We start from the raw sequence: 270,521 nt of genomic DNA, 5'->3' as shown, positions 1-270,521 counted from the left end.
GCCCCGCGGCCCCCGCCGCCGAAACTCGGGAGTCCCCGCCCCGAGCGGGGCCGGCCGGGGAGGGGCCGGGATGCCCCTGTCCCGGCCCGGCGGGGGCTGCGGGACGCAGCGGTGCTGGCCCGCGGGCGGCCCGAGGGATGCTGCGCGCCTCGGCGGGGGCAGCGCCCGTACGGACGTGGGGCCGCGCCGCTGTGTGCCGCAGTGCTAGTCAGCAGGCCTGAGAGAGGGCACAAACTCCTGCCCCAACCACTGCATCAGCCCGTCTCTGTAGAATGGAAGTGTGCTGAACTAATACGTACCTTGTTAAGGTACGTATTAGCTCAGATTATACCCTGTAATGTCACGAGGTAGTGAAGTTTTACTGGAGTCTTAGGGATTGTTTGTGTTGAAGTCAAACAAAAGGACAGCCCGGACCTGGAAGTAAGGACTTTCCTTCTTGTAAGGTTAGAGGTGCCTGTGAAGGATAAAGGATTTTGGACAGCCAAGATAACACCAAAATCCTAGCTCCTCTGACACATCTTTGAAACCCCCCCGCCTTCTCCCCCCCGTATCTCTGGCTGTACTGATAACTACCTCTAGCAAGGCTGACTCCAGGGACATCTGGATCAATAGACAAGCAGCAAGAATGCTGCAAAAATAGACCTGCTTTGGAAAGTTTTACTGTGATTAGTAACCGGTGGTGTGGCTGTCAGTGACCTGTTAAATCATGTTGGTCCTGAACTTTTGAAGGGTGTGAGAAGCCTGCGTGAAACATCAGTTGTGGTGCCCTAATTTGGCTGCAACACCTCGTGCTTATGAGTAACTTTTTAAAGTTTATACTTTGCCTCCTAGCCTCTCTCCTGGGTAGTCACACCATCCTGATGATTTTCATGACACATCCGTAGTTTCACGGGTGAAGGAATGGATCTGCACGAGCTGAGAGACGGTGCAGGGGACAAGTCCTGCTCATCTCAGTGGGAGCACAGGAGGCCCTGCATTTGTTTTGCAATGAGAACACACACTATGAAGAACTGTGAATTGCTCAGGAGGGCTTTGGTGCCAAGGCACAACACTAATCCATGGCTGAGGCACGAGCAGGGAGCAGTGGCTGGGGGGGTTTTCTGAAGCAGAAGCACAGCTGGGGAGCAGGGTCAATGACAGGAGGAAAGCTCTGCAGGAACAGGGACCAGGCAATGGCAATCGATTTGCAGCTCAGTGAGTAATAAATATATTTCCAGGTGGGATATGCAGGACTTGGATACATGACTACTCCCCGTTTCTTTGACAGTAGGGAAGAGGGGCTGTGACTCTTGTCTCCTGTGAGCAGATCTGTGCTTCCAGTGTCCCTGCCTTGTCTGCTGGAACGGAGAGGCTTGCTGCATGGAGCTCCTTCTGCTGTCCTCTCTCCAGCAGCAGGCTGCACTGCTCCTCTCTGACCCCTCCTGTCTCTTCACAGCCTGGAGCAGAGCCCAAGCTGGCTGCTGCTGGGAGAGCAGGTCAGAGAGGAGTGCTGGCAGAAGTGGAGCATGCCAGAAGCCAAGCAACCTGACCTGCTGGCAGCAAGATGGAGGAGCTGCACACAGGAAGATAAGGGAGGGAGCAATGATTTCTTTGGGGAAGTGGGATTTCAGCGTGGCTCCAAGCACAGATGCACTGGAAGGTGAGATACATGATCCCTGCCATTTAAACATTGCTGTTCTCTATTTTTTAGGCAAACTGTCCTTCTGAATTAGGCTAAAGCAATTGCATGGTTTTAAGACACCACTGTAAATGTAGGCCCCTCTCGGAAGGGTGTGTCAGTCCTACCTGCCTTTCCTGTAGCAGGAGGGTGGCTCCTTGGTCATCAACCAAGTCAAAACAGGGCCTGGCACAGATGAAAACTAACTCAAAAAAACCCTATCTGAAGCAGTTTCCTAATAGACCTAGACACATTTGTTGATATCATCTTATCTTTTGATCAGCTTGCAGCCAACATGGGACAGCCTCAGATGTTTGCCACAGGGAGGCCAGTTGGCTCTGGAAGTGGATCCTTCTGACAACCACACACTTTTCCTATGTCCACCCCACTTAGGTGGCTCACAAATGCATCAGACATGTCCTGGTGCTTGTATAAGGAAGGAACACATTTATAAAGGAAAAGGGAGAGTGTAACTGCGCCAATCATGACTGACATCAACTTAACAGACATGTACCTGGCTGCATTCATGAGCATCACCTGGAGTTCACCAGCAGAAGGTCACTTGGGCTTTTGCAGGGCTGCCTGTGCATCACTTTGCTCCTCTGTGAAATGGCAACATTCATATGGAGAACAAAAGTAATGTTGCTGTTCAGGGAAGAAACATTTTAGACATACCTCAGGAATATTAAATGCAGGGGTATTATTTCACAAAATTCTTTGCACAAATGTTGTTTTAAGCTATCAGCACCTACTCAATAAATGAGGGCATGTGAAGGTCCTATTGAAATGTAAGTTTGTGTGTGTATGGTTATGGAAGAAATCCTGAAGGCAGGTTGACTCCAGAAATATAAAGTGCAGAAATAAATTTTAAAACTCTCTCTTGAAGTTTAATCCTTGAGAAATCAAAGCTTTCCTAAAAGCTTGAACAATGCACACTCAGATAAAAGAGGTCTACCTGAGCAGAATAGAAACCGCAAGGTCTTTCTTGGTTTTAGCATCAGAGTTGCATCTGTTGTTCTTCTCTCACTGTGTAATTTCAGCAAAAAGCTCAAATACTTGAATCCAGCTGCTCTTCTTGTCATTGAGCTGTAAGTGTAAGTGCTGACCTTGTACAAAATATTCCCTTCCTCAGAAAGCTGATAAGCCCTAGTTTGTGGGTATGCTAGGAGTGGTCCTGATAAAGAACAGTTCACTACTTTAACTCAGTGTTTTAATTTTCCTTTTGTGTTTTAACAAACAGTTTAATTTCTCATACTTCCTCCCCACTCCCCTGTTCCTGCAATTCCTTATGAATGTAAGTCTGCCTGTTAAAAACACAAAAGAGTGTTTCTAAAGATAGAGAATAAAAGAACAATGGTAGAGAATGATCTCAGGAAGTCTCAGGGACAATGAGAAATCTTATCAGGGTTAGCATGATAATCAGTGAGAATTAAGAAAGTCCCTTAAACAGTCTCACTTCTTCATTTTAACAAGTGTATTATAAATCAATTCCTCCCCCAGGAACTGGCTGCAAAGATATGTGTGTGAGCAAAGCCTGTTGAGAAGTAGAGCAAATTAGAATTTTAGCATAATGCATGAAACTCCAGTCCAGCTGGAGGATGGGCCTTTTTGAGGTGATTGCTGGGAAATACAGCTTCTGCAAAGTTTCATATCTTTCGCAAAACATGCTCTCTCACTGAGTCAGGCAGCAAATAACCTCCCCTCCTTGCTCTCCTAAAGCAAGATGGATGGTGTTTGAGGAACATTCATCAAGCTGGATCCAGCTGAGCACAAACTGCTGCCATGAAACGCAAGGAGTAACTGGAACAGCAACTCTGAATGTGAGCATGCAATTTCTGCTGAGAGCAGGGAGCTTCGTGCCCTGATAACCAAAATCAGACATTGGTCTTGCAGTATCTACTTTTTATGTAGGTACCACAGAGCTACAGCTCCCTCACTTTCTCCTGGAAAAGTCTTTAAACTGTTAAAATTCCTCTCTCATTTATAAAATTTTCTGTAGGAAGAGCACAGTGCTAAACCTCTAGAAGGAAAAAGTTTAACACAAATGACATTTCATTGCTTCAGTGCTATCTTTGCTGCTTACACATTACCTCTTGCCTGGGATATTGTTGGTAGTGAAATCTCTCCTTTGCAGCAATTATTTAATGTTTCTCTTTCTTGTGGCTATTTTCAGTTCAAACACCTTGCCTACCCCATTCATCTTCTGCCTCCACCCACTGTCAGGGCTTCTGTTTATCTTCTGGCTAGTTAAAATGTCTGCTCCAATCCCTGTGCAAAATTAAACCCCAGGCAGGAAAAACATCACCAGGATTCCCTAGGATTCTCCAAGGGCTGTTAATACAAGTCAAACCTTTCTCCTATAAAATGAGTGAATGAATAAAAACACTCTTTTTGACTCTCTGCTCTGGACTTCATTTGAGCCACTTGCCAAAATCTATAGGACAGAGCAAAGGAAGGGTTTTTTCCCCCCTCCTTCCTCCTACACTCCTGACTAATGCTTCAAAAATCAGAGTGACGTTGTTCCGTGCACTTGAAAACAGAGATGCTCTGTGTCGAAACTTCCACAAGCACGGTGTGTCCTTCCCACAGAAGATGTGTGTGCCTCAGATCCTGAGTCTGGAGCAGTCAGAGCTTTGGTCCAGGCCCAGTTCATTGCCTTGTGCATTTATGTGTGAAAGCTCTGCCATAGCCCTGAGGAACATGGAATTAAAAGTCTGTAGCTCCCTGGGTGACTTCTCAGTGATGGCTTTTGTGCAAGCCTGGTTTCAGTTCTGTTCCTTGAAATTGCAGCTCGAAGTCCTAGAAATATTTCTTTATGCACCAAGTGACAGACCTCTGTGGAGCCTGCACACAGCTCTGCCAGGTAGGTATAGCCCTTACTCCTTCCCATGCCTTAAATCCCACTGAAAACTATGAAATAATCTCTTTGTTTTATCTTTTAAATGTTAGCAACAGAGAAGCAAATTGGCTGTATTGGTCTATTACCCACTTACTGCTGCTGAGAAATACGTGTCTGAACAGCTGTCAAGGCAAAGCTGTGTGAATCATTAAAACAGCTTCTCAGCTCGCCACTGGTAAGTCTGCAGATAACAACTAAAAAATATATGTTCATGCAGTCTCCCATTAGCTCTCATCAAGCTCGTGGGCTGTTTAGGCAGCTTAACACAAGATTGATCTTGCTGTTGAGCAGCACAGCACGAGGCACAGGCAGGAGCTGTCTTTCCCTCCAGCTACAGAGGGAATGGAACAGCACAGCCTTGCTGCGTGCTCCAAATTTGACGGAAGAGATGGTTGATAATTATTGGCCTGGAGAGGGGATTATAGCTCAAGGTTTACCTGTGAGTCACACCCTTGTGTGGTTGCACTCATACACACCTGTACCTGTGCACACACATTCGCTGCAGGAAGAAGAAGAAGAAGAAGAAGAAGAAGAAGAAGAATGAGACAGCCTTTTGGGACAAGATGCTTTGCAGCTCTCTGCTATTCCTGGGCCTCAACTTTATTTATTTAACCCTAAACCTTGGAGTATCTACAAAATACAACTCTTGCCTCCAGAAGATGTGTTTCAGTCCTGGATAGGAATAACAGTGCTTTTACAGCCTGCCTTTTACTAAATTGTCCAATCATTCTGAACAAGCAAAATTCTGCCTACTTTTTAAAATAAGGGCTGGAAATTTTATTGAAGAGATATTAGTATGAAAATCAAAAATGTATTGCCATTGTAAAAAAAAGACATTCTAGTTTACAGGAATTTAGTGATGGCTCACATGCAGTTCACATACTGTTGCACAAAGATTTTTGTGATATCAGTTCATCATCTGTATTTCCCCTGTATCTGTATTGTAATCCTAGGCAGATGTCCAGCTTTGCTTATAAATAACCCTGTGTTTCTATTAAAAATCCTATTTTCTGTATGTTTTAAAGATTACCTTAGTGTTGTTCTGGCTTCAGCTCTCTGCCTTTTTTTAGATGCAATAAATTTGACTTACATTTTTAGACTTCTAAGCTCAAGGATGAATATCTTTCATTAAAAAGTGTAATTTGGCATAGGGATTAATCTATAATTGTCAGAATTTGACAAAACACCACAGCTAGAGTAGTAATGATGGCTTTAAGAAATTATATAATCCTTTTTGTTACATGTTTTTAATGGGCTTATATAGAACACTACAAATGCCAAAGTATTTATATAGGGGATGACAACAGCACTGGAACAATGGAGCAGATGTCACTGAGAGAAACCTTCCTTCATCAGGGAAGCACTCAGGGAAAAGGGGACTCCAAGAGGGGATGAGGTGCAAGCCAAAGCACTGGGGCTGACAGGAAGAAGAACAGTAGCAAAATGTTTCAGGTAGAAGATTCACAAACAAAATAAGACCCATAATGAATGTACTATTCACTTTTTCCATGGTCTGTCTTTCAATGTTGTTCGATACACTGGCGTGTACAATTTATGCATCATTAAAAGCAATAGGAAAAAAAAGCTGGGAGTGTCTGCAGCATCCTTGAGACCTGGTGGATGAAAAGCAGCTTTCCTGGGATACAAGGCTTTCCAAAATATTCAGGACCAGTATGCAGGCCAATTTAATAATATGCATCCACCTATAATAAAGGTCTCATCCACGTGTCAGGAAAGCATCTCATTTTTTCAGGACATTTTTAAATTCAGTCTTTATCTGTAAAAAAAAGGTTGTTTTTCTGAGCTATTGCCATGTGGTCAGCCAGTCCTCTCCTCCATCTGGTTGCATTTTGAAGTCTTAGATACAATCCTAATAAGGAGGAGAGAAATGGTGTGCCCTCAGCAGAAGAGACACCACAGCTCCCCTGCAGCTGAGCAGCCTGTCTAGGAGCAGACGGTGAGGATAAAACTCAGTGTTCTTCCCGCAGGCTCTTTTCCAAGCAGTTTTCCTCAATGTCATGTGGAGCAGCATCAATGATGCAGAGACACCGGCATTGATCCCAAGTGGAATAACCTCCTCAGCCAAGAGTTTGTATGTAGGTTAGGTGCTACCACAGGGCTCATCCTTTCAGCATGTGCCTCCCTGCAGCATGTCTGCCTCCATTCCCAGCTTTGGATGTGGGAAGCAAAGGCCAGTCGGATGTTTTGAAGACGCGCTGAGAAGGACAGAGTGGGTTTGTGACACCTCTACAGGCATTGCTTCCAGTGAGGAACACTCAGCTGGGCTAATGCTTGTGGCTGTGCCCTAGCTCCTGGCTTGCTCACAGGCTCCTTGTTAGGAGGAGATCCCTTTGCCAGAATGGATTTAATTTCTTCAAGAACAAGGTCATTTCTCTGTACTCTATCAGTGGATAAAATACACATTTCTGAAAGCATAAAGGTTTTTTTGCAGGGCTTGCTTTGTGCCTCCTACTCTCCTGTCGGCAAAGCTGGAGGCAGAGCCACCAGCTACAGAGGAAAGCCTGCTCTGCTATCTATCTCCCCATGGTCCAGTCAGCACAGAGTGGGGAGGAGTGTCTCACAGGACACTTACCTTCCTGCAAGGCAAAAGTAAAGCCATGGCTTCTCCTGAATTATAGCTGGGTCAATGCCAGAAGCCAGGCAAGCAAAGGAACCTCCTAGCTGGAGCCCAGGACACCAAGACCTGCAGGGGGACACCCCAACAGTGGGACTGTAGAGCAGCAGCTGGAAGAGACAAATTTTCCCCTTAACTTCTCACTTCTCCCTCACGCTTAAGACGAAGCAAAGAAGATGATCACTGATATATAGTGGTGGGAGCCTTTAGGAATCCAGAGCTTTTTACTCAATCTTTGTGCTGAAGTGTTCAGCCTTACACTGCAAAGACAAACAGCAACAAGATTGCTCTCAGCAACCCAGACAAGAACATTTTAGTGCATAATTATGGATGAGATGCAAAAGGACGAAAAAGAGGGAAAACAGCTGTTCGCATAGAGTTTATTGCCATTCACTTAAGAGCCCCATTAAATGCCAGAAAAAGCTATTTATCCTTCTGTTTGAGGTAATTATCCTGCTGCAAATCTCTGTGTGTATTCGTCCTGTGATTATTTCTGGAGTGCTGACACTGTGCAGATACACTCCCCACACAGAAAAAAAAGTGCCCACCCAGGATTACAGAGGGATATTCAGAAGCAGGGTAGCCAGTGCTTCTCAGGGGCTTTACCTCTGTAGAGAAGTGGGTTGTTTCTTGGAGTCTCTCCCTGGAGTTCAGCTGCCTCTTCTTCTTTATTTCAAAAATACCCTTTGAGCTTTTCTTATTGGAAGCACACATTAAAGTGGGATTGCTCTTCTTGTAGTCACAGCAACATAGGATGTGAGAAGCCCAAATCCAGTTCTTCAAATGCTCAAAGGAGACCAGCTGTCCCACTGACCAAGAAATCATTTAACTCACCAGGCTGCAGGGTCTATGCAGAGGAGAGGCTTCATCTCCTTGAAGCCCAACCTTGTTTGGCAAGGAGGAAAGCAAGTGTGAGTGCATTGGTTCATCCCTCCCCCGCCTCCTCTGGCCCACTCAGGCCTTTCCACAAGAGATTGGTGGTGAAGCATCTCTTGATCATACTGGGAACTCCTGGAAAGTGAAGGTGGGTGGCAGTACTGACCGTACCAGGAACTCCTGCTGCCTTGTCAAGGTGGGAGATGACAGCAGGAATAATCAGTCACCCCTGACAGCCTTGGAATGTTCCTTATCTGAAAAGTAGCTCAAGTGGAACAGTACCATCCTCAATGGAATTTCATAAATTCCAGTAATAACCCAGATTGCTGCCAGGATGAAGAAAATATATTGATGGCTTAAGCCAACCATCTCATGGCCCTAAAGCCAGTGGTCCTAAGACAGACCCTTAGAGCTCTTCTGGACTGCAGTGGGCTGCACCAGTATTTCTCTCTGTGGGATGCCTCTCAGAGTGCCCAGACTCAAGTTTGTGAAATTCAGAGAAATGTCACTTGGTGACAGAACCTGGACTGATATCCCAACACTTGAGGCTCAACACCCCACCTCAACCCTGTTAAGAAATGCCAAAAAGGCATTAGATATGTGTGTTTCACTGATTCTCAAGGGAAATGTTTTAGTACATATACCTTTGCACTTATACATTACATATCTGTGCCTGTGTGTGTATTACCTTTGTACATTTGTATACACATATCTGGGGGTGTGTATTCACTTGGACACCCCCTAACCAATATAGTATGCATGTTATTATCTTGAATCCTTCACTGTTATTTCTGTTTGTAGTTGATCCTTGGTTAATCTAACATTTAAGTGCTGCTAGATCCTTTAGACATAAACAATTGACCCTGTTCCAGTCTAAGATTGGATCCAGCCATGTGTGGGCACCTCTCTGAGAAGCAGTCTAGCAAGCAAGGGAGTTCACTCTGAAGCTCATAACCCACCAGAGAATCTCCCTTAACCTTTCCTTGCTTACTCCTTTTTGCATCCCTGGCCTCCATATAAATCACTCTAAATTGATTCTAATTGGTTATTCTTTATATGTATTATCCATGCAGTATTAGAGTAAGCCTTGCCATTGAGCTTTGCCTGACTTCTGCAAATTTGTATTAAAGTTTGTTTTCACTAATATATTTGATGGTGATCCTTTAAGCAGCCTAAACCATTAATTTTTGTGACAAAGAAGCTCCCTCCATGGCTCTACTGTGTTCCCTGAGGGAAGGGTTGTTTTTCAGAACCTTTTTTTAGCCAAAATGCTGACTGAAGGCTCACACACAGGTGCTTCTGAAACGCTGACAGCTGGCTCAGTTGCTTAATTGTCTGATGACACAGAAAATAAACAAACCTCCCCTCCTCCGTTTGGCTTGCAAATTGAAGGAAAGGCTAATGTCGGGCTTAGATATCCACTGGTTGACTGGGACTTTGGAGAAGTTGAATCAAAAAGTGGGAGATGTGACAATGGTGGGAGCACAGCACGTGCTGTAAATGGCTCACTCTGTGAGAAACATACTGGTGTTATGGTGGGTAGTGGATGTTAACAGGAGCAGAAGAAAGTGATGTGGGGCAGTGCTCCCCTAGTGCTGGCTGCTGCCAGTGGTGTAAGACAGTCTCAAAGGATGAAAGCAAAAACACAGGAAAAATATTCCCTTGAAACTTCTTTTACTTTTGGAAATACCATTTGTATGAAGTTGTTCACTTTCAGAAAAGTTTCTTTCCCCCTTTTCTCACCAGCACCTCCCTTTCTCAGTAAGCCTGGGTTTTGACACGTCTGCTTCTCCTTCTCCAAAATAACTAATTTTTACTTCATTGAGAAAAATAGACATGAGGGGGAAATTTCTATTTCCAGAAAGAAACCAGTCCATTTCAGATCTTGAAGCAGCAGTAATTTCTAATACCTGAGCACCCGGAATGGTGTCTGGGCCCACCAGGAGCCTGGTCAGGAGCCAGTGGACACATGGACCAGTGCAGCCCCATAGGGACTGCCCCACAGGATGTCCAACCCAGGCATAGCTTGAGGTGCTGCGGGACCCCAAGAACCCACAACATGAGGAACTGAGAACACTTGGCTATCCAAGACAATGGTTTTCTCTCCAGCCTTTTGGTGGGGGAAAAACTCTGGGACACACTGCTATAGCAGCAGCTAAACCTAGGATTATTATTTTTGGGCTTTTTTTTGTTTTTCTTGGGGTTTTTTGTTAACAGCCTCTTCTGGTATGCTGCTACCTTCACATTTTATTGTATTTCTTTTAAGTGCTCTCCATAAATCCATAAAACGTCCACGATCCTTTTTCAAAGCCCTATTGAAGCACCCAAATCCCCCAGCCCTTTAGGTATGCAGGAGCCCGACGGGCATCCAGATTTCCACTGAATTAATTCCATTTGCTCTTTGAGATGGTGTGAGTTTTTTTTTTTTTCCCAGCAACTGCTTGATCCAATATCTCCCTCTGGTGGAAAGTAGGGAATAGAGCAGGATAGACTACAGCAGCAGACAACGTAACAATAGCCACTTGATTGCTGTGAAAACAATACAAATCTCGGTCCAGGCCATGATGTTATCTCTAATTGCTGCATTTATTCCTAATGAATTTTCAGTTTATCTCAAATAGTCCTTGACTGGAAGAGAATGGTAATGAATGGTGAATGCCAATTTTCCTGTATTTTCCAGAAATTTGTTTTAAGCAGAGTCAAAAGCCTGTATGAAGATAATATGACTTCATGGCATTGTTTCTGTGAAGAAAATCAACAAAATTCTCTGTTGCAGAAAACTATTATTTTGTGCTAACGCTCTAAAATCCATCACACATCCCATCTGCTCTCTGGAATCGCAAGGATTGATAAAAATGTCTCAAAATATAATAGTTCTCTTTCTATACCACAATTACACCTTTGAAGTTCCATGTGAGTGTGACAGATTGGTTGCCATCTGCCGAGGGTGCCTCTTCAATGTAGATCAGAAAGTGTGGATAAGGAGGAAATACTCAAGAACAGTTTGGATAGCTTATGTCCAGACATGCATGGGCTTAAGGAACAGCACAGGCATAAAATGCTTTACCCAGGTGACAGCTAAGTCTTTCTTTCAGGACACCTTTCATCAGCACAGGCAGGTCAGGGAGGTTTAATGAACCTTCCACTGTTAATGCTCTCCTACATGTGAGTGTTTCTCTGACACTTGTTCTGTGATTCCAGATGAAATCTACAGAGCTGATGCGGCACCACAGACAGATTCAAGATCAAAACAGAGTTTTCAAAATTCCTCAGCTGCTGGCTCAGCTTCAGCTGGAGCTGGAGAGGCAACAGAGCTTTGCTTCTGCTCCTGGCACAAGTCTTGGGTGAGGAGCAGAAACTCAGGGATGGCTGATGAGATATTGCTGGAGACTGACACCTGGGGCTGGGCAGCTGAAGCAGGACTCATCTCAACAAACTTCAACTGCCTGAAAGCAGTCAGTGTCAGTGAGCTGGCCTGAAGGCTCTGAAATAGTGTGACTCCCCTTGTGGACAGGTGTACACATGGCACAGGGCAGCAATGAATATGTATCTAGGATATATTTTAGATTATTTAAATCTTCCATGCCCAGGGAAGCATAACAGTAGAATGTTCAGTTATTCCCAAAATATTAGGGCATACTATTGGCAAATTGAAAGCTTTTGGAACAAAAAATATGAGGTTTCTGAATAGAATGCTCAGTCTTTGTGTGGCATGCCTTTAAGCAGGGAGAAAACCTCTGTGAGGAGTAAGATTTAAAAAAGAATTTCAAGCTAGAAACTGGGGAAGCGAGGAGGAAGAGAGGAGCAGAGAATCACGGTGACCTTTGTTTAAAGGTGCCATTTTGACCTCTTTATAATCACAAGTCAGAAATATCAGACATATTCCAGAAGGAAGATAATTACTGGGTCATTGTAATAGCATGATAAAAATTGCATGGGAAAGAACTAAAATAGATCCCCTCCAAGCTAGGAAAAGGACATGAACTCTGTCAAATTAAAAGCAGAAACAGAGAGGAAGACTAAAAAAATATTTTGAGGAAACTTGCTACTAGACAAAAAGCCTCCTCTATTCCAGCAGGAGCTGGGAGCCTGCTGGAGAGTTCTGCAGGTGACCAGGGTGTGCAGTCAGCAGATGATCAAGGTGGCAAAGGAGTTTGAGAGGAAACACGTCCTAACACAACAGCTAAACAGATTATTGTTTAGTAATTGTGTCTGTGTTCAGAGCAGAAAAGCTTAGTGAAATTCCCATGGCAGAACCATTTGTTAAAGGGATAATGCAGGGAAACTGTCTCAGATTGAAGGGTTGTTAGATGAGGCTTTAGAACAAATAAATGCAAGGGATAGTAGCAAATTCCTGAAAAGCAGATGTTACTCGCCTGTGGGTTTTTAAGGAATGCTAATGGAAATGATTGCACTATAAGAGCTAGTGTATAAGCTTTTACTTAAAACCGCTAAAGAAAAAGGATGGCAAATGATACTGTTTTCTTTTAAGTGCTGTAAGGGATCTAGAGAAATGCAAACCATTAAATCTGACACTTGTGGTAGGCAAACAGCAAAAGCCATAGTAACAGAATAGTTGCAAGGAGAGACACAGAGCAAGAGGGGAGAATTGGCAGAGCTTTACAGTGAGAGCCTATGAAGCTGTGCTGCACCACCCTCTGACGGCTTCAGAGGAAACTGTGAAGCTGCAGATGAGAGCAATCCGCTCACTATGATCTGCTCAGCTTCTAGAAAGCCTTTAACAACATCTGTCACTAAGGACCCACTAAGAAGCTAATCTGGCACGGGGTAAGAGGGAAGATCCTCTCATGAGTCAGCAACTGCATACAGGATAAGAGACAAGGTAAGGATAAATCATCCATTCTGCACAGTGGAGAGAAGCTGCCAATTGCATCTTAGAGGGATCGTGGTAAGGCCAGTGTTCATCCACAGAGCCATCAGTCAGGCAAATGGCTGATCTGCTGGTGGTTTGTTCAAGGCAGTAAAATGCAAACTGCCTAAAGGAGTTGTAAAAACCTTCTCATGAGTTTACACAAAGTAACGGCAGGTGAAAATCAGTACAGGTAACAGCAGAGAAAAACACCTGGCTGAGCTGGGAGGAAGACTGCCTCACTACACAGCCACAGCCATGGCCTCTGAAACACCTAGTACTACTCAGGACAGGTATCTGGTTGTCACTTAAATGCTTATTAGTTACTATAAAGCATTTAAATATATTATGAAGGGAAGAGGGGTCATAGAATTATGGAATGGTTTGGGTTGGAAGGGACATTAAAGATCATCTAGTTTCACCCCCTGGCATGGGCAAGCACACCTTCTATTAGACCAGGTTGCTTAAAGCCCCATTTAATTTGGCCTAGGATGCTTCCAGGTATAAGGCACCCACATCTCTAGACAACCTGTGCCTGGGCCTCACCACCCTCACAGTGAAGAAATTTTTCTGATCTAAATCAACCTTCTTTCATTTTAAAGCCATTCCTCCTTGTTCTGTTACTACAGAACCCTGCAAAAAGTCTAACTCTCTTGTAAGCCCCCTTTAGGTACTGGGAGGTGCTTCAAGGTCTCTCCAGAGCTGTCTCCTCTCCACGCTGAACAACCCCAGCTCTTTCAACCTACGTCCATAGGGAGAGGTTCTCCAGCCCTCTGATCATCTTCATAATCTCCTCTGGACTCTCTCCAGCAGGTGCATATTCTTCTTATGTTGGGGTCCCCAGAGCTGGAGGCAGCACTTGAGGTGGGGTCTCACAAGAGCAGAGCAGAGGGGCAGAATCACCCTCCCAAACCTTCTGGTCACTCTGCTTTGATGTAGACAAGGATACACTTGGCTTCCTGGGCTGCAAGCACACATTGCCAGGTCATGTTGAGCTTCCCCTCAAGCAACACCTCCAGGTGCCTCTCCTCAGGGCTGCTCTCAGTCCATTCTCCACCCAATCTGTATTTGTATTTGGGATTGCGCCAACCCAGATGCAGGACCTTGCACTTGGCCTTGTTGAACATGACAAGGTTTGCACAGTCTCACCCCTCAAACCTGCTAAGATCCCTCTGGATGACATCCCTTCCCTCCAGTGTCTCCACTGCACCCCACAGCCTGGTGTCACTGGCACACTTGGTGAGGGTGCACTCAGACCCACTTCTGTGTCACTGACAGATTTTTAACAGCACCAGCCCCAATAGTGACCCCTGAGAAATATCTTCACTTGGGACACCAGCCCCTCCTTGCTGACAAAAACAGGGTCCATAATAGCACCTCACCTTGTTAGTTGCTCTGTCACTTGGAGAAGGAACCTCCTGGATTACTTATGCTTTACTGTGCTGTCTTCTCCAACAGGTATGTCCCCATGAGGATCAGGGCTTGTGAAAGTGAGGCAATTATGTATTATGTAAACCAAGATTCTTCAAGGTGGAAAGAAGAGTCTGAGAGAGAGTCTGGTGGAACTCTATAAACTCAAATGAGTCACTACCTCTCAGAACATGCAAGAATGGGGCATCAGATGATGGTTTTAGGTTCAAGACAAAGATGAAGGCAACAAGCTCTGCTCCCAGATAAAGAAGTTTCTCCCTTTACAGAACCTGTTTTCACAGGATGTTGGGGAGTATAGAAGCACCATAAATGGTTTTAGAAGCAAGTCAAGTCAACAACTGTGAGGAAGATAAATCATCTGAAACATTAAGCTACCCCTCAGATAAGGAAGACCATAGACCAGAAGTGGCTGTCCTCCCTGCTGGGCATGAGCAGAGATAGGATACTAGATGGATAAGCTTTGCAGCCAAACCTGTTTGACACTGTATCAATCAGACAATTTTTTAGAAGTAGATTAGAAGAAACCCCATCACCCTGCAGAGAAGAAGCGCACAAGCACAGCTTTCCTTTCTTATGGGACTATGATCACCTTATAGCATTAGTACCATTTCTTGTTCCAGGATAAGTTACACTGTTTGCTATTTTAAAACTTAAAATAAAGATTAAGAAAAAGAGCCCATTCTTACATTCTTTTTCCATGTACTTTTATGTTCTGTGTTAGCTGAGGACAAAGCTGCAGTTTGACAAGCCCTACGCCAACACTGCTGCCAAAAGCAGCAGCTCTGCCCTCTCATACCACTGGAAAGGACAAATGGGAGGGGAGGGACAATGGGGGAGAGCAAAATTAGGTTTCAGAGCTGAGAAAATGAGGATTCTCTTTCTTATTCTTCTTCAGCCCTGCTGAGGACAGGGCTGGCTTAGGCTGGTCCCAGGTGCTTATTGACCCATAATTTAATTTGGTGATATTTCTTCTGACAGCTGTTCCTTGCAAATGATAACTGTCCTCATCCTCCTGAGAACAGCAGGAGTTGGTAGCTGAATGTGGCCTTTCTTGGCCCTGTCAGGCCATCCCAAATTAAAGAAAATCCCTTGCTTATGAAAGGAAACACTACAGAAGTGACCGTTGCTCCATTATTAGAACTTTATTTATCAGTTAATTTTAATCACTGGAATTATTGAAGGATTTTGAATGGTTTTGTAATTCTATGGACAAAAAAGCTAGACAAATGGATGATAACACTCTCAAGTGAGCCATTAAAGATTTAATGAGTCTTTAATCACTAAGAGTCAGACCTGTGCTTTGATGGTAAGATTCAGTTTTGGGGAGTGATTATCTTCAGACACATCAAAGGGTTTGAATTGCTGAGGGGAGTGTAAAGCCCAACAGAGCCTCTGCCATGGAGCCAGCAGAGGACTCAGCTTTCTTACAGCAGAGGAGCTTGCTCTTGTCCAGTTACAGACAAATTTTTCCTCAGAGTGTTTATCTAGTCTTAAATAGCTCTTCTACGAAACTGATGCTGGTGTTAGAATCCTTGTTGGTTTGTCTCCAATTTATTCATATCAGCTGTTGCAAGGAAAGCAGACAGTGTTGTTGTGAAGTAGAAAAGGGATGTTGCATTCCCCAGCCCACTCTGAAAAATCCTCTTCAGTATAACAAAGGCCATATGAATGTTGCAGTGTGGGGGAGGAGGGGAGGGGCTGGGGGGAAATCATTGGTGTCTGAGAGCAAAATCTGAAGGCCTTGAAGGAAAAAACAAGCATGAGAAAAGACATACAAAACTGTAGCTCATGTGGGGCAATATTAGCAGAAACTTTAAGTTCCCTGAGGTGCAATATGAGCAAATGCTGTGATGGGTATCACAGACCTGCTCTTAAAATCACATTTGCCTGGTTACTGTGTGTGACAGTGACCTAATGCTGCTTTCTGTAAGAGCTGACCTGGAGCACTGTAATGTGGCACTGCATGGGGTTTTCTTTTCCTTTTAAATCATATAGACAATGATAAAATTTGTTAGCAAGGTGGCAGAAACAAAGGCAATTCTAGATTAGATTTGGTACAAGTGGAGACAACCTATTTTTACTGAATCTGAGCCTACTGCATCTGACACCCTTTAGATGCAGGTGCAGAAATGCTAAATTGATGTTATTTGTATTATACTGCAGCAACCTGATCCCCGTTATGTGAAGAGTATTTATGTATCTAGTCTTTTCCACATGAGACTAGGACAAATACCCAGGGCAGGTAGAGGAGATGATCAGCTGGGCAAATAATCAAAACATGATCAAAACATCATGCCTTTCCGAGGTGGTTAAAGATACCACTGAGTATCTGCACTGGAACAAGATGTTGAGTTAGTTCCCTTCTATACAGTAATGGACTTAAAGCCCAAGCTGCTACTAGGAGATGCAGCACTGGCTGTAAATGGAAAAGGAGCCTTTGGGATTCAAAGCTTGGCTCTTGATGAGGACCCTTGCAGAGCAGAAACGCACTCTTCCACCAGGGAAGCAGCCTCTTTGGCTGTGCCCCAGTGCACTGAAAAGCCACCTGCCCCATGCCCATAGTTGTGAACCACTGGGAGCTTAACTCGTCCTTTGCTCAAAACCTCTCTCTGCACTCTCACACTCTGCCTCGATGGCCTCAGGCCCACCTTCACCGTGATATCCTTAGCTCCCTGCAGTGAGGGCTCAAGGGAGCAGCATCTGTCAAAGATGTCTCTAGTAGTGCCAGCATCAGGGGAGAGACTCCAGCTTCCCTTTTCCCTGGTTCCCCCCAGGGTCACCCTGTGTATCCCTGGGTAGATGTAAGTTAAGCCATCTCCATCCCGGATGAACTGTGTCACCCAAGGAGCGTGAACCTTGAGCACTTGTCCCCTGACAGGGAAGAGCTGCTTGTCCCCCACCAGCTGGTGTGCTCCCATGCCTGTGCAGTTGACAATGATGTCATAGTCACTGTGCAGCTCCCACAGGTCTGCCACTTTCCTGGTGTATATCTGGGTGCCAGTTGCTTTCAACCTGCAAAAAGTGAGGCAGAAAAGAAACCCCTAAAGCCTTATGTAATTATTGTGAACATTAATTAATGAGATAGATTGCCTTTGCCTTTACATACTGATCAAGAACAAACAATAGCTAGGACAAAAAGCAAAGAAAATGCCATGGGGGTTCTGTTTGTGATTGGTATGATTTGATCAGAGGTATTTAGCCTGGTTGGGCTTGAAAAAGTACAGAAAGCTGAGCAGTTTTAGAGAAGGGTCTGGCATCAGACCCTAGGCAAACAGTCAGGTCTTCATGGTCTGATTCATTTTGGTAACAGTATCAAGCTTTAACAACAGCCCAAGCAATCTGGGAAACAACAGATTTATTTACCAATTTGCTCATGCTAGTGGCAGAGCTATTGTCCTACCTCCTTTTTAATGTGTCTGTTATATGTTGTCACATTCATTCCCAACTCACCTCCTGAGCTATGTAGCCATCTAGTGCAATGTGCCAAGCCCTAAGATCTGCACTAAGGCTGGGCAGATGTGGCACAGGACCCTCAGGGTGCCCATAACCTTCTGGAGCAGCAGCCAGGAGTCACCCAGGATGGCTCAGAGCACTATACATACATGTCTGCTCTTCAGCAAAAGTCACCTCTTCTTGAGATTCATTTTTGAACTCAATTTCAAGTCATATCCTCCCCTGAACTTGGCCTGAATTTTGAAGCCCTTCCCTGTGGAAAATCACTGGTCCCTGAACACTGTCAGCTGGATCCCACTGCAGGGGGTTTTTGCTGGGGGTTTTAGCATAAGCAAGTCAGGATACAGATCTGTGAGGCACTGAGTGGAAAATCCCATCCTCTGCAACATTCTAGCAGCTGGCAAAGTCATCAACTCTACTATGAAAGCAGTGGTTTCCCACAAAGCAGTAAGTGAGCCAAGAATCCAGGGCATGGTTGATGCTCTGGGGCCTGATGTAGCAGGACACTGAAGCTGTCTACAAAGAACAGAGGAGATGTCATGCAGCAGCTGTGGCTGGGCAACTTGCAGGAAGAGCTCCTAAACGTTGTAACTAGGACCCTGTCACCATGCCATAAAAAAATACACCAATGAAAAAAACTGCTGAAAACTCCTGAATTCGGGCAAGTAAGCAGGAAAAAATTCCTGAAGTCTATTTTTGGCCAAGCAAGGTGGGCACAACAACAATTTTCCTTGTGGATTGCCAGGAGAATGGTCTATAAATACTGCTCAGGTCACTAGGGGGTTGAGAATTAGTTACATGTTTAATATTCTCTCACTTCTCATCACCAGGGAGGAAAAAAAAAAAAGAGCTTGATCATCTCATTAGATTCCATCCTTTGAGAAATAAGGAGCGAGCAGAAATCACATGGCAGATACTAAATGGGTTGTACAACTTAGCTGTCCTGCAGCAGAAATTTGCTTCAGTTAGGCAATGAAACATGACAGATGATGTGTACCGAGTAGATGGCACAGACCTCACATGGCACTGGTGCCACAGGAGAACTCCCAGCCCGCTTGGCTGCTACAACAAGAAATGCTTTTTCACATTTTGCAGTGTGATGAAAGGCATCCAAGTAAGCAGCTGAGCTGGCAATTTGTACCTTGGTGTCAGTACACATCTCTTTACTTAACCCCAAATCAGCTTGCAGCCTGTCTCTTTCTCTCAATCGGATACAGCCCATTTGCTCACTTTAGAGGTACTTACTTGGATTAAATACTTACCCCAGTATATCCCAGGGTGTCAAAGCCCTTTTAGATCTGCATCCTGTCTCTCCTATGGTTCTCCAAAATTGAGGTATTGGGGGAAACTTAAAAATTTGGAAATTGGCAGATTTTCTAACTTTGATGTCAATCCAGGCATGAACTCTGAAGTCACAACTCCTCAGAGTGAGTGCATCACTCACCTTATGTAGGCAAACTTTTTCAATAAATTTTTTACAAGATGATGCTGTTTAACATTTTGGGGTTTTTTTTTTCACCCAAATGGATTAAGAAATTACTCCAATGTTGAACAAATTTGAGATTAATTGGTCCAGCTACTTCATAAGAGCAAAGTGTTCACAATAAGACACCTTCCTACATGTGCTTATTCTCACAGGGACTGGATATATCTTCAAAAACAGAGGGGTATTATTTGGGAAGTTTGGCAAATGTGGAGCAGCCAAATGTTTTCTCAGGACACAGCAGGTCCCTGATGTACCTTCAAGGTCTGGCTGGCCAAGCATGGCCCCTGTGGGCCCCTGTGGTTATGTTGGCCTTATGCCCAGGGTCGTTCACACTCCAAGCCCCACTGTACAGACACACTGGGACAAAGTGAACATTGCATAAATAGGGCCTTGCACATTTCAGAAAAGTTCTGTATTTATTTCCTGTGCTTCTCCCCAAGCAAGAGCTCGTTGCATTTTCAGCAATGAGAAACATCCTTTTCTCAGTTTTGTCTAAATCTATGGCTCTCAAGGAAACCCTGTCTTGTCTCCAGTCCCTCTGCCAGGGTTTCCCTCTGCATGCCCAGCCTGCAGCAAATCCTACCTTTTCTCCAGCCACAGCAGGTAGGATGAGCAGTCACATTTCAGGGTTGTAAAGGCCTGACCAAATTGGTGCTGCGGGAACTTCTGGAGTTCTGCTTTGGACATTGGTCGAAATCCCAGCACAATATCTGACCAGAAAGGTAACTCTTCCTTGGGGGTGCTTTTAAAGATCTGCCAGCTAAAAAGACAGAGAAAAATATGGGAAACTTCACTGCTATTGCTCTGGCATGTCATGTGTCATGGAAATCTTAGAACAAACCCAGGAGCTCAGGAATCTCTTTCCCTCCATTAGTGCAGCTCTGCAAGGCTAACAGCATTGGGAAAAATTGCTGCCTGCTCCTGCAACACCTGCCTGGGCAAACAGGCAGAAGGTCAGCACAGCTGAGCATGAGGGTGGCCCACCAGGGTAAATAAACTACAAAGAGCTCTTCCAGTGGTGGTGTATGTATAGAGTGCCCTCATACAGTGTCCCCACCACAACTGCAGACACCTGGCTGGACCTGCTGGGGCCACTTGCACACCTGTTCACCATTCCTTGGGTATCCATAAAGCTACAGTGCTCAGTCTCAATACTCCTAAGAGGCAAATTTCTCAGTACTTAATAGGCAGCATAAAACAGCCCCAACACACACATCCCCCAGCAGAATCCCTGTACATAGTTGCTGAAGCTGGAAGATCCTGCAATCCTATCCCTATGGAGATGATCCCTGCTGCAAACAACTAGTGGGTGACAGTGTGGAAAATATTGGTTATTAAAAGATATTTGGTGCTGGTCAGACTTGAGTGGGTCTTCTGTGCACACCTGTTCCTGAATGTTGCCTAAAAATACATCCTATGAGAGCAGCTACAGTGCAGTTTCTTGGGAATACAGACATAAAAGCTATTCCTTGAAGGGAATACCCCTGAATTCTAGCAAAGAAAACCTCTCTGTCTGCTCCAGAACACAGCACAAATGTACCCAAGGCTGCCCCAGGGGCTGTTCTTACCCAGAGACCAGGTGAATGCCAGCCTCTGATGCCTCGGCTGAGTTGCTGATGGCAAAAAGGTAGGTGAAGGTCTCTTTGAACCATTGCTTCTGCCTCTGGAGCGGTGTGTCTGCATGGGAACAAGACCAAACGTGCAGAGAGGAATAATGCAAAGAAGAGAAGCATTCAAATGAGTGTCAAGGATATGGGACAGACAGGGAACACAGGTCATGACTCTTTTTCCTGGATACAGCTGCATGGGGTGCCATGGGCAGTGCTGCCCTGAATTAAACGAACCTGGGTAGATATGAGGGATGAGCATCCCAGCTGCCACATCACTCGTTGTGTTGGGGCTGAACTGGTCTGACAGGACTGTCACAGAGCAGCTGGGACAAGTCTCTGTGATGCACAGTGCTGTGGACAGGCCGATGACTCCTGCACCCACCACTGCAACCTTGGCTGAGGCCATCTCCAGGATGCAGAGCCAGAGGAGAGAGGATCCTACCTGCATTTGGAAACAACATATCACACGTCACTATCACCCAGGGCAAGTATCAGGCTATGAAATACCCACACAAGATCTAACATAATCCCTCCCCAACAATTAACTGAAGGTTAACTGCTGTGCACAACCAGGGCTGTGGTTAGGATTTAAAAAAATCAGCCTTTGATATGACAAAAAGTTTTGAAAAGTCTTTAAGCAGCCACTGCCTCATCCTCTGCACAAGAGAGTGATCTGCACGTGGATCGTTAGTGCTTGGGCTGGTTCAGGGAAGGTTTCCTCAATAAAATCTGAGGGAGTGAGGACCCATTAAGTTTTCTATTGTGTCAGGTGCAAAAGGCACATAGCTCTGGAGAAACTGGCTTTTTTTAGGGAAGGTTTCCTCAATAAAATCTGAGGGAGTGAGGCACCCATCAAGTTTTTTATTATGTCAGGTGCAAAAGGCACAGAGCTCTAGAGAAACTGGCTTTTTTAAAGCTTGTTAAGCCAAAAGGTTACTTGAATATTGGGATCTCCAGCAGTGAGAGCTATCACTGCTGGGCAGCAGAAGCAAATCACACTGGATTGGAGACCTCCACACTGGAGGTCTCCAATCCATTCTTGGTCCTTGTACCTGCCAGCATGACTCACTACCTTGGACAGATTCCTGGGCATCCAAGGCCGCCATGCTCTCTCAGCAGCACATGGCGATCCCCAGGTGCCAGCCAGTCTTGCTGCTCCAAGGGCCTGTATTTTTGCCTCTCTCTGCATTACTTGATAACTTGCTTTATGTCCTGGAGCAGCTCCACTCCACTCCTCATCAGCTGATTGCTACTCCAGGAAGTGCAGTGTCTCTATTTTCCCCTGTCCTGGGCATGTTTTGGAGCTGGCACCTGTCCTCAGGAGTGGCACACAGCTCTTGGTAGCCAGTCACTTGGTTGCCCACCCCAGTGAGGTGCCAGTCTGTGTTCCTGGCCATGGCCAGCTCAGGTCTCACACTGCTGAAGGCACCAAGCAGAACTGAACCTGCAAACTCCCTGAAGGCAGGACTAAATGGGCCCAGAAGAGAGAGACTGGGCAACCTCAGAGGTGATAAATCCTTTAGCAGCTTTGAACAGGTGAGTAGGCGGGATGCTCCTGCTGGGTCAGGCACCCCTTCAATAGGTTACTGCCAAAATCTGACCAAGGATGTAGGGGGAGGATCCCTTCTGCCTATGACTAATTTTTTTCCTGGAATAGCTACAATATTCACTCTTGGAGAGGATGCTGAGTGAGACAGACCTTCAGTTGTGTGCCCTGATGGTTCTGGTTTCTCCTATGGGGCTTGCTTATCAGTGATTAGAAATCCAGCCTCATTAATTGCTTTCTGAGAACTTTTACTGAAAATGAGTGCCTGCACTTACAATGACAGGCTGATTTACCATCTTCCTGTGGCTTTTGGTGTCTTTGACATAAATTTAGGCAAGACAGACAACCTGGAATTATGATAGGTCAGGTTTATTTATGAGATCCTTGCTCATAACTGTTCACACAGCTTCTCACTTACCCCTGAGGTTTCACTATTTAAAATTTGATGTCTCTGCTCTGTAAGAAGGGAAAGAGCAGCAGGAACTGTTGCCTGTCATTGCATTCCTTCTGCATCACAGCCAAGGGTTGTTACAACCCGTCTTCTTCCTCTCTGGGCAACGTTTCTTTCTGTTAATTAGCACATCCTCTTTTACAAGCTGATTACAGAAGTGCCTGCACAGCAGAGGAATAGGACACAGTACAGGGAGGAAAATGAACCCTGGACCAGAACAGCTGGTCTGCATGGCTGACACCCAGAAATCCAGTCTGGAAAAATGTTGTGGGAAGGGAAAAGGGAAAGTAAGGAAGAATATTAGCAACAAGAAATTGAGGGGCTGGGTAATAATTCTGTAATTACTGAGGAAAACTGGTTCTGAGAAAGGTGTCTGAATACACCTTTATGAACAAACCTTCTCACTCAGAACTGGCAGCTGTGGAAATGGCGTGTGGCTCTCAGAATGCCCAGTGAGCCTCCCAGCAGTCCATGGACAAACACAGCCCTGCTTTTTCAGCTGCCCTGGAACACATGCAATGGGTACATTATCCATCTGCCAGAGATGTGCTTTCGGTTGTCCCTCCCAACTCTCCTTCGCTGAAGCCCTCGGACCATGGTGGAGATTGAATTTCCTGACTGACCTCCCTGTCCCCAGGGAAGAAAGGGGAGCTGTGGCTTGGTGGAGATTCAGGTTTCACAAGTCTACCCAGTTCAGATGGGATTTTTGCAGATGAGCCAGTTTGATATCAACTGATCCCTATGCTGCAAAATCCAGTGAGGGCAGGAAGGGGCTGCTGACAGTGCTGGAGCCTGTGAGAGCAGCTCAGAAGACCATGACAAGCACCTGTTCAATGCACCACTTTTCCTGCACCTACTGCTGCAGTCCAGGAGCACAACAAGCCTTCATGCCAAAAACTAGCTGGGTGCAAAGCAGAGGCTACACACAACTTGTATGAGCAAGCACAGCTCGGGCTTTGCAGAGCTACTGACGCTGCTTTGAGTGCAAGGCCCACCTATGGCTCTGCCCTGGCAGCACAGCCTGCACCTTGCTGGGTGGAGGGCAGAGAAGGAGAAACTATTTTTAGCTGATGTGGCAGCCCAGCTTAGTCCCAGCAGGGTTGACACTTCTCATCCCCTCAGACAGGCCTGAGTGTTTTGCAAAAATCAGCATTTAAAAAGCAGATCAGTTGTGGTAGCTCTTGGGGAGGGAGGTGAATGGTGACAGGTATTGTTTAGCTCTCTGTCCCTTCATAGTGTATGAAGAACAGGACAGAAGCCAGAGAGAGTTACCTGGAGCTATACTCTACAGCAAGGAGGACACCAGTTGCCTGATGTGGGTTTTACGTCCCTGCCAACTTCCTGCTTATCCCAGGCAAGAAAGAATTAGTTTTAAAAATACTGAGATACTTTGTGACATGACTTCACCTCCCAACTCCCACAGCTGAGGAGACAACGTCAGCCTCATGTGACACAAGGGGGTCTTTATTCTTTCTTTCCTCAAATAGCTGTATGTCACCACTAAGTGCCACTAACTTTCAGCTCTAACATTGTTCTGGCAGTGGGTAACATGGCCAGCATGGATAAAGACACTGCTGCCCAGCACACACACACACACAGAGGAACGTGCACATCCACTGCCAGCTGCAGCCCACAGACACAGCAGGCTGGATGCTCTTAGCCTGTGTTGCAATCCAGCTGGCCTACCAAAATAAGCATATTTACACACCCAAATAAACAGTGGAAAAAGCCCAGCTGAACTGTTGACCAGAAAAGTTAGAACAGGAAGTAACTAAAGAAAACCAAAACCTGTTATATTTGAAGGGCTTGGTTTGTTGGGTTTTTTTTTAACTGACTCTCATCATTAGTAAGTGCTGAAACACTGTTTTGAATCGTGTGAAGCCTCTGGTACTGGGGAGCAAAGGCTCAAGCCTTTCTGAGCTTCTGGAGGGGCTCCTAATCCACCAGGGCAGCTGTACCCACTGTCCCTGTCAGTGCATGCCATGGAATACTTTTTCCCTTTTTTTTTTTTTTTAATCACTTTTGTTTTATCACTTCCCCAGTTTACAAGCACCCTTGGTGTTACTTCCTTTCACATGACCCCAGAGAGGGATTTTTCTGGGCACAGACTGATTCATTCTTGGGTGATTGCTGCAAAGGAGCTCCTGATTTTGGCCTTTTGACCCTGGCCAGGTCCCCTTTCTGCTCTTTGGGCTCCCCTGTGAGACGTACATTTAGGAAGTGGTGCAGGAGAAAGGCGAGGATGATCTTTCCTCACCGAACAAAGGACTCTAGAGGCTCCTCGGGACCCCCTCAGCCTTTCTGCACACACAGCACCGCTGCAGAAAGCAGGATTCACAGGCGGTCACAGACAGCCGCTGTCACAGGGGACCCCGGCAGGCCTCAGCTCCTCCTTCAGGCGGCTCGTTCGCAAGCATGGGACACGCCTGCGAAGGGATGGTAGGGATACCCCTCCATCAGCCACCTGCAGGAGCACCTACACACCGAGCGATGCTCTTGCTTTCCTCCTAGAAGGGAGAGGAAATCAATCCTCTCTGCGACCCTCGCTGCCCCAGGGCCGGCATGTCGCCGCTCGGGGCGGGGAACAGGGGAACAGGAGCAGCTGCGATCCCGGGCCTTCCCCCCAGCTAACCCTGCGGTTCACCCCTCCCGCCCCGCTGTGTGGGCTGAGCCCTCCCTGCCCAGCGGCGGCGGGAGATGGGATCTGCCCGCGGGAATTCCCCACGCCGCCACTGCGGCCGCCTCCCGGCAGCAAAAGGGCTCCGGCATCCAACATTTACTTCTTCACCTACAAGTACGGTCTGGAAACAACCCAAGCGGGGAGAGCAGGCGATACCTGGTGAGGAGGAGGCCCCGGTCCCGCCTGGAAGAGCCGGCGTCCCGGGCAGCCTGTCCCGGGCCCGGCTCGGCGCCGCGCTGGGTGAAGGAGCTGTTTGTGCCCAGGCCCCGGCTCAGGCCGCCCCCGGCGCTGGCAGCGCTCCCGGAGCGCCCGGCGGCCTCTGCCAGGGCCGGGCTCTCTGCCGCCTGCCAGAACTTTCCCCCCTGATATTCCCTGATATATAAACGGGACCCGCTGTGCTGCAGGGAATACACTGTCCTTTTCCGTCCCTCGCAGGCAGTCATGTTGGAGTGCTTTGGAGCTGCCTGAGGATTGCCGCAGCGCTTGGCAGTCGCGGGGCGGCCGGGAGGGGAACTCCAGCCACCGCAGGTCGCTGAGGAACGAGCGGGCTCCTGCCAGACCGCAAATCCCCAATGAGCGCGGCAGGCAGGGCTGTTTTCGGCAGGAAAACACGAGTTTGTCAAAAACAAACCTCTCTGCAGGAGACCTGGGATGAAATTGCGTGCCGTATACCTCGGTTTATTGCCTCCCGGGCATTAGCCGTTGTCAGGATATTTTGGCTAATGTTTGACAGCCTGAGCATTCGTCCCTGAACACTCCGAGCAGGACAATATTTGCCGACCGCTCCCCTCCAGCCCTGTCCAATGGATCTTTGAAGCAGGTGCCTTTTCTCTGTAGCCATTTGAATTCAGACCAGCAGCCATCCAAAGGGTATCTGTGTGAAGAGCAACAGCGGGCACCACACACGGTGGGTTGTTCTTGCCTCCCAGTCTAGCTGTGCTCTGAAAACTAAAGCCACGGTACATTACACATCACTGATCTTTAAGATACATAAATTTTTAAAGGATTTTCCCTTCAACAGTGACAGGAATAAGGCATAATTCTCCCAAATTATTGTATAGCTAGATTTTTCTGAGTGTTCTGAAAATAGGGGATTAAGACAGGGAAGGCAGCAGAGGAACAGAGCTTTGCTTGTTTAGAAGTTAAATTTTTGATGGGCTTGCTGTATTGTAAAATGAACACTGGTCTAAGTCATTGCAGGATATCTGCAATAGGTTTGGAAAGGATCCTTTCACATATGGAAATCTACAAATATAAACGGAGGTTGCAGTTCCAGCTAAGATAAAAAATGCCTGCTACTTCTCCTCCTGAGATTCTACTGCTTATTGCTTAGAACTTTGCCAAATTTGAATGATTTGGATCAAAACGTTCTGTGACAGATGTTTGTGCAAGTCTGGATGTTTCAGGGAATTCTCAGTGTGTTGTTTCCTGAGAATAATATGAAGGAAATTCAAGCTGATTTGGGATAACAAATCCAATAATATTATTGAAAAGAATATTCTAGGGCCTAAAGTATTTTGCAAAGGTGAACAAACACATTGTGTTTGGTAAAGTGCAAGTCATGATTTGTGTGTTTGGGAAGAGACTGCCAGCCTTCTGGCACAGAGCAAACACAGCCCTGATTGTACTTGGAGCTCTTCCTGAACCATGACTGGCAGTGGCACCCCAGCACACCACCAACTCAGCTTGAGCAGTGCTTAAGAAGTGTTTCCTTTCACCTTAGCTATCCTGAACAGAGCCACAACAACAGGCAGAAATGACCTCTCTGAACACAGCAGTGCTGACCTATTTCAGATCTTGTGATGGCATGCACCATTTTTCTGCCACTTCTTTAACCAGTTCAAGTCAAGCATCAGTGTCCATGGCAAGTTACTGTTTCAGCAAGGAGTTTCAGCTGTGCCTCACTTTGCTGTTGTCCCATGTTATTTACTTACTTCTCAGGGAATTCTCTCTCCACGAGGAAGAACCCAGCAGTGATGACATTCCTATTGAAAAGCTTTGTGAAAATATTTACTGAGAGATAGCCCAACCATTTAAGGATGGTTGTTTTGCCATGCTCCTGATTACCTCAGGCAAATCCACTTTTTAATCTCATCACTGGCAGTGGAGAAAATCTTTACAGGAATCATCCCTTGATGCTGTTTTGTTCTTATTCCTATGCAAGTCTGTTCATCTCCACGTGGATTATGAGGCAATGTTAATAAATAAATGCCTGTGAGCATTCCATAGCTGGATCCTGTTTATCTGCAACAAATGCCCAAGCAGTATCCGTGACTTGTATGTTAGCCAGGAGTGCAGGGACAGAAGAGTGGGTTTGTCCCTAAATGAGATATTCCCCATTACTTCTGATTATTCATACATCTAGTAATTTTTTTAAAGTGTTGTTTTGTCCAGAAACTAGAATCTGTAATCACTGCTTATATACCAGTCATACAAAAAAGGATATTTTCCCATATGAAGTATATACTTCTTAGGCTTGATTTTTCTCAGCTTGATTGAACTCAGTGCTCTTGAAATCAGTCTATCAGGCTTGATTTAAATTTCTCAGCTTTAGCAGCAACTATTTGGACCATTCACTCCAGTTACTTTCAGAGAGGAATGTAAATCACCTGGCAAGGATGCATGAAGCCTTCAAAATGCAAATTATGAAGGAAAGCAATGAGTGTAACTTGATCAGAAAATACAAGATTAATAAAATATGCATGGAAAGTTGATTCATTTGCACTAATCAGAGATTTAAGGGATGTGAAGAATAAATAGGTTCCTTAGATGCTCTAAGGGGACAAATAACAAGAGCTATGAATTGCTGCCATTCTTATTTTCCTTGCACTGTCAGCCCACTCCAGTTCCCTCATGAGGAAGCTCTCGTTATTCTTCACAGGCACTGAACACCACGTGCTTGTTCTGTCATTCCTGTGGTCACCTACTCTTATGGTAACTCCCCCATTCCTCAATATCTGCAGCTATTTTTGTCACTACTGGACGTGTCTGAGGGACTACTGCTCCAGTCAGCTCATACAAACAAAGGCAAGCAAGAACCATGTTTTTCCTGCAACTGAAATGGAAAACATGTCACATTTTTAATGCACCTTTAGTCATAGTCACCACTTAACACATTACCCAAATCTTGGTTTACACTTGCAAAGACAAACAGGGAAAAGACACACACATGATATTTGCCATCCTAAACCATAGGATCTCCATGGAATGCCAAAACACCAGCCAGGCCTCTTTAAGGGAGTGTGAACCAATTGAAGAGTTGGTGATAGAAGTTCATTAAATCAGGTAAAGATTAAAAAGTGTGTGTCTGACTTTATTCTTGCACATAATTGCAGATAATAAATACACATTAAAAAAACCCCATTAAAATATATTGTATTAAATCCACAAATTCTGGGTAAACAAACTTTCCTGAGTACCTACTTCCCCCATGTCACCAAAAGACACACTCCATGTAGTACAGAATCTTGTACAAAATTATTAGGCTATCAGAACATAGATGTGTTTTAGTCTTTCTTCCTGTGAGAGCTAACTAATTGTCAGCATTGAATAGAATTTTCCCTTATGGAATAGACTCAGTTTTTGTCAACTCTCTATTTTCTTTTTAGTCCTTGTGTCTAATTTCTCCCGCAGGAATCTGTTCTAGGATTCAGACAAACATGTTTCAGATGTTTGTAAAGGGAGCAGGATGAATCCAGAGCCTCCTTTTTGCAGTCACAAATGCCTTTCTGGACCAAGAGCCCACGGCACAAGTGAGCTCACCTTTTCCTAAGCCTTTCCAAAAGGAACTCACAGGCCATGCACTGCTGAGCCCAATGCCACAGAGGCTTCCTAAGTGACTGCACCTAAGGGGTTGGTAAAAGAAACCTGTGGAAGACACGGGAGAATGCCAATAAGTCCTTCATTGCCAGAGCTGGGATGTCAGGCCATTTTGTCTTTCCACGAAGCCACTACACAAAAGCCCTCAGCCTTCAAGGAGGATTCACCCCTTGTTCAGACATTCAGGGTACCACCCAAAGCATATGATAACCACACATGATTTGCATAGCATTTTTTTCTGCATAGTTGGTTAAATTACAGAATTTAGAGAAATTGAATGAAGCTGCTAAAAGTAGAAAATACATATTTTTGTATAAAATGTTAAATGTTAAAAATACAATTTTGAAATGCCAAGCACATGTACTTATTATTTTTCCTTAGTTATCATTAAACTAATAATAGTTGCTCTTATTCTTACATTTACCCCAGAAAGGTATGTCCTTAACAAACTGCAAGGCTATCTAATAAAACTGGATATCAAATATCAGACAAAAACATTTGCCATCATGCAATAGTGACCAGCAATTAAGGCAGATAAGGACTCTAATTCATTATCTCACAGAACCATTGTGTAACTGCAGAGACATTGATGAGCATAAAAAATTTGCAGTAAGATAAGGATGACAAATACAAACATAAAAGGATTTGTGAACTGAAGTGAGAAACTATGAAAATTAATTATTCTTATGAGCACTGAAATGAAAATATGCCCCATAGGAACAGAAGCATTTGTTCTCAAACTCAGTGCTCTCTTGCAAGAGGATTAAAAAATTCTATGAATATTTAAGAGAAAGAAATCAACTCACCCTGATTTTCCTACATTTATAATGCATGGCTAGTGTTAAAACATATTTTTGCCCATATGGAAAAAACAAGTAAATAGAAATGCTAGAGACAGAGAGATACAAAATATTTCCTTTTTTTTTTTAAAGTAATATTCTTCCTCAGGATACCACAAGGCAATCTCTAAGCTATTGATGCATAAAATCACAAAACATGTACCTGTTTTTGCCCATATGGAAAAAACAAGTAAATAGAAATGCTAGAGACACAGAGATACACGATATTTCCTTTTTTTAAAAGTAATATTCTTCCTCAGGTTAAAGAATAGGATACCCCAAGGCACTCTCTACCCTATTGATGCATAAAATCACAAAAGATGTACCTGTAAATCAATAAACATTTTATTTCAAAGGAAAAACAGTAACATCATTAGTTCAGGGAAATTCAGGGGTCATTTGAATTAAAGACCAAATACCAACTGACTTCAGTAACGGAAGCTTTTGGGGTTGAACAAGCTACATTGTAGTCTAGACTCATAATTCAATTTTAGTTGTAAGCAGTATCAGTATCATTGTGTATTTAACTTTCTTCTTGTTATTTTCTTCACCTTATGTGTACTGATTACACATGACCAGATCCTGAATCCCTCAAGCCAAAGGAACACAGAATATGCTTTGGGTGTTCTTGGCGAGGTAAGGCCGAAATCAGTTACTCAGCAGGTAAGGAAGTAGAAAAATTAATTGTAAATATTCTTTAATACCTCGTTAGAAATACTGTTCCTAAAAGTTACGAGTAGTGAGTTTTAAGATAGATGGAGTTAGATAGAGTTTTAAGATATTAAAAGAGGGATATCAGTGTGAAAGAATCCCAAAATAAGGAAAGAATTTGGAGCTCTGTGTGTGGGAAGGGTGGTTGTAAGGCAAGACAGTACCAGTTTAATTTCTCGTTATGTGTATTGCATGGTGGTGGTTTTTTAGCATGATTAAACCCTTATTTAAGGCAGGGCAGGAAGAGTTTGGCAGTAGATCTTGCAGATAAAGAGAACTGCTCTGCTCTGGGAAGTGGAGGGGGACCTGAAAGCAGTGGAAGAATACTGGGTTTGCTCTTCAGCAAAATAAAAAACCACAGCATGTGAGTAATCTGATCTTCAGTCATCAAAGTATGTATTCAAGTCATTCTCAGAATAATGATGGGATTACTCACAGGGGGAAGGTTAAGTGCTTTTGCTGAACTCATATCTGGACAGAAGCCACAGTATTCTATGCAGGTCTTTCTGGAGGTTTTCCCTGCAAACACTGGAACACCCACAGAATTGTAAGAAGCATGAAGACTCCTTTCTGCTTTCTATGTCATTATCTCAGAGAGACTCCCTAACTTAAATTTACTGATTTTTGCTCCTTTCAGAACATGTTGATCCTCATATAGGTATTATTTTCTCCTAATACCAGGACCAAATTCTAGGACAGTGCAGTGAAGAATAAAATCTTTTATAAGGGGGTATAAACCATTATTCTGGTTTCATAAGTCATTGAAACTAATAAAACCATGCAAATATAATTGAAAAATGTGGCCATTAATTTCTACAGCATGTAGAATATCTACTGATATCTTTTGGGGTGGGCGCATGGCAAACATGAAGGAAGACTTGTTTTGCTGAGACCATGCCATGAGAATAGGGGCCTAAGAGGGAAAAACACTGATTTCAAACCAGGAAGGACTGAATTCACACAACCCAGGCAAGAGAGGGCTGTCTGAACCTCAACAGCAGATGTTCCTGTGCTGCTCCCCTCAAAGCAAGGGTGGTCAAGCAAAGGAGATGCAGATCCTCACACAAGGAAGAAACCCCCAGGTGCAGAGACAGACTGAAAAAGGGGAGGTGAGAGAAAGCCATAAAAGAAGCAGCCAGAATGATGCATTCCTATCTATCAGTTTTCTATGGTCCAGAGTCATAAGGCAGAACCACTGCACCAACAATAAGTGTTGATGCACATGAGGTGTAGCAGCAGTGGGATGTTTTGACACTTTGACTAAAACTACTACTAGTAACTCTTCTATTGAAGAGTTACCAGCTACCGTCTTTTAAATTCTATTTTTCTAACTGCTTAGATATAATAAGGAAAAAATGAGTTACAGACATCTGATCTATGAGAAAAGTGGTGAGTGGAAACCGTTTCTACCAAAAATTAATAACTAAATCCACTTCTGTGCAGAGAGCCTGAGTAAGAGCCATATGCCATTTATTCTTTTCCACTGAGGATTATGAAGACCTTGCTGGAGGCATTTGGCAAAGTTGCTGGTCTAGCTCTTAGAAGTTATGAAAAATCTGATGCTAGATCACTGAAATAATAGTCTGGAATGAATATGACTTTAGATGGGATCAGGCAGTTTGGTTTAACCTAAACTAAAACAGCAGTAGATCCAGTGAACTTTTTTTCCCTAAATCTCTAATAAAAATACATTTGCCATTCAACAGAATGAATATACAAACTATTTGCACATTTTGCAAACTTAGTATTATTTTTTCAGTCAGAAGCTGTGCCATAGAATACTTTCCTTTGTTAGCAATGGCACCATTTCTAGTAGAAAATTTGAAAGAAAAAGAATAAATTAGTTTAAAATTATTTATATGACCTGGTGCAATGATATTCTTGAATTTTCTCTTGAATTGTAACAGAGTTTACTGTGTTCTGAAGTCTCAAGCCTGTAACTGGCAGCTGCAACAGGAAGAGACCAGACAGGGCACTTTGTTGTAGGTTGACAAATCTAACTGCAGAAAATGTGAAGCAAACAATTGGCATATTTTTTTTACATACATGTAATCAGGTACGTTCCAGCATTTAGAAAAATCATTCCAACTGGTCACAGTAAGTTAGACAGGTGTTATAAAGTCTGGGTAAGTTAGAAAAGGGATCTAGAAATCCTATCAAATTTTCTGCAGTAAGTCAGTCACTTTGAAAAGGTTTCATACAATTGCGCTATTGAAAAGGGAAGGCAGAATACAAAGTAAAAGGCACAGATGTTATAGAACAGTCACATTTCTTGAATACAGAGATCATATAAATTAGATAGTGATTAAAATTGGGAACAGCCATTTTGCTGCTGCTTTATTTGTCAGTGCTGACTCTTTCTTGACCAAACATCTCTATCTTTTCTAATGCTGCACCACTATGTGCTGGAGGAGTCTTTTCTGAACAGCTTTTCTTGTTTCTTCCCATTTCTGTAGCTTCCACCAAAGTATTAGTCAATGGTTTTCCCAGTGTTTCTGGAAGCATTATGGTTAAGATTCCACTCAGAAGAGCCATGATTCCAACAAGCAACTGGAAGAAATAAACAGTAGCTGTAAAGGTAAATAAGTCTTTCAAGATAACAATAGTTTTGTTCTTGCTTGAGAGTGAATCTAAAATAAAGCACAAAGAACTGTAAAGCAAATATCGTAATTCTTAAGTGTTGCCTGTATAAAAGATCTACCTTTTTTTGTTGCATAAATGAAAAGATTATGCAGCAGAATTAATGAATGAGCAAGTGAAGTGTTTTGTTCACAAGGGATCAATACAGTGCAAGCAGGAATAATTCTGTTTGAGTAAACAACACATATTACCTTCATTCAGCATTTCAGTAACAGGAGTGTATTTAAGAACTGATTCTAGGATTGCATACATTTTTTTTTACAGGCATGTTCACAGAGCTACAATTTCCCTGCCACCTGTAATCTCAGTTCACACTCCAGCTCCTGTGTACCTGCACCTGTATGCTTGTTCCTTCTCCACACAGCCAGTTTGGAATTTCTCAATATGGCTCATTGGCCCAGAGCCACAGAAGTGCACATCTGTGCTCAGGAGAGCTCTTCAGCATCTGCTAGCTCTCAATAGGAATACTTTGCTAAATTCAGTTCAAAGAACTGTCAGGAGTGCAGGCATCTAATGACATTTGCACTGGGATCACTGGATTTTGGATTTGTCCATGGTGTACACAATTCCACATCAACAGCATAAGTGGTGCAAGGATCAGGATAATGTGGGGTCAGTATAGAAACACTCCCTTGTTCCAGGAGTATCTACACTTTCCATTCACATTCCCTTCACACAGACATTTCTATGTCTTGTTCAATGACACCAATTCCCACTTTGCTCCTCTGAGTACAGAACAGCATTAAACCCCTGACAGCCCTCCAACACCAGGTTATAAATGACCTAATTCCCTCCTGACAGAAAAGCTTTCACACAGAACATCATGCCTGGTCTCAGTGTTTTTCCATTCTGTGACTGTGAACTTTGATGCTGTATTATCTTTATCTTGCCCTGTGCTGATTCTGAAGTCTGTCCTTTGTTTAATGCATTCTTTCCAAGGGTGAGAGAGAACATTTGGAATCACTGTGCCTGTGTCTCTCACACAGAGCTTGATTGAGACAAGAGCTGCCCAGCTACCATCTGCAGCTAAGCCAGACTTTAAGTCAGAAAGGTGCTTTAAAATCAGAATTCCCTACTGTAACCTTGAACAGTGGTATTTGCCTGCCCATGCACCATGCTGGTTTTGCTTCTCTTCCCTTCCAAAAAAAGGACAGTTTGTTTTGTGTATTCTTTTGAGAAGCAAAATGCACTGTTGCATACCCTCCTTTTTGCATATGCAATAAATATAGAGCCAGACAAAAAAAAAAATCAAAATACTGTTAAATACTACAAACTACAGTGAAAATAAAAGTCACAGTCTTACCATGAAAGTTTAAAAAAATTAAAAATCTAAATGCACTGTTGCATATCCTCCTTTTTGCATTTGCCATAAATATAGAGCCAGACAAAAAAAAAAATCAAAATACTGTTAAATACTACAAACTACAGTGAAAATAAAAGTCATAGTCTTACCATGAAAGTAAAAAAAAATTTAAAAATCCTAGCAGTAATAGGACTAGAGGAAATGGCACAAACTGAGTGAGATCCTTTTAGACATGTATGTGGCAAAATACATTCCAAAATAATAAAATCTCATTTCTGAGTGTCAAATTTCTTCTCTACTATTCAGACATTATTTTCTGTCATGGAAAGACAGGATAAATTGACACATGGCAGCTATTCCACAATATTCTCTTTTATGTACACCCTTTAGTCTGTCAGAAGTTTATAACTGAGGATATTGGGGTCTGTAAAGGATATTGCATCTTAGGGACACCCATAAATTTGGAGTGTATGAGAATTGGGTCACTAGTCATACTCAAAAGAACAAGCTTAAAGTAACACTGTGTGCTTTGAATATGTGTGTCTTTTTTCGTTATTCTTTTTAGACACTTGGCATTCTTCTCATGTTTTCCCTCCTCATGAACCTACCTTTCACTCCCCTGAGAACTCTCACTATTCTGTAAGTGTACACACCACCATCTTTCCTGCCTTTTCATCTCAGCTCTCATAACTCTATTTCATCCCATCTTAGTTTCCTTTTTTTTCCCCTTCTCTATGTGAAAGCTGCTGCATGCTGAGTAATTCAGTACATTTTCTTCCCTGACCCTCAAACCCTTTTCCAGTATTTCCTACAACAGACAGAGTATGAAATAATTAAGTCACAGTGTATTAATTCAAGGACATCTACCTTTTCAAGGGCAGTAGCCACAGTTATCAATGAAGGGACTCACATTTAGTAAAAGCAACTTTTTGCAGTCTTGGCACACTTCTTCATAAGTCATCTAACATAATTTAACCCTTTGCTTGCTCACTACAAATGTATCCATTTTGTATGCATGTATTTACTATTTTAAAAACACAATTCAATATCAGCAAATGTTCTGATGTGGTCAAATGCTTATGTGTACAAATAAAGTGTATTTGTGTCATTGTACAAGGTATTTAAGGACGTTTAAGTATGTTGAAGTTAATTTGACAGATATACATGGTTAAATACATTGTGTTTTCAGGGGGTTAATTTGAAATCTGACTTTTTGCTTAGTCAAACTCTTAGAGTGTTCCCAACACTTCAGTACAAACAGCAGCTTCTAAAGATACCATAGAAACCTTCCGAAAATATTTACCATAATTTTTCTTATGTCCTCTTCCCTTTCTGGGGCAACATGTATAATTCTGCAGTGATCTAAGACTAGAACTTGATATACATACTCCAGAACAAAAGATAATTTGAATTAAATATCCCTACAAAATAATGCCTTTACTTCTGAGAATAAATTATTATTGTAGTCTGCTATTTATATTATATTTATATTTATATTTACATCTGATGGCTCTGAACCAATCTAAAATGTCTTATCAATCTAAATGATCTTATCGACAAAATTCCTACTTCAACAAAAAAGGTTATATTTTGACATGAAAAACCAATAGTATTTGACAGAGGGTTTGTATTCATTTATTAATACCAGTGTGGGCTTTTTAAATTTCTAATTTATATTTTTTTCTGAGAGAAAAATCAACCCTGTTAAAGAGCTATTGCAACATAATTCTTAACAGCTGAGAAACAGAAATAGGTTATATAAGGAGCAGTTGTTTTACTGCACATTTTCTATAAAGTTGTCACATGAAAAACATACTTGGCAAGTTATTCAATTTATAGACTTATTGAAGATTTATAGCCACTCAAGATGCTTGCAGTACCCACAGGTGGCATAGCTGTGCACGAGGCAGAGTGCCAAACAAAAAGCAGCAGTAACTGTTCCACAGTGTGTGGTGTTTGCAATAGAGCAGGGTGATCTGTATCAGTTTACTTACAAATGTAATCCATTTGATTTCACTTCCATTCCAAAACACTTACTTGACCTGAGACTTGGCACGCTATGCTCCAACTCAAGGCAAGCCTATTTAATAAACTGACAAATGCTCTATAACAGGAGCTAATAATGGAAACATGTTCACTGTGAACTACTACTCAACTCTACAAAAACTCTGGATAAATTTTGTACCCTGAGAGTTGCTCATAGCTGAAATAATTCCTGTGTTTATACTGCCATTTGCCCTGCTCTCCAAAACATCTGAGCACTCCCCCAGCTGTGGTTTAACTGCAGCACTTCTGCACAGATAAGTCTTATTTCAGACAGTAAAGGCAAAATGCTGACAAGAGGAAAAAAGAAATGTTCTCCCATGACCACTCTGCAGTGCAAATGTTTCTTTGTCTTTCCTGGGATCATATCTTGATAGAGACGTTGTTAAGAAAGGAAACATTTTTAGGAAGTGGAACAAAAAAATTCATTTGTGGTCTCCTTCATCCATCCTTGGTAGTTTTCATCAAAGACAACCAAAAGTAATTCATTTAAATAATGAAATGAGCTCACAAGAATTCTCTGAAACAATCTATAAATAAATATTTTTTTAGTTGCCAAATCAAAGGGACACAATGTCCTTGTTTAGGAAACTCCACCATGGTGGATAAAATTTGACTAAGAATCCAGGTTAAAGAGACACCCCATTACACTTTCAATTCCTGACATTTATAATCTACATATAAGCAGTGCCTTAGTCACAGTGAATTCTAAGGGGTTTTTGAAAGAATTTAAACTATTTAAAATCATTAATAAACATTACTTAAAGCTTTAATACAGATTTTGTAATTCATCTGGTTTTACATATATAGGCATAATTTATCCTTCAGGAGAAAAAATTGATTGAATTGCTGCAGGATTTCTAAGCAGGAAATGCTTCATAACAGAAATGCAATGAAGATATGTGATTCCTGTGTGAGCAGGGAACACATAAAATGTTTTGTCCAAAGTGGATCTACTGCAAAGTGCCCAAAGTACACAAAGGAATGGTCCCACCTCTCTTTTTTGGGTCAACTGGTGGTAAAAGACAAACCTAATGGTAACCTGACCTGGTTTTGCTGGTTGTCAAAGTCACCATGAAGCTCATCAATATACCATTTCTTTATCTTTTCCTATCTCATTAATTGTTTCATTCTGTTCTGGTGAAAAACACAACAGGAGCTTTGGGGCAGGTGTGGAGAACAAATATAGTAAGCATAACACCTTGATCTTTTAGGAGGCTATTCCAAAGGTGCATCCCAAAGAAGCTGTGGAAAATGTTGAGGCATAATGTAAGAAAATCCAGCTACCTGTGGTGACTTCAGGAATGGAAGAACCATGCCTTTGAAAAAAAGTGACACTAAATCAGGAGCATGGTCAAAAACTGCTGGGCCTTCAAAAAAGTCTGGACTACGACACTTCCTAAACATTACATGGTAAATGCAGAATATTGTTATCAATTTTATGGGATTCAGAGCATAGATATTTTTCTGTCTTCCATCAAAAACTTTTCTGACTATTTCAGTGATTCAAAGTCTCTCTTTTGCTTTAGCAGCATATTTTTAACAATATGAGGCTACTAGTCTTTGGGACTTGAAAATTTCAAACTAGAATGGTGTACTCAATTTTCTTTTTGAAAAAAATGTTCAGCTTTTGGTTCCTTTGTCACAGGAAAAACATACTTAGTAAGTTACTAAAGAGGAAAAAAAGTGACACATACGCCTTTTCCAAAAACATTCACCATTGAAATAAATACCTACAAGTGGCATGAAAATCCAGACACTTCTCAGATAGACACAGAAAGGAGCAACCACACTTCCTACACGGCACATCATGCTTCCACTTCCAACAGCAAGTGATCTACACAGAAAAGAATTTGAGTAAGAATTCTGGCAGTTAAAGGAAACAATTAGAAATGCACAGACACTTAAAACATCAGTAAGATTTGTGTCTTTAAGCAATTATACTAAGGAGCTGTTGCTATGCCAGTGTAAATTTATATTGTAGTGAAATTCAGCTGCTTCTGTAATTAAGACTAAAAATATAATTATCATTCAGCACAGATCATGGGTGAATAACCAGGACTTATAAGAAAGGCATAAAAATGTTTAAAAAAGTATTGGGTAGTCTTCTAGTTCCTCAATGGAATCTATCAATGCACATGGAATGCAAAATAAATAAAAAAACTATGGTACAGCCAAACTCCAGACATCTCTGAGGCAGTTGAGGAACTCATCCCATCCCAAGTCTTTCAGATCACCACCACTGATGCCAAGAGCTGCTGGATCTTGTGTAGAATAACAAATTAATTAATGAAAATTAATTAATAAAAATACACAATTGGCAGAAGTTCTTACCTTACTATTGTTGGGTACAGTTCTGCTGTGTAGAGATATATAAGGCCAAATGCCACACCTATGGAAAATTTTCCAGCCATATTTGCTAAGATAATTAATATATTGAAATCCTATTGAAAGAGAGCACAAATAAATATATCACCAGAAAATTACACCCTTCCAAACATAATTTACATTCTTCAAAAGCTGTGACCCTTCTTTAAACAATAAGCAATACTCATTGCTTGCTTTTTTAAAATTGCTCAATAAGTTACTAGTTTCCACATCACTTTTTACCAGTCCTGGTTCACTGAAGCCTTGGGAGCGTTTATGTGTGACTCCAGCAATGACATTGAAACTTGTACTGAAAATACAGAAATCTATCTTAGACTGGCAGCTGCAACTTAAAACCAGCCTTTAATTAACTATTCTATGATTTAGAAAGAGCAGCTGCATCTATTGACTTAAGAGCTTTTAAAATCAATTTCTGCTGTAGGAACACTTCCAACCATACGTGACTAACCTGAGGTATGAACATAATTAAAACACAGATCAGTGCACTTAAAATAAGGAACGGAATGAGTGTGTTTCTCCTTCCCAGTTTGTCCATCGCAAGGCAAGCAATGATATAGCAAGGCAACTCCACAGCACCTGTCAGTATGAAATTATCTCAGTTTAAGTCATGATTGCACATATTCATCTCATAACTGTAGCTTCCTCTTTATGAGGAATTTATCTGATCTCGGGGCTAGTAAACAAGTAAAGTCTAAAGATAACCAGTGTGTTGGGCTAGTTCATTTGGTTACAGAAAGTGTGACAGAAGGCAGAGAACAGCCTAAAATACAGAAGTGGGAGTGGAGAAGGACAAGGGAAACAAGTTTCACAGCACAGAGCAGCTCCCGTTCTCTTTGGGGTGGAAAATTACAGAAAAGAGCAAGGCCACAGTTCTGTTTCTAGGACACTGACACTTTTGTCAGAAAGTTCTACATTTGCTGCTCTTCTCCTTGAGGTATTTTCACATTAACAGCTCAAGTGTGCCCACAGGGAATATTGCTAGTGTCACACTGACACACCTCTCAGGATTTGCCAGCTTCCACCTGGACAGGGAATGGTAGCCACAGGAGCCTCCCCCAGCATCAGCTCAAAATCATTTCAAAGTAAAAGGCAAGAAAGGTCTGTCCACATCCAGTTTTCTGGAGTAAGCCCCACTAATACAGAGTGCACTTCCAGCTTTCTCCCTTCTCCCTAAAAAAAGAGGGCTTACAATATCCCACTCATAATACAGATCATCCTGTCCTAATGTTCCTTTCCAGAGAAAAACTGCTACTGCTCTAAAGGTCCTGGCATTTGGCTAGACCTGTTTGCACTGTGTAAACACGATTTGCCCCTAGACAAATAATACTGAGCCAAAGCCAGTTTGGACATGTTTTATGCCAATTTGCTCTGGAAGAATGCTATTATGTCCAATGTAAAATCAAGGAAGAATATGAGATACAGCCCTGAACAGCCTGGATTCCTTTATTAAGTACATATAGCATGTCAATACACCTGTAACATCAGGAAATAATATTTTGGGGTTGTGTTGGAAAAAGCAGGTTGTAATTATTCAGTGTCTGTTAGTCTGCTAAAATATTTTTAGAAGAGGTGGGTACAGTGTACTCCACAATAGCAGTTTAGTTATCTGTGCAATACCAGCACCCGCTCTTCAACACATCAGTCTAACAATACACTGTAACACATGACAAAACAAACTGGAATAATGAGAGCCCCAGTCCTGCTGCGAGCCTGTGTGCACGATCAGTCACATTCACTCACTGAGAGTACTCAGCTGCACAAAGCACAGCACATGATTTAATTCTTCACTGGCTCAGAGCTGCAAGTCTGATCTAGAGTCTTCTGAAGCCAGTGGAATATTTCCACTGATGTTAACAGACTTTGGATCAGGCCTTGAATGCACTGAGCTGTCTTCATAAACAACTTACATGCCAGAGAAAGATTACAGCCAGAATGATAAAATTAAAAGAGTATTACCACTTAATTAAAAATACACTTCTGAGAAAATGAAAATGACTCCTCCTTCTGACAATTGTGACTATGTTTTCTACACAGACAAACTCAATATATCATGACTGTAAGTGATAAAAGGAATATTTTTTCTCCCATTTTCCTAGTTTGTACCTTTAACAGAGCTGTGTGAATTTTGTGTTGCTTGTCTTTTTCCCCTGGTGTTTGTGCAAATCTGCTATAAACTTCCAGGGCAAAGAGCATACAAGCCAGAATATGGTTTTACAATCAGAAAGACAGACAGAGAAGAATTCTGTGCAAATTCTATTTTTTTTTTTCTCAGATACAGTGAAATTTGGAGTGAATGATACTGTGTTAGTCAACTTTATGAAAAGTTAGCATGAAACTTTTCAAACAAGGTTCACAATTGAATGAACAAAGTAAAAAATTGGCTGTCAAATCTATAGTAATTTTTAAATGTTATGTTCCAGTTCTGTCATTAACAGAATAAGGTACAAGAATATTTACCTATGAGAAAGAGATTTAAATATTCATTGCCTCCTAGATTGACAGAACTGAGGGAGAAGACGTAGTACCCCAAGCTCCCAGTGAACCAGATCAGCCAGACTGTGATGGTCCTTCTTGCAATTTGCCAGTTACAAAACAGGTCCAGGATGTTGTGCTTCTTTGCCGAGGCTGTATCATCATCACCCGTTCTGCCACTGGCTGGATCGTCTTGTTGGACTGAGCACAGTTCAGAAACTTTGCAGGGAGTGCTGACTTTATTCCATCTTGCCATTGTATCGATCACTTTTTGTGCATCTTCAAATCTTTCCTCTGACAGCAGCCAAAAAGGTGTTTCTGGGAGCATCCAGCAGCACAAGACAAAGGGAAGAGTTGCTATGGAGAGAAATATCTGATAGACCCACCAGGTCCGAACCAAAAATCCCACGAGTGCCACAATCATAATTCCCATAGCAAAAAAAGCATGGACATGCATAGAAGCCCAGGTTCGTGCTTTAATGCCAACAAATTCAGTCACATAAACAAAAGCCACAACCAGATAGCCACTTGAAACCTGGGAGAGTGGGAGAGAGAAAAGAAAAAAAAACAGAGTGAGGTTTGTTTCCACTCTCCCAGTGCACCAGCAGTAAAAACAAACAGCTAACAATGTTCCACATCTGTGTATGCTAAATTGTCACCACGCTGGCCTGTCTCACACTGACAGAAAGAAAGGCAACCATGAAAATGAATCAGCTGCAGAAAAAATTCACTCAAACCTTCCGACTGCGTGGACACTATTTAAAAATGTGACGTGAATTAGGATGCTTCTCTGTAGTGGGGGACAGCCAGCAAGAGACACCTGTGAAGAAACTTAATTTGCTGATGTCATTAAGCCCTTCTCCTCCAAAAATCAGGTCCCTTAATGACATCACAAACTGGATGCTTGGGAAAGAGAGGTCCCCTGAAGTAATTGTCACTTCTGAAAATCTTGATCTTGGCTTTTAAGCAGACCATTAATAACCTGCATGTCAGAAAACTGCACATTTACGAACAATTACCTTCCATACCCTTGTAAAGTATCTCATTAAATCAAAGTTTTTACAATATTGGAAGAGAATCTCATATATATACACACAATTACAGGTTCTCATATGGCATCAAGTGAATGCAATTTACTGGCATATTCTGCATAACAGTATTTCTTCATTGAATATATATATATTATTGAATATATATATATTTTTTTAAATTTCTCAAATATCTCAACATCAAATTCCTGGTGTCTTAAAACACTGCAAAACACAGCTAGAGAATATAGACTAGAAAATATTTCAGTATATTGTTTTGATTAATCAATTTTCCTGTTAACAATATTCCAGTTTCCAATTCTGAACCCACTGATAGGAAAGCTGCACTGACCGCAGTGGCACTGGGCTAGAGTTTAGGACTGCACCTTGCAAATCAGTCCCAGTGGCCAGATAAAACCTACAGCATGGTTTGGTCAGAGCTTTTTGCTTTTCCAAACTACCACAGGACCTGGCATCAACAGCCAAGGGAGTCAGCAGAGGGACTCCTGTAGATCTCACTGTTAAGGCTGACATGATCCAGTTTTTCCTGCTAGGAAATTCAGGCAAAGGGAACTCCAGGTGCATGGTCCTGTCTTGACTAATGCATTGTCAGCAGGAACAAAATAAATTATGGGAATATTGTCAAATATCTAACCCATGTTAAATAAGTTAGATGATTTTTTTTGTGATGGCATTCTAATTTCTTTATGCATTATGTAGTGAAAAGCTCAAGAATGTACTTTGGGCTGTAAAATAGTTATTTAAAATTGGTTACTATGTATAAATATTGAATATGTGTCAGATATTGGATGTATACCACACACACATAAAATTGTGTGTGGGTCTGCATAAACACATATACTGAAATACCCTTAAGTACAGTATAAAACATCTAGGTGTTAAACATATCTGCCTATATATTTAGTATTCCAGATACAGCTTAAAAGACCAAAGAGATGCATGGAAGAGAAAATGTGCATCTCTCCTCCATCACTCAAAATGGTAGAGATAAAAATAATACTTATTATAGATTTGCTAGTTGAAGAAAAAATATATTCCATGTCTAACAATAAGGAGAAATGCAACAGCAGCTGCAATGCAGAATCCAGAGTTTGCTGCTCACACTTGGTATTTAATTACCAGTCCAGCAGAGGTTGGGATGGAGGAAGTACCAAACACTGCTTCATACAGACGCTTTCTATTAATTCAAAGAGGAAAACTGCTGTGGTCCAAGAACATTCAGACTCTCCCTGCTCTGCTGAAATAAGTGCAACAGATGGGGCTTTAGAATAATGAAGTAGGAGAGGAAATAATAACAAAAGGGAGGTTTCCTGAGAAGGGGTAAGAAATGACATGGAAGAGGACTGGGGTGAACGTCCTTTCTTACCATGGCGAGGAGGAAGCGCACCACCACAAAACTGTAGTAGTCAAACGTGAAGGCCACCGCGATGCCAAACACAAACTGACCGGCACTTGTGAACCATATAACACGCTGTCTTCCCAGCCTGCAGATCACAGCAGGAATAAAATCATCAATAACCACAAACATTCCATTAAAATACACCTGCAGCTCCAGGGAGCGTAGATGGAAGTTAGTAACTCACCACTGAAATTCTGGTTTAGTTACCTGTATTAATTTGTCAGTAATTCCAGCTTCCAAGAAAAAGGATGAATGGAACTTCCATTCCACAATTCTTGGCTGGAAGCAACGTGCAGGGAGCATTACATATGTTCACCTCCAGTTTTAACTTCTACATAACTGATTGATAATTTTACTCTTATTTATGAGGACATAAATCAATTTTTCAGATATTTTATATTAAGTAGCATCATGTTAATAATTTCTGACAAAAGTTAACTGTGATAACACATGCCATCTTTTGTCAAAGTAACAACCAATTTTGGTATTAAAGAAAGCTTTCTGTAACATACCTTTGAGCAGTTCTTTAAAATTGAATTCTCTAACAAATGACAATAACACAGTTCCCCACAATTTTCTGATTTCTGACAGCACATATACATGCATATAAAAACACAGAAATCCAGGAAGAAAGTAAACTAATGGCAAAAAAAAATAATGTCAAACATTAGCTGCAGCAGTACATATACAAGACTCCATGGGAATTCACTGCATTCTATCTACCAATGCTCTCTAAGACAAACTGCATGGAATAATTTTTCTTCCCTGATAGTAATTCCTTGGTCTCTTATTACCTCCTCCATTGCTCAAACAGCTTTTCACTAATGGGGATATTACTTTTAGACTTTAGAGAGTTTGAGGACTTTCGGACTGGGTTTTTTTAATGTGAGTATCTGGTACTCCAGTAAAATTCCTTCTGTTTTTTTTCCCCAGCCTTGACCTGAAGTCATGATTTGGTGTCTGATTCCCGCCAGGAAAGATCCCAATGAGTCTTAGCTATCAGAGCTCTTCTGTTGGGAAATCTGTTAATTGGTAATGGGAGGATACACAAGCTTATTTCCCATGAGCCAGGACGTGTCAGAAAATAATAACTTGCAGCTGTAAATTCTGCAGCTGTAAATCTGCAACTCAGAATGTGTGTATTATCTTAACTGGTTGTCCATGGGTTGAATTAATGGAAATGAGAACAATACAATCCTAACCTTATAAATCATGTCCAAGTATTAATTAATAAAATTATGAATTATTTAAAGAGACTCAAAACAGATGTTGGCATTATATTCTGGTTTTGTATTAAATACAGTTTTACAAAGCCTGGGATTGGGAGGCAGATTGATTCCATGTGTTCTAAAAGCCAAATTAAAAGGAAAAAGTTCATCATTGCTTTTGCATTCCCATGTTGTGACTGTCACACTGTAGTGTTGTGCTAATGAAGGAAAATCAGAAAACAACACGCCTGATCTCCTTGTTGTGCTTACACTGTTAGATGTGGGATGGAACTTCACTCTCCACCCAGCAGAACTGTCAGTCAACAGGCTCCTTTATAGAAAGACATAAATAACTCTAAACCAGCCTTCACAGCAAAGCACAGGTACAGAAAGTGCCCAGGACAAAGCTAAGTGCAACTTAGGCTGGACATTTGATTCTCATATGGACAGACAGGCATGGCTGGGTGCTCTCTGAGGCAGGAATATGCCACAGATGCACACCCTGAGGCTCACTGTTGCTTCTGAGTCCAGCTCTGATGCTGGGTTTCAGTGCATGGTCGGAGATAACACCCAAGGAAGAACTCTTGGACAGGAATGGGCCTTGGAAAACTGAGCAAGAGACTGCTTGGGTCGAGTCCCTCCAGGACTGATGCTCAAACAGAACTTTATACATGCTGGTAAACGAGTGCAGCTACAGCACAGCTCACCCACGCCCATTTTGCCTCTTATGTTCACAATGTTTCAAGAGACTGAAGTTTAAGCTAATTTTTCAGGGAAAACCTACAACTGGGCAGCAAGGAAAAATAGTATATGAGCGTTTATTTTAAGAAGGTGGGGCTTGATTAAACCCTCAAAGCCTTTGCATCAGCTCCACTGAGCTGTACTCATGCCAGAGGTTAGGAAAGGTGATTTTCAAATATTCAACCTTCTAGTAGCCCTTCAGCTGTTTGTCATATTGCAAAAAAATTTTTTTTTAAAATCTGCATTCCCATTTCTCTCATGAAAAATGAGGTGAAAATCTACTCCCGGGTTTTACTATTGCTATTACAATGAGCTATTGCTACTCCTGTCAAAATAAGAAAATAAACAAACAAATAAATAAAAATCTAGAGGCAAATACTAGCTGCACAGGGCAATTTCAGGGATCAAGGCCTAGAACAATGGATGACAAAGTATGAAAAATTTTTACAAGTAAATGACTTGAGAATACATTTTAAAATTAGAACTTGTTATAGGAAAAAGAAACCAAGTTAAACCGATCTGTGAATAAAGCAATATCCAAACCTCCTGGATGTGCAGTTATGAATACACAAGGAATGGAAACAACAAAACCAGGTAGACACACGTGGAGTTACTGTAGTCTGAAGCCACAATATTCAGAAGATGACACTTTACCTGTCAGCAATGTCACCAAAAATCACTGCTCCAATCAAGACTCCAAGCATGAACATAGGCTGGATTAATTTTGCAAGCCATTCTCGGTCACAGACCAGATCCCACTGCGTAACAACAGTGCTCTTCCACTTTGTATCATCATAGAGAAATCCATCAGAACAAGGAAATACAGACTTGTTGCCACGGTATTCGTACGCCAGATCCAAACCGACTTCTCGTTTGGACCTGCTGCATTGATCAAGTTCCCAAATTTCTCCATTTTCCAGCTGGACTACAATGTAGTTTTCTGTTGATGTCCATAGTGTCCAGATGTCCTCTATACTTGATGCAGAGGAGTTGTGGAAAAGAACACTACTCACATTTCCAGGGAACCCACATACAAAGTTAGGAGTAGCAGCCATGAACACAGATGCTAAGTAATGGATACCACATGACATAGCTTGAAAGACAGATGCAAAATAAACACATGCTTGAAATCTGTAAAGGGAAAGAAAACATTTTACTGAGGAAAAGCCCTCTATACATGGAAAAAATATTCAAGATAATTGTTTGGGTAGATCAGTAAATGGAGATATCATTAACGTGTCTCGTGTTTTGTTGTGTGGTGCTGCTTCAATATCAGCTAAGCTCTGCAAGACACCAAAGATGAGAAAAAGATCCATAATTTGGAATCTATTGTTAAGAAAGGAGTGCTGCTCTTAGTCAGGTGTTCAGTCATACAGAGAAGACAATTTAAAATGAAAAGGTTCTGACCTTAAGCACTTAGTTTGAAGCAACCTTCCACCCTCCAATTCTCTGCAGCACATCCCCTTAAAATAAGGCCTTAGATTAACTGAATGGTTAGAAAAAACAAAATGTTGCAACTTCAGTTTCTTAGGAATAGAGATATGTTCATCAAATAAAACAAACCAAACACATTATGACCCTCATTCCACCTAACTGTACCTCTATAGCTGAATTCCATCTATTTTCCATCTCTCTTTATTGCAGCCAAAAGACAAAGAGAGAATACATGTAGACACATGCAGAAGATAGAATCTGAACAATGTGAAATGTTTTGTAGCAAAACAGAGCTCTGAACTGGGTTGGGTTTTGGCTTAAACAGGGTGTGCAGTTATCCATTAAAGATTGTATCATAAAGCAAACTTAGTAAAAAATGTTTTATGCATAGCCTGAATTTTGGCATTTTAACAGCTTTTAGAACTTGCTGGAGATGCAAGTAAATCTTAGTAAAAAAATTGTACATGTGTTCAGAATTTCAAAGGACTTGCAATGAACTCTAGTGTCACTGTATGCAAATTCTAGACAGTTTCTGATAATTTAAGCATAAGGAGTTGTTTTCTCAATTAAATGTTTAAATGGTGCATCTAATTAGTACAACATCTGTTCAGAGAAAAAAAAAAGCTTTTGTTCTCCTCCCTTTTTTATTTCCTGAAGGCCAATCAATTGCAATAATTTGAAGAAGAATTCAATGAGTTTCTCTACAAACATTCTTACTGCAGGATACAGCAGGCCTTGGCAGTGTGAAACAAAAAGCAGATTTTTTTTTTTAATATGATCAGAGGCTATCTCTGCTGAAGTTATAGGAAATCATCTCTAAAACCAAATGCCTTGAAATGTCTTTTGGGAAAAGTCAGAGCAATTCCAATCCCTGTAACGAATGCAGACTCTAGATACTCCTTCTCCAAAATGTATCTAACCTAGCCATGAATTCTCATAATATATATCTCAACAGTACATACCCTAGGACTTTTAAATCTATCATCAAAATTTCTAAATAATTTTGAAACTATCTATAGGCAAAGTATTGAAGAAGAATTTACTGGCTACATTGTCTTATTACCCAGATAACATTTGCAATAAAATAGTTTTCTTGTAAAGCACACCTCCAGTCACCATCCTCATTCTCCTCTGCCTTTTATTTTGATTATTTCTTTTCTTGGTAAATGTACACCCAGTGGCCTCTCCTGTCCTTCCAATGGCATTTGACATTGCTCTTGTTCTGCTGCAGTGCTTTTTATCCCCTTTCTCTTGACTAACAGCTCTCTTGGCTTTTCTACAGCAGTCTGAGGAGTGAGTTGAATTACTAAACCCACCGTGGCAGCTCAAAATCTGGCTCCACTTCCCTCTGGAGGCCACTGCAAGGCAATCCTCACACAGGTGCTGAGCTGCTCCTTCCCAAACAAAACCGAAAGATATGGTCAGGAGAAACTGGACATAACCACAGCAACCCTTCAAGCCTATCAATCCTCTCCCAAGAGAACAGCTTCTTGGGGATTTAAGTAGCTAGCCATAGATCAAAGCAAGGCTGAAACAGCTCTGAAAGGGGTTTGAGCTATCTTGGACCATAAAAAAAAGCAAAGGTTATTTTGAAATGTAACCCTTGGGAGCCTATTGATGCAGACAAATATGGTCAATGATGTTTTTTAGTTCCTCTTCTCCAGTTTCATTTTAAACTGTTCCCATCAAAAGACACAAACTGATTTTAAAAATAGCAGAGCACAACCAAATTCAACAACCTGGGCTACTGTTGCAGTATGCAGTAGTAGAAAGAGATAACAGTAAATTAAACCCCTAGAAGCTGTCACTTACATCTTCTACTAGCTAGTAAAAAGTGGCATACTAGGAATCAGGGTCCCCAGTATTTGCAATATCTGTCATTATGCATTAGAAAATTGCAGTGTCAAATATTCCACTTGGTATTTCAGACAGAGAGGGAGAATGAAATAATTTCAAACTCTCATACACACCTCTTGAATTTCCTAATCAGTTCTTGCAATGCAAGAAATATCAGGATCATCATTTATCTTCATCTCAGTAAGAATGAGTAGCAAAAATATATTTATGCATGTTTTTGTCAGACAGGCTTAAGGGAGATAACAACTTTTAAGGATAGAGTCTGAGAAGATGGCATGAAAAAATCCACTACACAAATTTTTACAAATTCAAAGCCCAGCAGTATCACCAGGGCTATGAGCTGGTCTAGTTAATCTCTGCTCTCACTATTCACTTGAGATTTTATCTTATCTCTTCCTGAACATGTCTTGTGATCATACTTCAATGACCATTTTGACAGATCACTCCACTGTCAAATCTTTCAGTGGGAAAGTTTCTCATTAAATCTAATCTCTATGTCCCCTTTTCAAATATAAAACTATTAATAGCTTATAAAACACCCTGGTACAACCTTGAATAAATCTTCCTTTTCTTTTATCACTTCATTGTACAGAATTCTCAATTCTCCTCCTCCTCCTGTTACTGCTGACAACCATACAAACTACAGTCTGTACCCTTTCCTCTTCTTTGTGTCCCTTCTTCCTCTCCACCTCCGTAAAAAGCAATAAAGGGTTCATTTTAAAGGAATACCTGTCATACAATATTTCACCATCTTTCAAGGGTTTAACTTACAATTAGATACAGCTTATTCCTGTAAAAACATCCTCCCATTTCCAATGCTATGAAAATCTTCAGTTTCAACAAAGAAATCCACTCTGTAGCACCATTATTTTTCTTACCTAATTTGCAGCATCAATGTTAAGCGAACACAAGAAGTCAGAACACCAGATACATTAACAGACATAATTTATACTGAATATGACTTCATTTAAGAATGGGAAAATGGGTTTTTACAGCAAAATGACCATATTGATCAGAATTTTGCAGGTGGGATTGCACTGCAGTTTTTAACTTCTACCTACTCAACAGAAGAGCCAAGGAGCAGGCAGGGGCAGCTGGGATAGGGAGGAATGATGTGAAGTTAGAAAAGCATTTGGAAGCACCAGGGTCTGAAGGCATTCTGCACCACACTGCATTCTGCACCACACTAACAGGCTGCTCCCCTGCCTGCAAAAGTATTTAGTGCTCTCTCCAGTAAAATTCCACACTGGGCTGGCAAAGCCTCTCTCTGTATATACTCTGTATGTGCATATTTTTGTACATACAACACACAGAAAAACTACCCTGAAAGCCCAGTTTTGCTGTGAAGAAAACCCACTGCCAACTACAGCAGTGTTTTAACAGCATTCCCACAGGTCCTAGATTGAAAAGCCCAACCTTATGAGCTTCTGGCAATCTTCTGTGCGTAGGAAGAGCTTTTCTTCCAGAAAGACCAGTGGTGTAAATGTCAGGAAATTCCTTAACCTGTACAGTTCCCAAAGAGGAATGAATCCAACCATTAGGGACAACACAGGGAAAGAATGGAAAGTGTGTAGGGAGGTCGACATGTAGGGATGTAGGAAGATAAGTATGTAGGGATGGGAGGAGATGGGAGAATACTACAGGTTCGTGGAATTTTGCTTTCCAGAACAGCTGGAGATTGTAAAGGGACCAAGACACAGGTCCAGGCTCAGGGCAGAGAGAGGAACAGGCACTGGGGTGGCAGAGAGTGCTGAGCGAGGAGGAGCACGGAGCTGCTGCCTCCTCCCTAGCCACCTGGGACGCCTCCCCTTGAACCCCTGGGTACACGAGCTGCATGTCACACCCCGTGCTGTGGCCGTGTGGATGTCCTGCCCCAGTCCCAGAGCCCTGGGAAGGGTCCCTGGCCCGTGGCCATGCCATGGCCCAGCAGCATCCCGGGCTGTGCGGGGCCAGGAGGTCACGGCACAACACATCCAGGTCAAGCACTTCACCGACCCCGAGGCTGAAGTCCAGGCTGTCCTTGCTCCCCTCTGTAAATCATTAACTTCTTCCCAAATTCTTCATTTAAGAACACCAAACCGATAAGGAAGTCCTTTATTACTGAGCTTAAAGCTCTCTGTTGCAGACAAATACATATTATAATCCCTTTATTAACCACACCAAACTCAATGTTTAAAGTTAAATTTCCCTGAGTAAAGAAGTACTGTCGTTCATGCATCAAAATGGTAAGAAAATAACATTGCAGGAGTAAAAAAACACTACTGAAATTCACCAAAAGAAAGCAAATTCTGTGATTTATTTTCCAGGACTGATCTCAGAAATGGCAGATTTTGGCAAGAGAATTTTAGATACCAGTCATCTTAACATACACACAAAAGATTATAGAACATCTATTGTTATAAACAGTCTAACGTATTTCACAGATATGTTTTCCTTTTTAAAAACCCCACTTTTTGCCATTTAAAAAAAAGTTCTGTGAACATGATGACTGTCCTAAAAGGTATGATAATTTCTCTCAGTGTTTTTCCATCTCTTCAGTGACTTGCCATGGGAGATAATTATTTGGCAAGTACATTTTGTCACTCTTGCCAGGAGTGTCAAATATAGAAGTCAAGAAGACTTTATAGGTTACTGCTCCAGTATAGAGATGCTTAATGAATGCCAGAAGTCAAATGAGCCTAAAATTGTCTTCACAAAAGCAAGACACAACATGAAAACGTTCCAGTCCCTCTTAAAATATTTGTGATATTGCTCCACAGTCTTTTTTTTTTCACTTTGCAGCTTATAGTAAAAAAACATGTTTGGGTTTTCTGTTTCCTCTGCACAAGTTCAAAGATCAGGAAGAAAAGCAACTGGTAATATCATGTCAGTACCTGAATATGAGAAATACTGTTCCATAAAGACAATGAGCTAGATCTCAGACCACTGTTGCTCTGGCTGTAGTCTCATGGCACTGTGAGATATTTCCTCCCTTCTCTTTTGCCACTGTTTATTCCCCCCTTGAGACACAGTGCACTCTAGCCTCAGCTGTGGTGGTATTTCTTTTGTGGACCATCTCTGAACTTTGTCTGGCAAAAACTGGTCTGACTTGAATTAAAAGGTCAAAATAGATACTAAATTTTAAAAAATGAAACACAAAACTAATAAGCTAGACTAGTTGTTCAGTCTAATTTATATTACATCCATGCAAATTATCCACACCAGTCTATCTGGAAAGTTTCCATCTCACACACAAAAAATACTTGGAAGTGCACATTGCCACATATATGTTAGAGAATAAATCCCCAGCCTCAGAGTACTTTTAGCATTGTCAGTTATTGCAGTGTGTAGCAGGGACAAGACTTGCTGTTGGACACTAATTTTATGTTAAATAAAATACGATTCTGATTTCCTTGTCTGTCCATCAAAAATAGAAGAGGGGAAACTACCAGATACTCATCAAAATCTAACATAAACATTTTAAATCATTTTGGTGTAGAATAGACTCACAAAACTGTTCTGTGATTAGCAAAATATTTGTACTATTCCACAGGCTTTACAAGAACTATTTTTACTGCTTGTCTTGTCAACTACCTCATTTGTAAGTTGCTTAAGTCAGAAAACACAGTACATTTTTGTTGTGCAGTGTACACTCAACAGGATGGATTCAGTGGAAAGAAATGCCCAGATATCTACTATTTCTGAAAGAATTTGTGTTCAGTAAACACTTTAACCTCTGTGTTCCATCCTGGGTTGATTGGCTTTTGTTTGTTTGTTTGTTTTTTTCATGTGAAAAAAGCCATTCAACATTCTTTCCACTCTAAACCAAAAAGCGATGATGCACTTCCACATTTATCTTTTGAGAGGAAAGCAACTGAATGTGACTCAAGAGTATTTTTGCTATGGTGCAGAGATACAGATTTGGAAGCAGCCTTAAATATACAACATGCACAGCCTTATTTGACTTATGGTGTCAAGAAAAAACTTCCTCTCCTCCTAAGGTCAGTTTGAGCTATGCTGAGAGTCTCAGCCCACATGGGTATTGTCAAAATTTGTTTTCAGAGGCAGAAGAGGCTGTGTTTGATGTCCAGTTTAAACCTACCAGCAGCACAGATGAAACAGGAATAAAAGAAACTGTGGAGATCAGGAAGACCTCAGGAATTAAATATTATCATCACTGACAACAATGTGTAGATCAACGTGCAGTCACCAAACATCAGACACCAAATCATTCTTACATTTAAAACTGATTATCTCGAGAATTCACTTCTATACCATTAAACTTTGCCTTTGATTAAGACAAGTTCAGCATTTGTTCACCAGAGTCAAGAAGAAAAATACATTGGCTGCTCACTGCCCTGCATTTGGTATGACAGCTTAGATGAAAGAAGTCAGATCAGCAAGAAAATAAAGAAACAGTGCTACAGAATTAAGGGCCATGCTTAAATTTTTTTTTTTTTTGAAACTTAATAGAACAGTTCTACAGCTCTTCCTTTTTGACTCTTTAAATCAGGCACATAAGGTTGCTGTCATCACCTGTGACAGAACAATAAATATTGCTGGTTTCAGCAGTTGAGCAGCACCCATGGAGAGCCAGGCACAGCTGAAAGGGAGCTGCTGCTAGAGGTGCCCTGGGGTTCCTGCTGCCCCTGCCAAGGGTGGCTGCCCCCAGGGGGGGACAGGAAGGTGGTGTGATCATGGCTCAGCCATCCAGCCCAATGCAAACCTTCTGATTCCAATGGCAGTGGAACTGGGAAGGACACACAGGCTCTGGATTTGCACTCAAGCAACCAAGGTACACATAAACATTCCACTTGACTTTCCTGGGAAAGCAACCTCTGGTTAAGGGGGAGCACATCACTGGGGGCAACAGCAATTCCAACACCAGAGGCAGTGTTTTTTTATTCCAGTTACCCACTTGTCCCTTAAGGACATGTACCAGGTAATTTAATGACGAAAGAGCATGACCATGCAGTTTGTAAGTGATGTAGCTTTGTTTTGGGATCATTTCCACTAGTGTTACACACAGCAGAGTGGTTACACTTGAACAGTAGCAACACTTCAGGCTCTATACTTGGAAGTTTCTATTCCAGGAATGGCATTTCTATAAACATCTACCTTTTAGAAAATTAGTATGTACTCTGCATGATGTATCACTAGCATTACTGTCACAGGGAAAACTCAATTCCAGTTTCTCTGGTAACACTGTTTTCTTTTGGTCAGCCTCTGTCTCTGGACAAATCCAAATTAGGTATTTCATTCCCTTCCACACTGTACTGTTTCCATCAGCTTACATAAGCAAATCATTTCACATCATAATCTGTGAAGTGTCTCATAGAATTGAGACACTGTTTTTATTGAGGTTCCATCTAACTATAGACATAGGCAGTACTTCATGTATAGAAGTTATATTTCATTCTTCCTTTCCCATTTAGGAAATAGGATGTTTTCTGCTGGTCACATTGCTGACACAATGGACTAACTTTGCTCAAACTAGCTTATATTTATTTTAATTTTTTTTTTCTGTCCATAATCCTGAAATAAAACTAACTGGTTGTTATATTAATTACGTTCTTACTCCCCTGTTATTCTATTTACATATTTCTTCTGCAAAACCTTGCATCTGTTGCAGCTGACAGTACAAACACATTAATTGAATATCTACTTCAGAGTGGTGAAATCTGCCTATTCTGAAGCAATGAGCAATCTATTTTTTAAAGATTAATTCACAAAGTAATTAAGTCTTACAGTTCTCATAGTTATATTATGCCTTTTAATAACTATTTTTTGTTGCTGTTGTTTCCTATTTATAGTCCACACCTAAGAAGACCTGGATACAGACAGTTCATTTTCAGTAAAAATTCTGCATAAATGCTCTTCATATCCTGCCACACATTGTTAAGCATGCTACCCAAAGTTTAAAATTTCTATATTTGAAATTTAATTCCTTCCTGCCTGGAAAATGATTGTAAAGTTACTCATTCTTACAGGTTTTTGGAAGTTCTCATGGAAAAATGTAAAACAAGTGAGGAGTCTGTGTAATTAATTTAAGAACACTGGACTTCACTTTCCTAGGGATGTTTGTAGCTGTTCCTGTACCTACGAGTATCTTCTGAGTTTTCAGTTAGAAATAATATGGAATATGAGCTCCATGGATCAAAGTATGTTTAAATTATTTCTATGAATACTTAAGAGAAATGTCATGGAATTTTGGGTTGCTCTATTCTGTAAATCTTCCTTAATATAAGCAGTGATTTTATCCATAGCTTTATTTTCGCAGCCTTGAATATGGTTAAGGTAATTTAGTCTATTTCTATGGGCTACATAAAGCAGTTAATATTACATAATGTGTCATTTTACTCTCCCTGGCTCCATTTGCAACTCCTACAATGTTCTTTGTTAATTTTGACATTCACCATGGTGACTCTTCATCAAAAGCAAAACAGAAAAACAGAAGTAGATACCTTTGCTTTATTAGCTTTTTTTTAATATTTCATTTTAAAAAAATACCACTTAACAACATGTTACATTAAGGGAATTAAGTGTCAGATAACTCTGTCTTCTAAAATCTGGGACAAAGTCAACATGGAAATCAAGGCATCAGTTCAAAAAAGGCAATTCAGTGTCAGCCACAGATTCTTTTCTGTTGAAGAGAATACTGCCAGTTGCAACGGAATCCTACATTTTCAATTCTATGTCTCTACAGCTTAAAGAAAAGAGATTCAATTTAATGCAGAGTCTGGTATGGTCAAATTATTTTCTTCTGCTAAACATGCTTTAGCTCCTGGAATTAAGTACATCCATATTTAGTGGCTATGTACTACATGAGAAATAAAACAGCCTCCACACCGACAGCTTTTCTCCCCCTGTATAATACAGTGGCTTGAATCTTTAACAAAGTCTTCTACAGGCTTTGTTAAAACCCAGTTTGGACAGGAAGAGGAATAAAATCTATCTCCTTTCTTCCTCTCTCTTCAGGAGTCTGGGCTGATGACCCACCAATCCTTTGGGAGCTCTTGGGAGGGCTCAGGTTAGTAGCCCTGTCAGCACATCCACCCCAAGGCAAGGTGAGTTATTTCTAAACCCACAGAAAAGATGGCTATGGATAGCAAGAGGATTTTCAGCTTCTTTTGCAGGTTCATGCCCCATCTTCCCTCCAAACTGTTCCTCTTCACTGCAAATGCACAACCATTCCTTGCTTCCACAGTATGTCAGGTTGAGTCTTTTCCTTATGGTATCTCATCCAAGGGAATGGTCTGGAATAATCCTATATTCTAACTGCACATTAGTATTTACAAGCATTTTATAGGTCCTGTTCTCCACAAAAATATAGAAGCCGAATTGTGCTCAGACCTACCAGGATTCTTCTACATAAATCTACTTTTGTACTAGCTGCCCCCTCTGTTCTCAGTGAGTGAGACAGAACCAAGGTTGGCTACGCTGATCCACAAAGGATGACAGTCCTTCAAGGAGCCTAAACTACAGGTGTACATGAGATGAGGTTCCAGTTTCTCTGAACCTGGCACTAACATGTATTATCTATCTCAGAAAGGTGGAGCTGTAGCAACCTTACGGTATTCCCAGCTCTGCTGACATACACCAGTTCTAAAGACACAGGAAAAAAAATCAAACAACAATTTGTTCTGGTATATGATACCTAAATATCAATTATTTAAATTAAATTGGATATCATCAGTATAATTTTACCATGCCTACAGTTCTCTTAGATGCAATATAATGTATATAATATGCAATCCATACACATCTACACTATTTCTCTAGATCTCCTCTCCACTTGGTGGGGAGCCACACACAGACCAGGATTTACCTTGTCCTAAACCATGTAGTGAAAACAAGAGAGATGGGTCATGCCCTTGACAGTCCAATTCTCCCTCTGGACAAGATGACTTTACAGATGTCTGAAGTTTACACTACAGGCGTGTAACAATCCTAAGGTGAGCTCCCCAGTGCTTGGATTTGGACAGCTGATTCCCCACACAGCTAGAACAGACTTTTACAGATGCATCAGCTAGGAACTTAGATGCTTCCATATCTCTTTCCCAACTTAGAGAGCAGAATGAAGTCACAATACAGCTGGAAAAGTTCAGGCCATCGTGGATATAACACCTTTAAATGGCACTGAACTCCATCCAAAGTGTGGTGCTGGTTGCTCTTTACAGAACAGCAAATTATTCCCAGTTCTTTGAAGCACCTTTTCAGCACTTCTTTTTTACTTCTTGCTCCCTTATTGGCCTTTTCCATCTATCCTTCAGGGCTTGTCCTGTATTCTTGCCTCAGCACCACTGAGTACCACCATTTTCTTGAGGAAAGGGTTCAGTATATGATGCAATTGATGGTGCCTCTAGATTTCTCAAATCATATTTTCACCATCTGTGATTTTCAAAGATCATCTGCTCTGCATGAGGTGAGCCCTACAATCAGTGTACCATATCAAGGTATACATTAGCTCTCTAAGCAGTTTCAGTATTTTCCCAAGACAGCTAAGATTTATCTCCAAGTGTACGGACAATTTGACAGATCAACCACCATTATTAGGACTTGTAAATCTCTGTCTTCTACAATTTTTCATCACACTTTTTCCAGTCTTGCAATTGTAAACAAGATATAGCTACCTCAGCTGGTATCTTCTCTGGCTTGCTATTTTTTCCATATTTCTGAGAAGTTGAGGATCTCATGTTCTTGTTCAGCTGCTAGAGTTTTGTGCCTCGAGTTATCTTAAATAAAATGTCAGCAGTGTATGTATCTCAGTATGGTCCTTGTTGTGTATAGCAAAATGGTGGCACAGAAATTGTAACAGAATGTACTAAAGGCTCCTGGGGCTTCCCAAAAATTCCCTAAATTTAAAGGCGTTTTCTGCTTGTATGACTTTACTTCCTGCAATAAATTCAAACTTTCCATGAGTAAGGCCTTTAATAAAAATTTCCTTCCAACTTAGAGATACCTTAGTATTGCTGAAAATCATTACTATTATAAGAAAATTACTGAAACAGCTTTTCTAGGAATGGTATCCCTGTCCTAGGCATTGTATTACAGGGAACACACTGTCCAGTGCCTTACATATTTCATATTAATTCACACCACAATATTTCAGGATGAAAGAGCTGATCATCAGCTCCTTGACATGTGTGATAACTGCCTTATGCTGCCATAACTGTGTCTATTTTACAACTCAGTTTAGAAGCCACCCTGGGGTGCTGGCAACATTTCAGAGGTGCATCTCAGCCGTCTGGTTGGCAAATCATAATTGATTTACCAGCTTTAGGTTTCAGGGTTGCTCACACTGCAGGTTCTAGCCTTAGAGAAGAAATGGATAGCACAGGTGCAATTTCATCCTGCTTTTGATTTAGTCATCTTTCTATTATGGCAATCTGCTTTTTAATCTGCTTCTCTTACTGTAATCCACTTTTTCAAGCCAGAAGTAGGCAAGCACCTCCAGGGTGAGGATGCCAGCATGTTCTGTGGCAGAACACTTTTGTCTGTGCAGATCCTGCTTTTAGACTGCCCCCAGATCCCTGCAAATGCTGTTAGAACCTCCTGCAGACCATGCTGCTGGTACATTGCCACCAGTATCCTGGAGCACTTGCCAGTATCCAGCTTTGGTTCTGAGTCTTGAGAACATTTCCACTTTTGCCTAGTCAGGCATAGATAATAAGGCCTTTGTTTGGGCTGCTGGAGTTTGCTCTCTGAAAACACATGGGCTGTCTCGGCTCTCCAAAGCTATTACCATGCCTTTCAACCAACAAGGTTAAGCACTATTTGCAAAATATCCCCCCACCCTCCCCCCACCAAAAAAAAGGGAAAAAAAAGAAATGCTGTCAAGTCCCCCTGTTTCATCCTATGAACATCTGAAATGAGCACAGGCTGACTCAGATGTTAGAATATAGCAAAGTTGTAAGAATGCTTATCAAACATTTCTGTCAAACACCACCCCTGACTGGGAGCCAAAGGAGGACTTAGACATGAGATTCTTCTGTCTGACAGCTGTCCACTGGTACATTTTGAAAACAGTATGACAGATATGTTGCAATAAACTTTTCCACTGTATAAGGTAGCAATGGGGGGGAAAAGGATTTTTTTTTAAAAACAATCTCTAAAACACAGCACTTTGTTCATCTTCAGCAAACTACTCAAAGGTTAAGCAGAAGTCCACATTATATTGTTTAAAAATACTAATTTTGTGTAGAATGCACTAAGTACTAAATATATCAGCATTTGAGAAAAATCTTGTAATGCTTGCACTTTTTAAATTAAAACTTGACTGTTCAAATCCTGAATATGAATACAACGACCTGCTTCTCCATACAAACTTGAAAAAGGAAAACAAATTGCTTTCCATATCTAACAAGCACACTTCTCCGCTTGAAAAATATATTTTTGCTGGGAAAGAACCTTTAAGGTATCTGTAAATCATGTGAGTGTGAAAAATCATTGCTTGAAAGTGTTCTCTTATAATTTTTGTGAAAAGAAGCAGTGATCACGATCTTTGAGATACTTGGGACTCCTTGTTAATTGATACAAACCAAGAATTTCTGGAAGTAAAATGTACACAGCGCAATTTGCAGATGTAATCTGATCACAAGGGCTGTGAGCTGTGAAACAAGAGAGAGGATAAGGGCAACAGCATGAAAAGAGGGGCCTGGAAAAGTTCCAAGATGTGAAAAGAAGACAGACTGTTTGGTGTAGAGCTTTAGAAGTGAACCAAAGCTCTGCAAAGTAGGGAGAGGAGAAACAGTTGTTAGCACCAGCCACTCAAATATTGCTACCATGGCACTGACCAGCAGTCAGCAGAAGTCCAATACAAAGAATTTCTACAAAATTCAAGCAAGTTTTTAGCTAAGCAGACTCTCTCATATATTTATAAACACTAGAAAAGTTCCAGGGTAATAAAGAGATGTCAAAACTGTTGGTAAGTGTATTAATGTCTACTAAATCCCGTGTTTGGCTGGAACGGGTTCTATCCAAACAGGCAGCTTGTCCTGCTTCCCTCCTCCTCACAACAGCCACTGCTAATCTTTGGTTTGCTTGCTTCTAAAGTCCAAACAGTAGCAACTCCACTGACCAGGCAAAAAGTTCACAGAAGACAACAGTGCAAAGATGTCAAAACCTGAATAAATACATAAATATCTCAGTAGAGACAAACAGCAGTAATTTTTAATTTATTTGATAGTCTAGCGGGTAGTAAAATGTATTCTTTATAAAACCAACATTTGAAAATCTAGGTAACATACTCAGCTTTGTAAAAGACAGAATATTTCAGAAGAAAAGGCAATCTTTTAAAAGATTCGGGAAATACTTCACTACAAAATCTGGAAATAGTGACAGTGACACCCAGTCTTCCTCTCTCTCAATTTTCACCACCTGCTTTTAGCTAAAGTATAAGCCAAGATTTGAAAACTGTTAATCACAAGGAAAACGCTGCATACCGTGTAAGCTGCATCTCAGAGCTACCAGACGTTCCAGCTGGGAAATCAAATCCTTACGCTCATCCACACTTACCAGAAGGGGCACCTCCCCAGCTCTCCTCCAGACACTCATTCCTGATTAGATCATGTCTCCACTCAGCACACTGCCATGGTGCACACGAGAGCACAGAACACACAGCCTGTTTCTCACCAGCAAGGGAGAAACACTCATGCATGTTTTGTGTCCTGCTGGTAGATTAAAGGCACTGAAGTTATTAAAAGTCCTTTAGTTTCCCTGGGAATCAGCCATGTAGGCAGTGTGAGCATCTCCTAAGGCTCACCTACCACTGGTCACGTCTCCCCTTTCCCAGCACGGGCTGCCAGGCACAGCCAGTGTCTGACTGCACCTGATTTTACCTGATGGGCTCCTGAGAGGGTTTTTGGACTTGGAGGGGGTGGGCAGAGAGGGAGAGCCCACAGGTGCAGTCTGGCAGGATCTGCTGCGTGGCAGAAGGGCGCAGGGTTTTTGGACTTGGAGGGGGTGGGCAGAGAGGGGCTGAGAGGGAGAGCCCGTAGGTGCAGTCTAGCAGGATCTGCCACGCAGCAGATTCACTGCAGGTACATCGGGAGGCTTGGCAACCCTTGAAGGCTTGGCAACCCTCTAGCGATGAGGCCATCCGAGTCAGGCAAGCACTATTTGTCTGTCACCCAATCTCTGCAATAGTGATCACTGATCTCATGCTCCACAGAGTCAAGAACAATGTTTAAAACAACCTTCTTGTATTTATGGGCCACAGATGCTACCCATGCCCAAATTCAAACAGAGGCATAAAGTCTTCCTTTAATAGGAAAGGCTACAGGAGCCATTACATTTTTATGGCTGTTCATGCATGTCTTAAGACCTGTTAAGAACAATGGCATCACTGAGGACTGTGAAAGAGAGCCCAAATGGAAAGCAAAATATTGTCAGCATCCGTGTGAATGTCAATTCTGTAAAATTCACAATCCTAATCAATGGGAAAGGTATATATATGATCTTTATATTAATAACTTATAGATTATCTGTATATTAATAAATAATATATTGTCTGTATATTAATAGCTTTTATATAGCTATGTATTATATATTACATGTACATAAAATGCATGCACATTATCCCTGTATTTATATATGTATGAACAGCTGCTCATTCTCTACTGCATCTGTCCGATTTTAAGAAAATCAAAACAGTCTCAAAGTACTAACAGTCATGCTGGGATTGCTCAGAATCTGACTGTGTCAAATCTACAGAATCTATATATAGTGCATAGGATATATGGGCCTTATGGGAATTGCCTGAACTGAAGAAATGAACCACTGATTATCTCTTGGTGCCAGGATGCTGCAAACTGAGCAGAAGAAACTCAATGGTTACAGTTATGAACAACTTTTCATATGAAATAGGATCATTTATCTACCAGTATCAAGGGTAGTATAATGCAATACAAGTAGTACAAGTACAATATTTTTAAATAGCTCCACCCACCATAAACTGCTATTATACTTACTGTTATACTATACCACTACTGTGGCCTTTGAAATCTCAGATTTATGGTCTAACAGGACTATGTAAATTTTGGTAGCCTGTATCTCATCTCAAAGCTCCTAAACTTAAAGCAGCTGTCATTGAACTGCATCTCAAATAGTCTGGTTCCTAGATGTCAGGGTATTGCTGTAGATTTGGTCTCCTTTTAATTGCAAGGAGTAATCTTGAAAACTTTATCTAAAGTGTTGATAAATGCTCTCAAGTAGGAAAACTACTCCAGTAATTAAAAATAAGTACTTTTGTATTATTTCAGTATTCAGTGTCAAGTGCCTGCTTTCCACAAAGAGCACAAAATAGAAAAACAACAGAAGCAGCAAAATCAACTGATTGCTAGGATTTCTCTCCTAGTTCACAAAGAAAAAGGTATCTTTGTTGCTGACCCAGAATTGATAACAAATGAGATTTGTTCAGATACACATGCCTGTAAGTCACAACCTAGTCAAATATCTAATTTAAGCACAGGTGCCACTTAAGCAAGAAAATGTCTTTCCATCCTAACCATCTCAGGAGGCTATTGATACCCACCACTACTGCTTGCACATGATATTAAGAGCTGCTGCACTTCAGGCACTTCAAGCATTACAAGGAGCTCCCAGGCTTTGTCCAAAATGCTGCTCCTGCCTGCCCCTGAGAGAAGACCAACATTGTGGGTTAGGCTGGCTCACTGGTCACTGAGTTAGAAAGCACAACACTGCAATTCAACAGCTTGAAGTCGCAGCCAAATTGTGACATGTGGGTCTATTCCAGCCATCTGCTCCGAGGAGCCTGTGCCTGCAAACCCCATGATGATCATGGAGGATGTGCACTGTGAGGATGTGCATCCATTAATATTCACATCCTCTAAAACTTCATTTCCTTGCTGAACATTTCTTCTCCGTTACGTGCTATAAGCAGTCTCAGTCACCAGCCCTGCACCCAGAGCTACAGAAGCACAGACACACACATGCCATGTCTGTGTTTGTATCCATCCAGCACAGACCTCTGTACACACACACGCCCCACAGCCACAAGGCACATCAAAGGAAACTCGCCACCAGGCACACATCATTTACCGTACAGGTAAAACCCTCGCTGATAAGGATGAATGCACATACTCCATGTGCCTGTAACAACAAACCCAGCCCCAATAAAAAACACATCATCTCTTGCACTCACCAACCCTGTGTCCCTAAGCAGAAACAGCCTGAGCGTCACACAGTGCTCCCCTGCACACTGCTTGTGCCCTCTGTCACCCCTGAAGTGTGCAGGCTCTTCCAGACCCTGGGGCTGTGTCTGTGTGTCTGTCCTCGTGTCTGTGTGTCTGTCCGTGTGTCTGTGTGCTCACAAGTGCAAGAAATGGGTGAGTTTTACGCCTCTAAGAGCGCACGGCCCCGGCCGGGCGGCCGCACGTGGTGCCGGCAGCTCCCGAGGCCATGCGGGATCGCTGCCGTGCGAGCCGGGCACACGCGGGATGTGCTGCACACGCCTGGGAAACTGCACATACAAGCAGCAGTGCCTGTCGCTGTCAGTTCCGTGCGAGTTCACCCAGCGCGGTGCCGTGTGTCATTTGCGTGTGACAGTCCCCGGGCGTGTGTCGCTGTGTCCGGGTGAGCGCACGGAGCCGCCTGCCCCCGGGGCAGCAGTGACACCCGGCCAGCGCGGGGATGTCCGGCTGTGACAGCCGCCTGCGGGGCACCCCCAGTACCTGCCGAAATGTCCCAGCGAGTCGAAGAGCCGCTCGGAGCTGAGAGCCATGGCGGGGCGGCCGCAAGCCGGGAGCCTCGGCGTCGCTGTCCCGGCGGTGCGGGGAAGAGGCACTGTCCCGTCCCGTCCCGTCCCGACCCGTCTGTCCCCAGCCCGCCCCCGGCGCCCCGCCCGCCCGAGGAGAATGGGCGGGCGGGAATGGAGGGCGGGAATAACGGGCGCGCCCAACGGCCCCGCTCCGCGCCGGAGCCGGGAGCCGGGAGCCGGGAGCTCCCTTGGCCGCGGCCCTGACCGGGCCAGCCACAGCCGCTGCGGGGCTCTGGCTCCCGGGAGAGCGGTCCAACCTCCCGCAGCCCGCTCATATTATTAACGTAAAACGAAATTAAAGGAGGCAGTTATGTGCTTACATCCTCCTGTTACAATCCAATAATCCAATATATTTCGTCTGTAGTGTATTTCACGTGGACGTTTTGAAAGAAAGGAGGGGTAAAACTTTTTTTTTTTTTCCCCCCCCACAGGGCAATATCTGAATCATTTTTAGTAGCCTTACAATCTGCACTGCTATTTGGATGCATCACCTTACCCCAAAAGTTCTAGCACACAATGTAAAATAGAATTATCATTTAATAAAAGTAAAACGTATAACATATCCCATACCTGCTTGACTGTCATTAGTTCTCAAATTTGTAATGAAGCCTCAGTTACATTTGGACTTAACTTTTCTGCCTTGCCCGTAGTAGGCCAAGATAATCACTTTGAATTTGTTTGAGGATTAGCAAAGTGGGTTGCAACAGAAGACCTTTGTAATTAGCTGAGCAGAGGGTTTTGTTGGAACAGATACACTTTAGCAGCCCAGTCACTCTGGGCTCTGATAATCAGGCAAAATACAGGCGGAAAAAAATCCCCAAACTGTTGCAGGTGCAGCTCTCCTATTTAAGGCTTTTCTTCCCTAGAGAACTTCATTTCCCATCTCAGACAGATAAAAGTTGCAAGCTTTCCCTGCTCAGAGAAAGGCAGTGAACCAGATGCCCTCCAAAGTCCCCTTCCAACCTAAGCTGTTTTATGATTCTGTGATGAAAGACACATTTTCCAGCAGATTGCATGATCTCTTTCTGGACTCTGCTCTATTGAAAAACACAGAAGACAGAAACTAAATCAAAACAAATCAGCAAAAAAAAAACAAACAAACAAACAAAAAAAAAACCCCAAGTAAATTCAACCTTATTGCTCGTGTACTTCATTTTTTAGGAAGCACAGGAAAAGCTGAGAGGTTAAATCCCTGGAAGTCAACCTTCTGTCTCCAAAACCTGACGCTTCAGCTATCACACTGGGGCTCTGCTGCTTTGCAGGGAAATGTGCCTTTAAGAGGCTCTGGCACCAAGCAAGTACCACAACTGTTCCTCTGCACAGAGCAGATGTTGGGGCTTCAGGGTGACAATCTGTTCCAGCATAGACCTGGAAAAAGCAGATGTTTGTCAGGCTCCTTGGCTCCTGACCACACCAGCAAAATGAGCAAATAGTAAGTTACACAACCAGGAACCTGAATAATGAGTGCAGCAGAGGACTGCTCCTTGCAGCTGGTGAGCTGTGAGACCACTCACCTCATCCACCAGCTCTGAAGGCTTTGCTGCTTCTGACAAAGCTCCCCATTTGTCTCTGTGCCTCTGCAAAGGACATTTTTAACACTGAATCTAGACTTTGTTGCAGTTCCTTTCTTAGGATACCTAAGCTAGAAAACCTAAGGATAGATTTGTTTTCTTTCGGTACGAATTTTTGAATTGCTTCAGTTTTACCTTAAAAATACCAGCATTAAATTTAATTATCCTGGGGTTTTGGAGGTTCTTTGTGGGGAGGGGTTGTTTTTTTTTTCCCCTAGAGAATGTTTTTCAGGTTTAAAATGGTATGTGTTTGAATGCAGCACAGGTACTTTAACAAGGAGTTTCTTTCTTCAAAGAGCCACACTAGCCAAATAATTATTTGCATAAACAAACACCAATGAATAGTAAACATTCTGGTTAAATATTGCGTTGATGGTCATGTGCCTGGTTTTAGTGTCTTGCTTCCTACAAGTAAATTAATCAGTAGCTTTATGGTGGGTAGGGAATATCTAATTTTGGCATAAAAGTCAAGCATGAGAGAAAATCTAATCCCTTTCAGCGCCATTTTAAAGCCCCAAAAGATCCATAAATAGTTTTTGCTCTTTGCAACCGCTTGCAGGTGTTCTTGTACATATTTCTGTACTCGTCTCTTTGATAATATCATGACTTTACTGCCCATAGCAAAGAAATTTGCATGCACTCCTATTAAATTTAATATTAAACTTCCACATGCCTGCATTTCTAAGGGTTATTACTGTAATGTCTTTAATGTCTGCTCTCTTAAACTTGTGGTGGTCAGAGATTTTTCTTGTTACTTTCAAGCCTGTGAAGATGTGCAACATGGTTCAAGTGCCTTTTCTCCTATCCTGTTATGCCAATCCTACAGGAAATTGTAACTGTGCATTTAGGCCCCATCATTCCTGACTGAGGTGTTTTCCCCAGGCACCTGGAAATAGTCAAGGCACTGTTCTCACACAATGCACAAATCCTCCCAAAGGATTGTCCTCCATGGTAAACTCTTCTGCAACAGAAAATATGGGGAACATTGATGAAGGCATGATAAATTTCTGTAATTAAAATGTGTCAAGGTGAGGCCATCCACATCTAAACTCTACTTACTGAAGAATTTTAGGGATTTTATTAGGGATTTATTCAGAAGAAACTGAAGCAAGGTTGTGATCCCTGTCCTATAATGCCTTCAGGTAGGAGCATCAAGGGTGTTCACAACAGACAAACACTCTTCAGGGTATTCCAGAAGTTTAAAATGTTGGTCTTTTAATCCTGCAAGGAGAATATGCAATGGTTCATCACAAGAAAATTTGAGTTAGCCTCATTTCTGGCACTCACAAGCAGGCTGTTGTTCAACAGACATTTGATACTGCACAGTCCTTGAGGAAGGAGTGAACTTTACAATGTGTAACAGGAGATGAGACAGCTTACAGAATAATCTCCTTCAGTCTGACATTCCCACTAGGAAAACTCCAGCACCTACTGGTGAGGGCTGTTCATGGTGTTCCCTTTTTTAAGTCAAATAAGAGTGTCACCACTAGATGAGAGGTGTTAGAGGAGCGTGACGTGGTTCTAATACACCCATGCATGTACACCAAGTTTCACACTGCAGCTGAACCCAAAACACCAAAGTGGTGTGGATGGCAGATAACTGGCAGTGTTGCCAACACAGTTCCATGGACACAGATAATGACTTCTTAAATAAAGCCAATTCCTGACCCATCTGTTTCCCCACTTCCACTGGCAAGGTTTGTAGACCAGAGATGAGGAGCAGTGCAGGAACTGCAAGAAAAAAGAAACACAATTGATCTACCCACTGCCTACTCTCCCCCAGGCTTTCAGGTCGACTCCTCCATGGGTGCTCTCTTGACATCTGCTTTTATCACACTAGTGAAAAAAAACCCCTTACTGAAATCAACCACAGCACATCGTGAATGTAACCTTTCACTTCCTGTTTTGAAGTTAGAAATTTCTGTTCCCTTGCAGGAAAAAACCCGCAGGACCCATGGAAAACATATTTATCAATGAAAACACAACTTCTAGAGAGTAAGCCCAAAACAAGCTTTACTTGCATAAGTGTGTGTCAGCCATTGAATTGCTGGTGTTGAAAAACACTTGCAGAAATCTTGTCTTTACAAAAGGTTAGGCAGTGGTGCAGAAGTTATTTTTATCTGCTAGAAAGTAAACGAAGGCACTATAAGCCATTTACTTTGGCAGTTTGGAAGTCTTGCAATTACGCTGCTGTAACTTGTTCATCATTTTACATTTAGCAGACTTACAAACATGGTCAGCAGTGTAGCAAGTAGGTTGATAAAGCAGATTAGCACATGTACCCCGCTAAGCAAAACCTTTTGGGATTCTTCTGAACTACAAGGAAGGAAATCTTCAATTCCCTGATTTCTCATCAGTCTGGAAGAACCACAGCTGTAGCAAGGTTGATGGGAGAATGTTTGTTGGCAGCTGCTGCAAATATGCTCAATATACCTTGTTTTCCTCCCTGCTGCTGCTCAAAGCAGGCCAGGCAGGCACGAGGCAGTGGCAGCAGCCCAAAGTCATTCACTATGGCTTTGGCTATATTTTTTCTTCCACTGGAAGAAATATTTTCTTCCACTGTGTCCTGGACAGAACTCTGGAATAATCATGAGAGGCTCCCCTAGAGAGCTCACTCAGGATTTGTATTCAGTGCAATAAAGGCCCAGATAGGATTTTGAAAGCCCAGAGAGTGTCTCCTGGCTGTACTGTGGACACCCACAAGGATATATCTAACCATGATACTTCAGTGTGGGCCACTCCAGCTTCACATTTTCAAGAGCTCTCCCTCCAGAGTGTGGTTTTGTATTTAGTTATTGCAGCCATACAGAAGTTGAATGTATATGAACTGAGTATTCCATCATGGAAACTTTCTTTACTGATCCAATATGAATAAATACCCCCCTTGAATAATCTTAAAATCATACAGAAATTCAGAAAAGCAACTTGAATGTTCAGGAAAACAAGGAAATCTTTACAGGTCCTTACTCCATCTCAAGTCTCTGGGGTAGCAGAAGCCTGTAAGTCTATCAAGAAGATGGCGATGACAATTTATCTGAATATTGTTCCAGTTTTGGACTATGTGTACAGGATATACACATGAAGTTTGCCTTTTAAGGAAAGTAGTAGCTAAACTCCATGATAACTTTATAACAGAGCCTTCAGGAATGTCATATGAAAGACAGAGAAATCTGATAGGCATCATAAAAATACATTTTAGCAGAAGTTTAAAGAGACATTCTGAAGAGGGTGCTGTAATTAAACAAAACACAACACACACTCAAAACACAACACAGCACACTCAAAATCCCATCTTTGATTTTTATTTAATTATTAGGAAAGAGGGCAGATATAGATTAGATATTAGGAAGAAATTCTTCCCTGTGAGGATGGTGAGGCACTGGAACAGCTTGCCCAGAGAAGCTGGGGATGTCCCATCCCTGGCAGTGTTCAAGGACAGGCTGGATGGGGCTCTGAGCAACCTGGTCTAGTGGAAGTGCTGTCCAGAGCAGGGGGATAGGAACTGGATGGTCTTTAAGCTTCCTTCCAACCCAAACCATTCTATGATTCCATCATTATTCCCTTGGCAGGTTCCCTCCTTTCCTGCATCCCCAGTGACCCCACAGTGTCCAGGACACAGCACCAGAAACCACACCAGCAGACACAGGGTCAGTGGCAAATATTCTCCCAGTTCTGTCTGCTCCAAGGGCTTCACCACAACTTCCTGGACACTGATGTGACCAGTAAAGTGACAATGTGGCCTTGTGAGCTCCCTAGAGACCTCCTAAAACAGCAGCATTGACTGCAGCAGCAGTGTTAGCAGGTTACCAAATTATTCTTTGCCAGTCTGTATTTAGTTGGGGAACCAAGAAGGCCTCTCTAGAATATGTATAATTTAGAATACCCCGCATTTTATACTGGTTATATTTTGATCTTTAGTACCTTTCTTATCAAAATATATAGATAAGAAAATGCTTCAAGGAGGGTGAAGGGAACTCACAGTTCAATTTTGTAATCTTGTTAGAAGGAAAACAAAGAAGTGACTAGAATTTATGCTGCATTAGAACCTGAATAAGGAAAAAGTACAATAACCAAATGGCTTTATACACTAGCAGAAAGAGAGATAATATAAACTAGAAGCTGAAGGTTTAAGCCAGATTCATTAGACAAGAAAACAAGGTCCATGGCCATAGCAGATATTGTAAATAATAGCAGTAATTGTAACTAAGTACTGAAACCATCAACCAAAGAAACTGATGGATTCTTCACTCCTTGAAATTTTCTAAACATCACCAAATTAGATGTTTTCCTCTTCTATAGATAGACATCTGTTTGCTATATAGAGATATTCTTATATACAGAAATATTTATCAAATGAGTTATAAAATAAACCAAGTTGAAAGTCTGTATCTTTCATTATGCAAATGATCAGACGTGCAAGAAGTGCCTTCTAGCTTACAAATATATTCAGTGAGAAAACTGATGAGGTGACATTTTTGTTGCAGCTGATTAGTAAAACCACACTGGCAATTACAGAATTCCTTTCGCTGCTGCCATGCCGATGTTTGGAGCTCTTTTTGAAAACTGGACTTTCTTTGGGACCTCAAAGAAAAGCATTGTGGCTCCTTAACAGTGCTTAATAGTGCAGAAAAAACCAGCAGCACATCATGTTAGCTTAAGCTCTTTAGCATGATTAACCAAGGACACAGATCTGACAGAGTTAGATGAAGTGACTGATGATGATACCAGTACCAGGTGTCTGCTCCGTGCCCTCTGCTTGATGCCTCAGCAAATATATGGTCTGTGAAACAGCCTAGATGGGGTTCAGATTTCATATTATCTGGCCCTCTCTGTGTTGGCAGAAACATGGGCTGGACCTGAGTGCCAGCAGTATCTTAAACCCCTGCATTTGGACTCCCAGATCCTGTCTGTTGGTGGTCTCAGCAAGGAGGAAGTGGCAGCAGAGATTTCAGAGCAGGAAGGACGCCAAGAACAAGCACCTCAGGGATCTGGAATGCACACTGTGTGTACTGTACACTGCAAAATAACACCCTGGCTAATAAAGCAGACCATGCGTCAACAGGAGCTACTCGTTTTCTAATGCAATATGACTTTAACATATGGTAAAGAGCAATGAAGAGTAAGTGAAATTTTTCAGAAAAAATTGCTTCCTTAGTGCAAGTCAAGTACCAAAAACAAGAGACACATTTTGTGTGTGTTTCACAAAAATAAGATGGAGGCTATATGTGGATATGCAGGCAGATGTTGTCAGATACTCTCACCAAAAGTAATAGTTGGAAGTAAAAAATTTTAGACAACTTTGTCAACAGACCCAAAAACAATTGCCACACACAATTGTAGAAGCACAATTATTCTGCATACCTTTTAGGGATACAAAATGCCATGGGTGAATTTGCATTCACTGGGCTGCTTGCATTTAGGCTAGGAAGAGTCAAAGAAAAAGGAGGCTGACTTTCCACAGACACGTGCAAGCATCCCTCACTCAGAAAACTCAATCTCAGGCTGATGGTGCCTACATGAACACTTTAAAGATTTGAATATTTCTGCCAAGATGAGCCAAGTGAAATCCACAAATGGCTAGAAAGTAAATCCAAACTCTAATTTTACAACCTTGTTGATGCACAACCTCATAGAAAACCTCGTGCCAAGTCCTGTGGGCACATGCACTGTTTCTTGAGAGGTATGGAGAAGCCACTCTCATGAAACAATACTCCAGATAGGTTTTTGCTTGCAAAAGTAGAACAAAGGAAACAGAAGTAGGTGAAGATAATGCCAAAGCCAAGCAGCACAGATGGATAACACTGCAGTAAGGACCTTCCAGGAGAAGCCCTACCAAGAGATGGTCTTGTCTGTCCTTGAAGGCACACCACCACTCCTAGACAACAGAGGCAAGAAAAATTACATCGTTTGTAAATTCATTTGAGCAAAGTTCACTGGCAATTTCGGCTATTATGCACTTAACTGTAACTGATTTCCTGTACAAGGCAATTCATATCTGGGTAGAGAATCCCACAACAGATGTCATTTCACACTCTGTAGCACACACACCCTGCACCAAAAAACCTTTGCATTTCCTGTGCATGCCCATACTTAAAGGAGCTGTCAACAACCACTGCTAGTTTAACCTGATACCAGCTGAAGCTGTCCTTCCTTTTCATTCTGAAATTGGCACATGTGGCTATTTCAGATTTGCAGGGTCCTGTGTTCTTTAGACAAATATGAAAGTACCAATGAATTTTGGTGACGTGCTAGAGAAGCCAATATCCTATCCAAGGCATTTCAGCTGCTTTGCTTTCACTTTGATACACTCAGCTCTTCAATCTTGCAGTGAAAATGACCTGGACTACACCAATTTTTTTTCCAGTTACTTTCCTCCCAGTTGACCCAGTTTATTCCTTTACTGGGTTTCTCATGCCTGCTATATACTGTGAGACCACAGTGAGGCAGGTATGCTCAGCAAGCTCTTGCCAAGCCTTTGGGATTAACAGTTTGTTTAGTATTCCTCCTACACCCTGTCATGCTGGCCTGTGTGAGATTTCAAGCAGAAAGCAGTGATTATTCAGGATGTTGCTCCTGTTACTTTTGAATTTGTTTGGCTGCCTCGAGAGGGACTGAACCAAGACTGAACAGGCTCGAGGACTTCCAGTCCTCTCAAGACAATTATTTTAAGGTACTAAATATTGTTTCTGTTCAAAACAAATCACACAGGATACACTGTGATGTGATAATAATGCCCTTTGGAAAACCCAGCTGAGTTTTCCAGAGGGCACTATTAAAATGCACTTGATTTTAATACCAAATCAAACCACTCAGTGTTTTGTCAGCTCAAAACTCAGCAACTCAGGAAACTGAAGGAGTGATTTTTTGTGCTTACTATACATCACCTGCTTCTCTGAGATTGCTCAATATACAAACAAAAATCATCCCAAAGCAGTTACTCCTGACATGAACTTGGCTAGATGGAAAAATTGGGTCCACCATCCTACAACACTACTTCAATTCAGATGGAAAAAACAGTCAAAGAGTTGTGAAATAAAAGAAGTAAAATAGTGAGGCTCTGCATTTTCTTCCATTTGTTTGAAAAACATGAAGCTGTGACTGATTTGAAGCATACATGAAGAAGATAGAGGGGACCAAAAGAAAAGGAAAATTTGTGGCTTTGGATGTGTTACCAAAGTGCTTGTTCCAACAAGCTGGGTCTCTTCCTTGGTAAAGAAAAATGAGCTGAAATATTTTTTTCATTAGAATTTGCCAATTCAGTGATGTTGAAATATCTTGTGGAAAGGCTACGACTTTGGCAAAGTTTCAGAGGAGCCCACACTTGTCCTAAGCAGTCGCTCAGCACCATTCCCTGGCTGCCCGACAAGGACTCATCTACTAGCAACAAAAGTTGCTCTATTTTCAACTTCTCAGGAGCCCACAGGCCCACAATTTCCAGGATGTGAGACTTGCTGCTTGCTCCACTGCCAAGGTTGCAAGTCCCTTCCATAGAAAATCTGACATATTGGAGTTTGGCAGCTAGGTGGAACAAGACCAAAATATTCAAATGCCTTGTGCCAGTGTCAGAGGAGGCTCCCAGCACAAGCTCCTCGCTCAGCAGTAACTCCATGGGTGACAGGCACAGGAGTGAGAAACAGGCATTGCTTTTTCAGGGATGTGGGCTGTGATTGCTGTGGCACATTGCAAATTCCAGGAGGGGAAGGTTGAAGAGAGGCAAGCAGCCGTGATGGATGGACAGAGAGGCTCGCCCTGAACAGTGTTTCCTTGAAACCTGGAGGTGTTTCTCTCAGCTTTACTGTGGCCTTTTGCAAAAGAACAGGGGAGATGACGGTGCTTAAAGAGAATTTATAATGTCCTCAGCAAGAAAAAGCATAAAACTACTAAAGATGGGGTGGCTCTTAATCCCTTTTCTCTCTGACTGCCTTTTAACTGGCAATCAGAAGCAAAGTCAAGATTTAGTGGAGCATGATGGTATCTATCCAAGAAGTCCACATGATCCATCTGCTGGGTGCTGCTGGTAGTAGGAATTCTTTTACGGAATATTCAACACAACAGGTCCAAGTAGCTTGGGAAGAAGAGACACTTCTCCTGTGCTCCTTTACTGACAGGAGACACAAAGGTATACGCAGACTGTTTCTATCCCACTGTCTCAGCAGAGACTGTGTCCATGCTAAAGCCTGGATGCTGGCAGCTGCAGCAACACAAAACTCGGCCCAGCTTCAAAACCCATCCAGCAAGTGGGGAATGCAGGGAATAAAGCTGTGTACGTTGTACTGTGTCTTCCAGGGTGGCTGCCACCTCAACATGTGAACCAAAGGCAAGGCTTTATTAGCAGAGCAAGTCACATGAGTATCTTGAGAAAACACAGCAAGAACTGCTGTTGCTGCAGGAGATCCCCCATGAAATCCTTGGGTGTTTTCCTCTCAGTTTCCCAGTTGCCTTCTGATACCCCTTCATTGTGTTTTCTCCTGTCTCCCTTTCCCCTCTGCTCCATCTCCCTCAAATCCTGAAGGAGCTGGTGAGCACAGGCCAAAGACCAGCTAGGACTTGTGAGAAGCTCTCAGGACAAGCTATCCCAGGTGGGTGTGGGTGAACCCCTGCACGCTGCTGGTGCTCAGCTCTGTTGTCTCCTCTCTCTGAGCTCCACAAACGTGAGCCACACCACAGGTGCAGCTCAGAGCCACTGCCTGTACACCCCTGCCTCTCACTGACTGCAGTGGATGGGACTCCACAGCTATGAGCAAAGATCCTGTTACTAGCAGTGTTCCCTCTGTGCTCACCCATGCCTTCACCTGCCAAGGGCTGTGCATGGGCTGTGGGACCCCCTGTCTCTGCTGAGGAGCACAAAACAAGCCATGGCTGTGCTCTCCTCCACTATTTAGGCAAAGTTGTGAGCTGTGGAACACCCTCCCTGACACCAGGAGGTGACTCCTACCTCCTCTCTGTCCCCTGGGTCATCACAGCTTGCAACATCCCTGGATGACCTCCACAACCTATAAACACATTCGAATCAGAGCAGCAAATAGCATCTTCCTACCTTCACACACCCCCGCTCTGGGTCCATGGGTTACTTTGCTGCAAAGGGCATAGCAGAAACAGGATCTTTTCTGCACTTGACACCTGGCTTTGGCAGCCTGGAAGGTTTCCAGCAGGCAGGAACCCTTCACAGCCCAGCGACTGGAGCCATCCTGTGGGAGCCTGGCTCTCTCCTGGGGCATCGTGGTTCATGGGCTCAGCCCTCAGTTCTCATTTCCAGGCAGTGAAGCCACAACTGCTTCAGCCCATCAGATGTCATGCAAAACCAGGGAAAACAGTGCCAGGAGCACCAACCTTTCCTGCCCACAGGACCAATACAGGTACAGCCACAGCAAGGGTAAATGAGAAATTACCTGCCACGCTTCAGCTGCTCTAACGCGGGCAAGGAAGCTGTGAGCCACCTTCCCTGTCCTTGGAGCAGGGCTCTCTGCACCATCTCACACCGGTACCTGGCAAAAGCACCATTACCTCCTAAAATGTCCTGCCGTGATCCTTCTAGCCGCCGGTAGATGGTGATGCTTTATCTCCATCCGACCTGCGTGCACTGCAGTCAGGGAGGCAGCGCCACAGCCGGTTTGAGAAGAGATTAGAAAATAAAAAGAAATGCGAAAGTCAGGCTACAGACAACCTCCTGCTTGTGCAAATGCTGATTTTTACAGTCCATCTAATATTCCAAGCCTCACTCGGGAACCCTGGCTAGATTTACAGAGCTAAAAAACCAGCAACTTCAGCTATATCACTTGCTTTCTAGTGTGATCCTTTGTATGTACGTGATTGGGCACATGAGAGGAGCACTGAAGGCAGAGCTCTTTATCGAATCTGCATGGTCTGGGCACCAGGGAGATGAAGAAAATGTAATTATCTCTGAGAATGCAAATAACATCCTCCTCGTCTCTGACAGAGCAAAATCCTGGAGGTGTTTGGCAATCACTTTCTCTAGAAAAGCTCCCTTTATTTAACAGAGTTCTCTTCCCACTGTAGATGAAAAACAGTGTAAATCACTGATCTGCAGAGTCCTCTGTGGAAAATCTGCTCTCATGCTTCTACCTCTTACAATTTGCCTTCAGAGCCACATTTTTGCAAGAACTGACCAGGTCATAAAGAAAAAATAGAACAGTCTGGCTAAATGCTGCTTGAAATTGAAATGACAATATTTTTGTCATTCCTGATTTATTCATATATCATTTACTTTGGGGCAGGACTGATGTGGCTGTGAAGGATGTGGTCCTAAGCACAGGCAAAGGGTGGCAGGATGAGAAAGCCCTGCTTAACACTAAGCTGAATATTTTTGTCATTCCTGATTTATTCATATATCATTTACTTTGGGGCAAGATTGATGTGGCTGTGTGGTCCTAAGCACAGGCAAAGGGTGCAGGATGAGAAAGCCCTGCCTAACACTAAGCTTCATGGCCAGCCTGGTGCCTCACAGGCATGCCAGGAATAACTGATAAAATATGGACCACAGCAGATCTTTCCTTTTATTGCTCCAATTACAGGCCTGATCTTCCTTTCTCAGAAGCTATGTGGGTTACATACGTGACCATTTTGCCTGTCTTAGAACCATTGCTAACACACTCTCACCCATTTAGCTGGGAGCCATTTTTTGGCTGTTTCCATCTCCTTTGCTGAAATAAATTACTTTGCAGCCTCATCAGCTCATCCTTGTTCAGCCTGGATCCACTCCATAGGTGTTCCAGTTGTGGCTTCAGTGCCATCAGCCTGCACAGAATTTCACAGCTTGGGAATTGTCTGGCTCATGGCCCTTGAAGGGCAACAGCAGACACCAAACCTCTGGACACCTCACAGTAGAGAGGGCAGGGTGCAACTCATACTGAAGAGGCTGGGCTTGCTTTGGTAGTGTGCACAAAGCATTAAGATTCTACAGGATCACAGAATGGGTCAGGCTGGACTACAGAAGGTCCAACCACCCTGCTCAAGCAGGGTCATCCTAGAGCACACGGCACACGATTGTGTCCAGGCAGTTCTTGAATATGTCCCATGAGGGAGGCTCCACAAGCTCTTTGGGCAGCTGTTCCAGTGCCTGGTCACCCACGCAGCAAAGTTCTGACTCATGTTCAGGTGGAACTTTCAGTGCATCAGTTTCTGCCCATTGTCTCTTGTCCCATTGCTTGGCACCTCTGAGAAGAGCCTGGCTCCATCTCCTTGGCACCCTCCCTGCAGATACTGATAGACATTGATAAGGTCCTCTCTCAGTTATTTCTTCTCAAGGCTGAACAGGCCCAGCTCCCTCAGCCTTTTCTTGTAAGAGAGATGCTCCAGACCCCATATCATTCTTGTTAACTTCCACTGGACCCACTCCAGGAGCTCCATATCTCTCCTGTCCTGAGGAGCCCAGAAACAGACACAGCACTCCAGATGTGGCCTCTATAGGGCTGAGTAGAGGAGCAGGATCTCCTCCCTTGACCTGCTGGCAATGCTTTACCTAATGTAGCCCAGAATGCTGCTGGAGTTCTTGGCCGCAAGGACACACTGCTGGATCATGAACAGCTTGGTGTCCACCGGGATCCCCAGATCCTTCTCCTCAGAGCTGCTTTCCAGCAGGTCAGCCCCAGCCTGTGCTGGTGCCCGGGGTTATTCCTCCCCAGGTCCAGGATCCTGCATTTGCCTTTGTTGAACTTTGCACAGCTCTTTGCCCATCTCTCCAACCTGTTGAGGTCCTGCTGGAGGGCAGCCCAGCACCCTGGGGTATCAGCCTCTCCACATTTTTGTCATCAGAGAAATTGCTGAGGAGGCATCTCCCCTCCATCCAAGCAATGGATGGATAAGTTAAACAATACTGGGCCCAGTATTGACCCTTGGGGGCACCGTGACAGGCTTCCAACCAGACCCTGGCCACCGATCACAGCCCTCTGGGATCTGCTGATCAGCCAGTTCTCAATCCACCTCACTGTTCACCCATCCAGGCCACACTTCCTGAGTTTGCCTAGGAGAATGTTGTGAGAGACCGTATCAAAATCCTTGCTGAAGCCAAGGTATACCAAATTCACTGCTCTCCTCTCACTCCAGGTAGTTGTCACATCACAAAAGGCATTCAGGTTGTTCAAACAGGATTTACCTTTAGTGAACCAATGCTGACTACTCCTGATCACCTTCATGTCATCCATATGGATAGAGGTGGATTCCAGAATGAGACTCTCCATCACCTTTCCAGGGATTGAGGGGAGGATGATGGGACTATAGTCCCCTGGGTACCCATTCTTGCCCTTTTTGAAGACCAGGATGACATTTGCTTTCTCCCAGTCCTCAGGCTCCACTCTTGACTGCCACAACTTTTCAGAGATGATCACAAATGGCCTCACTATGGTGTCCACCAGCTTGCTCAGCACTCATGGATGCATCCCATCAGGGCCCATGGACTTGTGGATGCCAAGGGTTTTTTTAGGTGTTCTTTAACCCAATCCTCCTTGACCAAGGGAAACTCTTCCTTCCAACAGTCCTTTAACTTGGTCTCCTGGGTCAGAGATTCCTGAGGGATGGTTTTGCCAGTGAAGACTGATGCAAAGAAGGCATTCAGCAACTGCAGCTTTCCTCAAGTCCATGGCTGTAATCTTACTTGCTGCCCTGCTTCCTCCTCATCCAATTCCAAACTCCAAAGTATGACCCAACAACATTGTTGGCAACTGCTGATATGAGCCCATAATGTTATTATGAAATCAGGGATCTAAAATCAGTTCTCCCTTTTACACTAGCAGTTCATGTAGCCCAGCAAAACAAGCAGGCCTCTGAGAAGAAAATGGCCTGAGCCAAATCCCCCCGCCCCAAGTTGGGTTCCAACTTCTCTACTGCACAGTGAGCAGCATGTTTTTCCCCTCAAAGCACAACTTTCAAACAAATAATTTGGACTCAAAATATCTCTCCCTCTCTCTTTAAGGTTTGAGAGGACAGAAACACAAATTAGAGAGGAACTGTTCAGATTTAGCAAGAGGCTGTGAGCGTTTCACCCAATGAAGAGAATAAACATCAGCCAATAATTTTAGAATCCCATAAAAGAGGCAAAAGCCACCCAGGCAGACCTCAGAGAGAGACCTCCAAAATACATGTACAGAAATAGGAGATAAAACAACAAAGAGCAACCAGCTCCCAGAGGCTCCTGGCCAGAGCAGTAAGGATGAGTTTGTGTTCATCCTTAGGCCCAGGGAAGGAGGGAAAAGGGGCTCTGAGTGTACCTTGGGAAGGAGCAATGCCTGTCACCAGCTCCAGCCTGCACATTTCTCACCTTCTGTGAAATGAAGCTCTAGTCTGAGCCTCTTCTGCATGTGTGGGGAATGGCTGACTGCAGCAGCTGGCAAATGGCTCTGGAGGGAGTAGTAAAAGGCATCATTAAAATTTAAAATAAAAAAAAGAAAAAGAAAAAGAGTGAGAGCAACAGATACATTTGACAGAAAAATCACATCAGAAGCAGGTTATGGGGAAATGCCTGTGGTGAAATTGCAGCTTTGGGCTAAAGAGGCACCTGCTGTGCCCACGGTTAATTAATTGCCACGGCACCAGACACTGCCAGAAACACCTCACTGTGGCTATGCGGCATACGGCGCTGTATGAGATGTGCCTTGCCTGTGAAAAACCACCCCTCAGAGCCTCCCTCCCAGCAGCTTGCTGGGGAACAAAACCCCTTTAAGCCATCTGGTGGGATAAACACTCCCAGTCAGCTTGGATCCTGCAGTTCTGGGGCAGGTGGAAGTTCAACAACATGTGCTAAGGAGTCTTCAGACCTTCATGATCTTAAGCTGGTGGCCCTGAGTCAGCCACAGGAGGAGCTGCTCATGAGATGCTTTCCATGTAAAGGTTCCACATGGTTTTTGTATGTTCTGCACCCCTCCTTTACAAGATTTTGTGATGGATGGTAGAGCTGGGCCAGCCAGGAGCTGTGGCCGCATCTCCTCCCAGCTCTGTACGAGGCTATGAAGGAGAAATGTCAGTCCCCAGATGAGGCACTCAGACACAAACCAGCAGCATCCACTTCCCTGCAGGCACAGAGAGGTTGTACCTGCCAGCCAACAGCTCCTGCCTTTCCTTCATGCTGCCTCCCAGCCTGCCATCAGTGTGGCTCTGTCCCAGGGCTTTTTCCCCAGGTCAGGTTCCATGCCTTCCCTTCATGCTGCCTCCCAGCCTGCCATCAGTGTGGCTCTGTCCACCCTTTTTCCCCAGGTCAGGTTCCCTCCCCTCTGTCCCACTGAGAGAGCTGCAGGGATTCCACGGCCCCTGCCTCCATCCTTGTTTATCCCACTCTGCATCCAACAGGCACCATATTCCCACTGTCCCTGCCCAGATGGGACCAGCAGCTTGCAAGGGGTGGAAAGCTTGGGCCAGCACTGCTCGAGGATGCTCTGTCCCAGTGCAACATCAGAAGCAGCATCAGGCCTATGAATCCTTTGTCTTTCTTTCTCTCAGCACTAAAGTTTTTCCTTACTTCCAGTTTTTCCTTACTCAGCTCTCTTACCGGCCACCCCTCTTATCCTTCAATTTAGCCATGAGTCTCCTGTCCCCATCTGTAAAATATTCTCAGGAAGCTATCTGCCACAAGAACAGCTTCCATTCTGAGCCCCTGCCACATTCCAGGGATGCAGGCAGCCCTAACTCCGTGGCATTTCAGCATCAGATTTATTATTAATTATTGGTGTCATTATTACACAGCACCTACGAGCCCTGGCCGCCCAGCAAAACCCTGCGCTGAATATTAAAATGTTAATTTCCCTCCGAGATGAGAACTCGCTGGTGTCTCTCTGCTCATTTGTTTGCAAATGCCGTTTTCCTGTCGAGGCTGTATTCCCAGCAGGCATGGCAAGGAAATGCTTGCATAAACAGCCCCTGTTTAAGAAACCTTGGATCTCACACATTCCTGCGTTATAGCCCTAATCGGGATTACTGTGACACCATGAGAAAAACGTTTCATTTTGTCTGATGCCTTTTCAAGATTTCATGGTGCCTTCAGAGTGCCTCTGTGCTGCAACAGCATCGGGATATACTGCGGGAGATGCCATTTCCTCCTGCAAAGCAGGGTTTAGCTGCCTGTAAGGGGTTATATTAAGGTACAGCTCATTTTTGCGCCCCCGTGTAAGCCCCCAGATGGCTCGCTGGTGTGTGACTGCCCGGCTGTCCCGGGCTGTGCCCTGGTGTCGGGTTCTCCTGGCAGCGCTGGCTGTCCCTGTCCCTGTCCCTGTCCCGGGGCCAGCGCCCCCCGAGCCACGGGAGCCCCGCACCGCTGCCAGAGGCTCGGACAGACACCCTCTGCACCGGCACAGCACAGAAACCCCGTGTTTTGGGTGCCAGCTGTTGTGGGGCATAGTTTATTCAGTTGTTCTCTTGCACTGGGTGATTGGGAATTTGCACAGAGTAATTTTTATATTGCACTGTATAGCGTATGTTATATCATGTGGTTTGTTACCCTTTTCCCCCATCACACGGCCTTTCCCTCACCCACCCCAGTACCCCCCGGTGGTGTCTCCCTGGTTACCCCTGCCCTCACCACTCCTCACTGGTATCCCAGTGGCTGTGGACCTCTCCCTCTGTCCCTGTCCCGGGGTTATAAAAGCTCCCTGCTGCCAGGGAACTCTCTCTCCCATGGTTTGTCCACCTGTGTGTCTCTTGGAATAAAGGAGAACGTTTCCCACGTGGAGGAGAGCGCTTCTCAATCTTTTACCTTCGTCTATGAAGTATCCTGTGGGCAAGGGTCCATAGCTAGCCGGAGTGGACCCCAACAGCCCGGCAGATAACCTGATATTTCAGCCAGCAATTAGTAGGGTATGGTTAAAACACCAAGGACAGCTTGGTGGTGAGGGGCCTCAGGAAAAGCAGAGTAAAAGGCCATGGCTCTGCAAATGAAGCAAGCAGTGCTGTTACTCCTTCCCCTCCTGCACTATTTCCTCGGAGAGCTGCATGTGAGGTGCCAATCTCCTGAGCAAGCTTCCGTTCCCACTGATGAATTATTGCCTGGAAACACCTGAATTCCCTTCTCCTCAGCTGTATGTTTTCCAGCAGTTGGTGCAGCATGGGAATTCATGTTATTCATGCTGCATTTTAAGGTAACTGAGCCAAGCATTCAGTTATATGGCAGAGGGAGCAAAAGAGTTTGGCAACACCAAATGCAAGGGCAGCTGAGTACAGCTCAGCTTAAAAGAAACAAACCAATGAAACCGGGATCTCTCCCTGCAGGTATTTTTTGTGAGAGCCTGCCATTATTACCCCTCTGCCATTGAGCAAGACTGGCAGCGTTATCTCCAGTTGTGCAATACCCTGAAGATTTAGATCTCTTTCAACAGCTCCATATTGGGGGGGATACAGACACACTGCCAGAAAGCAGCTTAGAGAGCAAGATGGACAGCTTTTATAGCTTTGCAGTCAAAGTCACACACATGCACAGCACAGGCCATTTCATTAAACTTATAATCATGATATCCATCCCATTTACAAATACCTGCCTTATATTTAAAGCCATGTGTCTGCCTTCAGGTGCTGATACAAAGTGATTTCAGTGGGGCTTGCTGCTCCCAGACAGGATTTCTACATAGCCAGTAATAATCCCCTCCCCAGGTTAGGGATGTAATCATCTTTGCAAGTGTTTAAACATTTATTACAAAAAAGGCATAGCTAGCACACCCAAGTGAGACAAGAGAGTGAAACAGAGTGGAAAAATTTGTGGGTAAAAAAATCAAAGCTAAGATGTAGCAAAAATCATTGCAGGTATTGGCTCCTGTAACTCAAGACTAAAAGAAGTCACTGTCACAGGAGCCAGAGGTGATACCTGAGGATGCCTGTCTCCTGGCACCAGAACTGCTCCCAGCTTAATTTCTGAACTGCCCGCACATAGCTTTAATTCAGGAATATTCAAAATGTACAAAAGGGTCTGAGCAGATATACTGCCTGGTTTTGCACATATGGATGTGCTGGAATGCCACAATTTCCCCCCCAAAAAACCCAACCTGCCTAAAATCTCTGTCTCACACAACTGCCACTGCTCACAACTAGGGTCTGACACTACTCCAGCCTGCCCAGCCACAAAACTCAACTGAATCCAGTCCTAATGGATACAAAATTAATAGGGAAATAAAAAAAAAAAAGAACCATGCTCATGGTGGGCAGTGCAGAGCAGTTTATTCCATCCTAGCTATTCACGGAGGGGAAAGGAGGGCAGAGAGAAGGCAGACTGAGCCAAGGGGCAGAGAGCCTGGTGGAAAGCATGGAGCAGAGGATGAGCTGCAGCATGTGGGCAGTCTGCTGCTCCTGCTGGTGGTGCTAATGGTGCTGGACCAGCAAGCCGGGCCCTCGCCGTGCCTCTGCTCTGCAGCATGGAGCAGAGGATGAGCTGCAGCAGCCCTTGGCATGTGGGCCAGTCTGCTGCTCCTGCTGGTGGTGCTAATGGTGCTGGACCAGCAAGCTGGGCCCTCGCCGTGCCTCTGCTCATTAACTCAGCCTCCAGCATTACCTGACAGCTCAGACATGGAGAAGGCAAAATAAGTGTCGAGTAATCTGGAAAACAGGTTCCCTGTGCAAACAGCAAGATTCGGGCAAAACACTGCTTATCTCCACGGCAGAGACAGGGAAGGGAGGCACTGGCTGTGAATCACAGCGCTGCTCTTTCTGCCCCGGGAGCATGTACAGATCCTCTCTGCCTGGATGCCTGGGCCCCAGACCACAACAGCATTCTGGTGTGTAAATAGATTCAGGCAGCGCTACTCAGAGGCACAGAGCTCCCAGCTGGCCACTCTGAACTCACCAACGTGTGCCCCATTGTGGCACTGCAATGCTGGGCTGCCTGCTCTGCCCTTGCCCACACAGACCTCGCTGCTCTGCCTGCCCCAGCCGGGCACTTCAGCAGCTCCTCACAGCCTGTGGGGATCACCCCTGGCGCTGGTGTTGGTCCCAGCGTGGGCAGGTCCTGCTTCCTTTTGTGGTCCTGCCTGCTGACCCCACAGCCACTGTGGCATCAGCCTCATCTCATCCTCCTGTGGGCCCAAAGGAAAGGCACTGGTGATGCCTGCTTTGGCAAGAAAGTGCCACAGCCCTGAATCCAGCACAGCTCAGGGCTACAAAACTGCAGAGAATAGGCTGAGTCCGGGATGGTGGTCACTGCAGGCCCTGGTGGTGATGGGAAGAAGCTGGACACAGAGACAAGATGCTGGCATCAGGATGCATGTGAATGCCAGACAGTGGCAGATCAGGAATTTCAGGACTTCTCTTTGAAGGTCATACACCTCTGCAACCTGACCAGAGCAATGGAGTTATGGAACTGTATTGGACAAGAATTCAGTCTTCAGTCTCACCAGCTGGAACAACAGAGTGGTGAACCCTCAGCCCTTGATCCTGTCAGAAATATTGTCTCTGGCCAGAGCAACACTGCCTAACCACAGCAGCTTTCCCTTTGCAGCACTCTCCTGGGCTCTGTCCATCCCATGGGATTTGCCAGCAGATGGCAGGCAACCCCTGGCAGAGGTCCTCACCAGCCAGCCACAGAAGTCTTGGCCAGCTGCTCTTGGCTACTGAACTCCTCTGTCCCACCTGAACAGCAGAAAGGTCTCCTCCCAGCTCTCTGGCCCCTTCCCCAGTGCTATATTTAAGGAAGAAGAGGTCCATTGTCAAACACCCCATCCCAACACCAAGGGGCAAACAGACACTGCACCACAGACTTCAGGTTTGGGGCCTGGGCCTGCTCACCCTGGTCACTGCCCAGGACAAGGGCCAACACAAACCACCTTCACAAACCCCATCACAACACCATGAAGGCATCTCTGCTGGCAAGAGACTCTTGCCAAGCAGAAAATGGAAACAGCTAGGGACAGGAATTTCTTTTTCAAGTCTCAAGAAGCTGTTTGCAAGACCAAAGCCAGGATGCAACAGTTTTGGTCTGAAATCTCCCACTGAAACCAGTGACAAGCCTGCTCTGAAAGGCTCTGGGAAAGGAGCTGGCTCAGAACAGTGTTCAAATATTTTGTGGTTTATGTGTTGGAGAGTATTTAGCCAAATTCTTGTAGAGAAATGTGAATTTCACATTTGACTGTAGGGGTCTTAAGGGGGGAAAACCCACAAAAACCCTCTAACTAATACCCAGCACCCTCTTCCTAAAGAGGCAGGCCTGCAAGCCCTGGCTATCCCAGTATTATCAGGAGCTGTGGCTGGTGCTGGTGGGATGGAGCTGGCTCTGTGGCCATTCCAGCTCTGTGGGCTGCTGGGCCGGGCTCTTCTCCTTCCTCCAGCTTGCAGCACACACTCTGACCAGCTGCCAAAGGCTGTCACACATTGCCTGTGCCTTATTCATGCTCTGGCAGCCGGGATGTGCCCGGTCTGGGCACATCCTGAGGTGCTTCTCACCCCAGGTCTCCATTTGCACGTGCACGTGCAGCAGCTCAGAGCTCACATCTCCCAGTGGATACAGCAGACCGCTGGATTTTCCCCCTCCTATTTTCCCCCTCCTGGCATCACCAGGAGGCAGCTGGAGTGTGAGGGCACTGCTGAGCACAGCATCCACCAGCCTGGCTGCCTCTGCCCTGTGCACACACACACAGTTTGCAGGCTGATGTGCTCCCAGCATGGTTGAAAGGCTGCTCTCCTCTCCAAGCACATCAGGAGCTGTGGCACAGCCCTCACAGGGCCAGTTCTGCCCACACATGGTGTGTGCTACCCCATACCTCTCAACTTCCATATGTGTTTTCCTGGGGGCTGCACAGCTGCTCCAAGCCAGGACAGCCCTCACCCCTGCAGAGATGCCTGCCAGGCAGTGCCATGAGCAAAGCTGGGTTTGGGCTTTGAGACAGTGACAGCTCTACTGCCCAGATGCCTGCTCTTGCTGCAGCCCCAGCACTGGGCAGTCCTACACCTTGTCTGCATGTGATGGTCCTGTGCCCTCGGGCTGCCAGGGGCTCAGAGAGATTTCAGGCCCTTTCAGGGTTCTTACTTTGGGACCAATGCTCTTCAAAATCTTCATCAAGAACATATGGGGTCGAATGTTTGCAGATGACACAAAGATGAGTGCAGCAGTTGGCAGAATCGAGGGAAGCAATGCCATCCAAAGGAACAGGAGAATCAGAACCTCCTGAGGTTCAACAAGCACAAGTGCAAGGCACTGTAGGGTCAGGACAATCCCAGAGGTGAGTACAAACTGCAAGAAGAGCAGAGAGCAGCCCTTTGGAGAAGGATTTGGTGTTCTCATGGATGAAAAGCTGGCTGGATGTAAGCCAGTTGAGCACTTGCAGCCCAGAAAGCCAAACACATCCTGGGCTGCATCAAGAGGTGTGGCCAGCAGGTCAAGGGGGGTGATTCTGCCCCTTTGCTCTCTGAGTCCCCTCCTGGAGTGCTGCATCCAGCTCTGGGGTTCCCAGCAAAACGTGTGAACCTGTGAGAGTGAGCCCAGAGGAGGCCATGAAGATGATCAGAGGGACGGAGCACCTCTCCTGCCCGGACAGGCTGAGGGAGCTGGGAATGCTCAGCCAGGAGAAAAGAAGACTACAGGGAGACCTCCTTGTGGCCTTCCAGTACCTTAAGAGGGCTTACAAAAAGAAGGCAGTGAGACTTTATATGGGCAGACAGTGACAGGAGAAGGGCCAATAGTTTTAAACTGAAAGAGGGCAGGTCTAGATTAGAAATAAGGAAGAAACTCTTCAGTGTGAGGGTGGTGAGGCACTGAAACACGTTGCCCAGAGAGTTGTGGCTGCCCCCTCCCTGAAAGGGTTCAAGGCCAGGCTGGACAGATACCTCAGCAACCTGATTTAGTGGAAGGTGTCCCTACCCATGGCAGGGGGTGAATTGGATGATCTTTAAGGGCCCTTCCAAAACAAACCATTCTATGATTCTACAGGTCTGTGGTGACATTAGCACTACTGAGGTCCAACAGCAGTGCCTGCTACAGGCTCACACTGCCCAGCTACAAAGCAAAGAGAAAAAGCACACTGGTGTTTCAAGAGTCTAGTGGAGGAGTAAAAAGAGGGGTCCTGACCCCTCACTGGAGAGCCTTGTGTAAAAAACAAGTAGTGAGAAACTCCTGCGGAATGGCATTTGCTCAGAGTTCATAATACATAAAATCAGATCACATATCATAAAATCTTAGATTCATTTAGGTTGAAAGAGACCTTTAAGGATCAGCAAGTCCAACTGTAAGGCAAACACAGCCAAGTCCACCAAGCTGAGGCAAAGCCAGCTGAGCCCATTCCCACCAGGCTGGCTGGGTCTGGCACGCACCACACATACCCACACACACGTGGCTGTTAAAGCATGTTCTGGTGACAGAGAAATGTGGGGTGATTCAAGAGAAAACAATGAAGCCACTCCCACCTGCCCGTGTGAATGTGCCTCACGTGGGCTCAAACCCCAGCCAGATACAAATCAAGGGTTCATAAATTAAATATAAAAGAGCATCCCCTGAGGCCTAGCAGCCTGCCCCACCTCTCTCCCCCTGCTGGGATGTCAGTCTCTCTAATGGATTCTGTCAGGGTTTGTTCAGATCCTCCCTAAATGACCCTGTCTTCGTTCCCTGCCAGCATCTCAAAGGGAAGCAAAAATGCACATTTTCAAGGGTTTTCTGGAGGAGGGTCTAGCTTTCACCCTCTTCTCTCCAAGTGGGAAAGTCATTTGAGTCAGTGTAGTCTTTAGCTGGGAATCTTCCCCCAGAGCAGCTGCTCCCTGGGATTTTGGGGCGAGGCAGGTCGGGGTACAGAGAGAGGAGAGCAGGATGATGAGGCTGGTGGGTGCTCAGGGTCCCACTCTGCAGAGCACGAGGGGCAGTCCCTTCCTTGATGTCTGAGGAAGCAATCATCCTTTAGCCCAGCCAGAAGATGCTGTAGACCCCCTTCTTGCTTCAGACCCTCTGCTGCCTCCCTGGAGAGGCTGCGGCTGCCTGCCCATCGGATGATTTAAGGAGGCATCAGCTTCCTGCATGCAGAGGGCTTGCATGAACCACACCTTGCCTAGTCCAGATGGGCCATCAGGAGCCCCACGCAAGCATAGTATTTGCAGACTTCCTTTTGCCTGCCATGGCCAAGGAATCCAAGTTTCCATCAGCCCTCACTGTTTAACTTGCAGGTCAATGAGATACATTTCCTCAGCAAGACTTGTGTTCCTCAAGTAGAGGATCCAGCTTCATGGCAGATGATGCCTGCCATCCTGCTGAACTGCCTAACTCTGTCCCAAGTAGGACTATTCTTTTCTTCACAGCTTCCTCAGTAGTCTCCAATGAGGCACACCGTGCTTTAATGCACAATGGTATATCATATGTAAGAAAATTTGAAGGCTATAATCCTAAGAGGGCTCAGGCTGTGCTCTGAAATACATGCTGTCATGTTAGATATCCTGACAGACAAATATCCAAGCTGTCAGACAGTTCCCCAGGACAGCAGACAGCACTGACAGCAGACATCCTCCTTGGCAGTAAAGTGAAACAAACCACCCAAGGGCCCTCTGAATACACCTTTTTTTTAAATGCATCTGCCATAAAATGGTCACCGCAGGTACAGATTGCCATGTCTCTGGAGAAGAGAGGCTTTGTGCAGGACTGGGCTAAGCTGACCCATAATACGAAAATGGGCATTTTTGCCAAAGCTTAGAGCAGCCCTAGCAGATGAGAACAGAGCAAGGAAAAAAGGGATTGGAAGGGATCAAACCTTCCTCAAGTCCACCCAAATCCAATGAACTGTCAGTTACTGTGAGACTCTCCTGTGGGACAGCACAGCAAAACAAAATCTGTATCTGGGGCTCTGCAGAGAAGCAGAACACGCTTCCCAAAACTTCCCAAAGTCCTACCCTCACTGACATGTGGGACTCACAAGACTGTCCAAAAAATCTCAAGGCCAAAAACATGTTGTAAGACAGCTACTGCAGCCCCACTCCATGGAGGCACGCAACCTCGGAGCTGGGCAACCCAGCGCGTCACCCTCCCAGCCAGGAGTGAGCTGGTCTTCACGTGGCACCTTCCCCTCTGCCTCTCCCCCCGGAGGCCTGGGGAGCGGCGTGCGTGGGGGGAAGCGATGCACAACATGCCCATCGCTGCGCTGGCTGGCACCTTGCTGCTGGCACCAGCCTCCTCCATGCTTCCAGCTGCTCGCGCCCCTGTTTGCAAGGCTGGGATTTGCCACGGGGCTTCAGGAGGCCCAGAGAGTTTCTATGAAGCACCATGGTCTTTGTAAAGTGGTGTCCATAAGAGAGGAGCCCAGTGCCAGAACCCCTCTGTCCCAGACAGGAGTGGCACACCAGCAGCACTACCCGCTTCCAGGCCGCCCCAGGCGCTGCAGCACCTTCCCAGGACGCCCACTGCTGCAACGTGTGTGGACAGCTTGCAGAAGGTGGGGACTTCTGGGCAATCTTCCTTCCCATCTCTGCACGTGGGCCCCGCTCTGGAGCTGCTCCATTGCATTCACCACCCCTTGCACGCACCACTGCTGCTGCCACCCAAGAGGGGACCTCTGTGCCCACGCCACAGCCCAGCGCACCAACCCAACAGCTCACACCCAACAGTAGCAAACCTCCACATCTGCTCTCTGCAGGGGCTGAGAGACCTGCCCGTGCCACACACCACCCTCCCTTGCAGAAGGGATGGCTCCAGCTGGGATGAGGTGGGTCTGGGTCAGGTAACTGCACTCCCAACCAGCAGCTGCCGGGCTGGGAGCTGGCCTGGCACTCAAGGAAGCGATCACGTTACATGGCGGGGACGTCTGGCCCTGAACATCCCAGGCTGCCATACGTGGTGTAAACCTGAACCCTGCTCTGTGAGTGCTCAGCACTGTTATATTTAGGATGCACAGCTATGCTGGCTACACAGGGTATCCTGTTTTCTCAGGGCATTTTTGGGAACCAGTTATTCCTTAGCTCCACATTTGGATATGTGCGTGAGAGCAGCAAGGAATAGGAAACTTCCTTAGGTGTTTTGGTTTAAGAAGCGATAGCAACTATCAATGTCAACACAGTTTCATTAGTCATGCTGGTCTAAACAAACTTAGCACATATCCAAATAATTTAAACCAGCATACTCTTGGAATTCACCTGTAGGGTAAGATCCTGAAATACCAAAGCAAAAGTGTGTTTTGTTTTCATATTCACATGTAGCAAATTCAGAAACCATCCGTAATCTCACAGAAACAGGAGTAACTCCCACTTTTTTCCTGTGTCCCCTCTGTAAGCGTGCCATGTTGCATGTACTGGAATTTCAGCCCACACGAGGACAAGACTGAATGCTGCTGCGATGCTCTTTTGAGTTCATTTTCAAGGTAATGTATAGGCTATGCAGAGTCAGGGCCAGTGCATTGCTGGTCTCCCCACAGCCACACACGAAACATCCCAAAGGAGTGAGGCAGAACACAGATGGATTACCACATCTCTGATGCATGAGAAGCAGCAGCGATAATGCAGTCTTGGAATAGTACAACCACGGTGTATTAATAAAAGCATGACGCACTGCAACTGATTTATGAGCTTGGCACGTTAGGTGGGAAGAGAATATGCCTGGTTCTGATAGAGCTGGCAGGTTGTTCCTTACATCCTCCAGCACACACAATCCACTGACAAGTATTTCGTAAGATTTACGTTAGCAAGTCACAGCTGAGCATGTCTCCACAGACAGTGTATGTAAATGTTATTGTGCGAGATTGAGTTCTTGGAGTTGGAAGTGTACGGCCACTGCTCAAATATGATACATGTCACAGTCTCAAATGACCCAAATGCACTCCAAATACCTCTAATATTGCTCTGGATGATAAGAGAAGCTGCTTTCTTCCTGCTTTCCAGAACCAACTGCTTCAAAGTCACAGGGAACTTCCAGTTTTCATCTAGCAGCAGCATGATGTAGAAGCAACTCTTGATAATCCCCATTGGGACATACCACCAGGGTGTGTTAGTAGATGTCCCCATTGTTTCTTAAATGAGTAGGGATTTATTTCTATGCTTGTGGGATACTGCAAGCTACAAGAAAACTTTCAAATGTTTAAAGAAAAACTTCATTATTACCATTATTCTGAAACCACAAACTGTGCAGATTTTCATGTATTTATGGGTAGGCAAGACCAAAGTCTATAAACTTCTCAACATGATCAAGTCAGTCTGCTTGCTATGTGCAAGGAATTTCGTAAAGGTGACTAAATCACATCAGCTTTGCTGGGTATTCTTTCTACAGTTGTGATGCTGCACTCATAAATATTTCTTTCAAAAGCAAGCATTGCAGTTACTACACAATCTCATGGTATGATCTGCCTCCTTGAATCTCCTCTGCTGCACTGGAAGGATTGACACCAGCAAGGGAGATGCCTGATCTCCTTTAGTTCCTCTTCCTTAGCAAGTTCATGTTCTGAGTTTTACTGCCAGAACCAAACTACTGGAAGATGTCCTTCTTTCTTCTGTACCACTGCAAAAATAAGTCATACAATTACAAAAGGTTGAAAACCGAAAATCATAATTACACTTTCACAAATTACTCATTCCACATCATACTAGATAATGGCAAGACGTTTTAGAACAATAGATGTTTTAGAACTGCACAGCCTAGCAGCAATTATATGATTTGATAATTTACAACCATCTCATAACACTGTCTGTCAAACTGGGGGGCCACAGGAGCCCTTTGCTAAGACTTTAAGCCTTTAATTTTGCAGTTCTCTGGCTCACCTTTCAGCCAAGGAAGTGTGTCTTCTGCAAAAGCTGATTGCTTTTCCACAGACCTGTGTGACCTGAGCTTACAGGTTAAAGTTCAGTGTCCACCTGTGTAAATTGTCTGCAAGACTGAATTGACAACCATGCCCCTGACCAGGTCATGCCTGCAGAGCTGAGGTTATCTTTTCAGAACAGGGCTGTGCCACATTGCACAGACAAGGGTAGAAAACATTTTTAACAAATGTTAAAAATACATACTTAACAGTATTTAGAATTTCATTACGAATTGGAACTTCAGATACCTACATTTGATAGCATTAAAACTTTTTTACAGAATCAAAAGGCTGCATGCTTCTACTCCTTCTTTTCCCTCCACAACATCCCAGGGAATTCCTATTAATGGATATAGGGAAGAATCTTACCAGTGTAGGCTTACATGCAGGCCACAGAAAGGATGTCTGGGCCATACATCACTTGGCATATTTGGTTCACAATTAAAACTTTGTCGGCTGCTGATAGGTACGACGAATTCCTTTCTTCAGTGCTTCACATATCACTTTTTCTGGTATTTGAGACATGATGTCTTGTGGGATGGAGATGGCACAAAATACATTACTGTTGGCTACCATGTCATATCCAGGATTCAGTAGCAAATAACTATTTTTTTTTTAAAGTGATATTTAAAAATAAATAAGATTTTCCTTTACTAATTTATTTACTATGTTTACTGACAGTGCAAGCAAAAGCAAAAATCCATTCTGGGAATGGACGGGGGCACAGGTATCCTTTCTGTAATGATTTCATATACCAGCTTTATTCAAACAACTTCTTACTGACCAACATCATAAGCATTTTAGCTAAGTGAATGTATTGCTGAATACTTCATTCAGCCACACGTTCTGTGCATGCAATGCAGATGTAGAAGTTAAATATTCTCAGGCTGGCCACTTTATAATGCTTCAAAGAACACACAAAATAATAACTTGTTACAGACCCTACAATACACACAGCAGTATGCCAATACACCAAGCTGGAAAAATTGATCCTATTCCAAGGCAAGTATATTATATAAAAAAATTAGGTAGGTTAGTATTACTTTCAGACTTGCAATAATAATGATACTAATAACAATAATAATAATTTTTTAACACCTACTCTGGATTAACTTGGCAATCTGTTACATAACAGTTGTGGTACTCCCCCAGCAATTTCAGCAGCTCAGCTATGACTGTACACACACCTTTCATAACCTTGTTGGTGATTTTAATCTACCTCAACAACTGCTGTTCTCATAAATATTTCTTGCAAATGAAAAAAAATCATTGTAGTAATTATGCAACAATTTTCTAAATTGCTATAAAACCACCAAAATAAGCCAAAGCTTCTGTTTTTTTCTGTGATCATAAACAAGGATATGAAGCTCCCTGGAAAGTAAAAAAGCAGAACCTACCTGTTAAAAAAACTTTATAAGGAACACCATCATTAACCTTTGCTAGCTATTGGAACACTGCTTGCTCAGGTTCTGTGATTAGCCAGATTAAATTGTGTTTGGCACTAACATGATGCTCCCTGTGTTGAAATAGCACATGGAAAGTAGCAACACTGCTACTGTGTATTGTCCAGCAGTAAAACACCATGATATTACAGTGATTATTCTTCATATTCCAGAGCACTGCAAGCCCCAGTCATGAAACTACTGTATCAGAACAAAATGACTGTTCTTGTCACAGGGAGCTTGCAAGGGGCATGCAGGGAGGTGATCAATGCAGACAGACTGGAAGGCAAAATGAACACTGGAACAGTTTTCATTTACACAATAGATATGACTCCTTGCACACCAGTAGCATAAAATACTAAACTTCTGTATACATCAACACCAAGGGGTTTTCATGAGGGATGCAGAAGACACCAAGGAAGGAATCTTCCAGAATGTTATGCAACATCACTTCAGAAACAATGGGCAATTGGAAACAGAGCCTTAAAATGCTTATTTAGAAGTCTGAAAATGAAGGGTGCAGAGGCTGACCTGGTGGGACACTGAGCCCAAGAGATAACTTACATAACATCTTGATTTGAGTAAGAGGGATGGTGTAACAGCAGGCTTTGGCAGTCATGAGCAAGTGAAGAGAGAAGCTTTACAACTAATGCAACAGAGATGGCAGAGCCAGGGCAATAACACAAAGCAAGAAGCAACAAGTCAAAGCAAAAGACTAATAAACAACCCACTCTGCAACTTTCTCAGTGGCTGTGAAATCAAAGCTGTTTAGCTGTCAAGGACAAAAAAGGGACACCATTAATTCAGATCAGTATGATCAGGCTGGATGGGACAGTAAACTGAATGACTAGGTAGGAAAACCAGAGAGAGACATGCTGTAAAAGAATGGAGACTGAGACAGAGCTGGCATAGGAGGTTTTAGAAACATGCAAGTCGAAGCTGTTTGCTAAGCACAGTCGTATCAACAAGAGGACAACAGAAGCAGAAACCCTGAGGGTTACAGAGTTGGGAATATTCAGTTGCACTGAGGCTGTCTTGAGGTGTCAGAGATGCAGACTAAGCTTTTTGTCAAAAGGCCACTCCTATTCCCACCCTTGTGTAAGAGGCACATCAAAAAACAAAGCCTCTTTCTTAAGGCAATGGGCAGTACAAGTAAATCCCAACCATTCTTACCCATGCAACTGTTATGGAAAAGACAAGTGGGATTTTTGGAAGAAGTCATCCATCCATCCATCGTTAGATGGAACAGAAACACACAGACTACCAAAGCACACAAAATCTCATTGTGAAAACCCACCAATAATGCTCTTACTCATACTTTCCATGTCGCCACCAGTGGGATTTTTGGAAGAAGTCATCCATCCATCCATCCATCCATCCATCCATCCATCCATCCATCCATCCATCCATCCATCCATCCATCCATCCATCCATAGTTAGATGGAACAGAAACACACAGACTAGCAAAGCACATAAAATCTCATTGTGAAAACCCACCAATAATGCTCTTACTCATACTTTCCATGTCACCACCTGAAATACTTGAAATGCTCCAAGATCCAGCAGGAGGAGAAAGCAGGAAAGCATTTATTTCCAGAACAGAGTAAACCAGCTTTCTTTTTCAGAAGATGCATCTACAGGATTGTCCTGCAAGTAATAATGAATCTCAATGAGTGCCATCAGCGTGGCACACCCAAACACAAGCAGAGAGCAAAACCTAAGAGAACACTCCATCGATCCTGCTTTCCATAAGGCTTCATTCTATTTTGATAGACACAAAGCTGTGAATATCCTCATGGGCATTTTAAAAACTGTAATTTCAACTCTGAGGTTCTGCAAGCTTTGTTTTCTGTGGTGTATGATATCATAAACATCCTGAATATAATTACAACTGCAATTTTGTGGGCTGTATTTTCCCTACTGGTAGCCCAAAGCTGACGTTTACAAAAAGTCTTCTGCACACTTATTTGATTTGAACTTTTTATTATTATTACAAATGTATATTATTTTATTAAAAAAATTCACACTGAAGCAAAGTCAATTCCATTTCATTACAACCAAGAATATAAAATAAATGCAATGAACTCATAGCTTAGTTTTAACAGTCATTTCAAGAGTGACATCAGGACAACTTAAAAGCAGTAAACTCTCAACTCTAGAATGAGAAACAAGTATTCTGCTTCGTGGTTTTGGTAGCCCATTGGCATGGGCACTACTGAATGCAGCCACCACAGATCTAGAGCGGGAAAGTTTTGTGGCAGCACCAGGCGCATACACAGTCATTTCTAATGGAAACTACAAAAATGAAAGATGCGTGCATGAAATTATTAGGAAAAAAAATAACTGAGTAGGGACAGGCACACTTCCACAAATAGTAAACATGGGAATATACAACTAGAACAATTTGAAAAGTTACTACCTTACATATATAAAAAGTTCTTTAAATTGCTGTTAAAAAGGACATGTTCTGTCCAGATTTTGTGTAATACTTTTTAGTGTCTACACAAGACAAATTTTTAAAAAAATTAAATAGCATTAATTTACTACTAAATATTTAGGAGATAACAGTGCATTAAGGACTTTTTTCATATTGTAATACACATTGCTCCTGTCTGGCGACATTTTTAGAAGATTACGTATGGCCTTATGTACAATACATTTATTTAATCCTAAAACAATTCTTTACTTAATGGCGTTAAAGTACCATTCCTGAAGATTATGAAGGGGAACTAAGCTTATTATGTTTATATAAAATATCATACATATTTGAACACTTCTAGCTTCCCGCCACCCCTCCCGCTACGAATGCGCTCCCCTCCCCCTCCCCAGATACAGTGTCACAGATACAGTGCAGGAGTCGCAGCTTTCCCTATAGTTTTCCTTCATTGTGCAGTTTGTGCTACATAAACCTCACCAACGCGGAGCAGGCTGCTCATCCCATTAATTCCCCACGTGTTTGTTTCCTCTGAGCCATGAAAAGCTGTGCTCAGCAGCCCGTTCTCCCACCAGGATGGAGAAGACAGCTCTGTGCCTCTCAGTACAGGTGTGAAACACTTTGCTGAGGCTCTATAGGTTGTGGGCAGAGACAGAGCTGAGTAATAAAGAAACTGCACAGGCAAAATAACCCCATAAAAATGACATGGTCCTGGTTTCCCACGACAAACTGCACAATTCACTTGTGAAAGCGGAGAGTTTTTACCTCCTGGGATAACCCCTAGGCAGCAAGGCTTCTTCCACTATGACTGCCACCAACCCTGGCAGCATGCATCAAGCTCCCAAGAAAAAGTAACTTATTTCACCCCTGTGAAGAAACTACAAGAGTGTGCAGAGCCTACATTTTGCAGCCAGTGCTGTTGCTTCTATTCCCTCTCCTCCCGGCTGTGAATTTGGAGGATCAGAGGAAGTCAGCTCGGCTTCACCTGTGCGCATAAAAGCTAGAGAGAGGAGTGGCATGTGGGCATCTATCAACCCAACCAAGACAAGAAATGCGAGTACAGCTGAGAGAGGTTGTGGCAGTCACTCTAGAAGCTGGAAGTTCGTTCAATTAAAGCACCTTACATTGCTGTGAAGTTTCACACTCTACATACAGATTAATCTACACCATGATTTTGCCTTATTGGCACAAGAGCCCACCTTAATTAACCAATGGTCCCCTGCCACCTCCTCATCTTGTATGAATTTTGATGATCAGCTGCATGTCACAGCAGGGAAAAGAAATGTTAGTTAACTGTAGTAGAAAAGACAAAATAATTTTGAGAGAACAGAAGGATGAAAAGAACACGAGGGGACAAAAATCACTCTGCCATAAGTTAATTTCCAGAAATGTGACATTCAAATTGCAGAAGTATAAAAGAAGTGTTACTTAATAGCATTGGCCAATTATCCATTTGATCAAAATTACCTCATCCTAACATCAGTAAGGGGGGAGACAGAAAGAATGTCACCCCACAGTCACTGAAATAAAGGAACAATTAAAACCTGTCCTTTCAGAGTACTACGGTATGAACAAAATGTAGCATTTCAAGGGTTATGCATTGCAAGTATCCTTTGGGAGATTACTTTTCCCCAGAAAGAATTTTTCCCTTCAATTGCTTCATTTAATTTTTCATCACCTTCTTATCCATTTGATGACTAAAGCAGGTTTTAGCTGCTTTTCTGGAGCAGCTGAGTGTTGTCAAAATCACATGATGGTAGGTATGGCCAAAGCAAGCCAACTGCTCACACAAAGCAGGAAAACAGCATGAGTTTGAGGAGGAAAGGGGCACTAAAGATGACTGGGAGATCAAATCCACTAGAACCACATATGTGACAAAAAGCATTCTCCTCAGAGCAAACAGACCTACTCATCTTGCTACACCTGATCACAACTTCAGTGTGAATGTGCACGGGTACACCATTTTTTTGTGTGTGGGCACAGGACAGAAGAGAACACTCTGCAGTATAAAAACCTGTTACCACTGACCATTTACACCTGAACTCCTGCCACCTCTTCTCCGGACACCAGCTGTAGAAGCTCTCTGATGTTACACTGCCAGAAGCATTCTAAATGCATTCCTCTAGGTTTTCTGCCACAGGAGTCAGCCTTATTTCTGAAGGCTGAAGCAAAAACGAAGCTGTCCCAAATTACATGTTGTGTCTCTGAATAACTGTGGTTCCAGAAGTTGGACAATAATCCTCTGATTATGCTTCTGAACTCTTGCTTAATTACTAGGGATTTTCTGCCAGCTACCCATCCACTTACAGTCCCTTAGGCACAATCAAAACATGTTTGCTCTAGGGAAAAAGAAACATTTCAGTGCAATCAAGCGCATCTGGTGTAACTAATCTGGTTAATCACAGCAATGTGAGGGACACAGAATATGCATTATAAACAAGAAAAAGGAACAATTTTCAACATGCTTTTCAAACTGCACAATAATTTCTCTTAATTATAAATTCTAACATAAAATGATTAAATGCATTTGTTTTTGCAAGTCTTAGTATTTCTGTCACCTTTAAATTTTGAGAACTGACTCAGGAATGTGAAAGAAAGCTAAATTTATAGAACTCTCACACACATTAATAAGCTACTTCGCAGAAATACAGAAAAAGCCCGTCATCCACATTCCTACTGAGACTTGAGGGCAGTAAATACATTTTCCTGACTATTTTGGTGTCCAGCCTGGGAAGACATTCCATTCTTCTGTTCCAACAGATCCTGAAAGCATCTCCTTTTAATGTGACTGTCCTGGTTTCGTTTAAAGTAATGCTTAATTTAAAACTAGTCAGAGCATGATCACTGTGATTTCAAGAATTCAATGTGAATGAGTTAAGAAATATCAGCAATCTTCTGTTTGGCATTCAGTCCAGTAGCATGAAGCATATCTGTCGCTGCAGAGACTTGGGTGGGTTTTTTTTCTTTTTTCATTTTTCTTTTTTCATTTTATTAATTTTTAAAATTTTTTATTTTTAATACTTTGCCTGAAAACTAGACTAATAAAAACAGAATAGTAAAATACTCTGGAACAGTAAAATTTTGCTGTTCTTGACATCCATGAGCAAAACAGTAATATCCTGTGAAAATAACATAGTGCTTTAAAAAGGTGCAATATACCTGTATAGCTAAACTGGTTTGCCTAGTATAAAACTAACTATATACAAGCTTGAAAGCCTGGGAGTTCAAGATTTTAAAACTTTAAAATCCCATCAAAGAGATTGAAAAGACAGATTTATGGCAATCACTACAGCATAAGGAAGGTGCACCAGGAATCCTTCAAAATTCCAAAGGTTAAAGAAGTTAAGTGCTGGGTTCAGATCAGAAGGGTTCATTATTAGAGTAACCACAATGGAGCACATGCAAGGGCAGGAAGGAAGGAAAACTTCACAAGAATCTCCTTTATGGCAATAAAGGGATGGGGCAGGGATGGGGGAAGTCTTCAGTGAGTGAAGTTTTCCTTTTATCATCATGAATTTTAATTCTGCATCATAGTTTGTATTTTTGGTCTTCTCATCGTTATGAACTTCATATTGCTGGAGTCTTCTGGCTTCTAGTCCATTCCTTTCTGAGTGCAGCCTGTCAGGCCCCTCAGTACCTGTGAGACTGATGAGATTGGTGATACTGAGAGCTCTGCTGAGACGATGTGGAATAGCCCATTGTACTCTGGGACTGAGAAGATCCCTGAATGTTGCTTTGGTAACTCAGGCGCGAGCTGGAGTGCTGCAGGAAAAAAAAGAGGGATCAAAGGAATGATCATAACAGGTCCAGCCTGCTAGGACCATGCAACTCAGGAAATTTTTAACCTCTCTGGTGCTTATTAAAACATGATTGTTGGGGAAGATGACTAAATAGTGCTGCTTTTTAGGGTCCCATAAAACAAGTCATCATTCTGATCTGCAATCAGCTTTAACACAGCACACAAAATACACAAGAACCCTTGGGGACACCTAAAAGTACAGCATCTACACACCCATTTTCTGAAGAAAAAATACACAAGAGACAAAGATAGTAGACTCCCTTTCAAAAGTCATCTGTTTTTTAAACTTACATCTATTGTTACTGTAAATGCTATTAATGACAAGACTACAAACACCTTTCTCAAGATAGGCAATACTAAGCATTATAAAGACTTTATTCTCTTCTGAGAAAAAGGCAAACATGACTACTACTCAATTTATCCAAATGAAAAATTGTCCATTAGGATTAAATAATTTAATATTAAATGAGTCTTTTAACCTGATACTTTAACTACTGCAAACAAAGACAATGGCTTAAAAATGGGTATGTGTATGTATATAACCTAACATTAATTTTCCTGAATATTTTTTTTCCTCCTCCACAGTTTGGGACTGTCAGCTCAGTGGACACCAAACTCAGTGAGACAAATTTGTGAATCCTACAACCTCCACCCTGCTGAATTTGCCCTTTCATTCTCATAACCATTTCCCATTCAGAACTGATTGTGAGCTGCCCAATAATGCAAGACACAAAATCACTTGGCATGAGAAGTACTGCTCAATGGACAGGAGACAGTCCAGCAAGGTAAACCCCACCACAATCCCATGATAAGGCTGGTTGTGTTACACAGAGTCTGAAACCTGAATTTTTTTCTCAAAATTCTGGGAAGTTTTGCAACTTCTAATGGAAAAGAAAAATAATTGTAAAAAATTCTATGACTTTATAGGTGCTCTTTCTGGATGAAAAGCATCAGCTCACCATGGTAAGCAAAATACCCAAGGTCACATAAGGAAGGCTCAGTAAAATTCAACAGTTTTGCACTGTCATTTGTGGAAGTAATATATATTGAGGCTGCTGAATGACAACAAAAACTTCAACAGAGACTTCAAACCACAAACTAAATGAAACTCAAAGCAAAGAGAATATTCTATCTACTTCCAAATAAGATAAAATTGAGTGAAATTACTGCCTTAAGACTAAAAGAATGCATTAACTTGCCCATGCTTATTTTTGTTTCACATATGAGAATTTGTTTTTAATAAAGTCAGACTTGGACAAATTGCAGACATTCCTTCCTGGAACAGAAGATCTTCAGCTAGAAGTTAAAGGCAGATAGCCAAACACAAGTGTAAAAATGGATAATCAGACCATACAATTTAGTGAATGACGTAAAACAAGCATACAGATCATGATTTTGATGACTGTGCTGTTAAAGTTTAGAAGGAAAGCATCACAGAGGGCAAAAAAATCTGAAAAAAAGAATATTTACACTACTAGCAACTTGTAAGGGGGAAGTTAGCCAACAATTCAGAGAACTGGATAAGAATTCTACAATGGATATCCATCAAATGCAGCACACCAGTCCTCAAAGTACAGACCAAACCAGACCAGCCATAAATACTGTGCAGTCAGACAGATCAGTACATCTGTCCAGGCCTCAAGCCTGTCTGGAACTTTTCAGAAAAGAAACCTAGTTGTCTTTTCCCTTAAATTGCCCTCAATGTCTTCATGACAATTTGCAACTAAAGGAGTTAAACAAAAATGGGAGAAATATGTCTGGCACTGAGTAATCAATTGTCTGTGGAGAAGGTCTGGAGGGCTAAGTCAAGACAACTGTAGAGCTGGTGTCTTAAACCCTACTTATTTTAACTTTAAAGCAGCCTGAAAAGACCATTCTCCAAGGTGGGACCCTATTGGAGGCTAGGAGCAGACAGAATCCCTAGCATAATTTAAAATTTACCCTTAATATCTAACTTTCTTTTTTATTTTTCTTTCAACTAATTACTGCTCCAGAGAGTATAAACTCTGAAGTACTGAAGATCCTGGTAAGTTCAATGCTTTCTATATTTAATGGGAGTCACTTTTTCGGTGGAAAATATAATTCTAGTATGCAAAGACAAGTATGCAAATTCAAATAATATCCAGTGATATTGCTTTTCCTTATGAATGCTACTGCACTGAAAAACATGAAATCTGTTCTACTTTGGTCACATTAGAAACCATGCATGTCTTTGTGCCCTACCCTGGCATGAATCAAATGGATGAACCAAATTGTCATTCCTGTGTTTACATGCATTTTTTTTCTTTAACATTAGAAGTAGTCCTAGAAAGATACCAGAATAAACTACAGAACCCCTCCATACACGTGACAATAGGAGGAATGAAATGGGAGAGCCTGATTCTAACTTTGCTTCTCCTTCTCAGGACTGTCTCACATCTGTGAGACATGGGATTTAATATTGCCAAGACTCGAGTATCCTGAACTTGATGTAATGCAACATTTACATCCACTGGCTTCAGTAAGATTACTCTAAAATATAAAGTTAAGCAAATATTTAAGTGCTTTCCTCGAGTGGACTAATCCTCAACACTTTACAGGGTGCAGTAGATACAACTCAAACTGGTATTCTATTGAAAATAACTAATCACAGAACACCACCTCATCATGCCTCAGGTTACATCAAAAATTCATGAAAACGTGGTCTGACATTAAATTCTTGCAGCTGGGAAGAGGGAAAAATGACATTTTGGCCCTCGGCCCTATAGTATCAGAAGCAGCAAAATTTCCAGAGATACCTGATAATCTGAAGGCATGACAGGCCCGCCTGAGTTAGCGCCTGAAGGCCCAATGCGTGGTTTCTTGTTGGGAGGCACCTGGTTGAGGCTGGAGTCCTGGCTGTGCTGGAGCCCCGCGCCCGCGCCCCCTCCGGCCGCGCCGGCGCCCGCCGCCGTCCCGTTGGTCTGGCTGCTGTTCTGCTGCTGCGGCTGCGGCTGCTGCGGCGCTGCCTGCGCCTGCTGCTGAGGTGCTGTTTGCTGCTGATGCTGATTCTGCTGCTGCTGATTCTGAGGGAAGAAACGACACAACACGGTCACTTCTCTGAGCAAGGTTTGTGAGCTTCACGGAGCTGCCAACCCCGGTGTCACCGGGGAGGAGGTGGGCCCTCGTGTGATGGGAAAACACAGCAAGGCTGAGTGCTGGGAGAAGTTCACCCCCAGCACAGACCTGCACACCTGTGGGGTGTCCCACCTGTGGTCATTTTGCTTTTTTAATGAAACAAGCTGGACTTAAACTGGAAAGACAGTCTAGTGCCTCCTACAGCTTCCACAAACAATCCTTCCTCAGGGAAATCTTCTATTAATGGGCTATTGAGTCCCACTGATAAAGTTACATCATCCCACTTTGAGATGCTACACCTAGGGGGAGGAGCCAAGCATTCCTACCTGGATATAATCTGGGATATAGAACACCACAGGCAGCCTTTTCCACTGGACTCCAAGAGGAGCAGCTTTCTTCTCCACTAGATTCCCAGAGAAAGACCAGGCCCATCTATACCACCACTGAATGTTCAGAGGAAAACTGCACCCTTCTACAGGATCACTGCTTCAACATAACCCCACTTTCAACATAACCCAATCCTCCAGGAGGATTGCAGCCACCATTTAATCGGACTGCTACCAACACCTTGACCCATAGGGTGTCAGGTCATATTCTAACTCTGTCAGTGGGTTTTTTGTTGTTGTTTGTACTATTGCATTTGTATTTTTAATTTTCCTAGTAAAGAACTGTTATTCCTATTCCCATATCTTTGCCTGAGAGCCTCTTAATTTCAAAAATTATAATAATACGGAGAGAGGGAGTTTACATTTTCCATTTCAAGGAAGGCTCCTGCCTCCCTTAGTGGACGCTTGCCTTTTCCAAAAGACACCAGGTGCTAGGAGAGAATTAAAGGAACCCTTTATAAAGCAGTAATCACCTAATGAAGTAAGTCAAAGCACCCAGAATTTCACTAGTGCTCAGTAGCAGACATGGGGAACCCACAGTAAGTTTTTCTAAGTGGTTCAATGGCCTTGTTAATGCAGAATCAAAACCACCTTGCAAACTATCACTTTTCACCTGAAGAAGGCTGACAGCATTACTGCCAGAAAGGTAACACACTGAGACCAAAGGAATTTTATCATGTCTTCCTGGTTGTGAGAAAATTCTGTGACAAAACCAGAAACAGGTTTCATTACTATTTTGGTTTCCTGTGCTTTTAAGCAACTTGTGAAGAGTGCTGTATTGGGAATAGGGCCCAGCACAGTGCACAACGTACAGGGTCAGAAAATCTTTCTTTATCAGAAATAAACCAGAAATGTTGAAGACAAAAGAGGAGGAAACAGCTAAAACAAAAATCTGGCAAGGGAAGGAGGAGACTAGCAAAGGAAGATAAGCCAGATAATTAAGATGACACTGATCCTAGAAGGAAAATAAACAGAGAAAAGTGTCACAGAAGGGAAAAAAAAGTTTAAGAAGAAGAACACAAGAACAAAAGATATTGAGAGCTCTTCTGGCTTCAGAAGGCTATAGACTAAAAGGAGTATTTGAGGAAGTGGAGGGAAAGTCAGAAAATTAACTGAGTGCAACCCTGTCCTCCATGGTTACAGTTCTGGGAAAGATGTCACTTGCTCATCATGAAAAAAACCTTCAACTGACATGGATTGAATTAAAAAGCCTTACTATCCTTCCCCTAACATACTGTAGGGAACATTGTTTTCCTAGAATATCTGCTTATATAATGAACAAAACTTTAGTATGGCAGCCTTTTAATTAAAACCTTACTTTATTAGTTTCTCAGAAATTATGACAACCAGTTGCCACTAGCAAACAATTCTTCATGTCCCCTTCACCTTGAGCTTTTAGTTACCTCAGATAAATGACATAAAAGATCTGCATCTATGCCATTCATCACACAAGATACATTCCAACAAAATTTGCAGTGATGTATTCATTTAAGATTACAAAGAACACTTGCATCTTCAAGGACTTAAGAGATGGCCTGAAATTCCATTTCACATTTAGCAAAACCCATAATGTATCCTCCTGCATGTAGTTGTCAAATCCCATCTCAGTCAGATTCTATTTCCTGGGAGATTTAGACCGCAGTAATCTAAAAAGTTAATCAAACTAGCTTGTAAAAAAAAAAAAAACAAAAAAACCAACAAAAACTATCAAGAAGCAATTTATTTTCCATAATAGTTTGATCTTCACTTACACAAACAAAACACCAAAAACTAAGGTACTATTTGTGTTAGAATTCTGAAATTTGTGTTTTCATAGGAGTGTTTGGATATAAGTAAGGTAGTTACTATTGTGTGAGCTGAAAAACTTCAAATTTTTTAATACAGAAACAAATATTGAAGGGACTCTCACAATTAAAAGCAAGAGTTTGTTTTAAGTCCCAGGTTTTGTACTTCAGATTTTAGCACAAAATGTAGTTGACTGCTCTTGTGTGGAACTGCTACTGCTGGCTAGAGACTGAGATCAGCTGGGGCCTGGCTGCACCATCTAACTGCACAAAAATGACTTTTTGACAAACAAAAACCTTGTCCTCAGGTCAGTCTGTTCATGGCAGTTCCTAAATGACTAAACTCATGAAAGGTCTACACTTAGCAACCCATTGCCATAATTCACCTCTCAGGCACAAATTACAAAAATGAAATTTCAGTCCTACCTTGAAACGAGGCAAGCAGAAGCTCGCCTAGCAGAATTTGAATGATAAAATAATATTTTTTCACTTTGTTTTACAAACCCTTATTTTAGTCTTGCTAACTAACAATTAACCATTTTGAAGAATGGATGCTTATGCTAAATGCTTATTTAATTCACATGTAAGTTCCAAATAAACAGAGACAACTTCTCCAGGTTTTCAAATGGTTGTACAGATATTTACGGTTTTAAAAACAAACCAGTCTAAAAAAAATAAAACCTTTCATTTACAATAGCATCATAAAGGAACAAAACATGGAACAGATTCAACTTTCAGAATAGCCTTTACCTCCACATTTTCACACATTCAATGAGTAATATGGGACTTGTATTACCTAAATGGCCTAAGAAAAAGTTTAATTTGGAGTGTGCATAAATACCTGACTGTCCTCAACAATCTCAAAGACCATTTACATATTGGCTGTTTTAAATACAAACATGCCATTGTCATCACCCCTGCAATAATCCCAGGGAAAAGACAGGTGTTTCCTTTCAAGTGCACTGACTTAAATATAAAAAAGCCACAGTAATTTTAATTCACAAGGTTTCTTCTTGTTTTTTGAGGCTATGACAGTTGAAACAAAACTAGTAACTAAATTACAATCAAATTAGTATAATGAATTTAATTTTATTTTTGCTCAGGCGTCTGTTTCCTCCTCTGGATAAAACTATCTGGACATAAAAATCATGGATACTACCACTTGTTCTCAATAAAGAAGAATCTGCAATATCAGCTCTGAAAACAAAATTTGTTCTCTAAAATGTAGGTTTAAACCCAGCTAGTTTGTCATGCTACGCAGAAAATTGAAAACAGAATATTCATGTTGTCAAATGGTTTCTCTGAAAGACAACAGCCCTTCTCACATAGTCCTCAGATAACTGCAGTTCAAGACTGTTCTCTTCATATTTGGTTAGCTATACATCACTGTTGGTGCCTCACTGTACCCTGGTCCATGAAAATAACACGCTGTTTCCTACACTGTAGCACCATTGTCCAGCCTTCCCAGCACCATGGGACAATCGCTGTGGTCACACAGCACAGCTGAGCTACACACACCAAGCACAGCAGATTATGTTGCAAACACCCCAGAATTTATTATGCACACAAACAAGTTCTTGCTCATGTCTATGGAGCTATGGAAAAGAGAATATTCAGAGCAGATTGTTGTTACCGGAACGGTTCAGAACCCTTATTACTCCTTTGTCTGAGGGCCCTTACAACATGATCAGGAAACTGCATGCAGATGGATGAAATGTTCTGATGTAGTGCCAGAAGCAGGCTGCCACTATTTATTTGAGACCCCAACAGCCATCTACATTCAAATGGCTGGATGGATGCCAGTCATACAATGAAAATGCCATTCTTTTCATGTGCTCACAACGCATTTTCATCATGCGATGCTGCAGGAGGTAGCAAGGTCTCCTTGGAACGACAGCAGCTGAGAGCAGGCTACAGCTGACAGGACAGCCCATCCAGCTCATTCCCCACAGGTCAGGGCAAACCATGCTGGTGATACCACCTGAGACACCCCAAGGCATCTGATACTTTTCAACTGTCTGAGAAGCAGTTTTAAGAGAGCTTTGCCTTGGAAACACATTTTTGTTAACTCTTTATGTTTCATTAGTTTTCATTTGGAACCATGATGCTTTCTTATTGCATACTTGAAAGTAAAAAAGCCCCAACCAAACAAGGAGTTTACTGTACCTTATCCCCTTTCTCTTCAGGTTCATCTTCATTAAGGAATTCTCTTTTCGGATAAGGAATCTGGCAGCCAGCAAACACACTGAAACACAGTAAACAGTAAACACTCCACAAATACGTACACGTGGCATACATTTACTTAATGCTATGTTAAAAACAAGTGCCTATAACACAACTTCATTTCTTGTATTTGACAAATCCTGTTTCCACAAGTGACTGGCAGTGTGAGCACCCAAGATAGGTGCTGATTGTAATGTCAGATCTCTCTGCTGTTGGCACAAGGCTGTCATTTAGAAATCATGGCATGGTTGAACATGCCCAAATGCCAGAACGACCACTTGTTGATCCAGATGGTAAAATGAACAAACACAGTGTCAGAGGTTCCACAACACCCAGTTGGAACATGCATGGCTCACTGAATAAAGGGACTGATCCAAAGAGTATTAGTATCTTATGAGCCTGCCTTGGCTTACAACAGACTTCAATATACTTGCCAATCACAACTGCAGAGTTACTTTCACTAAGCTTCTCAGGTCTTGTTTAGGAAAAAAAAGATCACTTTTAAATTCATCTGACCAATGGAATTTGGGACATTCCTTAATGTTTATGACAGAGGCCTTATGATAATGTTATCCTGTAATCCATCCAGCTACAGTTCTCCACAGGATAGCATCAGATAAACACTAAGCAGAAAGTTACTGGTAGATCTTGACCCATATCAATTTCTTACATTCCTGTGCCAACATTCAGAATACAATCAACATGATGTGGCTTTTGAAAGGGTGTAAACTGTTCTTAATCTTGTTGCTATGTAGCAAAAAGAAATTTTAAAAACCCAACTAGTCTCAACTAGACTCCTTTTTCATTCCAGTGACTGTTCCCTTCTTTTGGTGTTGCCTGCTAGTTGAGGAAACAGTGAAAGCAAAGGTAGAAGTCTACCTGCATCAAGTTTTCATAGATCATAATGCTATGCACCACCATGCTTCTGAAAACTGGGAAGAGAAACTGACAAAGTCTGCCAGCTGGAATTGAATATGTCATTTGAACTTTTCATGACAACAAAATACACAGATATCAATTCTGTACTCCCAATACTTCTGAACAAGGGATTTGTGGGATTTTAGGCAGCTGTTTGTCTTCACTTTTCTCATACTGTTACCCTGTGAAAAGAGGGTATGGGAATGGGTTGTAGGTCAGAGAACTGTCCCACTCCTAGGGAGAGGCACAATCAACCAGGCAATGGAGAACGGGGCTCTGTGAGGCTGTGTAAGGCACAGATTGATTCTCTAAATGCTGCAGTAATGCTGTCACTCTGGCTTTGGTAATATGGTCAGAATTGCAATGCTACTGCACTACTGGGTTATTTTTCATGACCACTCAGTTCTGGCACCAGTAGATACTGACACTTCTGTATTATACTTGTAGTTTCTAGTGAGCATGGCTGAGCTGCTACTTCTTCTGGACACAGGCAGGTACCAGCGAATTTCTCAGCTGTCATGTCATTTCAGGGACTAGCACGTAGCAGAGAGAAGTCACCCCAGACGTTCACAGAAGAGCAAATACATACTCTGATGTAGGCAGAGGATCCTCTTGAAAGTAGGGGTCCTGCAAAGCCTGCTCTGAGGTAATTCTCTTCGTAGGGTCCATAGTAAGAAGCTTCTGAAGCTGCAAAACATAACAATAAAAATAGCAAAAAGCTTATCAAATTATCATTTTTCAAACTATGACTTGTATGTCTTGGATTGTAGATTGCTAGATTATGTCTGGCTTGTCCAGACAAGCTTAAGTTAGCATTGCTTGTTCAGTGAAGTTCCCAAGAACTGCAATGCACATCCATCAAAGCACTGTGGTTGTGAAGTACTTCTCACATAATAAACAGTTAAATGTATCAGGCAGTATTAATTGCTCAGGCTGAACCACTGCACTAAAGCAATGCTAAATTCAGCTACTACAGGTTCATAAAACATTATTTCTAAATAATAGCTTTTTGTGGTGCATGTATAGCTTTTATACTGTTCTACACTGCTGACACAAAAAGGAAAAAAGTGTCAGAGTGGACTGAACACGACCAGGAGTCTCCGTATCACTTCAGGGACAGAAACAATAAATCTTCATTTTTTGTACTGGCAACATTCCAGAATCAGAGCACTCTGCTACACATGCAGCTCCCAAACCCACTCTAATTGGTACCAAAACGAGAAGGAACAGACCCTCCCTAGTAACCTTTGTTCCTTGCTAAGAGGAAAACAAGCTCAGATTTATTAACTAGAATGCTTTTGACTGCAGCAGGCTAAAGTAGGATAACAATATATTAGTAGTATAAAATAGGAATTATAGATATATCACATAATTTAAAATAGTTACTCATTTATCACATTCTGATAAACTTACAGTAGGAAATCTGGGTGCCCACATTATACAGTATCCTGCTCTCATACAATACTCTTTTAATTCAAGCCAGTAGTGAAAATAAATTTCCTTCTGTCAAGGACATCTCAGCTCAAACTCTCTTTCAGGTCTCCAACAAAAACTGCCTGGATATTCAACAAAAGAATGTGATTTTGGTATGAGTATTTGGGGCTTTTTATTCCAATAAATTAAAAACCTGACATACAATTGTATATTCTATATATAAGCTACAGGAAACAGCCTCAGTAAAAGCACTCACCCTCCTCGAGAAAGGAAATACAAGGAATCATCTTTTTCAATAGTTGTAGTTAACCCTACATGATAGATAAGGTCTCAAAACTCTCTGTACTTTTGCCATTTCCTTCTCAACTCTTCTTATTCACATACTTTATGGGCCACAGATCACAAAAGACTCACAGCAAAACAGAGCCATTTGGGCTGTCTCTCCACCCATCAGTTCATTTGCAACTAGCTCCTAAACGAGTTTCTGCTGCTTGCCTAAAGATACACCTCAAGCTACTCCTGCATTGTATACACCTGGAGGGTTTGAATGGGCACTTATTTACTGCATTTTTGTGTGGTGAGATATCTCTTAACCCTACATTTTCTGTAGGGTTTTTTCTGTGCATCTTCACAAACTGAACATCTAATGATATGCTGGCTCTCCACATAGTGACCTCACACAATACATTAGAGACAACAGTTTGGTACTCACTGTCTTTACTTCAAATCACCTTTCCCTATATGAAAATTTTTTGTCAGCTAGAGCAGCTTCTGGCTCCATTACAGGTTATGCAAATTTCCCAGTTCCTCCACAGTGACCTGTAGAGACTATGATGCATAATCCGTACAAGGCCACTCCTGATCTTTGGTACCAGATGTCATCGTTGACAGAAGAGCACAGGGCATTAGCCTCTGCCCCCTGGACTCCTTCCCTCAGCATTCCTGCTTCACCCCTGAGGATAGTAAGCTAGCCCATTCCAAGTAATACCACACACAATATCACTCCCAGCAAGATAACCTTCCTATTGGTGATGCTACTGTGAACCAGCTTCTTTGAGAAATTCTGATTATCTGTAGCTTCTGGGAAAATAAATTAAAAAAAAAAAAAGTCTGGCAACAATTTGCTTTTAGGGCAGCAGCTGCTAAGACAACATAGGAAACAAAACCAATGAGACTAGATTTCATCAAAATCTCATACTTCCCAGAAGGTCTCAAGCTCTTAGGCTCCACTGGCCTGACATGACAGCTATGAATACTATGCTTGTAACTTTTCCAGGACAGCAAGAACAGACGCCTCTTCCTGAATGGAAAACATTCTGCCCTTTATGTAGACATTATCATTCAATGTCAATCAGCAGAATGCCATAATATCATTCTCTTTGTCAAGAGCCACTTGCTATCCTGCACTGATCTACTTGATGCCATCTGCTCCCCATGATCCACACTTCCTGTACTCATTAGCACAGTCTCTCTCAATCAATGACTGCTACAAAGCAAATGTCTTCAGAGGTCACCCTGCAAGATGGAGAGATGGAGATCATCTCATAAAAATAACTACCTTGGATATGAAGAAGGAGTTTTGGGGAGTCTGTTTCACCTCCAATGTACAGCAATGAGTTATCAGGAAAGCAGTCCATACTCCTGGACGTTCTTATTCAGAGCTTTGGGAGACTGACCTATTTGAGATGAGCCTCTGTTTCTGCAGCTGATCATTACAACACCCTTATTCAGTCCTTGAACTGTGAGAAAGATCTAACAAACTACCTTACTTAGAGAACTAAGTCTGTCACGATGTTCAGAAAGAAGGGCGAAGTATGGTTGGTTTTGTTGTTCTTCAGAGATCTGGTTAATATTTCCCCCAGGAAAAGCAGCCAACCCAACCAAGATGATTCTCAGCTCAGTGTTCAGCCTTAGAAAATTAGTAATATAAGCTGACAGCAAGCAAGTTTTCTTGTGGATTCCACTCTTGGTAGGAAAACATGGAAATTCATGTGCTAACCAATGATGTCTCTTACAATTGTTGGCTTTTCAGTTAGACTTACCCTCCAGGTGATTCCAATGTGTGCCCAGTAAGTTGAGTCTAATAAATTTTAATTAATTTTTCTTCAAGTCTCACTCTTCTTATGGAAATTCTTCCCTTCCACCCACTAGGGACCAACCTACTCTGTTTCCACATCTATTTGTGCCATCATCCAGCAGCAACTAATGAGTCAAAGAGCAAATCTTTGCCAGGACATAGAGAGATGATCTTTGCCAGGACATAGAGAGATGACTGCCATACTGCATTTGTAACTGGAAACAGACCACTGAAAGTCAAGCTGTACTAAGGGCCTCATTACAGAGCTCCCTGTACACAACATTAGCAAAGTCACTTTGAACTTCATTCCTAAATTTAGACAGCACTAAGCCATCACAGAGACATCCAGAAATTATGCTATATTAGACAGAGCAACCCTGTGTTGGCCTACAATGGATGACTCAACTAGGCAACCAGCAAATATATGTTTAGGGATTTTGTTTGGAAACATCCCCAGAATAGTGGTGGACTACTATCAGAGGGAAAAGAAAGAAAACCAAATTACTACAAGAAATAAATTTCTCCTTTAGCTTTTGGGGGCTCTTTAGGTCTCTGAAGCCATACAGAATCAAGACACATATTATACTCACTCCCTTATTTGCACAGCAGACCTAAAAGCAAGGCTGGGTATACAAATGTCTCGCAGATCTTAATTAGAGAAGACTCTGAGATCTTCAATTCCAGCAGTTTAAGCAATTTGTGTATGAATAAAACATTTCAAAAATGGCCAGTTAGTGATAAATAGCTTTTTTAAACATTGGTGTTCATTAGAATGAGAGAGGAAAACAGACACAGATATTACCCTTAGAAATGCAATTTCATTCCTATCATCACAGCAATTTTCAAGTTGTACCTACCAAAAGAAAAACTTTGCTGTCAGGCTTGACTTTGTGTTTCTCCATGTATTTTATGAGGCTACTATTGGCATATCTGAAAAATACAGTTAAAGAAAAACATGTCTGAAATAACAGTGCATTAAAAACATGGCACTCTATCCAGTGACTACAGAAACATCTCCCAACCCTCAGGAAGTAAACTGCAAAAAGAACTGTTATCAGAAGACCTGTCAGATATTTATCTAGCAATTGCACACATAAAGTGTGCTTTTCACCAACAGGATTGCTATCAACTGTGTGAAAACTATCTCCAAGAAACATGCAACTTTTATAGGATATGGATAAGCTGTTGATAAGGACAATGACGGAGACACAACTTGAAGTTTATACTATATTTTTCTAAAGCAACTCTGTCACAGAAAGCATTCAGCAGCTCATCCCAGCTCAGCATTTAAGCCATTGTTTCTGGTTAGAACTTGGCAGGGCAATTAGATTACCATTCTGTCTCCCCAACTTCCAGAAAACCATATAGTCCTTACAGTTCCCAAGCTCAAAATTACCCTAAATACCTATGACGTGTGTCTTGCCTTCAATTTACAGCTCCAGAGGTCATCTACAGCCATTTCCAAAAGAACAAAGCTTCGTATCTTGTGTAAAGCCAGTGTAATGAATCCATGTCAGAGCTGGAAACAGAACCAAAACTCCCAAATCCATGTCCTCCACATTACTTTAAGGAGTCCATGTGACTCCTTACCAGCTCTGATCTATTATCACCACTTGACTAATTTAGCCAAAGCACCAGGAAACAGTGAAAGTGGAAAATTCTCAGATCCTGGACAGGCTTTGAATTGCAAACTGTTGAACATGTCACCTTCAACAGAAATTTCTGTCCAATACATTGCTGCCTCCACATATCTACTTGTCAAAAATACCAGTGCTTCCCTATTCTTCCTCACACAAAATGAACAACATTATTTTGAATATGTAATAGAAGTGGGTTAAGGAGGGTCATTTGTCTGTGCCTACCATAGATTAAATTACACTCATAGCAACCCCTTCTAGAGAAATGAGGAGGCCACTCAGTTGATGTTCTTAGCAAGCAGCCGAGGGAGAGAACACCACTCATGTAAACCAGCTTATTCAAACAGGACAGCAGCCACAGTGTTAGAACCCAAATACTTCAAAATCCCCTCCCCAAGAAGTCAGAGCGTAGGAGCTCATCTCTGCCTCCCCCACACTCAATGAACTGTTGTTACATGATCATTACTTACGTTGTTCTTCTAAAATCTTTCTGAAGAGTTGGATATTCTGGCATCTTCCTTATGTCTTCCCAGTCTTTATCTTCGGTAGTGTGGAAAAAAGAAAAAGCAGTTACAATTCTGAACTTGTAGGTTAAGTAATACTCAGGAAGAAATAACTACAGGAGTTGTTTGACTTCCTGTTTGTTGGCCAGTGCTATTGTTCTTTAATTGCCAGCATTTCCAAATCCATCAAACTGACAGTTTCTTCATACATACACAAACAACTAGTAATTTCCTTTAGGAAAAAAACAACAAACAACTCACTAGCTTTATGTCTGCTGCTTTAATGAAAATAAATTACCTGCAGGGAATCCCATTACACTGAAAATGCGGTCTAGCTGATCGTGATGAAAAGGATTACTTGTTTTGATGTCCTCCTGGCGACAGTGAAATATAGGTTCTGAAGTCAATAGTTCAGCAAATATGCAGCCAATTGCCCAAATATCTACAAAAGAAGGGAAATAATTAATGAAAATTTGCTGTACTCAGTTGCACTGTTTTTTGTTTCTGCATAATTTCTTAACCTGTATAACCACATTAAGACAAAATGCTTCACATTTAAAAACAATGCATTGACATAATACATTAAAAAGCATAAAATCTGGAGATATGCTGTCTATAAACCAAAATTAGAGTCTCAAAAGCTAATTTGTACAGTGGCAGTCCAGCATTTAAAATATTCACAGTTATGTCAGAAACCTACACAATATTTGCTTACAACTTAGCTTAAAGGGCATTCAGTTGATCAAAGATTATTCCTCACAAAGATACATTGAAATAATACTGCTACCACATATTTCAGAACAATTCCAAACAGATAATTGATAACCAAATAGATACTAAGGAGAAGACCAATGGCTCATATGTTTAACCAAATGGGCCAAGCTAGTTAAAATGAGGAAAAAAAAGATCCTAATTTTAATCAAGTGTAGAAGAGTGAGTACTAAACTTTGAAAAAATTAAAATCCTGCTTGACAACTAACTCCCACAGCAACAATACTTTAACTGTCTCATCTACATCTCATGTACATAAAGAAAACAACAGCATGATATCTGACAGTTGGACTTGATGATCTTAGAGACATTTTCTACCTTAATTGTTCTATATACTGAAAAAAAAAAAAACCCCACTTCTATTTCATAAAATTCTCATTAATATGCTTTTTTAGATTAAATCTATTGTGGACCAAAACATTAATTTACAAGAGAATAGCTTTTCAGATTACATGTATGCATTCTAGTCACTGCCCATGACCACCCATCTTAGTGTTCTGTACAACCCAAATGGTTTATTATGCATCTTACAGTGAAAATGTGAATTTGCCAGTGAGAAGAAGTTTGTTACCAGCTCAAAAAACCAAAACAAAATAAATCCCAAAAAAACCAAAACAATAATAAAAAAGGATTTAAGGATTTGCTACACTGATAAATATGTGTCTGGGATACTGGGAAAAGAACTTTGGAAAAGGTGTTGAGAACAGATTAATAATAACCAAAGTCTGCTGTATACAAGCGTGTGGAGACTTGTGTAGTAATTGAAGTTAAATTAGATGAACCTAGGAAAACTTTTTCATTTTTTCTATTTTAACAGAATAAATACAAAAAGCAATTTAACTTCAATGTATATCTTTAACCAGAGTGTAGTTTGTTGAATTCAGACTAAAGAAAACACCTAGAAAAGTCTCTTGGTTGTTGCAATTAATCTGAGACTCCAAACCCCACTTGCTGACAATGGTGATGTTTGACCCATGCTGCCTATGAGAAACAGAGTGTCCTTAAGAAAAAGCACTGTTCTCCTTATGTAGGAAATAAAGAAATGAGCCATCACACTCTATTTGCCAGACCAGGTCAGCTCCATTTCCATCATGTGACAGGTGTGTTGAGGTGTCCCAATATACAGCCCTTTCCACCAACCTCCCTTACAGGAAAATCTGATAACATTTCATTCAGACTTTACAGTTTTGACAGGGTATAACTTGCTCTGTGCATTACATCACATTCTCGAGGTTTTATCTTCCTTTGATTTTCCTATTAGCCTTATCTGCATGAAAACAAGATCTTTAGCTGTTGAGATTCTATCTACTCAAGCAACTAATGCAGCATATTAATCACTATTGCTGCCTGGGTAGTAGGCATAAATTATCTACTCCAGAATGGAAATTACTTATTAATTGAGGAATGGAATCTTCATTTAACAGTATCTATTCACTCATTTTCATATGATAGCAAATTCTTTTGGAGATGGCTTTTTTAGAGGCCAAAAGAATTGCAGCTCTCTTAATTTTCATGGCTTTCTACAGTGCTCACTGTCCATCACATTGTGAGGGAGAGGCCGGGCCACTGCTCATTATTACATTATTAACTGCTCTATCCAGACTGACCTTTTCATGAAAAAAAAACCCAAAAAGGTAAAATCTAGTAATCTAGTATTCTCCCTGAAAGCAAAACTCAACTGGGAAATCTCCCTGATGTGACAGACCAAACTTCAAAACTGTTTCCTTCATCACCTGCACTGTGTGAGAGAAGAGCCACTACAGAGTGTACAGAGAGTGCATTTTAAACCCTCTGAGAATTCAGAAAGACAAACATTGTATCAACTGGATGTTACATATGTATAAACACTGAAAACTCCCAAGATGGTGTTATAATTTTCTGTGGGATGGCATTATTGGGCGAGTCAAACACGAGACTACTTTAATTTTGATCAACTGTTATATTCTCTAGCAGTTCATATGCTGGCATTCAACCCTTTATGCTTCCTGCCAGATATTCTTCACCTCCAAAAAACTAATTATAAAGTAAGCCAAAAGAGTTGGTACAGAAAACCTGAAGCTTTGATTTATGTAAGAAAAGATTAAATATATAGAGAAGGCCTTGCAGCCATGCAGCTCATGCAGGTCAGGGTCTTCTCTTCGTGAACCTTTTATGTCACCTGATCTTGAACACATCCTTGGCGTATATTGATACCATTCACAGTTAATGATTTTCTGCCAAGGTTAACTAGTCTTTTTGTTTGTTTCTTCTAAAAAATGTTCATAATTTGCAAAACTAATGTACCACATGTGGCACTTTTTCTAGCAGGAATGCTTCATTAAATTCTGCTAAGTTTAAACACTTCATAGATACAAGCAGTCTTAATAGGTATTTATCTCCTACACTGTTCACAGTAGACAACCAAACACAAGTTTTAGGTCTAACTATGGGGAAAAAGTTCTTGTCTAGTGCCATTTAAGGTTTTCCATTTATGACCCTTAAAAACTAATGATTATTACATCTACTTCAAATATATTCCAAGTAACACCTACTACTCCGCAGTAGTGGGCACTGACAGAGCAAACCTTAAAACACACAAGTAATATTTTTCAAATACAGTGTATTATTGTTCTAATGCACATCATCTGCCTCTAGCACTAAAGGAGCTTTTTATAATGTTATATAAAAATTTCATTATAAATAAAACTTTTTTTAAAAGCAAGCACCAAAATAAGTAGCACAAATTATCCAACCATTAATTCTCTCCTCCCCCCTCTACTAATGATCAAGAATGGTGAGTGGCCTCACTGCTCCAGAGCCAAAGCTAAAACTACTGAAGAGTTCCATTTGTTATGTCCCAGACCCACCAAAAACTGGGACACAAAGTCCTACAGGGGTTGCACTGGGTACTAAATGTTTTCCCATCCTAATTTCTCGCGAGGATGCTAATGAGTTTACCAGAGTAACACAACCATTCCTGTAAAGATCGTTCTGTTTCCTACAGTCTCTTCCACTGTCATCAGGTTTCAGGACTGATCCGTGGCAACAGGTTTTTGCTGTCTGTTGGGCTGTGTTGTTTTGTTGATGTTCTCCTTCAACCCCAAGACTTACAAAGTCCTCACTTCCCCCAGGTTTACACTGGACCCCAGTGCAGGCCAGTTTTGCTCCCTGGCTCTGGAAAGAGAGGTAAGAGTGACTCTTAACCATGCGACTTCCTCAGGTTCCATTCAAACCTGTTCTCCACTGAAATACCCTTCCACTATGACAATACAACATAATTTTATGAAAAGAAATAAACCTCAGCCTTTTATGGGTGGACACTTGTGATTGGTAAACAGACTTCCTATATAAATGCCTGTGTGCACAGATAATTAAAATATTTGAATGGCTATGTCCCAGTTTTAAAACCTGGGACTCTAATAGCTTTACAGGTCAGCTGTGAAAATCCTGCATGTCCTGCTCTACTTTAGCATTGTAGCCAAGAAGGGATGCTGTTTCAATGATAGGGCTGATTAAGCAGACAAATGCTTGTGTATTCTTTCATTTCTATGGAACAATAATCTCATATCTGTATTTCTTCCAGTATCTTGGAAACATTCCTTAAGAATAGTATGACCACTTAAGACAATAAGACAATTTATTAAGCAATAGCCTTGACTCATAAAAGGAAACATCTTTTCCCATGCATATTAAGCAAAACTTTTCAGTGAACACAGGACAGAATCCAAGATTAAATACATCATAATTCTTAACTATATCCAAGAAAAAAAAAAATAAACAGTCTCTTAGTCTCATGGAATTCTTTAATAAAATTCTCTTTAAAAAAGCAAGTAAAGACTTGGAAAACATCTATTTAGGTGCAATCAATCTGAGGAATTCATCATCAGTGAGGTTTAGCGCAACAGCATCAGTACTCAACCAAAGTACTTTTTTCCTGTTGTTGTTTTGAACATTTTGAACACGAAGTCTACACTCTTGGACACGTGAATGCTGGTAAAGGCAATGAAGAGCAGAAGGACAGACAGCAGAATATAGCTGCCCTGCACCTGCCAAGAGCTAATGCAACAAGCAGGCTACACAAGAACTAGTTGGCAGGACCTCAGCCCAAACAGGGCTTTTCAGGCCACCTGTAGGAGCTACAGCATCTACTTAAGATCCTCCAAAACTTTCCAGTCAAGTCAAGGACAAACAACACACCAACGGACTGGAAACCTAAAATAGGGCTGTACAGGCAAATGTGTCTAAGTTTTTCAAATAACCTTCAAGTGGTGTAATGAAAAGATATAACCTCTTATTAAAAAAAAAAAAAAATCCATCTCATGCTGAGCACAACAGCGTTCAAGTGGTGTAATGAAAAGATATAACCTCTTATTAAAAAAAAAAATAAAATAATCCATCTCATGCTGAGCACAACAGCACATTCTAGACCTACCAGGAATCTTTATACACAAGAGTTTGGGAGCACAGAGATAGTATAGAAAAATAATTTCTTAATTTTTATGCTGGTTTTAGCATTAGAAATTAGATTTAAGAAAATAATATACCCTTAAACAGGGATTTCTTTGGTCTGGTAAGGTGAACAAAACATGACTCTTACATATGTTTTGTTATACTTATACACAAGGGAAAGACCTTCCCATTCATACATTAAGGTCACAATTTTGATGCGTTTCATTTAATCTTTAGTCAGCAAAACAGAAGGTTGAGAGAGTGGTTACCAGCCTTTTAAATTTGACACCTTCTATGAAGAACTGAAAATGGGGTCAAACATTTTCATGTGACAGGCTTCTCAAGGGGAAGCAAAAAACGGTGGCCGTGGGTTAAGGGTCAGAAATCTGCTTTCACTCATTGATGTTAGGAAATGTTGACCAATTTTTAACAAACAGCATCTCAACAGACCTTGACTGAAGAACAGCTGACACTGTAAAGCCACAAAGATGACTGTGCTGCAGACAGAAACAACACCTCCCGATAATCCGAGGGATGTTCAGAGCCAGCCAACCATATCTCTAAGAACAATGTTTTATTTCAAAAGTGCATCATCTGTGCCATGATGTAATGTCAAGATAATTCAACACTTTTAACTGCAAAACCAAACTAACTTGAATTAATAGTGAAATGTACCATCCTTACTTTTTTTTTTACCTCTATGCCTTCACCCTAGCATTTTAAACTAAGTTGCTTTCTTCCCATTTTTACACCAACAATTTAATTAATTTCAATTAATACAACTCCAAAAATCTTAAAGCATCTTGACTGAAATTCTGAGTTCACTTAAATCAATTGTTATTTTCTGCAGTGCTTTAATGGGCCAGGCTTTCAGCATTCTCTCTTACCAGAGGTATTCAAGGTTATCAAAACACTTTATTTTCCCACTTAAATTTCTACTCCTCAGTACATTATTAAATGAAGATCCTGGATTATATGATTTCAGACTTCTGCTATGCATTAGATACATTATCTAGCTTGCAAAATTGCGCTAAAATTACTGTGCTAAGCTTGACAACACAGGTACAATAGATTTAATACGGGGAGTGGCAACAAATCCAGAGGCCCTAAGTAGTCCTTTCATGCAGCAAAAATATTATTTCAAACAGCAAAATCCTGTAAAAGAACTTAATCTTCAGCTTACAGAATTTCACATCCAATAATTTAAAAATTCCAGGTTTATGGTTCTATATGAAACCTTGTATTTAAAACATGCAGATTCCTGAAGACAGGAATCAGCAAGGTTGAAATCTTACCAACAATTATAACCTTAGAGCACAACAATTTTACTTTTGCCAGCATCAGTACATTGAGAACTAAACCTTCACCAACATTATATTGCTTTTGCGAGGATTTTTAGTGACTGTCTTCTCAAAGACTCCTTTCCCCCTCACCCATGAATCTTATATACCACATTGTCATCAGCAATTCTTTAACTCCTCACTTGTGTCTCCAAGACTACCGCTGCATAAACAGGATGACCTGCTACACTGGCTAGCAGCAGAGCAGCTAACTTCCTCAGGAGCACTGAGTGATGGTTGCACGATGCAGAACAGAGTGACAGTTCCATCTGCTTTCTCCTCTCAGTTCCTCCAGAACCTGGTGTTGCTCCAGCCTCAAGTGGTGTCATTTTAGGGCAAGGAATTGGGTCAGTGGGACAAGTGCTGAGTTCTGGCATGGAAAGGGTGCTACAGTCTTGCTTCTTCCCTAATCCTAAATCTTTAGATGCTTGGAGATGGCAGAGGAACATGATGATGACTCCATCATCTCCAAGATTTAGCAAAGAACACACTGCTACTTTTGTTTTGGCAACAGACATGCTTACGCTTCTGAGGGTCCAAGAGGTACCCTGGCAAGCTTTGTGGAAACAAGGGAAAAAAGAAAAATGCCCTTTCAGTAACAACTCTGCAAAAGTCTGAAGAATGTAATGGGTGACAAAAGGCAACTTTGTAGCTTCAGGGCTACTTCCCACTACCAAGTATCAAACTGCAGCAAGTAAAGGAAGTATGAAAACTTATTGCAAAGGTCACGAGTCTCTTACACTGCAAAGTATTAGGCAAGTCTAATACAGAAATTGTTACTACTTCCTCTTGTAATGGTGACAGAATAAAGAACAGGCAAGATTAGCCACTGTTAGGTAAAATAGTATTTACAAAGCTTTTCAGGAAATATGCACAGCTCGACATTTCATAAAATCATGTGAAAAAAATTACCGACAATAGCAAATAAGAAAGCAGTACATACACTTTGAAAGGGAAATATACTTTTTTCTAATTAAATGCAAAATATTTTAATAAACCAGCTTCTTTGTAGACAGTGGAACCCTTTGCAGGTTATCTCCACACTAACTAAAGAGGAACAGTGAGTTTGTTATCTGTTGTGTGCTCTCACTTGGCTTGTGTCTTTAACTATTACAACTTTCTAATAGATCCAATGTGTCAGCACCATCAGAGCTAACATAAGGCGAGCAAAACCCCTGCTATCTGGTAGATTGAGTTATAACAAGGAACATCTGTGAAGAATACTTTCTTGGACTGTTCCAATTCACAAGCCATGACAGTCTTTTCTAGAAGTTATCAATGCTTTTGATGCTTACTTTATTTCAGTCAATGGAGAGGAATGCACATGAAGAAACCTCGCCTCCCAGACAGTATCACTGGAGAAGCTTCTTTGTCCTTCTAAACAGTGTTTTACTTTACAATATCTTAACATGTCTGTTACTAAGGTTTTCAGCCTTACAACTATTTCTAGTAAAGCACTAACAATAACTCCAATGTAATTATAAGCAACTCCATTGGATAATACATGAAACAAACTGGTGTGAAAAGAAATTCTGCTGTCAATCACAGTTATTGACAAGAAGTCAGCTTGTGAAGCAATCACACCTGTCCTGAAAACCAGTCATTCTACTCAATCAGTGCTGTAATGTTGAAAGTTTCAGTTGATAATTGCTGAAGTAATTATGCTTGATGATCAAACTGATGGATCAGCTAAAACAACTCCTCTGCACCAGAAGTATGCATCTTGTTAGGATAGTAGGCATTTGGTTTTCAGCCAAAATCAACTTTTAGTAGCCAACTTGTCAGATTTGGTAGCAAGAAGTGCACATTAAAAGTTACTTATTGCTGCACAGTATGGTGAGAGTAACATGTTTATGGACCAGCTTTCACAAGAAAAACTCCTGTCTTACTTCCCTAAGTAATCTTTCTTTTTAAAAAATCTGATTTTTTTTAAACTGAGCTCATGGTATATATTGCTCAGGAAGGTTAGAGAATCAATGTGCAGCTGCAAAGCTCATCTGTCTAGTAAAGGGCAAAGTCAGCGAGATACCAGGGGGAAAAAAAGCTTGTCCATGTGAGTCCCCATGGTAATTAAGAGTTTGGAAGAACACAAAACTGATGCTTGGAGTGAAAAACAGTTAAAACAGTTAGAAGGAAAAAAGACATGAAACTAAAACTATAACCAGTATGGAGGATTTTTGGCCCACAAATCACTGATGACTCTTGCTGTACATGGGATTAAGTGTAGATTTTTGAAGGTACCTCTTGCTCAGAAGAGGTTTTCATCTCAAAGCTATTGCTACAGAGAATATTCTGCCTTCTGAGTATTTTATATTATTTTTCCTGCTCTAAAATAAGCCATGTACAGCTAAGTCATAGTAATCATCATGCAGCAGCAAATCTGTCAAAACACTGAACAAAATGGCAAAAGCATCCATTATGTCCCTTCATAAGTGCTGCAAATGGAGAGAGTCATAAGAATAGAAAAAGTAGTGCATGACCACATGTGGAAGTCTACAGGTTAATTTACCAAGCAATCCAAATCAGGACAATTAGCAGACTGTAGCTGTGTTGAAGATTTAGTGGGTTTGTTTTCCTTTTCTTTCCTTTTTGTTTTTAATGTCCAGAATGTGTAGATTTCTCATGTTAACTGCACTTGCTAAGTGACATCCCAGGTTCTCAAACAAATAAACTATTCACTGCATAAACAAAAACAATTTACAGCATACTTGTACTGGAGTTCCTTATTATCCTTAATTGACATTATCTTCAGGACAACACCATTAAGTAGTGTCCCCATTTTAAAGATAATGAAACAACACTTGGGATGGAATAAATTAAATGTGGCCAACTACTTGGAACCCTTGGGACCGAATCAGTATTTAAAGCCAAGTCTTTTGAGACCCAGCTTACTGTCCTAAGAAATGAAACTTAGTCTGCTCCACATTGGTTTTACACCAGCAGAGATGGGTCAGACCTACAGCACCATTCTCATTCTTCTGACTATTAAACTGCTACACACCTCTCCGACTCTTCAGAACTGACAATGACCACCAGGTAACTTCCAGAGTTAACATATTTGAGAAGCAAGATTAACAGAGGAGTTAGAAGAAGGAAGGAACTAAAGCACAAAACAGTTAATGTGATAAAGTGTGCAACAGTCCTGCAGATGATATTCCATGAGTTGCTGTCAGCATCCCAAGCTTCCCAAAATACTAATATAGCTTTAAAGTGTTCTAATTAGGTGATCTAATAATCCTTTATATAACTTCACATTTCTTAGATTATTGTAGTAGAAAATGCTTTCTATTTTTTAATAAAAGAAGAAGTTTGTATAGTATTTTAGACATATTTTGCTATTTTAGAGAGCAAGAAGAAAAAACACTAGTGAATCATCCAGTACCTGCAATAACTAGATAAGAGAGAAACAATTAATCCTTGGTATTAAAATATTTTGCCTCTCAGAAAAAGCATAAGAACAACTTTGATAATCAAAATCAAGAAAGTTTACCACATGCCAAAACAAGTTTACCACAAAATATCATCTGAATCCAATTACCCCTCATATAATAGTTGTATAATATTTCCCAGGGCATGAACAAGGCTTCCTTCTTGGTGCAGCCTGAGATTTTATTTTCAGCGTTCATAAACGAATATTTTCTAAACCTCTCCAATTTACTTTATTTTTCTAGTTTTTCCACAATCCCTTGCTCAAATCACCACCTCTCACAAACAAAAATGTGGATTCCTATGCAGCAATCAAATGCTGACTGACTATGGATTTGTTCTTCTTAATTATTTCTCATGGATTCTTAAAAGTCCCCCTGCTCCTGTGGCTTCGCAGATGACAGGTGGGAACCTCCCCTTTCCTTTTTTTCCTGAAGAATTTTCAATCTTCTGGCTGATCCCACCTGTAATTTCTGGTTCAATTTCAGATTTTCCAGATACGTCTTATTTTTTTTCCTTCCAACCCTCCCAGAACATGAGACCAAAAGAGCTTCAGGCATCAGTCCAAGATTTCCAGAGGCCCCACAGGCTGGCCAGCATGCCAACAATCTGTGCATGCACAGTAGGGACATCTGATGCACTTGGAATGTGTGGGACTCACTGCACAGGCAATATGGAACACATATGCACATATTTCCATCCTAAATCCTACATAATACACCCCAGATATTTCCCTCTCTTTTATTCCTGCATGAGGTCAAATGGCATTGTTGAAACTCTGATGGATCCCAGCATTCGTTATAAATTCATTCCTTCTGATACACCAAATATTTTCCTGTGGTATTTCAAATGCTTTCAAAGGCATTTTGATATCTGCTTATACCTTTCACACATTTCCAGCTTCCATGGTACTCTGGAAATAGAATAAGGTGACAGTGCACTACCCAGGCTTTGAATTACAGTTTCTCTACACCTAAGTCTCATTTGGGCTGGTAAATGCAGTTACCACACAGCCATTTCTGACATTTCTGCTGACCTATAACTTAGACTAGGGCAAAAAGGTACCTAAGAAATTGAGATTTCTCAGGTTTCCAGATTTATTTTTTCACTATAAACAAGCCCATCCTTTTTTTTTGGTTCAGGACAGTGTTTTAGCCTTGCTTAATGGGTGGCTGAATGATCACTTTAAAGAATTCTTTTGTCAACAAAATCCAAACCATCTAAAATACTATAAGTCATCTGAAGCCATTTATCAAACATGCTATTGCTTTAATTAAGGCAAGTGGTAAAGAGAGGTAAGATAACAGGCTTGTTTGATAGCACTGATAACTATACAAGCTGCAGCTTGATAAAAAATAGTCATAATTATGTTATTACCTTGATATGCTACAAGATGCCCCAGAATGAATCATATTGGAGACTGCCACATGTTTTCCTAAAAACCTATGATGAAAGAGCTCTTACTATTTGCTTTACCTACTAAAACATTCTTTTCTAATCTGATGTTCCCAGAGTGAAAAAACTCACTCTGATTAATGTCTCCTTTCAAGCTCAAAGTCAGCTTAACTTTTCCTTCATTTTACCACAGTAATTTCCTTTAGTTTCCTTAAAATTAAACTGCAGAAGTCTTTGCCCATACATGAAAGGAGCACTGTACCTTGCACTTACTTCAACCTTGTTTAAGTATTTTAAGTATTTTCGGTTCTGCTGGACTTTCTAGTTGTTCAGTAATTTTATTAAAGTTTCTATGATCGTAAGCAATTTACATTTTTGCAGCTACTTGGTTTCACCTGAAGCTTGTTCAAGTTACTTTTATTTGTAGGTTTTATATCTTTGCTAAAGTATTAAGACCTGATGAATACAGAGAAACATATTCTGGTTTTGAATTCTGAAGCTGAATATACAGAAAACCTTCCCAGGCTATAGTGAATTTAGTACAAATTCATATTGTGGCAATGGAATAGAGCATGAACTTTGACTTCTGCAACACCATTTTCCCAATGTGCATTCATCTGGTAAGTTAGTTACTTGTAACTATGGCAGCAGGTATTACACGTGTAATATTACTTATTAATAGTAATTTAAATAAATTTACTTTTAATATATCAATAAATTTATGTTTTAATATTAATATTGCTTTTATTAACAAGTAGGGCTTACATAACAAACATTCACAATTCAGGAAATTAAATACTAATCTCCATGAAACCCTAACATGGGCTTTTTATTATCCTTTTAAGATGCAGAAAGCAAAAGCTATTTCTGTTTTCCAACAGCAGTATTTTCTTGATTCCTACATCTCTTTAAAACATGATTTTATATATAGGATGAACAACTATCTGTTCTGCAAGGAAATAACTTAAAAGTAGAATATTTAATTAGTAGGAAAAGACAAACTAAATCAACTACAAATATCACTGAAAAATCACACCTAAAATAATAAAATATGCTTATGTATTGTTATGTGTAATAGATATAGCACTTCCTAAACAGATTGTATTTACTGTAATTTTCCCTGAAACTTGAGCCTACAAAATGTAACTAAGATCCAGTCCAGAAATCAAAGACAAAAATCCTGAACAAGTCAAAAGTTAAATTCTAATTTCAGTCTTTTTTGCCAAAAAAAAATGAGCATTCGAATTATACTCTCACTAGCATGCTTTGCTCATGAAAATGGTCTTTTTTTAAGTGCACATAGTGCTAGAAGCAAAACACAAGTCTGGACTCAATAAACTGCATGAACATCATCACTACTGTCATTTTGTTACTCACTTTTCTTTGCCTCAAAGCTGCACATAGATCAGCTCCATGTACCTTTTTTCTTTTCTCTTCTCTTCAGTCACATGCTCCTCTAATCCTTCAGTCAGCCTACAAGTCTCAACTTGCAACTCTCCTTGTTTTCATTTCCTTATTTTTTATTTTTCTGCCCAAACAGTTTTGAGTGCCCTCAGCGCTCCCGCTGCATGCCAGGCACTGTGTAACCATTCACACCCCTCCTGGGTGACTCACTGGTGTGATACAAGAAATAAAAGCCTCAGAAATAATAAACTTCTAGCAAAACCAGATCTCTCCAAAGTACCATCATCCCCTGAAGTTTCATAGGAACTTCTTGCCTGTGTTTTCGTACAGACTAGAGATCCCTCAGGGCAAGAACTGAGTTATTTATGACATAATTAAACAAACAACAGCATTATACTAATTCATCCTTCAAAGAGATACCCTGAGATAGTGGTACATATCACTCACCCAAATCTCCAAACAATATGCCATCTATCAAACCAGGTAGCTGTCAGCTGAGGTAACTTCCCTGTACCACACACGCAGGTCACTCAGTAATCTGGTCCATTCACATCAGTGTTTTCCACTATGAACACAGGGCAATTTAAGCATCTAATTTGCAGGTGTTTGAGGCAATCCTCTTGGCATTTTCTTTCAAACACTCCAACAAACACAGACTTAGCAGTTAACAGCCCAGTCTGCATAGTGGGAGATGCGAAGCAGGCCCTTAGAGTCTGCTCCTGCCACCAGGGGACTGTCCCAAAACCGTGCAGGGGACAGGGGCATTACAAGGCTCCATCCCCAGCTCCCAATGGAGCGGATGCCCTGGGATGCCTCTGTCTCAGGTGAGGTAGAGCTCTAGAGGGAGGGTGCCACCACACAGGAGTCAGTCTGCAGGGTGACACTGGCCTCACACTGGGAGAGACACTTTGGTTGGGGCACTGGCACACCAGCAAAAGGAGCCGTGGAAGGAGGTGAGCAGACCATGGGGCATCATGGAGAACAAACAGAACATAAACAAGGTCACTTCAGGGATGCTGAAAAGATTTCTAGTGGACTTAGGAGTAAATTATATGTCTCATCCCTCAGATCTGCTGCTGAGGAAGAAGGAAGAACCTGGTTGGGGATATGATAATCAATGGCAGTCTTGACTCTAACAACCATGAGACAGTGGAGTAACAAAGGCAAGAAGCAGAGGTAACCAGCATGGTTAGAAGCTGGAGAACCTGCTCCAGGAGAGGATAATGAGGGACATGGGCTTGTTCAGACTGAAGAGGAATCTATGAGCAGCCTCACCAGAACCTACACAGAGGTGACCATGATGATGGAGCTAGGCTCTTACAATGGCATACAACAGGAGAGTGAGAGATTATCAGCATAAACCAAAACAAAAAGTTGTAACTAAGTATATAAAATTTTTTTTCTTAGCTACGATGACGATTTTGCAGTGGAACAGGTTAACCAGAGAGGGTGTGAAATATTTATTCTTAGAGGTTTTCAAGATGTAGCTGGACAAGCCCCTCAACAGACCAGGCAGAATTCATAGTGGGCACTGTTTTGAACAGGAGGACGAAACAAGAAACCTCCCAAAGTCCCTTTTGACCAGACTGAATCTGTTTGCAGTAAGTATTTTTCTTTGGACCGGGTCTTTGGTTTTGAAATGGATGAGATTTTTCTCACTCCTGATACTTCAGCTTTTGCTGCAGATCTCTCCTAGAGTATACAAATAAATTCCTGCACCGGAGGATTTCAAATGGAAGTAGAATACAATAAAGAAATGTGTGGTTGTGTTCAAGGGTCCAGGACAAGGGGAGAGATGAGAATCTTGACTCCATGTTTCAGAAGGCTGATTTATTACATTATGGTATTATATTACATTAAAATGCTCTACTAACACTATACTAAAAAGAATAGAGAGAAAGGATCCATCAGAGAGCTAGAAAGGAAAGGAATGGAATGAGTAACAAAAACTTGTGACTCTGAGACAGTGTGACACAGCTTATATGACCATGGATTGGTCATTAAGTAGAAACAATCCATATGGACCAATCTAAGATGCACCTGTTGGTAAACAATGCCCAGACCACATTCCACATCCATCTGATAGTTATTGCTTACATGTTTTTTTCTGAGGCTTCTCAGCATAAAATCCTGGCAAAGGATTTTTCAGAAAATATCATGGTGACAGAAATGGGAAATGCAAGTCTACATCAAAAAGTCAGGTGTCAATTCACTCATTCTCCAAACCTCTTGCTGTATATGGTAGTTGAATAAACAGGAGTTATTTTTAAAAAACACACCATGAGCCTTAAAAGTGTTGCTCCACCCAAGAGAACACTCAAACTGAGATGTCAGTGCAACACAGTATTTTGTAACTCTCTGAACAAAGGCCCACAGAGCATCTCCAAAAATTTCTGTAACAGAAAAATGCCTGCCAAGAAAGCCACCTTTGTACTCATAGGAACGATTTAACACTATTAAGAGAGGGTCACTGTTTCCTTTGCAGTTCAATATATAAGCCAACCATGCCTCCCATGCACCTCAATGCTTTAATTCTCCGAACAGCTGGGCACCGAGGCTGATTGTGCTTCTAGAACTTACTAGGGCAGAAAAGAACCTGGCTACCAGCATTTCCTGAACATGGAGCCATGTAACTCATCAGGAGGAAATGATTTGCAGATTGCACAGCACAGGAGTCCAGCCTTCTGTTTATCAAGACACACATTTCATAGAAACATATAACACCCTACAAGATATAACCACCCATATGACACCCTACAAGAATGCCACAGCTCTTTCCCCTTCAAAGGTTCACAACATTACAAGATTTCTAAGTCAATATTAAGAAAACATAAACCAATTCAAAGGATATTTTTGTTTTAAAAACAAAACAAGGTATATATTTAAAACATCTAGGTTATATTGAAATATAAAAGCACAGTCCTCAAATAGTTTTAATCTTGATTAATCCTTTATGGATGGGATCATCTGCAACTACTTCAGTGACAAAACCCCTAAACTAGCAGGTCAGCTGACCATCCCCTCTATTATAAGGCTGCTATCCTTACAGAGCTTGCAGGCAAACATCTTTCTTACAGGACAACTTACCAATGGCCTTTGTGTAATGTCTGGCCCCAAGTAACAGCTCTGGAGCTCTGTACCAGAATGTCACCACAACTGGATCCAAGTCTGCCAATGGCTTCAAAGGTGAGTTAAACAATCTCGCAAAACCCATATCAGCTGGGGAATGGGGAGAAAAAATGAGAAGATTATTTAAATTTTAATACAAATAAATCAAAATTCAATAGTATTGTCAAAAACAATTACAACAACAGCTCGAAAACATTAAAAATTACAATTCAAAGTTTCTAACAAACCAAAAACTACTTACAACAATACTGGATCAAATTCTTCTAAGGCTAAATCCCATTTAGTTCATTCCTAAAACTATGAAGCATAACATCTGATGTGTTTTCATTATGGTATTGTAGAATTTTACATAACACAGATGCCTGTTCATTTTTTAAAACTGTAACAGAAACTTGGTTAACTGAAGTCAACAGTAGTAGGTCTCTAATGTACATTTTCTCCTTTATTTTTATACATACTTATAAAACTGTGAGTCCTTATGACTGCTATATAATTACCCAAAGTGCAAAATTAAAATGACTGCAGTGTAGATTGTTTTTGCACTATTTTTCAAGGCATGCTTCCTACATGATTTGGACGAATGAGCTCCAGAGTCAGTCAGCGTGCACAGAGGTGTATTTTAAAACTAAGCATTCATTCTATACAACTCAAAAATTCTCCTTAGAATGAGCCTGGTAAGTAACAGTAAGAAATGCTGGATGGGAAAGTACAAAATTTGGTGTACCATCAAACACATTCATTTTAAACCCAATTAAAATCTGAAACTTTTCTTTCACACAAGCTTCAGTATTGCCACATGATTTATTTAGAAAACATAATATCCACATCACTAAAACTGAGAAGGGAATTAGATTTTGGATAAGGACTGTCACAGGTACATGTGTTAATCACCTTGACACCAAATAACTTTTGCATAACAAACCTCTGGATCTCTACAAACATATGCAGTAATGTTATTTATACATTAAAAAAAAAAAAACCAAACAGTTTATAAGTAACAATGCTAACTTATGCTAACTAATGACAGTAGAAGTCAAAAGAACCCTGGTCATCATCACTGCTCTCTGTGCTTATTACTTTTTTGTTTCATACAGATGCATTTATGTCTCATCCAATACCCTTGGCAAGTTTAGAAAAGCCTAATAATATATTTGGAATTTCTTAAGTCTGTGAAGTCAGCAAATGAGATTTAAAATTGAACTAGAGGTTGTAGATACATACACTCAGAGAATACTGAAGATCTGTTTCTATCTTACACAGAATATGAATTTTTTTATTACAGTAATCTCTTAGCTGCACAATTAAATTTTCTCAAAAAGTTTACCTATTTTGACTCTTCCTCTTTCAGGACCTTCACCCATTACCAAAATGTTTGCTGGTTTCTGGAAAACAAAAGCAGAATTTTTAGCTGATCAGCCTTTGATGATTATTTCTGAGAATAATAAAATTACATACATTTATTTTATAATGAAAACATTTACAAAAACACCCTTAGAAGTCTAAAATTACCATACCTTTATCTTGCTGACATGTAGTTTTTATCTCTAGTTACCAATTTCACAATTAGAAAACAGAAATACACTTTGACATTTCACAATAAGAAATGCCTTCTTTAAGTAAGTGTGCATTTCTAGTGTTACTAGAAAAATTCTATTCACTGCAGAGATTTTCTTCTAGAGGAAAGTTTTATATTAGCCTAACTTTTATGCTACAAATCAATAATCTGGCAAGAACCACTTTTGCTGGTATAACTTAAAGTGATACCAAATCTTCATATACAAATGCATAGTTGAGAGCCACTTTTGTTTTCATCCTAACTACATTTTTAGAGCTGTGCTTCTTTTTAGTGTATGAATGATAAAAATCACATGGGCAAAAGAACTTTTTTCCCACAAAGTTGATTTCATGCTATGAGAATTCTCTTGAAACAGGAGTATTCACACACAGCCACATCCCAAAAGCTTTTGACAGTGCAGACAGCAGCTTTACAAGTAGAACAAAACCTTTATAGGCATTTTTTGCAATCTATTTGTTTGCAACCAGCTGTTTGTGAATGCCACATAAAATCTGCACATGACATCACAGCAATTGTTCTGCAATTAGAATCTAGGTTCCCTCAAACATCAATAGTCATTCCTTGGAAGCTTTTGTCCTATTGTGTTAACAGCTGTAAAAAGTAAACAAGATTGAAAACATTAAGTGATTTGAATGAAGAGATGCATAACAAAGCTTCAAAGCAGAATTTTTGGAATGTTCATCCAAACAATAATTATATTTAAATCTTTAATGTCTGCAGAGGGTTCTGCTCAAGCGGGATTTGTTCAAGAATCTGAAAGAGATGTCCAGAAAACCAACGTCAGAATCTCACTTAAATTCTCAGTTTCTTGCTGCTATTTACCTGAAATTAAACACTCAAACTAGGGTTACTAATTTGACTCAAAATCACACACCTTTAACTTTTTTGAAAAAGGAAACAAACAAAAAAAGCACTCTACTTCACCTATTCTTTCTCCTTTCCCCAGGAAGCTGTTCTTCCCATTCCATACCCAGTGCTAACTTTGTTTCTTCCCTGGCTCCAATCACTGCCTCTCTTTCCAGACACCTCTTTCATTCTTCCCTTTTTAATCTGTAATTCTCAACACCACCACTGACTTTTCTTTGTCCAACATATACTGGAACCATTCAAGAGGCAATACAGACTCCCTTCTTGGAAAACACAAACCATTTCCTAAATCTAGGAAAGAGAAAGATGATGCTTGCTCTTAGCTAATATTTAATTACAATAAAATCAACACCTCAAGGCAATTGTTGAACTCTGGTTGCACATTTATGTACTACTCTGAATTGAATATTCCAGAAACAGAATAATCACTTTCTGCATAGTCATTAACCAGGCAGCAAGAGATGCATGCAAGTTCACACTACCTTTTACCTCTGTTAGAAATCATATGGATACAATTGTCCTAACCAAGGGAGCAAAACTCCAGTTTTCTTGATGAACATCTTCCTAAACTTTTGCTAGCAACTTTGATTTAGAGTTGAGTATGATGAGTTTGCTGGATTGATGTGCCAAAGCCAAATGCATGAGGTTCAACAAGGCAAAGTGTTGGGTCCTGCCCTTGGGTCACAACAATCCCATGCAGTGCTGCAGGCTGGGGAAAAGTGGCTGGGAAGCTGCAGCTGCAGGCATTGGAACAGGCTGCCCAAGAAACTGGTAGAATCACCATCCCTGGAAGTGTTCCAAAAAATGAGGATTTGCACTTGCGGGCAATGGTTTAATTCTACACATGGTGGTGTGAGGTTAATGGTTGGACTTGATCTTAGAGGGATTTTCCAATCTTAATGATTCTAAGAATCAAAAATACTTCAACAGACCTTTACATTCAGGATTGGATTTTAAGCACTATAAAAATGCATTTACTTGTCAAGTGAAGCAAGCTGATAAAAATGTTATTACTGCACTGATTTATAGGTCAGGTTGTTTCTAATAAAAGAATTAGGTTGCAAGAAATAAACACTCTAACTTCAGAAGATTTTATAAAATAAAAATTAAAATCTAAGCAGAAAGGACTTTCAGAACAACTCACAGAAGCCATATTCTATCTCTGGCAATATAATATTCTCCAAGCAGCAATTTATTCACAGAAAAAAAAGCTCCCAACTCTTGTACCTGCTGACATATTCCACAATATTCACAGAATATTTCAGGTTGGAAAGGACCTCTGGAGATAGCCATGCCTCAAAGCAGAGTTACAAATTACCACAGATTGCTCAGGCCTGAGCCAAGTTGGGTTTTAAACTTCTCCACAAGTGGAGACTTCACAGCCTCTCTCTGAAACTTCCAGTGTTTGACCACTCTCACAGTAAAAAAGATGTATCAATATATTATATTTACATCTATTGCCTCCTGTTCACTGGACAGCACTGCAAGGAGTCTGGCTCAGTTTTCTTTATTCACACTTATAAACCACATATATATATTGGTAAGATCCCACATGAGCCTTCTCTTCTAGAGACTGGATAGCCCCAGCATCCTCAGCCTCAGAAACACTCCCCAAAGCCCTAGGAGACTCAGTGGTCCAAGGAATACAGGAGATACACTAGGTCAGAGTCTATGGAAGCAAGAGACTTGTCCATTTATACACTTTTAAAGCCAGAGTGTTTAGAAGAGATGTTGTTCTGATTAAAATTTGAATCTGTTCTAATACGTAATCCACTGAGGATTGGAACCCTGCTTAGGCACACAGCAGAGGAACAAACTGATATATGAACTTAGCAGATGTCACATTCATTAGCTCTTGTGAACCCCTCTGAGAGAGTCAGGGGCAGGGGAAACAGGGAAGGAATAAAATGGGAGACTATTAAAAACTTCAATTGAGCAAAAGAGCAAACACTTCTCCTGAGGCACCACCACCAGTGTGAAGCCAGCAGGGATTTCATGGATGGTGTAACCTGATGCCTGCGGGATCCCCACTGTGTCAGTAACGCCTTGCATTGTGGCACCTTCCTGAGAGGTGAGAAGTCTTGGTTCCAACCTGTTTCTTAAGTAACAAGAAGGCTACATCTCAACCTCTTATTTCCCACATGAGCAAATTAACCACTTGATTATCTACTAATCAGCACTTTCTAAGTTCCTCTCGCTAATCAGAGCTGTTCTGGCTAGGAAAGGCTTTTCAATGTACATATGCTAAACCAGATGGGACCCATCTTCTTGAGATGCAATGTATAATATCCAGTTCCCGTGCCCATGAATTTTTATTTAATAAAAATAAACAGCTTCAGAGGAGCTTAAAATATACGTTAAATATTTTGTGGTTGTTTTATATAATAATGGCTTGAATATTGTAAAACTCTTCGCAGAGTCTTCACAATGCATATACCACGGTGAGAGAAACACAACCCTCATAGAGCAGTAGTGCTTGGCTAAAAAAGAGGCATCAAGGCAAAGCAGCAGAATCTCAAGTGCTCAGGTATGGATGAAAGATTTTGGTTTACTTCAGAGGGAGCAATTTGGCATCAGAGATCCCCAGGAAACTATGCTAGGAAGGTTTCCATTGTGAGGTAAGAGAAAGGACTACTGAAGGAGAATTCAAACAACCTCTGCTTCTTGGAGAAGGTAGAACATGTTAGCTCTACCTTAGTTCTTAGTAATCTCTGAAAATGTAGCATTTAAATATCAAAACATTTTACTCCAAGATCGTCACTTAGTTGACAATAAAACTATAGCCTAGTATACTATAGTTACTGGACAGCTACAAAAATCAGATTAAAAAGCAGGAATGAAAAAGCCCCACACTTAATTTATATTCAGGCTACATATAAGTCATAAGCACCAGCCTAGTTCCTGAAACAAATCCTACTGTTAGCCATTTGATGAAGAAAACGGCATTTTAGCTGCAAGGAACCATCAAGAACCAAGCAGCAGCTGAAAGACCAAAAGCTGGCACATACTTAGAGTAAATTGTGTTTCTATAAAAGAGGACAAAATTTTAATAAAGAAAGTTTGAGAAGTCCTGCTTAAAATCATTAACTACCTCCTCTAGAGTAGTAGTTGGGTGAGACAACCCAGAAAGGAGTATACTTTTCAACCAGTTACATCCTAACTCATACTCTATTTTCCTCATACTCTCCCCCCTTGCTGAGAACACAAACACCAGCTGGGAAGCGAAGTGATGCTGCTGCATCTCCCCCTATCTAGTTGCTATAGGAACAACAGAAACAGTAGGAATTAGGAGTCTCACATTTAATATAAGCTATAAAAATGAACAGGCAAATCCCTGCTGAGAAATTCAGTTGAGGTTTGACTGTCTAAAAAACATTTGCAAAAAGAGCAAGGTTGACACCAACAAACAACGGAAGCAAAATCTGATATACTTGAAAAAGGGGATGAAGATGACAGTGATTCTTTACGAGCCTTTACAATAGGTTCTTAACAAGTAATAAGTATAGATAATAACATTTACTTTTCTACAATGGTGGGGGAGGGGGAATAAAGCAATTTTAAAAATCTTGGTGGAAGAGAAATTAAAACATTGGATTAACAAGTGTGTTTTCACAAATACTAGAAGTGTCACAATTGGGACTCAGACAGACATTCATGTGAAGATACACTTCTAATTTTAATATTTAGACAGTAAAACAGAAGAAAGAATGAAAGAAAATAAATCTTCTATGGTATTAAACAAGTATAACAGTTCAAAACAGGAACAACAACCTAACAATAGATGGCAATACTTCAGTTTTAATGGTTGTTGTGATCTCCTTAAGTACAGCAGTGACACAATTCATAAGAGATTTGGTGCAGAATTACAGTCCTATGAGAAAATGTCCATAGGGATATACCACTTTCCATACACAATTCTTTATTGTTTATATCCAAACAAATGTGTTTCCCTTTTGGAATGTGCCACTGGAAAAAGAATAATATCAAATTAGGAGGCTTCTATTGTACAAGAGATTGCAAGCCTCACAGATAAAGGCTCTCCCCACAGTTACCGACACTGCCTTGTGATGAGGTCTTTTCAAGTCTCCATTATTTCAAAAAACAATTGTAAACAGCCCAGTGTTGATACACAGAGACACTTTCATTGCAGAAGCAAGAGGAGAGCAATAGTATTTTTGTCTCAGCTTTTTTCAACATGCTGCTCCTCAAATGACAAAGGTCCTGAGTGAGATGGCAGTGTCCCACTCTGCAGGCATTACTCCAAAGACCACTGAGCCTCTCAGTTCAAGATTAAGGAGGAGATGCTGATTGTTCACCAAAATTTGCAAACAAAGCTTGTGCTCTTCTCATCTGGGAGGAAATGCAGGCACGGCCCTGCCTTAAAGCAACACTGTTCAAACCCAGACTCTGTGCTCAGATCAATGAACTGGCACATAGGTACTAACACTGCTGCTAACAATTGAGCTAATTACATTTAATTAAAAAAATTAAAGGTTCTTAAAAGATTTTATTGTGCACTGCAAGCCTCCAAATGATTGCCACTTCCATTGAAAATATTTCCATATATTGAAATGCATGTAGGAAAATTGTTATCCTCTCCTCTCTTTTTAGAAAACTGTTTGGTCAACATTTTTCTGATACTGAAGCACTAGACAGAAGTATACTATATGAAGTAAAATATCTTCACATGTGCTTCTTTTTAGCCTTACACACTGCAAATTCATATGAGAGTCACTACTCTGATTACACAACATCACTTTCAGTTTGGTTTTTATCACTTGTTATCCTTAATGTTACAAAAACCCAACCCATATTTCATTACATTTTTGGCCTAGATTTGTAATCCATACCATTTTCTTCCACTATTTCTCTAGCTGAAATTATTGACCTTGCAAAGTAGTATGTTTAACAAATTACTTTAAGAAAATAATATCTTTAACAAATATCTTTAACATCAAGAGAATTATAATTTCATTTGAAACAATAATGTAATAATACAGGTATTATCAAATTATTGAAAGGCCAAACATAAAGCTGATTATAACAACACATGATCTAAAGAGTCAGCAAAATCTCAAGGCATACAAAATGCTTTGAAATGGTAGATCATTCAACTGAACTCAGAACTTATTTAAATCTGCAAAGGAGGAAAAAAGAGAAGTAAACACATTAAGTAAATAAAAAGAACACAGGAAACAAAGAGCATCACAGAATGCTTTTATCCCATCAAGCAGAGTGCTTGTGCCTCTGGGATAACAGATTTTAAAAGGGGGGGAAAGATGTTATTGCACGGAAGTAATTGAGGTCAGATTAGAGAAGAGTGGGAATATATGAGAGAAACTCTGCAGACACCAGGATCAGTGAAGAAGGAGGAGCAGGAGGCGATCCAGTCTCTGGAGCCAAAATTCTCCTGCAGCCTGTGGTGCAGACCATGGTGAGACAGGATGCTCCCCTGAGGCCCATGGTGATCCACAGTGGAGCAGAGATCCACCTGTAACCTGTGGAGAAGCCCATGCTGGAGCAGCTGGATGCCCAAAAGACAATTGTGACCCACGACTTGTGATCCCATGGGGGACCCATGCTGGAGCAGCCTGTTCCTGAAATGCTGCACTTCATGGAAAGAAAAAAAAAAAGGACTCTTGCTGGAGTAGTCTGTGAAGAATTGGGGGACCCATGCTGGAGCAGCCTGTTCCTGAAATGCTGCACTTCATGGAAAGGAAACAAAAGGAATCTTGCTGGAGCAGTCTGTGAAGAACTGAAATCTGTGGGAAAGACTCCTCTGAGAAGTTCATGGAGTAGTGCCTCCCATGGGAGAGACATGGCAGTGGAGCAGGAGGAGGACTCCTTCCCTGAGGAGGAAGCAATGGCAGAACCAGCATGGGATTACTTTGCTGCTAACCCCATTCCCTATCTCCCTGTGCCACTGACTGTGAGGAGGAGGTAGAGAATTGGGAACTAAGTTAATCCCAAGCAGGAGAGCAGGGGATGTGGTTTTAGGAATTGTTTTACTTCTCATTATCCAGCTATGATTTTGATTGGGAATGAATTAAATGAATTTCCTTAAGTTAAGTCTGGCTTGCCTGGGATGGTAACTGGTGAGTGATCTCTCCCTGCCCTCCTCTCACGCCATCAGCCTTTTTTTTTCTATTTTCTCTCCCCTGTCCAGTTGAGTTTCATTTTTGCTGGGCACCAGGCATCCAATCCATGTCCAAACACCATAAAATGGTACACAAAATTTTACAGCTGTCACCAGACTGTGTCTTTAAAAAGTTCCCAAAATTCATTTTATTGCCATTAGAGGAATATTAGTAACAACAGAAACATTTACAAATGCACAGTAACTTTTTATTTCGCTCTTGGTCCATCTAAAATAATTTGAAAATGAAATGTGTTCACAACTGATAAAGAAAAAAATGCTCTTGAGGGATTCTGAGATATGAAACTCCATATTCAGGCACAAACCACACTGTCAGATTATGGCAGTGACTTATGTATTTCACAGCAGCTGAACAGATGTGGTCAAAATAGACATTTAACTCCGCTACCATGAATTCTATAGCAACTGCATTTGCAGGATTTACCTGAGACTGATGGCAAAACAATACTAACTAGGTGTAGGAACAAAGTGTACAGAAGATCCCTGAAATATTTCTTTGGAATGCCTTAGGTAAAGATTTTGGTTAAACAAACTCCTTGCTTGTACTCATTATGTGTTGAAAGGAGAAATGCGCTGTTTTCATATGGAAGCTGGTTATCAAAGAAATCCTTTCATGTTTACATACTCTTCTAAAACTTGGCACAAAAAGCAAAGGTAAAGGAAAGCAGAAAAAACCAAACTGGCCACAGTGCAACCATAGCTCTGCATGTATTTTTTTTTAAAGTCTGTGAAACAAGCTTAAGGTGATCTAGCCATCAGCAAAAGAAAAGATGTCACTACCCAGGCTTCATTACAGACTGACTTCAACTGCCCAAGAACCTGGATACTCATCTGGAGGATCAGCCAAAATCATAGAATGCTTTGAGCTGGATAGGACCTCTAGAGGTCATCTGGACATTTGCAGCTCAAAACAGAGCCAAATTTGAAGCTGCATCAAATTGCTCAGTATCATGACCAAGGGAGCTGCAAGTCTCCAACACAGAGGGTTACCAAGCCCTTCTTGTGGGCAACACCTGGCACTGTCTGACAAAAAAAATTGTTTCCCATCACCTAATCAAAATGTCTCTTGTTAAAACACGGATCTGTCCCCCCTCCTCCTTCTGCATTCCCCTTGAGAAGGCCTCACCATTTCTACAACCCCCGCAGCTCAAGCCCCCTCAAACCACTCAAGCTGCCAAGTTGAGTGGTAGGACAGCTGAGACTCACAGAGCCATCTCTGTCACCCTGCTGCAGCCAACCCTATGGCACCTTGGGCTGAACAGCTCCAGAGCCACACGTTCAGCAGCAAAAAAACATATCTGAGATGTCAGTGTCAGCCTGAAAGTCCAGTCTTGGGAACACACTCACTACTAAAGTATTTCACCAAAGGGAAAGACAGACTTTTCCACTCCCACCTGCATTTTAACCAAATCACACATACCACACACAGATGTACATTCTAATTAAGTTGCTACTCCTTCAGTTACTCTCATATATAACCACCCTTAACACAATGAAATCAGTGGTCAGGTAGAATATTTGTGTCTCTGTTTGACTTGATTTTTCATATGTAATTTTTCAATTACATAAATGTAATTTTTTCAATTGCATATCTTGAGATGTAATTAAGCATATACCTCAAGTGACATTAATTCTTTAAATTCATTCCCCTCACTTCTATCTAGGCCTTCCCCAGAAACAGCCAAAAGATACATGCTCCTTATAAGAATACTGTGCTCCAAAATCCATTTGGAACAATAGTTTCTTAGGCAATTTGTAGAAAAAATATTTTATTTCTAAAATCAAGGTGCTTTGATGATTGTTGAAACAGGAAAAGACTATTCACCAACTCTAGTCCCTGGTTAACCAATGGATAATATCGTTGCACTTATGTCATTGGAAAATTGACTGTACACACAAGGGGAATAAGAAATAAGAGTAATCACAACAAGAGAATATAATTCTGGGCTGCATAAAAGTTCAGAAATGAAGCAGTCTTCCTTTCACACATCATTTCAGGTTTCTTATGGCTGACAGGGCGTTAAACTAATGCAAGACAATAACGAAAACTCCAGACAATTTTAGATGCTGGGAATTGCTTTGATTAAAACAATCTCCACAATGTACAGTGGATACCAAGTTTCACCCCAATTGATGGCAATGCAATTTAAGTGAAAAAGAAAAGGATGAAAAAAGTCACAACAGGAGAATGCCAAAACATTTGACACAAATTAAATTTTATGTTGCTATGCAACATTATCCAAAGCATTCTGCTGTTACTAGTGCTGCAATAGCATTCTTGAACTTAAAATGTTACATGCAACCTTGAGAAGGACAAAGGAGGGGGAAGTCAGAAACAAAGAGACAAATATGATCATAAATTTTCAATGAAAAATAAAAGGTCATAAAGCAAATGTTCAAATAATATGCTGAATTCACATTGTCCCTGGGATTTTCAACACATCACAGCACATACTCCAGCAAAATTCCCATGAAGATACCCAGCAACCATCTAGAGCCTTGTTTTTGGACCTTGCCTGGGCTCTTTGGGAGCACCAAGCATAGCACAGGACAAGACAGGTTGTCCAACCTCTGCTACCCCATTTCTGAACCGGGAGATGTGCAGGCCCACCACGCCTGAGAACAGAAGAAAGACTCACCTCAGGAATACCTTGGAAGAATGTTCTGCTTTTAATGTATTAAAAAAACAAAAACAAAACAAAAAAACCAAAATAAACAGAAGGGATAATTTTTTTTCTATAAAAGCACAGTCAAACTCTTCTCTGCTGGGCCTTTAAAATGCATCCTAAATGCCCCAAGATACTGTGGTCAAGCCAAGTCTTTGCATCTCTGCTATCAAGTTCTCATTACACATTCTTCACACATAATCTTTACTCAGAATAATGACTCAAAGGCAAATAAACTGAGAAGTTATGGGCACATGTGAAACATTACCAACGCTACTATTTTCTTCACCTTTTTAAGGCAAAAGCCAGGAGACAGTAAGTCTGACAGAACAACTAACATAAGAAAGCCTATGCCTGTACTAAGCTTGGGACTAAAATTTAAGAGAAGGGGCAAATGACATGATGCAATTCTCTCACCTGTTCCTTGCATTTGTTTCTGTTACAGCAGCATGAAAATTAGATACCATAACTGCTAATTCTTTCAGTTGCAGCACTAAATTCCACCATGGCCAAAACCTAGTATTTGTTTTATATTCTGACAACTCCTCTTGATTTAGTAGGGTTATTAAGACAGGAGCATGAAGCCTCTCTCCAATCAAACAATAAATGACTGAAAGTGAGACTGGTGACACCATCATAAAACATGTTTTAAATTGCCTTTCACAAAGTATTTTTGGCAGTAAAACTCCAATACCTCCATTCCCCCAAGAGTCTGGTAGAGTCAAATGATTAACAAAGCTTTTCTGACTGCAATAAATAATATAGTACCAAATGAATAGATATAAATGTAACCCATTTTCCTTACAAACAAGCTTCTGCTTGGATAGCTTAGATTGACTGAATTAGGTTGAAATATTAAAAGCCCTTTAATGGAAATTTCAAAGGAGGAAAAGAATAGGGTAGCATGATTACCTGAAGTGGTTACTTCCATGCTGAGTGGGTCTTAAGGAGTCCCCTTTTGTCTGCATATGGACATGAGAATATAGCTGAAGGGACTCAGAAATGTGGAATACTTTTTTTTGTTGTTGTTATTGGAGATAAACTTGACAAGATTTAGAAAAGCAATAAAAACATTTTACAGGACTTCAGCAATCAAAGGTTTATGTCTAATAATATTTAATGTATTTTTATTAGCTCATGTCAGTTTATTATGTAATTTTGTAGCATCAAACTACATTTTTTATCCATTTTCACATATGCTGTTTTTCTACGCTCATTATCTCAAGAATAAAAAAGTAATATCCCATCTCTTCTCCCCTCCTTTCTTGATGTTGAGTCTAAAGACTAAAACTAACCCTTACCTATATGAGCAACTCAAATGCCTATTATACTATAGCATCAACCTTCTTCTCTGTGTGGAAACAATCTAGATCAGTGATTTATATTTATATGTAAGCCAAATTCTTTATAAATAGTCTTTTTTGGAGCATCTTCTTTAAAGCAAGCTCCCACATTCCATTATTTGCAGGGCTAGGTTAAATGTCCCTTTTCCCCCATGATGTGTCCAGCAGATCAGTTTTCAGGTTTCAAGAAGAAATTGTATCACCCGAATACAAGCCTTCTGCCTACAGCAATACTGACTGGGACTTAACAGGCCTCTGGACTTTAAGGTCTCAAACTCACCATCCAGTTGCCATGATTAGGCAATTAACTCATGTATCACTTGAGGCAGCACAACCCCAGGTGTCTTGCAGTGGAATAAAAGCAACAGCAGCTCCCAAAGCACCAGATAGACAAAGCATCACTGTTCAGCTGACACACGCATTACAAACACTAAATAAAACATAACCTTTGAAACCCATCCTAACAAACTTTTTTCCTAGTTTACCACCATCACTCAGTTCACCTCAGGACTCAGATTAAATCTCTCTTTATCTCTCAGTCAGTTCTCAGCTTCCTGACTTCTGGGAGATCTTCAGGCTCATGAAGACACTGATTTTTAAGAAGACAAGCATCAATGGCCAGCTTCGTCAGCAAAAGTTATAATCTTGTAACATTAAGTTAGAGAAGCCTTTTGCTCCTACTTTTCTCTTGGAGGTTTTCTGGAAGTGTCTCCACCTGGACAAGCAGCTATGAAGTCTTTTAGGTAACCAGTAAATGCAGCCAGCTAAAACAAGGTCAGCATGCTAAAACAAGGTCACAGATACTAATTTCCACTGTTCTCCAGAAGAGCACTTGTTTCACAACTTTAACCAGATTATAGGAGAGCAGAATCCCCACTCCATCTCAAGAGTAGTCCTGCCTCTGCAGCCCACATCTCCATTGCTGTACTCCTTAAAGCAGGGTCCCTGGGTAGCTGCAGTGCTCACCCCTGAGCCAACAACCTGCTCGTGTGCTCAAGGTGCTCTGTCATGGATGGGGCTGCAACAATTCCCCTTGGATGAAATGGCACTGATGAGATTTTATGAGGCAGTGAACCTCACAGGAGACACAGGAAAACATCTCTGGATATACTGCTATAGCAGTATTCAGTATCAGACTTCAATATCACAAAGTTAGCAAAGAATCAACAAGATAGGATGATTCTCTGAAATCTCTTTAGGCTCTTTTCTTGTAGAAGAAAAAGTCAGAAAGAGGTAACAAAGGCTATGCTTGCAGATAGATTAATAAGTTACAGTATTTCTACTTGTTTTCTGAAGTCTGAGATGTATTCATTACCTGCCATTACTCCTACACACAGACGAGATTAAGAGATACTAAGTAGCACATCTGCATGTGTTTACATTCATGATGCCTTGGTAATGTTTCTCCATAAAAATGCACTCTAAAATTTAGAATAATACTGCATTCCCGTTTTTTCTCATTTTATCGGGAAAGGAGCTTAATGTTCAGCTGGGATTCAAATTTTTATGGTTCCTTTTGCAGCATAAGCTTCAATCATTATAAATCCAGTGTAACAATAAAGGTCTAGATGATCTAGATGTGAAGAACTGAAGACCTAACCCTTAAATCAGCACTTATTCAGAACTATCAGCATCTCAAAACAATTTAAAAGCATCTCATCACAACAATTATTCACATAAATTAAAGATCATCCATGTTTTCCACCGATTAAAATAATTTTCTAACAGGCCAGGCAGGAACAAGCACGAACCCTTTCAATACAGAATGTACTTCCCAAAATTACCATCAACAACTGAAAGGCACAGATCTGGAATACTGCTATTCCAAACATGAGTGAACACTGCCTACACAAGAACCCAATTCAACTATTTTATTGTTTGTTTATGCAGCCTTTCTTGCACAAAGGGCACAGTTTCTAAAGTACAAAAAAACAGCTCCTGCTTTGGAAAGCTCGTGGCTGGGAAAGGCCCGGACAGCAACAAAACACGGGAGGGAAGAGAGCATGACACGTTGTGTAAGGAACACACCACAACTGCACCTACACAGCTCAGGGCTTTGGCTTCAGGGAGGGACAGAACTTGGAGAAGAGTAACCACAGAGGTTCTTTCAAGCAAAGACTGACACATAAAACATTGGGAGGAGCAAGGAACAGAGACCAAGGAAGGTTTCTCCAGCCATAGGCATAGCTGGTGAAGGCTGTGAAAGGTGTATAAGAACAGGGGGAGAAAAGGACTCTGAATACAGAGACTGAAAACCTAAAATTGGTTGAAGGAAAGGAAAACTATTTAAATTTAATATGCCAATTAAAAAAATTACAGAGACCACAAATGATCTCTTAAGACTCTTGAGCACTTATCCCAGTTACTCAACTACTGTAGGTATAGTCCAAGATTGCCAAGTATTCTTGCCTTGGAAAAGAAAAATATATTCCTTTCCCAGATACCATATTATTTACACAGCTTGATAAATATTTATATTTTAAAAACTGTTACTGAAAATCAAACAGTTTCACCTTAAAGAATGACATGTGTAATTTGTATTTTAGTATCAACAGTCACAGCCTAAAGCCTTTGCTTCCAGCTTGTCTTAAGTCCTGCCACCTTGGGCATGAGTATTTTTACCTCACTGTTAATCCAGTCTCCAGGTTTTCACACAGAAAAACATCACTTATTCAGAAGAGTCTTTCCACAGAATACTTGCAGCCATTCATTTCAAACCAGCACCTCCAAATTTTCAAAATAAAGATGCTGCAGATGCTGAGGTGAAATATGGGGGATTCAACATTCAAGGAAGGTTCCTAACTCCACCACCATCACTTCAGAGCTGGTAACACTGCTCCCTCTTTTCAGTCCATGAATCTCTTACTAGCAATGAGATCATGTTTGAGGGCCAAAGACTTCACAAGAGTTTAGACAAGTTTTTTGAATCTAAAAACTCTGGCCACAAAGAGCTCACACTGCACTTCTGTGCTAGTGGGAAGTTGCCAGGAGCCCTCATATATTTGCTTGAATAACCAAAAGCAGTAGGTTTTCAATGGCATACTTCTCCACAGCATAAACGAGTGAGATCCCACTTAAAAAAGTTCATAAACACATCCATTAAACAGTTACATTACATTCTTAGTATTTGTTATGGGAATTTTCACATGCAGAGTGACACATTTGGAGTAGCCTTAGATAGTCATGCAGCTGGATGAACAAATTAGACTAAATGAAAGCAGGAGTTGTCAGCACCTCCACCAACATGCAGGTAACTGCCATGGGCATACTCTTATCATGTGGTATCTTGCAGTACTCCTTTTCATGGAGGCATGAACATATCTTATATTTACCACACGATACCACTGGTAAAAAAGTGTGCTCACAGGCAAGTAGAGCAGCTGAAGGGCTTTGAGTTCATATTCCCCATCTCACACAGTAACATCTCCTTCAAGAAAACATGCTTAAACTCTGGCCTGCAAGTCTCAGATCAAGAGGTTCCTCAGATTAAACACTACACTGATAGCTGAAATGAAAACTGAAGTGCAGCAGATCAGTGATGAAATCTCTCTAGATTAAGAATGAATTTATCCACCAGACTCAATATTTTACTGTGTTTACAAAGTCAACACAAGATTGAGGTGATGACACTGTCAGATGCACGAGTATTCTATTCAGGCTTCCATAATACATATGGAAGCTTTTCAGCCCTCAAATTTAAAATCACCTAGGTAGATAAAGTAGAGTGTTTGTATTAAACATACTTGATACAGTGACTTGAAGTGTTAATGGAAATCACTAGAGTTTATTAAAAGCTGCATAGTAGCTAAAGCAAAATGCTAATCTTCTGTCCTAAAAACATCTTGATTTATGAATGTAAACAGGAGAAAAAATATTTGAGGAAGCAGTGATGGCAACTAGGCTGGAATAAGTTACACAAGAAGGAAATTGTTTCTTTATTGCCTTTCTTCAGAAGTGTGTTTTTTTTAGGGTAAAGAAAGTACATTAAATATATTTATGTAGTGTAACATACTGCTACAACATGGCATTTCAGATTCTAAAAATTCTGTTTCTGTAGTATATTGCCAGAATTTTAATTTTTTATTTTATTACCTAATAAAAATGTATCAGAAGACAATTATGTTAAGAGATGCTTTCATGAACAAATACATCAGGTATTAGTATTACCTGTCCTCATTAATGCAAACCAAAAAGCATTTCTTGGCAGGATATTAATGTGTGATGCTTAAATATTTTAGATGAGCCAGCTTAAGACAAGATGTGAGAGTCTGTTAACTACTTTTGAAGATTAGGCTCTTTCCAAATGACACATATAGCACAAAACAAAGAAATCATTAAGTCACCTCAGAAAAATTTAACCTAACACATTAGCATTTAAATAAAGCCTTGTTAATGTCTCTGGAGTTATTTGCAGCAGTTTCACAATAGTTTTGTAGCAAGCATCAAGACGCCTCTTACACACTGAAGTTGCTGTGCTGTATCTAACACCACGTGCAATGGCCGATTAATTATTGACTTGGAACGCCTGCAGACAAGTTTGCAGCACCAACTACTAAAAGTTTTTTCAATCAATTGTCAATCAAGGCTGATTCTAGACTGGAGTCTGTGGTTGAAGATTTTCAACCTTCCTGCAAGCTACTTAATTATGATAACTAACTCCAAAACCCCTGCAGTCAGTAATACATATACTTCTGATAATATAAATAACACAAACACTTCTGGGAAGCTCGATTCTTTTTAAAGTGTACTGACTTAATAACAAAAAAGCTATTTGCTGTTTAAAAAAAAAAAGTCTGCCAAACCCAAAATGGATAAATCCCCTTGTATTTTGTAAACTATTTTCCCAATGATCTCCAAATGTTTTAGAAGAATTGCATAAAAACTAAAACATACCAGAACTATATATTGTAGCAATTTAAACATACGTGACCATTTTCACACATAAAGCTATTAATGAAAGCTAAAAGCTAGAAGAGACAAGGAAAGAATATTTAGTACATACAATTTTGAGTGGAGAAACACAGAAACCTGTTTGGGGAAACAAAAGCCTTAGAAAAGTCAGTCTCAACATCTTTTCCAAGGCAGGAAGGAGTGTTACTGAATTCAGAATCTAGAGAATAAGTTTTAATGAGTGGGTAAAGTTTTTGTATGAGCATGGTATTTTAATGAGAACCTAAAGCAAAGGAGAGTCACTCCACCTGGAATGTGTGAGCTTTTCCTACATGGGGGTCAAGTTATGAAACACAGCATTCTACTTGTACCAGCCACAGAACTCACAGTTACAGAGGCCAAAGGGAGGAGCAATAATTAAGATTGTGAAGATGAGATAGAGGAGTATTTCAGGAAAGTCAAAGCTGAGTCAAGGTTATATGAGTAATGTTAAAGAAGTGGCAAAAGGCAGATCAACAGATATGGAACGTGGGCAGAGGAGAAGGAAGTTGGAAGCAAATGAAAGATTTGTGTCAATAAAAAAAGCCAGAAGAATAGTTGTGAAGAAGGTTCTACGTGCCGAAAACAAAATCTGAAGTAGTTCAGAACTAATTATAATATTTTTCCATTCAACAATTATGCCCTTTTAAAAAATGAAAAACAGCCTGCATAGACACGCAATGGCTGTGAGATTCCTGAGAAACATCGTGATTCATGTCAAAAACACGAGCATGTTAAAGAGTGGCAGGTCAAGCTGCCCTAATTTTTTTAATTTTTATTTTTTTTTAAATTAAACATCTCCAAACACATACCACACTTTTAAAGTGAGACACAACTGTACTTGCTATAGCAAATTTGCCTCAGCTTACTAGATAAAATATCTATGTTTTCAGTGCACAAGTCTTAGGTTTTACCTCACTGTTGATGTTGCCAATAAGTCTTTGGATATTCTCACAAAAATCAAGTGCTTAAAATACAAACTCCCTGTGGAAATTTTTATTTTTTTTTTCAAACTGCATAAACAGACTAGACACTCAAGTCTTGTTACTGAAAGCCAGATTATGACTTTTGAAAAGTTTACTGTGTAACAAAATGCCTTTGAGAAAATCCCTGGCTTTCAGAACACAGCATCAGAGCCCTTTATACTTCCTGTTACTCTGTCCCATGTTTTGTACAGTCTATGCTCATCAGCTGAAATTCTTCTCTATAAGTTGCAACATCAATTTTGAGACCAGTCACAAACTTAGGACCAGGATTAAAGTTTATGGAAGCTTTATTGGAGGCAATAATAATTTCGATAAAGATTTAATTGCTGCAATGTTCCTACTATTAAAAATCCTGACACTATCAATACATTTAACAACTTGAAATCTAACACTAATAAGACAAAAAGAGACGCTCACACCTTCAATTGTGAACAAAATTTTTTCTAAGACCGAAGTGCTTCTTGCATGCTGAAGCCTAAACTAGACATATACAGTAGGAGAACTGTACCCAAAAGGCTGCATTGTTCTACAAGCTCAGTCAGAAAAACCCAATACCATACTGTCATTATTGCACTGACATTTTAGTCACTTTATTTTAATAAAGGATCTCTCAGAAACAATGTAAAACACTTGGAAACTAATGAAGTAGCTGTCCAGTTTCAATGATAGGAAATAGTCTCTCAGAAACAATGTAAAACACTTGGAAACTAATGAAGTAGCTGCTAGAAATAAGACAATTTTATCTCACCCTGTGAAGGAGTGACATATCAAAGGACTAGGCATTTTCTGCAGAATAAAAACATGCAGGTGAGCAGATACTACAGATCACCTAATGCAGAGCAAATCCACACCCTAGACTACCTTGCTGTAACTTGTTCATGTAGTCATACCCTCTGCGTTAGTCTAAGGTTTTCAATTACATTAAAACTACCGAAATACTAAAAAATAGTTCCACATCATGTGCATCAAGAAAAACAGCTGTATAGTTTAAAATATTGTTGCCTCTAACAATCCATGCTGTCTTGGCTGGAAATAATCACCCAGGCAGCAGATGGCTGGAGTGGATGGGCTCCTCTGCTGCAGCACTCCAGTTCACTTTTAGCACCTCAGAGCAGCACTGGGACCACGGGCTGGGTCAGACCCAGGGCAGAAGCACCCTCGGAGCACTGAGCACCCAGCACCGCAGAGGGCTGGACAGGGACACCACTGCCTCGCACCAGGACAGTGGGACTGGGCACAGACCCCTTCAGAACAGCCAAACAGGCACTTTTCAGACCACTTAGAAGAGCCACAGGACAAGTTTAAATGCAGTTTAGCAAATCTAGTTCAACACTTGATGCAGACTTTGTTGAGTGTCCCCATGTACACCACCCATGAGAGTGAGGAAGAGAGATTAGCATCTAGTGTTTTTCCAATGAAGCAAAAAGTCCTGAAGTGAGCAGAAGTGTGGAGAACAGCCGTTCAGTAAGCTACAAGTTATAAAGGAATATAAAAAGGAATGTAAAGGAATAGGAACACATATCCCTATAGAGAGGGGGAAAAATAAGAATCAAAACTTCCCACTGCAGAAGGAAAAAAGATCTTGAAATGAGATAAACAAGAAAACAGCTTGATCTAACATTTTTTCAAACATATCAAACCACTTGCAATATACACTGAGGCACTCTTCTGGTAGATAGAAAAGATTACTCTCAGCTCCCCTATAAGGTTTACTGCTACTGCAAGCTCTTCCCTTGGCACTACAGAAACTGGCACCAAAGAAGAGCAGATCCCCACCAGAGCAAGGGGATGTGCACAAAGAAACAAACTTCAAGTAAATCCTGCATCCTAGAAAAGAGCAGCAGCCAGCCAGCAATAGCATATACATTTGCTGACAGCAAAATTACTAAGAAGGTACTGAAAAACATATTATATTATCCAGCTATAACCAGAATTTCAAGCACATGCCTTACCCAAAACCTAAATGGGTCTGCAATTCTATTTGGTTTAACTATCACAAATTCAAATTAATATTTACTTGATAAACAGTTTTAGGGCTGAGACTGGGACACGCACTCAATGTCACGAAACAAACCAAATTTTAAACATCTTATTTAAGAAATTGTATTTCATCTGAGCTGGCTAATAGCTAATCATTAACTCACAGTTAAACTGCCAAAAAAAGTTTTCATAGCATTAGAAGTCAGTATCAGTTCATTAAAATGTGACCTACTGGAGTTTGCATTTATTTCATAATTCTAACAGCCATCATCCACAACTGTTACATCAAAAGTAACTACATGAAAGGCAAATCAAAGCAAAAATGTACAAGTGCATTTCATGGATTAGAGAAGAATGCAGAACAGAAGACACACTTCTGAAAAATCTTCTCTTTGGCAACAACTACAGTGTAAGACAAAATGGCTTGAGAAGCTGAAATCCCCCATTCCAAGAGGATTTTCAGGAATACAAAATATTGGCTATGGAATTTTATTTTTCATAAATTATGTTTGAGAACACTAGCTACACAGAACATTACAATGCTAAATTTTGGGATTTGGGCTCAATATTTAAACTAGCAAAACAAGCAGGCATAAAAATCCAAGTACAACCCGACTTCATTTTTATGACTATTTTTTTTGGTTAGGTAAAATACTTCAACCAAAAAAAAAAAACCCACAAAAACCATCCCCCCCACAAAATTCTACTTAACTAGAATTAGTTAAGTAGAAATGAACTAACAGAAAAATAACCTCAACCTATGTTCAAAGATTATTACAGCAGTAGGAGCGCAAACGTCACAGATGGAGGGCTAGCTTGGGAGTGGGAGGTAGGGGTTGCAGGAAAATGTAAATAAGTCCAATATAAAGAACATTTTTCAGATGCCACCAGCTAACTTAAACAGAGTAAAGGAATTTCCACACAGTTTTCAACTACTTTACATAGCAGCACAGAAAGGTTACTGAACTGCTTGGAAGTGCTTCTACAAGCCACTCAGAGGAAACCAGGTGAACTGTGCTCTACCACCACCAAAGTGCTGAACAAAGTGGAATGGGGTCTGTCAAAACAACTGTCATATTCACATGGGCTTTAGCTTCCAGAGGGAAGGAAAACAACAGGGAACAGCAATTTAAAAAATGCTGTTAGTACTGAGGTTTGGTATTCAGAAAATTGCGTGTGTTTGACTATTCGCACTATGAAAAACCTTTTTTTGTCTTGAAATCTTTGTTGCTTCACTGTTAAAATAGGTGATAGAATAATATATTACCAGTGATCCAGATATCTTGAAGGAACTGTTCCTGTATTAATTAAAATATCTTGCAATTTTAATTTGAAGATGGTTTTATAGGAAACCAGAGTTCTCCCTAGAGATGAATCTGAAGACCTAATACCCAGTTTCTGAGAGGATCACTTCACACAGTAGGGTCCCTTGACAGATGATACAAAGAATTTCCTTTGTTTTAACTGACATTACTGTGGTATTCGGTCTAAAGAGCTCCCATAAGGCCAGTGATTTCTGAAGCATTAGCCAGAAAGCATGGAAGTTGGAGAAGACAGAGGTCCTGAGAGAAGCCATCTGGGAAACACCAGCTGATCAGTCATTTTCTGCAGCAGAGCCAGTTTCTTTGACAAAGTTCACACATAGTAAAATGAGAAATAAACTAACATGCTATGCTAGTTACTGCAGCTTCCTGGATCACTAATCAAAGATGCTTAATTTAAATGCAAGACAATCTGCAATGTAACTGCAATTGCTTAGTAGAGCAGCAATAACTACAGCATATTTGCAAATGAAGAGAAATACACATGAGAAAGCATGTAAGATGTCAAGAAACATGGAGAAAGATGCATTTTTTTTCATTTTTTTTTCTTGATTACATGTTGTTACATCAGTTGTATTCACTGATTGTAACAATTTTCTCAAGCTTCACTAATTTCCATTACTATAAAACAGTATGGTGCCAACCTCTGTAGTCTTATTCAGAAGAGGTAAGGAGTCCAAACAGAAATAATTCCACAAATGCACTTGCAGTCAATCCCATTATCCCAACGGTACTTTCTCCAAAAGAAAAAAAAATAGTAATACTTTTGCAAAAGAAAAACTTCTAAAAGCAGCCTGTAACATTTGCATTTTTATTTAGAAGGCACAACTCAGTTTGCTCACTCCAAACAGTCTCCTGCAGCAGTGAGCTTAAATACATCACGAATTTACTAGAAACCTCCTTAAGGCAGATGGTAAGCTAAACTGGGGCTATTACAAAAGATGACGTTTTCAATCTGTTTATTCTGTATCAGGAGAAAAAAAAACAAATAAATTCTAAAATTATTTTAATACTTTCACTTCCTTGTCACCCTTTTTCCATGTCAGGAAAAAATATAAGTTCACAGGCCATATGTCATCTGTTGACTTTAGCAGCAAAACGCAGCCAAAAGAACATTAAATCAGTCCCTTTGTTTCTTCTGACTCATCTGAATTTATATCCAGTCAGGGTTTTATGAGCATAAGCTAGTTTCAGAACCTGAGGTAAAGCATTTCTCTTCAACTGTAATTATTTTTATTAGTAAAAATTAATCTACAAACATCTTCATGCTCTTGCCACAAACCAAAAGGTATGCATTAGTCAGCCATGGAAAAATTGCTGTTTCCATGTACACAACACAGGTAACAATCTGCACATACCTTTTTAAATCATGTGAAGATTAGTTTTTGCAACTGAAGGACAAAAGCAAAATTCAGAGTAATGAGAAATGCACAATTTTTAAGAGGTGCCTTCAATGCATGTTTAATATTAAAAAGAAAAATATAAAAGTATATGCTGATAAAACTCAGTTTGTTAATCAGCATGTCAAATTTCTGGTTCATTTATCTATCTAGAAGCATGTACATGTTTAGGCACCTACATAGTGCTCTTCCTCACCAATAAATTAAAAAAATTATCTTCTCTCTAACCAGTATAAAAGAAGAAAAATGTGTTGACCTTTCAGTTTGTAAATTCAAGTCACTTTCTAAAGTCAAAGGAATCTTATTTCTTGAAATATGTGGGTTTAGCTTTCATTTTCTTTCTTCTGGGAAATCTGCAAGCTGAGTATGATCATTCATATAGTTCTCTGACACTGTGGAAAGTGTTCTCCATCCCAAAGAGATCATGCAGATGGAAAAATAAATGATTAGGAGTCCTGAACCCATACACAGCTTGGGAAGAATAGCAGTCAGGAGTGCATGTCCGGACATATTCCTGCACCCTCTTCCCATGCACGCACACACACGATGACACAGAATGGTGGGGATTACAATTACAGTGGGTTTCAAAAGTTTAAAGCAACTGGGAGACAGGTTGACTCGGTATTTATTTATAGGAGTCCTGTGCATGCTCAAATGGGTGCAACAGGCCCAAGGAGCTTTTCAAGCCAGTACAAAATTACTGGCAGAAGGCAGGACCCAACAGTTCTACATTCCTTCACAGCAGCCGCCTGTCAAGACAGGGATGCATGAACCTGTATCTAAATTTACTTTTGATATCAGCACATAAAAATCCCATTTTAGAATTGCTAGTAATAGGGGAGTTTCCCACACTCATCTATTTACATTTATTTTTAAAACCCAGTTTGCTTGCATAGCAAAATGAGAAATTTAAAAGCCACTTCAGTGCTGCTACTTTTTGTATAACTTTTCCGATCATTTACTGGAAAATCTTGGGAGGGCACAGGGAGGAAGTCGGGGAAGCATTTAAGTGATATGAATTAGGAATGATTAAAAAAATAAATATTTTTACTTATAAAAATAAATAAACATTTATTTATCAAAGGCTTTGAAATGAAAGCATGAAAGCAGAAGCAAAAAAATTAGTATCTATACAATATAATTTTAAGTCTTCTGGTGCCTTCAAACAACATGCAATTATTTTTATTTTTAGAAGAACAGCATCAAACAGCAAAAATAAGTCACCTATATAAGCCATACCATATTAAACCAATTTCATAGCACATTAAGCAGTTAGCTACAAAACAGACCCATAAATAGGTAACAGATTGGGAAACAGAGGCAAAGACAGGTTAAGCGAGTTGTGTAATGTGGGAGCAAAGTTTAGAGCAGAGTCCAGGTATAGGTCCATGGTAAGAGACTCCCTACTTACACGCTGTCTAGAAAAGGATTATTATGAGAAAATGGCCAGGGGTTTTTCCTAAACTAAAAGTCAAACTAAAAGCCTGAAAACTATTAGAGCTTTATTGAATTTAATATAACAGAATTACTGAAAATTTACTAAAATGTTGCTATTCTATAGAAAAATTGTGATGGGCCATTTAAAATACTTATTTTGAATAAACAAAAATATTTTTTTTAAATCCCATAAATTATCAGAGTTAGAGGATGAAAACCTATTTAGTTCAATCATTTCTGAATAGGCTGTGCTTGTATGGAAAGAGAAGTTGCAGATTCCTACAAAAAATTATCTGTTTGACCCCTTCAGTTTGGGCTTTACCTTTCTGCTTTACTTCTGGCAGAAGAAAACTCATGTTCCAGATGGCTGCAGATGCCAGAAAACCCTGAGAGACAGCAATACTGCACTGTCCACTCCACACAGTTCCACAAGAGATGTGGAGCAGAACCACTGGAGAAGACAACCTGCCCTGAGTGCAGTCACGGCCAGCTGGAGCCAGACACCTCACTGGCATCTCTTGGCTCTGCTCAAAATTTATCCTTGGAAAGATACTCCTGGCTTCCTGTTCCTACACCAGCTGGGTATCCAGGGACTTGTTAAGATGCCTGAAGCAGAGAGCTCACACATCTGATCATCCTAAAGGCTGCATATAGACACTTACTATACAGACAGATATGGGGAGTCAAAATTATGTCAGCCTCGATTGTCTGCTATGCCTTTTCACCAAAAATGCCCAGATTAGCTCTCCATAAATTCTGAAGGTGGGAGAAGCACACAGACCCTCCCTAATACACTCCATAAAGAAACAGAAACCGCTTAGCTTAAGCACTCAATGAAAATAGCTTCTCCCAATACAGATGGCATAGTAAAACAAAGACAGATAGAACACAGATATTATTTTCTCCTTCCTTAAGAGACAACAAGATGGTAATAAAAAAGTTGAATAAAAAATATAAAAAGCTCCTCCCTCTCCCTAGTGAATTAGTGAAATTAGAGTGAAAAGGTTAATTTGGAGAGAATGGGTTACACTGAGAAAACCCCACATGGACACAAATGTGCCCAGATTAATGTTTATATAATAAAAACACTTAAGCAACTTTGCTCATTTTACAAAGTTACTTTATATGAGCATCACAAGCAAGTTTTCTATTTTAGAATCTTTAGAGCAACCATTTAACTCCCTGGGGAGGGGAAGAAGAAATCTGCATTTCTCTGTTGAGTTTGATTTCCAATATTCATTTTTCAACCACTCATTTTAACATTAAGCAGTATTCTAAAGAAATGCCCAAGGTACGTAAGTGGAACCTTAAATTAATTTTTCCATATGGATTCTGTGCACTTCAAACATCCCATAGATAACACCTTCCTTCAGGAAAATACATTCTGTTACAAATAGAAATTGTTTTTATCAGGTTATAAAGGAGACGGTCTCTACCTGCTTTTGACCTTAAGCAACTAATCTACAGAAGGACTGTTAGAACAAGAAAGTGCTCAAATCCTTTCAGTTGCTAACATGGACATTGCAAACACTATATGGAAGATCTCCATTTTTTGACATCTCAGTAAACTAAGACCTTTGCTGAACATACCTGTACAATCTAAATATTTCCCTTCTAGGAGAGGAGGGGACAAAGACCTCAGAACACTCTGAAATAGTGTACTTCAAGTGCTTGCTCTTACCTCAAGGTACAGAGTGCTGGTTAGACACCATTCAAGCAGACAGCCCACAGTGTATACAGAGTAGTTTAAAAAGCCAAAAGCTTAGTACTCAAAGGTTTTTTATCCAATATTTATCTCTATTAGCCTCTTGTTCATAATGAAACACTCCAGCAGCTAGCAAAGCCAGCAAATCCTCCCTCCTCTCATGCATGGCTTTCAGGAACATTGCTATGCTGAAAAGGTAAAATTATCATTGCCCAATGACATGCAATTCAACAGCAAAATCCTACTCAAAATGGGCTCACAGGAGAACAAATGTATGGATTTTCACAGACTTAGGTCAACTCCAAGGGGTACAAACTGGCATAATGCTATTCAAAGAAATCAGCAACCTAAGTCTATACTTGTTTGAATCTTGCCATAAAGGCTGAATGGTTTTTAACTGAGAGAAATTAAGAGCTTAGCTAAAAAAAAAAAAAAAAAAAACAACCTAGAAAGTAATTTAGCACCTTTTTAACTGAGAGAAATTAAGAGCTTAGCTAAAAAAAAAAAAAAATACCTAGAAAGTAATCTAGCACTTTACAGCTACTCTTAGGCTACAAAAGCCAGACTCAAAATAACCCAAATACTACAAAAAATTGAAAGATACACAACACTAAATTAGTTTCCACTTTCTAGAAGCATGAGTACAAGTCTATTTGGTGTTTGCCTCAATTTGAGCACTTTCCTAAAGCTGGACTTGCATTGGCAGTCTTAAACTGCTCTAAGTCTTGCATTACAAAGTTATACCAATTTAATCTTTTAAGAACACTTGCACCCCCTCCTAAGAATCAAAAGAGTGCATTTTAGCACTAAAATAACCAGATCTAATGACAGGTGATGCTGGAATGGCCTCTGTTGAGCTTTGTGCCACCACCTCCCACCTCACGCTGCCTCTGCACCAGCTCCAGCACACCCAGCTAAGCCCCCAGTGAGGTCTCTTCAGGACCTAACCCTGCAGAAAACCAGCTCTGCAGGTGAAAAGCTTTCTGCGACACTTTGTGTGGTTTGACTCCCTGAATGAGCTCACCAGGAGCCAGGTGAGTGTCCCTGCCAGGCCATTCGCAGGGGTGTCACTGCCAGGAGGGGAAGAGGGGAAGGAGACTGTGTCCTTGTGGCAACAGCCATCCATGAGCTCAGCCCAAGGAAAGGACATGGAATTCAAGTCAGCAAGTTCACATTGTTCACCATTTTTATCACCCTGTTATGCACTTGCTGGTTAATCTTAAAAATGATTTAACTAAAAATATCTTAGCAATTTTAAGGTTTTAAAGTAACAAACTTGGCATTCCAACTTCTTTAAAAACCTCTTTGATTTAAGGCAGTAGTAAATTAAGATTTAAACAATGTTCTTCAAATACCTCTAAGCAAATAGTTAACCTCCCAGGTTTCTGTTTCTTCACAGCATTTGTTAAATAAATTACAGAGGTCATTTCCATGGCTCAGGAGAATTTGACTAATATTATGATATTCTTGGAGAATCTAATTTTATTGAGCAATGAAATAAGCATAACATGACTTTTATGGATGTCACTATTTTTTGGTCTACATCCAAATACAGGTTAAAAATAGTAAGAACAGAGTTATATTAAACCAAGAAAGTACAAGGTGTTTTGATGCAAAACTTGGTTTACATAAAATAGCAAAATACTTTTTCCAGCAGCTGTAAATCCAAACAGCTATGAGAAAACCACCAAAACCTGTTCCCCATCTTAAAAGACACTGAGGAGGTAGTATTTATGTATTATGCAAGAAACTGATTCCAGTGAAATTGTGCCCGAGGTATCATTCTTAGGAGCAAAAAGTCACAAGCATGAGCATACGAATAAAAATTACAGATAAATAAAAAGTCTTGGTTAATCCAGGACAGACACTGAGGAGGTAGTATTTATGTATTATGCAAGAAACTGATTCCAGTGAAATTGTGCCCGAGGTATCATTCTTAGGAGCAAAAAGTCACAAGCATGAGCATACAAATAAAAATTATAGATAAATAAAAAAATCTTGGTTAATCCAGGATTTAAATTTGTTGCTAGTTATATTAACCTCTACTTTCAAGTGCAGACACAAGGACACATCCAGGATAACATCAGGTTTTTTCTTACCATGGTCAAGATATAACTCTTTGACATACCTGAACTTTTCTGGATTTCTGAAGAAAAGAAATTTAAAAGGCAAAGGATTCTGGTTATACTTCTAAATCACTAGTGTATCAAAGCAATTTTTGAATGGTTTCCTTTGTCATACTGAGACATCCCAGAATCCATCAGTTTACATTTATCTGCAGACCAAGAACACACTAAGACTTCACAAATTACTATTCTTCTCCCTTCTCAATTATGTCAACATCATTCAAGCACTATCATTCCAGAACCAAAAAAAAAATAGTCTTTTTCACAACAGCAACCATCATCTCCCAACATTCCAAAAGAAAAGACAAGGACATTAGTCAACAGCTTTACTGCAACTCATCAGCAACAGGTAAGAACTGCAAAGCAGCAGCACTAGTCACACAAAACACCTGGTGCTGCAGGCTGAAAATAACACAAAATTCTCAGGGCTATTTGTTGTTATTATCTTAGATACCATCTTGTATTTCCTATCAAAATAATGAGTTCATGTATGGCATTTAAGTGTGTGCGTAATTAACAGTTCCATGAAGAGGTATGTCTCCCATAGAGCTGGATATAGACTTTCCAGGTGTTCCTTCTCAAGCTGTAGCTAATCACAGCTGAGCATTCTGCCAGAGCAGCAGCTGACTCTTTAGGAAAGTAGTAATTGTAACGTGAAAATCAGAGTTGTATGTGCTTCCTGTTTTTTGGTCATGACTAGTATTCCAAAGGCAAACCACACCCCCTATCCCTTCCCAAATATACTAACATCTGGAATTTAACAGAAAAACCAACGATAAACAACCAAGGAACAAAGTTAAAAAAAAAAGATCCATAACAAAAATCTGAAACCTGCTCTGACCACTGTTTTACATATTACAAAAAAAAAAAAATAAAATTCAGTTCAGAAAATGTTTGTGACTTGTATTCCAGGCCTGGCTTATAGTATACTTATCTATTAAAAAAAATTTAGTCTACAACCAAAAATTAATTCAAGTCCCCACTTTCTATTAAAAACTCAATGATTAGTGACTGGAAGTTTCTGCACAGACATTCCTATTTTGACATACTGGGGCAACTATGAAAAATCAAAAATAACCAAAATAAAAGCAGTGACTTCAGACACAGATTACCATACCTAGGAACATTGTTTGGCATATTAATCATCACATTTTTTCATGCCAAACTAATACGGGTGTGCTTCCATTTGCATTCTAGTTAGAATGCAAGTGGAAGCACACTCGTATTAGTATTCTCTTCATAACCACAGTAGCACTTCATGTAATTATGAGGAGCAATGGAAAACTTTAAGGGGACAAGTGGAACTAGAGACAAGGCAACTGGCTGCCCTTGTAATCTGCAATCAACTTCAAGAGCTACTTCAGGTCATGAGAAATTTCAAGATGATAACTCTTTTATAGTTCTCTTCCCACGGTCAGAAAAAAATACCACATGGAAAAGAAATACTCCATGAAAAAACTACTCTTTCACTAGCTTTTATGCTAAGTTGCACGTAAGCCAAACAATGCAAAAGGGTATCAATCACTCTCGTATTTAGATGCCTTTTCAAAGTCATGCGAAAAGTTGTAAGAATGTTCAACCAACATATAATCAGCTGTCTCACGTACTGTTTTTGGATATTGATATCTGCAATCCCTTTACCGGATCTGGCATCATTGTCCGAGCTCAGATGACTCAGATAAAAACAATGTGAAAGCATAGTTTGTTTTCATGTTGAAAGTCACAACTGGGCTCCTGCAACAATAACAGGAAGAGCTGTAGGGATCGATACGCAAGATTACTGCCAGGGGCTGTTCTTGTCCTAGCCAGCAACACGCACGTGCAACTCTCTTGGGCAGGTATCACATGCCACACTTACCAGATCTCTGTGAAGCACCCAGTTTGCATGGAGGTAATGGATTCCATCGAGGATCTGGTAGAGTAGGGATTTAACCATAGATCTTGGCAACTGCATGGGCTTTTTATTTGCTTTTGAGGCACGGTGAAACTTGATAATATGCTAGAAATAAAACAAGTAGAAACATGAAGAAAGTTAGGTGATAGATAGGTGAGAAGGTTGGGTGTTTTGGGATTTTTTAACTACTAACACTAAATAATGGAATGAGATACAAAGTTTGTTGAACTTTGGAATTAAAGTAATAGTGATGCACTCACAATTCTCTCCAAATTGTTTTTATTCTCTGAGTTGCTTCAAAGAGCAACTGTGAAGTTTTTCTAAATATCTAAATACTGGCTACTTACCTCCAGTAAAGGGTCTTAGACATTCTCCTCCCTCCTTTCTCCCCATATGGCATCCTCTTACCCTTGGCAGCTAGACCAGAACCTTTCAAACCAGGAGTATCTACCAGTAGGAGGACAACACTCTATGCTTTCACAGAGACTTTCCCTCCTCCTCTTCAAAAACATCCAGGCTTGCAACTACTATTCATCCCATCAGGATCCCAGTAGACAGATTAAATAAATATTTTAATAACTATTTGAAGGGGGGGAAGGTATAACTCCAAAGCCCCCACACCACAACATTTGGGTGAAATCACATTCAAACATCTATAAATGGTTATCTTCTTGCTCCCAATTTATGGCTGCATGCTTCATTGATGATAACAAGCTGGTGGCTCCTGGATTACAGAAGTCAGTCTGCCCACTAGAGCACAAAAAACCACTTGAAAACATGGAATGCAGTAAAGGACCCCAGTATTAGTTGAAGGAATGAAAAAAAAATTTGAAAGATTGCTGAGAGATCATGAAATAGTCATAAAATAATTAATTCTAAGATCAATGTGGAGACGATGAGTTGGGTCTGGTCTTGCTACACTGTACAAGAAATAAACCGGAGTCAGGCCATTCTACCTTTTCAATCCTCAGAAAAGTGGGGCTATGCAGGGCACAAATCCATTCTTAACATATGGTCATTCAGCAAATTTTATTTCAGCAAAAATTTATTTTTTCCCCATCTGAATGATATCCATTCTTAACATATGGTCATTCAGCAAATGACTAAATATGTTTATTTTTTCCCCATCTGAATGAGCTCCTTTTTGAAGGCAATTCAACAAAGCACCTCAAATAACAAAATCATTTTCAATTATGTCTTTTGAAAGGTGGAAATGAAAAAGGCAGTTTGCATTTTTACTGAAAACAATACAAAATGCTAGAGTAGGACTATTAATTACCTATTTTTTAAAATATTATTTGTCTAGCTAAAGATCTTCTCCCTTTCCAGGTTAAAGAGGTAGCCAAAGGCTGTGTTTTAATTAGACCACTGCTCCCTCCTTCACCATCCCCACTCCCCACCCAGTTTGTCACTACTGCTCCCAATGGCAATGGTAATGAGTTAATGTTTACTCATGGTAAATGCTACCTTTGGCTGTCAGCAGTACCGTAGCCACTGTCAAACTGTACTTAGCAAAAGTGTAAACAATAGTGTTTAAAGAGAAGTAAGAAAGGCAGAAAACACCAAATGAATCAAAACATCCTGCTTACTCCCTATCAACAATGTTCCCACAGAGCCTTCCACTAGTAAGTGTACAGTATTTATGGCTTCGTAATAAAACACAGTAGAAATTTACAGGAACGTCACTTTTTAATATGCTCATGAGGATCAATAAACAAGACGAGCTGTTAGTACCTGATACTGACTTGTGCAATCACTCTGGAAACTGTATTGAAATACTTTAAGGGATTATTTCCTTAGAAAATTTTTTCTTGTGATGTCACAAGAAGACTCAGTCTCGTAACTTCAACTAGGAGTCCCTAGTACTAAATGCTCACTGGATAGCAACCTTCAAATGTAATTACAATATGATTTATAAAGCAATAATGCTTTATAAACTCACAAATTAGTATATTTATTATTACAGGAAATAAAAATTAAATACATAGGAACCAAAAGGCAAAGGTCATACACAGAGGCCTATAAATCCAGTCCTGCCCCTTTTCAAGGTACATGTAATTACTAGAAGGGATTTCTACACCCATCTAAAAACCATCTACTACCCACACAAAACATTAGTCCTTAGGCACAGAGAAAATGAAGGAGTCTCATGAGACAGAAAGGGACACAATTAAACACAGATGTGTTGAGGAGGAACAACACATGTGGCTCTGCCTCTGGCTCTGCCACCTCTGGAAGTGGGGAGTGAGACAGCACCAGGTTGATGCTATTGGATTTCTGTCCCTGCCCCTCCCATGTGGCTCCCAGTTAGAAAGGCTAAAGAAACAAGCTCCTTTCTTGAAAGGGTTATTGAATTGCAGAAGCAAATAAAAATGGATAGTTTTGCTCGAAGCAAGCAATATCACCACTAGGTAAAATCCAATTTCCTGCAAAAGCAAATAAAACCTGTTGTTGCCAGCTTACTCTATGGAAGTTTATATCCAAAAGATTGCAACCATCACAGTTTAGAGAGCTGAACAAAAGCTAAAAATATACTGCAGGGCCAAGTAGTATAGGGAACTGAAAAGCTAGATTTGCCCCATGACACTGGAATGAACCACAGTGTTTGTGACCAAGCCCTACACTGAAAAGTTGTCTTAAAAAAATTAGTACATCCAATTTCTTGTAAGCAACTAGCCACATGAAGAAAGAACAACACACCTACCAAACACTAAACAGCAATTTTAATGGCAGTGTCCATCAAAGAAATTGAAGAGCAAACAGGTGCTGCTTCAAGTACAGCACAGAACAGCCAGAACCTTAGACCTAATAGAGGCATGGAATAATTTACAGGAATTACAGACTGCATTTCCCATTTCCCAGAAAATTGATCTAACCACCAGGCTTCAAAACTACACTTCTCTCATTCAATATCTCTTTTTGCCGAATAGCACACAATTAAGACTATCCTGTGAGTTGAATATAAATCTGATCCATGACAGGTATGAAGCACATTCTGTCTCTCTCTCTAGGGAGCATGAGGTGCACTTGGACACTGCAGTTTGTAACCTTTAGGTACACTCAAGTGCTTTGCTGAATCTTACCCCTAATGAATAGCCATTAAGGACAAAACATGAGGACTTCCACAATCCAGGCAAGTCAGAGGCACGTTTGTAACAAGACAATAAGCAGAGGGTCAAAAATCTTCAGTATTCCCTGTGTCTTTTTTCACTGCAACTCCTTAAAGATAACTCACAGATCCTGATAGATCACCTGGCCAAGAAAGCTGGAAAACACCCAGACTCATTCAGCAAAATTAATGAGGAAAGTTGTCGTCAGTCCACACTATACCAGCTGCATTCTACAGAACAGAAACCCATCCCACAATGCTATGCAGACATAAATTAATTTTAATTAGTTCATTAGAACACTGCAAGCTCTCTTCTGATAAACTTAAAATCTTTCAAAACAAAAGAACACATATCATAAGAGTTAAACGTAACTCCAAGTGATATTGAAATCTATTTAGCAAAAGTAACCATTTTCCCTGTGTATCCATATTTCTAATTCCTAAATCTTAAAAACATGCTGCCACAGATCCTAATAGATCACCTGGCCAAGAAAGCTGGAAAACACCCAGACTCATTCAGCAAAATTAATGAGGAAAGTTATTGTCAGTCCACACTATACCAGCTGCATTCTACAGAACAGAAACCCATCCCACAATGCTATGCAGACATAAATTAATTTTAATTAGTTCATTAGAACACTGCAAGCTCTCTTCTGATAATAAACTTAAAATCTTTCAAAACAAAAGAACACATATCATAAGAGGTAAACATAACTCCAAGTAATATTGAAATCTATTTAGCAAAAGTAACCATTTTCCCTTTCTGTATATCCATATTTCTAATTCCTAAATCTCAAAAACATGCTGCAACTGACTGGATCCCAAAAATAGTGTGAGCCAATTAGGTATTCACTATTAAATATTAAATATAATGTAAACATTTTTCTATTGCTTGTACATACTTTGGTTTTAATTTAAACAAGACAGCAACTTCGTAGAAGTGATTTTTAGTCTTTATTCTAAATTAAATTAATACTTCGCTGACCGATATTAAAGCACACATTCAACAGAAGCCTAGGAAAGCAAGGAAGGTAAAATTTTCTGCTTGCAATATCTGGGACTATTGGTTTTGCTTACTAACTGCTTATTCCACATTTTCAACTTTAAAAAGTGTAATGAAATTGCAAGGAAAACTGGATGAACCACATTACTTTAGTAAGACTTCACTAAGATTTTAGCTCTTGCAAAGGCAAGACCATATCAATGATAAAAAACAAAGAGGAGAAACAAAGCTAGATATTTGGAAATAAAATCAAACAATATTCTATCTAGGAGTCTGACTGCTTTCTTCTATGTTACCTAGTGCATTGAAATTGCTTTGAAAGCCAGCTAGTGAAGAACTATGTCCATTTTGTAAATTCTCCATCACAAACAAGGCAAACATAATCCATAACAACACAGAGCAAATTCAAATCCCTAGATTTACCCAGCAGTTAAGTGAGCATTCAATAAGATCCTAATTTTAGTCTGCTTCCAAGTCTCTGTGTCATCCCATTCCCAATTCCAAGGACTGCTGTTCAGTGTGACAGAAGTTAAAAGAAGCAAACAAACAAGTTAGGCCTAGAAACTTTTCACAAAAGTAGGAAGCCAGCTAACAGAGGGATTTTATGCATTTCTGACTAAATGAAATTACAGTGAGCTCCCACCTCAACATACATGAGAATGCACAGACACAAGCCTCTAGAAAACCTGACTGCTTGTGTTCCACTGCTTAAGGCAATGCTTGTTGAGAATTAAATGCATCTCCTTCAAACTGAGATGCAATCATGCCAATGCAGATGCCTCTCCCTGCTGAAGCAAACATGCTCCCACGCTTCAGCAAAATCCCTGCATTCTATCCAATCCCTAATCCAGCCTTTGAGAACAAAACAGAATTATGTCAATGTGCCAATAAATATAAAGTTACATTTTAATACTGAGGAGAGGGAAGCTTGGATACATGTAAAATCTGTACTAAGGCCAAGAGGATTTATTTTATATGTCTTCCAGTCTCACTTTTAACACAAAACCACCTCAAATTACTAAATTTACTTTAAATGTAAATCATTCCAAAAGGGTATGAAAGAACAAATCAGAATCTTAAGGTGGTATAAAAACTAACCATGCATTGTTTTCGTGATTTTCAAAAAGAGAAAGACCCAATGAACCCAAGTACTTTGTTTGCTGTTCCAAAAATAAATCATAGCTTGATATGCCTACATTTACAACTAATTTCAGACATCAGAGTTTTAGAAACTAAGAAAATTTTGTCAATGTACTTACCACAAGTAAAATAAAATAAAATCAAAACAGAAGTGGATAGAAGTACCTCTAGAGCAACCACTTTAGTTTCCAATTTTGGAAACATTACAGCAATTAAAATAAACTATCCTTCAAAAGAGAAAGGGGAAAAGTATGCTTGTTCCCTTTAAATGGTGCTAGTGCATAGCCATCATCAGTACCTTCTTTAAAATGTCATTGACCAAACTGCCTAATGAAAGATCCTATTCCAAGTGAAAAGAGGTAGACATTTTCAGTAACAGGGAAAGGAACTTTAATACATCAACTTTTGCTAATGCTAGCTTGCTTACATATCTAATCTTTGAAACACAGATCAAATACATCCCATATAACACATCCCCACAAACACATATCGTATAATTTTCCAAGGTTTTGCTGGCATCTTTCTAGGTTTTATAGTATATTTCGGCCCTAAATATTGCAAAAGAACTCTATACAATGTTAATAAAAATCATCAGAATTCAGCTACCCTTTCAGTACATAAAGTTAAATATATCACTGTTCAGTTTTTCACAAATTTATGCTTTTGAACCTTGCCTTGTTTTGAGGCCTGCTCCTGCCTATTGTTTCCTCCACTTCTCATGCTTTGTGGTGTAGGAAATTAGCCCATATGAACTACCCTCAAATTCATACAAGTCTGGCAGAAAAAGCAAGTGTGTGTTTTGAGAATATGACAAACAGCTATGGGCAAGGAATGGCACTTCCCTCTGCAAGAAATTCAACCATCACTTTGATGGTCAAAAAACCCCATCCAATTCACTTAGAAGGAATCAATCATGACATAAAGACCTATGCCAGCCCATTCCCTTGAGTCTGAACAAACCTTATACTCTTCTTCCAGCCTATATTGGTACATATGTATACAAGAGAGAAGACTGCGTGAAAAACCACCTGGCAGAATCACCTGGATTACCCCAAAAGGGTAGACATGACTTACAAAATCAAAATATTAAAAAACCTGTTACACTGAGAAAAGTATTTTTATGCATATAAAGATATTTGTCATCAACTAGCATGTGAATTATATTTATGATTAAGAGCTAAACTGAAGCCTGTTGAAGAAGGAATTATAACTGATTATACCATATTTAAGGAATATGTTAAAACTCAGCTGTTAGACAATATTCATGTGATTAAACAAATGTACAGGTTTATTGTACACATCAGTATGCAACACTCTCCCAATTTAATTTATCATAAAAGATGATTCAAAATGTTGTTAGCTGAAATTAAGTATATTTATTTGTAGACTGAGAGCATCAAGTAGTACTATGAAATTCACATGTAGGAAGAATAGTTTCTCCTTTCCTTTATTTGTTGATTATTTTCAAGTACTCATGACTGCTAATAATCTTTATCCTACATTTTTTAAAAGCAGAACATATCCATAACAAGTAATTAGTACAAAACAAAGCCAGTTTGTCCATATATTTTTATTATCGACAATAATTCCAAGGCTAATTTTACTCCACGTTTCTAAGTAGTATTTGCTGCTAAGCATTTAGTTGCTAGAGATCACCAGAATCTAATAGAGAGAAACATTCAACCAAACCTAAAAAATTCACAGATCATGGTTTAACTGGTCTGGGATACTGAATGTATCATCACATTCAATTAATCATAGTTAATTATTTATGCACTTATTAAGAACCAGCAGTGGATTTTATTGCTATAAAACACATTTAATACATTTTTACTATGATAAAAATGTCACCCTCTTTTCAGAATGAGATCAAACCCATCTAGAAGCTTCTTATTTAAATTACAACATATATTTCCAGAAAAGGGGAACCTCAAAATTTTACTTTATATACACATACTAAATGAGTCTGGGAATTAACTCTGTACCATAACTAAGAAAGGTATATAGAAAACCTGTCAATACAAAAAAAAATTTTAAAAATTATAATAAAAATGTTGGTTAGAATCAGAAATCCTGTTTAGAGACTATGAAACTGAAGTCATCAAATGTGCGTTTATCTGTGGGACCATAAACATGTGCTTTAGTAAATACTTTTAATATTAGAAATCTGCTTTTAAAGGGAACAAAAGAAAAGTTCAAAATAGTGTAACCTCTACAGTGGCTAAAAGTAATTAGATTGCAAAAAAAAATTCACCTCCAGGACATTTATATCAAACTTTTCCTGAAGTCCATTTTAGTAATCATCATGGATTTAAAGCATATATACATATTCTTTTTGATATAAATTTGAATGATGTCTTTAAATGCACTAGCTTTATGCAGGAAGTTCTGGACAGCAGTATACTGTCTAGAAGTATAAGACTAGGGTGATAAAGAATGTCCATGAAAGTTCCAATAAAAAAGGAAGTTATTCTTTTGCTGATAAGACAGCAGGAACTCTGGCATTTAAAACAAATTTTTGACCTTTAAAAATAAAAAGTTAACAACTAAGCAATAAAAAAAATTTTAAAAAGTGCTAAACCCCTACTAAATTTCTACCCCAAAGAGTTGAAAGGGCACAAGCTGTAAAGCACAGGAAATGCAAAACACAACACAACACAGACAGAATGACAAGTGGTTGGTATTACTGAAATGCGTTACAAAATAAATGGATTTTCAGGAGGTTTTTGAAGGAGGATAGTGAAGGATCTTTACGTACGTTAATTGGGAGGCTGTTCCATGTGTAGGAGGCAGCGTGGAAAAAGACACAAAGTTGGGAGTGAGCAAAACAGACAAAAGGGGAATTAAGAGCGATGCTTGGGAAGTGCTGACAGTAAAGGAAATGAGGACCAAGGTTAAGCCAGAACCAAGAGTGCCTTGAACATGGCAAACTTTATGCAAGGGAGGAAAAAATTCCTGGCAAAGGCTTAAGAAGCAAGGAGACATGGGCAATTATACAGGAAAGGAGAAATGATTTGTGTAGCATGTCCCATAGAAAAAAAATAAAAACAAAAGAGAGTTAGGAAGTGGGAGACCAGTTCATATCAAGTACCTCATTGTAACAAACATTTCAGTCTTAGAAAATAATTAACTTCACTGAGATTATATCCAATACCCAGCCATATGGGAGGAGTGGCAAGAACATCAAACTGCAGTGATTCTTCTAAAGCTGTTAAATCATGTGAAAAATCACTATGTAGTGTAAAAACCACATGCCCAAAGTAAAATCCAGTGGAAAATGTTAGGAAAAAAGGTGTTTAAAACACATGGCAATAAATGTAGCAGTAAAATGTGTTTGTTATGACTGTTCCATAACATGAGTAAACTCCTTTAATGCACAAAAAAAGTCTGTCATACAGAGATTTAGCTAATGCACTTCTCTTCATCATCACTACCACCAGTTACATGAAATACACAAACTCTCAGTGTCCACTGAACTTTGACAAAGAGAACTTGCAAAATACAAACCTGCTAGCCCATAATAGAAATAAATAAAATATCTTTCAAGCTTTTGAAGGGGAGAAAATTATCATGATTTTACATGTTCTGAGACAGAAGTGTCTTTTTGAATGGTCTAAGTTTACTTTCTGTCCAATTAAAATCTTGGGTCAATTACAAGCTAAAAAGCAAAGTATGAAGAAATTGAGCAATTTGTCACTAACATTTGTAATAACACTATCTGTATTACTGAACCCTTCAAAACTAATAATGGAATTCATATTACCACCTCCTCTCCTTGCCAGTATTTTGAAAGGAATAAACATATTGGTTACACTTTGTGTTTGATATCTTTCAGGTTTAAACACAAATCCAGGTTCAAGTAACTCACATCTTATCAACAGATGTGGAGCTTGAATATTTTTGAGTTCAAGTCACAATGTCACTGATGTCCACCTCTACAACAGCCTAAACCAAAGCCTATCATATTTTTCCAGAAACTTAAAAACAGACATCTAAGTCTCTACTCCTCTTCCATGTAATGAGTGTCCATCAGCAGCCCCAGTTAGCTTACTTGTTATTTTATTTCCACTCATACTGTCACAAATTCTCTGTTTAAAATATAGATGACTGAATGTTAGTTGCTTGCAGTCACTCTCAGTGAGAGGACTCAAAGCAGTCCCCCTCCTTTTTTTCTTGTATGTGTATGCGCAAAATGGCAGGAAAAAAGTATTAAATACATTTCCAAACACAGTTTTAGAAGATTTCAATTTAGGAATGCTTTCTTTAACTCCAATTTAAAGCTTGCAGAAAAATCCTTTTCACTTCAAAACCCAATCTGACTAAAAGAAAAAAAATCTATGTAGTCTTTGGCAGGCTTTAAAGTGTAAAAGTAACAGGATAATCAGTTAGACCCTTAATTACAGAGTAAGAAATTAACACATCTCTGTCTATATGAAGGAACATCACACACACACCAGTTTGAACAAACTCTTATTGCACAATCTCAAATACTCAGGGAAATCTGTACTTACCCACAAATCATGCTCAGCATAATCAAACAGCAGCCAAACCTTTCTGTCACTGTGAGAAAGGAAAACCTTCTGCAATGCAATCACATTTGGGTGCTTCAACTCTCGTAAAAGCTGCAGAGAAACAGAGAAGCTCTTGTTACTTCTGTGCTTGTTAAGAAGAGCAAACACAGCAACAAAACCACCAAACAGGTCAAACAGCAAACAAGGCATCCTAAAACAGGCCCTAGAAGGAAAGACACCACCAATTCAGCACATTATCTTCCAAACACCAAAATCAGGATGTACACAGCCTCCATGGCATGGGTTGCTGCTCTAACATATAGCTGCCCACACTCAGCACAGAGCTGCCCATCCCACCTATTCATCCTACTTGCCATCAGAATTTTTCTTTTAAAAAGTTATTACACACAAGTATAACTGTTTTCTTATAAAAGGTGAACATCAGGATTTGAGGATGCCAGAATGAAGTTTGTGCAGCTGGTCCAGTTCTTTGTCTGGACAACACAGTTCTCGATCACCACATAATTATTTTATTACTAATAATTTTCTTTTGCTTTGGATCCCTATCTCACTTGCCCTCAAGTTCATTGGCTGTTGTTCTCAGAAAACAGGGTGTTTCCAAAGAAAAGTTTATCAAAATGGGTTTCCTACTGGTTGTTTCACTATTATTCTGTAATCCAGAAATAATCCCATATTTATTTATTGCCTGCCTGAAAAAAACTAGGTCTCATCACTAATCAGACAGCATATTAAAGCAGGCACTGCTGCTGAAGTCATCCTTCTGCCAGATTAAACTAGGTGCAGGAGGAGTTGTCAAGTAGTACTCCCAAAAACATAATTTCCATTGAATCATTTCCCCCCCCCTCCCCCACACACACACTGTAGTCACCAGAATAACTGATAATTTCTGTTTTATCTGGAAATTGCTTACATCTGCAGCACTAGTATATACATTGCCAGTAATCAATTTCTAATGGCAAAATTGTAAATGGAATACATTCCAAGATGCATTTGGGAAAAATGAGTCTTCCATTTTTTCACCCTACAGAAAAAGACCTGAGATGTTTATTTTAGGGGAAAAAAATCGATTTTAAATTATCTTTTGACTATACAGATATCTGTCAAGACAAGAAATCTAAAGAATATCATAGCTATTTAAATGTATTCCAGCTTTCCAGTACATGAAATAATTTTGATCTTTTTTTACCATTCAGGAAGTGTTTTCTTGTTTTTCTTTCTTTCTTTCCTTAACCCTTAGCCTCCTTTTCTGTATGCCAAACAGGCCCAGTTCACTCAGCAGCTCCTTGTGAGACTTGCTCTTTGTTACATTCTGGCCATCAGGGCTGCATGCCACAGCAGCCAATGCTTCAGCAGCACGAGAGAGACCAAGGAAATGTTGGCTCCAGGAGTCCAACACACCACATCAAGAATGAGAGCTCTGCTCTAGCTATGCTAGACTTGCAGTGGTGCTCCACACCTACTACAGGAGGTCAAAAATTATAATGTAAGGTACAAGGGATGGGTGTGAGCCACAAACTTGGTCAGATTTACATTAAAAACCATCTCATCTAGAAACATGCTACTGCCGGAGAGAAGGTGACCACAGGGACTGAAGAGATGTAACTCTTAGGTACATGAAGAGTGGAGATAAGGGAAGTCATTCTAAAAGCACTGGAAAGATGTGATCAGAAAGGAATATTGGGCAGAACCAAACACACAGGTGTGGAAATCAAAAGACAGCAAGCTGGAGACAAGTTTCAAAGACAAGTATCAATCTAAGACAAAAAGAAATGAGGAACTTCAGAAACTCTATTTTCATTACAGCAGACAGGTGGAATGCAATAATGTGAAAATTACAGTGACATAGCAAAACTACTTCATCATAATTGAATCTTCCACCTACCCTAACAACTTCTATTTGATTAGAATTTTGTCAGTATTTACCTCCTACACATGCCACATACACCTAACATGTAAGTGATGCACCTTCATATGACATGATTGTTATGTCCATGCATCACCATAAACACCTCTGGCAAATGTGCATTTCAGCCCTACCTATAACCACATGGACAGCTTCAGGGATGTGGTAAATCATCATCTACAATTTTCCTGCAGCAAATTGCTGTATAAACTTTAAACAAACAGAACATATAAATGGAACATAATACCAATATTCTTTTCTTAGGTCTTCAATAGAGCAAATCAGTTTGAAGACTTGGTTGATTTAAGTCTGAAGTTAGAAGGAAGAAATTACTATATTGTCCTAGTAATTGAAATATTCCAGATTGTACCTGACAATATCTTCTATTACAAGATAGCAACCGGAACATAAAAAGGGTCTGCAACTACTACAATTTATAAGTAAATAAACACAGCATCGTATTTGAATAGTACTTTAACCTAATGTTCCTCTAAAATTTAAGTTCCATCACACCCAACTTGAGGTAAAATGCTGATAACCTGTGTCTCAGTTACAATACATTCCCTTCCAGTAGCAGCACATAAGGCAGTTTAGACAGAAAGACATTGAGAAGGACTTCATAGTGAATTATCAACATCTGTGCAACTTTGACTGTCCTGTACAATGGCTTTCATCTAAACAGATTATGATGATTATTATTAAAAGTATTAACAAGAGATTTTTACAAGCCTCTTTATCACCCTTCTTAGCTGATGCCACAATTTAAAGTATAAAATTATGCTTTTGGGTAGCCCAAGATGCATGGAACACCTTCTAGGATTCCCAGATGGATAACTGCTATATGCAGAATTGCTAGTAATTTGTTAACTGCCCGATGAACAATAAGTTCTCCATGATGCACACTCTGAGAATTTCCCTCACAAGTGAATTTCTCTTCAGGGAAAGGTCATTATGTGAAAGTCTCTGATGACTGAAAAAAAGTTAAGTTGGCAACAGTATTGGTATAGAAGCTTGAAGCCTTGGAAATGTAAAATGTCAGTAGTCATGCTGAGGTAGACTTTGCATAGAAAATCCAACTAAAGAGTAAAGGTTTTCTAGCCAGAGAAAGAGCACAAGACAGTATAAAAAAATAAGCAAATAAAAGTGGGATACCACAAAACAAAGAAAAAAAAATCTGTAATGTTTTACCTCAGTTTTTAATTGTGATAGTGACCATGGAATGAATGAAGACACAGATAAAAGAAATGCCTCATGCTTAAGAAAGTAAAAACTAACATAAGTCATAGACAAGCAAAGCTCAGAGGTGGTATCAGATAATTAGCAAATACATCACATACATCCAAAAAAGGGACACAAAGGAGACATTTGGAGACTTGTGAATCCAAAGCATGCAAAAACCCCAATTTTGAAACAATGAACATAAAGAAAAATGTGTGGAAAACTAACTATCCTGACTTTCTTCTCTGATAATTGATTTTCTATTCAAGCAGAAGATCTGTGTTCAAATTTCAACCTTAAAATAGTTTTAAGTACTTCATCAGATGGGAAAGATGACAACTGGAATACATCCAAAGTGAGGGGAAAAAATACCCTGAAGTGGCAGCTGACAATGGGACACCTTTCAAGGTAAAGTAGCTCTATGCATTAACTATTTGAAGAGTTACCAAAGAACAAGTATTGTGCTTATTAATAAAACCCATCTCAGTGTCAACATTATGAGTGTGAATGAAATTATCTGAATAAATAAAGGCAGCATTTCCAAGGAAGAAAAGAAATGTGAAGCTTTTATGCTACTTTATTATTCTGTTACTGAGTAAACAAAGAGTAACAGGAACAAGATTAAATCAATAGCACAAAATCTGAATTAATGCACTTTAAAACTAACCAAGAATTTCTAGTATAGACTGAAAAGTCATCAGGTGCAAGCGACAAATGGTAGAACTGGATTGCCACAAAACAATTAAGAAAATTGAGATGGTAAATCTGATATTAGATATCCTAGTTGAGGTCTTTACAGGAGAGAATGGAGTGTATTTATATCAATACATAAAAGGCTCCCATGATTTTTTTTAAATACTATATGTGATTTTCTTTGCTCAAACACCTCTTCCTCCACGCCCACACAAAAGATAAACTCTCACAGAAAGAGGTAAAGGGTGACCAAAAGAGCAAAACAATCCATCTCTCAATGGGGAATTCTCAATTACTGTAACTGATCAAATATTGAAAGAAATGAGATGGATACCCACTAAAACACAAAGATATGAGCATCAGTGGTGAAAGAAATCATTACACTAGATGATAATCATGGCTGAAGAACAGAAATACACAAAATTACCCTGCAAGCTAGCATCTCATGAACAGGAAGGTTCAGGAATGGCTTCTCAATAGCAGGGACAACAGTACATTTCATTTGTTTCTTTATCAACACTGGACAATAAATTTAGTTGATAAATTTGATGTAAGTCACCACTGGATTCCCTAGACAGATGGCTGTGGAGTGTGTGCTCTTGTAAAAGCCTTCATAAAAATGGGTTTAGTGAGATTTTACTGATCATCTCTAGCACATGGAAAAGATGATTGACAGCAAGCCCTACAGCAATTTGGTTTAAACGCTTGAACTGAGCCTGAAAATCATCTATCCCCATATAATGCAAGCTCCTTTTACAAGAAGTAGACAAGCAACTAGGAAGCCTCTTGGCCTTCTGAGATTGGGAGAAAAAAGGGAGAATTTTACCTAAGAGATAGACAACTTCTGTGAATGGGAGAAGAGTTGCAGTGTTACCCATATAAACAACATGATCAATTATGAGGTCACTTAGCACATTTAAACACAAGTCAAAAAGCACATTCCTCAAGGAAATAAATCTTGCCCAGAAATTCTTTTATGCCACTGGATGAATAATGCTTTCTAGCTACCACTTGAAAAAGCAGGGTGAGGACAGACACTTCCATCTTGCTGTGAAGGAAACCTAAGAAAAATTAGAGAAAACAGGAAGACAAACCAGTGCTGTCACGACTGACAACAGCAAATCTTGCAGCAAACATATTTTTCTGTGTCAATGATGACAAAACCTATAACCACCTTCAAAAATTTATTCAGGGGGCAATCTCATCTAAGAGGTGTATCCACCTCTCACATAGTTTACTTCAGTCTTTTGATCTATGTACTTCAACTGATCTGGAACAGCACTGGTAGTTTCTTTGATGGAAATGCACACTCTACTGCATTGAGCCATTTTCAAGGTTAGAACAAAAACCTCTAACGGGCAGAAATGTGGATCACAAGAAATCACAGGAAAGGCCAAAGCATGAGGCTGATTGTTCATAAAAGCAATTGCATATTACAGAATTTTAAAGCTGCCTCTTCTGTGATGATGAATCTATTCAAAGCCTCTAGGGTCACTGAAGTTTTTCTTTAATTGAAGCTGGGCTTTTCAAGGAACATAAAGATCACAATTTTACTTCTTCAGAAGGTCTTTTAAAATTCCAACTGGTTTCAATGTTATTAATCAATAGTAAATCCTCTCCTCCATGTTATGAATATTATCCTTCCATAGACCCTCTGCTGCCTATTATCATATCAAGTTCATGCTGCAGCTTTTTCCTCGGGGAGGCATATATGGGCCTCTCTCTCAAAAAAATCCCAACAAAACAAAACACAAAAAACCCCACAAAAAACCAAAACAAACAAAGAAACAAAAAAACTTGAAAGGAAATAGGCAGCTATTTCTTTTATTTAACATGTAAGAACAATCCTTTGCTAACTGTGCTACAGATCTTCAAGTTACCAAGTTAAGAGGAGAAGTTATCAAGAAAAGAGTAGAGAATTAAAATTCAAACATAGTACCACATTAGATATCTACTCAAAATTCAGAGCTATTTCTAGTGATTGAGTTGATTCTGAAGCTAGGGATTTTCCAGTTTGGATTCCCACTTCTACTTGGAAAAATTCCAGAGTTACTGCATAACTGAAGTACCAAAAGACTTTATATTAATACCTTCAAACTGAGCAGGTATGGAGGGTTTGTTTCCAGCTTTAAGTTGTCCATGGCTGACATTATATGAGAGGTCTCAGAAAGATGCAGGCAACATAAAAACAGACATGGAGAAAATAGATATACACACACAATATAGAAACATAGATATACACAAAAAAAAATAACACACAAAGAATCTAAAAAGAAAGGTAGAAGTTTAAGCATTAGCTTGAGCTCTACTTTAGAAAGGACATAGCAGGCAACATAAAAACAGACATGGAGAAAATAGATATACACACACAATATAGAAATATAGATATACACCAAAAAAAAAAACAAACATACAAAGAATCTAAAAAGAAAGGTAAAAGTTTAAGCATTAGCTTAAGCTCTGCTTTACAAAGGACATATTCTTCATGCTCTGGTCTGGTAAGGCCTGTCCTTGGACTGCCTTTGGCATGCAAAACCAAGTAGGGGAGGTAGAGAAAAATGCCAAAAATTAACAACTGCCATTCTTCCACAAACTGCTAGGAGTGCTGCCTGAGTTTACTCCAAGACACACTGCAAATTTAAATTAACAAGCTAAAATAATTCAAAACAGACTTTAAGTAGAGTCCATGCAGACTCTCTTCTTCCCTCTAGTTCTTCCTATATATGCATCTGATTTTTACTAGTTTGATCCCAAGCAAATTTGATCCTTCAAATTAAAAGATCCCTCCAACCTTTTTCACACTTGCATTTCTTCAAAGCATACAGTCGCCAAGCTGTGAGGGCTTCAGACTACCACAAGAGAAAGACCAAGTATGTTAAAAAAAAAAAAAAAGAAAAAAGACAAACAGAATCTAACCAGTAAATTGCCAAATGTCAGGACAGGAAGAAGGCAAAAATGTGCCCCACCCTCCTCCTATGAGAAGGATTAAGAAAGTATTTATTCTATAAATATTTTCATTTCGGGAGCTGAAAATGGTCTGGCATTGCTAAATAACATCATTATTCTGAAACAAAAGCCTGGCAAAAGACATCTTATAAGTATTACATTTTAATTCAGCTAAAGAAATTGAAACTAGGATAATTGCATTTTTAATTCTTAAGGTCTCCAGAAAAAAAAAAAAAAAACAAAAAAAAAAAAAAAAAAAAAAAAAAAAAAAAACCAAAAAAAAAAAAGACAACAAAAATATCTTTGGCATTTATCTTATTTATCTTGAAGCACATGAACAGAAATACAAGTCTAAAAATTCTTTCCATTTCTTATGTACTAATATCATATACCAGAGCACAGACTTCTTAATAATAGAAACAAAGGATGACTGTAAAATTACTTCCAAAGCAAAAAATTTCTCAATTTTTAATACAACTGTATAAGGAAATGCTGACATTAAGAACACACAATATCAGCTTTGCTCCAGTGCACATATTAGATATCTAATTTATTTTCATATTTTTTCTCCAAAATAAATCTGAATTATTATTGAATTAGCACATCTTTCTAAAGGAAAATTCATTGCCTTTAGGACAATTAAATTCTACATGCTCTTCTTTTAAAGGTAGCTGTGTAATTAATTTTGGTCCGTCTGGCACTGATTTAGCAATAACAGCAATAACCATTTTCCTCCCAACTGAAAGGTATAGATAAGTTAAAGCTCTGTCTCTCTCTACAGAGATTTTTCTCCTTATTTGGCATACAATAAAAGAACATCCAACCTCTCAGATAACACCAACAACTACACTGAAAGTAACTTGCTGAAAAATAGTGAATGTTTGTCCTTTCTGAAGATTTTGAAGACACCCTGAATTTGCTTCTAGGTTGACTAGAAATTTCTTCTGTTACTGAAAGGATAAAGAAATTTCCCATCAAACTAACAGAGACTCTTAAACCTAAGCTACATTAAAATATGAAAATGGGTGAGAGGGAACACAACACATCACGAGTAGCATCACACCATTCCCAAACCCACACATTCACTCTGAAGTTCTTAACTGCAACTAGTTTTCCCTTGCAGGTCTTACTACAACATTTCCACACTGTTCTGAATTCCTGACAAGCAGTTATCACCTTGCTCTAGCACTGTATCTCATAGTGAATAAACAGTGATGGCAACTGAGGTGCTCTAAAACTCCTGCAGAAGGACAAATAGGATGAGTAGACATCAATGCTGATTGTCCATTTTTCAAAGATTTTCCTCTCAAGAAGATTTCAGAAAGATAAATGGTATATGAACCAGAGTAAAACAAACAATGCTTTAGCAAAGAACAGCCAAAAAACATTTTTCCAACCTCAATCAATTACAGCATCCCAGTGATGCATCTCTCAAAAGGTAATAAATTTCTAATCTATACAAAATACTGGGCAGGGATTGCAATACTATCCTGATTAATATACTATTTTATATTATATTAATCAGGATAATTAATATTATCAAAGATAATATTTTTATAGTCAATTTTCCCCCTAAAGTTTACTTATCTCCTCTTCCTGACTCTTTGATTAATCCTTCTATTATTAAAGCATTTTTTTTTCATTTTTGTGATTATTTGCCATTTCCCAAGTTTTATATAATATAAACACAAATTGTGAAACAAACTGTTTGAAGTTACTACTTAAAAAAAAACAAACCCACAGATCTTGAAAAAACTTCCACCTAACAACTTCTTGTATCTGAACAGTGACAAAAAACAGCCTCCCAACTTGGGGAATGTATTTGTTGGGCTCAGGGAAAAGTGCAATTCTACTTCTTCTCCTGAAGTTCTCTATCCTATGGTATGAAAACTTCCCACATTTGCTAGAACCAGAGTGCATCAAGTGTGACAATGCTGAGCTGATCCAACACTCATACCCAAGACCCAAACTCTCTGCCAAAACCACCTGTAAAATTCAATGCATCAGATGATGCATAACAGATTTGGCTCCATAATAAATTGGTTGTGAGACTGCCAGCATCTCCTCTCTCAACAACCAGAGCACTCTCACCAAGTGGCAAACATGGCTTCAGTCCTCTCCACTGCTCTGACCTGTTGAACACAAGGGGCCCAGTGCCTGGGGAGACACAGCTTGAGCACCTCAGGACAATATTCCAGGTAAAAAGAGGTGACTCTCCACAGCCTGAAGGAAGGCATCCCAGCCCTTTCCCAGGAAAGGGCCAATAAATGCAGCTTCTCAAGTGTGCATGCTGCAAGTTACAAATCTATCTTTAGAATTTAAATCTATCCCTGCTTTGTAAAAGGACTTGGGGTATTATTCAAGGTCAGGTGTGCTGCTAGTCAGTACTCTTACATCCATGTTCTCAACTTGCAGACAATTATTTCTCCAATACAGAAATATACAGGAATATAAATCAACAATTATAATGAGACAACAGTCTAACAATAATTTATGACGTCCAATAGCACTTTAAGAAGGCACTCTTCTGATAATACAAAGTACTAACAAAACACTCTTTGGTAATTCAAAAACTGTTTGGAAAAAAATAACTAACTTAGCTTAACTTTGTATCCAGGGGCTGTATGCCAGATCAGGTATCAGCCATCCTGTGTCATGGTTTAGGAATGGCATTCTCCAATTTAGTGTTCCTACCAAAACCACTTCAAACCGTGTGTCAGTTGCTCACTCCTCCCTCTTCCCAACCCCTCTGGAGGGCTGGAGAGAATTGAAGGCATAAAAGGCAAAGTTCAGGCTTGAGACAAGAACAATTTACTGGAAACGGCAACAATATTAATAACAAAAGTGTGTGCAAGAGAGGTGAATGATTCATATGCTAATGCTCACCACCACATCACAGGGGATCTGACAACACAGACCCAACAGGGACCTCTTCCCCCATTCCTGGAAAATGGCATGAGGTGGTCCTTGTGCAAAAATTAACCCTGTCATGGCCAGAATCGGGACACCTATCTGCCTAAAGCCAGCCTAAAGTCCATGCTCTGAGATACTCAGAAAAAACTAAATTAAGTGCCTATGCCCTAATTTGGGCCAAAGAAGAAGGTTGATCCACCAACAAAACAGCAACCTCCAGCTGGGATACAATTCTGTTATATACCATTTCCATGATGCTGAATCACAGAAACAGCAGATATTTCATGGAGGAGTAACACAGTCTTGTAAATCACATTAAGTTTTCCGTGACACTATTATGTGACAACTTGTATGTATTTTAGCATTTAAGGATTAAGAGAAAATACTATTTTTTTATAGTTAATGTGGGAAAACAAAAAAGAAAAGGGGAAAAAACCCAGCCAACTAACCAACCAAACACAACCCTAATGGTTATGCTCATATGCTTCATTCTACTTACTCAAGACCGGGATACAGGCGTTTAGATACATAATTTATATTTACAGTCTTCTTTAAACAGAAAATTAAATCAAATCAGGTATGAATTCAAAACATATTAAGCATATTAAACCTCTGTTCCTTGTGGGAATCAGGTTAAAACCGCTTTAGTCCTGAATGACAGCATCCATTAAACTTTGATGCACTTCAACTGATGTACTTTAATGTCTTAGATGCCTTACCTCTACTTAAACAAGCTAATAGACAATCCCGTAGCTGCAAGTGTAAATTGAGTCTAATACCACGCTCCAAATGAGAAACGTGCCTGCAGACAGCAGGAGATAATGGATTATTTAGGGGTTTTAACTTCCTTTATTAACTTGGGTTTGTTTAAAATACCAGAAGTTGTGCACATAGATCAGGTTTCTTATATATTGTTTCTAATTAATAAGATTTATTTCTAATTATTAAATATTACTCTTTCAGAGTTTTTACCCAAGAATTATTTCTATAATTAGTCTGTTGACAGTTATTTACAACAAATTCAGCATTTCATTCTGGAAGCACAACACTAGAACGTTCTTAGAGTTCATTAACACAATTACCTGTTAAATTTGTTCTGCTTTTGCTCATAGGTTTCCACTTTTTACCCAAATTTTCTGCAGTCTTCAGCCACACATTAAACAAATCTAATGTGTGAAGCAAGCTAAAACAAGATGTTCACTGGCAGTCTCCCAAGTCATTAGACGCCTACCACAAGATTCTTCTCATACTCTCAGGATCAGACTGCAACTGGATAAAAAAAGTCAGTTTGTAATCTATAGCCTGCTACTTTCTCATTCTTCTATCAAATATGAAAAATCCTTTAATGAGACAATGAATGCAGCAAAATCACATTTCCCTCAATAAGGACCAATACAGGTCAGGAAGGCTCAAAAGGTGACTTATTGCAAGTTACAAAATTTGGTAAGCAAAGAGATAAAACTATATACAAGATATGGTAAATATGCTCTTACAGCAACCCATAAGAAATCAGAACAACATTTTGTAAGAAAGCTTTGGAAACAACAGTAGGTTGTTTTCAGATGAAGAAATTAGTAACTGGTTAATATTTACCAACGTAAGAGGTTAAGCATGTGGCACTATGCATTTATCTTCCAATGAATATAACCCTTCTCTAAACAGACTTTGACTGCAAGCAAATGGGTAGTGAACTGACTTTTTGCCCAAGGCAGCAAAAGCCATGTGGCCCTGAAAACAACACACTAGAAACACTCAGATTAGACTTTCTTCCTGACAACTGACTGCAGACACTGCCCCAGATGCAGAAAGGACTAACTGGAAGTCTCTCAAGACCTGCAACAGAACTCTTCCAGTATCTCATTAAGTATGCAATTAGTGGCAGCAAATAACATTTTCCTAATCCCAGCAAAAATGACAGCATTCATTTATGTGCATCTTCCTTCTGAAACAACAACTTTGGACTGTCTGAAGAAAAAGAACTACATCTTTCAGAAGTTAAGTAAATTTCTCACACAATGATGCCATGACCCGCTAAGAATACAGCAAACCTCCTGCATGTTTATTGCTTCTAATTTTCTACTCTGGGCACTAGTGAACACCTGATTCACATAAACCATTTAGCCATTTACAAGAACACCACTGCAATAAAAACACAAAATACAGGTGTGCCCCTAGTCAAAGAAGTAAGATCTGCTGTACGTGATTCAGACTCAAAACTCATTTAAAGTCTGCTTACTGTCCTACCCTTGGTGTTTGAGGCAAACACCAAGGAAAAGAACAGGTTGAGCAGTGCACAGACAGTTCAAGCCTTTCATGATATGAGCAGTCACCTTCCAGCAACCCACCAGATCAGGGATTTAAGAACCAGAGACTGCTATCTTCCTTCAGTTGCCTTAGTATTTTTGTTCTGATAAACATTGAATCACAATTTCATAATTAACTTTCCCATCTAAGTCTGTGATTTTAGTCCTTCCTCCTTCAGCTTCCCTCCCTTTCAACCCACAGACTCCCAGTCTACTTTGTTTCTGTTCATACTGAAGTAGTTTTTTATCACCAACTTTTTTTATTCCCCTTCTCTCTACCTTTACTAGTGCTACTGTATCCTTTCCAAAGTGGAAAGAGACCAGGATAGCACAAAGACACTCACCATCTGAAGATAGGGATTTATGTGGCTAACCAAGTGTGATTTTATCTCAGGTCTTGACTTAAGAAACTCACTGGAAAATCATTTTAGTGACTTTGAATTTGCTTTTTTGACTGCTCCTAAACTTGGAGCTTTTTACAGAAGAAGAGTGAAGAGTGACAAAGATTCTCCCCCTACCCTCAACTTGGACTGAAGTAATGGTCATTCAAGAAGCCACTGCTGTCTGTAAATAGGTAGGATAGTTTCTCTCCCATTTCCACTACATTAAAATTCAAAGATTACAGACATAAACATAATTTTATTACACAAGCTGCACACTATTATGAGATCTTCTGCACTTCTGCACAGGTCAGCAACAAAACAAAATCAGGCTAAGCAAATTTTGATCATCAAACTGCCACCTGGTGCTTCTTTTCCCTTGGGGAAAAAAAAAGCTATTCGAGCACACTCTGTAGAAAAACCTTTAGAGCTATTAAATTATGCAGGTCAGAGACAGCTCTGGCACTAAAACAAAGGAGAAAGCATCCCTAATTTTTTCCCTTTAATTCAGTCCCTGAGGAGAAGGCTGACTTCTTATGGGGCAATGGACATGAAACTCACTCCAGAAAGACAGGTAGGAAGAAGGTGCAGGAAAAGCTTGTCAGGAGAACCATCCCAGGGAGAAGGAAATCAGCATGGCAGCCACAGGAGGAGTGGAACACAGGTGCATCTTACCAGCAACACTCAGCAACACGGAGCAGGAGAAATGGCAGAGCTGGAATGAGAAGTGAGGATAACTGCAAGACCTTGGAGAAAGATGCTGGACCATGTGAAAAGGATTCATGGACTACAGTGGTATATCAGTGATGAGGAATTCAACAGGTTGTGGAAACAGTAGGGAAAAAGGGGGGAGGAGAGAAAAAAAGCAGGGGACACTAGCAAAGCTGAAGACAGAAAAAATTGCGTTGGTGAGGTGAGGAGTGGGATTTGAAAGTGTAAAAAGGAATTAACTAAGTGGGAGGAACAGAGAGAAAGAGTAGTGGAGGGGAAAGCAAAGGGCTAATACAAAAAATGTCAAGGGAGGAGAGCCACACAGAAATGTGCCCAAGATAGCAAATGCTCCTCCTAACCTCAGCACAAGGTCCAGAGGCCCACCACCCCTCTGGCAAACCTGCCCTCTTGCTCTCCTCCTTTAAGCACTAGTTCCCATGACAGTGAGGTTACTTATGATGGCAGGCTGTGCTGTGAGCAGAAGGTGAGAAGGAAGAAAAAATGAGGCATAAGGGAAATGAACCAGTGCTAGGAAAAGAAGGAGGATAAGGAAGAAACTTATATTTCCAAGGACAGAGAATAGAAAAATAAATAGTCCTTGTCAAGTTCTATTATTCTTTGAGCACAACCTTCAGGAATAAAATCAGTTGAAATTATTTGTGTGGAAAGGAGTGGCAGAAGAAGGGAAGGGCTCAAAGTTTATGTCAAGGGTGATGAGAAGAACCTGGGACTGGCAATATGTGATATAATTAAACTGCAAAAATGGAGGTGAAAAATCTGTAGAAGGTGATTAAGATTTCATTATAAGTAGCCTAGAATACAAAAGCAGCAGCAAAAGTAGTAAATATTGCTGCTGACAGACCCTGTGAGAAAACAGGGAAATGCAAGGAGAATCAAAAACTGCATCAACAGAAGAAAAGCAAGCAGGAATGAAGTCACAAATGGGAAGCTGTGAATACTTACACACCAGATATCATAAGGAGGTCTAAGCAACAGAGTGAGAAGGATACATTAAAAAGAAGAAACTGCACAATAAAGAAAAGGTTTAGAATAGAAATTAGAGATAACATTTGAAAAGCCAGGAGCCAGAGTCAGAGGAAGGACAACTAAAAGATTACAAGTTACATGCAAGGAGTCTGGTAAAAAGGATTTAAAAAACGTAGAATATTTTTTTCCTACTCAGACTGTAAATATTTTACAATGGTTATTGAAATAACTGAATGTAGTAAGACATTTTGTCCTAATCAACATGTCACTACTATACAATAGGATAACTCAGCCAAATAATCTAAGAAGAGCAACATGCACTTCGTTTCCACCCAATATGACATTTTCCACAGTTAGATAAAAATCAAAACAGCACGTCCTTTATCAGAGGGAAAAAAAAAATTAAAAAAAAGAGCAAGTCAAGGATTCTTCCTTTATCCTATTATTACCAAGACAAAAAACATGTTTTTGCAATGCCCTACCTAAAAAATAGAATATTTGCCTTTTTATTTGGCAAGAAGCATGGAAAAGTTCAGGCAATGGGCCAGATCCTTTGTCTAAAATGCATAACACTATGGCTTAGCTTTGCTAAGGACTCGCAAACAGTGCCCTGAGAATCTGATCCTAATGTCCTCTCTCCTTATTTAATATCCAACATCAGATTTTTATCCAAAAGGTATAGATCCAAAAGTAGATTTACACACACACCTCCCCCTAAATCTCTTATAAAAGACAGGAGCAGATCTTATGCTCTAAGGACTACAATAATCTCCCAGACTAACAAAGCCATATCTATAAAGAAAACAAACACATGAATCCATACATGAAGTTTCTTTAGCACAGCTTTTCACACAAACAAGGCACTCTACTGGGAAGTGCTGCAGTGAGAGAGCTCGGGCACTCCTTGTTCCACACTTCACCTTCAGCTCTGCTCTCTTTCTTGCCACTGTCACCATCTGCTCATCTCAGCACACACAAGTGTGTCCCCATTTAAGCAGCCCGTGGTGGGGTTTCATGCATACACCTATCTATATGGCTTCCTTTTGCCCAGGCTTTTAATTGCTGTGCTTGGATTTTGCCACCAAAAAAAACCAAAACAAATACAACAACAACAAAACAAAAAAACCCACCAAAAATCTAAGAAAACACACCTCTTAGAAAAGCCCTTCCATCTCCTACTCCACTGCTCCACTGCAAGCATTGTTTTACCCCGCTGCCTTCAGATTTTTAGGTATTTTAAATAAACAAAATAAACTGATGTGATCTGACAGATGTGATGGAACAATGGGATACAGTGGATCATGAAAAAGACACTGAAATATCAAATAGAAAATACTGGATGATATAGAGAAAAAAAGGAGTGATAAGGGGAAGTCTCAAAAGGCACACGGATGAATGCAATTTTATAAACTGCAAGAATTTTTTTAAAGCCTCATTCTGGAAAATCCATGCAAGGAAGACTCCTTCCTTTAAATTTTCTTCACTATTCACGGCCTATGAATTGAACTGTATGTAATAACAAAGCAATTAGTTTAAATACTGCCAATGCTCTCACTGGTGATAATTGGTTGCTTCTTGTAGGAACATCTGTTCCATCTTTCTTAAGAAATAAAGTACAGACCCTGTTACCTAGACAACAGAATCCTTCTGAGCATCATGCACTGTAAAAGGGCAATATCAGCCTAAGTCACACTGCATAGTCCCTCTCCCCACTGCTCCCTCATCGCTGCTAATGCAGCCAAATGCTGTGACTTTTTAACATTAAGCCCATATTTATTAGATTGCACACACTCAAGCCCACTTTCACATGCACTAAAAGCAACAGCTGTGTCACTGTCCTTTGGCCAAGCAACAGTCACTCTGCATTCAGCCAGTTTCCACCACCGTGACTGCCAAGCTGTCAAGCTGAAAATGCTGCAGCTTATGAGTGCTCTGAGAGCAAGTCTTATCAAATCTAGAACTGTCAGCTCGGCCCCTAATGTGGTACAGATAAACAGTGACTTTCACTGCTATCCCTTTTGACTACTGGAGCTATTCAGGCACTAAAGGGACCCATCCCTTACAGACACTCACTAGTGTCCTCTAGCCAAATTCAGGAGAGAAGCAGCAGACCAAACTTTGAAGATGCCTTTTGTTGCCTTAAACTCACCACAACTCTATAAATATTGATAAAATGTTAACAACAACAATGAAGTGCTTCCTTTGCATGCTTTAGCAAGATGGATGGATTTATTTTTCCCATCCGCATGTGATGGAAGACCAACAAACACAGAAAATGAAATTGTAGAATTGTAGAAATCATTAAGGTCAGAGAAGTGCAAATTCCTTTGCATGCTTTAGCAAGATGGATGGATTTATTTTTTCCCATCTGCATGTGATGGAAGACCAACAAAGACAGAAACTGAAATTGTAGAATCATTAAGGTCAGAAAGGGGCTTTTCACGAGAGCATGTAGTGACAGGACAAGAGTCAAAGGCTTTATACTGAAAAAGGGTGGGGTTAGATTAGATATTAGGAAGATATTCTCCATTGTGAGAGGGATGAGACACTGGCACAAGTTGTCCAGAGAAGCTGAGGACACCCAATCCCTGACAGAAGTGTTCAAGGCCAGGCTGGCTGGGGCTTGAAGCAACCTGATCTAGTGGAAGGTGTCCCTGCCCATGGCAGAGGGATTGGAACTAGATGATCTTTAAGGTCCCTCCCAACCCAAACCATTCTACAATTTTATGAAAACAATCCCAGTGAGAAAGTACCATAGATCTGTTTTCCAGGCTCATCTCCATTGGGAGAGGGGTGAGATACTGGCACAAGTTGTCCAGAGAAGCTGAGGATGCCCAATCCCTGACAGAAGTGTTCAAGGCCAGGCTGGCTGGGGCTTGAAGCAACCTGATCTAGTAGAAGGTGTCCCTGCCCATGGCAGAGGGATTGGAACTAGATGATCTTTAAGGTCCCTCCCAACCCAAACCATTCTATAATTTTATGAAAACAATCCCAGTGAAAAAGCACCATAGATCTGTTTTCCAGGCTCATCTCCGTTAGGAAGAAACAAAAAAAGAAAAAAAAACCGAACAAAAACAAAAACATGAGCTCTAAAAGTACTGAGAAAAAAAGAAACAAAAAAAAAAAGAAAAAACCCAAACAAACAAAAAAAAAATATGAGCTCTAAAAGTACCGAAGATAAAAAATAAAATGGTCTGGATTTGAGATGCCCAGATAAAGCAAAAATTAAATCATCTATCTGGCCTTAGACTGAAAATCTAAACAATGGAGATAGCTGAAAATTATTAAACATAGAATCATATTAGAATTCCTTATTTTGACTGCACAGCTTTGAGCAAAGTTCAGATAATTTCAAATGTGAAACAGTATAAAAGACCATTTCACAACAGTATTTTTTATAGGCAAGTATAATATTTAGAGACAGAATGTATAGCTACAAGGATCATCTATCCTCAGAAAAATTAAACAGACTAGGTGAAACCAAGGCAAGCAGAAAATCACTAATACATAACAAATATAACATGTCAAAAAAGAAGAAACAATTTTAAGTCTGAAGTGCAAAGATACTAAGGCAAATGAGGATACTGAACAAACCTTGGAATTTGGTCAGAGAGAGAGATCATTAATCACAGTAATAAGAAGCTTTTCTGGGTAGGAGCTTAGAGAAATCAAACCAAAATGGATCCAAGATAGAACTAGCAGACACAAAACCACCATATTGCCTGTAAATATTAAAGACATCTGGAAATAAAGGAAAGCAAGGGAAATATCACAGAAGGCAATGAGGTAAAAATGAAACTAATCTAATAAGCAAGTGAAAATATGGAAAGACAATAATAGTTGAGAAATAAACTTTGCAGGGGCCATGGGATGGAGTAAGTTCATTAGCACAGAAAGAAAAGGCAGGGACCCAATGTCTTCAAGAACTGGCAGTAGATCTCCCATTTCGTAACTGCCTCCAATCAAAATCATTCTACTGATAGCTTTTATTCAATATTCCACATATTCAAAAAACTAATAATTTTTTCCAGACGTATAGCCTGCCTGGACTACATTAGCTTCAGTAGTCTCAGGTGGTGGCATAGGAAAAAGCTCAAGGTCAAGTACACTTGTGGAATATTCACATACCCACAACTTGGTACATCCACAAAGTGCAGACAACAGGCAGGTTCCAGGGAGCATCCTGACACTGCAGTGACAGAGGAAGCATGAGCATGATGCTCTTTCTACAAGCCAGAAGCATTTTGCCAAATAGATGGCCAAATGGAGCAGAGCACAAGACTATGATGTGCACACCTTTCTTATCAAAATGCAAACAAAGCATCACACCGTAAGATGCATCACAGAATTAAAGACACCAGGCTATGCACTTTGTGTTGTACTCTTAACTACAGTGTCAAAACAGGAAAGGCTTCCTGTATCTTAAAACTCCCATAGATTAACATCTCAAGTCATCATAAAGACAAGAAAATTCTCAGTAGGATACAGCAGAAACTGTATTTAAAAAGTGCTACTATTCAGTTTACCACAGAGGTTCACAAGAAAACAAACGCCACACTAAAACTGTTCACATAATGCAATTCAATTAAGTCAATAAAGTTTTAGTAGAAGGTGACATTTTGCCTTCAATAACAAAGCTGACTACAATTTGCACACAAAAACTTGCAGAGTAAAATATGACTGCAGACTAAAAACACTATCCACGTGTCATACACAGGGCTGAAAACAATGCCAGAAAATTCACTGAAAAAAAGCAACACTTAATCAAATTCCTATTTTTTTTCTTCCAATGATGATTTATTTGCAATCCAGTCATCTCTGTTCTGTATTAAATTTATCCAGTTTAGGCACTACCAATAGTATTTTATTTCTGCCTCACAGACTCCATGGGAGCCAAGAAGTCTCAGGCAGTTTATGGATCTGGGACACCAGAGAGACCAATAAGGAGGACATTGTGTTGGCAGTACACTACAGAACCATCTGGTAAGGATGGCGAACAGGGTGAAGTCTTCTCTACAGCTCAGAGAAGTCTCTGGTCCACAAGCCATCATTCTTATGAGAAGACATCTACCTGCTTGACATCCACTGGAATTAACTCAGTTAATTTTGGGAGGCTATCAGGAACAGCTTCTTGTTACACATACTGGAAGGGCCAATAAATGTAGCACACAGCTGTTCTCCAACAAGGCAGAATTAGCTGGAGATTTGACAAGGTAGCTTTGGCTGTTGCAACCATCAGCTGCACCTGAGGATATTCAGCACAGAGGAGAGAAGGCTCCAGGGAGATCATCTGTGGCTTTCCAGTACTTACTACAAGGGAGCTTATAAAAAGGAGAGGGACTTTTTACATGGGCAGACAGTGATAGGACAAGGGAGTAGAATTTTAAATTAAAAAAGAGAGGAAAGATTTTTTAGAAGTTCTTTACTCAGACGGTGGTGAGGAACTAGAACAGGTTGCCCAGAGAAGCTGTGAATGCCCCATCTCTCCCAGTGTTCGTGGTCAGGTTTCAAACTCAGAGACATTTCCTCGCCTCATATGTTAGAACGGGGTAAAAGCTTTCTTTTCCTTCTTTTTAATAAACTTGCCATAGATGTACTGATATTGGTCTCCTGCTTTGAGCAGAAACACAACTTCAAGAAAAGTAACCTCTGCATGAGAAGTTGCAAATTTTGCATTTAGGAAAAGGAAGATACTGCTTTTAGATTTCTTTCTCCTCTGCATACTCTTTTTTGTTATTAAATTGCTGAAGGACATATCTGTAGTTAAGACAATGGAGCCAACTAGCTGCTTCAGATGATGCTCTACTTTTGTCCAATTTCTTGATATAAAATTGTACTTCAAGCTGTGAAACTTTATTTCCATAAACACTACAGTGTATTTATGGGTTGATAGAAACATCAACTTAATTGATTAAACAAAAATAGCTTTATTCCCACATATTTACTACTTGTATACTTTTTTATTTAATGAAGTTAAGTGTTCTTTCAGATGCAATAAAATAAAGAAGACAAAAAATGTCCACAGAACCCTTCTGAAGAATAAGCAAAGCAGGAATTTAAGTACTCCCTTACACAAAAAGCATTTAAATTACACAGATTATACAAGATTAGACCATGTAATACAGAAAGCTCTTATTCTTCCTATGGCATGCAAAACACAAGTTGTCATGTAGCTGAACCAAAAAACCTTTTTCCAGCTGATTCACAATGCATAGACACTTCCAGCCAACACATGCCTTAGCTCTCTAATAAAAATCCCTTCAAAAAAAAAGTTTTTTTTCACTTATTTCACTACCTCCAGCTATTGAAAGAGGGAGTGGAGTTTCAAAGTTTCCACAAACAATCTTTTCTAATTAGGTAGTAGAGAATTTACGGGGAGATTTTACATTGCCAAATGTTCTACTCATTTATTCTGTCTTGGCATGGGAAAAGAAGTCCTGACATTCAAAAGGAATCTCCCACAGCAAATGTACTCAGGTACAGACTTTTTTTAAGCTTTTTTACTCAACCTTGCCAAAATCTACATAACTCTACACAGCAGCAAATACTGCAAGCTGCTGTGATAGTCATGGACAAAGAAAAAGTCGGTATAGCTGAAGCACAGAATTTGTACCTATTATGAAATTTTATGCAACTTGACTTGAAGAAAGCCAATGGCATTACAAATCTTCTAAGTGCTTTATAAATCCTGAAAAGTTACCATTATTCGTTGTACAGCTGACCTTTTCCATGTTACTAAGAGATGCATAGATAAATCAAAGATGTTTAAGGCCAGCCTGGTCCACAGTCTCAAATTAAGTAACTTCATGTTTAGCTCATTTGACTAAACAGTTTCCAACCAGGGAGGTGAGAGCAGCTTGTTAATGATGTGCAGCACTTGACAAAGGTAAAAGCAAGTCAGTTTTACCAGCTCTACCAGCAATGCACAACATGTCCCCCATGTCCCCTTGAGTCCCTCTGCCACGCTGCCAATGGCACCAGAGGAAACACGTGGCAAAGGTACAAAGTGCTTCAAGATGGAGATGGTAAGTCTGGCTGACTTCTTGGCTCAGCTGCAGCAGCACAACATCACAGCATACTCAAATGCAATAAGAGGGGGACACAACCCCAGAAGAACTGCCCACACAGAAAGGAAGGCTATGGACAGCAGAGAGACAGAAAAGAACAAATACAGTGAGAAAGTGCCACCTTCAAGAGAGCTGACAAACACAAAGAGGTTACAAAGTGATATTATTTAACCTGTAAGGCTTCTAAAACTTTGCCCGCCCTCAGAAACCAAAGTATTTGTATGCTGTAGTACTTTGGAACATATACTGCATAAGTAGGCAAAAGGACTGAGAATGATTTGTGCATGCTACATTGTTCAACTGAGCTTTCAGTAACTCATTTAACATTATAGTCTGAATTTATTTTAGCCTGTACCCATAAATACAAGTTCGAATAACAAAGGCCCACTAATGCTCCCACAAGTGTGCCACAGCATACTGGCACCATTTCAAGGCCTCCCAGAAGGAGCAGCCTTCCCCAACAACCAGCACACACATACACAGGATGTGGCAACCAAAACGGTCACAGGACCCAGACCCAACATTCACACAGGGCAAAGCAGCATCAATTTAAGGCACTCAAAAAACAGTAGGTTAGCAATGCTGGTTTGCGGCCCTGCTTCTCCCATTTAAATCATCTGCAACAGCCTGGTCTCTTTTTCCCCTACAGGAAAAAAAAAAAAGAATGAGCTATAAAACCACCCTGATATAGAAAAAATGAATTAAGTTTAGAATTAAGGTTACTATTTACAAAGAAGAAGGCTAGAGTTTGCAATTTATTCTCAGAAGAAGGAAAGTTCTTATTGGTGAGGGTGCAAAAAAAGCTAGAAAGGACCAGAAGTTGAACAAAGAACACCTAAGTTGAACAAAGAACATCTAAGTCTTGACTCAAGTCTCTGGTTCATGTGAAACCTTTACTGAAGTAATTTCTGTCTTCAAATTGTGTTGGCTCTCTATGAGAATATTATGGAAGATACCATTAAAAACCTTACTAAAGTAAGATAAACAGAATCTACAGCATTCACCCCATTCACCAAGTCAGAAATATTATACAGGACAAATAGGCCGGTTAAAGGATTATTTTCCCTTTGCAAATCCATGCTGACTACTTCCAATCACCATCTTGTCTTGCATGTGTTTGGAAATGGTTTCCATGAGGATTTGCTTCATCACCCTCCCAGCAACTAAGATGGAGCTGACAGCTTGTAGTTCCCCTGATCCTCCTTGGAAATAGGAATGACACTTGTTCTCTTCCATTCACCATTATCTTTCTAAGATAACAGTGTAGTCTCATCATTAAATCCAAGCAGCTTGTGGGTACAACTCATGAAGTACCACAGACTTGTGTATGTCCAGTTCAAGTGCTCCCAAACCTGGACCTCCTCCACCAAGGCAAGGCTTCCTTCCTCATCTTGCTCTCTGGTCTCAAGAGCATGAGACTCCTGAAGGCTGGACTTACTGTTAAACAAAGAAAATATTACTTACTGAGACAAAGAAAATATTGAGTACCTTGGCCCTTTCCATGCTATTTATTCCCATACAGCTGCAGACTCATGTTTTCTTTAGTCTTCTTTTTCATATTCATGTACTTGTAGAATCCTTTCTTGTTGCCCTTCTGGTCCCTTGCAAGACCCAACTCCATATCAGCCTTGGCTTTTCTAACCCCCATTCTTGCAAGATCAAACAGCATCTCTATACTTCTCTTCTGCCTATCCTTGCTTCCAATTCATATATAATTCCATTTCATGTCCAGGCTCAATAAAGAGCTCCTTTCTCATCCACATAGGCCTCCTGTTGCCCTTGCTTGCTTTCCCCCTTGCTGGGGTGGAACTTTCTTAAGTTTGGATGAGCTAATCCTTGAATACCAACAAGTTTTTCTTAATCCCTTTTCTCTTCAGGGTTGTATCAGAGAATACTTCCAAGGAGATACCTGAAGAGGTTCAAGTCTGCTCTGCTAAAGTACAGGGTCATGATCCTGCTTTGTGACATGCTCCATTCACTTAGTGAATCCATCTTCAACCTCATCATATCAGCTAAATAAGCCAATAACAATTACACTGCAGTTCTTCCATGCTCAGGGACAGGATACATATCCATATATTTACATTATTGGTGAATGGCACTGACTAAGAAAAGGCTTATGACTATTCTTTTTTTCTGAATTAAGTTTTCCCAAAATCCACAATTAAAAGTTTATAGTCTCTTTACTGTGAAAAACAAAGTCCTTGAATTAACTTGAATGTACTCTCACAGGAAGTGAAGTGTTTGGGACAAGAAATCTTAGATAAAACTATATTACCCTCATGCTTTTTGATACAGAAGCACCAAATTCCATTACTGCTACCTGTTTGCAGATATTTAAAGTCATAGCTTTTGGTTCTTAAGAAATGATGGCCAAGATATGTTGTTATCCTATTGCAAAGGCTTCGTACCTTCTCGGTGGTTTCTCATGGGCAGCTCCTCACAGCACTGACTTTTTCTTCTTCTCAGCACAGCCAACCAACTCCATCTCACATCTCCACCAGCCAACCTGCTCTTTTATAATACCCCTCTTAATTGAATACAGCTGTGGCCTATTAAGGGCAGGCTTGTTCTTAATGCTTGATAATTAGCACAGCTGTAACTCCTTAGGGGCCAGATTACTTTCACCACTGTCTATTCTCCTACCTTTTATCTAATCACAATTCCCCCTTTTCTTTTAATTACAAGTTTTCCATTCTTTTAAAGTCTTATAGAATGATTTCCAAGTGGCAGCCAAATCTGCAGCTGCCTTGCCCCCTTTTTGACACTATATTTCACAGTTTTTGGGGGGTTTCTTGTGTTTTTTTCTTTTTTTCTCTCTCTTTTTTCTTTTTTGGTTTTTTTTTTTTTTCTTCCACCTATATCAAACAATCTGTTTAGCACTCGATATGTTATTTCTCATTGTGTCCCCAGTGGCTCACCTGTACCTCAGGTGTCAAAATCTGTCCAGACCATACCAAGCAGCTTAACCTGCTGCTCTCATTGCTATGCTGGGCTCCATCTCCGGCTGCACCTTGCCCTGCACCCCACTCCCAATCATGATGGGTTACTGTGAAGATGGCCACTATACAATTTTAGAGAACTTCTCTTACATGTTGTCTGTGCAGCCTTGACTCTGCCTCTCAGAGCTCCATGTTGCTGTTGTTCCAATGCTCTTGTCGCAGTGACTTAGCAAACCTTCCCCCGTACTCCTCAGGGGCCATGCCATTTGCCACTTCTGTCACACACTACTTGTGTCCTGCTGCACACACTGCCATTCAGGGGGAACCCAGCACCATCCTGGGTCCTTGGATCACATCGGGGTCACCAACTGTTGTTATCCTATTGCAAAGGTTTCGTACCTTCTCGGTGGTTTCTCATGGGCAGCTCCTCACAGCACTGACTTTTTCTCAGCACAGCCAACCAACTCCTTCTGACATCTCCACCAGCCAACCTGCTCTTTTATAATACCCCTCTTAATTGAATACAGCTGTGGCCAATTAAGAGCAGGCTTGTTCTTAATGCTTGGTAATTAGCACAGCTGTAACTCTCCTTAGGGGCTAGATTACTTTCACCACTGTCTATTCTCCTACCTTTTACCTAACCACAATTCCCCCTTTTCTTTTAATTACAAGTAAGATATTCAACAGAAAAAAACAGCCTTAATGAATAATACTCCTCTGGTCTGTTTCTTGTGTGTCCACTTCTTGTTCTAAAGAGCTTACTTACATAAGGTAAACAAAAAATATAAAACACAAAAGCAGCAGAATTAAGGTCTTCCTTTCAACCTACCTCAGGTTCCAAAATAAGCTAATGCAAGCCTGGAGCTGAAAGAAATGTCACATTCATTAACTAAATAATCATCTAAAAATAGAAACACTATTTCATTACTCCCATTCACATTTTACAGCTCTGCTCTTCAAAAAATGCTGTTGCTTAAGCCAAGCAATAATCTGCCTCATAACAAGAACACAGAAATAGTTAGCATTTCAGTTATCTTCAGAACACACCTGACTTACAGGAACTAATTCCATTTTTACACACACACAGAACTCTTTGAGGTATAAAGTGACCTTTCTAATACTTTCATACTCAATACAACAGAATTGGCTGAAATAAGGATTCTTTAATCAGGGATCATCCTACAGCTGAAATAAAGCAACAATCACTTGCCACAGGAACCACTGCCTATATGATGTTTCTACTGATATAAACCTTCTTCCAGAAAAAGCTCCTACAAATGAATAGTGGTAAGAGACACTTTATGGTTCTGAAGTCCTAAGCAAAGACAGACCAACTTGATTTGTAATGTCAGAAGAGAAGAGTCATTTGCCTTTTCCTTTAGGGAAGGCTAGCCACCAGATCCTATTATAGGTATCTATGCAATAAGGCACACAAAATGGTCTTGGACTGTAAAACTAAAATGCCTTTCAGTTCAGCAATATATTTCTTGAGTACAATGTCAAGTGTCTAAAGTTTACAGAACTATTAAAATATCCTGAACATACACAGAACCAGGTACACTGGTGTCCCTTCCATTTTCTCATCTTCCAAAGTGGGATTTGGGCTTGTTTTGCTGCTGAAGCAAAGGGGAAGGGTTAAGTACCAAAAGAACTACTCATGACATTTTTTAAATGGCCTCTGTCCAGGCTGATAATCTTTATTTAATCAGTAAACATTACCCTCCTTGTCACCTATCTAAGCCTTTAAATACAAGATAAGCTATTGGTGCATTATTTAGGAGTCTGTTTCTTTTTAATGAAAACGCACTTGATTTTGGCCATATGAAAAAAAGTTGGTAATTATTTTTAAACTATTTCATCTTTACCTTTTTCACAATTCTAATATTTGCCCTGAAATTTCATTGAGGCAAATGCTGATGTGTTGCATTAGCTCAGGTTACAGAGTTTTACAATAAGGTTTGAAGAAGAATGAAATCTAACTCATGGAAGAATTACCAGAAGAACCACTGAAAGCAGTCAAGTAACTTACACAATAGATGCCAAAATTCACAAGCTGTGCTGACCTTTGTATAAAGCTTTACTAATTAAAAAAAAAAAAAAAGGTGATGTATCATGGAGTTAAAACATTATTTGACACTCTCTCCTTCCTTACATTGTTTTGTCCAGGTAGACAGAACCACCTCTGTATCAAAGTGCTACCATGCCCACAGGAAAGTCTCCTTCAGACTAATCCACACATCTCCACAGAATTTAAAATAAAGCACAAGAATCCAAGAAACAAAAACCCTTCAATAATGTCAAAAATTACTTTGTAGTACCAAGAATATAACCTAGTACAGAATGTTAAAAGAGGATTTCCTATTTCCTCCAATGGCAGAAATATTAGCAAAAGAAGGTCACTGGGTAAATCCTGTGTAAAGTGATTGACAGCAATGCAGCCACCTCTCAAATCCATGAGTGACCTTGACCTTATAGTGATAAGCACTTTAAAAGGACAGCAGTTTTATCTGTTAAGTCTCTTCATACAGAATCACCATGGACACTACACAAAACACAACCCAGTGCTACGTCCAGTTCATGGACACCATGAGTTCTAATGCCTCACGTTGCATTGCACATCTTAATGCTGTATTTCAGTGCAACACTACCAGATTATAAAAAGCTTTAGCCACAATCCTAAAATACATTCAACAGCTGACTGCATAGTGACAGCAGCAAGACAAGGTAAATATTTAATCAAGCAAGTGCACTCCTTTTGCAATGTAAGAAATACTCGCATTACAAAATTCTACTCAGTATCCGGTATTTTGTCACATTTTCAGACTTAAAAAACATTTAAAAATCAAATTTTACCATTATTTACAAACACTTAATTTTTACCAAATTTGAAGAAATAATAGGTATATAATAAAAGACACATGTAATAAAAATATAATTAAAGCTGTTTTTCATTTTGTTATGAAATTTCCCTGTACTTAGCAAAACAAATTAAAAATGAGGAGAACAAACTGTTCTTGGATACTAAACAACAAGTCACCATTAGTCTAAAATAAAATACATTATTAGTAAGTGGACTTCAGATGGTAGTGTTTCAGAACCTTTCTTTCAAGTCATTTTAAAACCTAAATGAAGACTTAATTTACAAAGAAATTAAGTTCGTGTTTATTTCCCTCTCAACACATAAAAGAAGATGAAACAAAATTATATCAGAAAGAGGCATTGCTATTACCTGAAAAGAACTAAAAGAAAATTATGATTTTAAAAGGCTCTTTAAAAGGCTCAGATCTGAATAAACTTCCATGCTTGCATACTTTAAAGAAAACATTTGGATAATCTCCATGTTATTTAATTCTAGGAAAATAAAATACCTGTTGAATAATAATATCAGTAAAATTACTTTCATTTATGTACACTTACTGCAATCTCTCTACAGGCCGACATGGATATCCCTGTACCTTCAATTTGCTTCAGTGCATACTCCTTTTCATCTTTTCTGTACACACAAAAAAAAAGAGAAAGAAAAATATATTTAGCTCTGACTTACATTACACCAATCAATATCAGTATAATGATGAAACACTTTAATTTGGTCTGGATCAAGAAGCTGAAAAGCCAATCTGCTTTTATGCATAAATTACACTGTGATATGAAAAGCAAGTTTTCTTTTAACAAAGACCTTACAGTTCCCAAACAAAAACTTCTTTATAAAAACTTGGTTAACTTATCCATTTCTCTCTGAAAACAGACAAAATATATGCAGATAACTGCAAACACAGAATTTTAGAGGACACTTTCTCTGAAATTCCAAGATACTGTCTACTACGGTGAAAGCACCGCAGTCGTATCCCATGCCTGGAAAATTCTCCTAGAAATATCTGGGAATGGCAAGCTTTCTTCTTGATTTTATGAGCTACTCTCAATCACTTTTATTTCTGAAACACTACTATTTTAAACTAATTATATAATAAGCACTGGCGACTGACACATCCCTACAAAGCACATGAAATGCTGTGCTCTGATGTACAAAGCCAGAATATGAAAAAAGTTCAGTCCAAACACTGTACTATCCTTTTAAATAATCACAGCTTGAAGTGATTTATAGGGACCACCAAAAGAACAAGAAAAGAAGGTAGAACCTTGAAGCTTTCATGCTATAACAGAAGCACCCTACAACACAGTTTTGCAGGATCCAGCTGTCAGGGACAGATATTGGTAGGCACCAATGCCCACAGTGTTGATGCCCCTTTGCAGACTCACCAGTCACAATTCAACAACCCACAAGCCCCTATCGAAATTCCTTGTGGCATTTCTGGTAGACCTCAGCCCTTCTTCCACTCCCAAACCATTTTGTTTTGCCACACAGAAAGATTCTGAACTTGCACTTGATTCAGTCTCTCTGGCTTTGAACTCCAAGCCTGTGCCCTGCCAGCTTCAGCCTGTTTCCCACCTTCAACCAGACCCTCCTCCTCCAAAACTCATGGGGTAAGAAGTGACTGAGTGGAAAAATGTGGGGACAATACAAGATAACTTGAAATAATAGCTGTCTACACATATTATAAGTAACACAGCAAGCATTATTCTCAGTAATTTTCAGTAGCAGCTAAATCCTCAATGCATGTCTATAATTAACACTGAGCTATGCTTTTTGAAATAAAATTTTAACAAAAAAAATTCCAGATGCTTTCCAGTTACACATGAAAATGTGTAACATCACAGGTAATAAGATCACACCTTATAACTCAGGAATTGTTTCTGATTTTATTAATTAGTCCAAATTTTAAACAGTAAATAATAAATTACCATCCCCTCTTACACATGTTCATGCTATGTATGCAGAGGATTTCCATACACTGCAAAGTATCAACTCCATTAACTCAGGTTGCTTACAGAGACTGTGAAGACAAAATTATATTGTCTGTAGAACCAAAACCAACTCTGGACACAAAATTAATCATGGCATTTATACTATGGTCATGTTTAAACTATGCAGCACAAACAATCCTGTGCACAACTATCAGCTGGAATCCCAAAGCAATGTAGTCACTACAGCACTGCATTACATCCTTCTTTTGGCACATGTACTGAACCAGGCACAGGACCACACTGACACGGCTGCCCTTGAACTAGTTCTACATGCAAAGCATTGCATCTGGTTACTCAGACCTCCACAGAGTGAAGGTCACTGCAGAGACCAGGCATGACACTTGGCACACACTGCCTTCAGCAGCACTGCTCAGTGCCACCGCCACGGTGAGGCTGTCAGCCTTGACAGACAGCCACTCCATGTAGGACCTCAAGGTACAAATGAGAAATTATGAAAGGTATTTAAAAAAAAAAAAACCCAAGCAATTCAACAACCTAAGGTATTACAGCATGTGGGAAAAGGAGGCAGTCTTACTAAGTTGCAACCCAGATAGTTCTAAAACATTAGCTTTTGTAAAAAATGAACAAAAACAGGGATAATGAAATGCTTATTTATAATAAATTGGTGGCAAGGATAAGGACCTCCAAAGAAATTGCATTCTTGACCTGACTTTTTTTTTCTTTTTTTTTTTTTTTTTTTTTAACCAGCAGCAGGTTTGGAATTATAAACACAGCCTCCTTTAGATACCATTTACTTGCTTTGGCAGAAATGCAAGTCTATACAAATACTTTTCCAAAGTTAGCTGTCCTTATTATAGAAATATAATAGCTAATTAAAGCACTTTCCAAAAGATGTCCACCAAGTGGTATTCTAGCTAATAATATTTTCCATTCAAGATAATTTGAAAAAGAAAGAAGTATATTCAAAACTTCAAAAGCAAGTCAGCCAGTGTAATCTGATGAAACAAACAATTCTGGTTATTCAGTGGTGTGTCCAAAGAAAAGAATACATAGGTACTTTATTAGCTATTTCCCCACTTGTAAGAATTCAATAAACAATATCAAATAGTGTGTGTGATAGGTGAGTACACTGTTCAACTCTCTAAAGAGCAATGCTCTCATTAAATACTTGAGACAGGGAAAAGTACTTATATTTCATTTCAGAAAAACTCTACTGAGCTCTGAACACATTTCAAGAAACTGTAGGGAATTACACAGCAGGGAAGTTTTTATAAATCCATTTCTGACAGATCCTATATCAGCACATTTTTTACTGGAGCAAAGCAAGCACGATCATGTTAACACCAAATCCAAACAACAACCACAAACCACGCAGCTCTGGTATGAGGCAAAAGACACCCATGTCAGGGATAGCCAGGCAGAAAGCAGGGTCTCTGCCCACAACCATTTTTATCTGGTCTGCAGAAACACTGTCTCAGGAACAGGTCAACTAACTCCAAGGTCTTAACCTCCAACTGTAAGGGAGTTTGTCTGAGGGCAGGAAGCAAGTGGCACAGATCAAGGTTTAATCAAGCAGGTTGTATCAAACAGCCACCCCAGGCTGATGGTGGCAATGTGGTCACTAATCTGAGCAAAAAACCTAGTAAAGCAGAACTCAAAGGGAAACAGGAAGCAAGTGGCACAGATCAAGGTTTAATCAAGCAGGTTGTATCAAACAGGCTTATCAAACCCCAGGCTGATGGTGGCAATGTGCTCACTAATCTGAGCAAAAAACCTAGCAAAGCAGAACTCAAAGGGAAATCATACTTTAGGAAGCTGTGAGTTAACAATTTTTATTAATGCTTTTAAAAATTGATGCAGAAGAATTTGCCTGATAAAACAAGCACCACATCACACCACTACAAAGCTTCTGTATGCTGCAAGCTCCCTTATCCAAAACTAGGGGTTAAAGATCAAAATCAGCATTGCTTCTGGTTTCAGAAATATTACAATTCATGCTGTTCTAACAGAGATTCACTTTTTACCAAAATTAAACTGCCAATATGAGATACTGCCCTCCTGAAAACTTTCCAACTGGTACTTCAGACTGCCATAGGCAGCACCAAACACAAAGGTCCCCATGTTATCAGTACTTGCATGCCAGCATGTATTGAGAACATTCCTCCACTATAAAAACTTGGTTTTCAAGTTTTTCTCCCTCACAATAAATATCCTTGAGGTTACTGTCAATATTTTAATTGGCACTACGCAAAGGAACACTCTGTCCTCTTGCCCCAAAAAATTGTACTCAGTGGTGGATGTCTAGCTGCAGTACTCAATACAGAAAACAAAAATACCATTATTACTTTTTCTGGGTAACACTTTCAGTTTCCATTTTCCAAATGCTTTGGAAATAACAAAGTACCAAATTCACTTTTTTAAAAAGGTAGCTCAGAAGATTTAGAATAATTACAAGATTTCAAAGGAGCTAAACTGTCTTAACTACTGCAATTGTACTTCAGAGACCTCCCATAATATGAGAAACTACTTTACAAACAAGTGAATGGAAAACTAGAAACAACTTGCCCAAGACCATTAAAAAACCAGGAGGATTTGAAAATAGTGCATGGTTCAAACAATTGTTTTATCCCAATTATTCAAATTTGAAAACTTTCAATAATGGTCTCTCTTGAATTCACAGATAATTTAACATACATCCCAACTTCAGAATTAATTATCCACATCAAGGAATTGGCTTGAAAGACTGCAATCACTCTGAAGCTAGAACTGTGACTATCACATCAGTTAATACAGATATTATCCGTACTGTATATACTAATAATAGCTGCCTTAAATTAAGTGCACAATACCATAAATAAATAATAATTAAAGTGCACATTTGCTTAAGAAAAAAAGAAAACAACTGTGCCATAAAACCATTTCAAGACTTAGCTAGAAAAAAAAACTAACAGAAAAGAACAACAATTCACCCTTTTAACAACACTAATGGAATTCAAGTATTTGAGACTTTGTAGGACCAAGCCTGGGAACACCATGGAGCTCAGTGTCCTTCACAGTACTGCCTGGAACACAATGTCCACAGGGGTATCTGGTTACATTCTGATCACTTTGTTTAATTGCTGCCCTACAGCATTAAGTTAATCACTCAGCAGGACATCACAAAGAGTTGCAAACATTTTTCCCCTGAGAAAAGGCAAAACCATGACACTGAAGTGCAACTAGAAGCTAACTGAAAATCTCATCTGGAACACGGCAGCCAAGCCACTAAACAGATCATGCCCAGCACTGGTTACCCTAGGCAAGCTTCTCATGGATTTAATTCTGTACGTAGCACATGGCCATAGCCCTTTACAAAGGTAACAGTACCAGAAAATGACTGACTGGAAAAAGGGACATAATCCTTTCCAAAAAGTAGTGAGTTTTTGTGCTTTAGTGTTTTTCTGGACATAGAAGTGGTCACTATGCCGAAAGAATTACTAGATCAAAAAATCTACACATGCTGTCTCTAGGGTGCATGTTCTTTACCAGACTAGGAAAGTAATTTTCTTTTACCACTATCCTCCAAACCTATCAAGCCTTATCCAGTCAGCAGCTCAGCCAGCTCATTTGCATCCATGTGACAACCAGTCACAAAAGACAGAGGCTGTGAATCTACAGATTGATCTTAATTTTTTTCTAGCCAGCAGTATTATTGCACTGTATTTCAATGCACTTCCACTAGTTCATTTTGAGACTTACATAAGAAATTCAAAATGTGAAACAGTAAGGATGGTAAGCAGAAATTTGAAAAGAAATCCCTGAGCACATCAGCCCTTTAAAAGGTTTGTCTTTCTTCACCTTCACAGGCAGCAGCTAAAACTTCACAGCAGCTACAGGCTGCTCCTACAACCCAGACAAGTTCACTATGACTTGAACTACCACTGTCTGGTTTTGGCCATGAAAAGAACGGATGAAACCAGCAGGTGTGTACTCATTCTTCTGCTGTGAAGAGTTTCAGTAATATCTGTGGACTGCATAGCTGGCCTCTCTGCTGATGCATCCCCAGAGGTTTGATGGGAACTTTCTTGGTGTTGCAAACAGAACATCACGTGTGTCAGTCACAGGAAAGGACTTCTCATACAGAAAGAGCAGACATGTGTGTCATCCTGAACCTGGGCTTCCCTCTCAGTAGCAGTGTTGCAAAATATGGAATATGCAACATTTTCTTAAGAAAGGATGCTCTTTAATGTATGATTTTTGCATACTTTCAAGCTTTATCAACAAAATGGGAGATGTAGTCTGTGAAACAAACAGCAGCCCACAAGCTCTAAGTGATGTGCGGGTGTTAGAAAGACAAATTACTGGTTGGTAGAATTGTCTTGCTAAGCTTTAGGGCCTGGCAGGTTTCAGTGATCTCACACCCAGAGGGATGTTAACAAAGTTGGGCAGAAGGACGTACCACTGACAGCAGACACAAAGAATGCAGAATTTATGGGCCACAAGGACATGGGGCAGAACCCCCAAGATCGGGAAGAAACAAATGAACCTTACCCAGCAACTGTGCTGAACCAGCTGTGACTGGGCAAAAGGTAATTCTGCAGAGGGAGATCCCAACCACAGATCATTGACCCAAAACCCATCGGCTCAAGAGAAGAGAAACACCATGGGACTGATTAGCATAAGAAGCAAGAGAATAATTAACTAATAGAAGATAGAACACTAATTAATACAAGAGTTATGTAACATGTAGCCAGTGAACACTAATTCCTTTGTTTGCTGACATGTATAAATAGCAAAAGGTGTTGATAGTTCTTGTGCTTGATTTGTGGATTCCACTGGGCACCCAGACTTGCAGAACTCTGAAAAAAAACCCCAAAAAAACCAAACCAATGTCTCTCTCAAGTGTGTAGTTATTGGCTTGTTGCCCACTGGGTTACAAAACCAATTCTAGTAGACAACAGTAGGGTGCTAAACCAACCTCCCCACCAGGCAGTAGCCATTCAATCTTTAAAAGCCGAGCTTCTATCTTATCTGAAAGATCTACAAGTAAACTTGAGGAGTGGGAACAATGCAAAAAACTTACATCAAGCAGGACAATCTCAACTACACTATATTAAAAAGAACTAAAGTGAAAATAGAATGTCCAAGGCTGATCAAGGTAAACAAAAGGAAAAATCTTTTTGGAATGGAGACAGCATGCTACAGTAAACACTGCAATCCTGATTTTTGGTTTCGTTTTCTTTGTCTCAAGTCCTTACAATCTCCATTTTCAAAAAGGGGCTTAAGTGCTTCTCAGCTCCATTGGTGTCACTGCCTGATGATGCCTACTGAACTCCTCTCACTCCAAACATCAGATGACACCAGATAGCTCAGAATATACACAGAAAAACACAAGGCAGCAGCACTTTTCTCTATCTTCTGCTACCCATTAAACGCTTTAGAACAACCTAAGAACACATCCAAAGGCAGAAATTTGTGTGTCATTTTAGATGTTACTCCTCTCAAAATGCAGCAATACCAAATTCCTGAACGCTGTATAGTTTACTACCCTATTTTTCAAAAATTGCTAATGTCATTGACTTGGCAATGTCAGGCATAAATGCACGCCAGAAGAAGGCTAACTCAGGAATCATAATGCAATCTGTGAATGTTTTAAATAATTAGGTTTTCTCTTGATTGGTTAGTTAAAAAAACCTTTCAAGACAATAGATTTTTTTTGTTGTTGAAATTAGCATTCTAAGCTTAAGTCTACTATAAATTGGCAGAGACATTCAAATACAGAGCAACTGATTACTACAATTAGGCTTTTTGAAAAGATACCCAACTCACCACATACACTATGAAAAATAGGCAGAAGAACCATTACATGCAGTTTTGCCTTCTGGAAGATCTGCCATGTTCCAGTCAGACTAAAAGAGTTCATATTAAAAGTACCAACTGCATCATATTATTAATAGACATTCTGTGTTATCATAGCACCTCCTGAGAAATTGAAACAGATTTTGCTTTATAATCTGCAGAACAACCTCAAATGTATCTCTAAATCCCACTAGTGATATGGCTATCCTTCCCCTTGTTTACTCCTCTGTAAACCAGTTTATGAACTCAGGGGGAAATGTGCATGCTAAAGAACAAGACAAGTTCTTAAAGTGATGCTAAGCTACTTGTCATTAAACACAATGCCCTTGACATTGCCTGCTTCCACAGAGCCTAGCAAAAGATGCTGAATACCTATAAATCCCCCACAAACTTCACCAAACATAAATGATGCATTCTTCCTGCATGAGGAGACAGCTGATTAAAAGGACAAAAGTTAATCTGAGCACTGATAAGGTTTTCTGTCATAAAATAAAGATGCCTTTTCCCAGCTATGATTTCATTAGACTGGGAGTGGGGAGTAGAGGTCTCTTAGTATCAATGTGAGGAGACTAAAGTAATCCACTCACACCATTACACATAACTTAACCATATGCTCTTCTTTTTACTCCAGTAATTTCTAATTCAGAAATGTAAAAGCAAATCTTTGTAGCACAGATAATTCGAAATTGTTGTTAACAGTTAGAAAGTATTTCACATCACAGACAGTCTAAGATCTATGTAATACCAGACCACTGGAAACCTTAGTAACCTAATAAATTAAAATTTATCCTTTACACTATAATAATAAAACTTTGTATATGCAAGGAAAGAGAGCACAACTTCAGTCATTATCACCCTCACTCCAAATTTATTGATGAAAATTCAGAGACCTCAACCAGCTACAGGGTTGCTGCCATTGCTAAAATTAGACTGATTCCTAAGTATCTGGAGTGACGGAGAACTGTGAATTTCATACAAGTACATTCATAGCAGATTGGGGTAAGCAGACTTGACAGCCTGTTTGTAAGGGTAAAAACTAAAGTGTTCGCATTAAACTCTGAAAGCTGTAAAATGATTCTGCTGCTCCAGGTAGCTCCTTCCAGCATTTGCTATATTTAGGTAGAAGAGAGAGCTGCACCTGATTTTATTTCTTTACAGACATACAGATAATGAATAGATTTATGAAATATCTCTCTGCCTAAAAGCATACCACATATGAGGACTTGCTATCTTAAAACAAGGAACAGCACCAGCAAGGAGAAAAATAACATTGAAATGAAGAGGAAAAATTTTTATTTGCCAGCAAATTACGTAACAAGATCATAAAAATAGGGTGCTAAGACAATGACAAAAAAAAAAAAAATCTGCCATTTGCTTAATAAAATCATTAAGAAGAATTCTTGTGGCTAACTATAAATGTGAAGAAATGAGCTGTCTGGTTTTGGAATTTTTTAAGCCCTAAAGTCCCTACACCATCCAGCTTAATGTGCATCACAGCTCTATGTAGTGCTAAATCTGGCTAAATACTGCAACTTTGATAGGTGGGAAATTACTATCAAATCACCAATAGTAGGAAGCCTGTACTTTGGGATTGTTTTTAGCAAGAACATGTTTCAAGTACCATGTGCAGATTTTTTTTCTAAATCCCTATGATGCATTATGTTTGCCTATAGCAGAATAAGCAGAATTATTGATTCAATGTAAAAGAGGGGAGGGCAATGGCCTAAAAACTGCAGTTACTCAGTTTTCCTTTTCTGACTCATGATATAATCAAATGCTTCCCCTAAAGCACATGAAAGCCCAGATTTATCAGAGATCTATCATAAATTTTCTGTTCTTTTCCTTCAGACTTCCTAACTCTACAGTGAAACCATCAAAACCATGTACAGTGAAATGATCAATTCTCAAAGGCAGACTTACATGAAATCTTGCTAACACAATGAGGGTGTAATTCTTAGGTGGTAAATTAGCCTTCAGGTACTAAGGCTGCACCCAGATCATGAATAAGAAGCAAGACCCAAATTTCATATAGGCAGAGTAGAACAGAGTGAGACAGAGCACATTTATTACAGCTGAAAAGTTGCAAAGTTGAAGCAACTCCCTCACAATAAAGTAGAAGAACTAGAATGAAACTTCATAATGTCACCCCAAGGTCTAATTTAATTCAGTCTGAAATGTAAAAAAAATTATAATTTTTGATTTATTATTTTTTAATGGAGCATCTCTACTTTTTTGCCTCACTTCAGTGTCAGGACACGAGGATTTCTCAAAGACAGAAGTCTCAATTCCAGCCACTAAGACAACCTTGCTATGCCTCAAAAACAAACAAGGTCTTTAGTCAGCTATCATATCTGTTCCTGGGGAAAGGGTGGGGCATTCTGCTTCCTTTGAATTTTAGAGCTTCATGTCCCATAATCAGAATAGGCTTCTGTCACAATCTGAGGTTTAAGAACATCACTTGATGAAGTTTTATGCTGGTTTTTCCCCATCACTGAAGTGACACTAGAAGTAGAATAAATGGTATTCGACTCATAACAAGTCTTTTGGTTGTTCTGAAGGTCAAGTTAAATTTGGCAATTTGTCTACCTCTGCTTCTCATTTGAAGCATGACAGAACTGGGCAAAGGAACAACTGGTTATCCAGTACAATGACTGGTTTTAATCAAAAGATATGAACATAAGCTAACTTTGAAGTCTACAACACCCTTGAGAACAAGGCAACAACTGATACAGAAACTCCGTTTTAGGAATAGACACATTCAAAGTCATGAGCTGACACCCACTCTCAGCTGTGCTGACGCTAATTAATGCAAGCAACAAACACAGCATTTTTGAATGTGCAAGGTGTTAAATCTTAGCATGAATCCATGGTAATTCATTATCAACACAGGTGACAATTTTCTCTAAACACCTCTGAATTTGCAGAATTCATTACTTATAAGAAGTATCTCTCTCAAAATAACCAACTTCAGTGACAAACACTCTGCTAGAAATGTCACACACGGGTGGCCCTTGTATCTCTCCAGGCTCTGATGCCCCACAACATCACCAGTGAGGTGGGAAAGTCAAGGACAAGCGGAGGCAGAGCTGAATCCCAGCACAACCTGTGTGAATGCTTCCAAGTGCTCTAATAAAGACGGCAAAACAAAGGAGGGACAAAAGAGGCAGAAAACCTTCTGGCCACACAAAAAGGATTTATGCTTCCTTCAAAGCTAATGCATGAGGAAAGCAGATACATTGCTTCAAAACAGTGAAGCATAATTCCAGATGCAGTTTCCATTCCAGCAGATTCAGCTTCTGCCTCTAACTATTGCCTATAACTCTTATTTTCACTTGACTGCAAAAAGAAATCAATAGCATTTTCTACTTAAGTCAGCACACAGTGAACAAAAAAAATAATCATACTGCACATGAGGCCCACTTTATAGGAACATGTTGCAAAAAGAAATCAATAGCATTTTCTACTTAAGTCAGCACACAGTGAACAAAAAAATAATCATACCGCACACGAGGCCCACTTTATAGGAACGTGCTTAAAGCCTCACTGCCTCAGACTGTCCCCATGTTATATCTGTGCTTTTATTTAGCCCAGAACCTTGATACTTAACTGAGCAACCTGACATTGCCAGCACACACAACAAGCTATGGCCATTGCTCTGCTTAATGGAAAGCCTAGCTTCAGTGTGGTTTCATCTACAAAATAAACAACTGTAGAATATTTCAGGATCATGAATTTTGTAGAAAACAGATGACAACTGAGGAGAAACAAGCAGTTATACAGTGGCCTCATTTGAAAATATTGTTTTAAAGATTGTTAAGCCCAGAAAAGACAGCAGCAAACATGAACATGAATAATGCTCTTCAGGGATCCACTCTTCTAGTAATCTCAGCTTTTTCAATCTTTGTCACAACCAGAAAAGTCAGTTGTACTTTCCAATAAGGTAAAATGAAATAATTAAATAATAAAGGATAAAAAACCCTAACCACAACACATGAACCAAAACCCACAACCCACACTTAGAGACACCAATTTTGTAAATGTTAGTTGACAGTATCTCCACAACACTGCTTCCCTCCAGTCTTATTAGACACACTAGTATTTCATAAACACTCTCAAACTAACTCCCACCGATAAATGAAAGGATTGTACTTCCACAGAAAAGTCTGAAAAATGTTAACAAAAAATTCAGATATAGAAGTTAATTTTCAGTTGAGTTAAAGACTTTCACTGGACTTTGTCAACAACAAATTTTGGTTTAAAATATTTCTGCACTTTTTTCTTCTTGAATCTGTTGAGATAGTGAACTTCACAAGTGATACAATTATTTCTAATATCATCACAACTAGCATTGTTATCTGTCAGTCATCTAACTTATAGTCAAGCAAACCATGTAAATCAAGCTCCCAGATCTGGGAGGTCTTTTATAAACCTATATTATTTAGAAAACATGAAACTCAAGTCAAGTCAAAACAATAAACTTCTTGTGTTTGCTACACAAGTAGAAACTGTTCCTCATTTCCTGAAGTCGCATACTAAGTTAGCCAATTTATTCTAAATGCAGTTGTCCTGGACCAGTTTCAACATTCCTTCAAGCAAATGCGCTGTTATTGAAACAAATAAATCTTTTTTAAGTTCTAACACTTTTTTGCAGTAAAAAAAAATAAATAGAATAAAACTGTGGTGTATGTCAGTTCTCAAATGCCAGCAAAGGAGCTCAAAGAACGACATATCTTTGGAAGCAGAATGTAAGAGCTGCCTATCACTGCTGCTAACAATCCCTCCCTGATCACACACGTAGAGAGCAGCTCCTCCTGGACCCAACATAAAGCAGCAGCAAGCACACACAAACAGAGTCACTTCTGAACACAGAACTCAGCTGCTACAAACAGGGGACAACAGCATCTTCTGACCAAGTCTATGCAAGCCATGAGCTTGATTAGGGCCACAGAAGAGCAAGCATCATTTCAGAAGGTATTTTCAAAACATAGGTGAAAATTTAATGTTACTGGTAAATCTCTAGTGCAATTTGGTTAGGACATTCCACAGAAACTTCGGTTACTTGTACAAACACATCTGCAGCATTATGAACCACAGCAGTTTCTGGGGCTTCAGGGGTTTTGCAGATTTTTTGGTTTCTTTTCAAATCATACATGATGTAAAAATACTCATGTTGAAAATAAATTTATGAAAAACACCTCTATACATCTACTTACAATATACTTATAATAATGCTAGATTGGATTACCCAGAAATACAACATATTAAATTGCTAAGTCAAGCAGTTCACAAGAAGCATTTAGTTTCTGACCTAGTCCATGATCTGTCTTGCTTTGCACCCTCTTACCGGATGGGGGGCTGAAAAGAAACTCTTATTCCCATTGAACCTCTCACTTCCTTTTCCTGCAGCTCTACTGGAAAACTCTTAACCCCCTCACTCAGAAACAGGAACCTTCTTGCCCAATTTTTTTCTTTATCAAAAAAAAAAAAAAAAAAAAAAAACCACACACACTAAACTTTGAAAGTTCTCCTTTCACATCTTATGGGCTAATTTAATTTATGTACAATTCTTTCTTTATAAGCTTGGGAAAAACTTATCTGTTTCTCTCAGACACAACCCCTTCTACATCTTACTGACCTCCTTTCTTCCTCAAGCTGCTACCACCACCACACCACCAAAAGGTGATGATGCACTTCACAGCTCATTTCAGTACCTAGTTTCAGGGAGAGTAACAGAAGAAATGACAAAATAGCCATGGGAGAAACCATATGCAAGATTCTGTGTGAAGCACTAAAAATTACTCATCACCACTTGCACTATCCTTTCGGGCAGGAAGCAAATCATGGTATAGTTGCAACAGCAGCTCTCATTAAGGCACAGATATGAAGTACTAATTATCTCTTCCTAGATGGGGACTTTTCTATTAGAATGCATAGCAGTCAACTAGTTAGACAGGTTTGGTTTAGTTCTGCTGCTCCTTCTCACACATACTGAGAGCATTCAGTGGTTAAAAGGTATTTTCAGGATTTGCAGGTAAATCTAGTATTTAGGTTTTCTTTGCTTTTGAGAGATTTTAGCAAGGCATAAACACCTTTAACCATTCTACCTTCCTCAGGATAAGAAGTTTTATCAGGAAAAGAAAAAGAAATGAAAGTCCAAAGCAAACCACAGGTTTTCACATACTGATAAGAGATTTTCCTGCAGAGAGAAGTAATTGTTTAAGATCTAACTGCATTCTGACTTCAGTCAATAGTTCTGTAATTTAGCCTGTCACAGGTTTATATTAGTAAAAGCAACTACAGCACAACACTCAAATTACTTACATTCAAGGCAATGTCAAAAAGAGGAAATAAGAAAACGTAAATATATAAATTATTATAGATTTTCAAATGTCTTTCAAGTATCAACTTGCATTGGTAAATAATATTCCAGTTTCACATTCAAGAGAGTATAATCCTTGCCACATCAGTGAGCTGCCTCCCTTTTAAGAGTAAATGCAACTGCAGTACACAGGTACTCATTCCCCTGACATTTTGCCACCAACGCTGATCATTTCCAACATTTAGCTAACTTGAGTGCAAGTTTCCTCTTCTGACAAACCCCTGCTATGTAACTTAAATAATTTAAGTTTTACAAAATAAGAATATGGGGAGAACAATACACAAATTAATTGCTACACAAATACCGATTTAAGAGATCAAGCAGATTACCTTTACTTCTTCTAAACTTTCAGTTTTCTACTACCACAGTGACCTGAGCCACCACCTTGACCAGATGCAACCTCTGAAAATATAGTATTAGCAACAATGCCAAATACACTAAGCTGGTCCAACAGAAATTCTGTTTTTCCGATGGAGCCATGCCTCATAGCAGATTATTTTTTTCTCTCTTAATCAGTATTTTTCTACTTCTGCTTCAAACAAAAAATATTTATCAAATAAAAAAACTAAAACAAAGGAAAATTGACATGGTCACAACCACAAGCAGCATTCCTGTGTTAAGATTATATACTTGCCTTGGCTCTACACTTGATCCTTCTTTGTCTCCTTATGTTCTACCTTTCATAGAACTATAGAATGGTTTGGGTTGGAAGGAATTTTAAATATCATCTAGTTCCACTCTCCTGCTGTGTGCAGGGAAACCTTTCATGAGTCCAGGTTGCTCAGAGCACCATCCAGCCTGGCCTTGAACCCTGCCAGGAAGGGGGCACTCAACTCTTCTGTGGACTTGGAAGCTGTGAGTTAAGAACCTTAGCACACCAGTTCTGCACACCAGGGTCAGTCCAAGGAGGAAAACACACTCCTCTTCATTTACAAACTTACAGTACTGAAAAATAGGGGTAAGAAGAGGGAAAGAATATTTCATTTGTCTTCCCCTTCCTATGCCTGTGTTCCACAGTGATGTTTCTGGACTTGCATCACTGTTGTCCAGTTTTCAAAAGGGAATTCCATTTGGCAACTAAGGTGAAACCTGGTTTATACCAACTCTCTTTTGAAAAGTTACAGGTGCAGCAACAATAAAGCAATCTGACAAGCTACAAAAGTATACTACTAGAGTAGCATATACAGCCTTGGTTTAGCTGATACATTGTAAGTATGGGGCAGAGCCAAACCTTTTATATTCCCCGAAGAATAACATGGCAGGAGGGTCCACCCAGCAGCTCCAGCTACTGAGCTGGCAGTGAGCCTGGGAGCTGCCCAGAGTACAAATCCTGGCCCTTCCACTGCCATCGATTTGAAAGCTGATCACTTCGTATTTCTGGCATTCCTTCAGCAACAAGATTAAAAAGCACACACTTGCTTTTTGAAAGGTGTTCTAGAACATACAGATTAAATTAAAATTACAAACTTATTTTCTCTTTCCAAGTAGCTATATAGGTAATATTTATAAGAACCTTTGTTTCCCAAATGCATATAGTGAGTCAAATGAAAAATAAAACAGCCCTAGACTGAGAAAAAGCAGCCCCTCGATTGTTTGTTTACAGGTAAGCAGAAGCAGCAATAAATAGAAAGACTGTATTTACATGAAGATACAGCTTTTGCAAGTGTTGCATCTGCTGTTGCTGCTACAGAATGAAGAACAGAGTGGCCTATTTTCTACTTGACTCAAGTATCCCACTATTCCCTGCGCTCCTGACTAACCAGCAGTGGTGTCTTTTCAGCTTGCTGACTCATGCAAACTTCCACCTACAAGTGGACTGACATCCTGGTGAAGAAATACTGTGGTGGCCTGGATTCAAGGACTGATTCTGTCAAAAAAATAAAAAATAACTCAGGCATACACAACAAACAGAATTTCCTCACTCATCCTAAAACTTGCCTCTCATATGAGGAGGAGATACAAGAACTGAAACAACTAAGCACAACATTGTAAATGTTAAAATGCGATCAAAGAGGCAGCAAGGAACGTAATGAGGAGAGGTAAGGCATGAAACAAAACTACATTTTCCTAACCATGACTGGAAAAGTTGCATTCTTTGCTTTACTAGACAGATGTGAATGTGTCCAAAAAAACACTCAGCAAAAGTCAACATGATGCTTTGAAGCAATACAAACAAACAGTAACAGATTTTCCAGCTACATAAAGAGCTAAAAACCTAATATTGATGACTGAATTGCAGTCATGAGGCTTATATCATGATTTCCCCCAAAGTCCGGTTTTTTAGTGTACATGAAATAAAGGAATGGACGTGAAATGAAGGACTTTATATAAATATCTATTTTCTACACCTTCAGGACTACAAAGGTATTAATGAAAGTTCTGTAAACCCAGGTGCCTAATTTAGCTAAATATATAACACAACTAGTTCTTCCAGACCTCATCAGACCACACAAACACTACTGAACTAAACAGAAGCTGCAGCTGCTCAAAATCTCCAAAAACCAATGATGCAGTGCATTCAAATGTAACACCAACATTGTTCAAATCTGACTATTTAAAAAAGAAAAAATATTTTAACTTTCATAGAAACTAGTCAGCTCACTAGAAACATGCCCAAACAATATTCTACTCTAGGCTGAAAAAGCCAAACTAAGCTGTTACTTTGTCAAAAAACTGCTTTTATGCACAAGCCATTCACAGAGATCTAAGCAACACAACCACTTTTTCTGCAAGCATTTTATCGAACAGCTTGCCAAGCTCCATATAAACACATTTTACTATTTCATAAAATTCATATGCCAACTTTTTGAAACATGAAGTGACAAGTTCTCGGTGGAATTTCTGCAGAGCTACAAGGTTCTTATTGCCCTCAGCCTCCTGAGACTGTAAATTAACTACATGAAGCAAGAAGCCAGAATCTTTCTCTTTTACATAGGAATGCCTTGCAAATTGGAAATACTGAGACAGTCTCTGCAATCAGCTAAAGAAGAATTCCCTTACACAAGGCTCAAAAGCCCCCAGTGATCAGCACACAACAAATATGCACCACTGCTAGATTTCTTTTGCTAATTTCTGTCACTAGGGACCCCTTAAATGTCATAACTAATGCTAAATATCCTCCAACTTGCAGATATACTTTGGCTACGTGTTTACATAAGGAAGTCATCTCATATTAATGGTTTTAGTTGTTTTCTAATTTTTTCCTAAACTGTTCACATCTTTCTTTCACCCAATGATCTAAAGTTACACAAAAGGAACTATAACTGAACTCACCAATGCCATAAAATGAAGACCAAGAAAAAAGAGAAAAAAAAGGCCACTTTCCAAGCTTCATGAAGTAAAGCCTCTGAGTATATAGTACAGTTGAATTTGTGCCATGTTATATTACATGTCAATCTATCTGACAGCACTGAAACTTTGCACTTCCTTTTACCAGTTAGTTGTCTTACTGCTCAAGGTCTCCCTTTGATTATTCCCAGCTCTGACACATTAGCTATCTTTTTATCATATTTACTTTTGCTTTACTACCCATTTGAATTTGTCATATTATTGTAGGGATTTTGCAGACATGTTCTTTATAGTGCTTTGTAGCAGCAATGTAATTCCTGTGATAGCTTTCCTTTGCAGATGATGGAAATGAAAAATGTCTGGTTTCAACTTGCATCCAATTTATTTCTTTCTTTTGTAAAACAGTAACCCAAAGCTCTGCCTTTATTTATGCTGTTCTTACAAGCAGCAATTTTAGGCTTACTATATTAAAGAACAGCAACAAACATTGAACTAGCCTTTTTGGTAGTTTTATTACTGCTTCCTTTCCTTATTACCATTTTCTTCCTATCCCATGTATGTTTTACATGCATATATATATATATACACAGACACATATAAATTAATACTTAGGAAAAAGAAGCAACCATGATCACTTAACCCAAAAATACTGGAAGAGCTCAGTGGCAGCTGTAATACCTGGAAAAGCTTTGATATTTCAAGTTAGCTATGCTCTAGTATTCCTAAGGCTGCAGAGCAAGCTAGTCAGAATCAGAGCTCATTTCCTGGTATTTAATCCTTCACTGGAATTAGTGTCTACCTTTCAGTTATTAATCACTTTCATACTATAACCTCCTAATTCAGAATTTAAACTTCCAAGACACACATAAATACCATTTATGCCTACAGAAAAATCCCTAGACTTCTCTACTAATCTAAAGCAGCAGTATTTCATTAACCACTTCTGAAATTTTATTTAAGAGTTGTCATTTTTCCACATTCAGTCTCTTTTTATTCAAAGTTTCAGTTGGACATAATTAAAGGCTATTCCCTTTAGCATTCTGATAGAAAGGAATCACCTCCAATTCACAGGTATATTTTATCCAGCCTTACAGAATGTTTAGAACACTCTGCAAACACAGCCTGTGCTCGTGCACCAGGCACACACCACAGTGAAAAAGTGCTCAATGGCTCTTCTGACAGCAAAGAAATCTATTTGGAACCCACACCTGCACAAGAGCCTTGCTCAGGCCTCAGGACTGCTCCCCTTCAACAACTGCATGCCAGCCAAACAATCCCGAATTGCCAACCTAGCTTCCCACTGCTCTCTTAACTACGATACCATGAAAATGGCATCCATGGAACACCTATCCCATGGTACCAGCTTAGCCAACACAGAAGAAATCTTGCTAAGCCAACACACATGGGCTTAATGCCTAATCACCTCTCTGGATCAATCCACCAGCCAAGTGTTTGGGGACAGGGACTTGTACCCTGCTCTCTCAGGGGAAACTGATGGAGGCACACCTGTGCATGGGTACTGGACAGCAGCCACCAGCTCTGCCTACAAGGAGTGTCCCGGACAGGCCAACAGGGCAAACCTGCGGGGTGCCTGGGCTGGGGACACACCGGCGACCAACACACACCCGGCAGCTTCCCGGGCCGCTCGGGAGGGAGCAGCCGGGGAGGGGCCGTCGGGAGCCAGGTGCTCCTCCCTTCTCCATCCCCTGCAAGTAATGGGAACAGAACGTCAAATCACGAACGCGGTCACACAAAAGGCGAGAGCGACGACCTGGGACACGGCGTGCAAAGCAAAGGCGACCTCAGGGCACAGCCCGCTGGCACCGCAGCACCTGGGATGGCGGGGGGAAGCGGGGCAGAGCGGGACGAGCTTTGGGTTGAACACTAGGTAGGACTGTTTACATAAAGGACGACTGGACATTGGAAAGGACTGCTCAGGGACGTGGTGGAGTCCCCGTCCCTGGAGGTGTTTAAGGAAAGACTGGATGTGGCACTTAGTGCCACGGTCTAGTTGAACACGGCGATGCTCGGTCATAGGGTGGACTCGATGATCTCAGAGGTTTTTTCCACCCTATCTGGTTCCGTCGCTCCGAGCAGCCGGGCACCGAGGCGCGGGGCCGGGGCACCGGGGCCCGCTCCCGGCGCGGGGCGGGGGACACCCGGGCGGGCTCCGCGCTCCGGCCCCCGCGCTGCCACAAACTTTCCGAGCAGGGAGGGAGGGAAGGAGGGAGGGGAGGGCGCTGGTGCGGGGGTGGTTGGAGGGGGGTTTTCGGCGCGGCCCTTACCCGTCCTTGCGGCGGGCCTTGTAGACGTGCCCGTAGGTGCCTCTGCCCACCTTGCATCCCTCGTACTCGAACAGGTCCTCCACCCGCTCGCGCTCGGCCGCCAGCTTCGACTTGAACTCGTAGTCCATGTCTCGCCCATGGGCGGGGAGGGACGGGCGGGCAGGGGGACGCGGCGGCCGGATCAGCACCCGCAGCTGGCGGAGCCCCCTCCCGGCGCCGCCATGTCCGGGGCTCGGCGGGGGCGGTGGGCGAGGGGGACGGGGCGGGGGGGCGGTTTGTTTTTGTTTTGGTTTGGGGCTTTTCGGCGGGGGGGAGGGGGCGCGCTCCGCCGCCGCCACCCGCTTCAACTGGGCTCCTCGCGGCGCGGCGCGCGCGGTGCCGGGAGTCGTAGTGCGGCTGCGGGAGCCGGCCCCGCCGCCGCAGGCGGGACGCCGTAGCGGCAGAACTACAATTCCCGGCATGCCCCGGGTAGCCCCGGCCGGGCGGCGTCGGCGCACTGCCCTCTCCGGAGACACCGGAGCGTTTCAGCGGCCGCTGGGAACTTGCTGACTCTTCACATTGCGCGCACAGGCGGGAGCGGCGAGCGCGGCCGGACGCGGCGCCTCTGGCTGGCACGGAGCGAGGGAGGAAGGACCAGAGGAACAGACGGGGGACACGCACCCCATGCTGCGGGGCGGCGAACAGTGCAGCGACTTGTTTATCTCGCCAGCTGCCATTCACGGCCCGGCCCCGCCTCCCTGCGGGACGCTGCCCTGTGATTGGCCAGGGCTGCCCCGCCGTGCGGCGGGCGGGGCGGGGCCAGGCCGGCCCCGGGGCTGTGGCGCTGCGGGTCCAAGTTGGCAGCGCGGGTGGTGTGGGGTTCGTGCAGTCGGGTGCTGCTGAATAACCCGATTACTTGCAGAAATACGGGGCACATGCTGTGTTTGCGCTCGCATACAAACTAGGTGTATTGCTGCGTCTATAGGATCCGATGCCGTAGCAAGGCTGTGCCCCTTCAGCCCCGAGCAGAGAGGTTTTCAGACAAACGCGGCGCTGCTTCGGGGTTCAGGTTTCATCAGAGTACTTTGAGATCGCAGAAACGTTCAGGCCTTTTAATGTTATGTCTCGGTCTCTCGAAGATTCTTTTTGTGAGAAGCGTTGCTCGGCAAGCTTACTTGCGTTATGGAAGTGCCAGGCAGAGGTGTGTGAAATGTCACACAGAATCAGTCAGGTTGGGAAAGGCCTCGGGTCAAACCCAGTCTGTGACCAAACACCACCACCGTGGCACTAAGTGCCTTGTCTGTTCTTTCCCTAAATATGTCCAGAAACTGTGACTCCACCACCTCTCCAGGCGGTTCCAATGTCTAATGACCCCGTCTGTACAGAAATTCTTCCTAATATCCAACATAAACTTCCCGTGGTGCAGCTTGAGATGATCTCCTCTCATCCTCTCGCCTGTTGCCTGGGAGAAGAGGCTGACCCGCACCCACAGCTCCCTTTCAGGGAGTTGTAGGGACCTGACCTTGTACAGCCTGCAGGTTACATCCCACTCCAGAAGCAAAGGACAGTCCCCACCTTGTGAGCTCAACCTTAGATTACTCCTGCCAGCAGCAAGTGAATGAAGCACAATTAAATTAGAGGAGGGAAGAGTAAAAATGGCATCTCTCCATACACAGAAACTATCTCAGTTCATCACCTGCTCTGCCAGCATTACCACAATGGAAAGTTTTTTCCACATGCTGGATGGGAGGGGTAGAGGAGCTGATGAGAAGCTGTCATTGCTGACAAAGCACAGGGAGGTGTCAACTGCACGATAAGGTACGGTGCTATATATGATTACTAGTGCGTAGCTAAGTCATGAGGTCATAGCCAGAAGTTTGTTTCTCAAGGAAAGGCGGGAGTGTAACCATTTTGAGGTGATTATTTCTTCCAGAAGGCAATAGATGATTCAGAATTTCCCTTGGGACAGGTAGCTAGCAACTGAAATTCTCAGAAAACTTCATCACTCCTTTACCAAAGTAATATTTTCCAGAGAACTGCAAGTGCTTTGCTTTGCAGTTGCAGATGTGGATCTTTCTGAGCAAGGCCTGCTCATGAGCTGGCAATTTTCTTGAACAGGAGAAAGAACACCATCGATCTTTCAGTGTCAACATGAAAGACATTTACTAAAATTAGAGCTAACTATTTAAATTTTGCAAAGTGTTCACATCTTTGGTCACCTAGTAATCAAAACCAACACTGAGAAGAAATGGACACAGACATAAAAAAGAAACCTTATCTGTAGAAGGTTATTTTACCCAGATTTATTCTGGCAGTTTTAACATGAATAGGAATATGGACTACTTTGCTGTTGGTAATAATAAACTCTTCAAGCAGTTCCCATTGCCCTCTTTGACCAAGAAAAATAGCCATTATTTCCCATTTTCACCACTAAGGCATTTGTTTTTACTCTTTCCATTTTACAATGGACTGACAAGACTGTCTTTTATTATAATTTGTCTTAAGTCCAGAGTGCTGGTGAAAGAGGGCTAAGAGCACCCTCATTATGGTAACCTGGCACTAGTAAGCCAAGGCAGTATAATTTCCCCTCCACCCTATACTGGACACAGCTCCCCAGTGTTACAAGCAGCCATTTCATCCTTTCTTCCATAAATTAATTGTGCTTTGCCAGTAAATATTTTGGCCCTCACTGCTGCTGCTGGGAGGCTGTCCGAGAGAAACCTCTCTGACAGCTGGAAGCCTTTTAAAAATCTCAAACCTACGTTTCCTTGTGACCAGTACCAGCTCCATCTTTTCTTCCTGTGCAAATACTGTCCTGAAGTAGCCTTTCCCGCTCTCCTGTGTGTACCCCTGCCAAAAGTATTTATAGACAGCAGTCTCATCCCCACACAGCCTTGATTTTGCTGGACTAATCAAGCCATGCTCTGCTCATTCCCCTCGTGAGCCCTGCCAGTGAAGGCTGGACCAGTACAAATCAGGTAGTGAAAAACACAGAACGTGATCTGTGCCCTGATTCTTTCTCTTGTGACTCAGTCCCACTTCTACTTTCTGAATCCGTATGTTGGCCACACAAAAGCCACTAAAAGTGCAGAACCAATTAAACAGCTGCAAGCACAGGCCAGCTTAGAGGCTGGTAAGAATGAGGCTGCCATCTCATTTGTGCAGAAGTTTTATTATGGTTGAAAGATGGAAATGGGCACATTTGTTTCTTCTTGAGATTGGAGTATACAGCAGGATTCTGTTCCAAGTTCATAAAGGTGGAAAAAACTGTTTGTGTGGGCACAGGCTGTCAGACCTGCTGGAAAACAGCTGCCTGGCATCTCCTCTCCAGGTGGTTCCCAGAGAAGCAGCAGCCAGCAGCCATTTACAGAGCAGTGACAGCAAATTGTTTGAGAGAAAGAGACAGAAAAATACTGTGATGTTTTCATTGCTTTTCCAAGTTAGTGGAACAGTTGTGATACCAGTAACACATATTTAATAGTATTCACATTTTCTTTTAAAGTGTTTTACAATTTTAGTACTCATTTCTGGTCAGAAGAGAAATGACCGTAACATTTTTAATATGCAGTGCCATATCATTTGTTAATTGTGCTGATGCAGAAAGTTTGAGTAGCCCTAGCAAAGAAAACAGAAAATTATGGGATTGCAGATTGCAAGCAGGACTTTTTTCAGCCTGCCAGCCTAAATGAAGATGCCACATTGTCACTCATTAGAATCACCATGTCGTCCAAATCTCAAGTCACTGTGGTTAAGTTTCACTAGAGGTGAAAGATATATCAAGCAAAACTGAAAGTTGAGGAGTTGAGTATCCTCAGCAGATCTCTAAACAATTCTCCAACACAGATGAGTCATGAATTTCAAATGTAAAACGGAAAAATTTGGTTTTTAACACTTCAATGTCAAGAAAGTGATACATGCAGAACTTTGTTCTTCTTTGTAGATTGCCTTGCACTTAAAATACACTCCTATTTTCTTTCCAGCATGTTTCATTCCTTGGCAATCTCTTAGAATTCTCTCTTCATTTGTTAGTGAGACCAAAAGAGAAGTGGTGGGATTTTTTCATTTTTCTTGGCCACATTTGGAAGTAGCAGCACTTTTTCTTAATTTGCTTTCTTTATACTTGTTAATCTAATGGAAAATTTTTGATTCTTAGGGATCAAGATAGCATTTTTTCCAGTAGAACTTGAGTTGGATATTAATAAGTACATGCACTCAGTGTTGACTTCTGTCTGTCACATTTAAAGCTAATGTTTCATCACTTCAGAGTGGAAGGATGGCTCTCAGAATTCCAAGGGATACAAGCAGAGAAACCTTAGCATGAATAGAGGTCTCATATGTACTATCGTCTCTTCATAAGCAGAGAAAAACTAACAGACCTATTCCAGAATGTGTAAAGATATACTTGGGATTTTTAAACATATTAGTGTCAGTGTGAAGAGCCTAATGAAAGTGGGACAGAATACCAGAAGATTTCTCATAGGGATAGATTAGAAAGTCCCCAAATTATTTATATCAATTCAAGTTCATATGTTATGATTCCCAGTAAAACTCTGAATTTTGGAATCTTTTATGTCAATTACCTTCTAAACCCCTATAGTAAAAGTATTGACCTTATTATATTGGTTTAAAAAAACAAAGTATATAACTAAGGGGCTCTATCACATTTTACAGTAAATCTGGAAAGCATGCTAGGAGTGAAAGAAGGGAATGCACTCATGATATAATTCTTTGGCTAGCTCTGTTTTGTTGGGGGTTTTCTAATTCATTTTTATAGTACTATAATCCAAATAGTACTAAATGAGAAACCTTGTGCTGCTTTTCTTGAGCATAATCCAAGAACCTGGTCCCAGAATAGTCTGTACTGCTTTACTCCATGTTAAGAGAACCCTTGCAAAAGCTATTCCCTACCTTCTCTTTACAGACTAGCAAGTATGAACAGTTACTTGACAAAATCAAGGTAATTCAGAATTTAGCAAGTAAAAAACAGTGGGAGACAGCAAAGTAAAATAGTTTTTTATATGAAATAAAGTGGTTAAAGTGAACTAATTAAAATGAAATAATTCTGCGTTGCTCACTGTGTTAGAGTTCTTCATTATGCCTCTGTACCTCAACCTTATTGTTCAAGCAGTGTAACCACATGTATGTCTTTCTTAGGATATCCACTTAGTGCTTGTGAATTATGAAACAAGATGCACAAGCTTATTTCATTTGGGGAGCAGCATGCAATATTGTGGGCTGGCTTCAGTTTGACTGAAAAAAAAAAAAAGCCAGAGGATACTACTAATTAATGCCTTTGTGTTCACATTTGAGAATCAGTATGACAGCTGGTTTAGAAGGCAAACCAATACCTCCAAAGCAGAGATTTAGAGAAAGCCTTGAATTCCAAAAATGTAGAAGTTGCCCATAATTATGGAGAAAGCATAAACTCTAATTCCAAATATAGCAGCCTAAAATTTCATCCTTTGGAGCTGCACAGTCAGTGTAACTGAGTTCCCTTGTCTTCATTGGTATTCTTGGTTTCAGTCTTCCTGCATTGTTGGCATTCTCATTCTAGCACTATCATATTCCATCCACTGTATTTCCTTGCCAGTCATTAAAGTTTTTGGAAGTTAAGTAATTCTAAACTTTGCGTTAGAATCCACTGGAAAAGACCATGTAATGAAAAAGGAAAGATGTTTCTTTGCTCATTCTTGAAGCATATAAAGGAGAATACAGCTAAACTGCTCTGATAGCTTTCTGCTGTTAAATTCATTCCCACAGAAGAAATGGAATTGTGCTAAGAGGATAACCTAAACCACATTGAGTTCTACTCTTAGGTTTTCAACTTTTTCCTTAGATATAATAAGTTTTGGCAGAATCCATCCTAAATGCAAGCTCCAGCTATAGAAAAATATTTGATGACCGGTCTATACAATGTACATCATTTATCTAAAGAGAATGTATATTATTCTTTAGTATTGCTCCTAGCCAATCAGATTCTGATGCCCTATTACAAATGTTTTCAACAGCAAATGTTCATAAGGGCATCAATAAATCATCTCATGGTAGGAGACGTGGGGCAAGGAATAATAAACACCAGTTGTATATATTTGAAAACCTTTGAGTGATAAAGACAATTACATAATCATCTGAAGATACTGTGTAATCATTAGACTAAAATTAAAATAATTAGAATTTTTAAAGAAAATATCAGCTAAACCTCTGTCAGAAATTTTGTAGGTAAGGTGGTATTAACATGATGAGAATTAGAGTTCTTGTTTTTCTTTCCAGACCTATTTTCCCATGTATCTTATTCTGTATGGCATAAGAAGGACCCTCAGTTGACGGACTAACCAGTTAAAAGACAAAAGACAAAAGTAAACTGTGAGTTTTCATGACAAAAAGATTATCCCATGAGGATTCATACCTAACACTGAGCTGTTCACAGTTCATAAATGAACTGGGAAAAAGCACCAACGATGATGTGACAATGTTTGAAGAACATATTTAGTAATTCAGACCTAAAGCTGATTGAAAGGTACTGTGAGAGGCTTCCACAACAGTGTGAGCAGTGATGGTTGAAAAGCCGTATTCCAAAGCACAAAGCAGCATAATGCACAAGGAGATAAAAACATACAGACACGACAAATTCTAAAAGATACTGTCAACCAGAAAAAGCCTTGCAGTCACTGTGAGTAGTTATCTGAGAAAGTTCAGAAGTGCTCAGAAGTGACTAATACCACGAGAAAAATGAACTTCTTTAGGAAAAGGATAAGAAAACATAATGTAAAACACATTTATAGTGCAGTGCACTACTTACATGTTGCTTTCAGTTCTAGTTACCCCATCTCAAAGTCCATGTAATAAGGATTACAGTAATTTTCAGGATTGAACAACCAAAACCCAGAAAACCGAAATGGCAAAATACAAATACATTGACAGCTTTTAAATACAAAATACTGGCACTGTCTTAACAAGTCTGCAGTACTCAAATTACTGGAAGATGGGAAGGCATACAGAAGGGATTCTTGCTACCTCCTTGCCCTTTTCAGATACTTTTTAAATCATGTGCTCATTGGGCCTCTGGTCTTGTCTACTACAGCCATTCTTATGATCCTGTGGGGAGAGGCTAAACACATTTGGATTTTGAAACTGGGAGGATAAATTATTTGGGGGAGGGGAGGTGATAAATGGAAAAAATTAAATTGAGACAAAAGGCATATTTGATTAATATTGTGTCATTTACAACTATTGTGTACTATGGTCCAGAGGAAACTTCCAGCACAGGAATTTACTGGAACACAGTTTGCTAGAATATGAGGAGCTATGCTAACAAAAGAAACAAGTGATCCAAGAGCTAAATCCCTCCTGCCTGTGAATGATTTTGTGTAACTATGGTGGAATTAGATTTAGAAAAACCTAAGAACTCCTATGCTGAGAGCCTCAATATGCTGCTGAAGTTCTGGTTTTCTTATTTCCACCCTAATTTTATTATTTCCTAACTCCATCTGTGCCTCAGTGGCAAAATCCTAAATTATCTAGATTCCAGAACTGTATTTACAGCCAAATAGGAAATGACAGCATTGGCTGCTGGCTCACAATGCTGAAGAAGTTGAGCAACTCTGAATTTTAAAAGAAAGCCAGATGGTCTAATGAGAGTAGAAACCAGAAGTTCCATTGTCCTGCATGGTTGTATTTCTTTGGGGAGCAGGTTTTCTACCTGTAATGCAAGGTAGAATATTTTCCCATCTTTTGGAGAACTTTTATATAAAAGTATTACTAAAACTATCACTTAGTTTTACTAGCTCTGTCCATCAACCAGTAAAAAATTTGCATTCAATCAAATTTCAACAGCCTAAAAAAAGAACTGGCCAAAATCTTTTTATACTTCAGGCTACAATATTGCCAATACAAATCAGAAAAAAAATTTCCTGAGTCAAATTCCTATTGTTAATGCCATATATAGAAAAGACTTAAGCTCTGACTGCTGAAGAAAAAAATATTTTTTAAGCCCTTGCTACCAGACCTCAAAAATTTTATTGTCAAACCCCTACAGTGCTTTTGGCTGGATGAAGTATCAAGGAGAAGGTGACTGTGGCCTCACAGAAGATGCAGAAACGAGACTTGAAGCATGGGGATGATGCATTCACAATCACCCTTACTACAGAACATGAATGCCCTTGTTGCTAACTTCTTATCACTTGCTTCTGTCGTACCTTCACTCCAATTTTACACAGTCACTCAGTAAAATTAGAGCAATCAAAAATGTTAAAGCAATGCACCTAAGCTGAAGTAGGTTTAACTTCCACATTAATATTTCCTTGAAGAATGAAGTGCCCTTGCTTTCCTGTAGCCTCTGGTAGCCTATTGTATCTGGTTGGGAGGGGGTTAAGTTTCCTCACAGCAGGCTGTGTGGTTTTGTGTTTTAGATTTGTGGCCAAAGCAGTGTTGATAACACACCCGTGTTTAAGCTACTGCTGAGCAGAGCTCTCACAGCATCAAGGCCTTCTCTGTTTCTCACTCTGCCCCCACAGCACGTAGGCTGACATGAGCTGACCAAAGAGGTCCTGCACGCTGTGTAACATCACGCCCAGTTATGGAACTGGGGGGGAGGTTTTGCAAAGTTGCCATTGCTTGCAGACTGGCTGGGCATCAGTCTGCTCGTGGGAGGTGGTGTGTTCCTTTCCATCACTTACTTCTTTTTCTTCATACTATTTTCTTTCATTGCCTTATGAAACTGTCTTTCTCTTGACCTGTGCCTTTTTCTTGCTTTTGCCCTTTCAGTTGTCTCCCCCATCCCACCTCAGGGGGAGTAAGGGAGAAGCTGGGTGGGTGTTTAGTGGCTGGCCAGGGTCAACCTACCACCCACAAAAAGCTCTGAGGAAAGAATGAGAAGGAAATGGGATGCATCTTACTGGACTAATTGCTTTGCCACAGCTCTCTTCTTCAATGCTGTAGGTGGAAACAACCAAATTCTTATTATTAGGGACTTAGTGGAAGAAGTTACAGTTCATTTTCTCTTTCCCATCTGCTGGTGCCAGCAAGAAGGCAGTATGGATCTCAAAGGGATTAACAAACCAGTAATCAAAAAAAAGTGCTGCTTCTTCCAACCTTTAATGCAGGCATAGGCAACCTATAGCTCATATGTGGCTTCTGCAAGAGCTGCACCAAATGACAGACAGATAGCAGGCAGTGCAGCTGTGGAAGTTCCTGCACCTTCTGTATGTCCAGCTGTCATGAAAAGCAAACAAATTGAGGCCAGTAAAGCCAAAATTACCCTGCCACCTTGGGCACAGCTGTACTCTCCAGCAGAATCCTTACCAACAGCCTATAATATCATTCTAAAGTTTGACCTCTCCTTAGTGTCATGGGGTGTCACATGAACTTGAGCTTTCGTCTCTTATCTTCCTTAATCTGAAACTGTTGTGTTTGATTCTGCACAGACCCAGTCTTGTACCATGACATCCAAACCAAAATTTGCCCCTGACTGAAGTTTTTCTATTGATGGGTAAACCTGTGGTAAAACAATCTCCTCCAGTAACCCTGAGACTTCTGAGGAACTGCAGGAATTTGGATTCTACACATGCACGAGCTTTTCAGGAGTGTTGGAAAGCAAAAAAAAAAACATGGAAAGGGGGTTTTTTTTGTTTGTCATCTCAGAGTAAGGAGACTCAAATTTTAGGAAGTGCATTTAGTACATTCTTTAAATAGAGCTTCAATAGTAAGTTAACAGAGACATATTTAATTCAGAGTCTATTTCAAACCACTTTGTTAGGAAAGTGGAAAAAATGCATCACATGTGTTTCAGTTCTTCTGGCTATAAAGTAGGAACAATCATCTTTAGACATCCTTAGCAGGGCTGTCTCAAATCTAATTAGTAACTGTGGGCACTCTGAGTACTAACCATTCCTTTATTAGTCCTTTCCTTAGTAGTACTTTATTATTGCAAAATTATAGCTGCTAGTGCAAACAAAGTTTTCTTCATATCACCCATGGAGTCCATCACTTGCAATGGATTCTCTGGCATAAGACAAAACACTGGGAGCTGTAATTTTATCATGCTTATTGTAGAAGTAAGCATGCTTGCAATAGAAATATTTGTGCTATCAATGGCAACAGAAACAATAACAGTAGACTGGCATCAGATTACCAAGCTGTTCTCAGTAGTGAAATCCCAACCTTTGTATGTAATAAACTGGATGCTTAAGAGAAAGAAGATAAAGTAAGATAAAGAAAATTTGTTGAAATGGTGGCTGTTGTGCTGGTTACACTAAAAAACCCATTTTGGTGCTAAGCTCACTTCAGTCTGCTTAATTTTGATGTGTTGCTTTTGACCCTAGTCACTCCCAAGTAGAGATCAATTCTGCTCTTAAGAAATGGAAAGCCCTGGCAGAATTGGATCTGTGCCCCATTCCTTATGCTTTCCCCATGTCCACACCTCAGGTTCACTGCCCATCATCAATCTTCCCTCCCCCCAGTGCCCACAGCTCCTTCCTTCTGCCTCCCAGCTACCAGCTGGGTGAGAACCAAGGGGCTGCTTTTGAGCTGAGCTTGTGCTGGCTGCCAGCAAACCCAACATAATAAATAACCTTTGAGCTCAGGCAGCAGCCTTTCAGTCACAGCAGTAATTTGAAGGAAGTAGTCTTTCCTTTACTGAGCTGTTATGTTTCTTAAAACTTGGAGGAACTTCATAGCTTGAAGTTTTCTGTTTCTGAGCCAAATGTAACTGAAATGAACTTACAGATTCTAAAGTTATTAGAGAGGGTCTGACAAGATGGGTAGGCAAACAACATGTTACCTAAGCCCTGTTTCCTGAGGCTTACAGTCCCAGAGAAGTATCTTTTGACAATGTAATAGATACAGTTCCCAGAAATTTATAAATAAAGTTTAATGATGGAAGGTATGGGCAATATGCAAAATATTGATCTCAGGAGTTTCCATACCATTTACAATATTCAAGGGAAATCTCCAAAGCCATTTAGCAGAAAAAGCACAGTGGGGTTGATTTATTTGGATTCATATAGAAATTAGTAGACACCGGGAGAACATTTCAGGAGCCAGAACATGTGTCCTTGTTAAATGTCTCTGCCCTAGCAGTTAGGCATCATTTCCCAAACAAATCTAATTGTAGTTAATTGTCAGAATTATATTTAATCCTAGACAGGATTATATATAAATTAAAAAGGAAAAAGAAAAAAGTATTCATAAGGTCCATACTATACAATTCCACAGAATGAAAGATTTTCACTTACTTTAGGACTTCCTGCATACAAAAGATCTTCTACTTGAACATCCACAGATGAGAATCATTGGCAGTGTATGTATGACTATACTTTCTGCTTTTATTAAGTGCATTATTTTTTCACATTTTGAGCGTCCTAGGCTGTACCTGACCTGAATTCCTTCCAAAACACACTAAAAGTGATGGGAAAAAGGAAAAAAAAATTCCAGATGCAAATTCACCTTGGCATGACCTTGATGGAAGGAAGACAAAGACATGTGCTGAACTCAGTTGCATTCCTAATAAATTTATTTATGATTGGCAATAATTTGGATTGCATTGAAAATATGCCAGTTCCCTGAAATAGTAGAAAAATCCATCTAGTGTCAAAAATATGTTTCAGAAGAACTTAACGTCTGAAAGCATTCTGGTGGTCATACAAATTCTGGGTGAATTTTAAAAAGGGGAGTAAATTTGGTAAATTACTAATGAGGAAATAATATACAGTGTCTGTAGCTCCTGTTGGTCAGGCAGCAGAGCACATCATACACTTTCATAGAGAAAGGGGCTAATAGAGAAGTTCTGGACACATATATGAGAAACAAGATGGGAAATAAAGATAAAATATGGAAGAAAGCCTCAGAATATGGGGAATTTGACTTCCCATCTCAAACTGATCATGTGTAAAATGCAGATCTAAGTGCTGTGCCCTAACCACTGCAGAGCTTTCAGCAGGCAAGTCACGTAAAATCCCCTTCAGGACCTCTTTCCTACATACAGAAGCTATATGGACTTATTTCATGCGCTATTAACCAAACAAGTTCAATTTTTGTGTGTGGTTTCTCTCACATCAACTTAGAACTATTTTTATCCGTTTGCTTTATGACTACACATTTACACTGTGAGCACAAATTAAGTTTGCAAACATTTGCTCCATTCAGAGTCATTATTTCTCCCCAGCCCTTTATCACTGACCATTTGCAAAAGGCCACTCACCACCACAGTTCTGCCAGACTGACCCCCAACAGCTCCCTGGCGCCAGCAAGGCTGGCAGGCAACCTCCAGTGAGGTATCCAAGGGGATGAGCCAAGGAGCAGCTACACAACAGGTGTGGGTGCAGTAACCTGCTGCAGGATGGTGACAAGCAACCAGGTGCTGGATCTTTATCAGTTCCAGCTGTGTTGGGAAGGAAACATCTGTCTGCAGCCCTGCTGACAGCTAAGCCAGTGTAAACAGATCTAAACCGTGCTAAAGCCTTGACTGCACACAGCCTTCTGTAATATACTTGCTATATTGATTGGAAAAATCAATAATGCTAAGCAGGTAACCCCCCCTGTGCAAGCACATTTACAGCATTCTAAAGGGTTTTTTTTCACTGATGGGATATTCCTATAAATTTTCCTCTAATACAATAAGAAATTTTGTCATAATCTACAGCGTGAAGTAGTGTTGTGTCCTAGCCCAACATATAAACATAAAAAATTAGCATCTTTATCTATCATGTCGTAAAGCCATTTTAATTTAATATTATCTAATTGCACTGCAATGTAAAGTAGTACAATTTTAAAGTAGTTTTAGGATGCCTTTCTTAGCCAAATAAAACAAAAGGAAAACAAAAACTACTGAGCAGGGCCAAATGAAGCTGCAGGATAGCTGGGAGGGTCAGGCTGTAAGTTGTTATGTTGTTCCCATGCTGTGTGACATGGAATGTGCCACACTGAGGGGTGCTTATAGCCCCCAGATGTAGCCAGGTCTCCTGAATGCCCTTTGGTGGCAATTTGAAGGGATACAACTTGAAACCAAGCAAAACAGCAAAATAAATTGATAGTTTCTGATATTAAATTCCTTCAATCACAACATTTTATTTATTACACAATATGTTTCAAAATTATACCCCTTATTTTAAAAGTATCTTACTTAAGAAACCTAACCAGAATTCATTGCTATATGCAAATATATATAGAATGCGTAAATACATAACACATAAAATTATTAAACTTTACTAATCATAAGATTGCATTAACACAGGTAACAAGGCTGCTTACCTGCTCGGGTGCTTCTAGCAGTGCATTCAGTTTGTGGATGTGACTTTCAGGTGCGGCTTAGCACCGTGCCTTCTACATATTTACATGCCACTGTAAAGGTCTGCTCTTCCCTTTCCCTTTGCCTGAATCACACAGTCCTCAGAACTCACTGTCCTGCTGAGTTGTGAAGCTGTGGACAAGCACAGTAGATCTGGAGAACCAAAACCTGCAGGCAATAATGCATATTTGAGCTCTCGCCAGTGCCCATGGCCACATGGTGGGCAAGTGTTCCCATGCTGTGCCTGTCAGCCACCCAAATTTCTAATAGAGTTAAGAACGGAATGAGTCTTCCCAAAGGCAGCATCAGAGTTAGAGTTCAGAAGTGGCTTAATACTTGCTAGAAGCTCCACCTAGGCAATCCACAATGTCTTAGGAATGCAAATATTTTGCAGCACTCTGATCCTGGCAGGAGGTTTCTTCTTTGTATTCTTATAACAAATCCAAATCAAATAATTTGGTCCTGTGGGACAATTTCTGCATGAGAATAGCAAACCCAGATATCTTTCTCAGAGGATTTGAAGCTGAAGTCATTCTGAAAGCTCCACTGTAATTAATATATATATATATATATATATATGTCTGTGTGTGTATATCTATATATATATAAAGGAATAGCCTGCAAATATAAAAATAGCAGTACCAGCATATGAAAGCAAGACATTTAATTTCTTTATTTAAATAATTTAGATACAGCGTTAAAAAAACTTTAGATGAGACTTAAGATCACACATTAAGATCTGAATTCACCTACTGTTTCTAGCCAAGATTCCATTTACTGGAATAAAAACATTTGGACAGGCAAGTACCAAAAAGAAGTGGCAGGAGCTGATCTCCCAATAATGAATTGTATAAGAGTATCCCAGAGTAGGGGCAAATTATGGGACTGCACATTGACAGCCATAATAATTATGTAATCTGGCTGGAGTTAATGGGATTATGGCTACCCTTCCCTGCTTTTCCTTTAGAATAACCTTGTATAACAGAGAGAGTTTGATGGAAGACGTGTTTCCCAGCTCAGCAATCAGAAACTTCTGAGAAGAACTCTAAAGACAAACTACCCCTGAAGCAAAAAACCAGCACTTCCTACTGAAAGTCAAGACACAAAGCAAACTTGAAGTACACCCTGTCTCAGAAAAGATTTGACAAAACATCAGGACCATTTGGTACTGTGTTTGGGAAGGCTGCAGCAGGTCCCATTATCCTTGCACTCTCTTGTCTGGTAGAGCCCACCTTGCACCATCACCCTCGTTGATAAAAAATAAGGGAGTGGTATATCCATTTTTTTTTCCCAAAACACACCATGTTAACTCCTGCACTCTCTTCTCTGGTAGAGCCCACCTTGCACCATCACCCTTGTTGATAAAAAATAAAGGAATGGTATATCCCTTTCTTTTTTTTTTCAAAGCACACCCTGTTAACTTCTAGTCCAGTGCATTTCACACGTGTTCCTCACTGCCCTGAGTTCAAGCAGATAAACATGTGGCTGTGCTGTGCCAGGGATTGCAGACCCTGCCTTCACATTACCTCAGTGAGATGCCTGTCTGCTACTGCTACTGCATTTATGCAGAAAATGCAGGAATGCTCAGCAACTGGTCCAAGGTGTGTCCTGCACAGACACAAATACCTTGTAGTCATTTGCATAAAATCTCACATACTGTGAGACAATCAGTACAGGAGGGAGCACGAGCCCAGAAGAGCTAAACAAATCCAGTGCTCAGAAGCCAAATGTGTGGCTTGAAAGAAATTGCATTGGAGGTCGGGTTTGACAGGAAGGTACTCTGTCATTTCACTGATGGACTTAAGGTTTCTCTCAAATCCAACTATGACTCTGAGAAATTCAGCACACAATGCAGAGAATAAGAAGTTTGTTCTCTCTATTGTTTTTTGAACCAACGTAGCTCCTGAGCTGTGTGTGGAATGTATTCAGAATGTTCTCCACCTTTGTATAGTCTCCTATTATCATCTGGAATTATGTGGCAAAATTAACCACTCTACTCTCATACTAAGAATGCTACTTTTATATTATGCTTATTACACTATCTTATTTATTGTTAATAATCATATATACTCTTGCTTTATTTTTAATACTACTAATACATTTTCCATTAAATGCTCTTGTGTCATTTAAAACAATCTATAGCCATATTATCGTCAGATTGCCTCACGTATTATGGCACTGTGAGAAACTGGGTGTTGGAAATAAAATGTTAAGCCACCCAAAGCCACTGCAGTTAATCATATTTAACACCTGACTAAACTGGGCTCACCCAGAGCTTTTGGTAGAGTCCTGCTCAAGTCATTCTGTACTATTATGTGACAGCCCATTAATAACTGCAGTTTCTATTAAAGTTGGATGCAATTCTAAGAAGCCAAAGCTCTCTGTATCTGGTTTCTCTGGTATAACAAGGCCTCTCGGAAGGGCTTGTCATTTATTTTTCTGTGACCTACAGATTGACTACTGATCCTTAATCTATTTGCTTTTGATTGGTATATGATCATGACAAGCATATGAGAGGACACTGCAGAGAGTTTGCTCTGCTGGTCAACCTCCATAAGGCTGACATAGTTCTGAGTGGCTTTTTATTTACTGTCTTGAACCTATAACAAATACATCCTCTATAGCAATCAAAGTGTTAACTTTTGTCATCTCTATCCATATTTCCACCACAAAACTGATGTGAAAACTCAGCTTTTGTGTTGCCTGAATGATGTAATCCCCCCAAACAGCTCATATTTGAAATGGATCAAAACCCCCAGCTCTGAAGAGCAAGTAGAGTGCAGAGTGTTAAGACAGAGCAGGCTTTAGTGTGGAGAGACATGGATTTTTTTTGAAACAGAATGGGATTAGAGACAGATTTACAAAGAGTCAAGTACATCAAGGAAAGGGGATAGGAGCTCAAGGATATCCTACTGCATCTTACTTTAAAATGTATGATTTTCCCTTTGTGGGAATGCTTGAACTTGACTTTTTTTCACTTGAAAGGGATAGCCTTTTCTTTTCTTCTGTCTGTTAGCATAAGAAAGGAAGGCTTTTAGTGGTAGCTGGATTTTTTTCAGCTTGGAGACAAGGGGAAAATTCTGATTTTCTCAGAATATATATTTTTACCTATAGAAAAATGGCCCTTTCATCCTTCTGGCTCGTTTTTAATCCCTCCACATAAATTTCTTAGGTTCCCAGGCTTTTTTCACTCCATGAGGATATGCCCTTGGGTCATCCCGGTACATATGGTTGGGAACCTGCAACTGTGTGTACCTGGGCTTTTGTCACTGCTGGGGACATTACAATGCTGGGGACATAACCACTGCTTCCTGTACTGACTTTGACACTGACTCCTGACTGTTCCAGTCCTCCTGCTTTAAGATCCACTGCATCAGTTCCCCCTTTCATAGGACTCACAGGCAATCCCCAGCAATTTAGCTTCCCTGCAGCAATGCCTTTACCCCAGCCAGCTGTTTGGAAAGGGACAGAAATTCCTGCAGGGAAAGAAGTTTCAGGAATTTCCAAATTCCTTCTCCTTCTTGTTACCAAGAAAATCTAACAATCTCTCCTTTGATGGAAGCTCCTAGAAAACTGCAGTCTCCATAGTTGCTGAAGGATGGATGCAGATTAAGGGGGAAAACGGGTTAAACAAGAGATAATAGACCTCCAGAGCCTCTTTATTCCACAAAGAATGCTGACCGTGAGTATACTCAGCAAAGGGAGAAATATCCTGGGGAGATCACAGGAGAAAATCCTGTTGCAGAAGAACAACATGCTTCAATAAAACCAGAAAGGCAGATAGGTGCATCTGTTATCAATCAGCTCTTTAGACAAGTTGAGGAGTCGTGGAGCAAAAGAAACAAGCGTTCCCTCAGGCTCAAATTCCTCCTTGGAATTTCCCAAATGTCCATGGCTGCAGAGCTGTAATTCCCGGTGCGCCCTGAGAACAGCAGCTACAGCCACGTTCCTTAGCAGCCTGCTTACCCAGCCGGGGAAACCAGCAAACCTCTGGTACCTGCACAGAAACCACACTGCCTCACCGGGAAAAGCAGGGTTAGCCCATTCATCTATCGAGCCAAAAAGCATTGAGGAATTCCTGATCACATACATACTCGCTCATTGTTTCTTTATTTGCTTGCTTTCAATAAGGATGTTTAAATTGCAAAATTAACTTCCTGCGAAGTTGTTCTACCACACCAGTTCGGCTTTTCTCCCAGAGCATGGAAAACTGCAGAGTGCATTACCGGTGTGCTGAGTGCCAATACACTGATGTTAGCAGCAACCAGACCCCGGCAGTTTCGTTTAGCATAAGAATAGGTTTGCTTTGTGATGACAATGCTGACTGAAAAACAGACTTTTCTGTACAAACACTTTCATTTAAAGCTTGACCACATGTCCTTGTACAACACAAGCTTGACCACACGTCACACACCCTGGTCCTCTGTTCTGACTCGCAGTCCCCTCCTCAGTCCTGGCTGCCCTAACCATCCATGAGCTTCGTCTCTAACTCCAGGCAGCCCCATCTGCCTTGTCCTTTACTTGTCACAGAACCACAGAGAATCAACTCGATTGGAAAAGGCCTCTGAGATCACCGAGTCCAACCTCGTCCTCCCTGGCTGAGCGCAGGCAGGGTGGTTCCTGCCACCCATCCTCTGGCACTGCACTCCCTGGCAAAGGTGCCGTGCTCCCTGGCAGCTCCAAAAGGGCAGGGCCTGAAGTGATGAATTTCTAAGTGTAGGAAAAGAAGGGGAAGGAATTCAGAGAGAATGTTCTGTGGCAGAGCAGCGAGTGGATACCCATTAATATTTTCGTTTGGAAAGTTTTTTTATTCTGCAGATCCCTTCCTAGAGGTGTACACTGAGACCGTGTAGGTAGCAGCAAAAGGAGGATTCCCTGCATCGGTGCTGCGTGTTCTCTTTGCTTCCAAAGTGTGTTCTGTGCTCCTGGATATTTCCAAACCCTCCTCTAGCCTCTGGACTCTGATCTCAAACCAAGGAGAATTCAGTAATATATGTAGTTAATTTGAAACCAATTATTTTTTCCAAGGTCAATAATGGGAAAACTGACTATCAGCAAATAACCCTCCTGAGAACACAATTCTGAAGGGATCCTGTGTTTCCCTTAACCAAACAATGGTTTAGAAACTGACCAGATGTTTGCCTACTCAACTTACCAATCTACTCCATGCTTTTCCTGTTTCTTCAAGCAGGCCTCACAAAACCTGAACTAAAAGTACTCAGCAGACACAATGGCATGCTTATTCTGCTCAGACCAGGCTTAATAGGGTGTGTGGCTTCTGAATTTTAAGAAAATCAATGACATTCATATTGCATTTGCTAAAACAAAAGTTGGATCTCTTCTTTTTGGTTTCTGTGTTTGGGAAGAAAATGCCAAGTTTCACTATCCACCCTTCAATAAAAAAACAGTCAAAGAAAAATGTTTCCTGTGAGTATTGTAGATCTTCCTTGATCAGCCAAGGTTTACATCATGGACAAATATGCCCATTTGTATTCCAAAGATGCAGACTCAGGATGCGCCCAACCTATTTCCCTACCACAACCTCATCATCCCCCGCTTCAGATTCCTCTGTTCCCCAGGCACCACCCTGATTCATAATCTCAAGAAAGCAGATGCTTGATAATCTTGCAGACCTGCACTACAACTGTGTTCACTGTGGATTTTCCAGCCCAATTGATTGCCTACTGTCTGCCTTGCTAACTTCTAGAGCATGAATGCTATTTGCTTATCTGTCATCAGAGTGGCTCTCTCTTTGGTGTCTCTTTGAAGAAGGCCAGGACCAGCACTCTTTGGCATGCAATTTCATTTATGTGGCTTTCTTCACTCTGAATTTCTTCATCCAGTGCTAGTCACACAAGACCTGCAAAACAGTTTCGCCTCCTGGTGCAGTGGTTTTTAGGGCCAGAAACATTATTCCATAGTGTTATTATTTCCAGCTCATCAAAATTAAATCATTATTTTTCTATAATGACTCATCATTTTAGGACTTGGTTAAGTTCCATGTATACAAAAGATATGCAGATGAGAAATGCAATGTACATTACCTTCTACAGATCTTGTGCTGATGACAGAAAGTTGCAAAGCATAGATTTTTGTTAAATAGGAAAAGAAAATAAAAACTGTGCAACAGAGAAATGTGTGAAACTGATCCTAATGCCTTGAATGGAAAAATTCTGCACAGAGGAGTGCAGTGCAAGTTAGCACAGGGTGACATCACCTTTTGGTGTGGCTCCACCCTGAACAATCACACTTGGTGAGGCTGGGCTGTGTCAGGCTGAGCAGCCCTGCATGAGTGTACTCTGGTGTTGCAGTGTCAGCTGTTGCAGGCTGACAGCAGAGTTTTTCATGGAGCCACATCTATAAACCCTGGGCTTGTCAGCTACCAACTCTGCTTTGACTCCGAGTCAGATGCAGACATCAGAACTGCAGACATTTTCAGTCAGATAATGCAAATTCCAGTGCTGATGCTGCAAAGATGGAAGACAAATGGTTTCGGGTCAATGTTCAGCTGGGGTCTTTCTTACTATTTTTTAAAATTTCTCTAAGAAACTTTTTAATATTTTCTCTCCAGTAAAGATGCATCAGTCTTTCAATCCCTGAAACATCAAGGCATGACTTTTATGCAGACAGTTTTTCATCCAGTATATGTGCAAAATTCTTAGCAGTGTAAATAAATCATATTAATAAAATAAATTATTCCATAGACTATGATTTATTACAACATAGTTTATAGGGTTCCTGCAAATTAGTAATAAAACTGTTGCTATGCCTGCACAGATGGTTCATTTCTCTGCTCACTCTTCCCAGACTGGACGTATAGTTTCACTGCCACTCTTCCACTTACTTTTCCAGTAGAACAAGTAGATCCTTTGGTGTACCTAGAAAATTTAATGAATCCTTGTCTAAAATATGTTGGGTGATTCATACCCTAAACCTACCTGTTCTGCTACACCGACCACCAAGGGAAGCCCTGGCTGACGCATCTTTGTTATCAACATCTGCACTGCATATGTAAAAGTTAAATGAGGTTCATTTCTCTGGTGGTATCTGCAATTGCTTCAGTCAGTTCCTAGCAAAACTGTCGTATTTCAAAGAGCTCAGATACATGGTTGTTTGAAAGCCAAGAAAGCACTTGAAAGTCATTTGACCAAAGGAAAATACTGATCAGCCTTTCCACAAATCTTTTTGCCACAGAGCGATGAATGTCTTAAAACTGTCTACAAAGTAAATGCACACAAACACAGGTGAGAAGAATGCACCAACAGAAACATGCAGAAATCTGGATCCAATAAACTGATGCAGAGGAAGTACACAGAACCTGGGCAGAACTGACTGATGTTCTACATAAATAACACTTTCTAGTTTCCCATGTAAAACCCAATATGGAACATTTAGTATCCCAACTATGCTAGGAAATTAAACTGTGAAAAAGAAAAAAATTATCACTTTAGTGATTCTGTCAAATGGGAGAGGCTCGAGAGGTGGAACTGTGCAAACATTGTGAAATTTAACAAGGCCAAGTGCAAGGTCCTGCACTTGGATTGGGGTGATCCCAAACACATATACAGGCTGGGTGGAGAATGGACTGAGAGCAGCCCTGAGGAGAAGGGCTTGGGGTGCTGGTGGATGAGAAGCTGAGCGTGACCCAGCAACGTGTGCTCAGAGCCCAGAGCCAGCTCTGTCCTGGGCTCATCCAAAGCAGCGTGGCCAGTAAAGAGAGGTGATTCTGCCCTTCTGCTCTGCCCTCCTGAGACCCACCTGGAGCACTGCATCCAGCTCTGGGGCCCCCAGCATGAGAGGGATGTGCACCTGCAGGAGTGAGTCCAGAGGAGGCCACGAGGAGAAGGAGAAGGAGAAGGAGAAGGAGAAGGAGAAGGAGAAGGAGAAGGAGAAGGAGAAGGAGAAGGAGAAGGAGAAGGAGAAGGAGAAGGAGAAGGAGAAGGAGAAGGAGAAGGAGAAGGAGAAGGAGAAGGAGAAGGAGAAGGAGAAGGAGAAGGAGAAGGAGAAGGAGAAGGAGAAGGAGAAGGAGAAGGAGAAGGAGAAGGAGAAGGAGAAGGAGAAGGAGAAGGAGAAGGAGAAGGAGAAGGAGAAGGAGAAGGAGAAGGAGAAGGAAGGAGGAGGGGGAGGAAGGAAGGCTGGGAGAGCTGGGGTTATTCAGCCTGGAAAAGAGAAGGTTCCAAGGACACAGACTAAAGGAGTCTGCAAGAGAGCTGGAGAGGCACTTTTTGCAAGGGCCTGTAGTGAGAGGACAAGGAGGAACAGCTTCAGACTGAAAGAGGGTGGGTTTAGGTTAGTTATTAGAAAGAAATTCTTTATTGGAGAGTGGTTAGGCACTGGAACAGGTTGTCCAGAGAAGTTGTGGATGCCCCATAAAACATTCAAAGGGTGGATGGGGCTTTGAGTAACCAGGTCCAGTGGAAGGTGTCCCTGCCACTGGCAGGGCACTGGAACTAGATCATCTTTAAGATCCCTTCCAACCCAAACCATGCTATGATTCTATGATTCTGTGTTATAAGTTCCAAACACTAAGTTTAAAAAAATCAAATTCTTATAATTAAACTGATGGTATTGCTTAAGGTGTGTATTTTCATAACCAGGCAGCATATATGCCACAATATAATTGCACACAGAGACTGAAATCTGGTGAGAGATACCCTGTTGACCAAATGACAGAAAGGCTCCTGCACCTGCAGTTAGCAGTAAGTATAAAAGTTCAGTGTACGTCTTCCACCACGGTTGGCATAGCTGGTGCACAATTTTAAAGCTGCAATCAAGGACAGTTGTGCAATTTAGACCTTAGCTAGTATTTTGAAAACACAGAGGGAGGGGCAGTATTACACTACTGAAGAAATATTTATGAAAAGGAAGGACACAAAGTAGATTCCAGTTTAATTAGGAACTACTGGTCCACAGGGAAAAAGAAAAAAAAAAAAGACTGCAGTGATGAAAAACTGATATTTTTGCACAGCACCTTGTTGGGCTTTATGATGAGCTCCAGTTATGCACAACACTGTGTAGTAGCTTTGTCTACCAGTCTTTAAAACAGCCAGATCACTTTTTATATAATCCAAAAATATGCTCTCTGCAACAATTTATCTTAGAGAAACTTTCAGAAATCAGTCACAAGCTTTGTTTAAAGATTTTGTTTTTTGAAATGCTGACAGCAGATTAGCTCTAGCATTGTCTACAGAGATACTTAAATGATGCTGTCAGAGTAGAATAAATTATTTCAATTGTAAATCAGTTAATTATACATTAAATCTGGTGCCTACTCATCTTTGATATAAGAAAGCTTTTTTCTTGCTCTGGATGAAATATAAAAGTGTGCTCAAAGCCATGTGAAGAGCCATTTTGTTTTTATCCTATCAGTATCCCTCAGTGTCTCAATTTAAGATCTTTATTTCTAGTCATGTGATAGCCTCAAGTTTTCTTTTTACTTCATTTTTAGAGTTTTGAAGTTTTCAATGTACACATTGACAAATACCCCAGAGGTCGAATACCAATTTATTTATGTCTGAAATCTCATTATTTTTGAATAAATCTCATTAGTTTAAGACCTAACTGGTGGTTTTTATGCTTTGGCTTATTAAAATTGATGTTAATATAACCAATGTAAATCCCTTCTTTATATAAATGAGCAATTAGAAACAATGTAAGCAATTACAAGCTATATAAATTTTTTTTCATTATTTTTTCTGATAAATATATGAAATTTTCCCTGTGGAAGGCTGATTATAAATCGCTCACAATCAATCTCTGCAGAAGCAACCAGCATAAAAAGGAGACAGCCAGGATTTCCTCAGTCAAGTCTAAAAGAAAACTTGCTTAACCTCAAAGACAGACTAAGCAAAAACAAAAGGAATATAACTTTAAATTGAACTTTGGATGTACCTAGGTTCTCTTGGGAGAAATATGCATTTCACTGTTGTCTCCCCAAAAATCCTTTCAGCTTCAACCATAGGCCTTGTATATGGGATCATTAAAAAAAAAAAAACAAACATCTTTGTTAGCTCTGTGTAAACTAAACTCCTCCATGTGGTTTACATTACATCCTTCCCAGGCTGGTTCCTTCAAACAAAGTTTTCTATACAGCCCAGGTTGGGTATTTGAAAGGTTGGAGCTTTATTTCTTCTTTAAAATATAATAACCTTTTGGGGGTTGGGGGGTTTTTTAACAGATTATTTGTTTTCTCTTTGCCTACTGCACCTTTCTTAGTTTAGCTGCTTATCAGAAGATAATGAAAAGGTCTCAGATATGAACTGTTAACAACCTACATCAAGGAAATGAGACAAATAAACTTTTAATAAAGATCTCTTTTAATAAAGATCATAAAGATATGTTCATTCAGTATTAAACCATAGTACATGCCAACACAATTAATTTAACTAATACATCTTATTCTTTGTGATGTTTCTATTCTTTGTGATGTTTCCCTCACCATGGGCAGATGGGGGAAGAAGGTAGAGCACATGGCAGCCTGAATTCCTACTGAAAAAATAAGCAGAAAAAAAAATCTGGCTTGACAAGAAGATCAAGGATGAGGAGAAAGGGCACAGTTCATTTTCTTCTCTGGAACCCCTTCTCTGAAGGTCAGTTCTGATTATTCTGTACCCTGGTAACAGAAGACAGTAGATAATATTGTAAATTACCATTCCTTCCTTCCAGAGGAGCCAAGAGAAGCCTGCCTCTCTCATTCTGTCATGCCTCCTAATACTTCTGTACATTAATTGCTTCTTAGATTTGCATACTTTTGTTGACCTCCAATTTAGTTTAAAAGTTAAATGTGTAAATGTTTGCAGGAGCAAGGCCTGAGTTTGTGTACTGACTTCTTTCAGACTGGACTAAAATGACTCATATGACATGGGGCTTTTGGAGATTGGGGAAGGGGAGAAAGTGTGAGTTTTGCTAATATGTCTAAATTCTATTCTTCAGTAAAACAATCTTCTCAGGGAATTTTAAGTGAGCCTTTTCATTTTCAGGAACACAACAACAAGACATCTCAAGCAACAGTTTCCATGTACTTTTTAATTGCCTAAATGTAAGGGCTGACACAAGCTTTTAGAACACTGAAAAACTAATACCAATAAGAAGCACCAGGATTACTCAATTCTCTTTTTTCAGTCCCTCTTTGAAGATAGCTGTAACTGGTTTAGATTTTGTTTGAATAATGTAATATCTTTAGTAAATTAGGTACAAATAAAAATTGAAGGTAACTACAACTCAGTTAAAGGTATTTTTAAGCAAGGATAAAATATTTATGTTGTATTTCTGAATTAAATTAATTATTGCATTCAGGGTATTACATTCATTAATCAAATACATATAAAAACCTATATAGGCATGACAGTAATTGCATTGCCATTGACCAGTGACAGAAGGGGAGTTTCACAGATATACAACAATTTGGTAAGGTAAAAATTGATTTGGCAGAAGATCCAAAAGCAAACAATATTCTAAATTTCATAAAGACAAGCTTTGAGAAACCAGAGAACTTATTTGTGAAGTCAGGGACTGAGGAATTCAAATATTGAGGATAATACAATTATTTGAAATGAAAAGGATTAAAGTGTGTGGACTTTGTCTCAAGAAAGCAGAAAAAGTTTTACTGAAGAGAGCTAGTTGAATAAGTAACCAAAAGCGAAGCCCAAAACATTTGCCAAATGGCAAAGAGGCTTAAGCACAAAGGAAATGTTATCTGGGGGATTGAAGAAAAGGCAGGACAAAGTAAGAATTACCAAAAGTCAGGCTGAATTAGACTTTCAAAAAGATATGAAAAGCAAACAACAAAAAAAGATTCTTCATAAACTAAAGACAATAAAGAAAAGGACTATAGTGCTATGGAATAAAACATACAGAGGAATGAAAGATAATCTTGGCAAAATACAAATTGCACTTTGCTACTGATCTGAAGTGAATACTTTGCCTCAGATTTTAATGAGTACATTGACTGTTCATGGGAGCAAAGTCAGTTTAGACAACTGCAGGAGTGTGGAACAAAGCATCATTTATAACAAGGACAGAACAGAACTCAAGAAAATGAATGCAAGACCCTGCATCTTCTCCACCCCATTTCTGAAAGGAACTGACGTGTGAACTCATGGGTCTACTGCCGGGTGGCTGGAGAGGAGCAAATTTCACACCCATCACTAAATGGTGGGTGATGGTTCATTTCAGCAGTGGAATTTTTATGGCCCATCACCATGACATCCAGGCCTACAGAAGACATATAAACCAGCAGCAAGTATAACCTATTGAAATTGAAAATTGAAATGCCTAACTTTTTCATTTAATTCATCTTTTCCAAATGTAATTGATTAATTATTCCATTAGCCCAATATTTGCAACTGGATCTACAAACTAAACCTTAAGAAGCTTCAGTAATTTAATGTTTTTAATAAGAAATACACTGTTCAAGTATTAAAATTATGCTACTTCTGCTTTACAATTTCATATATACAGAATGTTACAAGAGTTACTTAATTGCCAGTGCTTCCTTTTTTTTTTGTCAGCAAGTATAATTTATCATGAGATAAATCATATGGCAGCACTACACTTACAACTATCAGTCAACAAGCTGCAGAGGAAAACATAATGGCACCCTGAAAATTATTTCACAGGACAATTCTTCACATTTACCTTCCTCATTTAATTTAGAAGGATATTTCCTGGTTCTAGGTAATAAATCCATTTATTCAGCAGGGAATAACAGCATTAGGTGCTGAAATCACTATTTTGTGCTAAAAATAGCTCCCATTACTGAAAGATCATTTCTGCTTTTTGCTATGACAGTTTCAATTTCTACCACGTAGCAGAACAGCCCAGATTTGCTGAGAAATTCTGTTCTGAGACCTTTGACTCTCTGAACTGTGAAGTTGGCTGCAGTTGCTGTCCTTTCTGTAAGCAGAAACCTGAGAAGCAGGGCAAGTAAATCAAAATGGAAATGGAGGAGCAGGGCCGGGTTGGCAATAGTAGGGATGAGTGCTTTTGTTTCTAAAAGAAGTGAAAAAATGCCTTGAAAGTCATGCCTTCTCTATGCCTACCCTGGCTGTGCAGCAACTTGCTTTCCTGTTCCTTTTGTAACAACTGGGGAAGGAAGACACTAAGGCAGTGCTCCTCCTCACAGCACACTAGATTTTGCTTTTCACAGTGACATAGCAGAGATGCAGAGAATTAGCATGAATATAACTTTTACATAAATATTAACAAGGAATGTTCTCCTTCACAAAGAGTGAGCCCGATCCGTTAGCGCCCGGTGGGTGGAGGGCTGGTAAAGGCAGCTTTAATTCCCTACTCAAATCTCAATTTTTCTTGGCAATGCCTCTCGTGTAAGTTGGCTGCTCTAAATGACTTTGCTGCCACAGCCTCCTATGGATCATTCCAGCTGCCCAAAATAGCTGTTCAAAGTGAGGAAACCTCTACACAAGAAGCATTCCCTAAGGAGAAATTTCAAGAAGTCTGCAGTCCCTCTGCACTACTGGCAAAGTGTAAAGAGACTGGCTAAGAAAAGAGAATTCATCATTGTCCTTTCCATACCCAAAAAAAAAACCAAAAACCATTCATACTTTCTCATCTTTCTTTCTGGACATGATTATTTGTTGACATCAAGCTTGCCCTGTTCAAGAATATGGATATGACCAATATGGGTAAGTTAGCTTCCCACTAACTCTGTGAGCTCTGTGCTCTGCAGCTGGTTATAGCAATGAAAATGGGGAGCAGCTTCAGCCCCATACAGGCTTGCATTCTGTTTCTGACTGCCCCAAAGCTCTGTTTAGCTCTGTTTTGCTATGCAGAACCTCTGAACTCTGACTGCTGGGCTTGGTAACACACCTAACATTAAAAAAAAAAAGGTTATGACAATAGTCACAACAGGTTTTTTGTAACACAGAATTTCCTCCTGCACACAGAGGAATGTACCTGGCCAGTTACAGCCTGTTGTGCCAGCAGATTACTACAAAGGAACAAGATCATAAACAATTTTTGGCCCCGTGTCTACAATCATATGATGATATCTGAGCCTTCCTGTCTTCCCAAGCCATTCTTCCTCCAGATTCAAATGACTGATTAATGTTATCAAAACAATTTCAAAACTGGTCTAGTTAAATTAGTGCAACCCCTTTGAATGGATATTTTCAAACCTGTTGGTCCTTCAGCTCTTGTCCTGCCCTTTATCTCTGGGTAATCTCAGTTGTAAACATGAATTCAGCAAACATCTTTCTAACACTGACTCACAGAACCTCCCCCTAATCCAAAACAATCTCCTTCTGTCCTTCCTGAAACCTCAGCCTGTCTCTCAGACAATACTTTGTTCATGTCTAGTTGTCAGTCAAGTTCAAAAAAGAGCTTTCACTGTTTCCCTCCTTTCCCTCCTCCACCTGTTTTTTGTGTATCTATCAGCAATCCAAACTCCTCTGAAGGAAGGCCTGCAGCCTTCAGCATTAATACAAATCTCTTTTTAGGTGATCTGGCTTCAAATATACAACATCACCCTGCTACTTTTCTGTCACATCAGGAAAAATACTATTCCATCTTACTCAGTGTTGAGATCATTTCCGTCCTCATGTTAGCTGGTGATACTGAGCTGTATTGTCCCTTCTTAAACTTTCAAACAAACACTTCGTGTGGTTTCATAGGTTATCCAATCCACTGAGAAGCTTCCCAGAAATAAAAAAAGAATATACTTAATTTACTTATTTATTTTGTCTTCACCTGAAATGCCTCAGAAGCATTGTTACAGGCAACTGGTGTACCTTAAAACCAAGGGAGAACGGTCACAGCTAGTGAGTTAGGGTCACTCTGACTGTAGTGAAGACTGTCTGGTAGCAAGTGCCAAGTCCTGAATTGGAAAAGTCAGAAAAAGAACAAATTGAGGGGGCAGACAAGCGAACTGTCAAGACTTCAGGAAATGACAAAATTTGTGAGCATGTGGTCCAAGACCTGCTGAGAGACCACACCATAGTCAAAATCAGGAAGTCAAACTCCACGAGACAGAATCCATGACAAGAAAAAGTCATATCTGGCTGGAGCACTGTGACACGGGTCACTTGCAAACAGCAAGTAGGATCAAACACCTGACTGAAAACTAGAAAGAACATTAAATCAACAGAAGACAGAATTAGGAACTAGTACTGCACATTTAGAAAGGAGGATGGGAATACTGGTATTAAAAGTAAATGTGGAGTATGGCTGGACTAAGTCCACAAACTCTCAGATGTAATGCTATTAGCACTTCAAGCAGATTTAATCCATTGTGACTACTGAAACTAGTGGTCCTGCACTCCCCATCCACAATTTCATGTGCATGCCCAAGCACAGCTTCTTATTTATACCAATACAAGCATCTATGTAGCTGGGACATGAACTGGCTTGGGAAACTGATGCAAATTAAAGCTGATCACAATTAAAAACGATTAACCATCATTAAAACTAAGGAGTCAGCATTAAACTTGATGCAGTCCACTACCCAGCCATACAAGTGCTTGTACTGGCACAAGGAAGGAGGCAGCATGGAGGTACACAGAAACGGCTGAGAAAGGAAAACCTTTTTCTTTAGAGTTGTCACAACTCACATGAAGTTAATAAAAACCAGCGAAGCCCCAGCACTGGAGAACGTGGTTCTCTGCCAGCTATTAAGGCTGTGCCATGGGAGCGTACAGCGGCAACCAGCTACCTAGGGAATGATTCACGTCCAGCTGCCTTGGCAATGACTCACTGGCTCAGTGACTCACTCTCCGCTGGTGGACAGAGCCCACTGCCTATTATGCCGTCCGATACTGTCTCACTGTCTCCTAGTAGGGACTCATTCATCTGTCCCCAGCCATCTGCTGCTGCCTGTCCCATGTAGCGCAAGTACCGCAGGCTCATCGGGGAAGACGGGATGTGCTGTTCTTCATTTTATCAGTTGCGAGCCTTTCCTCAGACTACGGAGTATTGCAACGCCGAGTTCATAATGTTTTATAGTATCGATAAAAAATGCTTTAGGTGACCATAGAGCTATGTGGTTTTCAACAATTTCTTATAAATATTAGGAGAAAAAAAGAGTCGCAGGTTATCAGGTAACACACAGATCCGCGGTGCCCCCAGTGTGCGCCCACATGCCCTGCCCGGTCACTCCCTCCGTGTGCCACACACCCGCGTACCAGTGACTCCCCATTTTCGGTCACACACGCTGGGCTCCTGGAAGGGGCCAAGGGAGCGGGAACTACGCCTGAACGCTCGGCTGAGCCGCCCTGACAAGGGAGAGAAGCGCCTTACGGCGGGCGCAGCGGGAAGGAGCGCCGGGCGCGGGCGCAGCGCGGCCGCCGCGGCCCTGGAAGAGCCGGAATCCTCGGGCTCGCCCCTCGCTACGCGCCCCACGGATTCGGGGGATGCTCCCCCGGCGCCTCTAGGCCATGTTCAGCCCTGCTTCCCGCGGCACGGCTCCCTGCCGACCACAGCCCGTGCTTCCCACCCACGTTCGGAGCGGCGCGGCCCGAGCGCTGCCCCGGCCCGCCGCCGCCCGCGCTCCATCTCCCGCTCCCTGCGGCCCGGCGGGCGGGAGGGCTGCAGCGGGAGGGGCCAGAGGAACCGGCAGACGCCTTGACGGGCGTCCCCACCATCCAATGGGAAGCGGGGACGGGCGGGCCGGAGCGGCGGCCGCCCAATGAGCAGCGCGGCCCGGCGTGACGCGCTACCTGCGGGCGTATAAAGGCGGCTGCGTGCGCACCAGCCGCTCGCTTACACAGTATGGCCGGCGACATTAGCTAGCGCTCGCTCAACGCTCTTCTCTGTAACAGGGGAACACACGGACTACAAGGAACCGAACCGCATCGCCCGCCCGCACCCCCGCTCGGACTGTAACCCGCTCACACACGCTCACGCCGCATCCGCCGCCGCGCACTCCGGGTGGTTTTCGCCCGTTTAAAAAAAAAAATCCTTCCTTCTTCTACTTATTCCTTTATTATTTTTTTTTGTAATTAATATTTCACAAATCCCCCAGAAGGTGAAACCCGCCCGGGACGGACTGGGACCCGGCGGCTTTAGCAGCGCGGCCCGTGCAGCAGCAGCAGCAGCGAACGGTGGCGGCCGGGGGCGGCAGTTTGGTTGTCGTTTAATTTCTGTGGTTGTTGGTTGCCGAGTTGTCTCACCATGAAGGAGAGCGGTGCACACTTCTTCGAAGGGACCGAGAAGCTGTTGGAGGTGTGGTTCGCCCGGCAGCAGCCCGCGCAGCAGGAGCCGCACCAGAGCAAGGGGTCCGGCGACCTCCGCACCATACCCAGGTCCGCGAGCGGCCGGCGCGGGGTGGGGTCGCAGCGGGGAGAGGCGGCGGCGGGGGCCGCGCTGCCCGCGGGGGGCGGCCGGCGGGCGGGAGGGTCCCTGAATGGCCCGGGTGTGGCGGCGCTTTGGGGGGCGATGGCGGCCGCGCCGGGGGAAGGCAGGTTCCGGGGTGGCCGTCGGTGGGGGCTGGGCTCCCGTGCTGCCGGCCGCCTTCCCGCTCTCCCGGTGACAGCTCCAGCATCTCCCCGCGGGGGGTGACCTTCCGCCGCCCTCCAGAGACCCTCGGGCAGGGAGGCTCCCCCCGTCCCGGCGGGCGGGAGGTGGCGGTGCCGGGGACGGAAGCCATTCCGCGCCGCCACCTCGTGCAGCCCGCGCGGTTCCCGCTGGCAACATGTGGCGGAGCGGAGCCGGGCCGGGCGTGTGCCGCTGCGGCCGGAGCGCCGCGGGGGGAGCGGGCGCGGTGTCGCAGTGCTGCTGGCGGCCGGGCCACGGCAGCGGCGCCCACCGCTCTGCGGCGGCCCTTCCCGCTCCTACGGCCAGTTTCGGATGGGAGGGCTCGGGAAATCCCTGCCCGTGCGGCGCTGCTGACAGCGGGGCCTCAGAAATCTCCCTCCCCGTTAATGCAGGCTGGAAAGGGAGATGCCTGTGGCTGTCGCGGCGAGGGTCGATGGTTCCCTCTCACATGGCCGGTGTGGCGGCGACCTCCGGCACTGCGTAGCCGGACGGCTCCACAGAGCGGCTCTCGCCGAGGGAAGCAGGCGGTACCCGGGGACCCTTCCCGCGTCTCCCAGCCGTGCGATGGGCAGCGGAGCGAGGGAGGCACCGCGAAAGGAGTGCCCCCTCCTCGCCCAGCAGAAGTGTGGCTGGAGCCGCGGTTTACACGTGAGTGTCCTGGCCGCGCTCCCGGGCCGCGCCGCCGCTGCCGTCGCTCTCCCCCATTGAGCGGCCGAGGCCAATGGGAGCGGGACGCCGCGGAGGGCCGGGCCGCGCCCGTCACCCAATGGGCATGTGGGGAATGCGCTGGCGCCGCGCTCGGCGCCGCCCGCGGCGGGGGAAGGAAGGCCCGGGGCCCGCTCCGCTCCCGGCGCACGTGTTCGGCACCGGCTCCCGCCGCTCCCCGCCCGCCGCCCGGGAATGGGCCCGCGCCGCCTTTGTTAGCGCAGGAGCCGATGGCCACCTGCCGGCACACCGGGCGGCTCTGGAGCCGTGCTGCGCACGGGGCGTCTGTGCTGCGGAGTGCCAGTGCTGTGCTTTGGAGGAAGGAGGACAGTGTAAAAACACTGGAGCGAGGGGGTCTTTAGGGCCCCTTCCAGTCCATACCATTCTAGGATTCTGTGGAATACTTAGACTTCTGACTGTGAGGGTCCAAGTGTAGATCCACAAAAAATAGTGTTCTGGAAGTGTCAGAAAATGGTAGCTGCGAGCTTGAAGTACAAAGCAAAAGCTGCAGAACTATGGGCGAGCTTGCAGTGACAATAAAAATGCTATGTAAGTGGGAGCAGCTGACATAGTTGGTAAAGGTAGGCTTGTCCTAAGTAAACAGGGCAAATCTGAAGGTTATGCTCGTGTGAGTAGTTCACCTTCAGTATGGTCAGCTGAGCTGTTCAGCTTTTCAGGTTCGAGTGGTTGCTGGAGGATCTGGCTCTCAGCATGTCCAGGTCTGCTTGAGCATATCACTGTTACCCGATGGTCTCTTGTCAGAGTTTGAGCAAGAGAGCTTGTCATAGTGTATTTAATGTTTGGAATATGCTAATGATCTCAATTCAGCGATGTATCTATTTATTTTTTCCCTTGCTTTGGTGTTTCTCAGGAAATTTCCCGTGTATATCATGGTAGACTCAGCTATTCACAGATCTGAATTGGCAGTGAGCAGATAACTGCCCTTTTTTTAAAGTAATGAATAGCCCATGTGTGTGCATGTCTGAATGCTCACGGTTAGTGGAAGCTTCATTTCTGCTGTACCAGAAGCACTGCAGAGTATTTTTACCTCTGAGGTAATTTGCTTGTGTAACTTTAACTTGTGAAGCTGTTTAGATCTTTCTGAATAATGTACTTAACATGGAAATTATCACATGTGATTTTATAGCTCTCTGAGTCTTAGTGGTGTAGCAGGTACAGGGCAGCAGCTTGTATAGGTAATGTCCAGGCAATCCTGGAAGGAAAATCTTAGCTAAAATACTTGCAGATGATGTGAGCTACTTAGGTGCTGGAGGAATCCTCTAGTGTTTGACTTAAAATGTGAAAGATTCCAAAAGTACTCATTTGACTTTGCGTTACTATGCAGATGTAGTTTAGAGATGGCATTCTGCAGATGCTTTCCTCACTGACACATTCATGATCTCTGGTGTTCCATTTGTCAGCTGAGACTCGTGTTTGCAAAACTGCAAACTTAACTTTTAAACGCAGAGCATTTAATGGAATTGCAGTGTGGGTACTGGGATAGTTCCTTTGTGTGGTTTAGATAAGGCTGTAAAGTTTTAATAGAGTGGATAAAAACTGTTAACTGTTGAACGTGTGGTCTTTAACGCAGTGTCAGTGCTGTGAGCAGGCTTTGAAGACTTTTGTGTTAATTGGCTCTTAATACAACATGTTAATCTAAGGTGCTTGCTTGCTTTGGTAGGAAGCTGTGACATGTCTGAAAGTGTTTCTAGCATGAAATGACCTTGTACAAACATTTTCTTTTGGAAAACCGTCAGAATTACATTACCTATTACAGCTGATAGATGCGAATAAAAGTCTTGAATACAATGTATCCTACTATGCTAATTCTATAAAGGTGATTGAATGAGCTAGTTTATGTTGAACAGTACCTGAAATCAAAGCTGAAACTGTAGAACAATAGCTAAATTAGAATCAAGTTGCAAACCAGTTGAGCTTGCCTTTTGTATTTTAATACCTGCTTAGTAGTGAAATGTGAACCATTCATCTCCTGAATGACTAAGCTGGTGTTCAAAGCTAAAAATTTCCATGTTGTGTGTGCTTGTTAGGGATTAGATACTTTAAAGTGTTTGCTGGATATCTTGAGCTGATGCAATTAAGACTTTTCCACATTTTTTCCCTCCTATGGGCAAACTTTGGATAATGTGTAATGTGTTTCAGAAAAGATCTTGACTTGTCAAATTAATACCTTCAGTAAAAGTCTCCGCTAAAAAGTATGGAACTTGAGCTTTACTTTAAGTTTTGGGGTGTTTTTGCTCACTTGTTAATGAATTATGCAGAAAGGTCTTGTGGTTGAAATAGTTACTGGCAAGCATCTCAATATGCCTACCCTGCTTATATCCAGTAGTGAAATGAAGTTAATGTTTTTGTGGTCTCAAAATAATTTGCTTTAATTTTATTGCTTGTTCTCACCATGCTTTTTAAAGCCTTATTTTTTTTCCCTAAAAAAATAGCCTTAGACTATATATGGAAAACAGAGGGTTTGCTGAAAACATGATGAACTTGCTGCAAGCTCTGGATTTCCATGGTGACTGTGTAGTGCGTTCACTCTCCCCACAGTAAAATAAGCTGTTTATTCCTTCAGATGATGTGCAGCTATGTATTTTCCATCTCAAGGGCTATCAGGATCTTGAAGGTACAGAAGTTTGAAACCATAAATAAATGATGCCAGTGTTAAAAGCTCATATCTCAAGCATTCAGCCCTGAGGAATACTCTGAAATTGAGCTTTTTTGTGGACTTTTAATCTGCTTCTTATTTGTCTATATTACATGGAGACACAGGCTGGAGAAAACTGCAGCCATGAGCAGTATGGGGTGACTCTGATAGGACATTCTGATCCTGTGCTACAGGAAAGCTCCCAAGTGCTGAGGCACTGAAGGATTTGATAGGAGTCCTGTCAATCCTTGCGGTGTGCTGCACCCTGTAGCCCGAGTAGCTCAGTGCTGCAGTGCTGCTGCACCTCTGCCCTTTCCCCAGTCTGGGCAGTGCCACCTGCCTGTTTCCTCAAACTCTGAAGGTACAAGGAAGCTGGGCCATGAGCCCTGCATGTTCCTGCAGTGCTTTGGAACAAAACTGAAGGGACTCTGGAAAGAAGGCAGGGCTGTGCTCAGATAAGGGCTTCTGTCCCCGTGTACTTGGGGAGCTTTTTTTATGGGCGATGCGAGTTTATCTGGAGAACTTTATGTAGAGTGCAGTCTTCCCCTTATCAGAATAGATATTAATCAATTAGATTTTCAATCTGGTTCAAAATTACTGATAAAATGTTCTCTTGTAACTCAAAATTGTAATTAAAGAATGGTTTCATTCAATGGTAACAAACCCTTTTATTCTCACTTCTGATACTGCTTGCGCTTGTAGGAAGTGAAGACTTATCTTGAAGACTTTCTGACCTTTTCCTACCTTATCACTTAAAGTGCTGAAGCACTTGGGTAGTCACTGTCTGCCAAAGGTCTGGGCCCTTAGTGAGACTGTGGAAAATAAAAAAGCAGCTATTGGTGTGTTCCTCAAAGGGCTTTCCTAATGGTTGTTTGCTCAGCCGGGAGAACAGGAAGACTTTTGGTAGATACTTGCTGCCTTACGGTGTGTTCCTTCTGGAGAAAATGACACTCAAATTTGCCCTGAATGTTGCTTGTGTAAGTCCTGCTTTGCCTGCTGGAACTCAAGCTTCCTTAAACACTTTGGATGTCCTTGGATGTGAGAGACTTGAGAATCATTGAGTGTCCTTGGATATGAGAGACTTGAGAATAGCCATTGAGTGTCTTTGGATGTAAAGGATGGAGTCCCTATTCCATGTAATTGCAATAGTGGTGTAAGACCCACAAGAGGAGAAATAAGCAGCCTTCAGAGCCCCAGCTGTGGCCGTCTTTGTGCCATTGCTGAAATATCTTGGTTTCATTTGGGAGTGATGCTCTAAGTACTTGGCTTGGGACTTTCTAGGCAAGAAGGATTTTGTGAGCAGTACTGCATAGAATCACTTTTAATGTGGATGCAGTTTTCCACCCAGGTGCCTGTCTCTCAAGATTAAGTGCATGTCCCTGGAAGGCTTCATAGGTTTAGGATAAGGGAGATGTGGACAGTCTCTGTATATATCTGTACTCAGAGCATTTAGAGGGTGTGACACTTTTGTGCACCCCACAGATACTGCCTGTGTAAACTTATCACGTTGCAAAGGTCTTAGCCTAAATTCAGGCTGTGGTGCAAGGTAACCTATCTTGAACAGCAATTTTTAAATTATATTTCTAAGAGAAAGTAATTCACATGCAGCTGTCTGCAGAGAAATACACGAGCTGCTGAGAGGTGCTTTAAAATGCTTGTGACTTTTGTGTGGTTTGTACTGTTCCTACCTGTTCTGGGATGCTTGAAAGCAGTGTTCCAGCTCTGCTGACTCCAATGTTTAGCCAGCACAATTTTGTGTGTCTTGGCTGCATCTCCTATGCCTAGGCAGTTTAAACACAGTTTTAGGCTGTCTGGATCATGGTATTGGTAGGAATTTGCCTATTTAACTGTAGCCTGCTAATGAGGTAACTATGGCTCCTAAAAACACTCTAGTAGGTAACAGGGGATAAAGGATTGTTCTGCAGTTGGGTGCTTGACATTAAAACAAGGTCTTACATAGTCAAGATTAAAAGGCTTATTACTTGTGGTACTATAGAATTGTCAGCTGTTCTATTCTAATGAAAAGCTATGCAAGGGTATGTATATAGCCTAAGCTGTATTTAGGAGTTCCTTATGGTTTATTTCCTAAGAATTCCTGCCCTACTGCAATACAACCTTTCTTCACAGTGCTGTCTGGCTGCCTTAGCAAGTTCCTGGTGGTGGGGTGGTGAGTTTGAGGAGGCTGTTGGTTGCTGATAGGAACGAATTCTTGATGTAGTTCTTAATCTCTTCAAATTGCTGTTAGCACATTCCCAGTTGGCCTGAAACAGCAGTATTGTGCCTGGTATGCTTAACTCCTGTTAAAGAATGTGTTTTACCCCTGAAGGTAAAGGCTCAGAAGAGGCCAATAACTTGTGTGCAAAGGCATGGTTTTATCTGTCAAGGAAAACTTCCTTCTGAAATAAAGGAACAGCTATAATGCTGAGGAACTATTATTCATGAAGCATACTTCCTGCAGTTAAGCTACTTCTCAGTTATAATAGCTTTTCCCTACTGACATACTTGGTTGGCAGTTTGAATGGAACTTATTTGTACTCTGGTAACAAGTCTGTTGATAAGGCACTAAATATTACAACACAGGTATAGGAGTAAATTGTTAAGCTTGATTTTATCTTTTTTTTTTCCTTTTGGGGTGTTCTGCTAGTCAGGTGTAGAACAAATAGCTTTTTACCATTCAGGCAAGGACAGTTCTTCACACTTGAGTAGATGTATTCCATTTTCATTTGCTATTTTCTGAGAAGGTGCAGTTATTTAAGGTGCATCATGCTTGCCCATTCAAGAAACTGATTTGATTCTGGATAAGTAGCAGTTATTTGAAAATTTAGAAAGGGCATCTTACAACTTTGGAATGAAATGGTCAGTGAGCCCACATAAGTGAGAAGTCAGTCTCAAGTCTGTGTCTGCAGGTCTGCTGCAGAACTTGCTTCCAGTGAGAGCTGCCAGTGACTCTCATGGATCATGTTCTACTATGCTTGAGTATAGGAAAGCAGTTTCCAAACTGGCATTGTTCTGATGTCTAGCTCTGGGAAATAATTTAGGAAATAGTAATGTCTTGCCTATTGATCATTGAAGGGGGAATTTTGAAGAGGAGATGTCCATGTTGGCACTTCATTGCGAATCACTCTTACTTGGGTACCCTTTTTCAGTTGCAGGCTTTGCTTCCAAGTTAAAACTTAACTCAGCTATTGGTAGTGTTCTCAAATTACTAACGTAGTGGATTTTTACTTACTATTGAATAGCTGCAATAGATGTAGTGATAACCATTGAAATACTACTTTTAAGGTTCATTTGTTTCTCCATTCAAGTGTGGGTAGATATTGTTTGTCTCAACTAGTGGCAAGTATATGGAACAGAAAAAAAGGGGGAAGAAATACAAGAGTTAGACTTGTAGTGAACTTAATCTACTTGGTACAAAGTATTCCCAGATGTTCTTCCTTAGCTGTGCTTTAAACAATAGAACATGCCAAATACTAAGGTCATCTTGTTTAAATAGGCTGGATTTGATCCAACATAATCTTTCTTTAGTTTTCTGTACTTAACTTTAAAATGCAGACAGATACAGGCCAGAATCCCTGCAGGACTACTCCCTAATGTGGCCAAGTCTCATCCTGGGTGCTGCACCCCTTTGTTAGTCTGTGTATGTTTCTAGAGCAAGCCTAGCATCCTGTCTGTTTCTAAAGTTGTAGGGTTTTTCTTTAGTGCTGCTCTAGACAGATCAAATTATGACCTGGCCCTGTATTTCTCTAAAGGCTGAGCACAACATTTAGTGTGTTAGCTTTGGTTTCTGTAGTACAATAGTGAGCACTTGAGCAAAGCTGTGATATGCAAAGGTCTTGTGCAACTGCAGACTTAAGCCATGGTACCTAAATACCAACAAGCATAACAGGACTCCCTTTGCATCGTGGGCTTTGCAATTTACACACACAATAGTACATTGTTGGTGCTATACTGAACTACCAAACTTGTTTCATCTTCCTCTGCTAATATGTGTCTGGAGCATGGACAAGACATTTCCCTGAAATGCCTGCACAGAACTGCACTACAGTGATACTTAAAAAGTGTCACCTGCCTGCATAAGGCTGAGGTTTTGACTGTCTGACCAGCTAAGAAGCTTGTGAAGGCTGAGACCTATGCTCTTGCAAAGCCTAAGATAGCTACATGCCCATTAATACTTGGGCAAGTACAAAATCAGATTTGTAGCAATGTACAAATGGGGTTAGTACAGCTCAGCATTGGGGAGCTCCTCCTCCCCTTTCCCAAATGCAATGTCAGGCTCTGGGTGTTTATTTAATGGCAGAGAAAATGTCAGTAGGGGTGCTGGAGTGGTTTGAACAATCTAATATGTTACCTAGTTCAATTTACAGCAAGAGTGGCTGGCAAACTTAGGCTGGTGTGCTGTAGCCAGAGAAAAATAAATCCTTTAGTACTCTTACTACCAAAATTGTATTATTTTCTAGGAGCACTTAGAAGACAGTTTATATTGCATTTATTTATTTCACTCTTTGCATTTACCAGCCTTTTTAAGGTGAGCAGCCACTTGCATTTTCATGTACACTTGACTTTTGGGAACAGAGCTACCTTAAGTCAATGACATAAGTATAGAGCTGAGTAAATGTGTGGGACTTGAGCTGAGCACTCAAAATAACCTTTGTAATTTGGCATGGAGATTTGAGTGTCTGTGCTGTCATGTCTGTGTTTGCAGAAAAGCATTTCATCAAAGGTCCCTAACTTCGGGGTAAACCTCACTTTGCTTTTAAGTATCCAGTTATATCACTGAATTTCTAGGTTAATCAGATGTGCATTGAATTACGAGGCTTTTTTAAATAGGTAGGATTTTCTTAATGTATGTTCTGGTTGAATCATATATATATAAATATTACTATTCTGGTGTACTTTAAATGGGATAGTCCTCTAGTATTACTAAAGGTACAGAATTCAGTTTCAAAAGGCATTCTCCTGAATGAATGAATGAATTCATTGGAGGAAGAAGTTAAGGCATTTATTTGCTGGCTGTTTAGAAAGGTTAAAGAATATGTGGATGTTTTAATTATACATATAACAGAATCTAAAACTTCAACTTGATGAACTGACCTGTTTTCTAAGAGGAAAGGCTGGTGGCTGCAGGAGAAAGTGTGTTGATGGAATTAACAGTGAGTGCTGTGTCCTGGCATACAGCCACAGACAGGGCTTTTGCAGTGTCACTAAAGGGTGAGAGGTCTGCCTCCTGAAGAAGGATTAGCCTGACAGTTTTATATGGGCAAGCTGAGCTTGCTTGGTGATGAAAAATTGGCAATTTTTTTGTGGTCCTAGCTCCTGCAGTTATTCCAGCTCTACTCATGAGCAGCTTAGTTTTATGCTGGGTTAGTAAATCTCTTGGATCATGACATCTCTGAGGACAAGAGCCAGCACAGACCTGCAGGTGGAATATGCTGTGGGCAGGGAGAAGTAGGACAGCTGGCAGTTTTGCAATTTTGTGACATCAGGAAGCTGTATCTGTTTCTGTCTTATTTATAGCAAAATTGACCGCACTGAATTATATTAATCTGGTGTAGACACAAGACTGAAGTGACAACCAAAGTAGTTTTTTTGCAAGTCCATAATTTCTCTTAGAAACCTTTTGGCTTAATTTGAGCCCTTGGTTTTGGTTTGGGTTTTTTTTTTCCCAGACTTTGTAGAATGAGTAATATTAGTAAAGAATTGAAATACTAAACCTCTACTGCCGTACTGAATTCTAGTACCATAGCTACAATTTGCACTGTATGAAGGAATTCTGTGATCCTCGTTGGTCCAAGAGGAATTCAGGCCACTGAAATCTATTGGTTTTTAGCTTTTCAGTTAAATTATGAACTTAACTCTAAACTGGTCAATTAAAACATCTTAATAATAACTTACTGGTTTATTGCTGTAGTAGTTGCCAATGACTACTGTGCTGGAAGTGCATAGAGGTTCAACCTGAAGCATACCTGAAGTTACCAGCATGTGGGATGCAGGATTTAAGGTTATGCTGAGTACTCACCTGGTTAGGAGCCTGAGGCTGCTGTTTGGCAGTTGTCCACATGCAGCAGATGATGGTAACAGATTTTGAGGACTATTGAGCCATCAAGAGCAAAGGATGGAGTATTACTGTATTGTGGGAGTCAGTCCCTGTATGAAAACTCTTCCCATTTTGTTCTTTTGGATTCAGTAACTCAGGACTCTGGTCCTGTTTGGGCTTTTTACCCAGGGCTCCAGCAAGCTTGGTTTGTTTAACCTGTTGTTTGTGCTCTTCTGTAATTTCTTCACAGGATTGAGTGGGACAAACTTCTGGAGAATGTGCATTGTTTGATCATAAGTGTGACAAAAACTGACAAGCAGGAAGCTTATGTACTCAGGTAAGGCATTGGCTGATTCTTTTAGTCCCTAGGAGGGAAAAAAGTGAAAGCTGTCATACGTGATTCGCTTGGCTGAGAATCCAGTCTTGGATTAATGACAGGTTGATGGCTACAACTTGCAGGGATCTCCTGCTCAGAAGTGCAAATCTCTTCATAGTTGTGCTTCTCTTTTCCTTTAACCAAAAGGAGGCACAGAGCTGTGGTGGCATCACTTAATTCTGTCTGTGGGTAACTGAGTGTCCCCAATGCAGAATTTCAGTATTACTTCAGCAGAATAGGCTATAGGTGTCACTTACAGATCAGCAAAAAAACCTTATTGGTAGATCAGCCTTAACTGCACATAATACAATCAAGTGGAACAACTCTTGCAGCTGACATAAGGGTATCTGTAAAACTGTAGCTTTCCTGGAACCCTGGAATTTTTGTTGTGTGTGCTGCAGTTAGTTGTAAGGACACTACTTCTGCCATGTGTTTTTCATCTTGCAGAATGCTTTCTTGCTTTTTGTACATGAACTTTACAGATGCATTTGACATTCTCTGGTTCACTTCAGATTACAAATACTGAAGTTTTTAGTTTACTCTAAAAGACTGCCTTGAGGGCAGGGTTGTGCTAAGAGCAAGCTAGTCGAAGAAACTGTGTTCAAGTCTTGTATCTTCAAGCTTCATGTATTCAAAACAAAATTCTGGGAAGAGTAACTAGTTGCACTGCATCCTGGATGAACTTTAACCTCGATTTTGAATTTGTAAACAGCATTCCAAATTGAGTTACTTGAGCTAATTTAGTACTGTTGTTCAGTTACCTGATGAAAAGATACTTGTTTAGCATGTTTAAATGTTCTTGATCTGGTATCAATGCCTATCTCCAGTTCAGCTGGGCTGTACTTAAGTATCTGACTTAGTTTATATATAGTTAATTTCTGTATCTTACTTATGAGGCATATCCTATAGCTGTGCCTGTGTACCCACTTCACAGCATCTTTGTTTTTTTCAGGTAGTTTGAGGGTGTCTAATGTGTGTGCCTTTTCCTGTAGTGTGACAGCTCTGTAATATCATGCTCAGAGCAGGTGTTTGCTTTGGGAAATCATAACAGCTCTCAAATGTTAGCTGCATTCTGTTGATTTGATCTATTTGCTGAGCATGTTTGTGCCATATGCTGAGTGTTCACTTAGAATAATGCATTTGGTTGGGATAAGGACCAAGACCTAACAACTCCCTCCTGGACTGTTTTATGTAGAGCACTTAATGTCTTCTTAACACCTCTTTTGCAGTGAGAGTAGCATGTTTGTCTCCAAGAGACGTTTCATTTTGAAGACGTGTGGTACCACCCTCTTACTGCAAGCACTGGTTCCCCTGTTGGAGCTTGCTAGGGAGTACAGTGGGTTTGACTCAATTCAGGTAAGGTGTCAAAAATCTTCCTTGGAATGTACAAAAAGCTTTTGGCTGCTATTTCAAATTCACTCTTTTCATTAAATGTTCTGAAACCTGGATGTTTGTGTGCTTCCCATAACGGGAACACTGTAATGTAAGATTGCTCTGCTGCAGGAGTTGCCCTTTTATTTGTCTCTTGGTGGGTGCTAACTAACAAATGCCATTGAGCTGAGTTACTTAGGAGTAACTGTGCCCATGCTGTCAAGTGCAAAACAAGTTTATAAGTAAGCTGCCTCCTGGAGCTTAAAATTCAGATGAGAGTAACCATGTGCTTTTGAAATGGAAATACAGGTAGCAGTGTTTTAACAATGAAAACTTAGGTCCTGTGAAAGTTCATGGTAAATGCTTGCATTTTTCTAAATTCTTAGATTCAAGGTGGATGGGTAATACTCAATACCTAAGATGCATGCACCTTTATTTTTTCAGAGCTTCTTTTATTCACGTAAGAATTTCATGAAGCCTTCCCACCAGGAGTACCCACATAGGAATTTCCAGGAAGAAGTAGAGTTTCTTAATGAAATTTTCCCAAGTAAGTTGATGAAACTTCAGCAAAGTTGGGTGGGGGGGTTGATGTTATGTGGGAAGTGATGAGCAGTACAATAGCTACAGGCTGCTAGGCCAAGAATTTAGCAGTCCTTGCATGAAAGTCAAAAGCTATAAATACTTCTTTTCTGGATTTCTGATACTAGTTTGCCAAGATCAAAATTTAAATTACACTAAGCTTGAGATTTAGCACCTTGTCTGAACTGGGGTCATCTTCATACTTCCAATCACTTCAGAATTCTGAAAGCCCTATTAAAAAGCTGAGATAGTAATTTAAAGTAAGTAATACACTGAAGAAAAATGTGGGCTTTTCACACATTATGATGTGAAATGTGTGAAGTGTTATGAAATGTGAAGAAGTTACAATAAATTTAAACATTTGATGTGGTTTAGGACTACAAGAAGAATCTTAAATTTTAAAGTGATAGGTTTTTGAAGGAACATGGAAGCCATGGTACTCATCTGAGTTACTTGAAAATAAATTATAATCATAAATTTATTTAATGGAGGCTTTAAGAGTTCCAGGATTTCTTTCTGTGCATAGCTAAACTGTAATAGTGATTTCCTGATAATAGTGTCTTAGCTGGGGTATCCAGACCCACTTCTGAGGAAACTTGCTTTTCTGATTATTAATTTGGCATTCCTGAAGTTAAATGCCTGGTTATTTGGTACAGCTGCTGACTGCATCAGTGAACTTCATGGGGCCTTTCCATGAAAGGCCCCTGTCTTTAACTAAGAAATAAACATAATATTTTACATAAATGTTGAGCTGTGGTACATTAACTGGAGGCTTTTTGTCTTGTCTAGATGGAGCAGCTTATTGCATGGGGCGTATGAACTCTGATTGCTGGTATGTATGTGAAGAACTTGAAGTCTTTGCAGTAGAACTTGGTGCTGTCAGTATGTGTTACATACTTGTTTTGTGCTTTATGTAGGTACCTGTACACCCTGGATTTCCCAGAGAGTCGGATATCCAATCAGCCTGATCAGACCCTGGAAATTCTGATGAGTGAGCTTGACCCAGTAGTTATGGACCAGTTCTACATGAAAGATGGTGTTACTGCAAATGATGTCACTCGTGTATGTTTGCTTGAAAACTGAGTGTTTTGGGGAATGGTGGAAATTGGGCAACAAAATGCTTCATTCACTTATCTTTAATACAAGGTTTATTTTGTGGTAGGAGAGATGTTGTAGAAAGTGTCAGGCTAATACTTTGGGAGGAAAATGGATTTAACCCAAGAGTATTTTGGGGAATATAGCTTCCTGTTTTCCATGCCCTTCTTTGAGTGAAAACAGCAATATGCAGTGCTTTGGGTGACAGGAAGCTTTTACTCTGAGGAATGTTGAAGTAGGGATAAAACCACAATTTGAGTAACTTTCAAGGATGTAGATTGAGGAGTAAGGCTTAGACTGGAGATGAGGACTGCAAAGGTTAAGTAGGAATCAAAATCTGGGTCAATTCAGGGAGCCATTTGGATGAGGGGAAGGGCAGATTTGGCATCTAAACTTGATGGGTTTGCCTCTAACCAGATGGGGAAGTCGTGTGACATGAACAAGTTGTCCTGACAAATACACTGACTTCGTCTTGTTTTCCATCTTAGGCTTTGATTCTCACACTGTATTTGCTATTGAGATTTGGCTGTAGCTCAGGTACTGTGTGGTAAATCAAAATGCTTGGGATTGCACTTCTTCCTAGGGCATGAACTAGTATATCCTTACTCTGGAGTAAGTGTAAACAGCCTTCACTTCATGGTTGAAGAGAAGCTCCATTTTCCATTTCAGCAGCAAAAGCAAATATGTTTTGGAGTTCTAAGCTGTTTCCTTGTCTTGGATGGATGCAGCTGGGCTCTGTAAGAGGCAGTGTGATAGCTTGCCTGCAGCTTGTCACTGCCATTGATGTAGTGACAGGGTGCAAACCAAGGTCATCTACAGTGATACATGTAATCAGACTCACTCATTCTTGGGAGAATTCTGGTGTCCTCTTTGCTGTATTTAGATGTTCATTCTGCCTTTGAGGTAAATCTAAACAAGTGTAAGGATGCATGGTAAACAGAGTTGTTTAACTTTGTTTCAGATGAGTGGAATTCGTGACCTGATACCAGGTTCTGTTATTGATGCTACAATGTTCAATCCTTGTGGGTATTCAATGAATGGGATGAAATCGGATGTAAGTTTTACTCTCACTAATAATTACCACTGGTAAATAAAAAGAAATAAATTTTTGGTGGTAATAATACCTTATTTTTTTTTTTCAGGGAACTTACTGGACTATTCACATCACTCCAGAACCAGAGTTTTCTTACGTTAGTTTTGAAACAAACATAAGTCAGACCTCTTACGATGACCTGATTAGAAAAGTTGTAGAGGTTTTCAAGCCAGGAAAATTTGTGACAACTCTCTTTGTTAATCAGGTGAGTTTTCTTGCATTAACTTGTGAAATACATATAGACACAAATGAAGCAAGGCTAGAGATTTTTACTGGAAATTAACAGTTTCCAGTTTCCCTCTATATTTGAGTGGTAGTTTCTTTGGAAAGTAAAAATACTCTTCAGTCTTGTAAACTCTTCAGCAAACTTCAGAAACAGTAAGATGCAGCATCCCAGTCCCAGAATTCTAATGACATCTTATGTAGTTCTGTATAGGCATAACTTCTTGCCTTGGCATTTTTCTGGATTTGCCTGACACTGTCAGTTGTAGAACACCTGCTGTTAATAGTGTTGCTCTCAGCTAATCATAGAACCACAAAATGATTTGGGTTGGAAGAGACCTTAAAGATCATCTAGTTCCAACCCCCCTGCCATGGGCAGGGACACTTTCCACAAGACCAGATTGCTCAGAGCCCCATCCAGCCTGGCCTTGAACACTGCCAGGGATGGGGCAAACACAGATTCTCTGGGCAACCTGTGCCAGTGCCTGACCACCCTCACAATGAAGATTTTCTTTTTTCCCAATATCTGATCTAAACCCACCCTCTTTCAGTTTGAATCTGTTGTCACTTGTTCTACCATTACAAGCTCTGGCAAAAAGTCCCTCTCCATCTCTCTTGCAGTCCCCTTTAGGTACTGGAAGGTGCTGTAAGGTCTCCCCAGAGCCTTCTCTTCCCCAGGCTGACCAAGCCCAATTCCCTCAGCCTGTGTGCATAGGAGAGGTGCTCCATCCCCCATAATTGTTCACAGAACAGCAGTACTGTATGTAGGGAGCAGAATCACTGCTTGGGAATGAAACTTTCTGCACCATTGTCAGGAAAAGTTTTAAAACATGTTGGTGAAAGCCATATATGAAATGCAGTGTGCTAATCCATCTCTAAATGACAGTTTTAGAAGTAACATCCCCCCTTTTTTTTTTGTTTTCTAGAGCTCTAAATGTCGCACAGTGTTTTCCTCTGCCCAGAAGATTGAGGGGTTTAAACGTCTTGATCACCAGATTGCCCAATTCAGTGATTATAATTTTGTTTTTACCAGTTTCACAAAAAATCGCCAGCAACAGCACAGTTGATTAAGAATGAAGAAAAAGCGCAAAAAGAAATCCCGTATAAAAGGTGGTGGTTGCTTTCTAGTTGATGATTCAGGGGGCCATGCTTTCCACTCCCACCACCTTGTAGTCGTGGAAAGCCCTAGGTGTAATCATAGTATAACCATTTTGAATTGTATGCATTATTATATCAAGGAGTTAGATATCTTGCATGAATGCTCTCTTCTGTGTTTAGGTACTCTATGCCACTCTTGCTGTGAAATTGAAGTGCATGTAGAAAAATCTTACTGTATGAAACTTTACAACACTTGTAAAAATGATTCAGGTAGAATTACACACAATATAGTTTTTCTCCAAGTATCACCAAAAATTCCCCACAGACAAGGCTTTCGTCCTCATTAGACTTCAGCCTCAACCTACTCACTGGGGACAGTTCTCTGTTAAATTGTCACTTTTTTTTTAATCTACGTTGTGATTTCAGTCTAAAACAGTTTTTGATGAACTTCTATGATTTCTAATGAAACTGATTCCTAATTAACACTTTCATGTTTGGAGAAACTTCTTAAAACAGTTACAAATTGTTTTGCTACTACAGGTGGTGGTTGATTTATTTTTAAATCAGACTGACTTTTCATGCTCTAATAAAGCTTCTAGGAATTTGCTCAGCTCTCCTGTGGAGCTGGGCTGAAGCATTGGTCTTTCACCTTCAGTAACTTGGGTACCGGTACTAGTGCAGGCTAAGTTTTGTCTCACCTTGATGGTCATTTGTCTGTCCACATCCCCAAGCTGTCACACCGCTACGCAATGGCAGAATTTGAAGAAGGTCCAAGACTTGACAGGGGAAGAGCTGAGCCAGGCTTCAAGTGCTTTGGCGTCATTGTGTGACAGCTTTGCAAAGTGCAAGTTGATATTGGCAGTGGGCATTTTCTGTTCTAATCACCTGTTGTGTCAGAGCAGGAAGCTGGTGCTCCCGAGCCCTGGCAGGTGGGCTGGTGGAGGAGTGGAATTTGCCATTTGTGTGTTGATTGGTTTGGATTATTCTCAGTAAAACCTGTGACCTGCCACTTTGGACTGTAAAGAGTGCTTCTAAACTGGTCCAGTGTCACTTCATTTTGTTGTTCCAAGCAAAGCTAATGCCTCTGTCTTGTGACAGTCCTGTGACATTGTTGTGCATGTGACTTATGTTGTACTTGATTGTTGTGACTTCATCTGTTTTTTCCTCCTAATTGCTAAGGTGGTTCCTCTTACTGTGACTTGAGGGCATTAAGTGAAGGTATAGAACAAGAACTGTCTGGGACACCTGGACAGAAGTGAAGTAGAATGCTATTCATGGAGCATGAATAAGTGTGTAATTCAAAGTCACTTTAATGAGTATTGACTAAAATGCAGGCTTTGAAAAGCTGGCACACTTTCAGCTATGTTTGTTTGCAAATACTGCGATTTTAACAGCTGTGAGACCAGCATGTTAACAGCAAAATTGAGATTATTTTTCCCCTCTTGTCCTTGCAATGTTTTGACTCTTTCTGGTTTGATGCAATGGTTCTTTTGTTCCTTCTGTATTTATAAATGAAGCACTTTTTCAGTGCTTCTAAACTAAAGTCTGCTTGGTTAGAAATCAAGTGGTTGGAACATGTTGATTTTTTTTTTTTAAAGCATATTATTGATGTTCTTTACCAATGTTATCAATTACATGCTGTAAATGGCACTAATGCTTTTTGGTGTTAATATTGAGGACCAATATTTCAATGGATTTTTTTTTGTTCTTGCATTGTCCCATTTGTTCTGACTTTTTTTGGCTTGAGGTCCTTTAAGTACACTGAAGATCCCTTTTCAAGTAATATGGGAAGAGAATGCATCTTAGAAAAAGAAGCATAAGCCTCGTCTATGAAAATGAAAGCTGTTGAATGGGTTACTGAACTATCTGGGTGATCAGGATGGGGGGAGTATGGTGTTTATAATTTCTGTGGTGTTAGACTTTGATCATTTAAAAATATCTGTACCACAACTTAACGCTTCAATAAAAGTTCGCTTAAATTGTTTGTAGTGATGATCCAGCAATTCTATCCTTCACTCTCTTCGTGCTGTATGGTACCAAATGGTTTAATTCTGAAATAGATTTGTGTCCTTACTGTCCTAATTTGCACTTCTCCTGTAGGGGGTGCATCTCAACACAGTGGCAGTTTAAAATGAGACAGTGTGTGAAATGAAGCCAAATGAAAATGTGATGCTGTTCTGGAAGCTAAAACTGTTTCTCTAAATGAACTCAAAAACTTGCCGTCTGCATTTAACCTGTATCTTTTTCTTGAGCATTAAATAGTCTAAATAGCCCTCTGAATTAAGACAACTGCTTCTAAGTAACAAGCTGGCATGCATTTATGTGCTTAAGCTTAGACTGGCTTTGAGAGCTCAAGGTGAGATTTATGTCTTCAGGTGAAGTAGGCAGGTACCTAATCTAGATGGTAACCCAGACCAGGAGCTAGTGGCTAGCAATGTCAATGCTAAGCAGATGCAACCAGCATGACTGAAAATTCCTTGAGTTCATGTGGTAAGTCCTACAGGAAGAGCAGCTGCAGTTTAATCATACCTGATTAAAGCTCCAGCAGTGCTGATATCCCCCAAAGTCATCCAAGTATTGTGTTGGTATTGGAGATTTAAAACCTTTAAATTTAGCCCCCCAGAATGTTATCTGTGATGTTACAGATCTCTAATGGAGTTCTGGATAGTAAATAATAACTTGTAGTTATTTCAAGTACTTAAGACTTTTTTTAAAGCCCAACAGACTATGAGAATAAGAAATTCTAATTTGCAGCATCAAGAGATCATGTGTTAACAATGTCAGCCATGACAAATTAGCAGTCATCTACCTCTAAAGTGTACTGATGGAGCTGGTGAAATAGCTTGTGGAGCCACTTTTAATTATTTAGCAGCTGTCCTGGTTAACTGGAAAGGTCCCAGTTGGCTGGAGGGTAGCAAATGTGATGCCCACCTACAAAAAGGGCTACAAGGAGGATCTGGCAGCCTGACCTTGTTGCCAGGGAAGGTCATGGAGCCTATGATACTGAGCACTGTCACACAGCATATACAGGACAGTCAGGCCCAGCCAGCATGTGTTTGTGGCAGACAGATCTTTGACAAGGCCTGTCTTGTGATTGACCAGCCTTCTCCATCTATGGCAAGCTGACCCACTCAGTGGATGAGGGAAAGGTGGATGGTGTCCACCTGGACTTCAGTAAATCCTTAGATGGCTGTGCCACACCATGCTGCAGAAATTGGGTGCACTGTTTGGGTAAAAAACCAGGCTGGGTCATCAGACCAGAGAAGGGGTGAGTGTGCCACATCCAGCTCGTGGCTGGTCCCCAGTGGTGTTCCCCAGGGCTCAGGGTTGTTGTGGCAAAGCTGGTGCTGTCTCATCCAGTGGTGAGAGGGATCTTTAAGGTTCCTTGCAATCCAAACTATTCTATAATTCTATATTAGGCTGTGTGGGGATGGAGGGGATGGGCAGACTGAAGGTAGCATGATTGGGGCAGGAAAGAGGATGAGGTGCCTGGGCACTCTCAGGTCCTTTCACGGGGCAGAAAGTGAGATGCTGACACCAGTGCTGGTACCAAGCCACTTGAATGGGAACTAAAAACCAGTGGTTTTCAATCCTAGACTTTAACTGTGGTGTGTTGATGCCAAAGAGATGACACTGCTCTGGTACTTACATCTGAGTGGGATGACTCTAGAAACTTGTGGCTGTCAGTCTGGCTGCTGCTTTGGTGGTACAGGATAATGTGTTGGCAGAAATGTTGAAGCATGCCAGCTGGGAAACTCAGGTTTCCCTAGTGATAATCCCAAAAGCAATGCCACCAATATATAAATGCACAAGGCTTGGAAGTAATTCTGAGGATATGATCTCGAAGTGTGGAGTTCACCCAAGCTATTTCAAGTTAACTGTTCCATTTTCTTCTGTTGCTTGTTATACACTTACAATACTGGAGCTGCTGTTACATTTTTTTAAAAATTAAGCAGGCCCTAGAGAGTCTTGTTTCTGCAGCTGCCTGAAAGCCATATCTTTGTATGAATTTTACATTCTATATAACATGCTTAGTTCTGCCTCTGGCAACTGCTATTAATTTTAAATATATGTGTACAAGTGAAATATGTACAGTCACTTTTAGGAGCAAGACCAGACACATGAATACCATAAGCTCAGCATTTTTCATTCCTGGATTAGCCAGAATGTGAACACACCTTTTTGTATCATGTAATTCCTAATGCAGGCACTTTACCTAATCCCTAACTCTAAATTATGTCATTTATAGTTTTCCTGTTATTTTCCCCACATCTTTTTCTAGATTATATTTATCCTCTCAGTCCATCACTCTAAATTTTTCTTAAATACTAAGATTTCCAAATAGCATGTAAGGCATCTGGCCATTTTAAGACATAGAATCACAAAATTGTTTGGGTTGGAAGGGACCTTAAAGATCATCTCATTCCAAGCCCCCTGCCACAGGCAGGGATGCCTTCCACTAGACTGACTGGCTCAAAGCTCCTTCCAGCCTGGCCTTGAGCACTTCCAGGGATGAGGCATCCTCAGCTTCTCTGGGCAATCTGTTCCAGTGTCTCACCACCCTCACAGTAAAGAATTTCTTCCTAATACCTAATCTACACCTTTGTTCATTCAGTTTAAAGCCATTACCCTTGTTCTATCACTAAATGCTCTTGTAAATAGTCTCTCCTCATCTTTCTGGCAGGCTCTCTTCAGGTACTGGAAGGCTGCAATTAGGTCTCTCAAAGCAGTGACTTCCAGGCAGTAAATCCAAATTTTCTCAGCCTTGCCTCATAGGAGAGGTGACACATGACTAATCACTTGGTGTCCCTCCTCTGGACTTGCTCCAACAGGTCCATGTCCTTCCTGTGCTGATGCAGCTCCCAGAGCTGATGCAGCCCTGCAGGTAGGGTCCCACCAGGGCAGGGGAGCAGAATCCCCTCCCTTGCCCTGCTGGCCAATCTGCTTTGGATGCAGCCCAGGACACGTTTGGCTTTCTGGGCTGTGAGTGCATATGCCAGCTCCTGTCCAGCCTCTTATCCAGCAGCCCAAAGGCTTTTTGGGAGGACTGCTCCTGTCCAGCAGCCCAAAGGCCTTTTGGGAGGACTGCTCCTCATCTCTTCATCTCCCAGCCTGGTTTGATATGACACAGGTCCAGCACCTCATTGTGTTCAACCTCATAAGATTCCCACAGACCCATTTCTCAAGCTTGTCCAGCTCCCTCTGGATGGCTTCCCATCCTTCAGGTGTGTCAGCTGCACCACTCAGGTTTGTGTCCCCTGCAGTTTTGCAGAGGGTGCACTCAATCCCTTCATCCATGTCATTAAAGAAGATATTGAATAACACTGGTCCCAATATGAACATCCAATGTTACCCTGTGCATTAGAAAGATGTGAAGTTCTGGCTTGAGTTTGCAAGGTAGCCAGAGAAATAGAACTTTCAACTCTTATTTTCTCTAGAAATGAACTAGCTCCACAGTCTAATTTCCATCTTCAATTTCATTGCCTTACTTCATGGGCAAAAGTAAGTATTTGGTACTTGTTTTACGCTATTAAAATTGCTGCACCAACAAAGCCATAGAGAGACAAGGAAAAACCAGCACAGGATTGAACGGAGTTGAAAGTTGAAGTTACGTGACTAAATTTCAGCTTCCTCTCTTTGTGGACAGGAGTTACACAGATGTAACAGAGCAAGACAAAATGTTCCAAATCCATTGTTTTTCCTCAGAAACTTGGAGCAATTTGGTGCCTCTTCATCACCTGCTTCTTCCAGAAGAGGCACTGGCCACTGTGCCTGCCAGAGATGATTTATTGAAGCACACCATATGACAGCTCCATAAACACACCAGCCACTGTAGCTTTACTGCCATCTCCAGTCCCTAAATTTGGACTTGTTTCTTTCAAAGAGGAACTTCTAAGTACTTGTCAGCTTCTCTAGATTCATCTTTAACAGCACTGAACTTAAAAGTTAGGAAATATTTAGCCAAATACAAGGTCAGATTTCAAATACAAAGTTAAAATCCAAGCTATAAAAAGTTTGATTAAACTAGACTGTACTTAAATAAAAGATTATTTCTTAGCTGATATTTTGCAGCCAGAGCCCCTGACAGCCTAGGCAGCAATAACACATGTATTCCGTGGTATTTCAGGATGAAACTTAAATCTAACCAGAGGGCCTAAGCCCTTCAGGGCTGTTGTCTCAACGTAACCCTATCCAAACTCTCTTCTTTTTTTTTGTTAAAGATGCTTCTCTCCTGTTTTTATTTAATGGTGCTGTTCTAAAGCAAAGTTAATGCTGTGGCCCTTCAGGGCTGTTGTCTCAACGTAACCCTATCCAAACTCTCTTCTTTTTTTTTGTTAAAGATGCTTCTCCTGTTTTTATTTAATGGTGCTCTTCTAAAGCAAAGATAATGCTGTAGCATTATATTAGAGGAGAGGAAGGAATGTGTATTTATTCAATTATTGAAGTATCCTCAATACTGTTACAATATCCTGTAAGGCATGTATCATCAGGTCTACTCGTATGTTCACTTGGTTAGGCTTGGAGACTTGGGCTCTTTCTAGGCTGCATCTTTCCCAAAGCCACATTATCAGCTCTATTATAGGTAGGATGCTCTATCCAAACCATCTCTCTCAGAGCCCAAATATGCCAGGTTTAAGGGTTCTTACAGACATCTATTTTTGAGATAGTGCAGAAGTGGTTTTTTCATCTTGCTTGATGCTCTAATATTTGTTTCTAATTCTCAAATCTTAAAATCTTACTTAGAGTGAAAATCTGATATAAAACCAAAAGTGTTGATGAAGTTGCTGGTTTAAATAAAGGCCTGATTTATTTATTCCCCTAAATTGTTGTGAAATATGGGGGTGCTTAGAGGAAGAGGACAGAAAAATAAGAAAATTACTCATTCCCCTTACAGAAGGTATATTTTCCCTAGTGTGTGTAGTGATAGCTGGCATATATAACAAGATAAAGCTGCAAAGGCTTCAGGGTGAAATTGCTGAGGCTACAGTGCCTACAAATGAAGGACATTGAGCAGGAAGCTGATGGGGCTACTAAAAGCAGTAAAGCAACCAGACAAACAGCCAGTGTTGTAATTGCCTGTGCTCTTGATTAATATTGGTTTTAACGTTAGTATTCCATTGGTTCAGCTGTGCTTGCACTGGTTTTAGGCAGATAGTCAACTGTAAATTCATAGGTTTTAATGTGCTAGTTTTCAGTACATTAAAAGAAGTGCATACTATTCTTGTAGTGGTACTCTGTTGTTAAGTGCCATGACATGAAAAAGCTGAACAGTTTATATTTGTGCCTTTCAGTTCACCCATTTAGTGTGCTGCTACATAACAGAAAGATAAATTTTCTGATTACCTGCTCTCTTAACGTTGTAATCTCTTAAATACTTCATTTCTGAAATATTTAAACTATGCAGACCACCCGGAAGGGCTCAGCAGAGAAATTTCAAACCAGAAAATTTCTCTTCAACTGCTCATGTTACTGTGTCAAGCAGTTGGTAAAAAATGAATCAACTACTTGAAAAAGCTATCCCGTTTGATTTTTCACAAAGAGAATAGTCCAGAGACACACAGAAATTATATTTAAACAGCTTTAATAGAACTGTCTTAACTCATTTTTAAAGAATCATAATCCCAGCTATTCTTACTGAATTTGGGTAACTGCCATCTCATAGAGCCACTGCTCAATTTCTTGCAGTAGTCAAGGCAAATTAATAGACAAAAAAATGGATGGTTACAGAAACAGATGTTCAGTCCATACTGAATATCTCAAAATATTCAGTTTTGTTCAGTTTCTGTGAGGGTGATTCAAGAAATTTTTACAATTTCTGTATTCCATGTGTAATACACATTTTAGATACAAAATAAATGCACACTGATATATACTAATATATATAAATATGGAAAACTATAAATGACACCTAAAAAATAAGCAGTTATAGACTACCATTTTTGTAGTAGTTCCTCAAGTTTTATTATTTTGGAATCCTTTATTTTCAAGATTGTTTAGGACTCCATAGGCACTTTGAATTATTTTGACTGCTCTACCTGCAAATCTAACCAAATTCTACTCTAGCGGAGCCTGAGCTCTGAGACATTGGTAGTTACCCTAAATCCACAGTATTTTGAGGATTCTTTTGATGAGACAATCTTAAGGCTACATAAGAATATATATATATGTGTTCTAAATCAGGTCAAGAGATTTGAACTACTCGCCCTCTTTTGAGTAACCAAAATGACAGTGATGAAAGACACCAATGTAAAGATTGAGTCGTGTATAAGTTGAATATTTTTTGAAGCTTTTGTTCCCTTGCTGTCTCCAGCAGTGAAAATACTCCTCATAGTATCTCTTGTTTCAGTGATGGATTAGGATTAGTTTTTTAGTTTCTAAAATTCTTGAGTACATTTCCTCAAGGAAAAAAAAAAAAAACCAAAAAAGCAGTTTGGGAATTCCAGAGAAGCAGCAAAGACAAGAGTAAATGAATCACTTACTGCTGGTCACTGTGTATCTGCTAATATGGGGGAAAGAGCTGATTGGAATAGCATAGAAGAAGGAAAGAGAGAAAATTATTTGTTGCTTCTAGT

At 40.7% G+C, this 270,521-nt stretch overlaps 4 protein-coding genes across 11 annotated transcripts; 1 reads left to right on the top strand and 3 right to left on the bottom strand.

Annotated features, from left to right (window-relative positions):
* Positions 1-15,495: 15,495 nt before the first annotated feature.
* Positions 15,496-25,958, bottom strand: DDO (D-aspartate oxidase). Of its 8 annotated transcripts, none has more exons than XM_039725093.1 (8): positions 25,751-25,958; positions 25,126-25,340; positions 23,312-23,418; positions 22,882-23,075; positions 21,152-21,359; positions 20,876-20,984; positions 19,891-20,067; positions 15,496-17,380 (listed from the first exon to the last, which is right to left on the bottom strand). In XM_039725093.1, exons 5-8 carry the CDS (start codon positions 21,321-21,323, stop codon positions 16,813-16,815), a joined length of 1,026 nt encoding a protein of 341 aa, XP_039581027.1. In that variant the 5' UTR covers positions 21,324-21,359; positions 22,882-23,075; positions 23,312-23,418; positions 25,126-25,340; positions 25,751-25,958; the 3' UTR covers positions 15,496-16,812. The 8 variants fall into 8 exon arrangements, with proteins under 8 accessions (XP_039581027.1, XP_039581037.1, XP_039581043.1 ...); XM_039725103.1 differs by having other exon boundaries at positions 25,172-25,340; XM_039725109.1 differs by lacking the exon at positions 25,126-25,340.
* A 4,623-nt stretch (positions 25,959-30,581) lies between these two features.
* On the bottom strand, positions 30,582-64,311 carry SLC22A16 (solute carrier family 22 member 16). The gene is made up of 8 exons (XM_039725054.1): positions 64,170-64,311; positions 46,861-47,337; positions 44,225-44,342; positions 41,795-42,344; positions 39,786-39,913; positions 39,284-39,393; positions 38,687-38,786; positions 30,582-33,513 (listed from the first exon to the last, which is right to left on the bottom strand). The coding sequence occupies exons 1-8, from the start codon at positions 64,217-64,219 to the stop codon at positions 33,301-33,303; spliced, it is 1,746 nt and encodes a 581-aa protein (XP_039580988.1). The 5' UTR covers positions 64,220-64,311; the 3' UTR covers positions 30,582-33,300.
* A 30,593-nt stretch (positions 64,312-94,904) lies between these two features.
* Positions 94,905-219,668, bottom strand: CDK19 (cyclin dependent kinase 19). The gene is made up of 13 exons (XM_039726599.1): positions 215,972-219,668; positions 196,775-196,850; positions 169,274-169,384; positions 159,475-159,615; positions 130,447-130,504; positions 129,081-129,212; positions 113,528-113,671; positions 113,197-113,266; positions 111,947-112,019; positions 108,168-108,265; positions 106,604-106,682; positions 101,949-102,215; positions 94,905-99,134 (listed from the first exon to the last, which is right to left on the bottom strand). Exons 1-13 carry the CDS (start codon positions 216,430-216,432, stop codon positions 99,003-99,005), a joined length of 1,842 nt encoding a protein of 613 aa, XP_039582533.1. The 5' UTR covers positions 216,433-219,668; the 3' UTR covers positions 94,905-99,002.
* Positions 219,669-246,308: 26,640 nt separating this feature from the next.
* Positions 246,309-263,940, top strand: AMD1 (adenosylmethionine decarboxylase 1). Its single transcript, XM_039726488.1, has 9 exons — positions 246,309-246,487; positions 256,365-256,451; positions 257,720-257,846; positions 258,306-258,408; positions 259,230-259,272; positions 259,358-259,502; positions 260,497-260,589; positions 260,678-260,833; positions 261,777-263,940. Exons 1-9 carry the CDS (start codon positions 246,357-246,359, stop codon positions 261,915-261,917), a joined length of 1,026 nt encoding a protein of 341 aa, XP_039582422.1. The 5' UTR covers positions 246,309-246,356; the 3' UTR covers positions 261,918-263,940.
* The last annotated feature ends 6,581 nt before the right edge of the window (positions 263,941-270,521 follow it).

This window comes from Passer montanus, unplaced genomic scaffold (genome assembly GCF_014805655.1).
Source record: "Passer montanus isolate IOZ18808 unplaced genomic scaffold, ASM1480565v1 scaffold11, whole genome shotgun sequence".
NCBI lineage: Eukaryota > Metazoa > Chordata > Aves > Passeriformes > Passeridae > Passer > Passer montanus.
Note: the sequence above shows the minus strand (reverse complement) of the source record. Positions and strands in the feature narration are given on the sequence as shown.

Bases quoted from the DNA above. Each gene is read 5' to 3' on its own strand.
- DDO (XM_039725093.1), bottom strand. From the start codon at position 21,323: ATGGCCTCAGCCAAGGTTGCAGTGGTGGGTGCAGGAGTCATCGGCCTG. The intron at 20,068-20,875 runs GTAAGAACAGCC...CTGTCTTTTTAG, and splicing joins GGCATTCACCTGGTCTCTGG to CTGGCAGATCTTTAAAAGCA. The intron at 17,381-19,890 runs GTAGGATTTGCT...CACTTTTTGCAG, and splicing joins CTGCTGTGGCTGGAGAAAAG to GTTGAAAGCAACTGGCACCC.
- SLC22A16 (XM_039725054.1), bottom strand. From the start codon at position 64,219: ATGGCTCTCAGCTCCGAGCGGCTCTTCGACTCGCTGGGACATTTCGGC. The intron at 47,338-64,169 runs GTACTGGGGGTG...TTCCCTTTACAG, and splicing joins TCGCTGGGACATTTCGGCAG to ATTTCAAGCATGTGTTTATT. The intron at 44,343-46,860 runs GTAAAGTGTCAT...TGTGATCTGCAG, and splicing joins TTTGGTGACATTGCTGACAG to GCTGGGAAGACAGCGTGTTA.
- CDK19 (XM_039726599.1), bottom strand. From the start codon at position 216,432: ATGCCGGGAATTGTAGTTCTGCCGCTACGGCGTCCCGCCTGCGGCGGC. The intron at 196,851-215,971 runs GTAAGGGCCGCG...TTGTGTGTACAG, and splicing joins AAGGCCCGCCGCAAGGACGG to AAAAGATGAAAAGGAGTATG. The intron at 102,216-106,603 runs GTACAGTAAACT...TTCTTCCCTCAG, and splicing joins CTGAAGAGAAAGGGGATAAG to AATCAGCAGCAGCAGAATCA.
- AMD1 (XM_039726488.1), top strand. From the start codon at position 246,357: ATGAAGGAGAGCGGTGCACACTTCTTCGAAGGGACCGAGAAGCTGTTG. The intron at 259,503-260,496 runs GTATGTTTGCTT...ACTTTGTTTCAG, and splicing joins CTGCAAATGATGTCACTCGT to ATGAGTGGAATTCGTGACCT. The intron at 260,590-260,677 runs GTAAGTTTTACT...TTTTTTTTTCAG, and splicing joins TGAATGGGATGAAATCGGAT to GGAACTTACTGGACTATTCA.